At 43.9% G+C, this 288,358-nt stretch overlaps 2 protein-coding genes across 2 annotated transcripts; one reads left to right on the forward strand and one right to left on the reverse strand.

Moving 5' to 3' along the window:
• Positions 1-14,038: 14,038 nt before the first annotated feature.
• LOC126249310 (aquaporin AQPAe.a-like) lies at positions 14,039-90,814 on the reverse strand. Its single transcript, XM_049950964.1, has 7 exons — positions 90,736-90,814; positions 71,613-71,857; positions 69,249-69,392; positions 65,770-65,979; positions 64,685-64,765; positions 64,443-64,588; positions 14,039-14,267 (listed from the first exon to the last, which is right to left on the reverse strand). Exons 1-7 carry the CDS (start codon positions 90,812-90,814, stop codon positions 14,039-14,041), a joined length of 1,134 nt encoding a protein of 377 aa, XP_049806921.1.
• Positions 90,815-91,430: 616 nt separating this feature from the next.
• LOC126249311 (aquaporin AQPAe.a-like) lies at positions 91,431-143,986 on the forward strand. Its single transcript, XM_049950965.1, has 6 exons — positions 91,431-91,473; positions 92,989-93,188; positions 122,225-122,368; positions 124,393-124,602; positions 142,093-142,173; positions 143,852-143,986. Exons 1-6 carry the CDS (start codon positions 91,431-91,433, stop codon positions 143,984-143,986), a joined length of 813 nt encoding a protein of 270 aa, XP_049806922.1.
• The last annotated feature ends 144,372 nt before the right edge of the window (positions 143,987-288,358 follow it).

Raw genomic sequence — 288,358 nt, forward strand, 5'->3', positions numbered from 1 at the left:
AGCAAGTTTTTAGAAGGAGGTTCGATAGACGGTGGGAAAGGTGAAAATCTGAGGGCGCACGATCAGGTAAATAAGGTGGAACGGAATGCCGTCCCAATCCAGCCCCTGTACCGTGTTTTTCGTGTCTAGTAGAATGCGAGCGGGAGTTATCGTGGCATAGCACCACTTCACGCAGTCTTCTTGGTCATTGTTCTTGGCTTTCATCTGTAAGGCGTCTCAGTTGTTGAAAATAAATGTCAACATTGGTTGTTACACTTCGGAGAAGCAATTCATAGTACACTACATCGTCGCTGTTCCACTACATGCGTAACTTTATCTTTTGTGGTTGTACGCAGGTCTTCGTACGCGAAGTTTCTGCTTTGATTGGGCTCAGCCAGTCCTTTCTTTTCCTTATGTTAGCATGAAGACATCATTTCTCGTCACCAGTAACGATATAGGACAGGAATGGTTGGTATTGTTCAAGAGCCAACTGATGACGACCAAACAGACGCGCATATAGCCACCCACAGATTTATGTGATTTTTGCTTAGAGCATACAGTACACATACATCCGATTTTTGAACCTTCCCCACTGCCTGAAAATGTCGCACGATGGTGGAATGATCACAGTTCATCACATTTGTCAGTTCTCGATTACACTGACGTGCATTTCAATGATCTTCATCAAACCTCGGAGGTCTTCCTGAACGCGGAGAGTCACTGATGTCAAAACGATCCCCCTTAAAAAGAGAAAACCATTTTTCTTGTCTTATGGGGCCAAACTGTGGAGGTCATCGGTTCCTAAACTTACACACTATTTAATCTAACTTAAAGTAACTTACGCTAAGGACAACATACACCCATGCCCGAGGGAGGACTCGAACCTCCGACGGGGGAAGCCGCGCGCACCGTGACAAGGTGCCTCAGACCGGAAAACCATTTTCTTTCCGTTCTCTGTCCAATGACATTATCCCCACATATTTTTCTGGCTGCCTCCACTACCGTCACCCCTCTACTGAACTCACATATAAAAATAAGTTGGAAATGTTCCGATTTCTCCACTTGCCACTCCATTCTCTAACGTCCACAGCTCCACTCGCTATCCCCAAATGACATAGTGACAGTATGTAAAGTCAGATAGCAACAAATACAAAATAACAATCAACAAATGAACCCAAAGCAACCAGAATACCAACATGAAAAACAAACTTATGCATCAACCTGATAGTAAGCCCGTCCAAGTGCATGCAGGTTGCAGTAATGTAGATATATGCAGGTTGCAGTAACATAGAGATAAAGAGAATGCACATGTTCGACTGGCGTAGGGAGCTGCATTAAACCATCGGAATGAAGACCAGAACAACAAGAAAATCAACAACGTAGGCATAGTTCTCTAATGAATATTTTTTTCATTCAGTCGTCTGAACGTTCCGATGAAACTCGTCACTACTTCTTTACCTCCCTAAACATTTACAGTTATCAAATGCATCTATTCCAATATCTGTCTTTCTCTACAGCTTTCGCCTTCCATGGCTCCCGCTAGTACCATGGATGATTTTTCCTGATAACTTATCACGTGTTATGTCACCCCATTTAAATTAATATTTTCCATATATTCTATTCCGCAGAGAATTTCTTCATTTATTATCTTATAAGACATTTAATATTCATCATTATTTTGTGAAACAATACCTCAGACGAATCGACTCTCTTCTATTCCGGTTCATACAAAAATTTAATTGTCACAAAAAATTTCGAAGATGAAATTTGCTATGTAAAAGTTCTAGAATGAGCCATTACAATAGTTACAATGCAGTAGGGATTTGTCTTGTATGATAAAACATGAGGAGCAGCCAGTTTCTCAGCTTTTGGTAGTAGTTTTGAGTTTTTGTAAAGAGGCCCCTAATTTGTGAAGATGAGATAGTGCATCGAAAGCGAGATGTAGACGGGAATGAGTCTAGAAAATTGTATTGTCCTTCTAGGAACTTTCATGTATGACGTACTAACATTAGCAAAATTATGAATATTAAAATACAAGTGCCATTGAACTGATTATTTATCAAATTGTAAAATATAGAACATTTGCAGTGAGTGTCGTTTCACTTGTGTAGCAGACAATAAGATTAGTTGCGCAAATTATCTATGGATTTAACACAATAACTGCAGTAAGCAAGGAATTTTTGTAGTAAGCAGCAAGTTGCTGAGAAGAGATAATCGCTTAAAACAATGAAGCGCTTTGTGCATGTCTACAACCAGTCCTGATTGTCGGCCGATGCAACACTGTCTTGGCAACTTTCACAAGGCAGCCAACAATACTTTCAGAGCATTTCGGAACTTATTCTGCATGTCGACAGCAGATGAAATGAAATTAAAACTAGCATCACCGACTGTGTCATATTCAGCCCCAAGTAGACGCAGCAGTCTGTTTTAACATTTCACATTTTTTATTCTCATATGATGTTTCTGAAAGCCTAGAGGCTTCGCTAGTATGAAGTAATCAGAAGCTAACTGAAGCGCAGACATTGTCAGGTGCGAGATATTACATAGAAATTCTACCCCACTCTCATGTTGATGAACATCTTACTAATATTTTAGGTTTCTTCCATCTGAAGAGTACTGCAGGTTTATATTCTCATTCATCAGACACATATCACTTTCATGGACAACGCAGTATTAGCGATTATTCTGTAATCACTACGAGTAAATACTATTAGTTCCTTTGATTTCTAGAAACTGAATGAAGTATAGCTTAATGAAGACATATTCCAGAGAACACTGTCAGCGTTTTCTGTTCCTTTTTATGTGTTCAGACGACAACTGCTTCTCCCTTCGTGTTGGCATGGGCAGGAATTGAATTTGCGTTGCACACACTCGCTATGTTCATATCTTTCAGGGTTTTTGAGCCTACTTCACTTCCCTGATCTGAAACTTTATGTTATTCGTGGCTTTCAGGATAGTGCCGGTGAAAGTATTCTCAATAATGATTGTTTTTAAGTTTATGATGATCAAAAAACTGTTATCTCTTCATGTTGTTTAAAGCAGGGCGGCCCATCGCGGGCCAAACTTCATGCGGACTGAGAGTGCGGGCCGCGAGCTGGCCAGCGCTCCATTTGTCTCGGTTTCGCTCGTTCCTTCCCGAAAGTACACAGTACAGCGCGACACATCATTTAATATTACGGTGTGGCATTTTTCGGTCTGCACAACTCTCTTCAGTTCGGCAGATTCGTTGTGTCAGCGCTGTTTACCTTTCGCTATTCGTTCGTGATATGAAGTGCGTTTATATGCCCAGTGGCTGTTTGCACAAAAAGACGCAATCTTGCGATCTATTGTCTCAAGCCTTTAAAAATGAACGGGAATGACAGAAGGGATAGATTAGAATTCTTAATAAACGCATAAGCGACGGGTACTGCAGATTTTCTGTGAATCGATATTACAATACCATGCATAAATAATTTAAAAATTTAGTTGACAATGAAAGAGCAAAAAATTACTGCGATCTACAGACATGATTCCTTGTTCTGTACATCGAGAAGCACTTTGGTTCAAATGGCTCTGAGCACTATGGGACTTAACAGCTGTGGTCATCAGTCCCCTAGAACTTAGAACTACTTAAACCTAACTAACCGAAGGACAGCACACACATCCATGCCCGAGGCAGGATTCGAACCTGCGACCGTAGAAGTCGCGCGGTTCCGGACTGAGCGCCTAGAACCGCTAGACCACCGCGGCCGGCAAGAGAAGCACTTTGTGCTAGCAGTTTTCAATTGAATGGAACGAAGAGTATGTAGACTTTATACAGTATATTACAGAAAATTAAGTTGATTAAGTCCAGTGACATGCCTGGAACGATTTTTCGATTTAAAATTCGTTATTGTGGAATTAATGAAGGAAAAAGGAATGAAGGAACAAAAATTAGGCCATTCAGAATGGGTTGCAGCCCTCGCATTTTAGTTGGACTTGACTGTATAGGGCCCACAGTAATACGTTGCAAGCTGAGAAAAAACTTACTTCTGATTTGATGAGAACGCATTTAAAAAAGAAAATCGCGTTATAGAAGGGACAGATTCTGCCAAACACAGTGCAGTGCACTAAGCTTACCGCTAAAGACAGTGCGTGGTTTGAAGAACTCATCGTGGCCTTGAAAAAATTACAAGGATATTTTCGTAAATGGTTTGAGGACACTGTCAATCTTCCTTCTGTTTTCAGGCTGTTTTCAAGACCGTTTGCCGTTTCCAAAGTGTCGCTGTGCATGTTCAGATCGAACTAATCGATCTACAGTGTAATTCCCGCTTAAAAGACAAAGTATTATGTGTTGAAATTGTCCAAGATATCTACGTTGCTTTCCTCAGGTAGTCTTTCCACGTCTCCATAATGAGGATGTAGAATTGCTACAACATTTCGATACGCTTACTTGTGTGAAAGACCTTTTATCGATTACCAAACTAAATAAATCACCATTACGTGGCAACCTGAGTGCGAAAGTCTGTGAAAATGTCTGCGTCTGTACGTATGCCTACAGTCTGTAGCAGATAAAAACGATATTATGTCTTCAGCGTGGCGATAATAGATAAATCATACTAAAAGTTTGTTTTGTTTGTGGTCTATGTTGCTACGATATGTGAAATATAGAACCAAGTTGTATGCAGTGCGACTCTACTGCCATTTAAGTGCGGCGCGTTCGTAGTTTCCCCCTCCTCGGGCTCAGACAGCGTATTCCTGGGATGCGGTAAATGTGCAGTGAAGCTGAACGCTATGGCGCTGAACTGAAGGCACGGCTCGCAAGCCGAATTCTTGGTCGCCCGTGGTTTACAATATAACCAATGCTGATTTTGAAAAAAAAAAAGAAGTTAATCGTGTCTGGTAACGAGTTTCTCAGAGTAACAAAAAAATAATAATTACGACAGCTACTGAAGAGTAGGACCAATTAAATAATTCTTCGTGGTCTTTATTTGTGATTTTAGCGCTGTAGTCGGTGCATCTGAATATTATTCGTAACTACGATTTTCACCAAATCATAGTTACTGAAATGTGAGTAGTTCGTCTGCTCTTTACTTCTTCTCTTATCGAGCTAGAAGCTTCCAGATCGAAAATCAGTAAGAAAATCCATAGTTATATCCCTGTTAATTCTTATCAAAATCTTGATTCAGTGCTGTTTAGGTCTACAGGTGAAAAGTTAAAGAAATTTTGACATTGCACCCTTGTTAAAACTTGTATCTTGCTGCTTACAGCGACATACTTTTTAGTTTTTTGTGAATACACAGTTCGACTTATTATGTGTAGCATCAAATAATTTGTCAACTTGTTTTCTTTTTATGTCTACTCCCACTGTCAGGCTTATATATTTTCACGGTAATCCATAAATGCTTCTTGGGTTCGGCGCAGGACTTCACCCACATACAGATCGTATCGCAGTCTGAAGTGTGTACAGTCTCGCTAATGTTAAATGTTTTCTACAGGCTTCTATTATGGATACTATTTATTTTGTTAAATTAGACGTTCATCGCAGGGGTGTAAAGGTCAGTTTCAATTCGTTTATGTTAGAACAGTGCATTTTTTTTACCAGTTTTCTAGATAGTCTTATAATTCCACGCCTTTAGAAAGCTTCTGGTTCAGAGAAAAATATGTCGTTAATCCAAGTTCAAAGTGTATTGTCGACCATAAACATATTTTATTGATAGGTGTTCAACGAGTCAGAAGGGTAATGCGTTCAGGACGCTAAATTAGAAGAATACATGTAATCAGGATTGGTTTCTAGCCAAACTCCTGGACGTGTCATTTCGTGAAATGAGCAGAGAGCAGGTGGACATTCAAACACAGTAGCAATATTTGACGCAGTTTCCTTGGGCCTTTTTCATATGTTGTGAATTCGTGGCCTCTCAATTGCTGACAAAAGATGCCAGCTGCAATCCACACACCGCTTGGATGCCGTCCTTAGCACAAAACACCTTCTTTGTGTCACCAAATGAGTAACGTTATATTTTGAGGACTCACACTGGCCTTTGCTTCAGATATTTTTAGTTATGCCCAAGAATTATTTTCATTTTTCTAGGTTAACACACGATGGTTCAAATCCCCATCTGACATTGAACCGATTAAAGCTAACGCTGAGACCTTTCCTGTGAAAGGGTACGGTCGATTTCTTTCCACATCCTTCCCAGTCGTAGATTCTGCTTCGTCTTTATACTTACTTACTTACACTGTAAATATACTTATACCACCTTGCGTAACAATGCAGCTAACAAAATGTACACGATCTAATATAATTTCTTCAGGTAAATTTTTGCTCTGGCAGACTATTTACATAAATATTCCTCACGTAATATGCTGCATGAAGAAAGGTCGAATGGTTCAAATTGCTCTGAGCACTATGCGACGTAACTTCTGAGGTCATCAGTCGCCTAGAACTTAGAACTAATTAAACCTAACTAACCTAAGGACATCACACACATCCATGCCCGAGGCAGGATTCGAACCTGCGGCCGTAGCGGTCGCTCGGTTCCAGACTGTAGCGCTTAGAGCCGCACGGCCACTCCGGCCGGCGAAGAAAGGTCACTACGCCCTTGTCTACGCAATGATGTGAGACGAAATGCGGTTTATAACAATAAAGAAAGGGAGTGTGCTTGGTATCTTGCCTTTGCGTTTACACTACACCAGATTTACCCCTAGTCCATAACCACATACAACAGCAGACGCTCAAGTAAAAAGTACCACTTCCTGCAAAAACTTCCGCATCCTACCGTGGTGCCAGCTGGCCTCTATATGATTTTATTTCAGCGATTACAAAGTCAAACTGAAATTACGTGCTGAGTAGCTGAGGAAGCTAGTGAATATTGATGCAGATAAACAGGGAACAGAATAGTTTTAAACAGGCTGTAATCAATCTCTACGGAATCAAAATTCTCATTCAGTGTGGAGCATCCTTCGTTATGACAGAATCATGAACTACTAGTATATGTAATTTAGTGGTTTGTTGAAATGATTCTAGCTTCATATTTTTAAGTTCTGTGTACTAGTCATACATCAGACAACCATTTTTTAGAAGTACAAACAGACTCTTTGACCTCTGGTAACGCCAGTTAAACAAGGCAGGGTTGTAACGCAGCTCCAAAACTGCATTAAACGTGATGCTCCTTGATAGTCAGTGAAGGTTGCCCCGCATCATTCAAAATGGCATCGTAGAAATCAGTAATGGAAATATAACGTCGGAAGTCGTTATCCCGGCAGAAGACCAAGAAAACCCAGGGTCCACTGAATATGTGACCACCAACCCACCCCCTACATCATACAGACCACTTATCCAATGACTGTATATAATTAATTAATCATTAATAGGTACAAATAAACTGTTACATCCTTCAGTCTACGGGTTCTCGATGTAGCCTTGTCTGATTTGTGGCTGACGTTACACACACGGGACACATCGAGATTATGTCACGAGAATTAAACTCCGTCCATAAGACCAATGGTAGAACTTGACAGTTACTAATGTCCTTCCAAGGTTCTCATGTGTACTGCCGGATGAAATCGTTGAAGGTCCATGATATTTCAGCGAACAACCGTTCCACCATCATCAGGTGGTACTGATGGACTGAGGGGTCTGCGCTCAGCAATCTCTTGGCTGGAAGTTCTTGGGTTTCCTGCTTGTGTCGAAGTATTAGTCTACTGGCTTCGCCTTCGTACTTGGCTTGGTCTTGGTTTGTGCTTGGCATAGCTGTTTTGGTTGTCATGTCTATTATCAGCAGTAATGTTTTTCATAAGTATAGTGAGAGACGAGGTAGTTGATGATGGGCATGAGTGTGGGGTGATATTTGATGGATTGTGGAGATGCGAGGAACTTAGTCAGAGACGAGTAAAGTTATGAGCACGATGATTAACGTGAGTAATGGTACGCTCCCATATACAATTCAGAGTGTTATTTATGTGCGTACTTCTAAGGTGTGACAGTTTTTACATACCCCCGAAAGTGCTACATGTAGTCTAAAATGTCACACATTTTTATATACCCTCTAAAGTGCAATATGTAGTAAACATAGTGTAAGTGTTTAAGTTTTGGGAAGAATTCCAGTGGGCACTGTTTGATCTACGTACATTTCGTCAGTGCTTGTGTTTTACTGGTTCTTTATTACCATTATGAGGGCGTAGTCCCCCTGTCCTCATTGACACTATTTGTTTGCATATGTCTAAATTTCTATATATTTTGTTTATTTAATTACATTGATATTATTTTATTTTATTTATGTTTTTAGCTGCCCTAAGGTAGTTAACCTAGTTTCTGGCATCAGTACTGTTTTGTTGGATTTTCCGTTGCTTTAAAATGTTGACTTGGTTATTATACACACATATAAAAATGTTTTGCATCACTTCGGTTCCGAGGGTTCCGGAACCTGTACAGAAAATTGGAACAGAGATCAACATAAACATCATTTCCTCCCTTTTTATTCCTCATGAGAAACAAACATTGCATGTTGTACCACCATACAGCGAGACCTTCAGAGGTGGTGGTCCAGATTGCTGTACACAGCGGTACCTCTAATACCCAGTAGCACGTCCTCCTGCATTGATGCATGCGTGTATTCGTCGAGGCATACTATCCACAACTTCATCAAGGCACTGTTAGGCTCGAATTGTCGTTCATGAAGACGAATGCCTCGACAATATGCTGCCGATGTGCTTGCACTATCGGCCGGAGGATGGTATTCACGTATCGCACAGCCGTTACGGCGCCTTCCATGACCACCAGCGGCGTACGTCAGCCCCACATAACGCCACTCCAAAATAATGGGGAACCTCCACCTTGCTGCTTTCGTTGGACAGTATGTCTAAGTCGTTCATCCTGACAGGGTTGGCTCCAAATACGTTTCCGACGATTGTCTGGTTGAAGGCATATGCGACGCTCATCGGTGAAGAGAACGTGATGCCAACCTTGAGCGGTCTATTCGGCATATTGTTGGGCCCATCTGTACCGCGCTGAGTGGTGTCGTGGTTGCAAAGATGGACCTCGCCATGAACGTCGGGAGTGAAGTTGCGCATCATGCAACCTATTGCACACTGTTTGCTGCATGAAAAGCATTATTCAACATGGTGGCGTTGCTGTCAGGTTTCCTCCGAGCCATAATCTGTAGGTTGCGGTCATCCACTGCAGTAGTAGCCCATGGGCGGCCTGAGCGAGGCTTGTCACCGACAGTTTCTATCTCTCTGTATCTCCTCCATGTTCGAACAACATAGCTTTGGTTCACTCCGAGATGCCTGGACACTTCCCTTGTTGAGAGCCCTTCCTGGCACAAAGTAACAATGCGGACGCGATCGAACCGCGATATTGACCGTCTAGGCGTGGGTTAACTACAGACAGCACGAGCCGTGTACCTCCTTCCTGGTGGAATGACTGGACCTGGTCGGCTGTCGGACCCCCTCCGTCTAATAGGCGCTGCTCATGCATGGTTGTTTACATGTTTGGGTAGGTTTAGTGACACCTGTGAACAGTCAAAGGGACTGTGTCTGTGATACAATATCCACAGTCAACGTCTATCTTTAGGAGTTCTGGGAACCGGGGTGATGCAAAAAAAATTTTTTTTATGTGTGTATTAGCAGCTTAGTTACTTCCCAGGTATCTATTTACATTTTAGATGATGTTTCGTGTCATATTCTACACAATGTTAACCTATGACCCAAAGAGAACACTAAACTAAACATTCGTTTTAACATATTCTGTAGTGTCATTTATGTGTATGCTCCTAGAATGCGACAGATTTTCATATATATTAAAAAGTGCTATATCTGGTAAACGTAGTATAAGTTTCTTTGCTGTTATTGTTTGTTTGGATGTATCCGGAATTAGACGTTCTATAACCCTTAAGATACTTAACCTAGTTGCTGATATCAGCATTATTTTGTTAGATTTGCCGAGGCTTACAATGTTGAGAAGAGTTTGTTTTAATGACTTAGCTACTATCTAGGTATCTATTTACAATTGAAGATGATATTTCTTGTCGTATCCGACACTGCATGTTTGAAAAACGTCTAAAGAGAACACTAAGCTAAATATTCGTTTTGCTTAATTGATTTATTTGCCACCCAGTTGACTATTTACAGGTGCCGTCTTTTTCAGTCCCTCAGCAGGTCTGTCCATCTTGAGTTGGCCAGTCTGTATATTCTGCGTCCTAGGCTTCGTATTAGGGTGTTCTGTGAGTTCTGTGTTTCCTCGTAGAATACCCGCGCTGACTGATGGTTTCTCTCCTGTAGTGGTTGAACTTCACGAGATGATGCATATCAGCCTTCGGGAAGTCTAGTGGCAGGTGTAGAGCACGTTTGAGGGTGCCATTTTGCACCCTTTGTAGTCTCGCCTGGAGTGGGTGTCGGCTGCATTTCCCCACGAGACCGCGGCGTACTCGAGGACTGGTATCACTAGTATGACGTAGAGCACGATCCCCCGTCGTGGGGGCAGAGAAGATGTCGGGTTCAGGACTGGGTACAGTTGCCTGAGCCTACCCAGAGCTTTTGCACGGACTGCCCTGATGTGTGGTTTCCATGTGAGACTTTTGTCCAAGGTTAAGCCAAATTACTTGGCTGTTTTTGTCCATGACACCGGTGTGCTACTGATCGTCATTTGTCGGTATCTGGTAGTCTCCGACGGCATATGGCTGTAGCGTGAGTCTTATTTGGGTTGAAGGACAGGCGCCATTTCTTTGTTCATTCTGTTGTGGTGTCACAGACTCCCTGTAGTCGCTCTTGTAGGCGACTAGTACTTTTACTCTTCGAGTACACGACGGTATTGTCAGCATATAAGGCGAACTGCAATCTGTTCACCGCTGGGAGGTCCGCAGTGTACATGATGTAGAGCAGTGGACCGAGTACACCTCCCTGTGGTATCCCTGCTTGAATTCGTCTTACTCCCGATATACTGTCCTGCGTCCTCATGTGCCCACTCAGGTAACTCTGAATCAGCCAGACGTGAGACACTGGTACAACCTGTACGAATAGTTTGTACAGGAGGCCCCTGTGCCAAACACAGTCGAACGCGCGTGTTACTTCAAGTAGCACTGCAGCGAAGTACTCCTTGCGCTCGATGGCATCCGGAGCCTCTTCGACGAGCCTCAGCAGTTCATGTGTGGTGGGTGGCGTGCCTTCGTCCAAAACCGAACTGTTCTTCTGGAAGCAGTCGCTCGACTGCTAAGTGTTGGAGTAGACTTTTAGCATAGATCCGCTCAAACATTTTTGAGACATCTGGCAGAAGGCTTATTGCGCGGTTGCTGTTAGGCGATCTGGGATATTTCTCCGCTTTGGGTGTTGCGTGTTTCTATGCTTGGGGGCACTGGGCAGAGGTCAGGATGGTGTTGAATGCTGCATCAAGTAGCGCGTTTGCGGTTGGTGGCATTTGTTGTATTAGCTTGTTTGTTGCTAGATCAAAACCACCAGCTTTTCTAGGGTTGAGGGCTTGAATTTCTTGCTCTACCTCTCCGGCTGTGATCGGTTCTATGAAATCGTCTATTTATTGCTGTTGTAGTAATCTTGGTAGACGCTCTTCTACTAGTTGGATGTGGGCAGCGTCAACTGGATCCTCTACTGGTTTTAAATTTTCGGCGAATACGTCCGACAGGTCATTTGCCTTGGCATCCGGTTCGCAGACGAAGTCATTGTTTACCTCTAGGGCGAGGAGGTATTCTGCGTCCTTTTTGCAGTAGGCTTTTTGTTATTTTCCACACAGATTGGCCGTGTATCAAGCTGTGTGACTTTATCCTCCCATTACTGTTATCTGTGGGCTTCAACTTCGGCTTTTATCTGTCTTTGTAGCCTACTGACCATCCGTTTGGTCGCCGGTAATCTTGCGTTCATCCACTATCGGCTAAGACGGTTCTTCTCCGTGTTAATAGCGAGGATTGTGGGTGGCCGTTGCCTTCAGTGGTCTCTCTGCTATTGTGGCCTTTGTAGGGTCGCTGCAGTTGCGGCCTGTAGTGCCTTTGGTGTAAAGTGCAGTAGAGTGTCATCTAGCTCTGCTTTTGTGGGGTCGGGGAATGTGTCCAGTTCTTCATTTATGTTCTGGTAGTAAGTTTGCCAGTTGATTCCATGTATGTTTATTTCCTTCTGTGTAGGTGCTTCGACTCCATCTAGGTGCATGTCAATGATGACGGGCAGGTGGTCCAATGACACAGCCTTTCATGTGCTGGCGCGTATGGCGTGTGGCACAAAATGGTTCAAATGGCTCTGAGCGCTATGGGAGTTAACATCTGAGGTCATCAGTCCCATAGAACTTGAAACTACTTAAACCTAACTAAGCTAAGGACATCACACACATCCATGCCCGAGGCAGGATTCGAACCACCGACCGTAGCGGTCGCGCAGTTCCAGACTGTTCCAGACGGTAGCGCCTAGAACCGCTCGGCCACCCCGGCCGGCGTGTGGCACACCTTTGGTAACTGTGATGTCGAACACGTCGTGACATCCTCTGGTTGTGAAACTGGTGAGATCGTGTTGACCGATAATTATGGCGTTAATTCTGTCAGCGGTATATAGGAGTCGTCGTCCGCTGTTGTTTGTAGTCCTGCTATTCCAAGCTGTGTTTTTGGCATTAAAGTCTCCACCTAAGAAGTCGTTCCCTCGAACTGCAAGCAGTGCATCAAAGTCAGCCTCCTCGAGGATGCCTCTTGGTGACCTATATACTGCTACGAACTAGATGCGACCTCTCGACGTCTCTATTACCACTCCTGTTGCTTCTGTAGTGGTGAGTGCAGGTAGTTGTATCGGGCGGTGTCGTAGTGAGTTACGAACATAAACTACTACTGTACCTCCTCATGCTGTCAGTCTGTCAGTCCTGAAACAGTTATAATTAGGTGCCTTCACATTTACCCCTGCTTTCAAATGTGTCTCAACGACAAGGCGCACGTCAACTCCCAGTTCATTTAAGAAGCGGCGAAATTCACCTTATTATGCCATTGGCATTCCAGATGCATATGGTCAAGCCGTATTGTCCAATAGCCATATTTTTGTTGGTTGTTGTCTGATAATGTTGCCGCGGCTATTTGTTGTGGGATAGATTTGGCAACTGTCTTCATTGCCTTCGATACTGCAGTGGTCACGGCATCTAGAAGAGGCGTCATCATTTCTGTCACTTGTGGCGTGTGTTGTTGGGTGTTTTACTGTCTTTGGCTGTACTGGGGGTGCCTGATGTGGGGAGGCGTGCTTCAGATTTTAGTTTTTAGTGTAGAGCTCCTTGGCCGCATGTGCTTGTTGCTGCTTGGGTGTTTCCTCGTCTGGCGGTGACCGAGGCGTAACTAGGGCCTGGTCGCACTGTTGAGGCGTTCCGTTGTCTGGCTACGTAGTTTTTTATCACCTTGCAGTCCATATAGCTTGTGGGGTGTACCTTTGAACACCGGGCGCATTTGTGCGGGTCTTCTTCCGGTTTCTGGAATGTTTCGCTGGGATGATCTCTGGCGCACTTAACAAATTTCGTCTGCATCATGCAATGTTTGGCTACAAGGTCCAGATCGTGGCACCTGAGGCATAGTCATGGGCCGCGCTTCTCCATCGTCTCGCTCATGTTAGCAATGTTTGTGACGTTGCGGAGTTGACGGTTACCTGCTGTGCCTGGAGCGATAATAAGAAACAAGGGCGTTTCTTTGCTTGTTTTGGGGGACTTTATCTTAGTTAACGAGCTTGGGACAATTTTGAGTGCTAGCAAATCTTCCTGTAGGCCTTGCATGTTAAATTTATATGGAGACCTCTCATTACCAGGCTGATTGGCCTCTCATTGTCTGTGGCGGGTGTAGTAGACCCAGTTCTTGATTGTCAACTCTTTGGTGACTTTTTCAAAGTCGGACATTGACCTTGTGTGTAGCTGGTATAAGTCTTTTCCTGTGGGCTTAAATTGGAAGAGATCATTAGCTATACTCCTAATTACTTCAAGGAGCGTCTTGTATGCTTCTTCGAATCAGATTATGATCGGCTGTGGGATCATGGGTTTGGGAGGGGGGGGGGGGCGACGCCCAGGGTACGGCTGAGGTGCGTCGTTTGGCAGCTGTTGGAAGGTTTTCTGCAGCTCGACAGCTGTGGTGGTGAATCGGCGAGCTCACGCCTTCTTCTTAGGCCTCCTCCAGCCGTCTGCGTCTGGCGCGGTGTTTATCCGGCTCTTCCGCTTCCTGCCCTTGGGTGGCACTTCGGTCTTCCCCGTCTGCGATGGTCCGGCTGCGTCTCCGCTTTCTATGAAGATGTGGACGTCGGGGGTTGTAGTAGTCTCAGGTGGAGAGGGGATGCATAGGTTAGGGTACATTCCTGCGGTGCGCTCCAGGTAGATATACCTGCGGATACAGAGTTCTGGCCCAGCAGACGCCGCACTGTGTTCGGTGGTGGGGGGACATGCGAATGCGGTGGTGGGACTCGCGCGCGGATGTTACGAGTTTCTTTGACTGAGCTAAGTACTGGCTGCCATGCCTTACTTAGTTGGAAACCCGTGTCCCTCTTTATTAAATTAGCCGTCATACGTATTTTAACAGCTTCTTTAAAATGGAGTCTCTAAAGTTGTTCGTGATGACCAAGACCTTCGTTTGCTGATAATTGTCCATTTTCAATGCAGTGTTATGCTATTGCTGACTTTCTGGGCTGCAGTAATCGGATGTTGCACTCGTGTTTCTTGCGGCGATCTGTTTGACCAATATAGGTTTTCCCGCATTCACACGGGACTTGGAACACCCCCGCTCTTTTGAGATGCAGATCGTGTTTGACCGACATTAATAGGGCTCGTATTTCGGCTGGAGAGCGGAAAACTGGAGTTATTTTATGTTTTCGCAATTGTCTACCAGTTTTGGACAATGCATGTATCATCCAAAATTGGCCGCACGTTACCCCATCATTGAGCACGGCGTGGAACCTGCGAGACCAGAGTTCTGGACCCGCAGGGATATATGCTGGGAGCACATCGCAGACCCCTCATTCCATCAGTACTTCCGAATGATTGCGAAACGGTTGTTCGCCGAAATATCGTGGACTTCGACGATCTCTTTGGGCAGTACACCCGAGAACATTGGAAGCATCATATGCGCCAGGAAAGCCTCAGACAGCATATAGTTGCCAACATAATTTCCACTGTGGACCGTAGATCTTCTTGGTCCACTGCCAGGATAACGACTTCCGATGAAAATTTTGAAATTTGAAAATCTCTGCAGACTGAGATGTTTCATTTTCATTACTGATTACTACTATGTCATTTCCCATGATATTGAGCAACATTTACTATTTTTCCGACCTTTTGAATTTATAAAATTATGTTAGGAACTGTCAAGTTCTACCACTGGTCTTATGGACAGAGGGGTAGTCGTCCCAAGTTGAAATTCTGTCAGCAGTAAGCTTTCTTACACCATATATTTTATTTTCTTGATCATCTAGTCTTATGTAGGTTCGCTGGGTGCTTATTTATTGTATTTGAATTTGAGGTGTTGAAAGATATTGGTGTTGTTCTGGGATTCGAACTCAGATATTATCTTTGGCCGACTTTGACCTCTTTGCCACGTAACAAAATGGTTCAAATGGCTCTGAGCACTATGGGACTTAACATCTCAGATCATCAGTTCCCTAGAACTTAGAACTACTTAAAACTAACTAGCCTAAGGACATCACACACATCCATTCCCGAGGCAGGATTCGAACCTGAGACCGAGCGGTCGCGCGATTCCAGACTTCGTGTGTAGTTAACAACGTTGATGTGTGCAGTGTTCGACTCCGAGTCAGCGTATCCCTTTTCACTCTGGCCTGCATTATTGTGCGGATTCTATTTTATGTTTGCTGTGGCTCAGCTTCATAGCTTTCCTGTGTAACTCTAGACTGCAACAATTCTGCAAGTTCACAGTTTCTGTTTGGCTGTTCTCTTGTTCAGTATTGTGACCACCAGAGAGCAGCAGATCATTTCAAACTTTAACATGAATACAAAGCCATGTGTCATTGAGCTAAATACAATATGTTTTCTTATATTTCGTTAGTTTAAGGCAATTCCTGCATTATCTTAGACTTAGAATGTTTCATTTAACTCATGTAAGGTATCCAAACACATGCATGAAGTGCCTTTTGGATATTATAAATGTATGTGTTTTGAGTAACATGATAGTGCTAGTGACTTCTTGAACGAACTATCACCATGAGAATTTTTTCAGTATTTTTGCCTAATTCCAGAGGTCATAAAGTACAGAAACTGATACCTATCAGATAAACTTCTAAGAAATTTTCTCTCAGGGTGGAAAGGGATGGTACTTTTCTTCACGTTGTTTCCAGTTCAAACGTGTGCACATATCGATTCTGCTGAAATTAACTGATATTTAACGTCTGTTTATGGCCCGGAAACAACGACGATAGGCGCTAGGTTCGATTCCCTTTCAATCAACTCACTACTGGTGAAAAATTTCGATATTTAACATTTGATTCTGCATAGTGCACAATTCTATTAGGTGCTGGGTTCATATCCCTGTTCAACACGAAACCGCACGGCACGTCATTTCATCTTTAAACAGATACATACTCTGTTACTTGTAACTGAAACCATATAACCATATTTAACACGTAAACAGTCTTCACGGGTTTGCCGCCGAATGACGTTGTGCAAGTACCACAATATTTCCTCGGAGCAACTGTCCGACATCTTCAGGTGGTTCAACCTTGTTCGTGGCTGGGTACGACTGTCTAACATCCACTTGGCTTTCGTTAGTACAGACAATAATGCTTTTACGCAGTACCAGCTATTTTGAGAGTGATAATATCTTCAGGGTACTGAATAGAATAGGGGAGAAGAGGAGTTTGTGGCACAACTTAACAAGAAGAAGGGACCGGTTGGTAGGACATGTTCTGAGGCATCAAGGGATCACAAAGTTAGCATTGGAGGGCAACGTGGAGGGTAAAAATCGTAGAGGGGGACCAAGAGATGAATACACTAAGCAGATTCAGAAGGATGTAGGTTGCAGTAAGTACTGGGAGATGAAGAAGCTTGCACATGATAGAATAGCATGGAGAGCTGCATCAGACCAGTCTCAGGACTGAAGACAACAACAACAACAATATCTTCATGCTATTTAGTAAGAAGATACTGAATCTTTCGTAGGGGGATTGTGATATTGCCTGAATAGGCTCAACCCGCTTGTCTCTACGACCACCTGATAGCACCATTTTAATAACAGAAGGGTCATTTTACCTGACTTTGGAAAGTTAGCGAAAGGTTAGGTGTGTAACCATTTTGGCGCATCGCTTTAGTAATAACGAACGTCGCTGCCGTACGATTAAGTTCCTGCATCGGGAAGCAAATGCTACTCGATTTCCGAACAACGTAGTGATGTTTAGGTTTCACCTTCATAACCACTACAAAGGATATCATCTGATGATGGAGAACAAGAAAATGTTCGGCCATGCCGATCAAAAAACCGTGTAATCGCTTTAGTCAGTAGCCGACTGACATGAATAACCATCAAACCAGAACGTTTGAGAAAACAGCACTCATTGTGTGGATGATCAGTGCCCATTGGGGTTTGTAGCGTAGGAGAAGGTTCATTGATCGATAAGCTGCACATGTTTGTGTGCGCCGATAAGTCTGCGACTGAGTCGGAAAGCAGGGTACTGCTTAAGCCGGAAAATAAGACTTAGCTACACTCCACGGCTAACTAGCCTAAGGACATCACACACATCCAAGCCCGAGGCAGGATTCGAACCTGCGACCGTAGCGGTCGCTCGGCTCCAGACTGCAGCGCCTAGAACCGCACGGCCACTCCGGCCGGCCAGTAAGGTGTCTTCAAGCCTTCTCACCGAACGGAGACTATGTTGAAAAATAGTGTTTTGTAGCCAGAAAAGTGGGCAATAATGTGATGCATAGGAATCCTTAATAAAACCAACCTGCTTCCACGAAACAGTGTTGCATTATTGTTGAAATCCCGTCATAGTTGACTGGAAAGTCAAGTGGTGCATATATTTGACATTTAATCACATACTGATGCTGTTTAGCTGCTCCCATTAGCGAAACCGTCTCCTGTGCAGCAGTCCAAAGTCGGCGGATGCGGGATGACTAACTGTTCTCTTGAAGCTGAATATACTTCATTGAAAATTACATACATAGGAATAATCAAAATATAGTGAAAATACATCAAAGGACGTTATTAGAAGAGTTACACATGGCTTTCCATCTTGCTTGTCTTGAAAGAATACATTGTCGTCGTTGTTGTTGAGGTCTCCAGTCCGAAGACTGTTTCGATGCATTTCTCCACGCTAGTTCATTCTTTGCAAGCCACTTCATATCTTCCTCATTTTTGTGATCTACATCCTCTTAAACCGGTTTACTGTTGCAGCCTTGGTTTCGCTCTATAATTTTTATCTACTTCTCCCTACCCTCCGTAACCAAACTGGATATTTCTTGACACTTCAGTATGTTTCCTACCAACCGATTCCTGTCCTTCAGTTTCGATTCAGTACCTCTTCGTCAGTTATCCAATCTACACATAAAATCCTCTGCATTCTTCTATGGCTTCACATTTCAAAAGCTTGTCCATACTGTTTATCGTCTACATGTCAGTTCTGTAAAAATCAACAGTCCAGACAAATACGCCCAGAAAATACTTGTTAACACTTACATTTGTATCCAGTGTTAACGCACATTTTTTTTTTTTCAAAAAAGCTTTTCTTGCTTGTGCAAATCTGCATTTTATTCTTTCCTACTGTGGCCATCGTCATTTACTTTGCAACCCAAGTAGACTAACTTTCATTACGCTTAATGCCATTCCTTACCTAATTCCCATAGCGTCACCTGATGTAATCGACTACATTTCGCCGACCGGTGTGGCCGAATGGTTCTAGGCGCTTCAGTCTGGAGCTGCGTGACCGTTACGGTCGCAGGTTCGAATCCTGCCTGGGGCATGGATGTGTGTGATGTCCTTAGGTCAGTTAGGTTTAAGTAGTTCTAAGTTATAGGGGACTGATGACCTCAGATGTTTAGTCCCATAGTGCTCAGAGCCATTTGAACCATTTGACTACATTTCCTTACCTTGTTTCACTATTGTTGATATTCATAATATAACCTCTTCTCACACCACTGTCAGTTCCGTCCAACTGTTTTCTCCCGATATTTAGCTGCCTCTGAAAAAATTACAATTTCATTGGCAAAACTTAAAATTTTTAATTCTTCTCCTAGAATTTTAAATCGCAATCTGAATTTTTCTTTGGATTCCTTTATTACTTGCTTATTGTTCAGAAAGTTTACTACCCTGTCTCACTCTCTTCTTAACTACTGTCTTTCTTTCATATTCTTTGAGTGCTATTGTTGCAGTCTAGTTTCTGTACTAGTTGTAGAAAACCTTTCACTCCCCGTATTTGATCCTTGCTGCCCAAAATTTCCGAAGCTTGAATGTTACGCCCAAACAATCAGCATAGAAACTTCCGCCAATCGGCGCCTCTACGGGCGTGGTCCCATAAGTACCCGACCCAACAAAGAAAACACAAAAATTTTGGAAAAAATGTATTTATTTTTCAACATAATCTCCTTTCAGCTCTATAAACTTTTTCCAGCGATGTTCAATAAGTTCTATACCCTTTTTGTAATGAGAACTGTCCAACTCCTCAAAACAGCCATTAACTGACGACATCACGTCTTCATTTGTTGAAAATCTTCGACCACCGAGCCATTTTTTCTGGTTTGGGAACGGAAAATAATCCTGGGGGGCTAAATCTAGCGAATAGAGTGCCTGAGGTAGCAATTAAAACTTTAATCATTAATTTTGGCCATTACAATAACGGACTTGTGAGATGGTGTATGATCCTGAGGAAACAGCACTTTTTTCTTGGCCAAATGCGGCCGTTTTCGCTTGATTTCTTCGCCAAAACGTTGAAATAAGTTTGCATAATACTCGCCGTTGATAGTTTTCCTTTTTCAAGGTAGTCAATAAAAATTATCCCATGCGCATTCCAAAAAACCGACGCCATGACCTTGCCGGTAGATGAAACGGTCTTCTCCTTCTTTGGAGTCGGTTCTCCAATTTGTGTCCATTGATTTGATTGTTCTTTTGCCTCGGAAGTGAAGCGCGTGGACCCATGTTTCATCCATGGTTATGAAACGGCGCAAAAAATCTTCTTTGTTGCTGCGAAACTTCGCTAAACACTCAGCTGAAACATCTTCACGACACTGTTTTTGTTGGAGCGTGAGAAAACGCGGCACAGACCTTGCACACAGTTTATTCATGTCCAAATTTTCAGATAATATGCAATGTACCGCACTTTTTAAATGCCTACTGTGTCTGCTAGCTCGCGTGCTTTCATTCGACGATCATCCAGTACCGCTTTGTGGAGTTTCTTCACGATTTCTGGAGTTGTCACCTCATTTGGTCGACCACTTCAATGCTCGTCGTGGCAGCTCGTACGGTCCCGTTTAGACTCAGCTACCCAATATTTTACTGTTGCCAACGAAGGATCAGACTCTCTCAAAGTAGAATCTAGCTCAACTTTAATATTGGTTGCGCTGAGGCCTTTCAAATAAGCCATTGTATCACATAACGATGACAAATTTTCTCCATTTTCACAAGTTCACTCACAACGTTCACTATTGATGGCTGCCAAACAAATACTAAACAATGTGGCGTCTTTAAAACTTGAAACATATGCTTCGCAGATCGTATACTTTCTAATCCATAGATTTTTTCAGCAACGACTGGGTATTTGTGGGAACACCCTCGTAGTTGTGTCTTTCAGCTGCCATTCTGTCATGTGCGTCATTGTGAGTACATTGGTGAGGACGTTATTGGTGAATTTATTACACCGTGTGCTACTGCGTCTTTGTATTTCGAAATCGCTGACTTGAAAAAACAAAGTATCGACGTTATGTTCTGCTTTAAGCTTCGCAAAAGTGATGCTCAAACGCACCGCCTACTAAGGGAGCTTTTTAATGAAAATGTATTTGGCCAGGCAAGAACATTTGAGTGGTTTAAGTGATGTAAATATGGCTGGTAGTCTGAGGAGAAAGATAAATTCTCGCTCCACCTTACTTTCGTGATCTGTTCCTTTGCGATTTCTTCCTCCTTCCGAAAATGAAATTCAAGTTGAAAGTGCGGCGTTTTGATTCCATACAATATATTCAAGTAAAAACGCATTTAATTTTGAATCCAAGTCAACCAGAAGACTTCCAGCACTGCTTCCAACAATGCGAAAATCGCCCTAAGTGTTGCATACAAGCGTGAAGAAACGCCTTTTTAAGGTGACGGTGAAAATTAAGATATAAGGCTAACTTCCAGATTTTCATGGGGATATTTTCACAAATTTTGGGTAGTACCTTTTATTTCAGTCAACGCTGTCAAAGAGATTTCTCTAAATTTACGAACGCTACAAACCTAGGTTTACCTTTCTTTTGTTGACCTCGTAAGATAAGTCATGGCTCCAGTTTTGCCTCGCGTTTTCGTACAGGTCTCTGGAACCCAAACTGATCTTCCCCAAGACTCTAAAGATCTTTCCGTTCTTTTGCAAATATTAAGTGCTAGAATTTTGCAATTATGATTTATTAAACGCATTAACACACGGTAGCTGTCGGAATTACTATCTGAATCCAGTTGCTACTATGTCTCTCACATCTCAGAAAACGCTATTTTTTTCTTGAGAAATTCATCTTCTGACAGTTCCTTCTTCGAGACTGAGTAATGATTGTTCTTTGTACAACTTTCAACATTAGTGTTCATATAATTAATTTTGTTTAACAAACTTCTTGCGTTAGGTTGTTGTATAGCTAAAGGTTCAGTCACTTCTGATACCGATGTGTTAGTTCCTTCAGCGATAATATTCACACGTTTGCCAGTAATTTGATCCATATTTGGGAAATTTAGTGAACGTTATTTGGGCAATTTGAAGATGTTCCTCTAAATAGAAATATTGGTGAAACTGAGGAACTTGTGGATTTGCTTCAGTAAGACATAATGGTAGTTCACTTTGGCGGTGAACGACATAAAATCTTGAATCGATTGCAAATATTGTTGAAGGTTGTGTTTACTGCTAAGCCTACTTTTATGATGTGACTGTCTTATTGGAAAGACTGGGCTAGGCTCCTCGTCTCCTTTCGATTAATGAAGCATCGCAATTTCCTCGTATGATGTACCAGTCGCTGGGTTTTAGGTTTCGGTGAAAGATTTATTTGCGTCTGCTCTCATGTTCCTGACAGCTTTTTTCCATTGAGCTGTGTTCCCCTTTTGCACTGGACGCACGAGCTATTGGGACTCGTGCACACATACCTGCCTTATGAGTGACGCCGGACTGCCCCGCCGAGTTCATTGCAGCGAACTGCAGTCTGCTTGGAACCCTCGTAGAACATCAGTGATGCGTCACGAAGATCAGCTTAAAGAAGTCAAGAAGACTCATCTCAATCCTCAGACTTGGGAAGAAGTTACAACTACAACTAAACTAAACTCCTCCCGCACAGGTCATGAAGGCCCAAAGGTACCGACGGGTCGCCGCGTCATTCTCAGCCCACAGGCGTCACTGGATGCAGATATGGAAGGGCATGTGGTCAGCACACCGCTCTCTCGGCCGTATGTCAGTTTCCTAGACCGGAGCGGCCACTTCTCAATCAAGTAGCTCCTCAGTTTGCCTCACAAGGGCTGAGTGCATCCTGCTTGCCAATAGCGCTCGGCAGACGGATGGTCATCCTTCCAAGTGCTAGCCCAGCCCGACAGCGCAAACTTCGGTGATCGGACGGGAACCGGTGTTACCACTGCGACAAGGCCGTTGGCGGGAAGAAGTTGCAGACGAACGTAAATTTTGGCGTCATACTGTACGTACGGCTGTTGTTGCGTTTGAAAAGGTACGTCACATATATGACAGCGCTAAGTGACAAACAAGGTAGCTTCGCCTAGCTTAACTCTTCCACCTCCAACCATTGAGTATGAAACATTTGAATATGAATTTCACGGTGAGATTGATGCCGAGCAGTCACGCAAGAAATCTTAGTGAAATGGAGATTGAAACACGTAATGAACGATGGAGACAACGAGATTTTGTAGTCCTCTAATTTAGGAAAAACTTCAATCGCAGAACTGGTTAAATTGGTATTTCATTGGATTTGAAGGAGATTTTCTATCGTACTTAACTTGTATCAAGAGTCAGACCAGTGGTTCCCAACCGTAATAAGACGATTACTCCTGAGTGTAATCAGATATTAGCTAGTATGCCCATTCCGCTCCCCCCAGCATCATGTAAATTTTGGAATGAAAATAGAATCTTCTATGAACACTTTTATTTTTAAAATAAAGAAAGATTAATGATATTTAGTGTTTGTGGGTGGTTTATTCAATAGCCAACTAATGAATAAATGAGGCAGTCGGTATAGCTTTTTCCTAACAATCTATTTTTATTGAATGATGGAGCAGTTCTCCGTGTATCGCAATTATTACCTACAATTCCTTCTGAGAAAAGAGGGCTAACTATTCACATGCAGGGTAAACACTTGTTACAAAACATGCTGCCTCTGCACCGTTCCTCTCCCTAGCGACGGTTGGTTCACACACACCCTGCACCCCCATTGAAAATCAACCAAGCTGAAATATGTGCACTATACTTATTGCATGTAAATCATTTGATTGCTGGCCTCCTTACTTCTGAACTGACAGAAATTGTGGCCTCAGGCTGCCAATGCTTTGTGTCTGATCACTTACACTAACAACAATGGCTCTGAGCACTATGGGACTCAACTGTTGTGGTCATAAGTCCCCTAGAACTTAGAACTACTTAAACCTAACTAACCTAAGGACGGCACACAACACCCAGCCATCACGAGGCAGAGAAAATCCCTGACCCCGCCGGGAATCGAACCCGGGAACCCGGGCGTGGGAAGCGAGAACGCTACCGCACGACCAGTCAATAATTAAGGAATTTTTGGTTCATTGCTGGTATTAGCTACAACATGGGGAACGTATTTTCATAATATACATATTTAAGCACATCTGACTTATATGTCTCAGTTTTACTTTCACAGACGCAGTGGCGCGCGGCGACTATTCAGATAGCTGAGGCAGTGAATATTATCATTTTAAGTAAACACTAGTAAATCAAGGGATTTCCCACCATAGTCACCGCAACGTCAAACGACTGTGTAATAAATTTTACATTACATCCGATTTCTGATAAGATGTGCCAAATACGTTCTGCAATAGTCTGGCCATGTTTGTCAATAGTTATATCTCAAAACACCAAGAATCTTTCCTTCATCTCCTCTTCAGAGTCAAAACACAGGAAAATACAAAACTGTGCTTTATTTGCAACCTATGAATTTCCGTCAGCAATGACGGTAACAAAAGGAACATTCACAGATTTCCGATTTATAATTGATGAAACGGTCGAAGTTATGTCTTGTATCAGATCATTTTGAACTGGATTAGAGATTCTCTTAAGCACAGTAGAGATTTCTATGTGCTCCACTATAAGAGAATCATACTGTACTTCACCAATTCCACGTAATTTCCCTCATTAATAGAATTTGTTGACTAAACGTGTCCTCCAGAAAACTTATCCCATTAAAAACACTGCATTAAAAGCGTTTTTAAAAATGTGCCTGATCCGCTTTACTTTTTCATTTTATAGAGCTATTTCATTTTTAAGCTGGCCATCAAGCGTAGTTTCTATTTTCCCCAAAAGCAGCCACAGCTACAGACGACTGAAGATTGTTAACAGATAGTTTGTGCTCGATTACTGAGTTCTCTAAAATTCCCAAGTGTGTGTCTTCAGTTACGGTCTTACTAGTATTTATGTCCTTTCCAGACAACAGACAATACCAGCAAAACGCCGCAGTTACATTGATGTGAAAGTCATGGGAAAGCTCCTAATATCGTGTCGGATCTCCTTTTGCCAGGTACAGTGCAGCAACTCGACTTGGCATGGACTCAACAAGTCGCTGGAAGTCCCCTGCAGAAACACGGAGGGATGCTGCTTCTGTAGCCGTCCATAATTGCGAAAGTGTTGCCGGTGGTGGATTTTGTTCGCTAACTGGCCTCTCGATTATGTCCCATAACTGTTCGATGAGATTCATGTCGGGCGATCTGGGTGGCCAGATCATTCGTTCTAATTGTCCAGTGTGTCCTCCAAACCAATCTCGAACAATTGTCGCCCAGTGACATGGCTCATTGTTTATCCGTAGAACTTCCGTCACGGTTAAATTGCTGCAAATGGTCTCCAAGTAGCAGAAAATAGTCATTTATAGTCAATGATCGATCCAGTTGGACCAGAAGACCCAGTACATTCCATGTCAAAGCAGCCCACACCGTTATGGGGCCACCACCAGCTTGCACAGTGCCTTGTTGACGTTCTGGGTCCATGGCTTCGTGGGGTATTTGCCACCCTCGAACCATACTATCAGCTCTTACCAACGGAAATCGGGACTCATCCTGTCATGCCATGGTTTCCAGTCATGTAGGGTCCAACCTACATGGTCACGTGCCCATGAGAGGCGCTGCAGGCGATGTCGTGCTGTCGCGTCGATCGTCTGTTGCAATAGCCCATGAACGCTAAAGTTCATCGCACTGCCCTAACGGATACGTTGGACGTACGTCTCACATTAATTTCTGCTGTTATTTCACGCTGTGTTGCTTGTTTGTTAGCACTGACAACTCTACGCAAATGACGCTGCTCTCGGTATTTGGCGAAGGCCGTCTGCTTCTGCCTTGTCCGTGGTGAGAGGTAATGCTTGAAATTTGGTATTCTCGGCACACTTTTGACACAGGGTGGATCTCAGAATATTGAATTCCCTAACGATTTCCGAAATGGAATACCCCATGCGTCTAGCTCCAACTATCATTCCGCATTCAAAGTCCATTAATTCCCATTGTGCGTCCATAACAACGGCGGAAACCTTTTGACATGAATCACCTTAGTACAAACGACAGTTTCACCGATGCGCTCCCCTTTTAAGCCTTGCGTACGATATACTACCCATACCTGTGTATGTGCATATCGTTGTATCATGAATTTTGTCAGCTCAATGTAGGTCACTACTACTGGCTAACCAGTATACATATTACACTGAAAAGGTCTATTGAATTTAATGGACTTCAAAATGGCAGACAGGACGTTTTCCTATAGGTCAGCAGCCACAACGATTTACTTTATTAGTCCCGACACTGATTAAGCGTTTCAGCTAACTGTCATCACCTGATCAAATACTTTAAAACATTACTACAAAGAATATCTTCAAATACTAAATATTCATAGGAGTGTAGATACGTCTCGTGTTTTGAACTACGTTCGGTAAGGATTGCTGAAAAGTAATAGTCCAGAATTATTTATTCTGTTCTCAATATCGGTTGAGGTATTACGTGGCATTTATATTATTCGACCGACTTTCCCGCTTCGCTGACGTAAGTTGCAACCCTCTGCCGCTAGAGAGCTATGAATTGTAGCGTGTAATATGGCGGTGTGTAACGTAACAAGTTGACGAGTGGGAAACGGTGTGGTGTTATCGAGTTGTTGAAAACATGATCTAGAGTTCTTCCACATATAGAGTGCCCTCTCCTGCAGCATGACGATGCCATACCACACACGAGCGTTGCGACGTCTGCAACAATTAAACATCTTGGGTTCACTGTCATCGATCATACTCCATACAGTCCCGACTTGTTCCCATTCGATTTTAATCTGTTTCCAATATTTGGAGGACACCTTCGAGGACTTCACCTTGGTAGTGATGAAGCGGTGAAAGTGGAGGTGGAGTTGTGGCTCTGTCAATAATTTCAAACTTTTTACAGTGGCATTATCAACAACTTGGTCTCTCGTTCGATGGATTGTGTTCGTCGTCAAAGTGACTATCTTGAGAAATAAACACGTAGACATGAAAAATAAACATGTAAAATGTTAATATAATTGTTTTATTTAAAAATCTTTAAGAGTTTTTAAAAAAAGTCGGGGGCATTATTTTTTAGCACGTACTCTTACATGTAGACATAGTTGGATATTGTGTTACTATATAGTATCATTGATCTTCACATACTTTCATACACATTCGACAAACCCATAAACTGGGTAAAACAATACCGAACTACTATTGATATATTCCGCTACTCTGTCCCTGTATTACATGCCTATCCGAAGCTAGAAAAACACGCACACGTCCCGTGACCCAGAGAGGTGCGCAATGCAAGGATCTCGCTGGTCATCTAAGCTACACGGACATTGCTTTGCCTCGGTTTACAATGGTCTGTCAATAATGTAACGCAATCAACGTATTAATTCGAGAAAACGCATCTGTTTTATTTAGATATTGTTGAAATCTATGTGATTACAACTGCATATGTAGTGTTAAAAATACTGTTACCAAAGGAGTGTTTCAGTTGTCTCCCCTGAATGTACGCCACCTCACAGATGGATTGTACAAAGCATGTCTGTAATGTGTGGGCTATGTGAGGAAGACGATATTCACTCATTCGTTTCACAGGTCCACCACATTGTGTCACGAGTTAATACTGGCATTTAAGAAATGTAATTGATGGTAGTTTATGTAATTAGTGTTACAGTCTTATTAAATGGTGATAATGGTAACAATATTTTAAAAATAATTTAGTTTCATCACAGAAGCACAATCGAAATCTCCTGTTTCTACCCCTCAGAAAGTTTAACTTTATTCTTCATTGAGTAATTACCCGCAGGGTGGTGACCATTGCCTCAGACAAATACTTCACTGCACTATTACTTTAGTCGAAAGCCGCAACTGTTTCAACTAGAAAGCCTTGTCCTCTCCGGGGGACACCACCTTGATGAAGCACTGTCCGTGCTGGTGGAGAGGCTTGCGTTTTCGCGGGAAGCTGAGGGCTGTGCCGAACGTAGAGGACCTACTGCCGGAAAGGCCTCAGCCGATGGATCAGACTAGGAGTGTCTCACAACGTCGCACCTTCCCTATCCACTCCTAGTCCTACCCCATTCCCTGACCCAACCCAAGGTGTGATGCGATCCGTGCCGAGGGGTGCGTGGCACATGGGAAGATGTGTCGCAAACGGAACCTCAGGGATACCAGGCGACCTCCTGGAGTAATTAGCCTTACACTTCGAGTGGTATTCGTGGTGTGGACCTTCTAGATCCCCAAATCTCGTGGGACCAATATGGACAGGATTATAGAAAATAAAGAAAAACAAACTGAGGAGTAAATTGAGACCTCAAATACCCAACCATCGGGGACAGAACCGATGGAAGGCATTTCCACTACTCACTCAGGGTCTAGAGCTGAGCCAGAAGTGGGAACTGTAACCGAGAAGCTAGACCAGATTAAGATCAAAGGCTTGTTTGGGGCTCAGAGGAGGAAGCTACTCAGGGAACAGAAGAAAAAGGAAGGGAAAGAATGGCTTCCTAAAGACAAGTGGAGGGAATTAAAGGGACTAGCACCTAAGACCCCCAGGAAGAAACTGTCTCAGGTTGAAGGGGTCACGCAGACCCCCTCAACGTCAAAGACAGGTAGTAAGCGGATAAGGGAGGAATCAAAAACTCCCTCCTCCCTGGATAAGCGAGTCCAGAAAAAACTGAGTCAAGAAATAGGGAACCAGACCTATAGTACTGCAGTCTCGGTTTTTAGGATGGTAGTTATCCAGGAAGGTTATCCACTGGGGGCCATCACGTCGCAGCAGGAGGAACTGGTACAGATGGCCCTCTTTGAAAAGACTGGGGGGAGGGGGGACGCTGGCCCAGGACCCAACTTCAGGAACGTCTATCTAGATAGTGGTGCACCCATTTTTGTCTGTGAGGGGGTGTACTCGGAAGAATGGCTCAAAGACAAGGTGCCCATGATATCCCTGTGGGAAGATGTGAAGCTGCTGGTTAAGACGGCAGCGGAGCTTCTTAAGACCGCAAAGATATCATTATGTGTACCTAAGATCCTTAAGGAAGTCTCTCTCAAGACTCTGTTCGGAAAAATAGGGGCCCAGAACCCAAATGTCGCAGCAGAATATTGGAGAGTGATTAACCAGAATGTTTCTCCGTAAGGAGCACCTGGTGGAGGAGGTCGGTGAGAAGTTCCTGAAGGCTATGCGGGAGCAGGACCTGAAACTGTTTTTAGGGTTCTCGCAGGTCACCGTCAGGGTTCTCAAAGACCTCAAAGATGGCAGCATAGTAAAGGGGCTTCTGCAGCCCTGAGCCGCTGCCTGAGGAGGCAGGAAGTGGACGTGGCCCTGATACAAGAACCCTGGCACTGGAGGTAAGCTGATCTATGCTAGGAATCTAAGAAACTCCAGAACATGCATCTATGTAAGAAATGGCATTTCTTTCATGCCAGTGATGGATTTCTGCTCTATGGACTTAGTGACCATTAGAATGCAGCAATGTGAGGAAGGTATCACGAGGGAAACTACTTTGGTCTCAGCATACCTTCCTTATGAAGACAGCTCTCCTCCTCCCTTGAAGGTGAGGAGGCTGGTAGAGACTTGCCATCGGCAAGGTGATCATCTGCTGGTGGGATGCGACGCCAGTGCCCTCAACCTAGTGTGAGGCAGCAAGGACATCAACAGTAGTGAGTACCTTTTTGAATTTCTTTCAGCAAACAACTTAGAGGTACTGAATAGGGGCAATGAACCTACATTCAGGAACAGCAGAAGGGAAGAAGTAATTGACATAACCTTTAGTTCCATGATGATGGGCGGCTATGTCAAACAATGGCATGTGGTGTTGGAGCCATCCTCATCAGATCACATGTACATTAAATTCAAGGTAGAAATGGGAATCAGACAGACCATGACCTATAGGAATCCCAGGAAAACAGACTGGGAGACATATAGGAGGGACCTTAACTTAGGTTTATCGGAAATTAAAACCTCGATAAGGAAGCCAGTAGAATTTGAGGAAGTAGCAGAGGCTGTTACCTCTGCCATAGCGACCTCATATCAGGACAAATGCACAATCACCAAGAAGTGCACAAATAGGAGTGTGCCTTGGTGGAACAACAAGTTGGAAATGCAAAGAAAACAGGTACGGAGACTGTTTAATATTGCGAGACGTAAAGGACAATGGGCTAAATATCGTGAGGCCCTTGTCAACTACAATCTTACAATCAGACAAGCAAAGAAGGCATCCTGGAAGGCATTCTGTGAGGAAGTGGAGAGCATGGCTGCACAAGCCAGACTTCACAAGATTCTCACTTGAGTGCCAACCAATCCAGGAGGTACGTTGAGGAAGGAGCATGACGAATATACAAAGACAGCACATGAGACCCTTGAACTGCTCCTCAAAACTCACTTTCCTCAATATGTTCTGCAGGACAACACAAACCAGAATGCGATCCTGGAGAGAAAATGGTTCTCAGGCACTCGAAGAGAGGACTGGGAATCGTCCAAGGAGTGTGTGAAGTTTAATAAAAGCCAATGGGCGGTGGGAAAATTCCAACCGTTCAAGTCACCTGGCCCAGATGGAATTTTTCCACCTCTCCTGCAACAGGCAGGAGAGAAGCTCATAAGAGTCCTATGCAGGCTATTCAGGGTTAGCCTAGCAGTAGGAATCATTCCTAATGCTTGGAGGGCACTGAAGGTTGTCTTCATTCCAAAGCCATGGAGAACTGGTCATTCCAAGGCTAAGGATATGAGACCAATCAGTCTGTCCTCCTCCATTCTCAAAAAATTGGAAAAACTGGTTAATGTGCATGTTGGGGAGAGGATGCTAAGCAGGGTCCCTCTACACCCTAAGCAACACGCATACCAACCAGGTAAGTCATGTAAGACAGCTCTCCACCAACAGGTTGGGAAGGTGGAAAAAGCACTTCACTTACAAGAAATAGCCCTCTGAATCTTCCTGGATATCGAGGGGGCCTTCAGTAACACGACCTTAGATTCTATGGTAAGGGCAGCAGAGGAGCATGACCTGGGGATCATTATGTGTAGATGGACCAGGGCCATGCTTAGTGGAAGGAAGGTAGAGGCTACTATGATGAATGAAAAGACGGTAATTCAGAACACTAGAGGCTGCCCACAAGGAGGCGTTTTGTCTCCTCTACTGTGGAATCTAGTGGTGAGTGAACTCATTGAGGAACTAAGTTCTATACAGTGCTTCTGCCAAGGATATGCAGGTGACCTTGTCATAGTAATACTTGGCAAATTCACTGACACATTCAGGAATATGGCACAAGGAGGATTGGACATTGTGCAAAAATGGTGCATTAAACAGGATCTGAGAGTTAATCCTAAGAAGACTGTTGTGGTGCCATTTACGAAGAGACATATTCAACATGCAACTTGGAATCGAAAGCTCTTTAATGAAACTCTACCTGTGAAGGGGATAGTGAAATATCTAGGGGTAACCTGGGGTTAGAAGCTAACTTGGACCCCTCACATGAAGAGCATCTGCTCCAAGGCGAAAAGTACGCTAGTGAGTACTTGTGGCAAAAACTGGGCCTAAGCCCCAGGGGTATGCACTGGATACACACCACACTACATCTACATCTACATCCATACTCCGCAAGCCACCTGACGGTGTGTGGCGGAGGGTACCCTGAGTACCTCTATCGGTTCTCCCTTCTATTCCAGTCTCGTATCGTTCGTGGAAAGAAGGATTGTCGGTATGCTTCTGTGTGGGCTCTAATCTCTCTGATTTTATCCTCATGGTCTCTCCGCGAGATATACGTAGGAGGGCGCAATATACTGCTTGACTCTTCGGTGAAGGTATGTTCTCGAAACTTTAACAAAAGCCCGTACCGAGCTACTGAGCGTCTCTCCCGCAGAGTCTTCCACTGGAGTTTATCTATCATCTCCGTAACGCTTTCGCGATTACTAAATGATACTGTAACCAAGCGTGCTGCTCTCCGTTGGATCTTCTCTATCTCTTCTATCAACTCTATCTGGTACGGATCCCACACTGCTGAGCAGTATTCAAGCAGTGGGCGAACAAGCGTACTGTAACCTACTTCCTTTGTTTTCGGATTGCATTTCCTTAGGATTCTTCCAATGAATCTCAGTCTGGCATCTGCTTTACCGACGATCAACTTTATGTGATCATTCCATTTTAAATCACTCCTAATGCGTACTCCCAGATAATTTATGGAAATTGCTTCCAGTTGCTGACCTGCTATTTTGTAGCTAAATGATAAGGGATCTATCTTTCTATGTATTCGCAGCACATTACACGTGTCTACATTGAGATTCAATTGCCATTCCCTGCACCATGCGTCAATTCGCTGCAGATCCTCCTGCATTTCAGTACAATTTTCCATTGTTACAACCTCTCGATACACCACAGCATCATCTGCAAAAAGCCTCAGTGAACTTCCGATGTCATCCACAAGGTCATTTATGTATATTGTGAATAGCAACGGTCCTGTGACACTACCCTGCGGCACACCTGAAATCACTCTTACTTTTGAAGACTTCTCTCCATTGAGAATGACATGCTGCGTTCTGTTATCTAGGAACTCTTCAATCCAATCACACAATTGGTCTGATAGTCCATATGCTCTTGCTTTGTTCATTACACGACTGCGGGGAACTGTATCGAACGCCTTGGGGAAGTCAAGAAACACAGCATCTACCTGTGAACCCGTGTCAATGGCCCTCTGAGTCTCGTGGACGAATAGCGCGAGCTGGGTTTCGTACGACCGTCTTTTTCGAAACCCATGCTGATTCCTACAGAGTCGATTTCTAGTCTCCAGAAAAGTCATTACACTCGAACATAATACGTGTTCCAAAATTCTACAACTGATCGACGTTAGAGATATAGGTCTATAGTTCTGCACATCCGTTCGACGTCCCTTCTTGAAAACGGGGATGACCTGTGCCCTTTTCCAATCCTTTGGAACACTACGCTCTTCTAGAGACGTACGGTACACCGCTGCAAGAAGGGGGGCAAGTTCCTTCGCGTACTCTGTGTAAAATCGAACTGGTATCCCATCAGGTCCAGCGACCTTTCCTCTTTTGAGCGATTTTAATTGTTTCTCTATCCCTCTGTCGTCTATTTCGATATCTACCATTCTGTCATCTGTGCGACAATCTAGAGAAGGAACTACAGTGCACTCTTCCTCTGTGAAACAGCCTGGTTAGACCTAGGATTTCATACGGGGCCGTAATGTGGTGGAAGAAGGTAGAACAGCGGGTTGCCGCTAAGGAGCTTTCTGAGGTGCAGAGATTGGCCTAAGTAGCCATAACAGACGGAATTAGTAGCGCACCAACCTCTGGAACGGAAGCCATGCTGGATATGCCTCCACTTCACCCTTGGGTCAAGATGGAGGCAGCAGCTGGGGCACACAGACTTAAAACTGGCAAAAACTGGGTCTCATTCGGATATCCAGAATCACACAATAACATAGTGAGAGAGGTAAATATACGAATGGCTGGGGAAAAGCCTGCCGACTATATAATAACTCCCAACTGCTTAGACAAGCCTTACAACATAATAATTGGAAGTAGGGAGCAGTGGGGAAAAAACAGTTCGACACCGTACAGGGGAAATCGTTTGGTTCACCGATGGGTCGAAAACAGACCAAGGCGTTGGGGCACGGGTGTACGGGGTTCAGCCAAGACTGGAGAACATCATCTCTCTAGGGAAAGTGGCCTCTGTATTCCAAGCTGAAATTACTGCAATCAGGGCATGTGTGGAGGAGAATATGCGTTGGTGCTACAATGACCGTAGCATCTACATCTATTCAGACAGCCAGGCAGCCAGGCAGCCCTGAAATCATTGGAAGCTCGTGCAACAAGATCTAAGATTGCTGCAGATTGCCATAGGGCTTTGGTGGAGCTAGGGAGAAGCAATAGGGTAAACTTAGTGTGGGTCCTTGGCCACTCAAGGATCTGTGGCAGTGAAAAAGCCGATAGATTGGCTAGGATGGGCGCAACAACTCCATTTATTGGACCGGAACCTGTCCTGACAATCAACAAGGCTATGATCAAATTAGAACTATGGAACTGGCTTAGGAAACAGCATGTAGGATATTGGACCAAGGTCCATAAACAAAAACATGGTAAGGTAATAATGCCCAAGCCATGTTTTAAAAGAAACTCTGTAATCCTGGGAATGAACAGTGAAGAGATCAAACTCATGGCTAGACTGATGACCGGCCATGGGAATTTCAAAAAACACCTACACACAATGGGTATAACGGAAGAGGACCCTAAATGTAGGATCTGTGATGAGGGTGAAGAAACTGCATCACACCTAATCTTCGAATGCATGGCACTGGACAGCAAAAGATGCGGAATCTTCGGGACAACTAGACCTGAAGAAATTGTGTCTAACAAAAAACTGGTAGAGGGACTCCTTGCACTATTTAAGGGCACTGGTTGACTTTGCTAGATATACAGAGAGCGATACCGCACGATAAACCTACTTTCGGTGCGGGCAGTGGCGGGTCAGACCTAAGCTGTTTTAGCTTCCCTGTTAAAAACAATCAATCAATCAATCAATCAATCAATCAATCAATCAATCAATCAATCAATCAATCAATCAATCAATCAATAAAGCCTTGTGAGTTTTAAATGGACCCTAATGTGTTCAATTAGACCTTATCATGGTTCAGCGTTACGTCTTAGCTGTTAAGGTTATACATGCTCAGAAGCTGTAGAAAACATTTCCGTAACAGCCCTTGGTTCAGTTAAGCTTCGGGAAAAGCACGTGTCGTGCGCCAGTGGAAAAAATTTTCATGCAGACAAAGCCGGTTTCCATTACCAAGGCCCACGGCGAAAGCAACAGATTCAGTCTCTATGAGAAATTTACGGACACCATGGGAAATATTTATTTTGTATCCTGAAAGCACGTGAGTGGTGTCGGATTACGTAGTGACACTGACTGAGTCCTCACGTATTATAGCCCACAGAAAGTTTTCACCTCAGGCAACGTTAATCACGCCGTCCATCTAATAAGGAAGGCACGAGAAAGTATAGACTGATGTGAATGAAGGAATGTGTCACGTTTAAAAATTCCTTCTGGGATTCATATTTTGCAGAAATTCGTCGAAATAACAACATTTGTAATATTTTCAATCAGTTTATAAATGATTTCCGTTCTTATTTCTAGGATACATCTAAAAAGCATTTTCAGTACTCAGTTCAACATCAACAATTGGGTTTTTCAGTGAAAGAACCATCTGAACCAGATAAATTCTTCTACTTCGCTCTTCATTCTCTTAAACTTCTCATCCGAATGAGGTGGTGCACGCGTAAGACACTGGATTTGCATTCGGATGGACGAGACTTATAATCCGGCCAGACTATCCAGATTTAGATTTCTGCTGTTTCACTACATCGCCTAAGCAAATGACGAGATGGTTTCTTTGGAAAGGACACGGTCGATTAAATTATCCATCCTTCCCCAAATCTGTGCGGGTGTTCTTTCTCTAATGACCCCAACAGTAACGACGGTGCGTTAAACCCCAGTCTTACATTCTAACTCTTTAATCCCTATAGAGCTGTAAAATGCTAGCGCGCGCGAGAGAGAGAGAAACTGGAGGAGTAGAGGGAGGGAAAACCTTTGTATCTGAGACACTGAGAAATCACTCCATCGGAAGCGTTTCTGAAAACAGGAAATTTGTTCAGTGGCGCGACACACTGGCGCCGTTTGCTCAGATAAGTAAGAGGCGTAAACACTTTCGCCTGGGCGTTACATTTACATAGGATTGTTGACTCAGTTTAGTGGCACGTGACACAGTAACGAGTTTATTATTTGTGATTCTATCTCCCGAGATGTGACGTTACTGCGACGGGTAGTGCCACAAAACCTACTGCTTCGCTTCCAATGGCTGTAGTGACTACTACGTTAGAGCAGTAGATTCCGTATGGTACAGCCTTTGCTGATTCTATTTTTGATACTCTGTGTTTGCCAGTACAGATTTTTGCTAGGATGCTCATTAGAATTTATCATAACATTGTCTCAACTCGCTGATTTCATCCACGCTCTCTTATGTAGGACATCCTTGTTCACCTGCTCAGTTGAAAGATGCTTAAGATTTGAGGATGATCTACGATTAAAGTAATTCCTCTTAAGACGAGTAGAGCTGTAAGTTTAAAAGTTACCTTCAATTTTTGCATTTCACTTCTTTCAGATTCCAACTTAAAATTTATTTTGTCCTTTAGCTGTTGTGGCTTTACCCAATTACATCATTTACAACAAGTTTTTTTTTTTTTTTTTTTTTTTACATACATCTGATTACATTCATCTCTTGTAGGTCGTGGAATGCCCGCTTGAACGCCGAGAAACATAGTATCGTATCTTTTCAGTTGAGTATACTGTTGCAGCTGCAATACCTCTAGCTTCCTGGGTTTATCACAACACATTCTTTTACTCTCATGTGGCGTTTAACTCTTACCAGTTGGTGGAGCGTAGGATGGTTTAATTTCCCAACTTGCTGGACGACATTCATTGTTTGTACAATTTCCTCTTCATTGTTCTTACCAAGCCGCTTCGGTTTTATCAGTTGCGTTGTTAGGCGTACAACTTACTTGCAGACCCTGGCGACAGGTTGCTTATTGATATGCGGTAAATTTTTCGGTGGCTCACTCCAACATTGTTCGTTAGTAGGTGCTTCGCAGCTAACTTCATTGCAGTAATTTTTAATATTGATTTAAGGTGATAGTTCTGGGAAAATAAATACGACTTGTGAGGAAGACGTTTACGATTTAGTGGAACACCTTTTTAATGACCACCTTCAGACAGACAATGTTCTTCTGTATAATTATTTATTTCAGTTACATTGTCAAAAGAAATTTAGATTTTCACCCGAACATAAATGTATTACAGTTACAGATGAAGAGTGAATTTCTATAGCTTAATTTGAGTCATGAGCTTAGTTTTGTTTTCACAAATCCTGAACTACGTGAAGGTGCTTTCCTTAAGAAGGATATACATACCTTAATGAGCATACAGAGAATCGTATCATACTTAAGTTACAACTCTGTACATACAGTAAAAAAAAGTTTGTAGCATGCGACCCTACTTTTTCGATTCACAGGAACAGCTATCAATGAACTAAAGACCTAGAAAGAAGCACTTAATGGAAGTGTGAGCGCATATATACACAGCGTTCATAACGCCGTAACTATGTCATAACTGTATATAGGGGTTCTGTCCGTTTATTCACGTTCGTTGTAATTACTTATCTCATTCTATTCGTTCTAATGGATACGTAGACCACCGTGTCAACGCGGAAATGTTTTGGGCAGTTATCCCTAATGGAATCTCATCCTAATTCGGCGAAGATTCATAAAATATAAGTGAAGGAATGAAAGTGCTAGAATGATAGGAATGTCTACCATGAACAAATACAGTTCTCCTAAAGTAACAGACAGGAGATGACTTACTGACAACATAAGTTCAGAGGCACTATTGCAAGTTTAATACTATAACCTGGAGGCACTGTTCAATGTTAGTATTACATGAACTGAAATCGAACAGTGTCTTTTTGTGAAAACACTAATAAGTAACATTCATAGCCAGCATATCTAATGTGTAGGAAAAGAGAAATTATGGATCGGTAGTTGTGTTCCTGTCTAGCACCGTTTGTTGTGTGTGGCACTTTAAAACTGCAAGCATATATTGCATAGATGTATAATTATAGGTCCTGATCGCCTTTTTTCAAGTATAGTATCAAGGTATGCTGTTACATTCTGCTGTTACCGAATAATACGTTAAAACAACTGTCTTCCACAGCTTTTACATACCCAGCTAAAAATATAACACTTGTGTATTCTCATTTTGGGAGCTATAACATTAAAAAAGGGGGGGGGTGTCATGATCAAAAAATTTGCCCAGTCGGCAAAACTGAAGAATAACGTAAGGACTGCGTATATAAAAATTTTGATATTTAATGGTGTAAGTCTAGTCAACAAAGCCTCCTCTACGTTGCTTAAAAAAAAGAATCCCTCTAGTAAGGAAGAAACTTATGGGCGGTCAACTGCGAGGGTCTGAGAAAGGTAATATAGCCCATACTAGAGACTGTCCACAGTAGAACTGTTAGCGTCATTGTTTTGTAGCTCATGTAATCGATTTCCAGGTTGAATACACTGACGGAAAAAAAAAATCACAACAAAAAAAATCACAACAAAAAAAAATTACGTTGAGTAATGAAATTTCGTGAATATATTTGTCTAGGTAATGTATTTCAGTGATTAACATTACAAGATCACATCTTAATGAAGTGCGAGGTTAGCCACTGCAGATGTGAAATGCTGGTGCAACAATAACCAGTGTAACCGCCAGGATGTTCAATGCTACAACGCAGACGTGCATGCATTGTGTCGTATAGGTACTATATTTCAGTTTGTGGGATGGAGATCCATGCTTGTTGCACTTGGTAGGTTAATATACGGATGGTTAATGCTGTTAGGGGATGACACGGGAGTTGTAGTCCGATGATGTCCCATACGTGCTCGATTGCAGACGGATCTGGTGATCGCGCAGGCTGAGGCAACATGTCGACACGCTGCAGAGCATGCTGGCTTGCAACAGCGGTATGTCGGCGAGCGTCATCCTGTTGCAAAACACGCCCTGGAATGCTGTTCATCAATGACAGCACAACAGAGCGAATCACCAGACTGACGTACAATTTTGCTGTCAGGGTGCATAGAATAACCACGAGAGTGTTCCCTCTGTCATACGAAATCGCACCCCAGACCATAACTCCATGTATTCGTCCAGCATGTCTATAACGCAGACGGGTTCGTTGCAGACCCTCAACTGACCTACTCCAACACACGGCCATGGCTAGTATTGAGGCGGAACCAGTATTCACCAGTGAACACAACAGGCCCCCACCCTGCCCTCCAATGAGCTCTAGCTACACACCACTGAAGGTGGTTTGGGGTCGGTGTAATGTACGCTACAAGGAGCCTAGCTCGGAGCTGTCCTTGAAGTAACAGATTTATAACAGTTAGCTGTGTCACTGTGGTGCAAACTGCTGCTCAAATTGTTGGTGCAGGTGCAGTATGATTAGTCAGAGCCATACGTCGAACACGATGCTCATCCCTCTCAGTAGTGCCTCATGGTAATCTGGAGCCCCACTATACACAAGAGGCGGCTGCACGGGTAACAGGGGTTGTGTGGCGTGGACTGGGCTGTTTTTTAGGATATACAGTCTCGGGAAAGATCAAAAAGGGCTCCAGTCTCAAAGGATACAGGGAAAAGAAACTACGAGAATTGACCAAGCAACAGTCGGTATTGCAGTTGTAAATTGTCGTAGCTTTGTTGGAAAAGTAGCAGATCTTCAAGCGCTGATGGAAGGCACTGAAGCTGAAGTCGTTATAGGAACAGAAAGCTGACTAAAACCGGAGATAAATTCTGCCGAAATTTTTAGAGGCGCAAACCGTGTTCAGAAAGGATAGATTAAATAAAGTAGATGGTGGTGTGTGTGTGTGTGTGTGTGTGTGTGTGTGTGTGTGTGTGTGTGTGTGTGTGTGTGTGTGTGTGTGTGTGTGTCTGTTGGTAGTAGTTTACCTTTTAGTGAAGTTGAAATAGGTAGTTCCCGTGAATCACTATAGGTAGAGGTTATACTCAATAGCCGTACCAAATTAATAATTGGCTCCTTTTACCGACCCCCCAACTCAAATGATATAATAGCTGAAAGGTTCAAAGAAAACTTGAATCCCATTACAAATGAGTACCCCACTCATACAGTTATAATTGATGGAGACTTCAATCTACCCTCGATTTGTTGGCGAAAATACATGTTCAAACCCGGTGGTAGACAGAAAATGTCTTCCGAAATTGTACTAAATGCTTTCTCTGGGAATTACTTTGAACAATTAGTTCATGACCCCACACAAATTGTAAATAGTTGCGAAAACACCCTTGACGTCTTAGCCAAAAATAATCCTGATCTAATAGAGAGCGTCATGACGGATACAGGGATTAGTGAGCACAAGGTCATTGTAGCGAGGCTCAAAACCATATCAACCAAAACCACTAAAAATAAACGCAAAAATATCTATTTAAAAGAGCAGATAAAAATTCTGCTTGATGCCTTCCTAAGAGAGAGTCTCCACTCCTTCCAATCTAATTATGTAAGTGTAGACCAGATATGGCTCAAATTCAAAGATACAGTATCGACAGCAATAGATAGATTCATACCGCAGAAGTTAATAAGAGACGGGACTGATCCACCACGGTACACAAAACACGTCAGAACACTGCTGCAGAAGCAACGAAAAAAACATGCCAAATTCAGAAGAACGCAAAATCCCAAGACTAAGTTTCACGGAAGCTCGAAATTTAGTACGGACATCAATGCGAGATGCTTTTAATAGTTTCCACAATGAAACATTGTCTCAAAATATGGTAGAAAACCCAAAGAGATTCTGGTCGTATGTAAAATACACCAGTGGCAAAAAACAGTCAATACTGTCACTGCGCGATAGCGATGGAAATATTACGGATGATGGTGCCACTAAATCTGAGTTACTAAATATAGTTTTCGTAACTTCACGAAAGAAGACGAAGTAAATATTCCAGAATTAGAAACCAGAACAGCTGTTAGCATGAGTGACATAAAAGTAGATATCTTAGGTGTAGCGAAACAACTCAAATCAATTAAGAAAGGCAAGTCTTCCGGTCCAGATGGTATACCAATCAGGTTCCTTTCAGAGTATGCACACACAATAGCGCCTTTCTTAGCAATCATATACAACCACTCACTTGACGAAAGGTCTGTTCCTAAAGACTGGAAAGTAGCACAGGTCACACCAGTATTCAAGGAAGGAAATAGGGGTAATCCATTGAATTACAGACCCATATCACTAACATCGATTTGCAGTAGGATTTTGGGGCATATACTGTACTCAAACATTATGAATGATCTTTAAGAAAATGACTTATTGATACATAACCAACACGGATTTAGAAAATATCGTTCTTGTGCAACACAGTTAGCTCTTTATTCCCATGAGGTAATGAGTCCTGTCGACAAGGGATCTCAGACCGATTCCATATTTTTAGATTTTTAGATTTCCAGAAGGCTTTTGATACCGTTCCTCACAAGCGACTATTAATCAAACTGCATGCATTTGGAGTATCGTCTGAGTTGTGTGACTGGATTCGTGAGTGCCTCTCAGGGAGGTCACAGTTCGTAGTGACAGACGGTAAACCATCGAGTAGAGCAGAAGTGATATCTGGCGTTCCGCAAGGTAGTGTCATAGACCCTCTGATGTTCCTGATTTACATAAATGATCTAGGTGATCATCTGGGCAACCCCCTTAGATTGTTTGCAGATGACGCTGTAATTTACCGTCTAGTAAAATCATCAGACTATCAATTCCAATTACAAAATGATCTAGAGAGAATTCCTGTATGGAGCGAAAAGTTGCAATTGGCACTAAACAAAGAAAAGTGCGAGGTCGTCCACATGGGTACTAAAGGAAATGCGATAAATTTTGGGTATACGATAAATCGCACAAATCTAAGAGCTGTCAATTCGACTAAATATCTAGGAATTACAATTACGAGCAACATAAATTGGAAAGACCACACAGATAATAATTTGGGGAAGGCGAAACAGAGACTGCGCTTTGTTGGCAGAACACTTAGAAGATGCGACAAATCCACTAAAGAGACAGCCTACATTACACTTGTCCGTTCTCTGCTGGAATGTTGCTGCGCGGTGTGGGATCCTTGCCAGGTAGGATTGACGGAGGACATCGAAAAAGGTGCAAAGAAGGGCAGCTCGTTTCGTGTTATCGCACAATAGGGGTGAGAGTGTCACTGATATGATACGCGAGTTGGGGTGTCAGTCACTGAAAAAAGGCGGTTTTCTTTGCGGCGAGATCTATTTACGAAATTTCAATCACGAACTTTCTCTTCCGAATGCGAAAATATTTTGTTGACTCCCACCTACGTAGGGAGAAATGATAATCATAATAAAATACGAGGAATCAGAGCTCGAGCGGAAAGATTTAGGTGTTTCTTTTTCCCACGCGCCATTTGAGAGTGGAATGGTAGAGAAGTAGTATGAAAGTGGTTCGATGAACCCTCTGCCAGGCACTTAAGTGCGAATTGCAGAATAACCATGTAGATATAGATGTAGATGATGTTGCGACCACACATTCTTATGAGCACCGCTACCAGCAGACATGTACAATGACTACGTGAAAACAATGGAATGCATCTTAGCTGGAAGCCAAAACTCTGATTAGCATATGGTAACAGTGCTATGTTTGGCTACAACATTATCACGTCAACACGCGACGTACGCAGCAATCTATGTATGTGCACGTTGTGTTTTAGCATTGGTTTTGGCACTTAGCACTGACATTTGGAGGTATAAGTAGATACCCTGGCTGGGTTGGGTCTCTGTATCAAACTTCAATGGTATAAAAAATAGCAATGTAAGCAATAAGAGTATACGTATGTAGTTGTATATTTACATATGGGAAAAATGCGGCAAATATTAAAAAATCAGTAACATTTGGATACACATGATCAAACGGGTTATTTATATTTAGAGTGTAGCCGATTTTTTTTTTGTAACAAAATCACTAGATCAAAAAGTGTGGAGCTCTGTATTGGATACTTTACTAGAAAACTACGAGGAAGAGGGAATTATTAGACCCATCTGGCTGCATACTGACAGATCTGCTCTAAAGATTGAAGAGAAAGCTCGCAGGCCCCTTGGAAAACAAAAATTACATGTATTTTAATGTTTATACGGAATGAAGGCTAGACATGGCGTCACATATACTTAGAAATAAAACAAAATCATTATACAGACGGCGTAATCGGTACACAGGGACTGTAATGAGTAGATATGAGGGGGAATGCCACCACATATGCTTTTAATAGTGGAACTATGATGAATTCTAAAGACACGTGGCGACAGGACGAAATTGTCATACTACATACATCCTGCGACCTCTTGTCACCATCCTCTGGATAACATTTTTCGGCCATAGGTTATTATTTAAAGAAACTACTACAATCCTGCAATAAAGTGGCCTGGGTGCCTTTAAACCGAGTTTCCTCCATTGGTAGGCGTTTTAGGTAACATCATGGAGGCAGAAGTAAATCATATCCTCACTACCCCATGACTTCATTGTATACACGTTACAGCACACACAAAAAATGTAACCGAAAGTGCTGCTATCGTGGACTTTTACCCGGATATTTTATACGAATCATCGACTAAACTGTATTTGAGCTGTAGGGACCCAATGCAAAAGTTTCTCTCTCTGCCTATAGTTTTAATTATTTAACGCGGAAATCAATTAAGTAAACTTGTGCTGTCTGCCTGTGTTCCTAAAATCAAAATAATGTATTCTGAGCCGTTTAGTACTACTACTACAGAGGGCACACAAGCACTGGTCTGAGGACGTAAGTCTACATTGTGTACTATTTTATTAAAATATACGTCTTAGACCTGCTTAAAACGATATCAAAGTCGTTCATATAATATTGTCACGTAGAAGGTGTACTTAGATGAATGACGAACAGTAACTTCACTTAACGAAGGTTTATTCAGCACTTGCACGTACAAGAGCGCGGAGCGAACTGCCTCCGGCCAGAACACATACGGTTTAAATGCATTTACAAAACATTCCAGTACAATGATTCTTGACATTTGGGGATACTTCTAGAATCACAGACGAAGACCATTTCAACACGAAGTACTTTAGAATATAAAAAGGAAAACCATAGAGACAACTGACAGTCATGGACTATGCGGCTGTTCCCGGCGAAGGTTAGAGTCCTCCCTCGGGTGTGTGTGTGTGTGTGTGTGTGTGTGTGTGTGTGTGTGTGTGTGTGTGTGTGTGTGTGTGTGTGTGTGTGTGTCCTTAGGATAATTTAGGTTGTGTGTAAGCTTAGGAAAACTGATGACCTTAACAGTTAAGTCCCACAAGATTTTACACACATTTTAGACAACTGAAAAACCTACGGCTTTTTGGCACAGGAATTGCAGTACACAGGTTCAGCACGGACAACATAATCGACTTTTCGTAACCAAACGAAAGAATCAGCACCATCACAGTGAAATCAGCCAACAAATCCTACACAATAATCAACGCACATGTACCGACTAATGACTACAACAGGAAAAACCCGAACGAAATTGATGGCTTCTGGACGAAAATGGAAGACACTATAAGGAAAATCCCTGCACATAGAGTCAAAATAATACTGGAAGAGTTCAACGCTAAACTCGAAAAAAAAACGGAATACAGACATTCCACACAAGGACACAAACAAAAATGGAAAACACCTGATAACCTTTCGCAAAAGCCACGACCTAGCCATTATCTCAACAACGTACAAGAAACCAACACGGAAAATTACCACATGGAAATTCCCAGCGAAAAAATAGTCGAGAAAGACTCACAAACAGAAATTTTGACCATAGACACACGAAAAGGCTACTTCGATTCAGACCAGCACCTACTACAGATCAGCATTCGTCTTTGCCCAATAAAAAGCTCCAGAACAAGAAAATTATTAGACCAGATCCAGAATACCTTACTTTAAACCAGACACAAATATTAGACAAAATTAAAATGGAAAAAACGGCAGACTGGACACAACTTTCAGGAATAATCCGAGAGGCCATGAAACTAGCACAAGCACCACGCACAAGGAAACGCCGTTGGTGGAACCACACGTGTGACCAAGCTATTGGCCAACGAATCATTGCATGCAAAATTTAGTAGCCATAAATCCCCAGGGAATTTTATGAACTTCCTGAAAAAACAGAAACAATCAAGCAAAATCATTCGCAGTGAAAAACGAAAGTATGATAAACGGCAACTGATGGAGATCGAATCGCACTTCACGAAGAACAATACAAGAAACTTCTACAGAACGTTCAGAGAAAATATGACTGGATGTCAACCACCCAACTTGTGCTTCAGAAGACCGGATGGAACGCTAGAAACCAATACCAAAAACAAGTGTGACATTCTGGCAAAGTACTTTGGAAAGCTCAACACGGACCCCCCTATGGAAGGATTGGTGACAGGAACGAGCACGTACAATACAGATAGTGAACCTCCAACCCTAGAAGAAGTTAAAGAAACAATCAAGTTACTCAAGAATAGTACAACACCACGATAAGACGGCATCATCGTGGAAATCTGGAAGTTACAAGACTCAGAACTCACCAAAGACATCCACAGGATCTTGGAAGATATCTGGGAAACCATGAAAATTCTTGATGACTGGAGAACTGCCCTGATACACCCACTACACAAAAAAGGTGACAAGACTGAACCGGACAACTGCAGAGGAATATCCCTACTTCCGGTCAAATACGAGGCCCTCTCTAAAGCTTTACTAAACAGACTAGAATACCAGCCGGCCGCTGAGGTCGAGCGGTTCTAGGCGCTTCAGTCCCGAACCACGCGGCTGCTACGGTCGCAGGTTCTAATCCTGCATCGGGCATGGATGTGTGTGATGTCTTTAGGTTAGTTAGGTTTAAGTAGTTCCAAGTCTAGGGGACGGATGACTTCAGATGTTAAGTCCCATAGTGCTTATAGCCAATTGACTAGAATGCCAGACCGACCACTTGATTGGGGACTACCAAACAGGCTTCCGTAAAGGGCGGTCTTGTGCTGAACAAATCTGGAACCCGAAAATGATTTTACAACACAAACAGAACCTGATCAGTACCTTTTTCGACTTCAAAAAGGCGTACGACTGTCAACCGTAAAACTCTCTTCAAAATTCTACTGAATACAAAGTAGACAACAAAACGCGGACTATCACAGAGAAAAAACCTTGAACAACACGACCTCCAAAGTAAAGTTCTGTGGGGAACTATCAGAGCCCTTTCAAATTCGCACAGATGTCGGACAAGGCGATGGCCTCTCACCTCTCCTTTGCAATCTACTGTTAGATAAAGTAATAAAAGAATGGGAAATATCACAACAGGGGATAACCTTAGGAAACCTAGAGATTAAATGTCTGGCTTTTGCAGATGATTTGGCGATTGTCACGAAAGGTATAAACGAAACAAAAGAAGTTATTGAGAAACTACACGAAATCGCTTCCAAAACTGGACTACAGATTGCTTACGAAAAGAGAGTTTATGAGCACAAAGGAACTCATCTCTGAACACAAAGCACGGCGCGATTTACAAAACGACAAAATTCAAATATCTCGGTGAAACACTACAAAAGAGCGGACATAACAGAGACTCAAACGAAGAAAGAAAAACTAAACTGGACAAGGCACATAAAGTAGTTTGGAATCATTACAACAAGAAGTCTATCTCACAAAAAGCCAAATTACGCCACTACGACACGGTGGTGCTCCCCGAAGCACTGTATGCAGCAGAGACCACACTAATCCTAGGGCATACACATACAGTCAACTAGAAAAAGTAGGTCGGAAAATATTTGGTGCAACTAACAACAATGGAATATGGATCAAGAAACCTACGAGGAACAATACAAACATACGGACACAATCACAGGAAAGATTAGAAAACGCAGGCTACAATTCTATGGACACCTATACAGAATGCCATAACACAGACTTACCAAACAGATCTTTGACTGGGTAACCACTAGAGATAACAAATGGGTGGCAGAGATAAAAAACGACCTGAACCAACTCAACATCACACCAGACAAACGACAGAATAAAATCCAGAATCATCATTATGACAAGTATACTACATTAGATACACTGTGACAAACGAACAGGCGTAAAATGGACCAAGGAAAGCAAACAAGATCACAGCCGGAAGATAAAAGAAATATGGGCAACCAAGATGAAGCCGAAGGCACGACGAACATAAGAACCATGGACAGAGGACCGGAAACGAACACAGCGAGCGAATGAGGGATGTTTGGGCAGCAAGGAAGGCAGCAAAAGGAATTGGCCATGTAATGTAGTCTAACTGCGGTCTTTAAGGGAAAAACACTAATAATAATAATAATAATAATAATAATAATAATAATAATAATAATAATAATAATAAACCCCGTGTAGGCCCGGGAAAAGAATAGGCCTCCGGTATGTTCTGCCAGTCGTAAAAGGCGACGAAAAGAACAAACCACTAAGAGGGCTAACCCCCCTTTTAGTGTGATCAGTTGGTTCAGGACAGAACTAAAGAAGCCTCGGACAAGCGCCGTCGTGGTAGGGGACGACGCTTTAACCCTATGCCCACCCACAATAGTAACGACACTGCTAGCCAACTGGAAGATTTAAATCCAAATAGAGGTGTTTTGCAGGATATGCTTCCTGCAACCATCCTAGAAGGAAAACAAAGACAGAGGATGAGATGGTCAGATGAAGTTAATCAACACCTCATGTTCTGTTATTACCAAGCAACAAACCTAGGAACCAACACAACTGGATACAGATCACAAGTATACACAACATTTATTACCAGATATCCAGATTTAAAATTTTTAACGGAACAACTAGCTGATCAGATCCGTGTAATAATCAAAAATAACAGGACACCCCAGTCAGAATTAGAAAACATCAAACAACAAGTACAACAAATACTGGAACAAAATAAAGTGCTATCAGAAGAAGAAAATACAGTAATGGACTCAAAAATCCCAGAGCAAACAAACAAAGAACAACACGCATCAATTACACAATCAGAGGAAAACGAAATCTTAAGACAGCCACCAGAACAAGCACAAACAGAACACGAAGTTACACACATGTTAGATATAGAAGAAAAATTTCAGCTGACATATATAGAATACAAAGACACAAATACAGACATTAGACCATTCTTGCATAGACCGCCAAATAACCCACAAGTCGAAACAATAAAAACTATCAACAATTATACACAACAAAATAAATGAAAACAACTATGGAAGAGTTACAACTACTGGTTTATATAGGAGCACTCACTCACTACACTAAATATACACACTAGGCACAGATCAGAACCAACCAACACACAGAAGAAACCCACAAAACCAGCATGGCAACACAGGCTACAGATCAGAATAGAAAAACTGAGAAAAGACGTCGGACAGCTGACAATTTATAAGAAATGAAATGTCAGAAAAAAAAAACGAAAAAGGTTAGGTAAAATCTCACAACAAGAAGCGATAGAGCAATTAGATGAAAAGAAGCAGAAATTACAAGCATTGGCCAAACGACTTAGAAGATACAAAAAAAGTGAAAATAGAAGGAAACAAAACCAAACATTCAACACAAAACAAAAGAAATTTTACCAGACAATAGATAACACACACATTAAAATAGACAATCAACCAAAAATAACAGACATGGAACACTTCTGGAGCAACATATGGTCAAACCCGGTACAACAGACATGCACGATGGATACAAAGCAGAAACAGACTCATACAAGATGATACCACAAATGCCTGAAGTGATAATTTTGCAACATGAAGTCACCCGAGCAATTAATTCTACGCACAATTGGAAAGCCCCTGGAAATGATAAAATAGCAAATTTCTGGCTAAAGAAGTTCACCTCAACACATTCACATCTAACTAAATTATTTAACAGTTACATTGCAGACCCACACACATTCCGTGATACACTCACACAAGGAATAACTTATCTGAAACCTAAAGATCAAGCAGACACAGGAAACCCAGCTAAATATCGCCCCATAACATGCCTACCAACAATATACAAAATATTAACTTCAGTCATTACACAGAAATTAATGACACATACAACACAGAACAAAATTACAAATGAAGAACAAAATGGCTGCTGCAGAGGAGCACGAGGATGTAAAGAGCAACTGATAATAGATGCAGAGGTGACATATCAAGCTAAAACTAAACAAAGGTCACTACACTACGCACACATTGATTACCAAAAAGCTTTTGATAGTGTACCCCACTCATGGTTACTACAAATATTGGAAATTTACAAAGTAGATCCTAAATTGATACAGTTACTAAACATAGTAATGAAAAATTGGAAAACCACACTTAATATCCAAACAAATACAAATACGAAACTTCCTGGCAGATTAAAACTGTGTGCCCGACCGAGACTCTAACTCGGGACCTTTGCCTTTCGCGGGCAAGTGCTCTACCATCTGAGCTACCGAAGCACGACTCACGCCCTGTCCTCACAGCTTTACTTCTGCCAGTATCTCGTCTCCTACCTTCCAAACTTTACAGAAGCTCTCCTGCGAAACTTGCAGAACTAGCACTCCTGACAGAAAATATTGTGGAGACATGGCTTAGCCACAGCCTGGGGGATGTTTCCAGAATGAGATTTTCACTCTGCAGCGGAGTGTGCGCTGATATGAAACGTCCTGGCAGATTAAAACTGTGTCGGGCACACAGTTTTAATCTGCCAGGAAGTTTCGTATCAGCGCACACTCCGCTGCAGAGTGAAAATCTCATTCTGGAAATACAAATACCACATCACAGCCAATACAGATTAAGCGTGGAATATACCAAGGAGGCTCATTAAGTCCTTTCTGGTTCTGCCTTGCTCGGAACCCACTATCCAACATGCTAAATAATATGATGGATACAATATTACTGGAAGATACCCACACAAAATCACAGATTTGCTATACAAGGATGATCTAAAACTACTGGCAGCAACAAATCAACAACTCAACCAATTACTAAAGATAACAGAAGTATTCAGCAATGATATAAATATGGCTTTTGGAACAGACAAATGTAAGAAAAATAGCAGTCAAAGAAAAACAAACTAAACAAGAAGATTACATATTGGATAACCACAGCGACTGCATAGAAGCGATGGAAAAAACAGATGCCTATAAATATCTAGGATACAGACAAAAAATAGGAATGGATAATACAAATATTAAAGAAGAACTAAAAGAAAAATATAGACAGAGACTAACAATACTGAAAACCGAATTGACAGCAAGAAACAAGACCAAAGCTATAAATACTAATGCTATACCAATATTGACCTACTCATTTGGAGTAGTGAAATGGAGTAACACAGACCTAGAAGCACTCAATACACTTACACGATCACAATGCCACAAATATACACTCCGGGAAATGGAAAAAAAGAACACATTGACACCGGTGTGTCAGACCCACCATACTTGCTCCGGACACTGCGAGAGGGCTGTACAAGCAATGATCACACGCACAGCACAGCGGACACACCAGGAACCGCGGTGTTGGTCGTCGAATGGCGCTAGCTGCGCAGCATTTGTGCACCGCCGCCGTCAGTGTCAGCCAGTTTGCCGTGGCATACGGAGCTCCATCGCAGTCTTTAACACTGGTAGCATGCCGCGACCGCGCGGACGTGAACCGTATGTGCAGTTGACGGACTTTGAGCGAGGGCGTATAGTGGGCATGCGGGAGGCCGGGTGGACGTACCGCCGAATTACTCAACACGTGGGGCGTGAGGACTCCACAGTACATCGATGTTGTCGCCAGTGGTCGGCGGAAGGTGCACGTGCCCGTCGACCTGGGACCGGACCGCAGCGACGCACGGATGCACGCCAAGACCGTAGGATCCTACGCAGTGCCGTAGGGGACCGCACCGCCACTTCCCAGCAAATTAGGGACACTGTTGCTCCTGGGGTATCGGCGAGGACCATTCGCAACCGTCTCCATGAAGCTGGGCTACGGTCCCGCACACCGTTAGGCCGTCTTCCGCTCACGCCCCAACATCGTGCAGCCCGCCTCCAGTGGTGTCGCGACAGGCGTGAATGGAGGGACGAATGGAGACGTGTCGTCTTCAGCGATGAGAGTCGCTTCTGCCTTGGTGCCAATGATGGTCGTATGCGTGTTTGGCGCCGTGCAGGTGAGCGCCACAATCAGGACTGCATACGACCGAGGCACACAGGGCCAACACCCGGCATCATGGTGTGGGGAGCGATCTCCTACACTGGCCGTACACCACTGGTGATCGCCGAGGGGACACTGAATAGTGCACGGTACATCCAAACCGTCATCGAACCCATCGTTCTACCATTCCTAGACCGGCAAGGGAACTTGCTGTTCCAACAGGACAATGCACGTCCGCATGTATCCCGTGCCACCCAACGTGCTCTAGAAGGTTTAAGTCAACTACCCTGGCCAGCAAGATCTCCGGATCTGTCCACCATTGAGCATGTTTGGGACTGGATGAAGCGTCGTCTCACGCGGTCTGCACGTCCAGCACGAACGCTGGTCCAACTGAGGCGCCAGGTGGAAATGGCATGGCAAGCCGTTCCACAGGACTACATCCAGCATCTCTACGATCGTCTCCATGGGAGAATAGCAGCCTGCATTGCTGCGAAAGGTGGATATACACTGTACTAGTGCCGACATTGTGCACGCTCTGTTGCCTGTGTCTATGTGCCTGTGGTTCTGTCAGTGTGATCATGTGATGTATCTGACCCCAGGAATGTGTCAATAAAGTTTCCCCTTCCTGGGACAATGAATTCACGGTGTTCTTATTTCAATTTCCAGGAGTGTAGAATACATCACATACATTCAGCAACATAAAGATTCACATTAATCAGAAAGGAAGGATGGTTCAAATGGCTCTGAGCACTATGGGACTCAACTCCTCAGGTCATTAGTCCCCTAGAACTTAGAACTACTTAAACCTAACTAACTTAAGGACATCACACACATCCATGCCCGAGGCAAGATTCGAACCTGCGACCGTAGCGGTCGCGCGGTTCCTGACTGATGCGCCTAGAATCGCTCGACCACACCGGCCGACCACAAGATAACACATTTTTTGTTAATACAAGTATGGGTCAACCCATCATCTCACAGATGTGCAATAACAGTTGTTTGAACACATTTTTATTCTTACAGCTCCTGCTAGCTGCTTACCACTCTTGCCAGACGATACGATTGTAGTCTTACCAAACAGCTTTTGTGATTAGAGTTCTGGTACTAGTGTGTGGATGCTACTCACACTGCATTTCCGTAACAGCTGCACAGCAAAGCAGCCTATGGACAGAGTGATTGAGATTCATGGAGTAGGGGGGTCCACGTTTATCAGTTTGTGTAGGCTGTTCCACAGTTTCCATCATCTACTGTCTGCTAGTTGATGTTTACCTTGGGATCGCAGCCGCATATACGAAAAGGTGATGGCTAGTCGCGCTCTGATCACAATTCCCAGAGCTGGCTGCAAGCTCTCAGTGTCGCAGTCGAGACCTGGACAGTTCACTATTTCTATTCTTGCCTGTTTTTTGCAGTTCAGTACACTCTTTCTGTTTTCGTATTTGATCTGTGTTCAGTTTTTGACGGGCCGTCCACTGGGTCCTCTTAACAATAAGTCTGAGGGGAGTGTGATGTTAGTTTCCCATATGAGAAGCGTAAGAGCCTAAAGCACATCACCGTCGACTATGAGATTCCTGCATTTATTCATGCTTCTGAAATCTGTTCGTCTTTTGGTGATTCAGGTTTATCTGTGCTGTAGATCCACATTGTATATCCACGAAAAGCTGTATCACAGGTTTCTCTGATATTCACACGGCATTTTGTGTTTGGAGTTCGATGTTTATTGTGCGGAAATAAGCTTTCGTGTGCAATGTAAACATGAACTATGATTATTTTAAATGCTAACAGACAAGAAAAGATGTGAGAACGGGTCGTGCCTCGTGTTTGGGGAGCTCAGGCGGTAGAGCACTTGCCCGCGAGAGGCAATGGTCTCGGTCCGGCACATAGCTTTAATCTGCCAGGAAGTTTCCTATCAGCGCGCATCCCGCTGGAAAATGAAAATCTCACCCTGCGTAGAAAAGAATATACTATCGGCAAAAGTTACCAAAGGAACTAGGGCCTCCGAGAACAGATCCTTTGAGAGAGGGACAACATCAAATTAGCGTGACTGCTGGTGAACGCTTAACTAGGAATTGTACATTTAGCACAATTTGTTTGTACTCAATTTTTCTGAATTTAGGAATTTGTGAACACACGGACTGTATACTCACGAGCCGCCACTGATCACAGGACAGTTACGTGATTACCTCTAACATACTCTTAATTTGCACAAATACCCGAGACTTGTGATTCCTCTGGGTGATCTTGATCAATTCCCAGCGGTTCCTCAGGGGAGCACGACTGGGATGATTGTGAATGTAAGTCGCCTAAGTATGCACCGTGGAGCGAGAGCGAGAGCGAGAGCGAGAGCGAGAGACTTATTGTTAACTCAATTTTTTGTATTTGTAACAGACCTGCACCTTTTCCCCATATTACTCAGACCTTAAGTGTGGCGACCTACAAACAATGAGCTAGTTGTTAAATGTTGATAAGTGAGCAGCTCACTTCCTGCAGTTACAGTAGATTCCCCGTCATTTTATTGTGCTTCCATTGGCTGACAGGGGTTTACAGCTAATTTTATATGACGTGCCCAATGTCAAGTTACGTTATGACCGTCAATAACACACACGATCGCGTAAAACTTGTGGGAGGTTCCCCTGGGTGACATTGATATATCCCCGCGATTCCAGGGAGGGAGAGCGAGGCGATGAGGAGGCACCAAGCAGGTCAAATGTGTAATCTGACTCCAGATATCCTTACTAGTGACCTTTAGATAATATCGTTATATGCACCACACACTACCATCTACTGAAATGCCTGGTTTATGTATCCATGCTGAGAGCTGTTTATCAGCGACGAAGGTCGGAATTTGCACGCGAGTACCGCAACGAACATCCATTGAGAGTCGACAAGCAGCCTTTTAAGACGAATCAGAGAGGGAGGCATTCCGAAGCACGGGGTTTTATCGTCTGGCGAATATTTTTCCTCAGTAGGGCCTGCTGCATGAACTACGTTGAAGTAAGACGTTTCACAATTAAACTATACCTTTCAACCCCTTGAATTTACTTCATGTACAAGATCTGGGTATATGTGAGTGCTGCATTCATTCACTGCTTGAGCTCGTTTTCTGGAACGCACAATGGACCACCTCAAGCTTCCATCCTTCCTTGGGACCTTGTCCAGCAGTGCCTGCAGTGTTTTTTCTGCCGCACTGTTATGCAACGCTGAATGTACGGACATGGTTCGAAGAGCAGAGTGATCTTATCGTATTCCCCTGGCTACCAAATTCCCCGATTCAAGCCCAGTAGAGACTGTGGGACCACCTCAATCGGGCTTGTCGCCCCCATGCTCACCCGAGAAACCTAGCGCAGCTGGCCACGGCACGAGTCGGCATGGCACCATATCCGAGTCGGCATCTCCCAGAACATCAATGACACTTCCTGCATGTCTCCCAGCTGTCTACGCTGCAAAACTTGATTGTTCAGGCTTTTGACAGTTGGTCACAATGTGGTTTTTTTTTGTGGTTTTAGCGCGCACAACGTCAACGGTCATTAGCGCCCAGACTACTTTAGGAATGCACCGCGAGTCACAAGTTTAAAACAGCAACAAAACGGAAAACACGATGAAAGACATACTGACAGGCATAGGATTAAAAAGAAAACAGCATAATCAAATGTCCTTTGAGAGGGTTGTCAAATTGATAAAATGAAGAACGCGAGCAGCTGCTCGTGGGTCATCCGCTAAAATGGCTTTTACAGTACATGGCAGGCCAATATCGAGACGTAGGGTGTTAAAATTCGGACACGACGTTAAAATGTGGCGGACCGTCAGCAATTGCCCACATGGGCAGAACGGCGCCGGCGCAGCCGTCAGCAGATGGCGATGGCTGAACCGGCAGTGGCCAATTCGCAACCGGGCCAAAACTACCTCCTCCCGCCGAGAAGGGCGTGAGGAGGACGTCCAAGCCACGGGTAGAGCTTTCAAGGCCCGAAGCTTGTTGTCTGAAAGTGCAGCCCAATCGGCATGCCACAGCGAGACAATGCGCCGACAAATTACCCTGCTACAATCAGACGAAGGGACACCACAAGAAGCTGTCCGAGGCTGGAGGACCGCAGCCTTGGCCGCGGCATCTGCAGCTTCGTTCCCAGGGATACCGACATGGCCAGGAATCCACATAAAGCTAACCGGAGAACCGACGTCCACCAGCTGCTGAAGAGAGCGTTGGATCCGGTGCACGAAAGGGTGAACCGGGTACGGATCACCGAGGCTCTGGATAGCGCTCAGGGAATCGGAGCAGATGACAGATGCAGAATGTCGGTGGCGGCAGATGTAAAGGACAGCCTGGTAGAGGGCAAAGAGCTCAGCTGTGAAGACCGAACAATGGCCATGGAGCCGATATTGGAAACTTTGTGCCCCGACAATGAAAGAACACCCGACCCCGTCATTGGTCTTTGAGCCATCTGTATAAATGAAGGTCATATTAATGAACTTCGAACGAAGTTCGACAAAACGGGAGTGGTAGACTGAATCGGGGGTAACCTCCTTCGGGAGCGAGCAGAGGTCAAGGTGGACGCGAACCTGAGCCTGGAGCCAAGGTGGCGTGTGGCTCTCGCCCACTCGAAAGGTGGCAGGGAGTGAAAAATGAAGGTGTTGGAGGCGACGAAAGCGAACTCCAGGGGCTAGCAGGGCGGAGACATACAACCCGTATTGACTGTCGAGAGAGTCATCAAAAAAGGAACGATAAGATGGGTGGTCAGGCATTGCCAGTAGCCGACAGGCATACCGACAAAGCAGTATATCGCGCCGGTAGGTGAGTGGCAACTCACCAGCGTCAGCATGAAGACTCTCGACGGGACTAGTATAAAACGCTCCGATCGCAAGTCGTAAACCCCGATGTTGTATGGAGTTGAGGCGGCGTAAGATGGATGGCCGTGCAGAGGAGTATACGAAGCTCCCATAATCCAGCTTGGAGCGGACGATCGACCGATATAGGCGAAGGAGGACGGTTCGATCCGCTCCCCACGACATACCACTGAGAACACGGAGGACATTGAGAGAACGGGTACAACGGGCAGCCAAATAAGACACATGTGGAGACCAACTAAGTTTCCTGTCAAATGTAAGACCTAAAAATTTTGTTGTCTCCACGAATGGGAGAGCAACGGGACCAAGTCGTAAAGACGGTGGGAGAAATTCTTTGTAGCGCCAGAAGTTAATACAGACCGTCTTCTCGGCAGAAAAACGGAAGCCATTGGCGACACTCCACGAGTAAAGACGGTCAAGAGAACGCTGAAGACAGCGCTCCAGGAAACACGTACGCTGCGCGCTGCAATAGATGGTAAAATCGTCCACGAAAAGGGAGCCTGATACATCAGCTGGGAGGCAATCCATTATTGGATTGATCGCTATGGCGAAGAGAGCGACGCTCAAAACTGAGCCCTGTGGTACCCCATTCTCCTGGAGAAAGGTGTCTGACAGGACAGAACCCACACGTACCCTGAACTGTCGATCCATTAAAAAGGAACGAATAAAAAGAGGGAGGCGACCGCGAAGGCCCCATGTATGCATGGTGCGGAGAATGCCCGCCCTCCAACAGGTGTCTTAAGCCTTCTCCAAATCAAAGAACACAGCCGCGGTCGGGCGCTTCCGCAAGAAGTTATTCATAATGAAGGTCGACAAGGTAACCAGATGGTCAACAGCAGACCGGCGCCTACGAAATCCACATTGTACATTGGTAAGTAGGCGTCGAGACTCGAGCAGCCAAACCAAGCGAGAGTTAACCATTCGCTCCATCACTTTACAGACACAGCTGGTAAGCGAGATGGGTCGATAACTGGAGGGCAAGTGCTTGTCCTTCCCCGGCTTAGGAATCGGGACAACAATAGACTCCCGCCAGCATGCGGGAACATGTCCCTCAATCCAGATGCGATTGTAAGTACGAAGAAGAAAACCTTTACCCGCAGGAGAAAGGTTCTTCAGCATCTGATTATGATTAGAATCAGGCCCTGGAGCGGAGGACCGTGATCGGCCAAGTGCGTTTTCGAGTTCCCGCATGGTGAATGGGGCATTATAACTTTCACGATTCGAGGAGCGGAAGTTAGGTGGCCTAGCCTCCTCTACCTGTTTGCGGGGGAGGAAGGCAGGGTGGTAATGAGCCGAGCTCGAAACCTCTGCGAAAAAGCGGCCGAAGGCATTGGAGACAGCCTCAGGGGCCACAAGGACGTCATTCGCGACCGTCAAGCCAGAAACTGGTGAGTGGACCTTAGTGCCAGATAGCCGGCGCAGGCTACCCCAGACAACAGAAGAAGGAGTAAAACTGTTGGAGGTGCTTGTGAAAGCAGCCCAGCTGGCTTTCTTGCTTTCTTTAATAATACGACGACACTGTGCACGTAATCGTTTATAATTGACACAATTCGCCACTGTAGGGTGGCGTTTAAAGGCGCGTAAAGCACGTCGACGAGCACGTAGAGCGTCTCTACATGCTGCGGTCCACCAGGGGACCGGTACGCGACGTGGAGAAGAAGTAGGGTGAGGGATGGAATATTCAGCAGCAGAGAGAATGACTTCCGTGAGGTGTGCGACCTGACTATCGCAGCTTGGGAATGTTTGATCCTGAAAGGTCGCCCTTGAAGAGAAGAGCCCCCAGTCTGCCTTGGAGATGGTCCAACGAGAGGAGCACGGAGAGGGGGTATGCCGCAGGAGATGGATAACACACGGGAAGTGGTCGCTCGAATATGTATCAGAAAGAGCATACCACTCGAACCGGCGTGCAAGTTGGGGAGTACATATAGAGAGATCTAAATGGGAATAGGTGTGAGATGTATCCGAAAGAAAAGTAGGGGCGCCAGTATTGAGGCAGACGAGATTGAGCTGGTTGAAAAGGTCTGCTAACAGGGAGCCCCTCGGGCAGGATGCTGGAGAGCCCCAAAGGGGATGGTGGGCATTGAAGTCTCCAGTTAACAAAAACGGTGCAGGTAGCTGAGCAATAAGTTGCATCATGTCTGCCCTGGTAACGGCAGACGACGATGGAGTGTAAACGGTACAAATGGAAAATGTAAAAGTGGGGAGAGTAATGCGGATGGCAACTGCCTGCAGGCCGGTGTGCAACGTGATGGGATCGTAGTAAATATCATCCCGGACCAGCAACATAACCCCTCCATGAGCTGGGATACCTACCACAGGGGGTAGGTCAAAACGCACAGAGGTGTAGTGTGCCAAGGCAATTTGATCGCATGGGCGTAGCTTCGTTTCCTGGAGGGCTACGACGAGCGGACGGTGCAAGCGAAGCAGCAACTTCAAGTCCTCGCGGTTGGAGCGAATGCTGCGAATATTCCAGTGAATAAGTGCCATCGTAAGAAAAAAGGAAGATGAAAGAAGGGGTCACCTCGAAGGCCGCTGAGGGCCTGGCTTCGAGCGAGCACTGCCGCCGCTATCAGTAGGCGGACAGTCATCGTCCATTGGGTCTAGAGGTTCATCGGCCATCTTGGGAAGATGGCCGGGAGGGGGAGCTTCCTCCGCCGGTTAACGGCCAGATGTTCGGCTACCAGCGGTGCGGCCAGGCGAAAGGGATGACGGCCTGGGGCGGCAACCGCTGGGTGGCGCAGGAGAAGAAATGCGCCGTGGCGGAGAAGGAGAACTGTGCTTCCTATTAGCCTTCTTGGATGGTCGTTTGGTGGAAGTACCGGACGAAGGCTGGGAGGTCGAGGTACGTAGGAAGTCTGCACGGGACGGTTCCTTCTTGAAGGCCCGTGCATCTGACTTCTGGGTCTTCGTCTTAGCAGAAGCTGATGAAGGGGGCTGGTGTCTGTGGGGTGATGGGACGAAGAGGAGACGTCGACCGCGCGATCTTAGCACTGGCCGAACGGACGACCGTGGTGCTGAAGGTCAGATCGCAGGTCTGGGTTGCCACCTCCCTGGTAGTCCGAGGAGAGGCGAGGACAGTACTGTATTTCCCCGCTGGGAGCAGCGTGGGCTTCCTACTAGCCAATAGCTTGCGAGCAGCCGAGGTGGACACTTTCTCTTTGACCCGAATTTCTTGGATACAGCGTTCTTCTTTATAGACAGGACAGTCGCGGGAGGATGCAGCATGGTCACCCTGACAGTTCACACAACGAGGAGACGGAGGTGGACAGTCACCCTCATGGGCATCCCTGCCACAAGTGACACATTTAGCCGCATTGGAACAAGATTGGCGAGTGTGATTGAAACGCTGACACTGGTAGCAGCGCGTAGGTGTCGGGACATAGGGGCGAACAGAAATAACCTCGTAGCCCGCTTTGATGCGCGATGGCAGCTGAACACTATCGAAGGTCAAGAAAAGTGTCCGGGTCGGTAAAAGGTCATTGTTGACCTTTTTCATGACCCTATGGACAGCCGTCACGCCCTGCTCAGCGAGGAAAGATTGAATCTCCTCGTCAGTCAAACCGTCGAGGGATCTAGTGTAGACCACACCACGAGACGAATTCAAAGTTCGGTGAGCCTCCACCCGGACAGGGAACGTGTACAGGAGTGTGGCCCGAAGCAGTTTTTGTGCCTGAAAGGCGCTCTCAGTTTCGAGTAATAAGGTACCGTTACGCAACCTGGTACAGGATTTGACAGATCCGGCTATGGCATCGACGCCCTTCTGGATAACGAAAGGGTTGACAGAGGAAAAATCCTTTCCGTCCTCAGATCGAGAAACGACGAGGAACTGTGGGGCAGGCGGTAGTACTTTTGTCACTGGTAGCTGGTCACGTTTCCGTTTTTGGGCAGAAGTCGAGAGAGATGGAGTGAAATCCATTGCGGAGAAATCCCCCATGATTGCCAGCGTCTCCGATGGCGCGCTCCTTCCTTGTGGGGACCCTCTCAGAGGGCACTCCCGCCTTAGGTGAATGTTTACACCTCAGGTCACACCTCCCGAGAAACAGACGGAGGGACCAATCGGCATGGTCAGAAGGTATCAGCTCAGGCAATCACCCCTCCCCGGGCCTGGCCTGGCCTTTACCAGGGGGTACGCGCGTGCCTTACATGTCTACCCAGGGCGGGGAATTACGCGTTACCCCGTCACCGGCTACGCGTGCGAATGCGTGGGTCGGCCTTCAGGCGCGCACAGGGAGGAAGGAAGAAGAGGAAAAAGGAGAGAGAGAGAGAGAGAGAGAGAGAGAGAGAGAGAGAGAGAGAGAACAGTGTCTCAAACGCCGAGGCGGAGACCAGAGAAGGCAATGAGAAGAAGGCAATGAGAAGAAGGCATTGAGAAGAAGGCATTGAGAAGAAGGCATTGAGAAGAAGGCAATGAGAAGAAGGCAATGAGAAGAAGGCAATGAGAAGAAGGCAATGAGAAGAAGGCAATGAGAAGAAGGCAATGAGAAGAAGGCAATGAGAAGAAGGCAATGAGAAGAAGGCAATGAGAAGAAGGCAATGAGAAGAAGGCAATGAGAAGAAGGCAATGAGAAGAAGGCAATGAGAAGAAGGCAATGAGAAGAAGGCAATGAGAAGAAGGCAATGAGAAGAAGGCAATGAGAAGAAGGCAATGAGAAGAAGGCAATGAGAAGAAGGCAATGAGAAGAAGGCAATGAGAAGAAGGCAATGAGAAGAAGGCAATGAGAAGAAGGCAATGAGAAGAAGGCAATGAGAAGAAGGCAATGAGAAGAAGGCAATGAGAAGAAGGCAATGAGAAGAAGGCAATGAGAAGAAGGCAATGAGAAGAAGGCAATGAGAAGAAGGCAATGAGAAGAAGGCAATGAGAAGAAGGCAATGAGAAGAAGGCAATGAGAAGAAGGCAATGAGAAGAAGGCAATGAGAAGAAGGCAATGAGAAGAAGGCAATGAGAAGAAGGCAATGAGAAGAAGGCAATGAGAAGAAGGCAATGAGAAGAAGGCAATGAGAAGAAGGCAATGAGAAGAAGGCAATGAGAAGAAGGCAATGAGAAGAAGGCAATGAGAAGAAGGCAATGAGAAGAAGGCAATGAGAAGAAGGCAATGAGAAGAAGGCAATGAGAAGAAGGCAATGTGAAGAAGGCAATGTGAAGAAGGCAATGAGAAGAAGGCAATGAGAAGAAGGCAATGAGAAGAAGGCAATGAGAAGAAGGCAATGAGAAGAAGGCAATGAGAAGAAGGCAATGAGAAGAAGGCAATGAGAAGAAGGCAATGAGAAGAAGGCAATGAGAAGAAGGCAATGAGAAGAAGGCAATGAGAAGAAGGCAATGAGAAGAAGGCAATGAGAAGAAGGCAATGAGAAGAAGGCAATGAGAAGAAGGCAATGAGAAGAAGGCAATGAGAAGAAGGCAATGAGAAGAAGGCAATGAGAAGAAGGCAATGAGAAGAAGGCAATGAGAAGAAGGCAATGAGAAGAAGGCAATGAGAAGAAGGCAATGAGAAGAAGGCAATGAGAAGAAGGCAATGAGAAGAAGGCAAGGAGAAGAAGGCAATGGGAAGGCAAGGAGAAGAAGGCAATGGGAAGGCAAGGAGATTATGCAGGGGAAAGAGTAAGGAAGACAGTGAGGTGGAGAAGAGCAACGAAAGGAACCAACCAAAGAAAGGAAGAAACGAGAAGTGAAAAAGCAAAATGACCGCAAATAGAGGTCGTGGAACCGTCCGTCTCCGGACGCAGGCGCTAACTACCCCCTTGAGGGGGAGGGACTCCTTTTAGTCGCCTCTTACGACAGGCAGGAATACCTCGGGCCTATTCTTACCCCGGACCCGCAGGGGGGACAATGTGGTTGGACGGAGTGTAAAACTAGCCTATTGCTGGGCGTTGCCTGGGTATGTATTTTATTCGAATCTACAAGTCTGTCTGTCTGCCTCACTTTGCCCATTTTTGTTTCCCTCTCTACGTTATCAGCCGCAACCAGTAGGAAGTGGACGGTTGTTACTGCACACTATCTCTCCAGCTAGTAAGCCAATATGTGGACAAAGTTTGCTTGGAAGGAAAACGCACGCACAGTCAGCCATATGCAAAACATTAAGCTGTAATGGTATATGCTGTCTTCAAAGCTCATGGGACCAAGAATGGTCACCTCTAGGGAAATCATTACAAGCTTTATTTAATACCGTGTAATTCCGTCATTATACTTTGTAACTGCCTGGATTCAGTTAGGAAATCAGTCCTTGAGGGTATGCAGGTACGTCGCATTCAGATTAAGCCGCTCGTTGAGCATTTGATACGCTCAAACTCAACATAATAGCGCGAAAGTGATGTATGCATTTTATCCACTGTTTCAACATATCCCATATATGTGCATTTTGAGCTTCTCGTGGCGTAATGAATAATTAGATTTAGAGTATGCAGCCCCGTAAATAAAATTTCTTCCGCTGATATTTCGGCCGCGGATCGTCTGGCCATCCTCAGGCTGAGTGGCCGAAATATCAGTGGAGAAAAAAAAAAAAATTTACGCGGCTGCATGCCCGAAATGTAATGGACTATATTCCATAGACAGGTTGAAGTCGGGTGACTTCGCAGGCCAGTCTAAATGTAGTATGGAAAGAGGGGTGTACTGTTCAGAAACTAGTAACATTCTTCCAGCCCGATTAACTTTGTTTTAGTGTGTCCGTGGGAGTAATGGCCTCTAGCAAGTTGAGCAACTCCGAATGTTCAATGGAGTCAGCTCCAGCCGCAATACTCTCACGAACTAGGAATGGACCTTCATTCAACGCCTGTAGCAATTCGTGTACCGTTGGAAGAGATTTTATTTCAAAAACAGTGAAACGGTTCTCCAAACGCTCTTAGGATCTGTTTCCAGCCACAATTCTGACGTTTTGTGGCCACACGTGTTAGACCACCGCTTTCACACAAGTTGAACAATCCGCCGCGAGACAACATATCCAGCAAATTCGTGCACCGTATGACCACGGGTATCGCCAGACGAATGACCCTTTTTTGCCACCCACGTCCTTGCTTTTTGCAAGTTTACGTACAGTGTCCACTTAGGACACGAATGTCACTGACAACTACTTTCTTAAAGTTACGTAGAGGCAATGGGCGTGTAGCTGAGCACGTGACTCACTGCGCCATCTGCAAAGGTTTAACGAGTCATCTGCGTGCGCACTGGGAAGACTTCGTCCGGTGAGCCTTTAGTAATTTTAGCTAGTCCGCTACAACAATGAAGAGCTTTGCACACGACTGCATTCAGTTTTGCTTGTCAGCTGACAACACTAATTCCACGAAGTAGCTATCGGGACAGCCAGAGTAGTTTTAACTCCTTAGGTACACCAGCAGATGAAAACTCTTCGCCAATATTTACATTCAGCCACAAGCTTTGTAGTAAGCTGTTTGTTCTAACAATTAGACCTCGTTAATTCTTTCGTATTTTGATAGCCTGAGACCGCGTATGAAACTTTCATACGAAATTAACAAGCAGAGAGCTGCACACAAATAGGGGAAAAACCTATGGTAACTAGTGTGCAAAATCGACCTAGGGACACACACACACACACACACACACACACACACACACACACACACACACACACACACACACACACACACACACACACACACACACACACACAGCATTGCCACCACTATCAGAAATTAAAGGCTGAATAGAACCTTATTTTAGTAACTCAGCAGTGCTGTGGTGCTTAGGGCTCCGACGATAACCGAATTATGGAAACACCATACAAGTACCTTGAAAGTATTACTGACAAACTAAGCTGATGACTTGATCCGTGGATAAGCTACGGCTATTATTTTTAAGGTAGACCATGTGAAATTTTTATGAAAGAAACTTCGGGAAGTATTTAAGATACCCTAGATACAATCAAGTTACGTATTCATACAACAGGAGGGACTAAAAGTAACGGAGCTGAGGAAAATTATAAAGACTATCGTGGAACAACGGTGATGTTAACAGAAACTAGGCCTACTTGGTACAGGTTGATCAATGACATATTTTAAGTATCGTATCATAGCACTAAGCGATGGAATATTTACCTCAAGGGCGGATTGGTGGCCGCGCCAATACATGAAGTACTACACCCAGTATGTGTTAAACCTTGTTCTACCGAGAGTGCCAATTGCGAGAGGTAACAGCTGTTTTGTCCAAATCCAGATTCTGGGATGAATGTACTAGACGTCATGAAAATAGGAACTTCAGCAAACTGTCCTGTATTCACTACTATCGTATATGTTAACGGTATCATGAAATGTTATCTTTACGAAGATTTGCGGCAAACTTAATTAACACTTACGCAGGAACAAATGCTGCACGGTCATCCGCACAGGCGAAAGTGGCTATATTTTAAATTCCGCATCGAAATTTATTAATAGCATGACCGTTTGCTGGTCCAAACGATTGCCCCAGGTAGTTTTTATTCTCATACGCGACGGTGAGTCATGTCGCAGGTTCGAGCAGATAGGATCAGTCATAGGCCATCCGTGCATTGATTGCAGACACCCTTCAACTACAGCTGTGGTCCCGTTCGGTAGGTGAATGTTACGATTTCTGGCGGCTACCGCGTAATGTAGACCATACTGTAATGGTGTCTTCACGTCATGTCATGTCACTACAGGAATTACGGGCTTCATGAACCCACTGTTCAGCAGTTTCTAGGAATTTGTACTTTGAATATCAACGACTGCAAGTCGTTGACGAAAATAGGGAGAAAAACCCTTAGGGTAGATTTCCTTTAGTTTTTGGGTTCTAGTTGCGTAAGACTCAAAATACAGCAAACTTTCGTTTTGGACATGCTAACTTTATTAAACGTGGCCAACATTTAAAATTCCACAGAAACAAAGTCTCCTGTACAGAGGTTTCAGAGCAATAAAATTTTAAATCCATTGTATGTCCTCGCCACGTCTAGTGAAGTATGCTAGTTCCAATACGCATTCTCTTAACCATTATGCTTGCTTAATTTTGCATATTCGTCCAGACTTCATGCAGATGTTTGAGAATGCCATGTCGTCCAGAGCATTACATTGTTTCGTGGTTACACAGTCTGTTCCGCTACTCCCGATCCCAAGACAGAAGCTTGGCTCAGGGAAGTCCTAAGCTCTGCTGCAGCCACAGGCTCATCTGGTCTGAATTTGTAGAAGATACCCGCAACAACACCGCCTACGGACGGCCCCACCCAGTACACCTGCAAGAGAAGGGCCGAGTAAATATGGCAAAGTGTCAAAATTTAGTTTTGTGAGTAACTCACTATCACACGTTTCACTTTTCGTTTAATACACACCCAATGGTTTGTCCATGAGCCTGTAACGAAAGCAGGTCCGAAGGAACGAGCCGGATTCATACTAGCTCCAGTATACTGCATCTGCAAAGAAGGTAATTAAGTCATGGATGATTCCTCAGGAATATTTCTTCCTTACATTTAAATTAATCTGAATGACTGTACAGCTTATTGGGTAGTAGGCGTTCGAGTCATTCAGATGCGATTTCTTTTTCCGTTGCAAACAGGTTTTGCTCTGATCATGTACAAACTAAACAATTTTTCAACGTTGACCATTTGGGCGCAATGCTCTATAACATCTTACCGATTATCTGATTTTGTAGTAGTTTTATCTTCCTCAGAGATTTATCTCTAACGTTCTCACATTTTAAATCCGGAGCTTCGTGCTTTAACTATACGTGGGCACTTAGTCTGGCATGTACTGAACCTGACTTCAGTGTTAGTTACAAGGAAGAACTTAATTTGGCGTACAAAACAAATGCGATACGGAGAGTTAATCGAGAGCAGATTTATAGTTACCAGATTCTGACCTTTGCGTCAGTGTCATTTTGATTGCTCTCTAAATACCAAATAGTGTCTAAACATTCAAGAGTAATTTTATTTATATTATCCGTTATGGGTAGCTATTGACTGGAACTGAACAGCGAAAAAACTGGAAAAGTTCTCCAGCTGCAGAACTTGTCAATACGGAAGTTTAACTGAAGGTATAATTGTTGACCGACATTGAACTGTCCACACTTCATATCTCAAAAGAGATATGATTTTGCAGAACCTGACGCCATGCGTTAATGGTCGAATTGCGGAATAAGGAACAGCGGTGAAGTGTTCAGTAGCTAGGCAAATATCTTAACCTTTATGAAATTACCAGTTTTATGTACAAATATACGTCAAACGTGTGTTGTCGGTTCTTGTATATTAATCCAGGCACTAATCTACATTACTTCCACAATTACATCTGCAGCTGACGTAGGAAGAGTTTCAACGTTAGCACAGTAGTGGTCCATAGGCAACTATGGAACCGCATCACTCATCGAAATTAAGCCTTACTGCACCGATGCACAGGGTCCCTTGGCGGCCGATGAACATACCGCGAACAAGTGGCAGGCCGTCACGGAGAGACCGATAGTGAAAGGTCCTGCGGCTGCCGCCCCTCTCGCGGCGCCCAACACTGCGCTGTACACGGCCATCACGAGCACGAAAGAGATGAGCATCTCCACGAAGTAGCCCTGCGTCGGTGTCACGTGCCGATTCAAGGCAGTAACGCCCAGCGTTGCGACCGTCTCGTTGGGTGTCAGGGCCTGCAACAACCACAACACGGTTACAAGACGGCTGCTGCTGCGGCAGAAAGTACTATGTTCAATTACCTCAGATCTTAAGTTGACGTAGCAGCACGAAAATTAAGGCACTTAATGTTCCCTACGGTTAACTAGGGATAGGCTACGATCGCGCGACGTGAAGGCAATTTCTCGAGAATTGTCTCTGGTACGCTCGAGAAGTTTACAGTGCTGCATTCTGAGAAATTGCGCAAACCTTCAGTACACGAAGCACTGAGCCGCAGCGGTCTTACTCGTCGTACGTACGTACATCGAAAACTTTGAAACTATGTGTTATCAACTGTACTACCGTTATGAATGTTTTCTGAAGTATTAAAATGTCTCGTACGACAAAAATCATAGAATTGTTTAAAATTAAGCATAGAATTCGCATGAAACAAGCTTTATTCTTACAAAATATATTACCTTTTACATTTTGGATGTATGCGTGCATCCTTAAATGTAAAGGATAAGTGCTATAGCCTTTTTTTATAGCAAAACTGCGTACATACGTTTACTTACTGAAGAAAGTAAACAAAAGTTGTTCAGCAGAAGGCATTTTTACATCCCATTGCTGCACTGCCGTCGATTTTTGTTTAGATGATTTTATTAATTGGCCTTTTAGTCGGCTTCTTTGTTTATAAGTAGTCCTGTTTTCGAAAATATTTTTTCACTGGAAACAGAAGTTGCAGGTATTGCAAGGTGTTCTTTGCCACGACAGCTAGACCTGAGTAAATTCATTTTTTTCCAGTAGTGAAGGATTATCCGTGCGTTGTAGGTACGGTTCTTCCAAATATCGTACGTCCAGATCTATGCTATCACAACCGCTTTTCATTAGATTATTGGAAACCTCTTCATCGAAAGAAGCCCAAAAGGAACTACTGGCGTTTTGTAGTAAATGGTACTCGTGGCTAGTGTCGTTAGCAGCCGAATGAGTAGATCGTACGGTCTACCACGTTTGTGCACTCTGCACTTAGGCTTGCAACGGCATGTTTTGAATGCATGGGATTCGTAAATGGTAACGTTTTGAATCTTGGGTCGATAACTGTGGCAACGGCATGTACTTTGTTTCTATTAATCGTAGAGTGACTTAGTTGTGCAGATGTTGCTGTAGCTCTTGCGCTGCCGTGGTAGCCCACTTCTCATTGCATACGGTTAGGATTAGCTGTCCGATTATTGGAACAGCTTTCGAAAGATGTACAGTTTCCAAATGGCTCCAGTACACAAACATTCGCTCAAAATTCGCCACTCTTCACCTGTGAGGTTCTCTCTACCTGAATACAAAGATGATAAACAGGCTGCAATGCATTCCTTTTGCTCCACTAGACGTTTTAGCATATAAAACGTACTGTTGGATCGGGTTTCGGTTTCCTGAATCAATTTATGAACAAGTTTTTTCATTAGATCCTGGATCACATGGAGTTTTTCATTAGCATTGCATCTTGTTTTAAAATAGGTAACAATTTTTTCTGGCCTTTTCCCGCGTTATGCAGAGCTCACTGTTGCTGTTCAAAGAACTTTCAACAACTAAATTGATGGTGTGTGCTAAACAAGGCACATGTTTCATAGCTATGTTGCCACTAAGTTGTACGGCTGCCGTCATGTTACTGGCGTGGTCAATTGTGATGCTTACAACTGTTTTCAATGTTCCATTTTGAAATCACGTTATCTAACGCCTCACTAATATCTAGCGCTGTATGCTTTCCGGGAAACGGAAAGTCGAGAGCTAAAGCTTTCAGGCAGTAGCTAGTGTTAATGAAATGACTAGTTACAACTCACTATTGAGTAAGGTTCAAATGTCGGTCGTTAAAGAAACAAGTAGAGTCTTCCACGACCAAGTTTACAGCCTCTTTCTGTTTATGGTAATCGTCCTCAATCTTGAAGCTCAACTTTTTCGATTTGGTATCTAGTATTGTGGGTGCAACAGTGAAACAGAACGTCAAAAACCAGTGTCCTCGACGATTGAAAGCAGTTGAAAATCGTCTGTTATCATGGCCACTAGTGCATCATCTAGCTATTGTTGCCGTTTAATTCCCTCTATGAAGAGAAACTTAAGATTTAGATCAGTGCTCCTGCAAGGGGATACGTTAGGCTCGACGACTAGTCCAATACAATTACATAAAGTATCGTGAAAAGCTATTATAGTATAGGTTTGATTTTGGGGTATCTTATCGGAGCACGATTAAAAAAATCAATGTTTTTAAGCGTGGCGGACCGCTTCGGACACTATCCGAAGTTTGGCACGGAATTCAGCTTTTGTACCATACGTACCTGGATATTTTGTCTGCCTCGCACTATTGGAAGAATGATCCTCTATATCCACGGACGTCGCTGTTTTATTGCTCGATAAATTGAGCAGTTTAAGGTGTCTAATCATGCCCGTTGTATTTTTTGATACATTACGGAGATTTTTACGACAAATGTTGCAAGTAACGTTATCTCCATCCTCCGTAAAGTATTGCCAGCACCATGATGTTAGTTTTCGAGTGTCCACATTGATTTGAATAACAAGCTAGCTAGCTTGCTTGCCTAGCTGCGACATTTAATTCATAAAACAGCGGCGCGGCGTATGTTGTCGCAGCCAACTGGCGCGCAGCGGCACACGCCGCCGAGCCGTTTCTCGTGAGCTTCTCGAGAATTGAGAACCAGAGGCTCGAGGAATTCTCGGTGCGCTCGAGTCGCCGCGCCTCGTCATCCCATAACTGCGGCTAACAGGGCTCAACAAATTTTGTCTTAGTATTGTTCAGGAAGAAACTTAGAATGAACTCAGGCTAGCTATCACTGACGTGATAATCAGAGACATCAGGAATTTGCCCGTAAGCTGAACGTCCATCAATACGCCAACAATTTGAACCACGTGCTTCCGTTTAGCACCTGTCCTTGCCCGCGTGTAACTAACGCCTACATGTTCAGGAGCCAATAAGGGAACAGGGGTTCCGCACTGAATTCGTTCTAACAGACAGACGATAGCGGAAACTAGGCTTTCGATGTGAAGATTGCAAAGGATTTTAGTCGCTGGTCCCATTAGTATCTTGCTGTCTCAGAACATTCCGTTCTGAACTATTTACGGAATTAATGCGTTGTCTTCTGGCAACTAGCTTCCACGTACAGTCATGGTCAGATTTTAAGGAATCTGAATTCGAGACGTGTATTCACTGTAGTCTAATGTGCGAGTTCGAAACAATCTTTCCTCCCCATTTAATATCTACTTGTTACAGCTAAATAGCTACTTCAACAGGCGTATCTCTGATTACCTGGAGCATGGACGAGCCTGCGGTGGCGCCCACGCACTGCACCGTCACGTACAGCAGAGCTTTCAGCGGGCCTAGGAAGCCGCCCACCACCAGGCCCACAGTCACAGCCGGGTTCACGTGAGCGCCACTTACGTGGCCAAGCATCTGAAATCAAACATTTCGCCAGTTTTATTCACTTTTATCGACGTAACTTCTTACAGTACGACTACCAGGAGAGGCAGTCAGAGTGGAAATTGACAGAGTTAGTTTCAACACTTTGGAACAAGAAGAGCAACTTTTAGTATTTCATGTCGAGTTTCTGTCACAGGATATGTTTGTCTACTAATTCCGAACGAAGCGCTTCGTAACTAGTCTGGAAACATACTTTAACTGCGACGTTTGTCAAACGCTACAGCCGCGCGGGATTAGCCGGGCTGTCTAAGGCGCTGCAGTCATGGACTGTGCGGCTGGTCCCGGCGGAGGTTCGAGTCCTCCCTCGGGCTTGAGGGTAATTTAAATTACGTGTTGTGTAAGCTAAGGGACTGATGACCCCAGCAGTTAAGTCCCGTAAGATTTCACACACGTTTGAACATGTTTTAAACGCTACAAGAAATAGCAAATTTTGTAAGTCCTAATAACTGTGGTATTTTACTCTGTCTTTCATGGCCCTTTATTATTTACTTGCCAATGTGGGGCCAGTGTCTCCAAAATGTGTATAGCCTTTGTGCAAAGCCATGCTGCCCTCAGGTTCCGAAATCTGAACCTGAACTTATAAAAAAAATGGTTCAAATGGCTCTGAGCACTATGGGAGTCAACATCCTAGGTCATAAGTCCCCTAGAACTTAGAACTACTTAAACCTAACTAACTGAAGGACACACACCACACACCCGAGGCAGGATTCGAACCTGCCACCGTTGCAGTCCCGCGGTTCCTGACTGCAGCGCCAGAACCGCACGGCCACCGCGGCCGGCTTGAACTTTCATTTTGAGTAGTAAAAACCTTATGCTGCTTTCACTTTTGTTATCAAAATTTGTGCCGTGGGTCAGTATTAATGGCACTTCGAACAAAACCTGGTCTTTCTTTTTTCCAAAACACATTGCGGATGTATATGAATTACAAATGCATTCTTGAGAAGAAAACCGCAATCAGCCACTTTTAAAGTTACTATACTAATAGCGCTTTGTCCTGCGTGATAGGTAGTTCTTGAGACTGTTGTTCACGTTATTACTTCAGTTATTTAAGAGACAAATGGAATATAGGTTTTAACAGTTGCCTATTGATTAACCTGTGTCTAAGATCTGCCGTGGAACTATTTGGGAAAGCAAATACCATTAGAAATTTTACTACTTTCTTTTGTATAAGAAAGAAAATTGAAGAATTAGGACGTAGACCCTTCAGTTTCCTGGTCTGATGAAACGTTCCTAATAATCTTTGTAATGTCTTATTTTGTGGTGATGCTGTGAGCATCATACTTTCATCTGAATGCTCTCAGTTCCTTTGGCTGCTTATCAGTGCTGTGAAGTATATTCTGTCCTAACAAAGGTCAGGTTCTGCTGTTACAAGCACGTCTTGATTCACGAACTATATTCTGACTGTCCACGCAGTGGCTCCTGCCTAGCCATTCCTGTAGAGTTCGTTTGAAGTTTGTGCCAGACGTTCACGTTAGGGGCCTACCAAAAAGTTAGGCAATATCGCAGTAGAATACTTGTGCGAGTTCCCAGATACCGAGCCATTTAAGTTTAATGGGTTTGTTCAATTTTTATCTCACCGAACGAGTGATTAGTTCAACACAGATGAGAACGGTAACCATGCTTTTCTAGATAAGACCGCCTTACATGTAACCTTCACCACGGTGTAGGTATTAAATAGTTTAAGAGCTCACTTTCAGATTTTAATTGAGCATCTCGAAACCTACTTCGTTACCTGGTCGGTTTTCAGTTCAGGACCGTTATTGCCTGTGCTTTGAGACTTACGTGGCTAGTCATACGAATTAGTCCCTTGTCATCAACTTAATGTTTGTAATTTTAACTATTAAGGCTAGCTGTAACAAACCTGGAGTGACAGTGTCTTCATGCTACTATTACACGTCCTTCGAGTTTCCGAAGTGTCTGGTTGAAGTGTTCCTGTAAGGCACGATGAAGGCAGCAACATCACCGACACTACTCTCAGAACTCGCTGCCGTTGCCGCTTTTGCTGTCCGCCGCTAGATCTCCGCCACCACAAGCAATGACCTGGTACTAGCTCAGTAGTAGCAATATAACTGTCCGTAAGATATTTCCGATTCGCGTCTTAGTATGCTTATTGCAGTTTCATTACTTCCGCCATGTTACTGGTACATGGAGTAAGTTCCTATCCTGCAGTGCGACCGTTACCGCTGTACCTACCTGCACAATGCATGCGACAGTAAGTCCAAATGTCAGGGCGATCTGAACAGTGGTCGGCTGGTAGCCTTCGGACCATGCTGTTGTAGTCGATCCACACCCGACTAGCACCAGCAGGAACGTGCCGAGAAGCTCCGCAACCAGTTGTCTCAGCACTGTCTTCCAGGGCTTCAGGTCGTCCAACACCAACAGGTCCAGGAAACCTATAATAGAGTTTCCTAAGTAAATTGGCGATCGGAATATTGTACCTGCCAAGACAATAGACATTCGCACGTTCATGATTACACAAAAGAGCGGAAAATAAGTTATGTATATGCTAAGGAGAATAAAGCCAGATGCGTGAAAAATTAAGCCTTCAAGTCATGAAAGTTTGGGAAACTGCTCAAAGAAGCCTTCGTCCGAAAATTAGAGTGACTGACAAAAGCATCTTACCGTAGTTTTTATGTCACCGCATTACGTTTGCATGGCTATGTAAAGGCTAATCTCACGGACTACTGTCGAGATTGATACTGATCCTAATATTAAGGGTTATTTATTGAGAGGGTTTGGGTATAACGTATTACCGGTACACCAGAAAAGTTATCCGGCCAGTAGATACTAAATGCTGTTTATGTAAAGCTGCGGCGGCTCGCTAGTTAAATTCAAGACTAAAGGTTTAGGATAATTTGAGGCAATTTTAGCTGTAGGGGACACCCCTCAACCTATTTAACTTTTAAGCCAAGGGATGAAAATTGGATGAGAGCTTTTCACGAGAAAAGCTGTCCTTAACTAGGGAACGAAAGTTAATACCAGCTATCTCAAAGTGATCCAGCTCTCCTGGTCAAATAGAGCTGGGCCCGAACCATTTCTTAAGAACTTATGTAATTTATTACTTTAAAATTACGGAAGATTTTAACATCAAATTCATAATTTAATTTTTAACAAACTGGACAGTATGGTTCAAATGTATAGTTAGTGAACAGAATGAACACTTAATTTTCGGAATTAAAGGATACGCTACGAAAAGTGAAAGCAATACCAGCCAGTGACCATAAACTGGGACTTTCTCAATTGTGCGTCATCTACGACGTCTGCATTACTCTTCAAGTGTAGTTCCCAACAGACCTCTACCAGCCACAGTAACACGCAAAAACTTAGATTTTAGGTTAATTTGATTACTTAACACTGGATATAAAATATTTTCGAAGGTAACTGAACGAACTCGTATCTCCTGCATTTAGCTGTTGCATTAGGCGTACATCTTGTCAATTGTCCTCCAGTGTGTTATCTGAACAAGCAGAGCTGAAGGAGAAGCACTGGGAATTTAATTACTACTTTGAAGTTTACGTACATACATACCACTCGTGGACATACTGCTTAGGAGGGGCGTACTCCAGCATTCACAATATTAGCCGACAAATGTACAAAGATCTGTAAATTGCCAGAAGAGTAAGTAAAGACAAACTTAGGCTTAGGACAATGATGGCGCTTATCCACAATACTTTATTATTTTTATTATATGTTTGGACAATTTTTTTCCAACCATAAATAACCAACGAGGTCTACTACTAGCCGATCAATATATGCTATAAGCTCACTATGTCAACTACCTTCAAAGACGTTTATGACGTACGAATTCCTGTTAAAAGCTTTAACACTACTCAAAAAACAAGTCACGCTTTTTGTATGCAAACACCTCGTCCCAAGAAAAATTTTGATGAACGACCGTAAGATAGATTAAACGAGTTGACATTCTTGGAGGAAATGTGTTTCACAAAGATCAGATTTGAAAATTTTTATGTGCCCAGGGAACACTGAAGTGAGAAATCACTAAGCTTTTCACAAGGTAACAATAGTAGGCGAAAAAAAAGGAAATCAGTTTTAACTTGCGGGAATGAGGTTCCTTAAGATAAGCAGCCAGCACAAACTGATATTACAAGTACGAAAATAAGACGAAAGCATGAATAAACCTATCAAGTATTACAAAAAAATGTAAAGACCGTATCACAAGAATGGAATGACTAAACTAATGAAATGTCTACCATCAGGCTGTTCTCTGCTGTATTGACGACCTGAAGTACACCAACCCTGAAACCAATCCCGCTTCCTCTAAAGTTTAGCTGCCATTTACTACCACTGTCTCAGCCGTAGCATGCCTCTATCTATACTCTTCCCTTGTCCATTCCGTTATTCCAGAAAGCTTTCTGTATTACCCCTTTCCTCTAATCACGTTGAACATTGTTTCTCCCGATTTTTCCCTCTTGTTCGAATGCAGTAGCCTAGTTTCGGAAAGATCTATATCGCGTCATTGTCGTTTAGTCTGTAACTATGGTAAATGACTGCAGTTTATATTTGGCCCTCACCGACTTCACCTCCGTACCTATAACAGCACTAAGCAGCTCACTGCTTTGCACCCCCCTCCCCCCCTCCCGCGCAAGATACGCTTTTCTAAATGGTAGGAGCCTGTGCAGAAGTAAAGCTTCGAGCCCAGGTTGTGAATTGGGCAATGAATTTCATAGGTGAGAGCATTGCGGGTCAGAAGCGAGTATTTAGGTAGGATTCTTTTTGTACCTTCCGGTCTTAAGGTATTAGCAAGATGACTTTTTAATATGATTATCACGGAGCTGCCAGACGAAACTTAAGATTACCTCATTAGAGGTATCACAGTAACTACGCAGCAGTTATACTACTGCCCCTCAACTGTTTCTGCCATTCGTAAGCAGTCCGATTTCAGCGTTTAGTCGGACACTGAATTCGGGCGCAGCGATCACAAATTTAATTGAGAGCCGGAAAAAAAAAAAAAAAGTTATTACCACACTATTCCTTATCGACAAGTTGTGGATGAGAACCTATACTTTCTTTCCCCAACCGCTATAATATATGGAAATTTCACTTTCCATGGATTATTATCTACTTAATGTGAGAGTCGAAGGTGACGAACTACGACTAAGGCTCACCAGAACGCGTAAATATTGTTCACCACAAAAACATTGACTCATTAGGAATACCAGCATCCCCGTCTTTCGAAACAGTCTAAAATTGTGACAAACGGGACTGACTAAGTAATTTGACAGACTATTGTATTAATTAAGTACGGAATATAAATGCCTTAGAAGCATTGCGTTAGGATGAGAAAAAAAGTTGTTTTCAGCCCTTTTAAAATAAGCCACGATAATCAGTTGGGATATTATTTGGTTACTATCCGGAGTTCAGAGAGCTTCACTCTCATCACTAACATAACCCCAGTATAAAATGTTGACGAATAGTTGCATAATTATCACGTAATAATGGGAAAGTCTTAAATTCGTATCTCACACATCCGGAATTCAATCGCGCAATGTTAGAAAACAAACGGTAGAAAGAGATTCAACTGCTACAACACCGTACGGAATAATCAGAAGTACCAGCAAGAACGTAAATAAAAGGCAAACACCTACATTAACGTCCCTATCTCCAAACAATCCTAAAAGCCTTCATGTAAGCAGATTTTAACGTATGCTATACTACACATTATCGAAAACTACAACTTACATTGCGAGGTAAAAAGATGCTTCAACGCAAACAGACACATATTGCTATTCTATACTACAACAACAACAGCGGCGTTGCTAACGGTGACACAGTACGACCGTACAGGCTGGCTGCTCCTACATATACCTCTACTTGACCAAACACTATCGCAGCAAAGACGGCACAGGTCAAGACAGCAGTCACTGCCGAGCGTGCTACAGTATAGTCTCTGTCGAGATTGCATATCACAATTTCTTTATTTGTTTGACACAACGCCTCTGTCCAGTTTGCATACCACTATCTCTTTATTTTTTTCACACAACGCCACTTTCACAGTGTTTTAGATGCTACATTTATCACTCAAAGGTACTGTAACACTTCATGGAATTCCTTTTTAAAGGAGTGCTTCATTGATTTACTTTTCTTGGTTTTAATGAGATGTGTAGCCTGCAAACTTTGACGTTTCAGGTAACAATAGCGTCTGACAACCAAACCTTGTCTATCGATAGCGTGTAAAATAAAATCTTGCAAGTAACTGTCATTTCAGTCGATAAACTTCAATTGAAGGATCAAACAGAATTTAACGTTAATGACATCTAATGGGTAACATCAAGAGGCAACTTTTTAATTATCAATCTTCTGTTGCTGCCGGATTTATGTGTAACATACAATAGAGAGGATTAGCTACATTTTGTTGCAGTCGGTTTACTTCTACAAAGCATGGCAGACTTAAATGAAACATAATGTCTTGTAGAGCCAATGTTCCGTGTGGTCTTAGTGTTCCGTTAAAATATGATTCGGCGTTACAGCTACAGGCTACAGGTGTTATTTCGAAGTACAATTAATTTATACATTTTTCAAGAACCATATGGTTACGATTGGTCTCTGCAGTTTGATGTTGAACTTCCCTCCAGCAACCTTATCGTTTCCCCCTAATGACCAGTTCTGATGTTCTATGAGGCTAATATCAATACAACACACCGACTCTACATCTACACGCCCTACACATCGTTTCAGGATGCATCTTCCGCAATTTCCCCCTTTCATACAACGAATCCGCTCTGACATTCATCCTTCCTAACATATCAAATCCGTGCTTCCCTTTCCTTTTCGGCTGCCGGGTTCGCTCCTCCTTTCACATCATTTCTGTTACTTTCCTCTCGATAATCATGCTGTTGCCTCCATCCTAGCCTCCGTAAGCAACGTCAAATGACTCCAGGAAGCGTCGAAACACTAGTCTTCCTCTTCAGCAAGCCACTCTAATGTGCTGAACATGCAGTCATACCAACCAACTTAAACTTATACTTGAATCAAAAAGTTTAATCTGGGGTATACTTTTGTATCTAAATTTGTTGTTTGGATCAGAACTGATTTAAATATTTGGCAGGAGCATAATACTCTGGATTGGTGTTCACTTGCCATGGACTCAGCATGTCATCCAGAGTAACACTGATTTGAAACTTTGTATTCCCTTGCACATTTGGTTCCATTAAAATCCCACTCCTCACAGCACCACTTAATCCTCCTACGCCCAATGAATCCTCTCCCTGAGCGGACCTCACGACTTATTGTGGTGGACTGGAATCGTGCATCCTTCGTATACAGACTACCAACAATATCTGTGTTTTAAAAGACATATGATAGTTTTAGACACCTTCACCGTACAAATGACACTGCAATAAAGCGAATAAAACCTGTAAACATTTTAATATTTTAAAATTATGTAGGTATTTTTTATCTATGCTCTCGGCTGAAGAGCGACAGTTGTCTGCCGGTAGCGTACTTCTGCTTTGATTGGTAAGGGAATGACATCAATTTAAAGAAAAATTACCTGCAGTGATTCTACTAAGTATGAAAAAAAGGAGTTGCATTCCTCGTGGGCTTTTCATAGTGCTGCTCTTAGGTACATGTTGCAACAATATTCACTTCCCAGCTTGAGAATATTTTGTCTTTTCCTGATCATCATATAATTTTTTGTTCAGTGTTGTGAACAATGCGGAAAAAGTTTCATATTATTTTGTTGAAAGAAAATCCTAAGTAGACGTTTCCCTACTGTGTGTTTCACTAAAGAAAATTAACGAAGTTTAGGGTTTAACACTACTTGGACGAAGCGGCCATTAGGGACGGGGCACAAGATAGACCTTGAACGAAACTGATCGCGTCTTTTTCAGATCAACAGTTTCCTCAGGCGATATAGCAAAAGGAAGAGAAACATAAATCTTGATGGCTGGAAGATGATTTGAACAGCAACTCTCTTGAATTCGAGTCTAGTGTCTTATCTCTGTGTCATCTTGCAAGGTCCAAGCAGGAGAGGAATGAGAATGTACAATAACTTACGAAACCTAACATTTTCAAGAATATTTTAGGAAGTACTGGATGTTAAAAGTGTTCGGGGCTCGCCATGAAAGTTTCACTTTCTTTTCAAATCTGTATTGAAATATCCACTTCTGTGGGAAACAGTGTGCTGAGTCAACTCAGTTTATCAATTTTTTCCACAAAATGTGATGTTCCGTCTTAACCTACACGTCTGACACACAGGTTTAATGCATTAGAAAGGTTTAGTGTCAGCTAAAGTCATCATCATCATTATCATAGGGTGCTTCACAGTCTAAGCCTGAGGGCTTTTTCCGATCCATCAGTTCACATCTCCTTCGACCTCTCAGACATCCTGTGACCATCGGTCGGCATTGAGTGGTTTGCACTGGTCGGCGATCACTGCTCTTTCTAAGAACATTGTTGAGACATTTTTGCCCGTGTTCTTCTATTTTTTGTAGTAATCTTCTGATCTCTTCACTGCCGTTACAATTCACTCTACTGCATTCCTCTCAGACACATTATTTCTGTGGCTTGCATTAGGTTCTTGGCGTTCAACTTTGGGATGCATCCACTCCTACCGTACAGGAGAGATATGACTGCCATTACCTTATATAATTTCATCTGGGTGTCCGTGTGATAGATGTTAGACTGTGTTCTTATGATTGTGCCACACATCCGTGACAAACTTACTTTCTCTCGACATATAGATGGCAATTATATGTGATGTAGCTGCGCAGGTAATCCAAGTTTGATATTTTGCTCTTGACAAGTGCCATCTGAGCATTTTTATCATCATATAACTTCTTTTCCGTTAAATACTATGAGTTGAGCTACAGTTTTTAAGAGTTTGCAGTCATATATTTTGGCTATTGTCTACAGCGGATGGTTTTCATTTAGAGAGCTACCTTCACGGGAGATTACACTCTACCACGTTACTCTTGTAGAACTAACAAGGGAAAGGGAGACTTCTTTTGCTTCTTTTGATAGTGCCTTTGTCCCGCATTTTGCGCAGGATCGACATGGTTAAGATAGGATTTGGCATGGTTAGTTTTAATTGGTGGCCAGATGCCCTTCCTACCGGTACCCCATACCCACCCTCCCCCCCTCCACACCCGGGTGGAATAAGTGTACCCCAGCTGTCTGTGTCTAGTGTAAACTATGAAATACTGCAAACATGTTCCAAATGTCTGCGAGGCGGATAACTGAGGCGGGACTTGGGGACCAGCCGGGTATTCACCCAGGGGGATGTGGAAAATCCCCTAAAAACCACATCCAGGCTGGCCGGCACACCGGCCTTCGTCGTTAATCCGTCGGGCGGATTCGATCTGGGGCCGGCGTGCCTACCAAGAAGCAGCGCATTAGCGATCTCGGCTAACAAGGGAAAGGGAGACGTTACATATATTGATACAGAACGGAAGTTTAGAAACAATGAGACAAGTACATTTTATAGTGATACAGCAGTTCACTTTTAATTGTAACAGAATATCGATTCCCTACTATGCTATCTGTCAGACAGCAGAAAGCAGTTAATACAGACAGGGTAAACGACTGGAAACCTTACTATGATCCTATAATTTGATCTCAATAATTAACTTTCCAACCAGCTGGATAAAGACAATAGAACCCTAACTAATAACGTTTTCTTTGATGAAGCTCGCCGGCCGCGGTGGTCTCGCGGTTCTAGGCGCGCAGTCCGGAACCGTGCGACTGCTACTGTCGCAGGTTCGAATCCTGCCTCGGGCATGGATGTGTGTGATGTCCTTAGGTTAGTTAGGTTTAAGTAGTGCTAAGTTCTAGCGGACTGATGACCACAGCAGTTGAGTCCCATAGTGCTCAGAGCCATTTGAACCATTTTGTGATGAAGCTCAAAACAAGGAAATAGCTGTACACCCAGTAACAAATGCTATCTCTGATAGTGATGCAACGACAGGATAAATGAGATAGTGCCATACAGCACAGCTACTGCTCAGTGGAAACCACAATAATTAATGATTCCAGCACAAATATTTTTACAAATAGTTTACAAAATCATACCGGGGATGAAATTTATAATGAAACAAACGCTAACATAAATTTTAATCTATTTCATGATAAATTCATATCACTGTTTGAGAACAGCTTTCCACGTCAGCTAATCAGAAAGGCCATTAAACAATCATGTAAAAAACATTGGATCACTAGAGCTAGTAATATTTCTTGTGAAAGGAGAAGAAAATATATCTGTTTGCAAAAACAAGTGGAGATCCTGCAGTAATTGCACGCTACAAAAAAGTAATCAAAATTATCAAAAGTTTTAAAAAATCAGGAAACATGCACATTATTTCAGAAATCAGTAATGCTGACAACAGACTTAAGGCTATATGGCATGTAGTGAAACGAAAGACAAAACAACAGATCGTAGAAGAAGATAAGTTCACTATTGAATTCAGTGGAAGGGCTCTAAATAATCAGTGACAGATAGTAAATACAATAAACAATCATTTATTAACTGTAGTAGAGACTATAACGACAAACAGATCAAGGGAAATAAAACAGTACGTTGAACCAATAACTTACATAAAATTCAGTCATATGGATGTCTCACCCACTTCTCTTTCTGGAATTAAGAAAATTATATATTCTTTCAAAAATAAATTTTTTTCTGTATTTGATGGTTTCTCCAACAGTGTTAAAGATTTGTTCCCATGTAATAAGCCTTACATTATCTGAAATACATCATGCATCACTAACTCAGGCCATTTTCCCAGAGAGATTGAAATATACCATTGTCACACCTCTCTATAAAAAAAGGTGGTACGAGAGGTCAATAATTGCTCACCCATATCACTACAAACATCGGTTTTCAGAAGTTCATGTATTCTAGAATAGTACATCACCCGAGCAACTACAAATGCTTAGTAAATCACAGTTTCAATTACAGAAAACTAGCTCAGCTGAGAATTACATAACTGCGTGGAATATGTTTTTCGTACTTGTCTGAAAGGACAGTCAACACGCAGAATCCGCGGCTGCGATACATTACATGTAAATTGAAGGTTGAGATGGGGCGAAAGAAACGGAAAGCGAAGGGACTACTAATGTCAGTTTCATCGGAAATTTACGTGGAATCAGTGGCGAGTGAAAGTGTGTGCTGGACTGTGATTCGAACCTATGATCTACTGTCGACTTGACAGTTGCGTTAACCACTGCGCCATCGAAACACAGGGTTTACCGCAATTACACGAACTATCTCGACACGCCTCTCGACCGACCCACTTTTCCACCTAGCGCCACCTATCTGCAGTCCCTGCCCATGTCCTCTACTTTGACATTCCAGCAGGAGGTCAGACGTAATTGTGAATCTGCAGTGAAAGTTCTGGATCCGTTGCCCATCGAGGAATATCAGTTATATGAATGAGCGGTGTCATGTTAGAAAGAACAGACGCATTCATATGACTGATTCGCTCGATGGGCAACGACTCCATCACTTTCATGTCCGCGAGTACAGACACCACGCATTCGTATAATTGATTCGCTCGATGGGCAACGAATCAATCACTTTCATTGCGGATGCACAATTACGGCTGACCTCCTGTGGGAATCTCAAAGCAGCGAGCATGGAGGAAATGGACAGGGACTGCAGACAGATGGCGCCAGGTGAGAATCTGGGTCGGTAGAGAGCCATGCCCAAATACTCCGCGCAATTGCGATAAACACTGTGTCCGGGTGGCGCAGCGGTTAATGCAACTTCCTAATAAGCAGGAGATTCCGGTTTCGAATTCCGCACACACTTTTACTTGTCGCCTCTGATTCCGCTAAAGTCCCAATGCAGCTGACATCAATAGTCCCTTTCCTTTCCTTTCTCTCCCTTCACCTTCAATTTACATTAACCGAGAATGCTATTTACAAGTGCGCTCATCAGTTCTACAAGCACTAAATAACAAAATAGCGACAGTTGGTATTTTCTGTGAAGTATGTAACACATTTGACTGTGTGAATCACAATGTCTCCTGGATAAATCGACCATTTATGGAATTGAATTAATGCATTGCTGTTGACATCAGATACGTGAACATAACTGATACTGATGATGTCATTGAAAGTCCCTCGATGTACGTTGTGACATATTGGTATGCAGTTAACTGGATTTCTGCTTTGATACTCTCCTATGAAGAAAATGCCTAAATGTGAAGATGTAGCTACATTCTTTGCTCGCTAGTATCAACAACAACATGTACAAACTGCTTTTATAGATTAATCGATATTTACTTCTCCGCCCTTCAATTATGCAAAAGTTATATACAGCCAATGGAGTCAATTCTGGTTGGAAATAACTAAGTGTACCAGACATGTACGACTGGATTTGTTTTCGAGATAATAGGAAACGCTACTACGGTTCCTAATTTAAAGCTGTGTGATAAATTATTATCCTAACTTTGTGAACCAATTCTCGAAGTAATTAGTACAATACATCTGGCGACATAAGTGATCTATGGGCTTTTAACATGCACTAGTGGTACCAGAATACTAGAGAATGAATGTGATTCACTATATCATTCGCATGGTATGGGTTAATTTCTGTAGCCATCTGTAAAAAACAATAAAGGGTGTGGTTGGTAGGCCACTTTACTCGTTTTAAAATACGTATAACATATCTGATGTATTTGCTGTCAAACGTGTGTAAAACTGTGGCAATAAATGTTCTTCAATATTGTGTTCTCATTACTGAACAACACCTTGAATAAAAAGGCAAATTTTACTTACCTTCTACAAATAAAAGTACTCTGAAAATATTTACCTTTCTTTTCAATTCAACATGACATACTTTTATTTGATGGAAGGTTCCACAGAAACTAACTGTCTATCAGCAAGTTCGCCTAATTTCAAAAAGGAAAATCGTTGTTTAACATCCTGTCAACGACGACGGCCCTAGAGAAGAGGCACAGTGTGAGAGAGAATAGTGATGGGCCACGAAACCAGTCAAGACGTTCTCAATGGTACCATACTGGCATTCGTCTTAAAATTTAGAAAAACTGCGGGAAATCTAACCCTGGTTAGCCAAACGTGGGTCTGATCACAGCTCCTTCCGAACGCAGGTTCAGTGGATTAAACATGGCGCCACTTGCTAGGTGTAATTTAATCGGTTAATTACTTTTTCTATCAACAGCTTCTGCGAAGCTCTCTTTCTTTCGAGGAGATGCGTATACAATTTAAAAAAGAATGCAGGACCAAGCTGTAAGAGCTGTGTGGTTCAGAAAAAAACGACAAACGAGAGATAAATGATGACCAAGAGTTAGAAGTAGCTAACAAATTAACATTGTTAGTGGCCTGGAAGACTGCAAAGCTTGTTTTTTCCTTATTCGTGAAAATCCTCTTGCGACTTACGATGAAACCGGTAATTACTCGCACTGAAGTATGTACTACCAAAAGCTCAAAAAAACCGAACTAACGTTCTTCAGGATTATTGCACTGCTAATGTGATTTATTTCTCATTTATTTAGCAAATTTTCTTTATTTTTTCCTGTTATGAAATTATCATAGCTTAGTATATACTAGCGAGTACTGAATAACAAATTCAAATATAACCGAATACAGGCTGACAAAAAAACTGCTGAACAAACCAAACCAATCGTAACGATAACCGTGCGAGAAGCGACGAATGAACTCAAAGCAAAATGTTATCTGCCGGGATACAAAAAAGAAGCAAAACACGTTTTTGTCTTATGCAAAATCAGTCGTTTTTTCAAATTGTTGTTGATCAAGATAGCACCGGAACGGAATATAAATACGTGCATAATGAATTACTAGATTAGTTTTAAATGACAGCAATTTCAGGTGCCTTTGGCTGCAATATGAAATTTCAATTTTGACGTCGAATATACTTCGGACCAAAGAACAGTTGCAACAGTAGTCCTGGCCAAGAGAAAAGCAAACAAAATATTACAGAAAATAATGTAAAAGGATTTTTATTGATATAAGTAAGGCATTGATGGCAGAAAACTTATGTAATAAAATAAAGGTATTTGTATTAGCATTCAAGCTTATACCTATCTTATGTGATAATAAAGGAAGTAAGATTTTAGGTTTACGTCCCGTCGACGACCAGATCATTCGAGACGGGGCACAAGCTCAGATTGGGGAGGACGGGGTAGGAAATCCCTTTTAATGGAACCATACCAGCATTTGAGTTAAGCAATTTAGGAAAACCCTCGAGAACGCGAATCTGGAAGGTCGTATTCTACCCGATTACGAATCCAATATTTAACCACCTCGCTCTATACGTTAGATACGTTCCTTATTCATCAAGATACCAGAAGCAAAATGTGAAGAGAAAAAAGATACATCATGTTTCGTGGGCAGCTATTAAGAAAACAGACATGTTAAGGATAATCCTACAGTATGTTCATCTTAATCGACTTAATGCTGTGATATTAATATTCATTTTGGGCACAAATTTTCAAGAAACAAGAAAATTATTCAGGATTAAATGCCTGAAACATCCGCTTAAAACTTTACGAAAAGAATATATATATATATATATATATATATATATATATATATATATATATATATATATATATATATTAGGTTTATATATATATATATTAGAAAAATTAGAAAAGTTGAAGTACAAATCGTAGTTATCAGTATAGCGTAAGATTATGGACAAATTTCTAATTCCTGCGAGATATGCGTACCGCAAAACTTATTTATATCTTCATAAATAGTTTCTCCTAAGATGACCACATCATAGTTTCTAAGTTTAACTAGTGCACTGTTGGGAAAACGATAGATATAGAAATAAGCTAGCAAAGACTACGAACACAATTAATGACGTTCAATAAAGGAAAGCTATGAACGTGGCTCCTCTTGTAGTAAAGTGCGTCGACGGAAAAAATTAGAGTTTCAGAGAAAGGTGAAGGCTGTTTCAGCCTTTCAGTTGGAGCGCAGTAGACCTGTCCCCTGACTTGAATCAGCTGAACAATTATGAAGCTTACTTCTTGCCCACACGTCATGTCTTTTTAGAATACCGGAAATGTTCCGTCTTGGAACAGACGAGGTATCTCTAATCTGCAATGAAGGGGATCTCAGCTTTCCAGGTGGCTGCAGGTAACGGAAACCAGGTAATTGCCGTATTTCCTGACTTCCATACAGCATTCGAAACAATTTCGCATCGTTGTCCTTACAGAATAACAGGACAGGTGTGTGATGAGTCAAAAGCCTTCCCTGTTAACAGAAACCAATAAGTTATTAATGGAGGGATATCGGCAGAAGCCAAAGAAGGGTCAGATGTATCTTAAGAAAGTATTATGCGATAGTTACTATTCACAATCTACACAAATTCCTAGAGGATAATATTTCTAGTTTGCTGAAGCTGTCCGCAGACGACACAGTTTCATACCCCACACAAAAATTAAGTAAGTGGCGCTCAAACTGACACTTGATACTAAAGATGAGTGAATTAAGTGTAATAAGCGGAGCCTGAAGAGCCCTATAGCAACACAGCTGCCGTAGACGCGGGTACTCATATAGAGATCGCAGAAATCAAAAAAATGTTCAAATGCGTATGATATCTTATGGGACTTAACTGCTAAGGTCATCAGTCCCTAAGCTTACACACTACTTAACCTAAATTATCCTAAGGACAAACACACACACCCATGGCCGAGGGAGAACTCGAACCTCCGCCGGGACGAGCCGCACAGTCCATGACTGCAGCGCCTGAGACCACTCGGCTAATCCCGCGCGGCCGCAGAAATCATATGTGATATGAAAGTGAAAGGACCTCCATGTCCCGACGGCATACCAGGTGAGATAATACAATCAGTAAGTCCTTATGTAGTTCCTTACATGAGCAGACTAATTAATGAATCCATTATCCAGGGGCGCTTTTCAAAATGTTGGAAAATGACAGAAGCAGTCATTATAAAAAAGGAGAAGATAGATATCCCCTAATTCCCAAAACATTCCGGTCGATTTACCTACTATATCTACTATGTAAGATTTTGGGAAAGCACTAACCAATAGATTAAAATGCCACAGGATTCTAACGGGGTTAACTAACGCGCAATATGGATTCACGAAGGGTAAACGTACTGAGGATGCAATTAAGGAGGGGAAAAAATTAGTTTAAGCTACAGACACAAAATATGTAATAGGTATGATGATAGACATATCTGGGACATTTTACAGCTTATGGTACACTTCATTCTTTAAAAGATTAAGGAAAACGGGCTGCCCAAGAATTTTACACAACCGCCTACTGGATTATTGCAAAGACCGATATGTGACGCTGTCAAGTCCCACAGCTACAGTTACCAAACTCATCACGAAAGGACGTGCTCAGGGCTCTATTCGAGGTGACGATTGCTCGGACGTTAACTTAGAACCACTATTCGATAGATTACAATGCAGTCGGAATTGTTAGGAGTTGTTGCATGTTCTGAGGATTTGTTACTTTTAGTGCACGCCAACAGTCGAGATACGATAGAAAATAAATATGACAAACTTCTCGGGATCCTGCGTGAGTGGTGCTGACAGGTGCAACTCAAGGTAGCTTCACAAAAATCGACATATATGTTACTTAGAGGACGACTTATTAGGGATCTATTGACCAAAATAAATCAGGAGGTAATTCAAAAGTGTACCGTCAGTCGGTATTTAGGTGTAAACTTGGACGAACGCTGGACATTGAATGCCCACTTAGAAATTGTAACGAGGAAAGGAAATTTTATAATGAATGAAATTATTAACTTGAGACAAAGGAGGTTCCGTTAGCCTCTGAGTGTAATTAGACTGTACCAAGAGATTGTATGAACTGAAGTTGTGGGATATGGTGCCAGTGTTTGGGCGCATAGGTTACGACTGGTCAGACCTGACGCTGCAGTAAGAAAAGTACAGCAAGAACTTCTGCTTCGATGCTGCGGGGCCTTCAGCACCAAAGATGTGCTAACTATATTAATGGGCATTTGTCCTCTGGACATGCAAATAACAAAAAAAGCTGCCATCTATTGGCTGATGAAGAAACAATACGAAAAAATACACAGAATTCCCGGGAAACCGGCAACAACTCCAAGAGAAATGAAGAATTTGACATTTCCCGAATGGCACCAGAAAAGTAATTCATCAGACACAGGAAGGAGCACTTTTCAGTTTCTTCCTTATGTAACTGAAAAGCGTCGGAAGACGTATTTTGAGCCAAGTAGGGGACTGGTCCGCTAGATTAGCGGACATGTGCCATGTCCTAAATATCTGAATAGAAATGAAGGGCTTATTTCAATAGTGGTACAAGTCTATTTTTGTTCATTCTGAGATACAGAGTCCTAAAGTTAAAAGAGCGCTAAAAAATCTGCAGTTGAGATACCATAACTTTTAACTTTAGGACTCTGTATCTCAGAATGAACGAAAATAGACTTGTACTACTATTGAAATAAGCCCTTCAAATGGTAAAAGGGCAACGACCAGCTGTGACTGTGGCGAAATGTGCACACCAGTTCATGTCCTATGGGACTGTCCCCTAGTTGAAGACATACCAAGGACTGCTAGGCAGGCTTGAAGAGGTAAAAGTGCTTATGACATAATTAGAGTAAAAGAGGACTTCAGTATCTTAAATCTTATAGCTGATACTGTCTCAGAAAAAGCATGGCGTAAGTGTAGCCAACAGAAACCACAGCAGAAGCGATTAAGGCCTGTATACGATCCTAAGGAACGTGAACGAAGCTCGATAGCTCTACGATGACGTGGTCCAGTAATGGGATCAGTGAAGGGAGATGGTGACAAACGTACATAAGAAGACCGAGAGGAATCAGTGAAAGTGATACGCGCTCATCCGTCACCATGCTGTCTGGAGGCAGCAAAATATTGTTGGACTCGACATGATGGCGGATCTGGTACGGCGCGTAGACAGAAAGTTGATTCATTTCGATAGTAGTTAATTGTATGTGTGTCCATCTTAGAGTACACTAAGGACAAATAGTGATAATTTGTAACCACAATAGCAATACTGGAATATTTGTATTAGTAATAGTAACATAATTTTCAGTAATAGTAGCATTTGCTGAATAACCCAGGTGGCGGCTTTTTGTGATTGTAACAGTTACATAGTCTGTTATTGTAGCGGTAGTATATGGTGTTATAAGAGTAGTAATAGTAGTAGCTATAATAATGACTGTAAATTAGTCAATGTAATTTGAAGTCTCTTTATACAGGGTGTTACAAAAAGGTACGGCCAAACTTTCAGGAAACATTCCTCACACACAAAGAAAGAAAAAATGTTATGTGGACATGTGTCCGGAAACGCTTACTTTCATGTTGGAGCTCATTTTATTACTTCTCTTCAAATCACATTAATCATGGAATGGAAACACACAGCAACAGAACGTACCAGCGTGACTTCAAACACTTTGTTACAGGAAATGTTCAAAATGTCCTCCGTTAGCGAGGATACATGCATCCACCCTCCGTCGCATGGAATCCCTGATGCGCTGATGCAGCCCTGGAGAATGGCGTATTGTAACACAGCCGTCCACAATACGAGCACGAAGAGTCTCTACATTTGGTACCGGGGTTGCGTAGACAACAGCTTTCAAATGCCCCCATAAATGAAAGTCAAGAGGGCTGAGGTCAGGAGAGCGTGGAGGCCATGGAATTGATCTGCCTCTACCAATCCATCGGTCACCGAATCTGTTGTTGAGAAGCGTACGAACACTTCGACTGAAATGTGCAGGAGCTCCATCGTGCATGAGCCACATGTTGTGTCGTACTTGTAAAGGCACATGTTCTAGCAGCACAGGTAGAGTACCCCGTATGAAATCATGATAACGTGCTCCATTGAGCGTAGATGGAAGAACATGGGGCCCAATCAATACATCACCAACAATGCCTGCCCAAACGTTCACAGAAAATCTGTGTTGATGACGTGATTGCACAATTGCGTGCGGATTCTCGTCAGCCCACACATGTTGATTGTGAAAATTTACAATTTGATCACGTTGGAATGAAGCCTCATCCGTAAAGAGAACATTTGCACTGAAATGAGGATTGACACATTGTTGGATGAACCATTCGCAGAAGTGTACCCGTGGAGGCCAATCAGCTGCTGATAGGGCCTGCACACGCTGTACATTGTACGGAAACAACTGGTTCTCCCGTAGCACTCTCCATATAGTGACGTGGTCAACGTTACCTTGTACAGCAGCAACTTCTCTGACGCTGACATTAGGGTTATCGTCAAATGCACGAAGAATTGCCTCGTCCATTGCAGGTGTCCTCGTCGTTCTACGTCTTCCCCAGTCACGAGTCATAGGCTGGAATGTTCCGTGCTCCCTAAGACGCCGATCAATTGCTTCGAACGTCTTCCTGTCGGGACACCTTCGTTCTGGAAATCTGTCTCGATACAAACGTACCGCGCCACGGCTATTGCCCCGTTCTAATCCATACATCAAATGGGCATCTGCCAACTCCGCATTTGTAAACATTGCACTGACTGCAAAACCACGTTCGTGATGAACACTAACCTGTTGATGCTACGTACTGATGTGCTTGATGCTAGTACTGTAGAGCAATGAGTCGCATGTCAACACAAGCACCGAAGTCAACATTACCTTCCTTCAATTGGGCCAACTGGCGGTGAATCGAGGAAGTACAGTACATACTGACGAAACTAAAATGAGCTCTAACATGGAAATTAAGCGTTTCCGGACACATGTCCACATAACATCTTTTCTTTATTTATGTGTGAGGAATGTTTCCTGAAAGTTTGGTCGTACCTTTTTGTAACACCCTGTATATGACTCTCCTTCTACTACACTGAAGACCCGACTGAATGTGGACCGAGGTGCCATAGGAAAATGATTGGTAGCCAACTAAATATTACTTGAAAGTAGCAGAAAAAATAAAGACAAGGAAAAACAGCATATAGACAATGTAAAGTTAATTCATGTTCAGAAAAAAAGGATGAAAAATGAGTAGATAATTATCAAAATTCACGCACATGTAATTCTGTATGTAGCAGACAATTGCTGAAATCAAGAAAGTGGACTATGCTAAATAAATAAATAAAATAAAATAAAATTTAATATGGGTAAAGAGACGTAAAAACACGTTGCATTTGATTACACGATCTGTGATCAGTCAATGGATTATGATGATGATGTTTGGTTTGTGGGGGGTTATTAGCGCCCGTTCAAATTCCCAACCTTTGCGCAGTTCAAACTCGTCACTTTCATGAATGACGATGACAGCAAAAACACCCAGTCACCTCGAGGCATGTGAAAATCCCTGATCCCGCCGGGAATCGAACCCGGGACGCCGTGCTCCAGAAGCGAGAATGCGACCGCGAGACCACGAGTTGCGGACATCAGTCAATGTAGTCAGTTACACTTGCAAGTATGTAGGATTACATGAGCCGAACTATAAAGATTATATAATGTAACTCTGAGTAATGCAGATGTGAGGGAATTCAGTGGAAATGTAATTCTCTCATAAACGAGGTAACTTACAAAATCTTCGTTCGCCTAATTCTTGAGTATTGACTCTCGATTTGGAACCTTTACGAACTGGATTAACGGGAAAATAGAAGATCGAAAGAAGATCACTGCGCTGCGTCATGGATTCGTTTAGTCACAAATTCTACATGAACTTTAATAGGAGGCGGTACAAGACACGGTCCTTGAATCGTGGACAGCTTTACTCTCTAAATCTGTAGCTCCTACAATACGAGAGATGAATTATATCACTTCAGCCAACTAATATTGCGCATATTCATTACGACGAGAAGTTATAGGAATTCGAGCGTATCAAGAGGGGCACCTACTATATTTCTTGCCGCACATCACCCGCAAAGGGAGCAGAGAGGAAGGGGAATGTTTGTAGTACTCTATGAACTATCGGCAACATAGAGTGCCATGGCTGGTGGAGTGTAGATTTGGGTGTGGATGCAGAGACATTCGATGGACAACCAAAACTCGCCAAAAGGAAGTAGATGTCGTATTATTACGAATCTGGACTCCAGTTCGGGTGGTCAGTCATTAAAAGCCCTGATCAGCCATACTGATTTAGTTTTTCCGTAGTTTCCCTAAATAGCTTAATTCTTAAGATAAAAGCCGGGACGCTTCCTTTGGAAACAAACGACCGATTTCCTTCACCATAATACCATTTTCTCCGGGTTTGTGCACCATCCTTTTTTTCCCCAAAACAGCTGAGGTCAACTCTGTCTCTAACAACCTCGTCGTTGACGTAGCGTTTAACGTTAATCTCCGTCTATTTCTAGAACTTATTTGTTACTGGCCGTTGGTGTGTAATCGATTATGGAAATCTTCTTTCACTCCTATTCTCTTCTTACCAGCGAAATTAAAATCAGTTACCATATTTTCACCACATTGTATCTGTGATCTTAATCGGTCCGTTTTAGCGATCTCCATCTTGAACAGAGATTAAAGATTCATAAAATGCTGATTAGTGTCAATAATTCATAGGAGTGTCATCCGTTTCCTTAACAGGAAGAGACCCCTGTGCGGGTATACAGTAAGTTTCATACAATTCATAAATTTACGAAGAAACGAGTTTATTTGTTACTGACAAGGATGACCTTCGCATGTACGTCGTTATTAGTTCCGGCCTGTCAGAACTAAAATCACCAATGCAGATCTTAACCAAAAAATTAATTAACTTTATGGTTCACTTCCCGAGGTAAACATGATCGCTAGCGACTGGTGGATTTGAGAACTTATTTTTATTTTCTATCGAGTTCAATCAAAGCTCAAACTATACACGTTAATATACTTGTATGTTATGTATTCTTCAATAAAAAAGCTTTGCTGAGTGAGTATTTGTGAAGAGCAAGTTATATATTTAATGGAGTTAGTCGAGCTAAAGGTTGAGAGGTCCACATTCTGACCCTTGGCACGGTGTGGGTTGTCTTTGCCGTGCTGGTGTTTACTCTTGTGCGATACTAATAGTGCCGGGAGCATATGGCTTGGGTAGTTGGTGTGGAGCAGTGATACTGGTTGGACCGTGCTTACTTTTGTGTAATTCAATATGCCGTGCTCCCCGTTTGTAGAAGAATGTTGTAGTACAAAAAGTGAGTTTGAATATGGAGAGCTAAATGTCTATTTTCTTGTTCTTGCTGGTTGTTACGTGATGTTTCTGAGAAAGTGTCTGTGTTCTATGGTTTGTTTGTTTCACTATGGATTCCATACGCCAGCTAACGGTTTACAGGTTCTACTTTTCTTGGTGACTTGTAGTGAGGCTACTCTTCCTTGTAGTGGGTTGCACATGGTGTTCGTGTTTTAGCGTTTTATTTAAAGTTTTGCTTTATCGGTGCACTGATGTTTGTAGCAAGTCTTCGTAGCTCTCTGCCTGGCTACGTCAGCCAGAACATTCATGACTAGCATTAACTTCTTTGTTGAACATTATCGTAGTTTTCGCAGTGTGATTGCCTAGCGAGTAGATAGTATTTCCAGTTAAATTTTAAGGGTTCACTGATAATAGGGAAAACTAGACTCGAAGAGATTACTTTCTTCGTTTGTGATCAAGACCGGCCGTGATGCCTGCATTTGAAGCTGAATCGGTGTGCGGTAGGAACCTTCGTGGGTTTTCAGTTTAAAATGTTCTGAATAACTAAGCAAATCTGCGGAAAGACGTTCACAGCATACAGGTTATTGGTAATCTTATAACGTCGGTGTTAAGTTGCATGTAACCGCACTAGTAGTAGTTTTGTAGTGGAAAGAAAATGTTAGGTGTATTAACATATTACTAATAGGAAACTTGTGCGACGTATGTTACTGCTACCTTTTTTCTTATCGAGAGCGAAGGAAGTGGGGGGGGGGGGCGGGGGGGGTGGTGTGAGATAAGATAGAGGAAAATTTCTGATGGATGTTCATCACTTTCATGGTGAAAGTCACGTGACTCTCGGTCACTAGTTTCATCCGTTCATATGTTAAATTTTAAGCTGGTAGTCAATAAAGCGCACTACGCCTAGTGAACAGATACAAATAATAAATTCATAGGTAGGAACATGAAAAGTTCCTAACTCTTAAGCAAGTTGATGACATGTGGTGTGAAATATCTCGACACCAGCACTGTGATGTAGGGAAATGTTAAACACTAATTTCGATTAGGATGAAGTTGGTTGAAATTTCTGTGAAGTCACCAGTAAGTCCCCTGCACTTAATCTGCATAGCTTGAACCGAATTTAGGAAGGTTTCCAGTGTCTGACGGGTCCTTGAGCCCTAGTACAAACTGACAACGGGTCAGTGTTAGCGGCAGTTTGAAGACTGAACTGTACTCAGCCAGATGATACGGGTTAATACCAACATGACTTCTCCGTATACGTACCTGAACAATCCGTCCGGTCACTCGGCTCAATTTCTCATGAATTACCTAACCCGGGATATTTGCAGAATTTTAAAATCACGGATAAAGGTTCGTTTTGGTCATAGATGAGTCTTCTCGATTTTATTGTTAACGACGTAGTTCACATTACCATATATCCTGTTAATCTGAGCTATACGACTAGGAAAATAGCTCAAAATAACTGTAACGTAAGCCATGTAATGGTAAAATGAGTATAAATTTACTTTCAACTTTTTTACAGGAATAACAGCAGCAGCAGGAGTGCACGAGGTGAAAGAACGCAGTTCTACACTGCGGAAGTTTGCGGCAGAGTTCTTAGGAACGTTTATATTGGTGCTCGTTGGGTGCGGTTCCACCACTGTGGCTTGGTCCGACGGATACAAGCCAACAACAGTTCAAATTTCACTGGCGTTTGGGCTCACTGTTGCATGTGTTGTACAGGTTAGTCTCAACTTTCGTAATAGTGTAAAACAACTTCGGTAGACACGTAGTACTACTGGCAATGTTGGCGTGCAGTTCGGCTTAATAGAACCTACTATTGTCCCTACCCACTTAAAACGCGGCCAATGCTACCGCTTTAGCGACGTTTCCTCGAAATCAGTCTTACTGCCCCAGTTCTAGTTGTCGCCCTAAGCATCCAGTTTTACCAAAACTTTAGTTAGTCTAAAGAGCAGATCAAGTTCATGAAGTCTCGTCTGCACAAAAAATAGTTCACTATTACAAAATTCGCTGGACGAACGTAAGTTAATCGAAACTCAAATTCGGTTGCTATTAGGTGCTTAAAATAACTTAGTCACTAGCAATGTAAACGTAAATAGCGGATAATAGTTAAATGCTGTCTTTATTGGAAGACTGATTTGTTTGCGAACACTCTAAATTCTCGCAGGTGAGCGTGTTGGATAAGTACTCTCACGTAGTATAAAATGAGTCGTAAAACGTATTCGCAGGACTTAATTGGTAAGTGTAATTTCATGGGTGAAACATGGACACTATAGAAAAATCTGCTTACAATTTTTAGTGGACCTTCATTAGTACTACGCGGGAAGAATGGTGTCGAAAATGTTCTTTCGGTCTAAGGTTGTAGAGGTTCTAAGATACTCCGCAGTTTATTTCAGTTAATGAATGCCTCGTATTTTCAACTTTTCAGCTTTGCTCCGCATGTTTTCTTAATTTAAAATGGATATACGTGACACTCCATCAGTTAAACTCCCACAACCTCTTAAATTATAGGTTCGTAATACTAAGTAATCTAATAAAACGCACAATGTGCTAGTGTATGGAGATGGAAAACCATGAACAACCTATAGCTCAGGCAAGTAAAGTTGCCACTTAAACCGATATGAGTTTAGAGTCCCGACAGAATTAAGAACGATGCAAGCTCATCCTGGTGAAGAGTCAGGGACTCTCGGGAAGAAAAGATGTCACAATACAATTCGTACTGTAAATTGTGCTGCAGTAATGTCGTATACTATAACAAGACTGATTTCCATTAGTTCTGTAGAAAAGGAAAATAGTTCACACGCTGTGAACCATTTCCAGTGCTGTGTGAGATCAATTGCTTTGGGATAACACATGTTGATCAAATTTACTTAACTCCATGGGATTCGTGCAGGGATGAGAAACAAATTACTAGAACGTGGTGATATGCTCTAGCCGTCATGTCTCGTTTTGGGCATAGCGGATTAGATTTACCTTAAGCCGAGAACTGAAAGCATCCTAACATGCGACAAATCTTCAAAGGTGCAGAGTCTTAGGGCGTGAGGGCGTGCTTGCGACAGATAGGGGCAAGTGTTGAATCGAAACATGGGTTTGTTAGGCGTGGACAGCTAGTGGTGGGCACAATACTCAATGCCAAATCTTGCACGCAAGTCTGGCGTAGACAACGCGTATCACTAGTGCTGTCGGACAAAATAAAAGTACTACATTGCTCAAGGGTATCGGACGGAAGGATTCTGCAAACGGTAGAACGCTATGGCACCGTAATAAAGGCTTAGCTGTATGCTCTAGTGCAAAGAAACATAACGTTGACTTACCTACTGGTCGAACTAAGAACGTACTGGGCCACACTTTAACCTGCCGCCGTACCGTTGCAACACGAACGCAGCTGGCATGGACGAAAAGGCATATGTTGGCCAGATCTTGGGAAATAAGTAAAGGCTCCTCCATACAGTTAATTCCAAGGACTGGGAAGTTTAATCCATAAGGTGAGGGGCGGTATTGCAGGAGGCGCGATGGTGTCATGGAAGTAGAAATGTACACAACGAAAGCTAAAGACTTTGATAACTCGTCTCGTTCTACGTGAAATAAATTAATGTAGTTGCAGATATTCGTAACGGGTCTCTTTAAAATTCCATATGCTTTTCCGATGAGTGACACGTACGTCACAGAAATGGATGTCTACATTGAAAGTCGAAGAGTCAATCAGTTTCCATTAGCCAACACATTCCGGCGTTCGCTATCACGAGCCCGTTCTGCCTTCATAGAAGAGCAACTCGGGTATACTTACCGGATTCGGTGGTGTTTAATCGCTATGAAGCCTCTCTGCAACATTACGCTTTCATGTTTTCACTCTGAGGTGAGTGCTACGTTAGTGTTGGTCTCTTAATACATGACTTAAGTGTAGGTGATATACAGTAAAAGTACATAAACTCTAGAAGCTGTACAAAACACTAAATTTCTTAAACGGTTAATTACACCCACAGGAAGGTGCAAATTAAACTGTTCGTAACAGTTAAATTCAGTAAATACTAATTTCTAGTACGGATGCGAAAAATATTAAGTTTACTGATTTCTAACGCTTTAAGCCTCACTAACACTTCCCATTGCTGTAGTCATTGCGGTTTTAAAATTGAGGTGGTTACAGTAAAACTCGCTACTTACGAGAACCCGATGGAGAGTAAGTGGAGCAATGACTCACTGGAAGCATTTGTAACGACACGGGAAGGAAAAAAACAAAAGGGAAAAACATTCCTCGTAAACAAGAGGAACATGCTAATCGCGCATGTTCCGAAGATCTCTGGAATGCATTAAACCACTCCATAGGATCTTCACTTAAACACCTCAGTTAAGAGAATAAAACAATCCATGTAATGTTAAGTATCATTTGCCGAGAATCTTTGGTTACAAAAACTCGCTTGTTTAATCGTATATACATCTCAAACGGCTGCCTGGTCCTCTTACAATCCCATTACCTTCCAGCTTGTGTGGTGCTGAATTTACGTTGCACGTGACGCTGACAACTCGGACGCCCAAATGTATGCAAATTTCTTCAATGGAAAATGAGGTACAGCTTTTATAAATCTGCGTATGTTAGACTGTCTAGACCGAATGGGGAAAGTAATGTTAAGAGCTTGGTGAAACATGCCATGAAATGAAACCATGTAGTAAATGTCATATCAAATTAACACATTAAAATGAGGTATCACGTGCAAATGAACTGTCCCAGGGCTACTTTCAATTAAATCTTACAGTAGCACCTGTATCTAACAAATATGCTCGTACTTTACATTTGTAGACATCCATGAGTAATAGTACGTAAAATTAAACATTCTAACATGTTAAATCTAGCCAGTCAGTATGGCTTTCACTTCTTTAACTGAAGTCAGTGTCTGTGTGCACCTGATGGGGAAGTCTCTAAGCTTTATTGGTGTGCCCGGTCCTAATGAAATTCAGTTTGCTACTGTCTCTGAATCTCTAATTGAATTTGCCTGACGTTCTGCCAGCTTGAATGGGAGGCACTGTCGAAAAGCCACATGGGAACTTCCATAAATCAGTTGATCCTTCGACAAAACCAGCCACTCACCACCTCGGCGGTCTAAACTCTCTCGTGGCTACTTCGGTAGCGTGCAAGAGACCCTAAGCTATTACAGAACCTACCTGCTTACTCTTGGCGCAGTCTTTGACTGTCCTTACTACCTACTTCCTCTGGATGGCAGTCTTTGACATTGGCTCCGTTTCCCTAGGCTCTGCTTTCCTTCGTTGATGTTGTCATTTACTTTTCGGCTGAAGTGATTTTGTTCCTTCATGGGTTTGACCTAAATTCTAGAATATTTTCCTGTAGTGCTGATCCACTGGGAAAGACGGCGCTCACTCAGATGTCTGACACGCGTTCTTCTTCGGCTTTGTATGTTGTAAAAATAAACTTTCACGCACTTAGTTGATGCAGAAAATTTTATAAATTTTCCAGTGTTTTGGACAACTCTGGACATGAATATACATTAAATAATGAACAAAATATTCCAAAATGATTCGGTCGGGTAATATTTAATCCAATATGCGATGAATTTTTACCACGTATGTATGACATGATAGCAGAGATTCTGGGCCTATTAACTTACGCACATGAAATTTAATAAAATAAAACCAAATTTTAGATAATTAAGGTTTCTCTGTATAATTTAGTTGAACACGTAATGTTGGATCTTAGGTATAAACAGGGGAATGATATAAAAGAGAAGTGCCCAAATATTGAAATACATGCGGAAAATTCCGAATCAGTCATATCACAAAATGATGCGAACACTCTCCTTCCTGCTGCATTTTATCTTAGAGCTTCCTCTTACTCCTTTCAGTAAGTTTTGCTTCAATGGTAAATGTGTTCGTACACATTCACCAAAACTCACCTTTCCCATAAAAATCTGAATCGTTCCTGTAAGTTGATTCATAGATCAACTACAGTATTCTAATCGTGGAATAGCGCTTCTATTGTGAATACCGTCGATCCCAGTAAGCTCGTGATGAGAGCTGGAGTACTTAAAAAGATCTAGCGTGAGGCTACGGAGCGAAAGTTCATAATCATAAAATCTCTTCGTAATTCTATCTGCAGTTAGCAAGCTGTTAAGTGCTGCGTCTGTCCCCTCTGTGTGTTCTTACGAATGATAGGTCGTAAGACATGTTGCAAGAAACAAACGCAGACGCTTGTCACGCTTGCTTCGGTTTTGTCCGTTTTTCTGCTGAATGCCTATCCTTCATCTGTACAGGGTCATCGACCTGACACGCTCGACACATACCGCCTTGCGTCTCTCTTCCAGCCGGTCGCGATGGTCTAGCGGTTCTAGGCGCTCAGTCCGGAGCCGCGCGACTGCTACGGTCGCAGGTTCGAATCTTGCCTCGAGCATGGATGTGTGTGATGTCCTTAGGTTAGTTACGTTTAAGTAGTTACAAGTTCTACGGGACTGATGACCATAGATGTTAAGTCCCATAGTGCTCAGAGCCATTTGAACCATTTTTTTCTCTCTTCCACCAGTCGGACATAACTTGAATTTGCCTTTCGCGATGTGCGTTTAAATAACATGTTTCTAATATGTACCACTTCCTATTGTGGCGTATCAATTCGGTATTAACTACTTAAGTTACCTTCGAATTTTCTTCTCTCGCATTTCTTGGTGCGCCACTGTTCGTATTCATTGCGAGTACTTCTGCAGCAGACTGTAAACAAAGCATTGCACTAAAGCGAAATGAAACGGAACAGACAATTTACAGATAGTGCAAAACTAGCAGTGTTGCGAACGTATAAAGATAGCAAACAGAACCGCTAGGAACCTAAATTTTTGTTTCGTGAAATACTAACGGTTTTGTGAAATTTTGATGTGACACGGCAGCGTACACTATAAAATTCAGTACATAGCTACATTTGTTCTAAACCCAGTAAGCGTAATCGGGAAGGCTGCAGTAATTACTTCCCGTCATTCGAAAGCACATGGTCTCCAAAATGCCCCACACAACTATTGCGTAGTCTCACATGTGGTCAAAATAAACGCAGTAGCCCATCCGGCATGGTACGGTCGCTACGGGTATTTTGGTAGAGCCCACTTGGGGCAGACGCCATATATTACGGTTGAGCCGGTAGCTCCCCCTGTCTCCCTTGCGGCATCAGGACTGGCGGCAACGGGCGCATGCCAGACAAACGGTGCTGCGGCTTCGTGGGGGCGACATCTTGATAGGCGACAACAGGATGGACATTCCGCACATGAAACGCCTTAATTAACAAAAATTGCAGTACCGATCGTCTCAAGACGCTAATTATTCAAAGCGGTCGATTAAAACCTCACAGCTTTCCCTACCCTGGCTCTCCCGTGGAAGAGGGAAAAATGAAACATCGAGGAGCGGAACAATTCATCAGATACTTAGTGTGTACTTCAACTAATGGCGGAGTACTTAAACTCTGATAGTTATGTGGAACATAATGAAGATTAAATTTCCTCAAGGAAAAAGCGCAAAAGATCACTGTTGATCATATTCAGCTGCACTCTACAGATAACCAAACAGGTGAACGTCTGGCTGGCATAAAACCATAAATGATAGTAGCCCTCACAGTAGACTCGAAAAATGGAAAAGTGAATGATCTTTCACTGAGACTTGGTACTAAAGACGACGCGCTTCGTTAAAATCTTAAGCAGTTAAGAATACATTTTTTCACGCCTTAAAGGTCCCAAAGATAATACAGGTCCTCTAACCATTAAAGGGAATCTCCTCCCAGAAAGTTAGGTCCTACAGCTGGCGTGAAACACATCTCCCATTAGGTGCTGCAGATGAAATGACGTACCCATCCTGCTGCACAACGATCCTAAATTTGGTAACTCCGATCGCTCCACGAAAGTAGTCTTTCTGAAAATTGGTATTTAAATTGCACAGAATACCATCCTCAACAATCATTCGTTTTCTCAGAGTTTAACAACGAAAATACAGGGAAAATCCAATGACAGCTTGTACAGTGAGGCATGCCAAAACGGGAATCCTTACATCCTGTTGATGTCGGATTATGCGAAAGTATCAGGTGCCATTGACTGAAACTTTTTATAAACAAGTAGGCAAACTGCCGTCTCCGGTAGTTTGCATTAGTGTCTTCGGGAAATACTTCCGGCACGTAGCCAGAACATCTCCCTCCCAGAACGCCACCGATAAGCGGCCCAGTGCCAGCTAATGAATGAATCTGTGGCCTGTAGCTCAGTTATTGGCTCTCAATTCCCCCACCACCACCACTTGTCTCCAGTAGGGTCTCCAGATTCCCAGGATGGAGTCTAGGATCTCAAAAAGGCTACTAGAATGTCCTAAAGTGTCATCAGAGGTAGCAGATGCTAAATCAATGATCACTGATGAGGGCCCCCAGGGTGCTCGCGGTTCTTTGTAGAGTACGTACATGGCGAGCATGGGGCCCCGAGCTATTGCACCCTTCCTTCTTTCCAGGGCTGCATTTCCTTGCCCTTCCTCTCCTTGCTCCTTCCCCTTCGCTCTCTCCAATCCCTCTCCTGGTATCCTTGCTTACTTTGGCTTCACTATCCTCCTGGTTATGTTGGTATTGCAATTTAGTTTCGTTGCATAATCACCTCATCCTTCTGGCATTCCCTGGTCCCCTCCGGTGTTAATCCTCCGTTACTAAATTTCTCTTCAGTAGTATGGGCCATTTGGGGAAGAGCACCTTACCTAGTGTCTTTGATGTGTGCCCTCATTGTTCATTCCACGGTTTTTCACATCGTTGTCTGATGCTAGGGTGCATAGCCAACACAGTAGCCAGCCCATGTGGTGAGGTCGCTATGTACCCTTTTGGTTGAGCCCCCTGAACACAAAGGGTCACACTTCCGGTACCTGACCTCATATAAGCCTAGGAGTTGTTGCTTGTCACCCTGGAGCATTGGAACTCCCGGCAATGGCTGCTGTGCCAGACGGCCCTTGCTGTGGCTGGGTGGCGCCTGTGAGGAGAGCCCCTGATCAGTGGGTGGTATCGCGGCGGATGCTATGCAAATGAAATGCATACAGGTCCAGAACTCTGGCCGTTTTTCTGCGGCTGACTCTTTGTGGGCAACTGATTCTTTTAGCGCTGCTTCTCCTGCCCCTTCCTCCTTCCCTTCCATGGCTAGCCCCTGGGAGGAGGCTCAGGCCCGTCAGCAAGGGCGAAACCTTTCCCCGCTATGTGGTTTGCACCTGGACTGACGGGAATACTTTCACAAATACCAAACCTTCATTCTTCATGGAACATATTGAAGACAAGTTTGGCGAAGTGAACTCCCTGAGCAAGATGCGGTTGGGTTCGTTGCTGCCCAGTCTGTGGCCCTTAGTGCCTGTACCCATCTTAGCACAATTCATGTGTCCATTACCCCCCCCACCAGTCTCTAAATGTGGTTCAAGGTGTGATTTTTCACAGGGACCTCATCCTTCAAACTGATGAGGAACTTCGGAACAATTTCGGATTGCGGGGTGTTCACTTCCTTCAGCGTGTTCAGAAGGGTCCAGAGGTCAATAGCATTGAAACTGGTGTCTATCCTGGCCTTTGAAGGGGATACCCTCCCTGAGAAAATATGATTTATCGATGTGATGTGAAGCCATACATCCCACCTCCTATGAGATGTTTCAGGTGCTTCCGTTCTGGACACACGTCTTCCTGTTGTTTGCAGGCCCCTCTGTGGTGACTGCAGACGTCAACCCCTGTGTGTTAATTGTCATGGTAGTCATTCTCCACGTTCACCAGATTGCCCAATATATAAGAAGGAAAAGAAGATAAGAGTTTAAGTCCCTTGATCTTTCAAACTACACTGAGGCTCCTAAGAAGTATGCACGTCTTCACCCTGTGTCGTAACGTCTAGTTATGCTTCAGTTAAATCCTTACCCCAGGCCCAGACCACTCTCCTCCCCACCCCCCCTCCCCTGCACCTCCCACACCTTCTCCTCCAGGCACTGCTGCCCATCCCCAGCCGCAGAAGTGTCCCACTTCTTCGGCGTCTGCTCGTCAAGGGCGTCCCTCACGGGATACCTCTTCCTGGCACCTTCCAGGTCAAAGGTCTGCCACGCGACGACCGCGAGAATCACGGTCTGTCTGCCCCCAGATCGCCCGATCTGTCTGTTCACGATCTAGCTGCACCTGGTCCTATATGCGACACACCTCTCCTCGATATGAAACAGAAAAGAAATATAAGTCACGGGACAAGGAGCATCTGGTGTCACCAGAGGTCCCATCCGCGGCTTAACAACCAGATTCTGACGTGTTGTTCCTGGATGTCGCCCCCACCTTGTCGGTGACGGGTGGTGACCTGGCGGCATGATCGGATTTAGCCTGTTCGACCCCATTAGAATCATCGTTCTGTGGTTAGCCAATGGAATTGTAATGGATATTACCGTCACCTTCCGGAATTGAAATCCATTTTTTCGTCTTATTCTGCAGCTTGTGTGGTTCTACAGGAATCACATTTTACGGATCACTGTGGGTACCGTGTTTTTTGTAGAAATCGGGTCGGCCCCCTGTGGGCTTCTGGTGGGCTTCGTACGTTGGTCCATACAGACGTTGCTAGCACATGGATTCCTCTTCAAACTACATTGGAAGTGGTTGCTGTTGGGGTCCACCTGGACTCTGAGGTCACGGTTTGCAATCTTTATCTCCCTCCTGACAGGACTCTTACACCTGCTGCCTTAACTGCCCTTAAGCAACTTCCTCCTCCCTTCCTCCTTCTCGAGGATTTTAATGCTCATCCCTTGTGGGGCGGTGTATTTCCATCTAGACGAGGTCTTCTCATAGATAAGTTTATTGCAAACCATAACTTGAGCCTTCTTAATAATGGCTCCTCCACTCATTTCAGTGCCGGTCATTGTACCTTTTATGCCATTGATCTTTCTTTCCTCTCCCTCCCTTCTCCCTTCTTTACACTGGTCGCCATACGACTACCTTCGTGATGGTGACCATTTCCTGTTGATTCTCTCGCTTCCTTCCCGCTCCCCGATGGACAGGTTACGTCGTTGGTCTTTCCAACGCGCCTATTGGACTGTATACACTGCAGAAGTCGTGTTTCCTCCCCCCTTTTTGTCGAGTTGTATTGATGACATCCTATGTGACGTGTCTGACCCGATTGTTCGCGCTGCTAGCCTTGCTGTACCGCGCTCGTCTGGACCATTTCGCCACTGGCAAGTCCCATGGTGTAGTACGGCCATTGCCATCTGTGATCGCCGTTGGTGTTTGCAACACCTGAAGAGGCACCCATCCGTTGCCAACCTTATTACCTTTAAACGCCTTCGCGCTAAAGCCCCTTATTTAATCAAACAGAGCAGACGGATATGTTGGGAACACTTTGTTACTTCCCTCGGTTCTACTGTCCCTATGTCACGGGTGTGGGTTACACTTCGCGCTCTCTCTCTCTCTCTCTCTCTCTCTCTCTCTCTCTCTCTCTCTCTCTCTCCAAGGTTGCCATAGGCAGTCCACCCTGCCAGGCCTTCACCTCCCAGATGGCCTTTCTACGGACCCGTTCATTCTTGCAGAACATCTTGTGACCCATTTTGCAATGGCATTGGCATCATTCTCTTAACTGGCTGCTTTCCTTCACTGGAAACAGCAGGCAAAAGCTTAGGTTTTTCATTTTACCCTTCGTCAGAATTTTACAACCAACCTTTTACTGAATGGGAGTATCTTTCCACACTTTCTTATGATACAGCCCCTGGCCCAGACTAGATTAATAACGAACTGCTTCCAAATTTCAGTGCTCCACAACGGCAACGTCTTCTCCAGGTGTTTAACTGTATTCGGCTCCAGGGTGACTTCCTTCTCAGTGAAGGGATGGCATCGTGGTTCCTGTCCTTAACCCTGGTAAGAACCCCCTATTTGTTGACAGCTATCAGCCAATTAGTCTGACAAATGTTGTTTGCAAGTTACTTAAACAGATGGTAGCCCGTTGGCTCAATTGGGTCTTCGAATCTGGGTATCTATTGTAACTTCCCCAGTGTGGCTTCCGAGAGGGACGGTTTCCGATCATTTACTTGGATTGGAATCCACAGTGCGGCAGGCTTTTCCCACCGCCGCCATTTGGTTTTAGTAGCTTTCGACCTTTGCAGGGCCTATGACACGGCCTGGTGCCATCACATCTTACTTACACTTCATCAGGGGGGTCTTCGGGGCCCACTCCAGATTTTTATCCGCCAGTTCATGTTCCATCGGTCATTCAGTGTTTGGGTTGGTACTGTTTTCCGTTCTCCACTGACCCAGGAGACGAGCATCCCACAGGGTTCTGTCTCGAGTGTCCTTCTTTTCCTCATTGCTATCGATGGACTTATGGCCTCTGTCGGTCTCTTGGTCGCCCCTGCCCTGTATGTGGATGATTTCTGCATTTGGGTTACTTCCTGCTCGTTGGCATCTGCAGAGCGGCAGCTCCAGGGAGCTATACGGCGTACCTCTGCATGGACCCTCTCACACTGGTTTCAATTCTCTCCTTTAAAATGGCGGGTGGTCCACTTCTGTCGCTGTACTACGATCCACCCTGATCCTGAGCTCTATCTCTATGTACAACAATTGCCTGTGGTCCCACAGTTTCGTTTCCTAGGTCTTCTTTTCGAAAACAAGCTCACTTGGCTGCCCATATCAGACTTCCGAAGGTAGAATGTTTCTGTAAACTTAATGTTCTTAGCTTCCTTGCCCACACCTATTGGGGTGGGGACCGCTCCATCCTTCTCCGCCTTTATTGTGCTTTTGTTCTGTCTCACTTGGACTATGGTTGTCAAGTTTATGGTTCGGCTGCTCCTTCCACACTGCGTGTGCTGGATCCAGTCCACCATCATATTAGTTTGGCTACTGCTGGCTTCCCTACTAGCCCTCTTAATAGTCCCCTGGTTGAAGCTTGGGATCCCCTCCCCCTTTCTGTTCGGCGATTCCAGCTCCTGGTGTCTTATGCAATCGCTGTCCGTTCCTATCCCACTCATCCATCCTAATCCATCCTGTTCCCAGACCATGGACGTCGCCCACCTGATTCCCGCCCTTGGGCGGGTTTACCGGTTGGGCTCCACCTTGATCGCCGTGATTTTCAGCTTCCGTCTTCGTCCGGTCTCAACCGTTTCACCCCCCCCCTCCCCCACCCCGCTTGGTTAGTTCCTCAGCTCTGAATTCGGACGGATCTCCGCCGAGCTCCGAAAGATTCCATCTCCCCAGTGGTGTTCCGTTCCTTTTTCCTCCAAATTTTATGGGAGTTTCGGGATGCTGTTTTTTACACTGATGGCTCTAAATCTGCTCATCATGTGGGGTATGCCTTTATGTCCTCTTTTGGAACGGAAAATCTGCTGCCACCTACATGTGGAGTGTTTGCTGCGGAATTGATGGCAATTTCCCAGGCCCTTACCTTTATTAAACAGTCCCAACACAACTGCGTTTTGTTATGTACGGACTCGGAGTGGCCTTCTTGCTATTGACCGGTGTTTCTCGCGCCATCCATTGGTCTCTGCCATCCATGACCATATCGCTGATCTTTACCGTGCTGCTTGTTCCATTGACTTCCTTTAGGTTCCTGGCCATGTGGGTATCCCAGGTAATGAGCATGCTGATCGTTTGGCTAGGGGAGCAGCCGCTTACCCCCATTCTCTGTATCCCCTCCTGCAGCAGATTTACGGCTTCACATCAAATCTCACTTCGCACAATCATGGGCCAAGTCTTGGGAGGCTACCTCCCTGTCTAACAAACTTCGTGCGATTAAGGTGACACCAGGCCTGTGGTGTTCCTCCTTTCGCTTCTCCCGAAAGGACTCTACCACACTGTCGTCTTTGCATTGGCCATACCAGGCTGACCCATGGTTTTCTTTTGCGTAATGAGCCACCCACCTTTGTGGTTGTGGAGCCTTCCAGTGAGTAGCCTACATTTTGGTGGAATGCCCTTTTTTTCTTGCTCTGTGTACTAAGTACAGACTCTTTTGAACTTTACTTCTAATGTTGGCTGAAGATTCCCGGGTAGTCGAACAGGTTCTCAGTTTCCTCCAGGAATGTAGTTTTATTCTCAGTTTTACGGTTTTTAATCTCGCTCTGGTGTTGGGGCAGGGCGGTGAGCGTTGGGGCATCTCCCACTGTAAGATGTGTTTGGAGATTCCCCTCTGGCCAAGATAATTTTTTTTCTTCCCCTTTTACTCTGTTTTTATCATTTTTTGGGATTGGTTAGTCTCCTTTTCCCCATACGCACTTCTACATTCTAGCTGTTGAACGCTTTTAAGTCGCAGGTGGTCTTGCCTCTACTGCTTCAGAGATGGGATATTTCCTGCCTCCAGCATAGCGTTGGGGTCGCTCTCTTGCCGACTTACCTCATTTTGTCTTTACAATTGACAAGACTGCACTTCCACGTTTTTTATCCTTTTCTCTTTTATCGTTCAGACTTCTCTGAGCTTTTCTGAGACGTCACACTGTATGAATGGACCACATTTGAAACAAGGGACTGATGACGTTGCTGTTGGGTCTCAACCCTAAACAACCAACCAAGCTACCGAAGCACAGCCTTCTAAAGTCTTGTGGCGAAATGAGCGCTGTATCATTAGACATCTAGAGGCAAGCAAGTGTGCTGGGACTTAAGGAGTTCACTTCTATTAGCGCCGCGTCACCATAACGCGTCTGAGCGTAGTGTACAGGTATTGCACCATAATTTAAGATTGCCCCCCAGGGGGTCCACAACTCTTTTGTGGATACGTGCGTGGCGAGCACGGGGCCCCGAGCCATTGCAGCCTTCTTTCTCTCCCGGGCTGCATTTCCTTTCCCTTCCCCTCCTTTCCCCTCCATGCTCCTTTCCCCTCGCCCTCTCCTCTCCTTCTATTGGTGTCCTTGCTTATGTTGGCCCCCGCTATCCTCCTGGTTCTGTTGGTTTTACACTCCGGCTTTGTTGCGTAATTATCTCCTCCTTTTGGCATTCCTTGGTCCCCCTCTGGGGTTTGACCTCCATTCCAAAATTTCTCTTCCGTAGTGTGAGCCATTTGGGGAAGAGCACCTTACCTAGTGTCTCCGACGTGCGCCCTCCTAGTACATTCCACCTTCTCTTTCACGTCGTTGTCTGATGCTAGGGTGCATAGCCAGCACGGTAGCCAGCCCATGTGGTGGGGTCGCTATGTACCCTTTTGGTTGAGCCCCCTGAACACACAGGGATCACACTTCTGATACCTGAGCTGTGACCTCCTCATGCATGCCTTGGAGTGGTTGCTCGTCATCCTGGAGCATCGGAACTCCCAGCAATGGCCGCCGTGCCAGACAGCCCTTGCTGTGGCTGGGTGGCGCCCGTGAAGAGAGCCCCTGATCGGAGTGGGTGGTATCAGGGCGGACGCTATGCAGATGAAACGCATATGGGTCCAAAACTCTGGCCGTTCTGCGGCCGTCTCTCTGCGTGGTACTGATTCCTCAAGTGCTGCTTCTCTTGCCCCTTCGGCCTTCCCTTCCATGGCTACCCCCTGGGAAGAGGGTCAGGCCCGTCGTCTAGGGGCAAAACCTTTCCCCCATTATCTAGTTTGCACTAGGACTGATGGAGAAACTTTCACCAGTGTCAAACCTTTATTCTTTGTGGAACACATTGAAGACAAGTTCGGCGAAGTGGACTCCCTGAGCAAGATGCGGTCGGGTTCGTTGCTGATTAAAAACTACTTCAGCTGCCCAATCTGCGGCCCTTCGTGCCTGTACCCATCTTGGCACAATTCCTGTGTCTATTACCCCTCACCAGTCTCTAAATATGGTACAAGGTGTGATTTTCCACAGGGACCTCATCCTTCAAACTGATGAGGAACTTCGGGACAATCTCGCACGGCAGGGTGTTCACTTTGTTCGGCGTGTTCAGAAGGGTCCTAAAGATAACTGTATTGATACTGGTGCCTTTATCCTGGCCTTTGAAGGGGATACCCTTCCTGAGAAAGTTAAGATTATGGTCTATCGCTGTGATGTGAAGCCGTACATCCCACCTCCTATGAGGTGTTTTAAGTGCTTGCGTTTTGGCCACATGTCTTCTTGCTGTTCCCAGGACCCTCTCTGTGGTGACTGTGGACGTCCACTCCATGAGGGGAGTCCCTGTGTTCCCCTCCCGTATGTGTAAATTGTCATGGTAGTCATTCTCCACGTTCACCAGATTGCCCAGTATATAAGAAAGAAAAAAAGATACAAGAGTATAAGTCCCTCGATCGTTTAACCTACACAGAGGCCCGTAAGAAATATACACAACTTCACCCTGTGTCCATGACATCTACTTCCGCCTTGGTTACATCTTCACCCCTTCCCCCCCCCTTCCTTACCCCCATCCCAGACCCCACTCCTCCCCCCCACCCCTGCAGCTCCCACACCTTGTCCTCTGGGTGCTGCTCCCCCTCCTTCGGCGTCTGCCGGTCAAGGGCGCCTCTCCCGGGATGCCCCTTCCCGGCACCTTCCAGGTCAAAGGTCTGCTGCCGCGCGGCGACCGCGAGAGCCGCGGTCTGTCGGCCCCCAGGTCGCCCGGTCTCTTTCTGTTCCTGATCTTGCTGCAGCTGGCTCCTTTATGCCACACAGCCCTCCTCGATCTCAGCCTGAAAAGAAGAAACATAAGTCCCAGGACAAAGAGCCTCTGGTGTCACCGGAGGTCCCTTCCCCGACTTCACAACCGGATTCTGACCTGTCGTTCATGGATGTCGCCCCCTCCTTGTCTGTGACTGGTGGGGACCCGGCAGTATGACTGGATTTCGCGTGTTCAGCCCTCATTTAAACCATCGTTCTGTGGTTCTCCAATGGAATTGTAATGGCTACTATCGTCACCTTCCGGAATTGAAATCCCTTCTTTCGTCCTACTCTGCAGCTTGTGTGGTTCTCCAGGAATCTCATTTTACTGATGCTAACTCCCCGACTCTCCGTGGGTTCCGTGTTTTCTGTCGAAATCGGGTCGGACCCTTGCGGGCTTCTGGTGGCGTTGGTACGTTGGTCCGTACCGATATTGCTAGCACGTGGATTCCTCTCCAAACTACATTGGAAGCGGTTGCTGTTAGGGTCCACTTAGACTCTGCAGTCACCGTTTGCAATCTTTATCTCCCTCCTGACAGGGTTCTTACACCTGCTGCCTTAACCACCCTTCTTCAGCAACTTCCTCCTCCCTTCCTCCTCCTTGGGGATTTTAATGCTCATCATCCTTTGTGGGGCAGTGCCTTTCCATCTAGACGAGGTCTTCTTATAGACCAATTTATTGCAGACCACGACCTGTGCCTTCTTAATGATGGCTCCCCTACTCATTTCAGTGCTGGTCATGGTACCTTTTCTGCCATTGATCTTTCTCTTTCTTCTCCCTCTCTACTCCCTTCATTACACTGGTCGCCACACGACGACCTTTGTGATAGTGACCATTTCCCGTTGATAATCACGCTCCCTTCCCGCTCCCCGATGGACAGGTTACCTCGTTGGTCTTTCCACCGCGCCGATTGGCCTCTATACACTGCACAGGTCGAGTTTTCTCCCTCTTTGTCGGGTTGTATTGATGACGTCCTACGTGACGTGTCTGACGCGATTGTTCGCGCTGCTAACCTTGCTGTCCCGCGCTCATCTGGACCATTTCGTCGCCGGCAAGTCCCATGGTGGAGTACGACCATTGCCATTGCCATCCGTGATCGCCGTCGAGCTTTGCAACACTTCGAGGCACCCATCCGTAGCCACCGTTACTACTTTTAAACGCCTTCGCGCTAAAGCCCGTTATTTAATCAAACAGAGCAAGCGGATATGTTGGGAACGATTCGTTTCTTCCCTTGGTTCCACTGTCCCTCTGTCACGGGTATGGGCTACACTTCGCTCTCTCCAAGGTTGCCATCGGCAGTCCACCCTCCCAGGCCTTCACCTCCCAGATGGCATTTGTACGGACCCATTAGTTATCGCCGAACATCTTGCGACCCATTTTGCAGTGGCATCGGCGTCAGCTTCCTATCCCGCTGCTTTCCTTCATCAAAAACAGCAGGCTGAAGCTCTCACCTTATCTTTCACCACTTGTGAGTCAGAATCATACAACGAACCTTTTACTGAATGGGAATTTCTTTCTGCTCTATCTTCTTCTCATGATACGGCCCCTGGCCCAGATTCCATTCATAATCAACTGCTTCAACATCTCAGTGCTCCACAACGGCAACATCTTCTTCGAGTCTTTAACCGTATCCGGCTCCAGGGTGACTTCCCTTCTCAGTGGAGGGATAGCATTGTGGTTCCTGTCCTTAAGCCTGGTAAGAACCCCCTATCCGTTGACAGCTATCGGCCAATTAGTTTGACGAATGTTGTTTGTAAGTTACTTGAACGGATGGTAGCCCGTCGGCTCACTTGGGTCCTCGAATCTTGGGATCTATTGTTCCCTTACCAGTGTGGCTTTCGAGAGGGACGATCTCCAATCGATCATTTACTTCGCTTGGTATCCGCAGTTCGGCAGACTTTTCCCAGCGCCGCCATTTGGTTGCAGTGTTTTTTGACCTTCGCAAGGCCTATGACACGGCCTGGCGCCATCACATATTACTAACCCCTCATCAGTGGGGTCTTCGGGGCCCACTCCCGATTTTTATCCGCCAGTTCGTGATCCATCGGTCATTCAGAGTTCGAGTTGGTACTGCTTTTAGTTCTCCACGGACCCAGGAGACGGGCATCCCACAGGGTTCTGTCTTGAGTGTCCTTCTTTTCCTCATTGCTATCGATGGATTTGTGGCCTCTGTCGGTCCCTTGGTCGCCCCTGCCCTGTATGTGGATGATTTCTGCATTTGGGTTAGTTCCTCCTCGATGGCATCTGCAGAACGGCAGCTCCAGGTGGCTATACGGCGTGCCTCTGCATGGACCCTCTCACACGGGTTTCAATTCTCTCCTTTAAAATCGCGGGTGGTCCACTTCTGTCGCCGTACTACGGTCCACCCTGATCCAGAGCTCTATCTCGCTGCACAACGATTGCCTGTGGTTTCACAGTTTCGTTTCCTGGGTCTTCTTTTCGACAACAAGCTCACTTGGTTGCCCCATATCAGACTCCTGAAGGTAGGATGTTTACGTAAACTCAATGTCCTTCGCTTCCTTGCCCACTCCTCTTGGGGTGCGGACCGTTCCCTCCTCCTCCGTCTTTATCGTGCTCTAGTTCTGTCTCGTTTGGACTATGGTTGTCAAGTTTATGGTTCAGCTGCTCCTTCCACACTGCACGTGCTGGATCCAGTCCACCTTCGTGGTATCCGTTTGGCCACTGGTGCCTTCCCTACTAGCCCTGTTGATAGTCTCCTGGTTGAAGCTGGGATCCCCCCTTTCTGTTCGGCGGTCCCAGCTTCTGGTGTCTTATGCCCTCACTATCCGTTCTTCTCCCACTCATCCTTCCTATTCTATCCTGTTCCCAGACCAAGGACGTCGCCCACCCGACTCCCGCCCTCGGGCGTGTTTACCGGTTGGGCTGCGCCTTGCGTCTCTTTCCCGTGATTTTCAGCTTCCTTCTTTGTCCTGTCTTCCTCGCTCCCTCCCCTCCACCCTCCTTGGTTAGTTCCTCGGCCTCGAATTCGGATGGATCTCCGCCGAGATCCGAAAGATTCCATCCCCCCGGTAGTGTTCCGTTCCTTTTTCCGCCAAATTTTATGGGAGTTTCGGGATGCTGTTGTTTTTTATACTGATGGCTCTAAATCTGCTGATCATGTTGGGTATGCCTTCACGTCCTCTGTTGGAACGGAAAATCATCTGCTGCCACCTACATGTGGGGTGTTTACTGCGGAATTGATGGCAATTTCCCGGGCCCTCACCTTTATTAAACAATCACAACACAACCGCGTTTTGTTATGTACGGACTCGATGAGTGGCCTTCTTGCTATTGACCGGTGTTTTTCGCGCCATCCCTTGGTCTCTGCCATCCATGGCCATCTCGCTGATATTCACCGTGCTGCTTGTTCCATTGACTTCCTATGGGTCCCTGGCCATGTGGGTATCCCGGGTAATGAGCTCGCTGATCGTTTGGCTGGGGGAGCAGTTACTTACCCCCCCTTTTCTGTAACCCCTCCTGCAGCGGATTTACGGCTTCACATCAAATCCCACTTCGCACAGTCATGGGCCAATTCTTGGGAGGCTACTCCACTGTCTAATAAACTTCGTGCAATTAAGGTGACACCAGGCCCATGGCGTTCTTCCTTTCGCCTTTCCCGAAAGGACTCGACCACACTGTGTCCGTCTCCGCATTGGCCATACCAGGCTGACCCATGGTTTTCTTTTGCGTGATGAGCCACCCCCGCTATGTGGTTGTGGAGCCTTCCAGTCAGTGGCCCACATTGTGGTTGAATGCCCCCTTCTTTTGGCTCTGCGTGCTAAGTGCAGACTCCCCCACACTTTACCTTTGATGTTGGCTGACGATTCCCGGATGGTCTCTCTGGTTCTTAGTTTCCTCCGGGAGAGTGGTTTTTATTACCAGTTTTAAGGTTTTTAATCTCTCTCTGGTGTTGGGGCAGGGCGGTGAGTGTTTTGGTGTCTCCCACTGTAGGCAGTGTTAAGAGATTCCCGATTCACCTCCCTGACCGGAATCCTCTTTTCTTCCTCTTTTACTCTTTTTTAACCCTTTTTTAAGGCTTGGTTAGTCTTTCTATTCCCATACGTATTTTCTGCATTATAGCAGTTGTACCTTTTAAGTCACAGGTGGTCTTGCCTATGCTGCTTCAGCATGGTGTTGGGTTCGTTCTCTTGCCGACTTCCCTCATTTGTTTTTACCAATGACAACGTGACTGCCCTTTTACGTTTTTCCCTTTTATTGTTCTGACTTTTCTGAGATGTCCCGTTAGCAGAATGGAGTATATTTGAAACAAGGGACTGATGACCTTGCTGTTTGGTCCCTTAAACCTCAAACAACCAACCAACCAACATAATTTAAGAATGAAATTGAAAATTAAAGTTGCTTTTCTAAGTTTGGTCAAAATATGCGTCAGTATATTGTTTAAATTGTCTGGGTGATAAGATCTCTTCCTAAATTAACCCTTTCGTAAGTGGCGCTAGAAAGCCAAAAATTTGCATGAAGTCTGTCTGATATGGAAAACTTGATGTGACACCATTAAGCTACCTCTAGTATTAGAGTAACTTACTGAGAATTAAATCTGCAACAAAGACCTTATTTGTGGTAAAGTATCAGTTCTGTTAATGCTAGAAAGTTATAATTATAGCACTTGATGAAACCCATTAAATAATAGAACTAAAAGTTCAGACTTTAAGAGACATTGTATAGGCATGAACATCAAAGTTGTAGTTCATAAGTCATGTTCTATCAGTTCTGTTCTAAAAATTCTAGGCTACATTGAAATGCAGCCGACCTAAAACTTTCTTGGTGACTAGAACCTACTTCAACTCGTACAAAAATCACGAAAATTCTAAATTTTTACGCAAATGTTATTATCGTTAGAAAATGGCCATTTAGTGGCTACCACTGGGGACATAGGGCGGATGACAGGTGTTCCCTTGGTCATCCGCTGCGCCCATGTATAAATACTGCCTGAGGCAATGACTTCACTTAAATTCGCACACAACTACCACGTGGTCGGCGTCAAAAGCCGGCTTACGCGCTGCCTCGGGTGACGTCACAGCCAGAGTGCAACTAAACTCACGGTTTTCGGTACATATAGGAAGTGAACTCGAGAGAACTGTATATATTTCACGGAAGTAAGTGTGCCGCCCGTAATAGTAACAAAATCACGTGGCAAGTGGTGATATGATTTCCCACTCAGATTAGAAGAGGGCGAAAGACCGTTTATTGAGAACTTAATGCAGAGGTCACATCTGAACTGCTCATAGTGCGGTTTGATAGCATTACTATTTTAAGAAATATTAGTATGTTGTACGTATGATAATTATCAAATGTCTATCAATTAGATCTCAATATTTCATGTATCATAAATTCTGATCCCGTAGAGTAGAAACGTTTATTCCAGTGGGCAAGACAAGAACGTGGACGTGCAGACTAGATACTATGTACAGTATGTTCGCCATAGCTTTGTGGCTGACCACGAAAATAATTTTCAGGCTTCTCGTAAAAGAGGTCGCCGCCACCCCAGTCTTAGCCACTAACGAATCACGGAAAACTGAATTGGTTTTCTATGTAAAAGTGGTTTCTATTTTCAGGTAAGTTTTAAGCTAACTTTGAGATACGTGGATTGGTCTCGAGGGGGCGCATCTACCACTGTATGCAGCGTGTGGTGAACCCTTCCTCTTTAACCAGCTCACTCTTTCATCCCTTTCCTGTTTGAATCGCTCTTAAGTGCAGTATCTCCTTTTCTGCCGCATTTCCCTTCTTGAGGTAGCACTATTAAATAGTGGGTGCTTCTTAGGGCTTCTCTGCAATGAAAACGACAGCTGTGGGTGGAAAAATTCGTCTCTCACGCAGAGGCCCAGGTGACTTAGGCCCCACCCTCTTTACTTAGGCGACCTCACCTTTTATTATAGAAAGTTCAAAGAATGTTTACTACTGTTTCGTAGGTATAGGGTCGTAGTAAAGTTAAAGTATCTAACGTTAAAGTTTCCAGTGATGGAAACATTCAGAGGTATCAACGGAGTTGGGCCTATCTGTTAAGGAGCTTGTAGTGAGAGAGTTCATGGTGTTCGTCCTTTTGCACTAACGATACAAACTTAATTTGTCGTCTGATATAGTCATATGCTCCTGTAATTTTATGGCATCTGTACATCTTACGGCGACAGGTCTACCTGCAGTTTCTCAGAAACTAATTGGGTGGTTCCTTGTTCCAGTGTATGATCTGCTGCCGCTAATTCAGTCACCTTGTTCAGGCGACGATTGCTCTTACCTTAATAATGGTGGGCGTTCATCCTTTCATCCTTCTTGTAGTTACGTATATTTTGCTTTGGACCACGTCACCCATAAAATCGGCAGTTAGGCAAATACAAGCTCTGAAAGCTTACCTTCTAGGCCAGCCAAGTTTTGAGCATTCTCGCTTTTTACTGTTACCTTCTGGGTAGAAGGTATTCCTTACTGTGAGCCTGTCTTCACCTTAAATCGGTTTGGTTAGAGGTGGAAATGCGGCACACTCTACCAATCCCTACGTACCGGTCCGATAAAGACACACGCACACACACACACACACACACACACAAACTCTGCTCTAGTTTCTGACAGCCGTCAGTAACTCAGGATGCTCCCTATGGAAAGACTGAGCACCTCGTTGAGTCCCTTAGCCGTCAGATACCGACGAAAGGTAAAGAAAATTATTAAATGTACACAGAAAATCGCAAGGCAAAAGCAAACGACCAATGTTAGAGGCGTTTCTAGCCGTAAGACAAATAAGAATGAGCGTACAAAATCGTAATTGCTCACCAACACCCATGTGGACAAAACTCCTTCGGGAAGGGGTTGGCACGTGAAATTTTGTAGAAGCGGTCAGAGATAACGTCCTAAACTTCATAACACAGATAATGCCGCCGCCGCCGCCGCCACCACCACAACCACCACAACCACCACTCTTCGGATTTCACGTTGTATTCATCTGTATATTCGAACGGCTTGTTTTTATGCGGAATCAGTTCTGATGGGCTCTGAGCAGTCTTCCTTGAAAGGATGTTGAAGAAAATTTTTGTGGTTCCATTTATTCTTAAATTTCACTACTCTTCAGTTGCGATACAGTTTGACGTTTGGACACGGTGCGAAGATTTAAATGACGATCTAGACAAAGGGTATATCGGAACTGGCAGCGAAAGCAGCTTACACTCGATCTGAAACACAAATTCGCAATTACATGGGAATAAAACACTCCGCTGTGAAAGTTCTATTACCGTCACGTGAATGGCTACTGTCACTGATAGGCAGTAAGGATTTAAGAACAAAGCGCTGCAGTGGTGAGTACTATTGAGCGCATAGCTCCCCGACGTATCATCACATTTTAACAAAACGAGAAAGTTGTTATCGTGTGGACAAGGGAGCGATACAATGTAGACTTAAAAGCTTATAATTAAACCAGTAGCTGTTACATCAAAACCGCTAAAAATGAGGCAAAAGTTCGCTTTTAGATTAAGTCTTTACTCTACGTAAATATCAAAGAATAAGAGCAACAAATGTTCAGTCTTTCACGATACTGCTAGAAAGGAGAGCAATGTGCTGTACGCATCCTCAGCTGTCGACCTCTCTCTGCTGCAGACAAGTAAATCCCATATTTTGAATATAATTTATATTATTTGGCGTAAAAAACCTGATTGTGTGCTAGATTCCCAGAAAATCTTCTGGTACCTTGGAGATACACAGATCGCGACCAAAAGATTCGCGATGCCCAAGGACTCGAATGGACGAGCCGTGCGACCGTCCTCCAGATATAAAACAAAGTAATACTACAAGATGATACCCTTCTATTTTATTCAAAACTTAGATATCTCTGCTACATTTCTTTAGCTGCAATGAGCTAAAATCCCCCCCTGCGGGTCCGGGGATTAGAATAGGCCCGAGGTATTCCTGCCTGTCGTAAGAGGCGACTAAAAGGAGTCCATCCCCCTCACGGGGGTAGTTAGCGCCTGCGTCCGGAGACGGACGGTTTCACGACCTATAATCGTGGTCTATTTGGTTTTTCCTTCTCGTTTCTTCCTTCCTTTTGTTGGTTCCTTTCTTTGCTCTTCTCCACTTCACTGTCTTCCTTACTTTTTCCCTTGACTTCTCCTTGCCTTCTCATTGCCTTCTTCTCCTTGCCTCCTTCTCCTTGCCTCCTTCTCCTTGCCTCCTTCTCCTTGCTTTCTCATTGCCTTCTTCTCCTTGCCTTCTCTGGTCTCCGCCTCGGCGTTTGAGACAGTCTGTCCTCTTTCTCTTCCTTCTCTTCTTCCTTCCTCCCTGTGCGTGTCTGAAGGCCGACCCACGCGTTCGCACGCGTAGCCGGTGACGGGGTAACGCGTAAGTCCCCGCCCTGGGTAGACATGTAAGGCACGCGCGTACCCCCTGGTAAAGGCCAGGCCCGGGGAGGGGTGATTGCCTGAGCTGATACCTTCTGACCATGCCGATTGGTCCCTCCGTCTGTTTCTCGGGAGGTGTGACCTGAGGTGTAAACATTCACCTAAGGCGGGAGTGCCCTCTGAGAGGGTCCCCACAAGGAAGGAGCGCGCCATCGGAGACGCTGGCAATCATGGGGGATTCCTCCGCAATGGATTCTACTCCATCGCTTTCGACTTCGACCCACAAACGGAAACGTGACCAGCCAACAGTGACAAAAATACTACCGCCTGCCCCACAGTTCCTCGTAGTTTCTCGATCTGAGGACGGAAAGGATTTTTCCTCTGTCAACCCTTTCGTTATCCAGAAGGGCGTAGATGCCATAGCCGGATCTGTCAAATCTTGTACCAGGTTGCGTAACGGTACCTTATTACTAGAAACTGAGAGTGCCTTTCAGGCACAAAAACTGCTTCGGGCCACACTCTTGTACACGTTCCCTGTCCGGGTGGAGGCCCACCGCACTTTGAATTCGTCTCGTGGTGTAGTCTATAGTAGCTCTCTCGACGGATTGACTGACGAGGAGCTTCAATCTTTCCTCGCTGAGCAGGGCGTGACGGCTGTCCATCGGGTCATGAAAAAGGTCAACAATGACCTTGTACCGACCCGGACACTTTTCTTAACCTTCGATAGTGTTAAGCTGCCATCGCGCATCAAGGCGGGCTACGAGGTTATTTCTGTTCGCCCCTATGTCCCGACACCTACGCGCTGCTACCAGTGTCAGCGTTTCAATCACACTCGACAGTCTTGTTCCAATGCGGCTAAATGTGTCACTTGTGGCAGGGATGCCCATGAGGGTGACTGTCCACCTCCGTCTCCTCGTTGTGTGAACTGTCAGGGTGACCATGCCGCATCCTCCCGCGACTGTCCTGTCTATAAAGAAGAACGCTGTATCCAAGAAATTCGGGTCAAAGAGAAAGTGTCCACCTCGGCTGCTCGCAAGCTATTGGCTAGTAGGAAGCCCACGCTGCTCCCAGCGGGGAAATACAGCACTGTCCTCGCCTCTCCTCGGACTACCCGGGAGGTAGCAACCCAGACATGCGATCTGACCTTCAGCACCACGGTCGTCCGTTCGGCCAGTGCTAAGATCGCGCGGTCGACGTCTCCTCTTCGTCCCATCACCCCACAGACACCAGCCCCTTCATCAGCTTCTGCTAAGACGAAGACCCAGAAGTCAGATGCACGGGCCTTCAAGAAGGAACCGTCCCGTGCAGACTTCCTACGTACCTCGACCTCCCAGCCTTCGTCCGGTACTTCCACCAAACGACCATCCAAGAAGGCTAATAGGAAGCACAGTTCTCCTTCTCCGCCACGGCGCATTTCTTCTCCTGCGCCACCCAGCGGTTGCCGCCCCAGGCCGTCAACCCTTTCGCCTGGCCGCACCGCTGGTAGCCGAACATCTGGCCGTTCACCGGCGGAGGAAGCTCCCCCTCCCGGCCATCTTCCCAAGATGGCCGATGAACCTATAGAACCAATGGACGATGACTGTCCGCCTACTGATAGCGGCGGCAGTGCTCGCTCGAAGCCAGGCCCTCAGCGGCCTTCGAGGTGACCCCTTCTCTCATCTTCCTTTTCTTCCGATGGCACTTATTAACTGGAATATTCGCAGCGTTCGCTCCAACCGAGAGGACTTGAAGTTGCTGCTCCGCTCGCATCGTCCGCTCGTCGTAGCCCTCCAGGAAACGAAGCTACGCCCATGCGATCAAATTGCCTTGGCACACTACACCTCTGTGCGTTTTGACCTACCCCCTGTGGTAGGTATCCCAGCTCATGGAGGGGTTATGTTGCTGGTCCGGGATGATATTTACTACGATCCCATCACGTTGCACACCGGCCTGCAGGCAGTTGCCATCCGCATTACTCTCCCCACTTTTACGTTTTCCTTTTGTACCGTTTACGCTCCGTCGTCATCTGCCGTTACCAGGGCAGACATGACGCAACTTGTTGCTCAGCTACCTGCACCATTTTTGTTAACTGGAGACTTCAATGCCCACCATCCTCTTTGGGGCTCTCCAGCATCCTGCCCGAGGGGCTCCTTGTTAGCAGACCTTTTCAACCAGCTCAATCTTGTCTGCCTCAATACTGGCGCCCCTACTTTTCTTTCGGACACATCTCATACCTATTCCCATTTAGACCTCTCTATATGTACTCCCCAACTTGCACGCCGGTTTGAGTGGTATGCCCTTGCTGATACATATTCGAGCGACCACTTCCCGTGTATTATCCATCTCCTGCAGCATACTCCCTCTCCGTGCTCCTCTCGTTGGACCATCTCCAAGGCAGACTGGGGGCTCTTCTCTTCCAGGGCGACCTTTCAGGATCAAACCTTCACAAGCTGCGATCGTCAGGTCGCACACCTCACGGAAGTCATTCTCTCTGCTGCTGAATATTCCATCCCTCACCCTACCTCTTCTCCACGTCGCGTACCGGTCCCCTGGTGGACCGCAGCATGTAGGGACGCTATACGTGCTCGTCGACGTGCTTTACGCACCTTTCAACGCCACCCTACAGTGGCGAATTGTATTAATTATAAACGTTTACGTGCTCAGTGTCGTCGTATTATTAAAGAAAGCAAGAAAGCCAGCTGGGCTGCTTTCACAAGCACCTTCAACAGTTCTACTCCTTCTTCTGTTGTCTGGGGTAGCCTGCGCCGGCTATCTGGCACTAAGGTCCATTCCCCAATTTCTGGCTTGAAGGTCGCGAATGAAGTCCTTGTGGCCCCTGAGGCTGTCTCCAATGCCTTCGGCCGCTTTTTCGCCGAGGTTTCGAGCTCCGCTCATTACCACCCTGCCTTCCTCCCCCGCAAACAGGCCGAGGAGGCTAGGCCACGTGACTTCCGCTCCTCGAATTGTGAAAGTTATAATGCCCCATTCACCATGCGGGAACTCGAAACCGCACTTGGCCGATCACGGTCCTCCGCTCCAGGGCCTGATTCTATTCATATTCAGATGCTGAAGAACCTTTCCCCTGCGGGTAAAGGTTTTCTTCTTCGTACATACAATCGCATCTGGATTGAGGGACATGTTCCCGCATGCTGGCGCGAGTCTATTGTTGTCCCGATTCCTAAGCCGGGGAAGGACAAGCACTTGCCTTCCAGTTATCGACCTATCTCGCTTACCAGCTGTGTCTGTAAAGTGATGGAGCGAATGGTTAACTCTCGCTTGGTTTGGCTGCTCGAGTCTCGACGCCTACTTACCAATGTACAATGTGGATTTCGAAGGCGCCGCTCTGCTGTCGACCATCTGGTTACCTTGTCGACCTTCATCATGAATAACTTCTTGCGGAAGCGCCCGACCGCGGCTGTGTTCTTTGATTTGGAGAAGGCTTACGACACCTGTTGGAGGGCGGGCATTCTCCGCACCATGCATACGTGGGGCTTTCGCGGTCGCCTCCCTCTTTTTCTTCGTTCCTTTTTAATGGATCGACAGTTTCGGGTACGTGTGGGTTCTGTCCTGTCTGACACCTTTCGCCAGGAGAATGGGGTGCCACAGGGCTCAGTTTTGAGCGTCGCTCTCTTCGCCATAGCGATCAATCCAATAATGGATTGCCTCCCAGCTGATGTATCAGGCTCCCTTTTCGTGGACGATTTTACCATCTATTGCAGCGCGCAGTGTCCACGTGTCTTGGAGCGCTGTCTTCAGCGTTCTCTTGACCGTCTTTACTCCTGGAGTGTCGCCAATGGCTTCCGTTTTTCTGCCGAGAAGACGGTCTGTATTAACTTCTGGCGCTACAAAGAGTTTCTCCCACCGTCCTTACGACTCGGTCCCGTTGCTCTCCCACTCGTGGAGACAATCAAATTTTTAGGCCTTACCTTTGACAGGAAACTTAGCTGGTCTCCACATGTCATATTTGGCCGCCCGTTGTACCCGTTCTTTAAATGTCCTCCGTGTTCTCAGTGGTATGTCGTGGGGAGCGGATCGAACCGTCCTACTTCGCCTATATCGGTCGATCGTCCGCTCCAAGCTGGATTATGGGAGCTTCGTATACTCCTCTGCACGGCCATCCATCTTACGCCGCCTCAACTCCATACAACATCGGGGTTTACGACTTGCGATCGGAGCATTTTATACCAGTCCCGTAGAGAGTCTTCATGCTGACGCTGGCGAATTGCCACTCACCTACCGGCGCGATATTCTGCTTTGTCGGTATGCCTGTCGGCTACTGTCAATGCCCGACCATCCTTCTTATCGTTCCTTTTTTGACGACTCTCTTGACCTTCAATACGGGTTGTATGTCTCTGCCTTGCTACCCCCTGGAGTTCGCTTTCGTCGCCTCCTTCAACACCTTCATTTTTCACTCCCTGCAACCTTTCGAGTGGGCGAGAGCCGCACGCCACCTTGGCTCCAGGCTCAGGTCCGCGTTCACCTCGACCTCAGCTCGCTCCCAAAAGAGGTCACCCCCGGTTCGGTCTACCACTCCCGTTTTTTGGAACTTCGTTCGAAGTTCAACAACATGACTTTCATTTATACAGATGGCTCTAAGACCAATGACGGGGTCGGGTGTTCCTTTATTGTCGGGGCACAAAGTTTCCAATACCGGCTCCATGGCCATTGTTCGGTCTTCACAGCTGAGCTCTTTGCCCTCTACCAGGCTGTTCTGTACATCTGCCGCCACCGACATTCTGCTTATGTCATCTGCTCAGATTCCCTGAGCGCCATCCAGAGCCTCAGTGATCCGTACCCGGTTCACCCTTTCGTACACCGGATCCAACGCTCTCTTCAGCAGCTGGTGGACGTCGGTACGCCGGTTAGCTTTATGTGGGTTCCTGGCCATGTCGGTATCCCTGGGAACGAAGCTGCAGATGCCGCGGCCAAGGCTGCGGTCCTCCAGCCTCGGACAGCTTCTTGTTGTGTCCCTTCGTCCGATTTTAGCAGGGTCATTTGTCGGCGCGTTGTGTCGCTGTGGCATGCCGATTGGGCTGCACTTACCGACAACAAGCTTCGGGCCTTAAAACCTCTTCCCGTGGCTTGGACGTCCTCCTCACGCCCTTCTCGGCGGGAGGAGGTCGTTTTAGCAAGGTTAAGAATTGGACACTGCCGGTTCAGCCATCGCCATCTGCTGACGGCTGCGCCGGCGCCGTTCTGCCCATGTGGGCACTTGCTGACAGTTCGTCACATTTTAATGTCCTGTCCCGATCTTAAAACACTGCGCCTCGATCTTAACCTGCCTACTACTTTAGATGCCATTTTAGCGGATGACCCACGAGCAGCTGCTCGTGTTCTTTGTTTTATCAATTTGACAAACCTCGCTAAGGACATTTGATGATGTTTTTTAATCCTATGCCTGTCAGTCTGTCTTTTATTGTGTTTTCCCTTTTAGTTGTTGTTGTCAACTTGTGCCTCGCGGTGCATTCTTAGAGTAGTCAGGGCGCTAATGACCATTGAAGTTGTGCGCCCGAAAACCACAAAAAAAAAAAGAGCTAAAATCAAATCATACAGAAGTTAAGGCAATGCGTTTTTATTTTCCCCAAAACTTCAAAATTCTTGTAATGTTTAAATAATTGTATGCAATGTAGTATGATGGATAACTACAATTTACCGATTGAAAATGTGGAAATATGTATTGAAGAAAATAGTTCCTTAACTCGCATAAGTAATTCACATCGGCTGGAAAGCTGTTGCACAGCATAGCTACCAGCATTTGGCGAACAGAAGTCATAGACGACTCGCCACGGAATGCACAGAGCACGTCTATAGCAGCGAAAAGGTCAATGCTTTCCTGTAACTCCGATATTTCATACCGGATGAACCAGGACACATACTGACCAAAACCACACTGCAGTAAGGTAGTGATTACCAGCTAACGTGTGCCAGTGAGGCCTGCTTTGTTTCAGAGTCTGGGCCATGTCAGCGGCGCGCACGTGAACCCGGCGGTGACAGTGGGGCTGCTGACGGCCGGCCACGTCTTTCTGCTGAGAGCCCTCTTATACGTGGTGGCACAGTGCGCCGGCGCCGTTGCTGCAGCCCTCGTCCTAAAGGTAAGGATGCGTGCGAGTTGCCGGTTGGAGACTCAATTTTTAGGCAGTATTCAGATGAAGAACGTCAGTCAGTGCATGAGCGTCCCGTTAAATATAACACCATTGCCACAACATACCTTAAATATCACCTTTATTCCAGCCGTGAGGGAAATATTAGATCAGAGGTATTCCACAGCTGATTAATTGCAGGAAGCAGTGGCTAACATCTTCAGATGCTGCAGTAAACATAATTCGCCACCAATGTCCACAGGTACAATAGTGGAAATTACGTGTTAGTATCGTCGCACAGTGTTCACAATCATTGTAAGCTTCCATAAATGACGCTGATACGATGTACTCATCTACTACTCAATTCAAGCCTGTAGTGGTAGTGCTACGTGGACATCTGCAATGAAATAAGTACTGGTGTTGAATTTATGGATTAGTGTGTGGCGATGATACTGCCACAGGTATAAATTTAAACGACTGTAAATGAAATAATTAAATGGACACCCCAGATGCAAACAGGCGCTAATGTACTTCATTGGGAACATGTTGAAAATGTGTGCCCCGACCGGGACTCTAACACGGGAACAGATACTACCGTCATACATAGTTAAAATATGGCTTCCCGGCCATTCACCTTGTGCGAACGCGCACACTATTCCCGAACTCGTACGGTACTTGGTAATCTGCCACGAATAATGAGTATCATGGGCAAACATCTATTAGGCGCACTACGAATGTAGTGGTGTGGACATGTTGGGAATGTGGGTCTTACGGGGAGCGTGCAGGCACACTATCCTCTGTGCCCTCGGTGGGTCAGATCGATAGCATCTGCCATGTATGCAGGAGATCCCGGGTTCTAGTTCCGGTCGCGGCACACATTTTCAACATGTCCCCAGTGAAGTACATTAACGCCTGTTTGCAGCTAGGGTGTCCATTTATCATTTCATTTTCAGCGAAGCTGCATGGTCATCTACGGTAACCGTTCTTTCGAGAACAGATAATACCGTCATATATAGTTAAACGACTGTATCTGAAGAGATCAGTAAAATTGAACTGGTTACTAAAACATATTACTCAGCAGCTAAAGGTTTAGGACAATGCCATTCCTGCAATAAGGTATCGGAAAAACTGCAAGTCAAAAATTACTAGAAATAGTGTTGAGAAATGAAGGGTAAAGGCTTTCGCAGTCCTCTCCGTGCCTCATTTAATCTCGAAACACCGAAATATGAAGTCGGCGAAATTACTACAGACATGTAGAGTGAAATACACCAGTAGTCTTGAGGATGGTAAGAAAAGTAACTCTCGGATATCTCACATATTTGACTAATTTGCCAGGAGCAGTTACAGTAACGTATTCCATTGTTGCAAAGTGCCTAATGGGAGGTAATACGAGGCATAAGTGTATTTCAATAGTCATAAATATTGGCATACACAGAACTATATACCCTCCTGCAATGTTCAGACGTGTATCCCAAAATACCCAAAGGGAGATGCAGTCTGTACTCGATAGGCAGTTACTCTGCAGCAGCGAAGACTGAAGTTTCACTTCAGTGATCTAACGTAGAAAACGGAGGTCGTGAGTTTCTGCTATCCTCGATACACCCTGAAGTAACGACTGGGTGGTACACAGGTCTTTATGTGAAGTACACGCAGAGAAACTTTCCTTTACAAAAGGTAGACGAAGAGCCCACACATTCCGTCCAAACTCGCCTGCTAGGTAAAAATGCAGAAGACCCTCTTGTGGCGCGCTATCAGACACAATTCTGACAAGAACTGTAATGCCGACTTCCTTTAATCAGAAATAATTCTGATACATTGTTACTGCCAGACCCAAATTTCATTTCTTCAGTAATAGCGGGAAAACACCCTGTCCTAGGACCTAGGATAGGGTATATTCAAGCACTGTAAAGTACTAGTTACCTTTGTGCCGCATTCAGTTCAGAGAAAATATTAAGCGTATAACCTACATAAAAGCCTAGAGATTAAGCCCTAAGTGTAATCGGAAACGCTAGCAGAAGGTATACGTAATGTTTCAGGCACTGACACCTGAAGAGACTGCATCCACTTTGGGCTTGACGGCGGTGAGCCCACACCTCACGCTGACGCAGGCAGTCTTCGTGGAGGCGATAATAACTTTCGTGCTGGTTATGACTGTGTGTGGTGCCTGCTTCGGGGAGAGCGCGAAGGCGGCGAGTGGTGCTCCCTTCGCCATAGGCCTATCGATAACGGCTTGCCACCTATTCGCGGTAAGTAAAATAGCATGCACCTGCTTAACTCACTTTCAACAGAGGAGGGAAGACTGACCCATGCGTGATGCTCGCTAATAACGCAACACAGTAAAGTCAATACAGGTTCATTTTAGGACTACTTTCTCGCCACTCAACGAATGGGGCATATTGCGCAGAGTTTAACTAGAATTTGTCAACAGTTCCAAAATGTTAGTTGCCGTTCTGGTTTTTTCAGCCGTATTGGGACGAAGTACCAGTGCCTAGTCAGAGAAAGCACTACATAAAACGAGTGCAAAATGGAATTCTACTGGACTTAAACTAGTTCTCTCGAACTAGGAAATGACTTAGCTCAACAAGAAACGAATGCAAGAAACTCGGCGAAACAATTGAAATAACTAATAGTGAAATGTCTGCAGGAGACGCTATCCTCAGTCTCGAGGAAGACGTAAGACTAATTTATCCGAAGACACAGCGATAGCTGCAATGGCAGGAACATTCTGGCCGGATCCATACACTAATATTGGTGTATTAAAACTAAAGATGGAATTGTAACTTTACAAATAAGTTCCTGCTCATTTCAATTCGTACTCTCCTTAATGCACAATTTTTGATGTTAATAACGAAAATTGTCCTACCTTTAGCCAGGTTCCACTGAACTCGGCATTCTCAATGAGCGTTCATTCTGCAAAATATTAAGACTTAGTGTGGACATAAGGTTACGCACTTCGTCTAACAGTCACCACGATTTGCTATTACATCCAGGTGCTAGAGTACTAGACAAATAAGACTACTACGGTTATCTCAAACTTAATGCAGTTACTGTATAATCACGAAGAAGCCTGCAGTAAACTCCTTACTTAATTGAGAAAATTCTATAAATACAGGAAGGCATATTGATAAAAGGTAACTCGGCAAATGAAAAAAAGTGCTGCTGCCATCTATCCTTCACTTAAATCACGTGCATGTGTAAGATAAGCAGCTTTAAGACAATTTCGCAAAAAGTCCGTGTAATTACCTAGATAAACTGAACAACATTTTCCAATTCAAAATAGCAAATATGGAACAGTTCGTGGAATTCGGCGAAGCCTCACTTAAACCCACAATAAAGTATTGGTTCCAAATGTAAGAATCCCTTCGGCCAAAAAGTATCAGAGTTGATATTCCTAGAGATCAGACAGCTAATGGCGACATATGCAAGACTTAGAAAGTAGTTCAGCTGTGGAATTCGCCAGCGACCGTGAACACGGTTCAGTGCCATGTCAGCAATGTCAAGCTAACAAACGTGCAGCAGTAAGAAACATTCTGCTCTGTAGACGTTACTGAAGCACTGCGTTACTAATTGCTGGATCTGAATTACGAAAAGTTCCAGCATGTTCTGCACATAACAATATGCATAGTATGTCAGGTCTTAATATAACAAACCATAACAAAAGTTACAGCTTAATACTCAAATCAGAAGCACGCGGGTTATAATGCTGCAGAGTAGAAAGTACTATTTTCTGGCTAAAGCTGCGCCCTGCTTTTCGGCGCAGTCATAATTCTTATGTACAAAGGCAGCTTAAGAATAAAGGAACGTTTCCTATATTATCGCCAAAGGGTGGATTTCCCCCACAAATTGCGCCCTGTGGTCTCACTAACAGTGTAGCTGGAACACAACTCACAGTAGCATGAAAAGTGAAACTGATAAACGGCACTTCTTTTAAATTTCGTCCATTTACTGGTCACATATCGGAATAAAAATTACGTGTTGATTTCAAACCTTGATAATATTCCTGTATTAGGTCAATTTTAATTCATAACTGGAGTTACTTTAAGTTAATTGTTGATAGTTTCACCTCAGTTGGGGCGAATCCGATCACCACTGTATTTTGCGTGCAGGAACGGAATCGGACTTCCAGTGGAGTAAATCTGATAAAGATTCTGATTTGAAAAAATATATTGCTGTATTTCAAGAAATTTTAAAATTTCTAAACTAATTTTTACAGGCACATTACACTTCAAATTTTTGCTACAAAAACACATGGATTCACAAAATGCGACAACATTGTTGGATATCATCTATACCTTCCAAAATTCACCTCGCCTTCTGTGTTTTGGAATAACTTCAATAATTTGGCTCCTTATACCTCAGTTGCATCGTAGACATGTGGAAAGGCAAACATTACCACCGAAAACATTCCTTTTTTCAGAAATGTTGTTTTAGAGGTGCTTTAAAAACCTGAACCTTCTTCTGTAGGAAATTTTACTGTCGTGAAAGCATTCCCTTTACATTCCCTTTAAATTGGTGCCAATCTTCCCTTGTCCATTTCTTCATTCTCTTTTGACTCTTGCTACTCCAGATCACGGTTACATGTTCCGGATACTTACTCCCTGCTTGCAGCCCTGTAACTAAAATTTTCATTGAAATCGCTGATAATTGTTCCTTTCTCTGGAGTTTGCGTGCCTTTTCTTTTGTTTGATTAGAGCGAACGTATTCAAATTGCATTTCAAAGGCTGCTGCTCAAGGAACTTCACATGAGCTGGTGCCATGTGCATTGTTATCGGCTGCTTCTGGAATCTGAAATGACTGCATCGGGACAGAAAGGAAAAATTGCTGCATTCCTGACTCAGATATAGTTGACTTAGACGTGATAGGTATAGTCTCCAAGGTTTTTAAACAACCTTGGAAATTTAGAATTTGGCGCCACTCTTCTTCCAATCTTCTTAATTCTCCATGCAAGGTATGAAGGTTAAAAAGGCCACATAAAGTGGCTGACAAATGAGCAGAATTAAGTAATAAAAGGAAAAAATTAAATGCCTTGTTCTTGGCGCAGTTTCATCACGTTATGACACGACTCGACAGATTGTCACCTACACCTACTTTAAGTCCATCTAATTGCTGGGTGGAAGGCAACACAATTTCAACAAACAATTATTGAAGCACTGTTAGGTCAAGCCAACCACTTCGATTCCTGTCACAACCTGCACCAGTTTTGTCCCTTCAAAGTATTGTAGAGGTATTGTTTCGTACAAACTGTTAACGGTAGGACTGAGCCGTCAGCAGCTGCTACTGCCATCACACTAATAATTGACTTAAAACTATCAACTATCCTGTAAAGATGTCTTGGGCCTCGCTTCACTTTCTCATTTGTCCAGGATCGTCCCAAAGTTAGTCTAGTCATGGTTCATAATGTTCCAGGAAGGGGCACCACTCAAGATCACTTCATGTTTCTTAAAATAATTGCTGTTCCTCGGGTAATTGCTGCCTTTGCCGTCTTCATTTTCGCTTAATTTTTTCAGATGTTACCCACCCGTACCCAGGTAGATTGTCCCGAAATCTTTCTTCAATCCTCCCTGCTCGCTTGAGATTCGCCTGTACAAAGGCCCTAGCATAAGTATTCCTCATAGGGAAACCCCCATTTCGCACAACACAATCCTTCAACCAGGCTTTTTTCCTCAATGTTGGTTCACGCTGGTTGGCCGCCTATTTTGTATTCGTACCTTTCGTTTAGTGAGTCGTGTAAAATTTGATAAATGGAACTGCGTATTGCATCTGAAGATCTCAGGATGCTTAATTTTCCTGACTACAGATTTCACAGCATTTCGAAGAAATTCTGGTTTGTAGTTAATTTCTGTATTGGTCCCAGAAAATATTCGTATAATCGAATGATAGGATTCGCCTTAAATGCAATTTTGTAATTAGGCCTGTATAGTAAGCAGTATTAGCAATGAATAAAAAACGAAACTGAAGGTTTTGACGTTCATATGCGAGCAATAATATGGGAACTTGCCAGTTCCGTCGGAAGTAAGACGCCAGCACAAGTTTTCGCACTGTTGCGGTAACCGCACCAGCGTACCACGAGACTCGCACACCTGACAACGCGATTAGCTCGTTGCGCGAACTCCAACACGCCACTGTTCTTGACAGACTACGCAAGAATTCACGGCAATGGTTAGCTACAATGTCGTTAAAATGCTACGCTGTTAAAGACGTGGAAAAACCGGTAAATGATCCGATTGACACCACCTGATCGGTTTCATCTCATTTCACAGTAACATACTTTAGCAATCGAATGATGCATGTAGTAGTCAGAGGTTAAAAAGCGGTCATATTTGGAAATTGTAACCATTTGCTTCCAGGCCAGAAGTTACCGAACAATCTCGTCACGAAAGAGATGCACGACAATATTAAAGCATAAATCCCTTAGTGGCCTTCCAAATGACTCGACGGCTGCAGTGAAGTAACAATAGGGATAGACGGTTGAGTCCATCCCTGCAGTGTTCAATATGGAAGTTCCATTTTGAAAGTAACAAAACACTAAATGCCGTGAATGTTTTTATTGTCCCCTGTTTGCCGGCCGAAGTGGCCGTGCGCTTCTTGGCGCTGCAGTCTGGAACCGCGAGACAGCTACGGTCACAGGTTCGAATCCTGCCTCGAGCATCGATGTGTGTGATGTCCTTAGGTTAGTTAGGTTTTAGTTCTAAGTTCTATGGGACTAATGACCTCAAAGTTGAGTCCCATATTGCTCAGAGCCATTTGAAGCATTTTTGTCCCCTGTTGTATTTTTCACAAAATTAGTTTCTCCTCAGTTTTATCCTTTTTCTTCCGAAATTTGTGTCCCATAACGTAGGTGTTGATTTTGGTGTCCTTGTTCCTGCCTCCACACTAGGCACTCTCTCCGCCTTTGCCTATATTTTGTCTGGTCTGCAGTTCGGTGTTCCCTTGTCTTCCCCTGGTATTGACCGCGTTGTAGGGTGATAATGGTGTGGGTGTCAGGACGGGTCGGTGGCACAGTTTCTGGGGCACCCCTGCTCTCCCATTTCCACCCACCCCATCTTGTTCTTTCCTCGTCTTGCTCGTCTAACGTACCTTTCACCTCTGTTTGCCTGTTATTCCTGCCACTTGACAGTGCTGTTCGTTGTTCATTCTTTTTGACATCTTAGATCGTGAAATGAGGATCTCATTGTTTGGCCCCTCCCCAATCACCCAACCATTTATTTTCCGAATATAAGCTTCATCGTTTTCAGTACTTACGCCAAACCGATCATTTACTATTTTGAATTCGCATTAATTCCGGAATGTCCTGCTTTTGACAAGTGTGGAAAATAGTTAACAAAATTCGTTGGAATAAGAATTTGAATAAAGCTGAAACGATTCACACAAATAACCTTCAAATAATTGTTAAACACTTTGCACTAATTCTTCATGCAGCAGTGGCACCAGAATTTTATAGCTATCTACCAAATTTTGTGTAAAGCATGAGAATTGACTTACCAAGGGATATAAAATGAGTTAGCTGTTGTGACTGCTTGAATGACTTGTATTATAGGTACATAAACCACTTAATCGCTTTCCTGAAGTCGGTATCTGTTCAAATTTGAACGTGGATACCTTGTTGTATGAGAAACCTGCTCACCTTCAAATACACACCCAACAGTGACTGGACAGGTAGATAGGAGTTGCCATTCCTTCGCGTCGGATTCAGAAGATCCATGGCGTAACAAAAATCAGTTTCTGCAGTTCAAATTTAATGCTTACAATCGTGTCCGTCATGGAATAGCTACTGCAAACCCTGCCTGTTACAATGAGTGTACTCAATACCATTTTTCTGGAACAACGGCGTCGTCGAACACTTCATCTCTAGTCCTCTGAACTAAGTCTAACAATTAGACTGATAATTTCGTTCGGAGGCTATGGCGGCTTCAGTCAAATCCGATACGCGCTTCTCAACCTTTTTCCTAACTGTGTCCACCTGTTGCTGGAGCAGCCTTAGTGCTGGCAGGTCCACTAATTAGCCAGGGAATCTTATGGGCAGTCTGTCGTACGTGTGATATCAGCGCAACAAATTCATTTATTCCAGTACAAAAGACATCAAAAGAATGAGAAGACAAAGGGTTCTGAGGTAAACGTTGAAATGGAAGTCTGATCACCTAATTAGTAAATAGCTAAAGTTATAAATTACCTTTACTAAACGTCTACCTCAATTAACGTAATTTACTGATCATGATTGTACGTCATTTACTCTCCATCACTTCCAGTAAACTTGATCAAAGTATGACCATATTACTGAAATGGCTGAAATGAAGTTAACTGAGTTGTATAGCACCGACACTGTCACGTGTTTGGTGCTACATAAAATTAATGTTCATATGAGTACTGTCAAAACAGATGCCTCATTCTCGAAACCTTGCTATGAACTAGAATCGTGCATTTCTGGAGTTAAATAATAAAAATAGTCCGGTGCTACAGGTTGTGTGCAATGCCTAGTTCCATACACTGAGATTTCTACCCATTGAGACATTAGAATACACACTAAATACGTTCACTTAGTGTATCTCAAGCATTAATGTAGTGCTGAGCTGAATATCTACTTTTCCTTCCAAATTTTCTTCAGTTTACGGATATGCTCATCTAAAAGGTTTAAATGGCCCAAAATATTAAACGGAATTAACTGTGCAGGCGCATTGTGCTTAGTAAGGACAAAAAGGCTATGAAGGTATTTTCTTAGAGATGTAGGCAGTCTCGTTGCATTGCAACGTGGTCACGGTAGAACATCAACGCTCCGGCTCACTGGGTCCCAGTCGCTGAATGTAACACTTGGACCGATGTTCTTAGGCGTTTGCCCGTACATGGTAACAAATTGAAAATGGGCTGCGTGTACTGCTTAGAACACACATATCAGTCCATATTTCTCAGGCAACGATCTTGAGTGACAGGCAAGCTACAATACGCTGAACAGTTCAACCATTTCAAAAACAAAGCTGTGGTTACGTTCTGTCTGGCTGGACGAACAACATACATCAATACGCTATAAGATGGCTAATGCCTGCAGCAAAATTTTCATTGAGGAGCAGAAATATTCATCTGTACGATGTGTCAGTGCTTAAGCAGTCTCGGTAATTAGAATCCATTCTCGGAGATTGGCCAGCGAAGCGGGATCCCGCTCCAGAAGACCAGTGTTGCTGCTGTAGTGTCGGTTCTAATGTTGCGGCGATCTCCAGGCGACCGATCAAATCAGATGAGAGAGTTTACCAGACAGCTGACCTGGTAGGACGCTCAGCTCTTACAGGCCTCGACATGCACTGGATCGATGTTGTAGAGACTAAGGTTTTCCGAAATTGCTCCTCTGCACATGTGTAGCCTTTCCAATAAGTTACTAGGGCGTAAATTACGCATTCCCATTTTCCCTAAATTCGCAGCCTACCCGGCCGCCCAGTCTTAGCCTGGATATTCTGTACACAACCACTGTAAAAAATACTTTTTCTTCTGTTATCACTAAGAACGGCAGTGCCGAAGCTGTGCTGTGCGAACAAATCTTCGTTTAACATTCAGTAATTGGTTTGGAAGTGCGCTGTTCTAGTGAGACTCCAGTAACCTAGTCAGATACCGTGATAGATGATCCCATAACTGAACGAAATGAAACACCAATCTTTCTATGAGTTAGCTCCCTAGTACTCAATACGTAGCATTCAGTAAACGTCGGATAGTGTTAGCATCATAAACGACTGACACCTGCCGTCGCGTAAACAATTGGGCAGTCATAGTACTATTATTAATCCACTTTCAATCTGTTTAGAGGGAACTTAACGTAAACTTATATCACATTAAGTTTCGATTTTACTTATCAAATAGAGGTTGACATAAGCAGTCGCTGCGGACTACCTTAATCTTAACGTAGCAAAAAGATAAGTTGATGTCGAAAAAACTAGGTCTCAACGTCACATAGGTGACAGCTGTAAATGGAAATAGTTCAACCCCATTGTGATTACACATTAATGCATGTGTGGCTTAGCAATTAAACAAAAGCGGAGTTCAACAAAACGTTATCGCCACGTATTGTCTATCACAATAAACTTTAAGGAGAAATTTACCTTAACATTAAAAGAAACTTAAATTAGTGTTTGCCACTAAGTCATGCACACTTAATTACTTCGAAATGCTGCAGGTACGCAACATAAAAACAAAGCGTATCTGATATAAGATAGTCATCCAAAATACATTTTGCTGATAATACTTAAAACTACGTCGTGGTATCTAGCATCCCCGCCAATGACGCTGTGTACTTCATTAAGCTAAAACGCTAGGGGAAGCAGGGCATGGATGTCGGAGTTCTGTAAGTTATCTGTTGAGAGCGATATAAGTTCCCATGTTCTTTCTGGTCATTCCCTACTGTTCAGTTTTAGCCATCATTCGTAAGATTTTTATAATTTTCAGATACAAAAATCTGGCCCCCTTGAGGGTTCAGTTCTTTTGAGAGTTCGTGAGTACTGCTCACAGGGCCCCAAGCTATGGCAGCCCATTCTCCCTCCTGACTCCTCTTCGTTCACCCTGCCCTCCTTAACTATCCTCGCTCTTTCCCCGTTGTTCCCTCCTTCCCCCCTCCCAGTGTTCCCCCCAGGGGGTCCACAACTCTTTTGTGGATACATGCGTGGCGAGCACGGGGCCCCGAGCCATTGCAGCCTTCTTTCTCTCCAGGGCTGCATTTCCTTTCGCTTCCCCTCCCTTCCCCTCCTTGCTCCTTTCCCCTCGCCCTCTCCTCTCCTTCTCTTGGTGTCCTTGCTTATGTTGCCCCCGCTATCCTCCTGGTTCTGTTGTTTTCCAATTTGGCTTTTATGCATAATCATCTCCCCCTTATGGCATTCCTTGGTCCCCCTCTGGGGTTTGACCTCCATTACAAAATTTCTGCTCCGTAGTGTGAGCCATTTGGGGAAGAGCACCTTACCTAGTGTCTCCGACGTGCGCCCTCCTAGTACATTCCACCTTTTCTTTCATGTCGTTGTCTGATACTAGGGTGCATAGCCAGCACGGTAGCCAGCCAGTGTGGTGGGGTCGCTATGTACCCTTTTGGTTGAGCCCCCTGAACACACAGGGATCACACTTCTGATATGAGCTGTGACCTCCTCATGCATGCCTTGGAGTGGTTGCTCGTCATCCTGGAGCATCAGAACTCCCGGCAATGGCCACCGTGCCAGACAGCACTTGCTGTGGCTGGGTGGCGCCCGTCAGGAGAGCCCCTGATTGGAGTGGGTGGTATCAGGGCGGACGCTATGCAAATGAAACGCATACGTGTCCAGAACTCTGGCCGTTCTTCTGCGGCCGTCTCTCTGTGTGGAACTGATTCCTCAAGTGCTGCTTCTCTTGCCCCTTCAGCCTTCCCTTCCATGGCTACCCCCTGGGAAGAGGGTCAGGCCCGTCGGCTAGGGGCAAAACCTTTCCCCCGTTATCTAGTTTGCACCAGGACTGATGGAGATACTTTCACCAATACCACACCTTTATTCTTTGTGGAAAACACTGAAGACAAGTTTGGCGAAGTGGACTCCCTGAGCAAGATGTGGTCGGGTTCGTTGCTGATCAAAACTGCTTCAACTGCCCAATCTGCGGCCCTTCGTGCCTGTACCCATCTTGGCACAATTCCTGTGTCCATTACCCCCCACCAGTCTCTAAATATGTTGAAAGGTGTGATTTTTCACAGGGACCTCGTCCTTCAAACTGATGAACTTCGGGACAATCTCGTACGGCGGGGTGTTCACTTTGTTCGGCGTGTTCAGAAGGGTCCTAAAGACAATCGTATTGATACTGGTGCCTTTATCCTTGCCTTTGAAGGGGATACCCTCCCTGAGAAAGTTAAGATTATGGTCTATCGCTGTGATGTGAAGCCGTACATCCCACCTCCTATGAGGTGTGTTAAGTGCTTGCGTTTTGGACACGTCTTCCCGCTGTTCACAGGCCCCTCTCTGTGGTGACTGTGGACGTCCACTCCATGAGGGGAGTCCCTGTGTTCCCCCCTCCTGTGTGTAAATTGTCATGATAGTCATTCTCCACGTTCACCAGAGTGCCCAGTATATAAGATGGAAAAAAGATACAGGAGTGAAAGTCCCTCGATCGTTTAACCTACACAGAGGCCCGTAAGAAATATACACAAATTCACCCTGTGTCCATGACATCTACTTACGCCTTGGTTACATCTACACCCCTTCCTCCCCCTTCCTTAACCCCATCCCGGATCCCTCTCCCCCCCCCCCCACTGCTCCCACACCTCCTCGGGGCGCTGCTCCCCCTCCCCAGCCGGAGAAGTTTCCTACTCCTTCGGAGTCTGCCGGTCAAGGGCGCCTCTCCTGGGATGCCCCTTCCCGGCACCTTCCAGGCCAAAGGTCTGCTGCCGCGCGACGACCGCGAGAGCCGCGCTCTGTCGGCCCCCAGGTCGCCCGGTCTTTCTGTTCCTGATCTTGCCGTCGCACTTTGCAACACTTCGAGAGGCACCCATCCGTAGCCTGCCTCACTACCTTCAAACGCCTCCGCGCTAAAGCCAGTTATTTAATCAAACAGAACAAGCGGATATGTTGGGAACGATTCGTTTCTTCCCTTGGTTCTACTGTCCCTCTGTCACGGGTATGGGCTGAACTTCGCTCTCTCCAAGGTTGCCATCGGCCGTCCACCCTCCCAGGCCTTCACCTCCCAGATGGCATTTGTATGGACACATTAGTTCTTGCAGAACATCTTGCACTCAGTTTGCAGTGGCATCAGCGTCAGCCTCCTATCCATTTGCTTTCCTTCACCGAAAACAGCGGGCTGAAGCTTCCACCTTATGTTTCACCCCTTGTGAGTCAGAATCGTACAACGAACCTTTTACTGAATGGGAATTTCTTTCTTCTCATGATACGGCCCCTGGCCCAGATTCCATTCATAACCAACTGCTTCAGCATCTCAGTGCTCCACAATGGCAACATCTTCTTTGGGTGTTTAACCGTATCCGGCTCCAGGATGACTTCCCTTCTCAGTGGAGGGATAACATTGTGGTTCCTGTCCTTAAGCCTGGTAAGAACCCCCTATCTGTTGACATCTCTCGGCCGATTAGTTTGACCAATATTGTTTGTAAGTCACTTGAACGGATGGTAGCCTGGCGGCTCAATTGGGTCCTCGAATCTCGATCTATTGTCCCCTTACCAGTGTGGCTTTCGAGAGGGACAGTCTCCAATCTATCATTTACTTCGCTTGGAATCCGCAGTTCGGCAGGCTTTTTCCCAGCGCCGCCATTTGGTTGCAGTGTTTTTTGACCTTCGCAAGGCCTATGACACGGCCTGGCGCCATCACATATTACTTAACCTTCATCAGTGGGATCTTCGGGGCCCACTCCCAATTTTTATCCGCCAGTTCCTGTTCCATCGGTCATTCAGAGTTCGAGTTGGTACTGCTTTTAGTTCTCCACGGACCCAGGAGACGGGCATCCAACAGGGTTCTGTCTTGAGTGTCCTTTTCCTCGTTGCTGTCGATGGACTTATGGCCTCTGTCGGTCCCTTGGTCGCCTCTGCCCTGTATGTGGATGATTTCTGAATTTTGGGTTAGTTCCTCCTCGATGGCATCTGCAGAACGGCAGCTCCAGGTAGCTATACGGCGTGCTTCTGCATGGACCCTCTCACACGGGTTTCAATTCTCTCCTTTAAAATCGCGGGTGGTCCACTTCTGTTGCCGTACTACGGTCCACCCTGATCCAGAGCTCTATCTCGCTGCACAACGATTGCCTATGGTTCCACAGTGTCGTTTCCTGGGTCTTCTTTTCGACAACAAGCTCACTTGGCTGCCCCATATCAGACTCATGAAGGTAGGATGTTCCCGTAAACTCCATCTCCTTCGCTTCCTTGCCCACTCTTCTTGGGGTGCGGACCGTTCCCTCCTTCTGTCTTTATCGTGCTCTAGTTCTGTCTCGCTTGGGCTATGGTTGTCAAGTTCATGGTTCAGCTGCTCCTTCCACACTGCACGTGCTGGATCCAGTCCTCCATCGTGGTATCCGTTTGGCCACCGGTGCCTTCCCTACTAGCCCTGTTGATTGTCTCCTGGTTGAAGCTGGGATCCCCCTCTTCCTGTTCGGCGGTCCGAGCTTCTGGTGTCTTATGCCCTCACTATCCGTTCCTCTCCCACTCATCCTTCCTATTCTATCCTGTTCCCAGACCATGGACGTCGCCCACCCGACTCCCGCCCTCGGCCGGGTTTACCGGTTGGGCTCTGCCTTGTGAGTCTTCGCCGTGATTTTCAGCTTCCTTCTTTGTCCTGTCTTCCTCGCTCCCTCCCCTCCGCCCCTCCTTGGTTAGTTCCTCGGCCTTGAATTCGGATGGATCTCCGCCGATGTCCGAAAGATTCCATCCCCCCGGTAGTGTTCCGTTACTTTTTCAGTCAAATTTTATGGGAGTTTCGGGATGCTGTTATTTTTTTACACTGGCTCTAAATCTGCTGACTGTGTGGGATTTGCCTTCACGTCCTCTGTTGGAGCGGAAAATCAACTGCTGCCACCTACATGTGGGGTGTTTACTGCGGAATTGGTGGCAATTTCCCAGGCCCTTACCTTTATTAAATAGTCCCACCACAACTGCGTTTCGTTATGTACGGACTCGATGAGTGGCCTTCTTGCTATTGACAGGTGTTTTTCGCGCCATCCCTTGGTCTCTACCATCCATGACCATCTCGCTGATGTTCACTGTGCTGCTTGTTCCATTGACTTCCTTTGGGTCCCTGGCCATGTAGGTATCCTGTGTAATGAACTCGCTGATCGTTTGGCTGGGGGAGCAGTCACTTACCCCCATTTTCTGTAACCCCTCCTGCAGCGGTTTTACGGCTTCTCATCAAATCCCACTTCGCACAGTCATGGGCCAATTCTTGGGAGGCTACTCCCATGTCTAATAAACTTCGAGCGATTAAGGTGACACCAGGCCTGTGGAGTTATTCCTTTCCCCTCTCCCGAAACGACTCTACCACACTGTGTCGTCTCCACATTGGCCATACCAGGCTGACCCATGGTTTTCTTTTGCGTGATGAGCCACCCCCACTTTGTGGTTGTGGAGCCTTCCAGTCAGTAGCCCTTATTTTGGTTGAATGCCCCGTTTGTTTGGCTCTACGTGCTAAGTACAGACTCCTCCACACTTCACCTTTGATGTTGGCTGACGATTCCCGGATGGTCTCTCTGGTTCTTGGTTTCCTCCGGGAAAGTGGTTTTTATTCTCAGTTTTAAGGTTTATAATCTCTCTCTGGTGTTGGGGCAGGGCGGTGAGTGTTTGGGTGTCTCCCACTGTAAGCCGTGTTGTGAGATTCCCGATTCACCTCCCTGACCGAGATCCTCTTTTCTTCCCCTTTTACTCTGTTTTCCCCCCTTTTTTTTAAGGACCTGTTAGTTTCCTTTTCCCATACGTATTTCTACATTCTAGCGGTTGCACCTTTTAAGTCACAGGTGGTCTTGCCTATGCTGCTTCATCATAGCGTTGGGTTCGTTCTCAGATATCCCATTAGCGGAATGGAGCATATTTGAAACAAGGGACTGATGACCTTGCTGTTTGGTCCCTTAAACCTCAAACAACCAAACCCCCCCCCCTCCCCCCCCCCCCCCCCCCCCAGTGTTCTGAGATAGCTACGTGGCTATCCAGCTGGTTCCCTGTACTGCTTTAAACTTTGTTCTGCCTGTTTCTTCATCCTTCATGGCGTTTAGGTCCCCACTTGAGGTTTGACCTCCACTTCAAATTTTTTTTTTTTTTTTTTAGTGTGAGCCATTTGGGGAAGAACTCCCTCCCTAGGGTCTACTGCATGGATTTATCTCCCATTTCCTTCCTCACGATAGCCCTTCTTTGACCCTGATAGTCAACTGCACATACAGCCAGTACGTGTGGTGGGGCAGTTACTTACCCATCTGGCTGAATCCCCTGGCAGCAATCGCACTTCAATGTCTGAGCTCTTCCGTCCCCATGTACGCCAGGTAGTGGTTACTTATCATTTTGTTGCATTGGAACTCTGGTGATGGCTGCTGTGCCGGGCCTAACTGTGGCTGGATGTTGCCCATTGGAGAAACCCTGATCAGAGTGGGTGTTATCAGAGCGGATACTAGGCATTTGGAGCGTATCAAACTGCAAAAATCTGGCTGTCCTCAAACAGCCATATCTTCCAATAGTGAAGGATGATTCCTTTCTTTTATCTTGCAACCTTCCCTTCCCTTGGCTACACCATAGGTGAGCAAGACTCCCTGTCTTCAGGTGAAACACTTTCCCCACTACCTCGTCTGTACTTAGACGGATGGGAACATATTCACCGCCACAGAGCCATTGGTTCCTGTGGAGAATAGAGGACCAATTTAGTGGTATCGCTCAATAAGATGCAGTCGGGCTCCTTGTTAATCAAAGCTTCTACCGTCCAATCTGCAACTTAAACGGGTAGAGATCCTCTAATTGACTTACTTGCTCCAGACTTGGGAGGGAAATCTAACTCGTGGCGCCCCTGTCCATTTCAGTGCTGCTCATAGTACCTTCCTGGTACATCTCACGATCTCCTCCCTTGCTCTCATGGCTTCCCTACATTGGTCATCCCATGATCTCGGTGAGAGTGACAACTTTATGGTAATACGGTAGTTCCTCTGCTGCCGCTAGGCAGACAGGCCCCCACGTTGAGCATTCTGTAGAGCCAGTTGTTACTTACAAATATCCTGTGCACTTGCTCCTCTCCCGAACTGCGTTGATGCGGTCGTGCAAAGAGTCTCTGCCACTATTCATGTTGCAGACACAACTGTTGCCATGTCCATATGTCCCCCCTCGTCGTTGACCGGTACCGTTATGGACCAATAATGTAGCAATGGCTGTCCAGGACAGCCGACGAGTGCTGCAACGATTAAACGTTACCCTTCACATACCAACCTCCTTCCTTTTAAGCATCTCCATGCTATGCTAAAGCTAATAATTACCTTATGCAGAGCAGAACGGAAGGCTGGGAACACTGTTTCCTCTGAGGACCTATGCTTATTCATAGCAGATTTCGTCCAACCACCATAGCCTTCTGAACAGCGAACTTAGGCTGTTAAGTCTTAATCTCAAAGGTCCTCCCAGAAAATCAAGACATAATTTGCGATAGCATCGGCGTCCTCTTCCTATACCATAACTTCTCGTGCAGAAACGCAGAGTTGCACAGACCTCCTCTTTCAATCGGCACCATACTGAATGGGATTGCAGGCTCTTTCTCTTCATGAGAAGGCTGCAGGCACAGGTTCTACACACATCCAGAGGAAACACTTAGATGTTACTCAGAGGCAACATCTCCTCAGGGTCTTTAACTGCATTTGGCTCACAGGTGTTTCCCTTTCACAGGGGTGAGACAGTAGTCATCCCTATCCTTAATCTCAGGAAGTACCGAATATCTTTAAACAGCTACCGCCCGATTAGCCTGAAGACTCTAATCTTTAAACGAGTATAGGATGGTTGGTTTCAGATCATGTTGGGTACTTGAATCTTTGGGCCTTTTGTCCTATCACGTTGCCTTCCAGGAAGGACGATCTCCAACTGACCATTTTCTCAGCTTGTAAATGGCAATCAGACAGGCGTACACTAACTGCTGGCACCTTGTTGCGGTCTTTACCTACGTAAGGCATACGACATGGCTTCACGCTGTAACATTTGAGTTACCCTCCATGAGTGGGGCTTCCGAAAAGTTTTATCCCACTGGCTCTTCAAGGTTAGTTTACACTTTACTTAGTACCCCTCAGATTCAAAACAGTATCCCCAGGGTTGTTAGTTGTCACTCCTCCTCACAGCCATCAACGGGCTTGTAACCTCTGTTAGGCCTGTGGTTACACCAGCATTGTACACAGATCATTGTTGCATATGGTGCAGCTTCCACTTCGTAGCATCTGCTGAGTGCTGGCTCAAGGCGCCGTCCAGCAGGCCTCTGGGCCGTCTCCCGTAGCTTAATTTTCTCCCTCCAAAATGTTCGTTACGCATTTTTGTTTTCTACCTAAAGTACTCCATGATCTAAAACTTTTTAGGTGACCACCTCCTCGATGTTGTAGCAGTCCCATTTCTTGGACCTTACTTTTGAGAGCTGGCGAGTCCGCCCCATATTCGCCACCTGAAGACCACAAGCATGCAGGAGCTTTTAATGCTCTCTGCCTCCTGGACCACACATCTTCGGTGCAGACTGTCACTCTTCTCCATCTTTACCGTGCTATGGTCTTGCCTAGACTAGATTGTGGTAGTCAGGATTGCAGCTGAGGTGTTCCTTCCACTCCGCAAATACTAGACTCCTGTACACCATTGTGGGGTGCATCTGGCTACTGGTGCCTTTCGCACTACTCCCATTGTCTCCTTCAATAAGTCGGGATTCCCCCTCTACAAACATGGAGCCAACTCCTTGTTTCTTAAGCAATCGCCATTAGACGATTCCCTGACCATCCAATGCACCATGCCCTTGCAAACATTGAACGTCTCCCACCTGATAATTATTTGCCCATGGATGGGATTGTTAGTTGGAGGTCCCGAAAGGGAAGTGAGACGTATTAAATTTCCACTCAATGGAATGTGCCTTGCGCATTTCGCGTCTTCCACTTACTTAGAACACAATTTTTTGCCGGATCATTTCGTGTGTTCACAGAACTAGATCCATTCAGAGCCCTCCACTATTGTGTGTCCATGACTTTCTTTATAGATACCTGTACTACATGTTCAGTTGTCTCAGTCCCAAGTCTGGTGGGTATCCCATAGAATGAACTGGCTGACAGTTTGGCTAGAAAAATACCTAAACATCACTCCATGTCATGATTCCAGCTGCGAATATGCGGGTCTGCTTCAAATCTTTGCCCAAAAGTGGAATGACATCTGGTACACTACTGCTCACAGTAATGATCTCGGCACAATTAAGGAGTCTATTGCAATTTGGCGCTCCTCCTTACGCTCCTTTCGGATGGAGTCCAGTCTTGAGCCGTCCATCGAGATTTTGCTTTGCTTCTGGAGTAGGGGCAGGGTGGTTCTGGTTGGGGCTCTCAATGTTAGCTTGGTCTGGGACCACCACCACTCCCCCTGGCAAAGACAGCTCTTTCACCTCTGTTTTTAGATTTGCGCTATCCTTTCATACCTTCCGTGTTTAAACTTTCTGGTTTTATGGTGTCACTTGTCTTCTAGTAGAACCTCCCTTCAATTTATAACATTTGAATCCAGGGCCTGATGACTTCACCGTGTACTCCTTCCCCCCCCCCCCCCCAAAAAAAAAAATCTATCAAAATCTGACAAAGAACCGGTGTAATCGAGGCATACAGAAATATTAAAAAATCTGCTAAACTTAAATGAGAAAGTTTGCGTTTCAACAAACGCGATGCATGGATCAATTTCTCGAAATAACTCTAAAATTGACATGCAGTCAGTCTTATTTTCAAGAATCTGAAAGTTGTTCTTTAGCTTAAAATTTGCTTTCCTTCCATATATAGGTTTCGATATGTCCAGCGAAATGAAACTCCATCGGACATCAAATGCATGCGTTTTAGGTGTTAACGCAGTCGAAATGTTTCCTGGAGACACAAATTCAGACTGCTTTTTAGCAGCACTTCTCCTTCATACTAGAAAATAAAAAGTTGTCATTGTCACTTTATCTGGCTGTACCTAAGCTCCTACTGTTGTAACTGCAGCACCAGGAACGAACCTTGTAGTTATATAAACTTAACAAACTTAACAAATGTATTACGCAGTCAAGTATTGAGATGCTAACAATACATTTTAGTAAACGGACACTGTTCACAGATGCAATACACTGGCGCAGGCATGAACCCGGCGCGTTCTCTTGGGCCTGCTATGCTGAAGTGGCAGTGGGACAATCACTGGGTACGTACTCACTCTTACCACTTTACCACTTTACCACTTGCAAATAAGAATTATTAGTAGTGACTAAAACATTGACCAGACAGTGCGAATAGTGCTAAAACCACATCATAAACAATGCTTTATTTTGCTATGTGAAGTTTCATTAAGGGTTGTATGCTGCTGACCGTACCTAGTGCAGTATTGGTTTTATAATTAGTGAAACTTTAACTTGTTTCAACCTTGGAGTTACCAAGCTGGAAATACAGATAACTTTAGCCTACTGTGATGTGAGTGAAAACAAGGATTTTGATCACCGTAACCTTACATCTATCAAAACAGATACCTTGTTAAACATCCCATTTGTTCCGCGAATGTAATACACTCGAGGTACCTAGTCAAATACACCGCCATGAATGAAATACATAACATTCTAAACATGCCTTCTGCGCAGACAGCAGCACTGAAGTCATAGAGCCGTGGTCATCAGGCAGCAATAAAGCCAGTAAGGAACTGAAGTTAACGTAGTTTAACTTTTCAGAGATGCCACTCCCAGTTAATACATGATGACTGCCAGATAAAAGGCGCTTTAACACTTTACACGTCAACTTATACGAACTTCGTCTTGGGAATCCATTGATTAAATTTCACTCTCTTAAAGTGACATCATTAACTGCAAACTACACAAACGCGCACACGCGCAACCGAACGAAATGTCTCTTTCCCCCCCCCCCCCCCCCCTCTCCTGTGAGCCACTTCAGATCGGATTAGGAGCCTAGGCGGAGCTCCTGCTTCTGCTTTTAGTTAAGAATGTGATTCAGACCTCCGAAACAAGTAGGTAATAGCTTGCTGTTTGGAGGTTCTTCCAAAATTTTAAGTTACATAAGCGCAGTCTCCGAACGTGTCATCCAGTGACACTGATAGAGTAAAATTCTGTCCTCGCTGCTAGAAAAGCACCATTTGCTACTGGTTAATTAAGATTTATTGTATCATATGATCAACGCTGAAGTCTCCACTGCTTTCAGAAAAAGCTTGTAGCTAGGCGTGGTTACTAAACCCAGAAACACACAAAGTAGCTTAAGAGCGACACCATAGCATTTTTTTCACTCTCAAATGTTTGCCATACATTAGTGAAAAGTGTTTGCTTCCTAGGGTAGAATGACAACTGAACTTCGGATAAATATCAGCTTATTTCGAATAAATACGTACCAAACGCTACAGTGAGTCATCAATTTCAAATACAGCGTCATCTAAAATGCCTAATAGAGATGTTAACAGCTGAAGTTCGCTAGACAGAAACAAGAAATATCTTGGGAGAAACAGAACTTATTCCCATAAGGAATGTATCATCGTTAAATCAGTATTATGCAATAAGTCACCTGCCGTGGTCTCCCAAACATTTCTCTACGTTCGAAAAGTGAAAGAAGCACAGCATTTAAACCACAAACGTGGCACTGAGAGGACTCGGTGCGCCTAACGGAGGACTGACTTCCAGCTGTGAATTTGCTGTCCATTTAGTTTGTCCGTTCTGTGTAAAAGAAAAATGCTGTTGTACATGAATTAGCACAAAAGTAGCATATTCTAAAAATTTCAATTTTATTCGTAATAACTAAGCATTAGTGTCTGACAAAATGTAAACATCTAAACAAAAGTTTCCACATGAGTCTCGTTAAAATATTGCTGCAGATTTTTACTTTTCTAGATCTACTGGGTGGGACCACTTGTCGGAGGCATTGCAGCTGGCGTCATGTCCAGGTGCTTGTTCACAAAGACCACCACAGAAGCAGCACCTGCTGAGACCACAGCTAACACTGAACGTGAACCGTTATTACCATAGACACCTGTAAATACTGGTACTGAAATAAGACTGTCTACGGACAGGGAGAGTAATCTTCTCAAATTGCTGCAAATTACAACTTACATATTCTGTAAAATGTATTGTAAAATAATCAGAGCCTATGCTGCTCTGTGTACCTATTTCAAAAATCTTACAATAAAAGATTAAACGTGAATTTTAATCAGAAGCACCCGCATAACACAAATAGCTTAAGTTTAACTGAGGAATTGAAGGTAAATAATCAAAGTGGTTTTAATGGATTAGTCCCTATAAACTTCACAATCCTCAAGTTCCTTTATTCTTATCATTAAAATTAGTTCATGTTAACAATACATGATACTTAAGCTTTGGTCCCGTTTTCAACAGTTTAAGATTGATCTTCTTACAGGACATCACTGCAAGATGCGGAACACATATTGAAATGAACTGACAAATTTTCACTTCCGTAAATACGTTCTTGTGTTCTCGGAAAATGGAAAATGGAAAATGGAAAATGGAAAATGGAAAATGGAAAATGGAACAAGGAATAGGGTAAGATATTTCGCGCAGTATACTGGTGGCGTATTTTAGAAAAACACTAACAATTGTCCCAAGTAGATGACCAGCTAAACAATTTGCGAGAAGTTCTTTTGATGCCCCGTTTACAGAAACATACAGTAACAACTAACGGCCATTCGAAGTTACTCTAAATAAATTAGCGCACAAGTACCTTACCATGGCATTGGTGGGATATAGTGACAAACGAAAATCTTTTAGACCGGAACTCTAAACGCGATTTCTTGATTAAGGTGAATGATAGCATTAATCATCCAGCTATCGATACACGCGCTCCTTCATTTTAATTTAGGTATCACAGTATCTTGTTCCATTTTGTGGGAATACAGCCTAAAGCTGAGGGCATTACGTAATCGATGTAAAAGAGAATGGTGCGTGCATGGATAACAGAAGTGGTTATTACGAACGCTATCGATAAGCGATAAATGCTGTCATGGCCTGGCACACGACCTAATTTACGGCTAAAAAACAGATGCCAAGATAATAGACATATTAGTGCCTTAACTCCTGAAACGGTGGGGTTGCGTTGTGCTCATAACTGTGAGGAAGTGTTCCACGCTAGCTCCCATACTGGGTTCCACGAAGTCTAAAAATGGGACAAAGTACATACAGTATCTCGAGACAAACGTCGCGATGCAGTCATACACGACTTTCCTGCAAGTGAACACCGTTCTGACGCAGACTAAAACTGGAGTATGACAACAGACGGATACTTTCGCGGAATGGTTCAGTTAGCAGATTCAAGAGTATTGATTTCACATAAAACAAAATATTTCAAATCTAGAGCGCCTGCGGTGCCAAAGACACGAGAAAGTCGGTAATTTCATTTCGGATGTACTTAGAGTGAGCAGAGGAGCTCTACTAAAATACCTACTTACGGCATGTTTGGATGCGAAGGGGAAATTATTTGCTTGGAGCTGTTTCACTGTTCCAGAAAAATACTGCAGTCAGGTCTTTCATTACTACCTTAATTTTGAAAGCAAAAATGAAACAGGATCTACCACCTGAAATCCTTGGAAGAGCTACGCGTATAGAACCTTGGTGACTTCTCAGTAAAGACCATTTTCTTCGGGTTAAAATTTGGCACTTACAAATCTGTTGCACGAAACGTGCCTGCACAGAATTCCTTTATAATAGCCTTCAGAAAATCACTCCTGTTCTAATTCACGCAGACGAAATGTAAAAATCCCTCACACATAGATAATTCGACTTCGAAACTTGATGAACAAGTCAAGAACTTGAACTGGAAATTATCAATGCTGTAGTGTTCGTATATACGTAACAATGCATCAAGTTACAGAAAACGTAAAGCAAGTCAGTTGTGCAAGTGCAAGAGAGTATACGAGCTCTCACTATTTGTCTTCTCAGGTGCTGAGATAAACACATACCAATAGATTTAGTATATCGGAAGACCCAGTGATCTGGCACGATGTCATTTTCCGTGAGGAGATAGCAGTCTGATACAGATAGTTTACTCGTTTAAGAAACCGACTGGCCACCTTTGGAAGTGACCTATCAGTATGTGATTCATAAAAATGGTTTTACAAATCATACCAAATAGCGCATGTGATGAGATTTTAAGAAGCGTAAAGCCGCTTACAGTTACGTTGCGCCCTGCAAGTATACAAACGGACTTAAATGTGGCTTCTGTAAAGACACATGTGTAAAACAATTTTAACTAAACAAGGCAATGTGAATCCATGTAGCCTCTCGCGCTTGTCGGTTTGAAACTGTTATTTAAACTTTTAAATTTTTCAGTCACAGGTGAAAAATGTATCTAGCTTCAGCTTGTTTTAAAAAACTTTAGCTCTCCGCCTTAATGCTAAGTTACTACAATCAGCATCAAGCACGTGATGAAATCTTAGATGAAGAGACATAAATACTTCCGCACATGATAGGATTTCCAATGAACTGTGCTAGGACTAACTTTCTTTTTTGCGCTATCAGTCACTGAAAACCTTCTTAGAAAATAGATAGCGAGGCCTTTAAATTCCATCTTTCTATTCATCAGAACTATATAAGCGTTGACTCAGATACGATGAACAATAGTGCACTCAACGGAGTATAGATGAAAATGTGGACTTCTCTTCCTTTAGTAATATGCTGTGTTGATTATGTTGACAATATGGGAGTAGTCTTCCGTGTATAGAGTTCTGAAATTTCAGTAATTACTTATGGAGTACTAACATTTTGTTCCGCGTCTGCGAATGCGTGGCGTCAGGTTCGGTAAGTTAAGCAAGAGTTCTTAGGCTGCCCTGATATACTAAAAGTCAAAAAATTATGCTTTACGAAAACATAGGTGAGGTTAAACTATGTTTAATTTATTACACACGGCCGGTTGGTAAGCCTGCTATGGTTTCTAGGACTTGCAACACTTCGTAGTAGAGGGATCCCATGACCATAGCACACATTGCAGGAACACAGTGTGTAAAAGCAAGGTAGCGTCCAGTTGTGTGAAAGATGACGGTAAGAAATCCCGCTGAGTGAGGGAGAGCCATGTGCGGTGATTTGCTCCCTGCTTGGTAAATGTCAAACAGCGAACTTTCTTTCGCGAATAGTCTGTTTATGGCGAAGCTGTTATCAACAGGCGAAGTGTGTTTGTGGCGAAGTTTAGTGTAGGCAGAACAAATGAATGGGATTACTGAGAAACCGCACATGTCCATTTTTGACAATTTGGTTACAGCTTTTTGTACTCAGAACACACAGTACGCTCATGATACACAGAAGCCCCATATACTGTGGCAATATTTTTTTTGGTTGTGCAGCTATTGAGTTAGTTAAGATAAACTCCCATCTACAAAACATATTTGAGTTGTAGCATCGCGGTTCAGTGTTTACTTCGTAGATTCTTACTTAAATTGCGTGTGTTTCGTATAGGAAGTGTAATTTCGAGTTCGTTACTGTATTCGTAAATTCAGGCAGATTGTAGCGCAGTCGTTAGGCATTTGTACAGGTTAGTTAATACATTCTTTGCGTGTTTTCCTCGCGTTATCTAGGCACTGACTCGTGTTTCAGTAACAGTTGTTCAACATCGATTAGAATGGACAGGGACTGTAATTGCTGTGTTCGGATGAGGGCTGAGTTGGCATCCCTGAGCTCACAGCTGCAAGCGGCGCTGACTTCGGTCGTGCAGCTTGAGGTTCTTGCCAATGGGCACCACCGTGGGGAGCCGCACTTGGGTATCACGGGGATATCAACCTCGTCCCGTCTGTCCCCAGATCGGTCTGCCGCTGTGGTTGCCCCGGTTGCTGCCCGCAGTGGGGCTGAGCCCTCGCCTGTGATTGATTGGGAGGTCGTTCCAAGGCGTGGCAGGCAGCGAAAGACGTCCCCGGAGGCTGATCAAAAAGCCTCCCCGGTGCGTCTGACCAACAGGTTTCAGGCACTGTCTCTGGCTGAGCCAGATGCAGCTGCCTGCCCTGTTTCAGAGGATGATTCTCAGCCTTCAAGGTCCGGGCAATCACAGAGGGTGGGCTTACTGGTAGTTGGGAGCTGCAATGTTAGGCGCGTAATGGTGCCACTTAGGGATATGGCGGCTAAGGAGGGGAAGAAATCCAGTGTGCACTCCGTGTGCATTTCGGGTGGAGTCATTCCTGATGTGGAAAGGGTTCTTCCGGATGACATGAAGAGCACAGGGTGCTGCCAGCTGCAGGTGGTGGCACATATCGGCACTAATGACGTGTCGCTTTGGATCTGAGGAAATTCCCTCTGGATTCCAGCGGCTATCTGATTTGGTGAAAGCTGCCGGTCTTGCTTACGAGATGAAGGCAGAGCTCACCATCTGCAGCATCGTTGACAGAACCGACTGCGGACCTTTGGTGCAGAGCCGGGTGGAGGGTCTGAATCACAGGCTCAGACGGTTTTGCGACCGTGTTGGCTGCAGATTCCTTGACTTGCGCCATAGGGTGGTGGGGTTTCGGGTTCCTCTGAATAGGTCAGGAGTTCACTACACTCAGCTGGCGGCTACAAGGGTAGTGGAGGTTGTGTGGCGTGGACTGGGCGGTTTTTTAGGTTAGAAGGCCTCGGGAAAGTACGGGGTGGGCTGCAATCTCAAAGGGTGCATGGCAAATACAGGACGTGCTTGGATCAAGGAACAGTCGGAATTGTAGTTGTGCTGGGAAAGTCCCTGAGCTACAAGCGCTAATAGAAAGCACAGAAACTGAAATCGTTATAGGTACAGAAAGCTGGCTAAAGCCTGAAATAAGTTCCGCAGAAATTTTTACGGACTCTCAGACGGTGTTCAGGAAAGATAGATTAGGCAGAATTGGTGGTGGAGTGTTTGTGTCTGTCAGTAGTGGTTTATCTTGTAGTGAAGTCGAAGTAGATATTCCGTGCGAATTGGTATGGGTGGAGGTTATACTTAACAGCCGAACTAAGTTAATAATTGGCTCCTTCTACTGACCCCCAGACTCCGATGATATAGTTGCGGAACAGTGCAGAGAAAATTTGAGTCTCGTAACAAATAAATACCCCACTCATACGGTTATAGTTGGTGGGGACTTCAACCTCCCCTCGATATGTTGGCAAAATACTTGTTCAAAACCGGTGGTAGACAGAAAACATCTTCAGAGATTGTCCTAAATGCTTTCTCCGAAAATTATTTCGAGCAGTAAGTCCACGAACCCAAGCGAATTGTAAATGGTTGCGAACACACACTTGACCTCTTAGCCACAAACAATCCAGAGCTGATAGAGAGTATCATGACTGATGCAGGGATTAGTGATCACAAGGTTGTTGTAGCTAGGCTCAATACCATTTCTTCCAAATCCACCAGAAACAAACGCAAAATTCAAAATTATTTTATTTAAAAAAGCGGATAATGTGTCACTAGAAGCCTTCCTAAGAGACAATCTCCATTCCTTCCCAACTGACTATGCAAATGTAGACGAGATCTGGCTCAAATTCCAAGATACAGTAGCAACAGCAATTGAGAGATTCATACCTCATAAATTGGTAAGGTGGAACTGATCCCCCGTGGTACACAAAACAGGTCTGAACTCTGTTGCAGAGAACGGAAAAAGCATGCGAAGTTCAGAAGAACGCGAAATCCCAAAGATTGGCTAAAATTTACAGACGCGCGAAATTTGGCACGGACTTCAATGCGAGATGCCTTTAATAGGTTCCACAACGAAACATTGTCTCGAAATTTGGTAGAAAATCCGAAGAAATTCTGGTCTTATGTAAAGTACACAAGCGGCAAGACGCAGTCAATACCTTCGCTGCGCAGTGCCATTGGTACTGTTACCGACGGCTGTGCCGGAAGCGGAGTTATTGAACGCAGTTTTCCGAAATTCCTTCACCAGGGAAGATGAATGGAATATTCCAGAATTTGAAACACGAACAGCTGATAGCATGAGTTTCTTAGAAGTAGATACCTTAGGGGTTGCGAAGCAACTCAAATCGCTTGATACGGGCAAGTCTTCAGGTCCAGATTGTATACCGATTAGGCTCCTTTCAGATTACGCTGATAGAATAGCTCCCTACTTAGCACTCATATACAACCGCTCGCTCACAGATAGATCTGTACCTACAGATTGGAAAATTGCGCAGGTCGCACCAGTGTTTAAGAAGGGTAGTAGGAGTAATCCATCGAACTACAGACCTATATCACTGACGTCGGTTTGCAGTAGGGTTTTGGAGCATATACTGTGCTCAAAAATTATGAATCACCTTGAAGGGAACGATATATTGACACGTAATCAACATGGTTTCAGAAAACATCGTTCTTGTGCAATGCAGTTAGTTCTTTATTCGCGCGAAGTAAGGGCCGCTATCGACAGGGGATCTCAAGTTGATTCCGTATTTCTAGATTTCCGGAAAGCTTTTGACACCGTTCCTCACAAGCGACTTCTAATCAAGCTGCGGGCCTATGGGGTATCGTCTCAGTTGTGCGACTGGATTCGTGATTTCCTGTCAGGAAGGTCGCAGTTCGTAGTAATAGACGGCAAATCATCGAGTAAAACTGAAGTGATATCAGGTGTTCTCCAGGGAAGCGTCCAGGGACCTCTGCTGTTCCTGATCTATATAAATGACCTGGGTGACAATCTGAGCAGTTCTCTTAGGTTGTTCGCAGATGATGCTGTAATTTACCGTCTAGTAAGGTCATCCGAAGACCAGTGTCAGTTGCAAAGCGATTTAGAAAAGATTGCTGTATGGTGTGGCAGGTGGCAGTTGACGCTAAATAACGAAAAGTGTGAGGTGATCCACATGAGTTCCAAAAGAAATCCGTTGGAATTCGATTACTCGATAAATAGTACAATTCTCAAGGCTGTCAATTCAACTACGTACCTGGGTGCAAAAATTACGAACAACTTCAGTTGGGAAGACCACATAGATAATATTGTTGGGAAGGCGAGCCAAAGGTTGCGTTTCATTGGCAGGACACTTAGAAGATGCAACAAGTCCACTAAAGAGACAGCTTACACTACGCTCGTTAGTCCTCTGTTAGAATATTGCTGCGCGGTGTGGGATCCTTACCAGGTGGGATTAACGGAGGACATCGAAAGGGTGCAAAAAAGGGCAGCTCGTTTTGTATTATCACTTAATAGGGGAGAGAGTGCGGCAGATATGATACGCGAGTTGGGATGGAAGTCATTAAAGCAAAGACGTTTTTCATCGCGGCAAGATCTATTTACGAAATTTGTCACCAACTTTCTCTTCCGAATGCGAAAATATTTTGTTTAGCCCAACCTACGTAGGTAGGAATGATAATCAAAATAAAATAAATCGGAGCTCGAACAGAAAGGTTTTGGTGTTCGTTTTTCCCGCGCGCTGTTCGGGAGTGGAATGGCAGAGAGATAGTATGATTGTGGTTCGATGAACCCTCTGCCAAGCACTTAAATGTGAATTGCAGAGTAGTCATGTAGATGAACAGGAGTGGAAGACCTGCCATTTTGACAGACGAATTGGTATAAAAAAAGGGAACGGTTAGTCACGACCACAGATGGATAGTGGACGAATTTATTTGCGACGTTCTCACAAGCATCCAGGGCTCTTAAGACAGACGTTCGGACACCACAAAATGCGCGCAAGATAGGTCCTAAAAACAGTTGCAGAGCAGCACAAGTACACTCGGGTAAGTAGCGCCCGAGTGTTCTTTGTGCGACATGAATTGGAAAGCTCTCTTGTGACTGGATACTAAGGGAAGGTAACTCATTATACGCCAGGTACAAAATGACGGCTGTCACTGGCGTAACACCAGTTCATCTAGCAAAAAATTCAGAACTACATTTTCGGGCTGAAAATCATGGCCTCGGTTTGATTTGCGACCGAAACAGTCTTTTTGGGAACCTAAAAGACTCGGAGGCGTTAAGAACAAAACGAGTGGAATGTTGCCGAGAGGAGTGGGCTTATCGGAAAACTTGTATCTACTTCCATAATAAGTTGGCTAGTCCAGCACACTTTAATTCATTTAAACACCAGGATTCTTAAGTTTCCTTGTGAATCATGGTGGAGTCCTAACTCCATCAGCAGATTGGTGTAACATGTTTATTTCTGAGGAATAAGGTTATAGCCGGACAGTGTACCCGAGAGGTTCTAGGCGCTACATTCTGGAACCGCGCGACCGCTACGGTCGCAGGTTCGAATCCTGCCTCGGGCATGGATGTTTGTGATGTCCTTAGGTTAGTTAGGTTTAAGTAGTTCTAAGTTCTAGGGGACTGATGACCTCAGAAGTTGAGTCCCATAGTGCTCAGAGCCATTTGAACCAATAAGGTTACAGTTGGTATATAGCATCTTAGTTCCCAACATTATAATCTACACCCCTTGGCAAAATTTATCATCTCGCATCTTAGTTTTTGTTATATAGTACTATACATTCCCCATTAATCATCAAATAACGTTTTGCATTAGAAAGGTTGATTCTTCCGTTCCTTCTTTGCCACAGATGCTATTGTACAGGAGCCACATCCACTACTGGCCATTAGAATTGCTACACCAAGAAGAAATCCAGATGATAAACGGGTATTCGTTGGAGAAATACATTATACTAGAATTGACATGTGATTATATTTGCACGCAATTTGGGTGCATAGATACTGAGAAATCAGTACCCAGATCAACAACCTCTGGCCGTAACAACGGCCTTGATACGCCTGGGCATTGAGTCAAACAAAACTTGGATGCCGTGTACAGGTACAGCTGCCCATGCAGCTTCAACACGATACCACAATTCATCAACAGTAGTGACTGGCGTATTGTGACGAGTCAGTTGCTCGGCCACCATTGACCAGACGTTTTCAATTGGTGACGGATCTGGAGAATGTGCTGGCCAGGGCAGCAGTCGAACATTTTTTGTATCCAGAAAGGCCCGTACAGGACCTGCAACATGCGGTCGTGCATTATCCTGCTGAAATGTAGGGTTTCGCAGGGATCGAAAGAAGGGTAGAGCCACGGGTCGTAACACATCTAAAATGTAACGTCCACTGTTCAAAGTGCTGTCAATGCGAACAGGAGGTGACAGAGACACGTAACCAATGGCACCCCATACCATCACGCCGGGTGATACGCTAGTATAGCGATGACGAATACACACTCCCAACGTGCGTTCACCGCGATGTCGCCAACGACAGATGCGACCGTCATGATGCTATAAACAGAACCTGGATTCATCCGAAAAAATGACGTTTTGCCATTCGTGCACCCACATTCGTCGTTGAGTACACCATCGCATGCGCTCCTGTCTGCGTTGCAGCGTCAAGGGTAACCGCAACCATGGTCTCCGAGCTGATAGTCCATTCTGCTGCAAACGTCGTTGAACTGTTAGTGCAGATGGTTGTTGTCTTGCAAATGTCACCATCTGTTAACTCACGGATTGAGACGTGGCTGCACGATCCGTTACAGCTATCCGGATAAGATGGCTGTCATCTAGACTGCTAGTGATACGTGGCCGTTGGGATCCAGCACGGCGTTCCGTATTACCCTCTGGACCCACCGATTCCATATTCTGCTAACAGTCATTGGATCTCGACCAACGCGAGCAGCAATGTCGAGATACGATAAACCGCAATCGCGATAGGCCACAATCCGACCTTCATCGAACGTGATGGTACGCATTTCTCCTTACACGAGGCAACACCATAACGTTTCATCAGGCAACGCCGGTCAACAGCTGTTTGTGTATGAGAAATCGGTTGGAAACTTTCCTCATGTCAGCACGTTGTAGGTGTCGCCACCGGCGCCAACCTTGTGTGAATGCTCTGAAAAGCTAATCATTTGCATATCACAGCATCTTCTTCCTGTCGGTTAAATTTTGCGTCTGGAGCACGTCATCTTCGTGGTGTAGCAATTTTAATGGCCAGTAGTGTAATAGAAGCTATGAATCTACATCTGTTGTTAGCAAGCCACAAAATGCTGTGGAATGGAAGTATCTTACTGCAGTGCTGGTTAGTCTTTACACAGCTTTAGCAACTAAGACGTTACTGGACTCATTTGTTGCTGTGTTTTGAACCGTTTCCCATATTACCCTGACGTGGCACATTCTTTTCAATTCCGTGAAGGTTCACGATTGGAATTAAATTTTCAACCGACCAGCAGGTACAAAAAGATGTTCTGAAGTCAGGGAAGGAGCTGGTGGCAGTGTTCTTCGATGAGGGCTGAAAGAAGCTTGTGCTGTGGTTCGCAACAGGCGTTGCACGGAATGACGATTACGCTGGAAATATAGTCAACAATAGGATGCAATTTTTTCTAAAACTTTTACTAAAATTAAATAATCTAATACTTACTTCCTGAACATGCCTCATAAAGCAGCGTTCTCTGTTGTGTACAGCCATAAGTCACTGGATTAAATGGCAGAAACCACGTCCTCACGAAAGAGTTCAAATGTGTCAGTACCGAGCGAGGTGGCGCAGTGGTTAGCACACTGGACTCGCATTCGGGAGGACGACGGTTCAATCCCGCGTCCGCCCATCCTGATTTAGGTTTTCCGTGATTTCCCTAAATCGCTCCAGGCAAATGCCGGAATGGTTCCTCTGAAAGGGCACGGCCGACTTCCTTCCCTGTCCTTCCCTAATCCGATGAGACCGATGACCTCGTTGTTTGGTCTCTTCCCCCAAAACCAACGAACCAAATGTGTCAGTGTTACACAATTGTGCAGAACTTCGACCAGGCAATGTCTGTCCATGGATTAACTTCACAAGGCCACTAGTTTGAGGTAAGTGTACTTTCACTGTGCCCCTCCTTACGTATTTTTAAGATTTTGTCGTCCATTTCGACACGCAAATCACTCGTATCAGCGTTTCAAATCTCGAGATTCCGTAAACACGAGCACTGGTTTAGTAACTGTCGATCCACATAAGCGCTAATTTCATTACTTACGCGCAGATTGATTCATCTTGCAGTCATTTCCACCAGTGTATTTATCTTTAAATGGAGTAAAATGGTGTATCTTTTTCCCTAGGGTTCAGACATGTTTGAGAAAGACATTCGTCACTTTTACAATATCTACTTAAGTACAGGCCTTTTCATATTATCAATATGACCGTGTTGGATTACCTATAGAGAACGTTATCCTGACTCCGAAAAAGGCGTTTTTCTTTTACTTATCATTTGGCTATAAATGTAGAAATTCAGGCCATTATTATCGCTTACAGGACAATGATTCCTGCAATGACCCTACACTCACCAGAACGTGATCCAGAAAAAATAACATGTATGTAAACAGAAAAAACCTCCACCCAAATGCGACGAGGAAAACTGCCTGAGCTAATTTTAATTAGGCACACGTTAGGTAACCTATGACTCATACTAATACAGTACAATGATATTACTCATACTGTTGCTGTGGTCTTCAGTCCAGAGACTGGTTTGATGCAGCTCTCCATGCTACTTTATCCTGTGCGAGCTTCATCTCCCAGTACCTACTGCAACCTACATCCTTCTGAATCTGCTTAGTGTATTCATCTCTTGGTCTCCCTCTACGATTTTTACCCTCCACGCTGCCCTCCAATGCTAAATTTGTGATCCCTTGATGTCTCACAATATGTCCTACCTGTGGTGTCACCGCCAGACACCACAATTGCTAGGTGGTAGCTTAAATCGGCCGCGGTCCATTAGTACATGTCGGACCCGCGTGTCGGCACTGTGTGATCGTAGACCGAGCGCCACCACACGGCAGGTCTAGAGAGACGTACTAGCACTCGCCCCAGTTGTACGACGACTTTGCTAGCGACTACACTGACGAAGCCTTTCTCTCATTTGCTGAGAGACAGTTAGAATAGCCTTCAGCTAAGTCCATGGCTACGACCTAGCAAGGCGCCATTAGTTACTTCATGAATCTAAAGAGTCTCACTTGTATCATCAAGAATACCAAAGGACGATATAAAAGTTAAGTGTTCTGATAGCTACGTTCTTTTATTTATCACATTCATTACGAATCCTGTTCCAGACTTCGCGCCAGTCGGCGTGTGTGTACGTGTGCCCTTTCGGCTACCCGTCTCTGTGGACTGGCTGCCTTGTCAGTCCACCACATTGGCGACGAGTCTCAAAAGGGACTTCAGCGTTCGTATTGTATTAATTTGCTTGTGTCATGGCTTCGCCACATTCTCCAGATGTACTGTCCGAATTTTATCGCTTGCAGAATCAGCAGACGCAGGCGTTATTGGATGCCCTTGGACAGCTCGTCCAGGGTCAACGTGCGCTGCAAAACGATGCGGCCGCCGCCGCTTCATCGCTACCGCAGCCACAACATGCGGTTGCACCCCCGTTTCGTAGCTTTGATGCAGCCGTTGAGTCTTGGACGGAATGGTCCCGACAATTTGGATTTCATCTCGCCGCCTACAGAATTCAAGGTAATGAGCGGCAGCCGTTTTTGCTTTCGTGTGTAGGTGTGTCCACCTACCGTGTGATAGTGAAATTGTTTCCCCGACGCGACGTAGCAACTCTTTCATACGACGAAATTTTGCCTGCTTTAGATGCCTATTTCAAGGAAACAGTAAATGTCTTTGCAAAAAGGTATACGTTCTTTCATACAAAACGTACGGCCGGTCAGACTAATAGGGAGTGGGTTGCAACATTGCACGGACTTACTAGGGAGTGTGCATTTGAATGTGACTGTGGACTCCCTTATTCAGATACAATGGTGCGTGATGCAATAGCACAGAACGTTTCTAATGTTCGCAAACGGGAACAGATTTTGAAACTAGTTAATCCCTCCCTTCAACAAGTGATAGACATATTGGATAGGCAAGACACACTTGACTTTGCTCAGGAATCATTTGCAACTTCGCCAGCCGTGCGTCACATTAACCGGCCCGCCGGGCCCGCTGCACGGAACGCTAACCTGCCCTCGCGCACATCCGCGCAGCTGCGGCCTAGCTCTCACACACGTGTGCCACGCCAGCAAGCAAATGCGGTGAAATCTTGCCCGCGGTGTGCAACTAGACATTCGCATGAGAATTGCACGTCACGCCAAGCTATTTGCTTTTACTGTCATAAGAAAGGACATGTTCAAAGTGTTTGCCAGAAAAAGCTCAGATCAGACAATCACAACCATTCCAGGCCCTTTGCTTCGCGCCGGAATCGAACCAAGGACAATCGGGCTCGTGAACCTTCACCCATGGACATTCATGTAGTTAATTACACCCCGTCCAGTGTTCCTCTCGCTAACAGTGACTGTGTTCATCCCACAAAAAGTGTGCGTCGACGTCGACGGAAGTCCCGTCACGTCGCGCGTGATTCTGTTCCAGTGTCTGTTCAAGTTGCACAAAACAGTCGCTCTTGTCGTCAGCAGGACAATAAACTTTTTGTAGATTTGGACTTTGCCGGACAAGTGATACCGTTCCAGCTCGATACTGGAGCTGCAGTTTCATTGCTCAATCACGCCACGTACAAACGACTGGGCAAACCGCCATTGTGTGCCGCAAATGTTAAGTTACATAGTTATTCCGGACAAGCTATCCCTGTATTAGGACAGTGCACTCTTCTTGCCACATACAAGGGACAAACAAAACTTGTGTCTTTTTACGTTCTTCGTTCTTCTTCTGCTGTGAACATGTTTGGTTTAGATTTATTTCAGTTGTTTAACTTGTCAATCGTAAATCAGGTCCTATCAGTGAACGAGACTGTGCCTTCCGCCAGTGTTTCTAGTCTATGTGAAGAATTTGCGGACATTTTTGCACCGGGCCTTGGTTGCGCTAAGAACTATGAAGCACATTCGGAACTAAAAGTGAACGCGCAACCGAAATTTTTCAGAGCGCGCAATGTTCCCCACGCATTGCGTGTTGAGGTCGCCAGAACATTAAACGATTTAGAATCACAGGGTGTCATTGAACGTGTGCAGACTTCTCTCTGGGCCTCACCCTTAGTTATTTTGAAAAAACCTTCCGGAAAATTGAGACTCTGCATGGACTTCAAGGCAACTGTGAATCCACAGCTTGTGACTGCTACTTTTCCTTTGCCCCGCCCGGAAGATCTTTTTGACAAACTGTGCCCGGGAACGTATTTTTCAAAGTTGGACCTAGCAGATGCGTACTTGCAGATACCGGTGGACGAAACATCCCAGCGCGTCTTGGTGGTTAACACGCATCTTGGGTTGTATCGCTTCAAAAGACTGCCGTTCGGGTGTGCATCCGCCCCTGCATTGTTTCAGCAATATTTACAAACTATTTGTGCGTCGGTCCCTACTGCTGCGAACTATCTGGACGATATTGTGATCTCCGGAAAGACAGAAGCCGAACATTTAGCCAACCTCCGCACATTATTTCAGGTCTTGCGACAAAATGGTCTTCGCTTGCGGAAGGACAAATGTGTGTTTTTTGCTCGCGACTTACCATATCTGGGACATGTAATCAATGCCCAAGGCATCCATCCGAGTCCAGAGCACCTCCGTGCCATACAGGACTTGCCTTCGCCACGGAATGTGAAGCAGCTACAGAGTGTGTTGGGAAAAATTAACTATTAGCATAAATTTGTGCCACGCGCTTCTTCCATTTCAGCTCCGCTTCATCGCTTACGCCGTACAGGTGTTCCGTTCGTCTGGACGGCGGAATGCGAACGCGCCTTTCGCCAGTTGAAATCGGCGTTGCTTTCAAATACTTGCCTTACGCCATTCGATCCCCAGAAACCCCTTTTGTTGATGGTAGATGCATCAGATTTCGGGATCGGTGCTGTGCTTGCGCACAAAGATGGATCGCATGCTCGCCCTATCGCCTTTGCGTCCAAATTGCTCTCACCTGCGCAAAGAAATTATTCACAGATTGAGAAAGAAGCTTTGGCTCTCGTTTTTGGAATTACTAAGTTCCATGATTTCTTGTATGGTCGTCATTTTACCATCATCACGGACCACAAACCTTTGACATCGCTTTTTCATCCGAACAAGCCTGTTCCTCCACGTACGGCGCAGAAATTCATTCGCTGGTCAATTTTCCTCTCGCAGTACCGCTACGATATCTTGTATCGGTCCACTGCTAAGCACGGAAACGCTGATGCGTTGTCCCGTTTGCCTGTTGCTGCGGATATCGCCTTCGATTCTTCCGAACTTGCTTGCATGTTCATTGACTCGGAAACCGATGACGTGGTCGAATCGTTTCCGATTGATTTTCGTCGTGTAGCTACAGCCACAGCTGCTGACCCTGTCCTTGCTACTGTTTTGCGTTTTGTTGCTACGCAGTGGCCCTTGTCGAAGTCACGGATCGAGGATCCGTTGGTTCGCCGATATTTTGCTCACAAGGAGAGACTTTTTGTACGACGTGGTGTTTTGTTGTTGCGTTCTGATAAAGATCAGTCCAGAGTAGTGGTCCCACGTTCGTTACAGTCCTCTGTCTTACGGCTCCTTCACCAAGGACATTGGGGTATAGTGCGAACGAAACAACTTGCTCGTCAGCACTGTATTTGGTTCGGAATCGATGCTGCGATTACGAATATGTGCTCTTCTTGCATGGCGTGTGCCAAACAACAATCCGCACCACCGCGGAAATTCTTTGCATGGCCGAAAGCCACTTCCCCTTGGCAACGCTTGCACATAGATTTTGCCGGTCCATTCTGGAATGCTTGATGGTTGGTTGTGGTCGATTCTTTCAGTAATTTTCCTTTTGTTGTCCGGATGTCTTCCACGACGTCATCTGCCACCATACAAGCGTTATCCGCTATTTTTTGCGTTGAAGGTCTTCCGCAGACTATTGTTTCCGACAATGGCCCACAATTCATGTCCGCAGAATTTCAGTCATTCTGCAAGGCCAATGGTATTCAACATCTGACATCCGCGCCGTTTTCGCCTCAGTCAAACGGTGCCGCTGACCGATTGGTCCGGACTTTCAAGTCACAGATGTTGAAGTTGAAAGAGTCGCATTCTCGGGAGGACGCGTTGTTGCTCTTTTTGTCTTCGTATGTTGCTCCACAGTCGTCCTCATCGAACCTTGATGTCTTTGCTGCATCCGCCGCATCAGGTTCCTGTGCAGCGGCAGACTCCTGCTTTTGCTCCTGGCGATGTTGTCTTCTATCGCACCTATCGAGGTTCCCGGCGTTTGCTCACAGGGCGCATTCTTCGCTGCCTCGGCCGCGCGATGTATTTGGTTTTGGGGGCCTCTGGTGAGGTGCGTCGGCATCTCAATCAGCTGCGCCTCTGTCGTCGCCTGGGTTCTGCCGGACCCCGTCTGCTTTCAGCGACGGTGCCGTCCGGTCAGCGCCCTGGGGACCCATCTACTGGCTCGCCTCTTCCCCAGGTGTTATCGACGCTGCCTTCCCTATTGCCTCATGGCGACGCGCCACTGCCGCTGCCGCCGCCGCCGCCGCCTGTTCTCCCGCCGGCGCCGCCCGCAGTGGACGCTTCGCTGCAGCCACCCAGCGCCTCCCTGGGTCACGCGCCGCCGATCGTTTCCCGTGACCAGCTGTCCTCCGCCATGGAACTCTTGCCCACTCCGGCCCAGATGTCGTCATCGCGCGTCGGATCCCCCGACGCAATGGAGGTCGACCCTTCGGCCCCTCCTGTCTCATTACGGGCGCATACACCGCCTGTTGACGTGCACCCTGGACTAGGTTTTCAGGCGTTTCCTAGCTCCCCTCGGACCGAATGGCAGGGTGCGGGTGGCACAGCCTCGCCTGTTGTTAGGCTCCCCACCCCATCGCATACGTCAACAGGGGGTCCTCCCCACGGCGGGCGGAAGCCTTATCACCCGACCGTTCGCCGATTTGCGGGGGAGGAATGTGGTGTCACCGCCAGACACCACACTTGCTAGGTGGTAGCTTAAATCGGCCGCGGTCCATTAGTACATGTCGGACCCGCGTGTCGCCACTGTGTGATCGTAGACCGAGCGCCACCACACGGCAGGTCTAGAGAGACGTACTAGCACTCGCCCCAGTTGTACGACGACTTTGCTAGCGACTACACTGACGAAGCCTTTCTCTCATTTGCCGAGAGACAGTTAGAATAGCCTTCAGCTAAGTCCATGGCTACGACCTAGCAAGGCGCCATTAGTTACTTCATGAATCTAAAGAGTCTCACTTGTATCATCAAGAATGCTGTATACCAAAGGACGATATAAAAGTTAAGTGTTCTAGTAGCTACACTCCTGGAAATTGAAATAAGAACACCGTGAATTCATTGTCCCAGGAAGGGGAAACTTTAACACATTCCTGGGGTCAGATACATCACATGATCACACTGACAGAACCACAGGCACATAGACACAGGCAACAGAGCATGCACAATGTCGGCACTAGTACAGTGTATATCCACCTTTCGCAGCAATGCAGGCTGCTATTCTCCCATGGAGACGATCGTACAGATGCTGGATGTAGTCCTGTGGAACGGCTTGCCATGCCATTTCCACCTGGCGCCTCAGTTGGACCAGCGTTCGTGCTGGACGTGCAGACCGCGTGAGACGACGCTTCATCCAGTCCCAAACATGCTCAATGGGGGACAGATCCGGAGATCTTGCTGGCCAGGGTAGTTGACTTACACCTTCTAGAGCACGTTGGGTGGCACGGGATACATGCGGACGTGCATTGTCCTGTTGGAACAGCAAGTTCCCTTGCCGGTCTAGGAATGGTAGAACGATGGGTTCGATGACGGTTTGGATGTACCGTGCACTATTCAGTGTCCCCTCGACGATCACCAGTGGTGTACGGCCAGTGTAGGAGATCGCTCCCCACACCATGATGCCGGGTGTTGGCCCTGTGTGCCTCGGTCGTATGCAGTCCTGATTGTGGCGCTCACCTGCACGGCGCCAAACACGCATACGACCATCATTGGCACCAAGGCAGAAGCGACTCTCATCGCTGAAGACGACACGTCTCCATTCGTCCCTCCATTCACGCCTGTCGCGACACCACTGGAGGCGGGCTGCACGATGTTGGGGCGTGAGCGGAAGACGGCCTAACGGTGTGCGGGACCGTAGCCCAGCTTCATGGAGACGGTTGCGAATGGTCCTCGCCGATACCCCAGGAGCAACAGTGTCCCTAATTTGCTGGGAAGTGGCGGTGCGGTCCCCTATGGCACTGCGTAGGATCCTACGGTCTTGGCGTGCATGCGTGCGTCGCTGCGGTCCGGTCCCAGGACGACGGGCACGTGCACCTTCCGCCGACCACTGGCGACAACATCGATGTACTGTGGAGACCTCACGCCCCACGTGTTGAGCAATTCGGCGGTACGTCCACCCGGCCTCCCGCATGCCCACTATACGCCCTCGCTCAAAGTCCGTCAACTGCACATACGGTTCACGTCCGCGCGGTCGCGGCATGCTACCAGTGTTAAAGACTGCGATGGAGCTCCGTATGCCACGGCAAACTGGCTGACACTGACGGCGGCGGTGCACAAATGCTGCGCAGCTAGCGCCATTCGACGGCCAACACCGCGGTTCCTGGTGTGTCCGCTGTGCCGTGCGTGTGATCATTGCTTGTACAGCCCTCTCGCAGTGTCCGGAGCAAGTATGGTGGGTCTGACACACCGGTGTCAATGTGTTCTTTTTTCCATTTCCAGGAGTGTACATTCTTTTCTTTATCACATTCATTACGAATCCTGTTCCAGACTTCGCGCCAGTCGGCGTGTGTGTACGTGTGCCCTTTCGGCTACCCGTCTCTGTGGACTGGCTGCCTTGTCAGTCCACTACACTACCAACCGATCCCTTCTTCCAGTCAAGTTGTGCCACAAATTTCTCTTCTTTCCAATTCTATTTAATACCTCCTCATTAATGTGATCTACCCATCTAATCTTCAGCCTTCTTCTGTAGCACTACATTTGTAAAGCTTCTATTCTCTTCTTGACTAAACTATTTACCGTCCATGTTTCACTTCCACACATGGCTACAATCCATACAAATACTCATCCTAAGTAAAGAAATTTCAGTAATAATTCTATAGTAATATACAATAAAATTCATTGTTTAGTGTAAGGAATATAAAAATTTTTGCACACATACAGTCACAAATCAGATTGTGGGTACTCTTAAAATTAATGTGACTAAGTTTTTTCCTTGGATAATTGGTCTCATAGACACAAAAATGTTTGTAACAGATCCCTTTCGTAAGAACGCAGTACCATAATGTTACATTATATATTACATATCACGTGCTATCAGTTTCATTCACACATTGGTTTGCATCTGATATACACATACATTTGTCTATAGAGTCCAGTATTGCTTTGAACAGGTTGCACAGCAACGCATTACAGTCAGATTCAGAAAGAAAGTTCACTGTTCCACTTAACATCCAAGGATATACATTAACAAAATCAATATTTAGAAATGAAAAAAGTCTTATATGGTATCTTATTAAAAGTTATCTGTAACAATGTGTAGAATCTCATCAGCTACAAATGTCATTCACTTTTGATCTAGGAATTAATAACTCGTTAAATTAAGATGTATACACGTATGTTATATGTACAAATATCACACAGAAATGTCTTAATGTATTCCACTTCCTGTTTTGATCTGTTACAGGCTTTATCATTAATATAAGGTCCATATGACCTTAAATAAGTGTGTAAGCTTATTACATACTAGTATAACACAAATATTTAAATTTACAGAAATGAAAAATATCTTAATAAAACATAATTTAGAACTGCATGTTTTACAGCTTCCCTCTTTTCCCATGGAAGGGATTACATTATGTGACAGGATGTTTTGTGAGGCAGCACTTAAATGTTACACTGATATCCTTTAATAATTCCTGGATTATCGGAGAACTTGTATCTACTTCTATAATAAGTTGGCTAGTTCAGAACACTGTAAATCATTTAAACACCAGGATTCTTCAGTTTTCTTGTGAATCATGGTGGAGTAATAATTCAATCAGCCGATTGGTGTAACATGTTTATTTCTGAGGAATAAGGTTACAGCTAATATATAGCCTCTTAGTTCTCAACATCATAATCTACACCCCTTGGAAAAATCTACCATCTCGCATCTTAGTTTTTATTATATAAGACCATACTTTCACCATTAATCATGAAATAAGGTTTTGCACTAGGAAGGTTGATTCTTCCGTTCCTTCTTTGCTACAGAAGGTATTGTACAGGAGCCACATAATAGAAGCTATGAATCTACATCTATTGTTAGCAAGTGACAAAATTCTGTGGAATGGAAGTATCTTACTGCAGTGCTGTTTCCAACCGTATCATAGTTTTTTTTATATCTGTGCATATTTGCCTTCAGTATATGAATACGTAATAATCCCCCTTTATTTTTTCAATTAAATTATAGTCTGATTCCCGAATGGCTTACGCATCCCCGATTATGTACTAACCTCCATCCTTGCTTTGTTTCGAAGTGGACGTTTTTTGTACTACGTGCAAAACTAAAAATGTAAGAGATAGCAGATAACAAAGTTTATTGTACATAATAAATTATATTGCCTGCATTAAGAACGGAATACTTTTATCTCTTGCTGGCCATAAAAAAAGCGTGATATTTGCGTTCTTGTTTCGACCCAATGTTCGATTTTTCAGTATGAAATTTTGAGATAAGTATTCTTATTCCCAAAGGGTAAATGGAACTTTATCCAGTAGTCTGTAAGTAAAATATACTCGATCTCATTCCTCACGTTTCTTATAAACTAGATAAGAATTTAACTAGAAATAGATTTTCCGGCCTACAAATTAAGCCACCAGTGACTTGAATTAGTATGCATTTGAGACCTTAACGCTTGTGACTGTAGACATGTGGTTTAACTTTAACTCTGTAGGTTGGACATAAGGATGATGGCTCTGAGCACTATAGGACTTCGAGATCATCAGTGCCCTAGAACTTAAACCTAATTAACCTAAGGACATCACACACATCCATGCCCGAGGCAGGATTCGAACCTGCGACCGTAGCGGCCGCGCGGTTCCAGACTGTAGCATCTAGAACCGCTCGGTCACCCCGGCCGGCGGACATCAGGCTTAACAGAAGAGCCCTAATCTTAACGAGTAGTACCTGGATGCTGCATCATCTGCCCCATATAGCATTTTAATGTGTTACACTGTGAGAAATGTCCCATACACGATAAATGATTAACTATGTACATTCCTGTAGTAGGATACCTAACAGCTTTCTGTGATCTTATCATTTTAAATTCTTTTTTAGTTCTATACGTGGCCTCTTAACGATTGGATCTGGTGATTAACACTATTACACAGAAAATGCGACTGTAAAAATTATGAATTAACTACTGTTGCTTTATCTCTAGACAGTACGACCTTAAAAGCGACTGTAAGTGTAAACATCCCACTTCACTGTCTAGAACTAAAGCTACCACTGTTTATTCTCGAATCAGAAACATAGAAATTTACAAAAGTAGCCATACACACAAATCAAAATTATATATTTTTTCGCTTTGTGATAGATGGCGCTGTAATAGTCACTGGCGTATAAATACGTGGTATCACGTAACATTCCGCCAGTGTGGACGGTATTTGCTTCGTGATACATTACCCGTGCTACAATGGACCGTTTACCAATTGCGGAACAGGTCGATATCGTGTTGATGTATGGCTATTGTGATCAAAATGCCCAACGGGCGCGTGCTATGTATGCCGCTCGGTATCCTGGATGACGTCATCCAAGTCTCAGGACCGTTCGCCGGATAGTTAATTTATTTAAGGAAATAGGAAGTGTTCAGCCACATGTGAAACGTCAACCACGACCTACAACGAATGATGATGCCCAAGCAGGTGTTTTAGATACTGTCGCGGCTAATCCGCACATCAGTAGCAGATAAATTGTGCGAGAATCGGGAATCTCAAAAAGTCGGTGTTGAGAATTCTACATCAGCATCGATTGCACCCGTACCATATTTCTATGCACCAGGAATTACATGGCGACGACTCTGAACGTCGTGTACAGTTCTGCCACTGGACACAAGAGAAATTGCGGGACGATGACAGATTTTTTGCACGCGTTCTATTTAGCGACGAAGCATCAATCGCCAATAGCGGTAACGTAAACCGGCATAATATGCACTATTGGGCAACGGCAAATCCACGATGGCTGCGACAAGTGGAACATCAGCGACCGTGGCGGGTTAATGTATGGTGCTGCATTATGGGAAGAAGGATAATTGGCCCCCATTTTATCGATGGCGATCTAAATGGTGCAATGTATGCTGATTTCGTACGTAATGTTCTACCGAAGTTACTACAAGATGTTTCACTGCATGACAGAATGGCGATGTACTTCCAACATGATGAATGTCCGGCACATAGCTCGCGTGCGGTTGAAGCAGTGGATTGGTCGTCGAAGAACCGTACCATGGCCCGCACGTTCACCGGATCTGACGTTCCCGGATTTCTTTCTGTGGGGAACGTTGAGGATATTTGCTATCGTGATCCACCGACAACGCCTGACAACATGCTTCAGCGCATTGTTAATGCATGTGCGAACATTACGGAAGGCGAACTACTCGCTGTTGAGAGGAATGTCGTTACACGTACTGCCAAATGCATTGAGGTTGACGGACATCATTTTGAGCATGTATTGCATTAATGTGGTATTTACAGGTAATCACGCTGTAACAGCATGCCTTCTCGGAAATGATGAGTTCACAAAGGTACATGTATCACATTGGAACAACCGAAATAAAATGTTCAAACGTACCTACGTTCTGTATTTTAATTTAATAAACCTACCTGTACCAACTGTTCGTCTAAAATTGTGAGCCATATGTCTGTGACTATTACAGCGCCATCTATCACATAGCGAAAAAAATGGTCCAACTAAAACATTCATATTTCTTTACGTACTACACGAATATGTAATAAAAATAGGGGCTCGTATTTAAGAAAACGCAGTTGATATCCGTTTGACCTATGGCAGCTCCATCTGGTTTCCCCCTTCAAGCTAGACAAGTTTCATTATTTGTAGTTCTTTCAAAAAATGGTTCAAATGGCTCTGAGCACTATGGGACTTAACATCTGTGGTCATCAGTCCCCTAGAACTTAGAACTACTTAAACCTAACTAACCTAAGGACATCACACACATCCATGCCCGAGGCAGGATTCGAACCTGCGACCGTAGCAGTCGCACGGTTCCGGACTGCGCGCCTAGAACCGCGAGACCACCGCGGCCGGCTTGTAGTTCTTTCGTTTGCCGCTTATTTCGTGAATTATTTGGCCCGGTCACGATCAACGCAACACCATGTATATCTATATATAGCTGAATTCTCTGTGTAGCCAATATAGCTCAGTCGGTTAAGTGATGGAGCTATAGTGGCTACACATACTATTACCGTCCCTTCAAATGTATCTCTCTATCTATGCCAACTACTTGTCAGTACCTCTTATAGTTAGTATCATGGCAGGGTAGGTGAAACAGTCTCATCACAAGGACTTTGTTGTCGGTGACTGGTCCTGTGAAGATGCAAAAGAATACCTGAGGAAGAAGAACGGAATTCTCCTGCCTTATTAATATACGTGCAATTATTTTAGGTCCATCCAATTGTGGTAACACTAATGTCCTCATGACGCTGCTAACACATGTAACACACTAGTTACTTCCTGCCTTCCATGTGGAGCACGTATTGATCTCACCGCGGACTTCTCGTACTCAGCCACACACGGGCCTGAAGATGGCATCGACACAACGTCGAAACTAGTAACCAAATAAATATGAAATCTTAAGTACATCTGGAGGAGTTTCATTTTTAATAAAGAGAGAGGCATATAGATGAAGTCCGATTTGAACATGTTTGTGTACTCTCAAAAATACTGTTTCAACCCAAGTATCAGCTATTACAGGAGATATTGCACGGTGTAGATGGTGTTACATACACGACATTCAGTGAAAGCGGTGATATCACTCCACCTGAAAAAGCAAAGGCAAACACTGTTTTCATATTTGACGATGTTGCTGTGGAAAACCAAGACCAAATCCGAAAATATTTCTGTTTCTAGTGTCATATGGGAGCTGATGTATTTTATCTAAGCCAAACATATTCCAGAATCCCGAAACAGTTGGTCGGGGATCATGCAAACCTCGTTATAGCCTTCAAACAAGACAATCTGAATTACCAGGCTCATGTAGGAACTGACATGACGTTCAATGATTTTGTAAAGATATGTGCTGATTGCTGGAATCATTCACAGTATGGTTTTCTCGTTATTAATAAAAAGAAAACTGAGTGATGGTAGGTACAGGCGAAACTTTCAAGGGTTTCTGCATATATAGCACGGTAAGAGAGGTTAGTACATCAGTATACGCTGCACCGTTGACAAATTCGAGCGCATGTCTATTTCTCAACCCGAGAGAATGGGTGTACTCAGAATATTCGCCTGCACATGGATGCGAAAATTCAGGCTATTGTGCATAAAGTTGGAGGTATGCGCAGAGAACTAGAGACCTATTACAAGACTCTTCTGGGCATGGTGAATGTGTTAAATGAGTTAGTTAATGAAGTTGGTAAGAAAGTAACCGACTTAACTCAAAAAGTCGAGGCTATTGAGGGGAAAATAGATGTAGAGTTTCTTCTTGTTGGGAATGGAGAGCTGGAACATAGTAAGAGAAAGAAGAAGAGCGGATATATTAAGTCTCACGCTGCGGAGATGTCTGATAAGTATACACCATGATGTTAACGTAGCCGAAAGTGATTCAAGCGCGGAAAGCAGTTCGAAAGAAATTACGGTTGCTGAGGTTAGGGCATATGGATCGACAGCAAGCACTAAGAGAGACCTTTAAGCTGGTTATTGAATCTCTCAGACAGCTCTCAGCAAAAAGAAAAACACGCGATAACTATGGTGTTGCCATTGACGAATTCATTATCCGTCACGCCCCTGGTCAGATAGAACATTCGGCGTTAGCAGGGGAAGACGGTACATGTTGGGCATGTAGCCTATAACTGTAACTGATGACACAATACAGATTGGTGATAGGTGGTCTCCTTGAGAACACTTGATTTAATGAATCTTATTTTCCCAAGACCTACCAAAAAAAACCATAAATTATTCAGTTAATGAAAGGGAAACGTACCGTGGAATAAGATCGCGAAAAGCCTGAGCAACACGAAATATAAAACCATTATAAAACCAATACTTGATGTCGAAAACAATGACAACAACAACAACAACAGCAGCAGCATCGGTGATGGGACTGACATGGAGCATAAAGCAGTGAACAATCGAATGCGGCAGTATATATATTTTATGACGACCCCAACGAGCTAATACATCGACTACGGCTGCTCATGGCGTCGGCTGCTGCACGTAATACAGCTCATTTGAATGAGGCTATTTCAATAACCTCTAAGCTAAGAGAGAGAGATATCATCGAATAAGTATGGAGACAGTAGTCCGAGAACTGCACAAACCAGCACGCAAATCATGTTATGATTAAAGATTAGTTTTACAATAGGTATTTCAAGAAATAAAAGATCGAATGTGGATACGTTGTAACCTTCGCGGCTTCCAGAAGTAATTACTCCATATAATCGAACCAAACATACTACAATAAAAATGAGACCAATCGATGTTCATGATGAGGGACTCATGGACACGGTGTACCATCGCATTAAAATTCTGAATCCACGCAGTCAGAAATTTAATGTAGGTGATCTGGTACGGCCTTTGAGAAATCATACCTAGCGAACTGGTCAACAGAGATATTTACAGTTTCAAAGGTGCAAAGAACGAATCCTAGAACTTATATATTGAAGGATAGTAAAGATGAAGAAATTGCAGGCTGATTCTACACGGAGGAGCTGCAGAAAAGCTCAGAACCGAATGTGTTTCTCGTGGAAAGAGTCATAAGACGCCGGGGAAATAAAGCACTAGTCAATGGCTTGGTATTCCTGCTGCACAAAACAGTTGGATTGATGCCAGCGATTTGCTGTATAATGGGGGCTCACAGCCCACAACAACCGCGGTAGCATAGCATGTGTGTTAGGAGACGCATTACAGGAGGTGGTGGTATTCTAGACAAACTGATAGTGGAATTACGCATCCCTGGGTATAACTACTGTAGACCTGGGACAAGACCTCAGAAACGCTTGGCACGGGGTTAATCTGCTCGACGAAGCGTGTATGGAACATGACATTGCATACACTGCAAATAAAGATCTGTCAAGTCGTCACATTACATATGGGATTTTAGCTGATAAGGCTAAGGCCATACGGAGAAGAATGGCTATTGGTATAGTACAACGCATCGCAGCATTTACAGTTGGTAAAACCATGCGAGGAAAAATTAAGTTGGGTTTAGGAGTGATGAATTTCAAGCGAGTTATGAATGCTGCACGTTGTACACAAAACAAGAAGAAGAATAAGGTCTGGAAGCAGAGCTGTTTGAAGAACTGTATCCTGACAGCGGTGTATGCAGCTGAAAACCCACTGAAGCAGAAAGGTGCGGGAAGAAGAAGAAGAGGATCGGTTAAAGCACCTCAAGTCCTACCAATACCCAAGACATCTGGCAGTTTTCTTCCATTTCTCATCCCGGCATTCTCCGAGCTCTCCGTGGTAGGATCCCTCGCTGGTGGTGCTGCAGCTATTGCTCGAACGGTCAAGAACTCGCAAAACTCCCAAGCGCAGTTAGAAGAGGCAAGAAGACATAACCGCATGATGGAAGCCGCAGCCATCGGAAAAGGACTATACTTGAAACCGTACAGGAAAGGGCTTGTTCTATTCATAAATTTAAAAAATCCCATTAGCGGTCCTACCAGATCGACCACTGACAAATACTGATCTTCTGAAGTTTGTTAGAAATAAATTCTACATTCCAAGATTCCGTGGTGTGTTTATGCGGGATACATTACCGAAAACTATGTAGAAAACTAGTGAATGTGGCACTGTGAATTTAGATGTTGCTGGAGGACCTGGCACCTACTGGGTATCATATGTTATGAAAAATGCTGATAACGTCTACTATTTCGACTCATTTGGTGACCTGCAACCACCAGAAGAACACAGCAATACTTCACACACAGAAGACATGTGTTCTACAATTATCGGCGCTATCAGGACTTTAATACATACCACTGTGAACATTAATGAACCATGTTCCTCTTGACGTTTAAAAAGAAGAAGAAGCATTCTATATAAGGAGGAGCTTTAAATATTCCTTCATCAGTTTGAGGTTCAGTTGCAATGTCGAACACTTTGACGTTAGAAGAACGATCTTCTGCACTGCGTGCAAATTACTTCCCGCCAATTGAGTTGAGCATTTGTGAATGGAGTATTGCATTGATTGGACTGGCGACGTACGACAGCATCCCAAATATCAGTGAGACTAACAACAAAATGTATCTGGATATTAATGGTGAAAAAGACAATGTGTAAATAGAACCGGGTGCAAACGATATCGATGATTTAAATGAAGTCTTAAAACAGTCTAGAAAAGATATTGAGCTAAGTGTAAACATCAATACACTTAAATCTGAAATAAGGATTGTAAATGCAACTACTGACTTTAACCACAAAGGTTCAATAGGGCGCCTACTGGGTTTCAGAAAAGGGCAGGTTTTGAAGAAGGATCCAAGTAAATTTTAGAAGTCAGATCAGACTGTGGACATACTTCCTGTCAGCACAATCCGAGTCGAGTGTAACACTGCAACGAACCCCTATCTCAACGACAGTCTGATTCATACTATCTACGGGTTCTTCCCCTCAGTTGCAACGGGGTATAAGATTGTTGAGACACCTGACAATGCAGTATACCTTCCAGTGACAGCTCAGACATTACACTATTTGGAGCTGCGTATTGTGGACCAGAATAATCAACTTGTTGACTTTCGCGCTGAGGAAATCACTGTACGATTACATCTAAGGCGTACGGTTAAAAACAAGTGCACGCAATCCACAGCACGTCACTTCGCTACCGAACCGCAACGTGATAACACGTGTGATCTACGAGTTTCTTAAATCAGTTGGCTTGAAACCTCGCAATAACATCATCACTCAGTATAACGAGTCAAATAGAGTATGATGAGAGAATTATACGTCAGGAATACTTCTCTCATAAACCTTATGCTTCATCTACATTTAACAAGAACGATGAAATTAGGATTGTTATCCAGCACCAAGACGCACTGATGCTTCCATGCAAGAGTTTCCTATATCTAGAGGGGTCATTCAAGAAAGCAGACGGCAGCGATACAGTGGAATCCAAGCTTACACGTAACGATTTAGCATTCCTCTTCCAAGAGATACGCTATGAACTCAATCTACATCTACATCCATACTCCGAAAGCCACATGACGGTGTGTGGTGGAGGGTTCTTTGAGTACCTCTATCGGTTCTTCCTTCTCTTCCAGTCTCGTATTGTTCGTGGAAAGAAAGATTGTCGGTACGCCTCTGGGTGGGCTCTAATCTCTCTGATTTTATCCTCATGGTCTCTTCGCGAGATATACGTAGGAGGGAGCAATATACTGCTTGACTCCTCGGTGAAGGTATGTTCTCGAAACTCCAACAAAAGCCCGTACCGAGCTACTGAGCGTCTTTCTTGCAGAGTCTTCCACTGGAGTTTATCTATCATCTCCGTAACGCTTTCGCGATTACTAAATGATCCTGTAACGAAGCGCGCAGCCCTCTGTCGGATCTTCTCTATCTCTTCTATCAACCCTATCTGGTACGGATCCCACACCGGTGAGCAGTATTCAAGCACTGGGCGAACAATTGTACTGTAACCTACTTCCTTTGTTTTTGTATTGCATTTCCTTAGGATTCTTCCAATGAATTTCAGTCTGGCATTTGCTTTACCGACGATTAATTTTATATGGTCATTCCATTTTAAAACACTCCTAATGCCTACCCCTCAGATAATTTATGTAATTAACTGCTTCCAGTTGCTTACCTGCTATATTGTAGCTAAATGATAAAGCATCTTTCTTTCTATGTATTCGCAGCACATTACACTTGCCTACATTGAGATTCAATTACCATTCCCTGCACCATGCGTCAATACGTTGCAGATCCTCCTGCAGTTCAGTACAATTTTCCATTGTTACAACCTCTCGATATTCTACAACATCATCCGCCAAAAGCCTCAGTGAACTTCCGATGTTATCCACAAGGTCATTCCCCTGCGGCACACCTGAAATCACTCTTACTTCGGAAGACTTCTCTCAACTGAGAATGACATGCTACGTTCTGTTATCTAGGAACTCTTCAATCTACTCACACAATTGGTCTGACAGGCCATATTTCTTACTTTGTTCATTAAACTACTGTGGGGAATTGTATCAAACGCCTTGCGGAAGTCAAGAAACTCGGTATCTACCCGGGAACCCGCGTCTATGGCCCTCTGAGTCTCGTAGGCGAATAGCGCGAGCTGGGAGTTCACACGATCAATGGGTCTGAAATCAACCGTACACGCAATGTTGGACAACATCAACCATTAAAACATACGTCTCTACATCACCCGTGGATCTGCATAGTTTAGAAACTGCGGGGTGGTTCATAGACGATCTGGAGCATGGAACAGTGCAGAGATCAAGCGATTTACTGCATGCATACCTCTAAAAATACTTATTGGCTACTTTGAGGACAAGAGGCAAAGCTAAACAGGTACTCATTCTGGTATGAAGTGCGACAGATAATAACTCATACATTCAAGGAGCTCAAGAGGAGAATATGATCACAATCAGCAACATAATATGGAAAATGCCTCATCAGTGTATCAGACGAGGAGCGTTTGATGCTTTTAAAAGTTCTGTATTCCGGTACATTTCTATTACCAACATTCCGCTCTTTGGAGTTTTTCGAGTACCCAGTGCTACCGACTGCAAGCAGATAAACATGGGCTATCAAAACCTCTTCACAGCTAGAGACACCTAGGTTCATCATAAATACGTTTCAGACTGGCAGAAGATGGAATACAGCAAACGATTCCAATGTGTTCGGCAACTGCAGGTTAACTAGTGCCAAAGTCTACCTGAATTCAGAATTCTATCCATATGACAATTTACATCTGCAGTGGGATAAAAATGTATAGCCTACAGTCTAGGATACGACATGTACGCGAGGTTTCATGCTTCTTACTATGAAAAAAAAAATGGTTCAAATGGCTCTGAGCACTATGGGACTCAACTGCTGAGGTCATTAGTCCCCTAGAACTTAGAACTAGTTAAACCTAACTAACCTAAGGACATCACAAACATCCATGCCCGAGGCAGGATTCGAACCTGCGACCGTAGCGGTCTTGCGGTTCCAGACTGCAGCGCCTTTAACCGCACGGTCACTTCGGGCGGCTCGTACTATGAAAGCGCTGAAGAAGAATGAGGAGGGTGTCTTCTCATTCCACGGAAATTCAAGGAGCTATCACTGATCATCGTAATAGACCGCTCGAAATAGAACAAGATAATTTAGTCTGGACCTATAGATGTGCCAATTGAATCTGAATCTTCGACAAATTTTCCAGAACACACTGTCACGTATGCTCTAGTTCTACATGACCGTATGATCAACTACTGCGCGACTGCTACGGTCGCAGGTTCGAATCCTGCCTCGGGCATGGACGTGTGTGATGTCCTTAGGTTAGTTAGGTTTAAGTAGTTCTAAGTTCTAGGGGACTGATGACCACAGATGTTAAGTCCCATAGTGCTCAGAGCCATTTGAACCATCAACTACTGCCCGCTCACCGGTGTTGTGCAGCGAGCTGTATAAATGAACAGGTGCTGCACCATACCTAGAGCACTTCACAATGGCATCTCAAGGCGTGAACATCATTGCAGACGCTCAGCGTTCCTATTATGATAAGTGTAGACAGCTCATAAATAAAGATGTTGCATTCGTAGCGTATACACAAGATGGGGGAATAATAGAGACATTCTCAACAAACATTGCATCACCAAGGTCTTTCAAGTATGTGAAGTATGCTAAGACATTTCTACCATGGCATTCACTGGGATGATCCTGGCATACCCTATAAAGATATGATGATGACGGCGTTTAAATCATTCGATCACACAGATACCATCATCTACGTGAAGGGGAAGGAGAAGATCTCATGGGTGCATCGAATCTTTAAGTTTGCTGCTATTCAAGACCCGGAACTCTATGGGTGTCCTTCTCTCCATCGACTCAAGAACAGGAAGATGTGTGAAAATAGTGTTGCTGTGTCTGCTTATGAAAATGTAAAATTACTTTTAAGTTGGATAAGAAATAAATGAATTTTTACCTCACAACCTCTGTGTTCTTTTCTTCAGCCCCGTTCTCACTTTGACAGTGTAGAGTTTTAACCACATGCTATGTCTGTGGTTTTCTTCAAGCACAGGAGATATAATTTTAGACTTGTCTGCTATATATCTTTGGAAGCGGACAAGGTCACTTGCCTCCTGCTCCCATAAGCCAATTCGTGCTGCACGATAGGCGTAATTCCATGCAGCTATTTTATATATTTTGTTATCTTCCATCTTAAACTTCACCTCCTTAATAGCACTCATCTTCAGCAAAACTAATGTCATTTGAGACCTACACAGCCTTTATACACATATACATACATCATGCAATAGGGGATGGTTTTTTTTTTATAAATAACGACAACAAAGACGTACAGTGACGAATGTTTTCTTCGTTTATTCAGTTCACACAAATACAATATAGTTCTTGAGGTACAATATAATTCTTGAGGTACAATGTAGCCTTTTGAGTTACAATATAGTATTTTTGAAGTATAAATTGATTCTGCCATTCCAATGTAGAAATACTTTAAACTTACACTCTACAACAGTAACACTGGTAGGAATTTTTTTCTTACAAACCCACGCTGAAAACTAACGTGGAGATACTTTCTTTACTACAACTAAATCCCACAGCACCTGTAGAATAGCTTTTACAATAATTCTGATGGACTGTGCACCCTCAGAATCTAATTTCAGCAGTCCCCAATAGCAGAGGTTCTTACAATAACAATTCTGATAGACTGTGAGCTATACAGGGTGTTACAAAAAGGTACGGCCAGACTTTCAGGAAACATTCCTCACACACAAAGAAATAAAATATGTTATGTGGACATGTGTCCGGAAACGCTTACTTTCCATGTTAGAACTCATTTTATTACTTCTCTTCAAATCACATTAATCATGGAATGGAAACACACAGCAACAGAACGTACCAGCGTGACTTCAAACACTTTGTTACAGGAAATGTTCAAAATGTCCTCCGTAAGCGAGGATACGTGCATCCACCCTCCGTCGCATGGAATCCCTGATGCGCTGATGCAGCCCTGGAGAATGGCGTATTGTAACACAGCCGTCCACAATACGAGCACGAAGAGTCTCTACATTTGGTACCGGGGTTGCGTAGACGAGAGCTTTCAAATGCTCCCATAAATGAAAGTCAAGAGGGTTAAGGGTCAGGAGAGCGTGGAGGCCACGGAATTGGTCCGCCTCTACCAATCCATCGGTCACCGATTCTGTTGTTGAGAAGCGTACGAACACTTCGACTGAAATGTGCAGGAGCTCCATCGTGCATGAACCACATGTTGTGTCGTACTTGTAAAGGCACATGTTCTAGCAGCACAGGTAGAGTATCCCGTATGAACTCGTGATAACGTGCTCCATTGAGCGTAGGTGGAAGAACATGGGGCCCAATCGAGACATCACCAACAATGCCTGCCCAAACGTTCACAGAAAATCTGTGTTGATGACGTGATTGCACAATTGCGTGCGGATTCTCGTCAGCCCACACATGTTGACTGTGAATATTTACTATTTGATCACGTTGAGGAAGCCTCATCCGTAAAGAGAACATTTGCACTGAAATGAGGATTGACACATTGTTGGATGAACCATTCGCAGAAGTGTACCCGTGGAGGCCAATCAGCTACTGATAGTGCCTGCACACGCTGTACATGGTACGGAAACAACTGGTTCTCCCGTAGCACTCTCCATACAGTGACGTGGTCAACGTTACCTTGTACAGCAGCAACTTCTCTGACGCCGACGTTAGGATTATCGTCAACTGCACGAAGAATTGCCTCGTCCATTGCAGGTGTCCTCGTCGTTCTACGTCTTCCCCAGTCGCGAGTCATAGGCTGGAGTGTTCCGTGCTCCCTAAGATGCCAATCAAGTGCTTCGAACGTCTTCCTGACGGGACACATTCGTCCTGGAAATCTGTCTCGATACAGACGTACCGCGCCACGGCTATTGCCCCGTGCTAATCCATACATCAAATGGGCATCTGCCAACTCCGCTTTTGTAAACATTGCACTGACTGCAAAACCACGTTCGTGATGAATACTAACCTGTTGATGCTACGTACTGATGTGCTTGATGCTAGTACTGTATAGCAATGAGTCGCATGTCAACACAAGCACCGAAGTCAACATTACCTTCCTTCAATTGGGCCAACTGACGGTGAATCGAGGAAGTACAGTACATACTGACGAAACTAAAATGAGCTCTAACACGGAAATTAAGCGTTTCCGGACACATGTCCACATAACATCTTTTCTTTATTTGTGTGTGAGGAATATTTCCTGAAAGTTTGGCCGTACCTTTTTGTAACACCCTGCATAAGCGAGTGGCCATCTTGGCCAGGATTCGATTCGAGGGTTGGATTCCCTCACTATCTTATCGAGGACTCACACTGCCAGGGCTACACTCAGTGTGTATCTTCGACGTGGATTCCCTCACTTCCTGATCGGGGACTCACACTGCATGGGCTACACTCAGGGTGTATCTTCGACGTGGAAGAGCCCCAACCGTGCCTGTCGTGTTGTTGCCCATCTGCTCACCGTCACTGATGCCCACCGTTCGGTCGCCGCCGCCGCCTGCCGGTCCTCGCCGCCTGCCAGTGCTCGCCGCCTGCCGCCGCCGCCGCCGCCGCCGCCGCCGTCTCCCTGTGCAGGCCGCCGCCCAGTGCTCGTCGACACCCCCCGTTTTAGTTCCTTTTCTACTTCGGCGACTCCTGTCACGCGTGGGCACTGCCTGCAATCATGGACACCCCAACTACCATCATCATCTACCCCTCTCCTTCACCTGCCCCCACTGTAACATCATGGAGTGCTTCCTCTGGGCTTAACCTGACTCAATCACCTCCCCTACTCACAGTCTCCTCTCCATCTATCTCCTCCTCATCACTGTATCCCCACCTGTATGTCACTCCTTCCCCTGCCCCTTCTCCTTCTCCTGCTCCTGCTCCTGCTCCTGCTCCTGCTCCTGATCCTGCCCCTGCCCCTGACCCTGCTCCCACCCCCCCCCTTCCGCTTCTGTCGCCCGCCGAGACGACTTTCCCCCATCCACCCTGCAACTACCACAGCTTCCCCTGCCCGAGTCACCTCCCGCCGCGCCACAGTCGACGCAACAGAGCGCCCTACCCTCTCATCCGGTGCTACTGCCCTGCAGGAGGGCCCTACCTCCCACCACCTCCCCATCCATCCAGTCCCTCATCCCTCTTCCCAGGCAACACCCGCAAAAAAATCTTGCAAACGGCCCAGTGGCGACCTCTCCTCCAGTCCCTCATCCATAAAGCCACTGCCCACCCCACCTCCCGCTGACCTCACCATGTTGTCCGCACCTCCCCCTATCTCCTTCACTGTACTGACAATCCCCTTCTCCTAGCCCGAGGTAGGGTCACTATAGGCCACCTCAAGCATCTCCCTGTCCGGCCACAGCCCCTCCTCAATGACCCAACTGAACATCTTCTCCTCAGCCTCTTTTTTCCCTCCCTTACCATCACCTGGGCCACTATCTACGTATATCTGCCCCACAGCTCCTCTCCCCTTCGACTTCATTTCCCATGTTGACCATACCTTCTCTACCTATGTGATCGCCACTGACCTCAACATCCACAGCCGTGACCCTGCCACTTTTCGGTGGTGGCATCAGTTCCTTGCCACCCTCCATGGTGACCTTGTTCCTCTCCCACAGCACACCCATCCTGAAAGAAACTCCACCCCTGATGTTATCCTCGCTTCCCCCAACCTCCTTGGTCGCATCGCCGTTGATGTCCTCGATCCCATTGGTAGTGAACATCTCCCTGTCCTTCTCACTATCTCCTCTACCCATCCCACCCTTGCAGCCACCTGCCCAGCTGCCCCTCCAAATTCTGTCCATGACTACAGCCATGCTTATTGGGATGCCTACTGGGAATCCATTGCCTTACAGGTCGAAAGCCACCCCCTCACCTTTCACCACCCTGCTGACATCACCCATACCTCTTCCTTCCTTCAGAATACCATCACTGACGCTGTGGAGGCACATATCCCTACCAAACTCATCCATCCTCACCACCCTACCCTTCCTCTACAGGCCGTCCTTCTTCTGCGTGAATCCCGCAGGCTCTACCAATTCTTCCTCTGCACTCATCACCGGGATACTCTCACCCGCCACTGGCAATTACAGCGACACATCCAGAACCTCCTTACAGTGAAGAAACGCCAGGACTGGTGCCAGACATGCACACGCCTCAACTCCACCCTCCCTGTCAACTCCTCCAAGTACTGGTCAGCCTTCCACCGCCTTACTGGTAGCCATCCCACCCCGCATTACCCCATCCTCTGTGACGATCGACCCTTCCCGGACAACCTCAGTAAGGTTAACCATTTTGCTTCCCACCTATCAGAGATCTTCTCCATTCCTGATGATCCCCATTTTGATTACTCCCTCTTCCCCACCAACCTTGACGGCACTGACAGCTCTGTCCCCCCACTTGCCCCTAGCTTCCAGTACTTGGATCGGTTAGCCCCCTCAGACATCAACACTCCCATCACTGCACAAGACATCACACTCGTCCTCCACTCCAAATGCAACACCACCCCTGGTCATGATGGCTTCACCTACCGCCACCTCAAGGAATCCCCCCCATCCTTCCTGTCTGTCCTTGCTACCCTGTATAATGTCCTCCTCTTCACTGGATTTTTCCCTGACCTGTGGAAGACCTCCTGTGTCCTGCTGTACCCTAAACCTAACAAACCCCCTTCTGATACCTCTTCCTATCGTCCCATCTGTCTCACCTCCGTGTTCAGTAAAGTCTTCGAGGCCATCCTCTCTCACCATATTCACTGCCACCTTAACCAGCACCACCTCCTTCCCCTTACCCAATGTGGCTTCCGGCCTTCCTTCTCCGCCAAGGACCAGCTTCTTAACCTTACCAATCTTCTTTCCCTCCAACTTAACTCCCGTCGCTCTGTTTCCCTTCATCTCCAGAACGCCTATGACCATGTCTGGCATCCCAGGCTCCTCTTCAAACTCCAGACCTATGCACTCCCCATCAACTTCGTCCGTCTCGTTGCTTACTTCCTCTCCCATCGTCCCTCCTATGTGACTATCCACAATTCCAACTCCAGTACTTTCTGTCCCTCTGCCGGCGTGGCCCAAGGTTCTGTCCTTTCCCCTCTCCTCTCTCCTGTACACTGCTGATATGCCCAAACCTCCCCCACGGGTTCATTTTCTCCAGTTTGCTGACGACAACGCCTTCCTAGCCCTTCATTCTACCCTTCAACGGTCCCAACGTACCCTCCAAGCCCACCTTGACCTATTCACTGCTTGGTGCAACCAGTGGTTCCTCCATGTCAATCCCTCCAAGACCCAGGCGGTCATCATAGGACGTACCACCCGCTCCTTCCGTCTCCATGATTTCTGCCTCACCATTTGTGGCTCTCCAATCCACCTCAGCCAGCTGGGGTGGCCAAGCAGTTCTAGGCGTTACCGTTTGGAACCGTGCGACCGCTACAGTCGCAGGTTCGAATCCTGCCTTGGGCATGGATGTGTGTGATGTCCTTAGGTTAGTTAGTTTTAAGTAGTTCTAAGTTCTAGAGGACTGATGACCTCTGAAGTTGAGTCCCATAGTGCTCAGAGCCATTTGAACCATCTATCCACCTCACTCCTACCCTCAAATACCTTGGCCTCACACTCAACTGCCACCTCAGCTGGACTCCCCATCTCCTTACCATCCAACACGAAGCTCACAACCGCTTCCACCTCTTGAAACTCCTGTCTGGCCGGATGAGGGGTGTACATCCTTCCACCATCCTTCACACCAACAAATCCTTGATCTGCCCCATCCTGTGTTATGCCAGCGTAGCTTGGATTTCCGCCCGTCCCCAGTTCTATAAAGCCCTCCAAATCCTCGAACGCTATGCGCTCTGCCTTGCCTTCCGCATCCGCCTTCCATCCACCACGTGCATCCTCTATGACCTCATCCCCTTCCCCACCTTCTCCTTTTCCTTGAACACATCTGCACACTATATATTGCGCGCCACCTTGTTCCCCCTCACCCCCTGGTGTCGCCCTTCCTCTCCACCCCCAACCAGTTGCTGCGCCTTTACCGTTGTGTCCCAACCTCTCTCCATCTCGACACTCTCTATCTCCTTTCCCAACGCAACTTCTACCATCTGCCCCTCCCGGATAATGAGCTTCGCCCTGACATTTACTCTTCCTACCAACTCTAGCTCCATCTTCCTGCCTCCTCCTCAGGGCTCCCTCTCCTCCCCCTCCCTCCTCCTGAGCGGGTTCCCCCTCCCTCTCTTGTGCCCCCTTTCAGTGTCTCTGCACTTCCACCTGCCTTGTCTTCCCTCTTCATCTCCTGCCCCACGTGTCTCCGGCTCCTTAGTGTACCCGCTGACACCCCTACTCTCTTCATCCCGCCGCTTCCCCTGCTGCCCCTTGCTCTCCCCTCCTTTTCCATCCTCTCTGACCTTTCCCTCGGCAGGTCCCATCTGGCAGTTTTATTCTTCGTCGTGTGTGCCCCAAGTGGGTTTTAAGTGTGTTGTTCCAGAGTGCTTTTAATACTGTGGCCGACTTTTAACCTGTGTATGCGCATTCAGTGTCTTCTCAGTGTTTTAAGAATCGCCAACTGTGTTTTTTTAACTTTCTGGTGACTTTTTTAACTGTCCCCCATGAATGTCTCCATGTCACTGTATTTTACCTCCATTTTCTCCCCTTACTCTGTTTTATGTTCCCCTTTTTTATCGCCTTATGTATGTACTATTTTTATTTTTGTTTTAGTTGTCGTGTCACTCGGCTGAAGAGCGGCGGATTGTGCCACTGACAGCCCTCCCCTGCCCATATGGGGCAGGGGAATGAAGTCACAATAAAGAAAAAAACAAAAAATTGGCCAGGGGTCAGTCGTTGGTCAGTCGTTTTGGAGGGTGGGTGGCGAGCAAGCCCCACTTGAGGGTGGCCCATGTGGTCGTTTGAGAATTCTCTTTCGCGCCAATTTATTTCGACAAAGAGTATTGTTTAAGAGTGCAAGTGTGCAAGCATATATTTGGTGAACTGGAAATGCTACGATTATTTGTGTGAGTACAATTTACGAGGTATAGATCGTCATAAGTGAACATGTGGCGAAATGTGATTTTGCGCCAAAACTGTTAGAACAAAAAGGACAGTGGGACTTGTGGTTCTGTTTGAATTGATTGAGTAATTTTAGTTTATAGCAGCCTACATTACTGTTATTGGGGGCTTGGAGTCAAATTATTATTAACGTAAAACTGTAAACCATCTCACCAGTACTAATTTCATTGTGTGAAAGAAAAGAACAACGCCAATAAATAGTGATTGAACTGTGTCATGAAAAAATGATTTTTTGTATAATAATCGCCTAATTCTTGTTTCCTAGCATAAACTGTACTTATGTCTGCGTGAATAATTTATTCAAAACTATAACAAATGTGCGGGTGTGGAAGTGTACTAATGCACCAAGTGTGGAAATCATCCCCTGAGACTTACGTGAGAGCCAAAATTTACAATAAAATGTTTAACCAACATTTGTAAATGCACATATGTGTGAACATTCGCAACCGCACTTCTTTATTTACCGCCCCATCGCAGGTGCCACTTCATGGATTGCCGTTTTGTTTCCAGTTCGAAGTCATGAGCCCATATTTCATGGCATATGGCAATGTTCGACAAAAAATGCTCACGATCAGCCTCGTAACGCCCAAGCAGTTCCATACAGCTGGTTCCTAGTTATTCTTATGGTCTTCTTTTAGGCGACGAAGAACCCAGCGGCCACACACCTTTTAGTACCCCAACTATGGATGAGTGTGTCAGCACTAGCAACAGAGACGTCCAGTTGTGCAGCGGGGTATTTGTTTGTGATCCGTCGATTACCTCGAACGAGGCGTCTGCACGTCCAACATCGCAAGAGTCACCGCTGTGTGCGGCCGGCCGGCTGGCGGGGAAATCGGACATGTTTCCACGACCATATTGCAATGATGACAGACGCCGCATCCAACGAATCACCGTGCCAGGTCTCCGCAGACATTCTGCAAGCGCCAATGAGTATATGCGATGCTCTGACTTTCCACCAAAGAAGCTCAATGATACCTCTCTGCTTGGAACGCACCTCCGCTACAGATGTCATTTAGAAGGGTACCTATAGCGCCACCTCCTATCGGAACGTCAGGAAAGACTAAGAGAAAATTCACCTTTCTCCAGTCTCTGCCCAAGAGTTTACCCCTGAGTCACCAAGGTAATCGGCTGTAATTACTTCCCGTTTAAAAGGTAGGTCTGCAGAATTTTTTTTAATATCCTAAGACTGAATATGCGTGCTTTAATCACAGTCGCCTTTTTCATTCTAGCTTTTGTATTCTGGGGTCTAAATCAGTAATCATTGACGTACCGGTATCTAAGGGTTTGGTTGTTACTTTCTGCACATTAGTTTTGGTTTCTGCAAGTTCCTTCTCTAAAGTTTCTATTCTCTTAAGTACATTATCCTGTGTAGCCTTCATTGCATGTGGAAAGTTGTTTGCTGTGTATTTTATATTGTACTACTTCCAACCGTTCATCTGTCTCCGCTATGTGATAAAAATCAATATATAATCTTCGTTCTAAACGATGACTTTGTTGCGATGATGACTGGCCCGCCGAGCTTTTTTCCACTTCCAGTTCTCCGTAGACATATTGCAAGGGCCTGTGTATATTTTTGATGCTCTGGTTTTCCATCAAAAACTCAATGACAGTTGTTTACTTCGAACGCTCCTCCGTTACAGACGCCATTCTGAAGGCTAGGTATAGCGCCACCGGCTGTCAGAACTTCATGAAATTGTAGGGATGATGTCCGACAACAATTTCCAAAAATTTTCACCCGAAACTGGGCGAGAAAAACCATGTGTCGCGTTACTTACTGAACATCCCTCGTGTGTGTGTTACTTTCGACTGGTACCTCATTGACTGGAGTAGAATAGCCTTCAGTGACAAGCCCCGCTTCGAAATGTGCCCGACGACCATTGAAGACGTGTCTGGAGATGTACTGGACACCAGTACGATACCACTGAGACTGTCGCTCGCCATTCGGCTCCACAACCAGGAGTCATGGGCTGAAGTGCCATTTCTTTTCATAGCAGAACCCCTTTGTCATCCGCGGTACCCTTACAGCACAGTGGCCCGTTGACGATAATCTACGCCCCCGTTTTGTTGCCCTTCATGGCAAGCTATCCTGGGCATAAATTTCAGCAGGATAATTCCCGCCTGCACATGGTGAGACTGTCTACTACCTGTGTTCGTGCTTGCCAAACTCTACCTTGTCCACCAAAGTCGCCAGATCTCTCCTCAGTTTGGAACATTTGGAGCATTATGGGCATGGACCTCCAACCCGCTTGGGAGTTTGACAATCTAACTCGCCAATTGGACAGAATATATCATTGTATCCCTCAGAAGGACATCCAGCGACTCTGTCAGTCAATGCCAAGCCGAATAACTGTTTGCATAAGGGCCAGAGGTGGACAATGCGATACTGACTTGCTTAGTTTGTGAAGCTCTTTCTCTTGAATATATCATTGAAATTTTCTGAAATTGTAATCATTTGTTTTTCTGTGCATGTGCAACACATCTACCGATTCCATAATATTTGAATAATTCCTTTGCGGTGTCTCTTTTTTTGTCTTGTAACATACGAGTTGTGATCAAGAAGTAATGGGAGTATTTTTAATTTCGCGGGCTTTGTACATCCAATTTAGAAAACCATTCTTTATCTTCTTGGTCCACATATTTCTGATGTATGTATGAAGTTACAGCTGTTCTGACTATTTAGTTTATTGCTGACAGTTAAAATGGTTAGACGTGTTTTCGAGTGCTCGAATGTTTACATCCGAAAGAGATGGTTCAAAGAACTTGCATTCAATTTTGCTTGAAAAATGGAATGAAGTGTAGCACCGATGATGATGATGTTTTAGTGTGTGGGGCCCTCAACTGCGCGGTCAGCAGCGACCCTACAAAGTCCCAATTTTTTTCACACTTCATCTTTTTACACATTCCAATTGAGCCACTGTCACAAATGATGATGATATAATGAAATGATGAGCACAACACAAACACGCAGTTCCCAGGCATAGCGCTAGCCACTAGACCACAAGCTGCGAACAACCGCATCCGAAATGTTGACTGTGGCTTTTGGCTAATCTGCTATGAGTAAGAGGTTGGTTTATGAGTGGTATAAACGTTTCAAAGAGGATCGAAAGGACGATGAAAACGACGACCGCCCTGGCCACCCTAGCACATCAATAGTAGTAGGGCAAGGCGGTTTCTACCCCAAATTAACGTTATTCAAGATGGCGGAAGGGCGGCATCACCCCAGGGAGGGCATCACACAAGGGTGGGCATGACCTCAATGGCGGTGCACCCCAAAGTACCATTATCCAAGATGGCGGGCATGACACAAGTATGTGACGTCACATGACGTCTGCTGATGACAGAAGTACCGTTACCCAAAATGGCGGCTTTTGGCGGGCAGACAGGTCAATTTCGCTACCTCAACTAAGAAAATGGCGTGAAAGAAAGGGCACTTCGGTTAACTCCATTAACCTAAGTCAGCTCTTCCTAGGAACTGGACATAAGTCTTTATTTAAACGATTACAACAAGTACCTCCATCAAGTGTGTTCGCCACCCTTTTGGAAATGGGTGTGAATTTTCTCTAAGAGCTTACTCCTGCAGCTGAGACGAAGTCGTATGGTGTCGCCCCCAATTTAGGCTTCTCATTCAGTTCGAATACAATTTGTATAAATTAGTTTAAATTCGTATAAATTTCTATAAATTTGTTTAAGTGTTTAAAAATTTGTTTAAATTTCTTTAAACTTGTTTAAATTTGTTATCTACCTACAGCCTTAGTTTTGTGTTACCGCCACAAGAGGCTGAGATATAGGTGGTAGGTGTTTTAATAGCTGTATCACATGCACTCACTCAGTTCTGGACATAAGTCTTTCTTTAAACAAATAGAGGCAGTACCACCATCAAGTGTGTTCGAAACACTCTTGCAAAATGGGCATTAATTTTGCTCTAAGAGCTTACTCCTGCAGCTGAGGGGCGTTAGTATTGTGATGCCTCTAGTCGACAATGCTCATTCAATATGAATATAATTTGTTTAAATTCGTTTAAATTTTTTATCTAACTACAGCATTAGTTTGTGTTACCACTACAGGAGGCTGAGATATTGGTTGTCCGTCTTTTAATACCTGTATTACATGCACTGATTCAGCTGAGCATTAATGCTTGAACATTTCAAGAGGGAGAAGAATACTGTCCTGCAAGTAAATTCTTCACACAACACATGGAAGCACCTGTCACACAAGATGCAACTGCCTCCAACCGAAGAACTGACCTAGTTCACCGCTACTACACTGCTTCGCGATATGTCAAATTGTCGTTCAGCTGTATGTGCGTCGCAGCCCCATCTGGGCGATAGAGCGCGTTGATATCCATTAATTATAAGAATTACAACCGACTAGCGTGCTTTCAGACCTGCTGACGTCTGCCGGACACTGTCACTTTCTCTAAGAACACTCATTTGGGTAAGAAAAGATGTTCGCTAAGCTCTCTAATACCTAGTTACAACTAATTTTTCATGGTCATCCAACCACATTTCCTACACACATCAAGGGACAGATGTCACCTAGTTTAATTATTACGCTGATACAAAACAATCACACTGCCAGTGGTCTGGAGGGGGAAAATTGGTATGAAAAATGAATCAGCCTGTTCTGGGCTGCTGGAGAGAGGAAGGAGTGTACTTTATTAATTTTTTGAACAATTTATTTAGCCACAGATTTCAGCTAATTTATTTATTTATTATACTAAAGCGAACCACACACCATGACATGCTTGGAGTCACAATATACAGTTTACAGACCTGGAAACTACTCATAAGTAATCTATTACACTGGTGTGCAGAGACACAAACAACATGTAAATTACTCAAATATTCCATTATACGCCATGCAGACGTGCAAACTACTCGTAGATCACCGAAATAATGCATTCAAACACGCTCACAATGCTTAAACACCCGAAAATAATTCAATGCACAAACAGTGCAAAAAAAAAAAGAACCCAGCTATCATCCACTCGAAACCTGACTCTACTGGATGGAAAACCTAAGTCCATCCCCTAACACATGGAAACGGTCCACATACGGTAGAGGAAGGTTAAGGTAGTGTACTTCATTTATTTTGCGAGGGAAACTGACTCAGTTATCCATCCTAATTACTTAATTAATCACGAAGATCGGTCCTAATTTCACAACTATATGCATAGCGCTGCGCAAGAATGGCTTACTCACAAACATCGGTCCTAATTTCACAACTATATGCATAGCGCTGCACAAGAATGCCTTAAAATCACATAAAACTGACAATACCACACAACTAGTCTTATCCTGATTGTAAAAGAAATTTCCCAATGCCGCTCTAAACTGACACAAATATCCTTCCTAATTACGTAACTAATCACAATGATCCGCCCTAATTACACATCTACATGCATAGTACTACACAAGAACGTCAATACTCCACAAAAACTGACAACTAGTCTTATCCTGTTGGGGAAAAAAATTACCACTCTAAACCAGAGGGAGAAACACTCAAACTATACCCTACTCCTACATGCTAGGGGGAAAAACGTTCAACTGACTACATCCTGGTGTTGGGCAGAGAGGAATTTAAAAATAAAAAGTGTATTAACTGAAGCATATAACATCTATCCCTGTTTGACATCAGAGTTCACTACACATGCCTACTAAAGATCGCAAATCTCAATAACTGAAGCCAATACACGCTATCACAACTGATGGAAAAGAAAGAGCGTCTCCGTTCTGGGGAGTGGGGAGCGGCGGGGCAGGGCGGGGGGGGGGGGGGGATCGTCGTCCTAAAAGACTGCGTTCTCATCCATATACAATCACAAACTACGAGATGGAGGTACTACGCCGACAGTCTCATGGCCCATGCGACCCTAGCCGAAAGCCTCGCCGAAATGCTTCGCTGCGCCAAAGCAAAAATCCCCCTTTCCTCCCAAACGCAACCTGTTCGTCTAAAAGTATACTGACGCAGCCGCCCAAAACGGCTACAAAGCGCCAATGTCACAGGTCCCCAACGCCTCTCGTTCTGATACCTTGTTTGACGCCATGTAGTATGCTCGAGCAGGAACCGGTCGAGAACCACCTCCTGCCCTCGATTATTTATTTAACACCAACTTGACTCCTAAAATAAAGCAACTACTAAAAAAAACATTTCCGACCATAATAAATGTCCTCTTACCACGAAAATAGACAAAGTCCAGTTTGATTTACACTACTGAGACTTTGTTTGGCGTCATGTAGTACACTCGAGCAGGGACCGGAAGAGAGCCACTGTCCTTAGCTTGATTATTTATTTAACACCAACTTGATTCCTATAATAAAGCAAGAACTAAAATAAAAAACATTTTAGACCATAATAAACGTCCTCCTTCCACGAAAATAGACAAAGTCCAGTTTGATTTAGTTTTACCTACTGCAACCCATGTAGAAACAGGCTAAGTTTCGTTACAGCAATAGGACTGTGTTTTGACCATTCGATGGAAATGGGAACTGCGAGAAGGACAAGGATTTTTTGTTACTGCCCTGTGGTGCGTTTCCAAACTACATACAAGTACTACAGATCCACGTCTATTCACATCTATTGTCCCAACATGCCATCTTTGTTATAATGTAGTATCCAACAGAGGAAAATTACGAACTATAAAAGCTCGATTAACTTCATCCGATAGAGAACTCGATAAGATTTGTTCTGCATCTCTCTCCTTCCATATATAGAAAACAAATACTGCATGAGTGCAGGCATCGAGCACATGGGATGATCCCATTAATTATACAGGTACTGATCAACTGCACAGACCAGGTTAAAGTTTCATCACCTGTACTCTAAGAGGATGATCGTATACTGAGGACTATACTGTAAGTCGCAAGAGATGCACCCTGTGACCCCGTCTTGTTGTTTTAAACATTGTTTTTTTTTCTGCTCTACCACGCTTTGTACACAGCCAATAATTTTTTACTGCCATGACTTCGAGGTCTGTACCAGGTTCTAAACTGACATTAACACGTTCTGATCCACGGCCTCTCGCAGAAAACTAGACCTCACACGGTGACACTATTGACGTCAGCTCATGACGTCACTCAAGATGGCTGCTGTTATGTCAGCTGATGACGCGATTGACGTCACTCAAGATTTTATGTCAGTTCTGTCCATGCGATCATGACATAACCTCTCGAACTGTGTTCTAAAATTGATTATAAATGTACACTACTGGCCATTAAAATTGCTACAGCCGGCCGCGGTGGTCTAGCGGTTCTAGGCGCGCAGTCCGGAACCGCGCGACTGCTACGGTCGCAGGCTCGAATCCTGCCTCGGGCATGGATGTGTGTGATGTCCTTAGGGTAGTTAGGTTTAAGTAGTTCTGAGTTCTAGGGGACTGATGACCACAGATGTTAAGTCCCATAGTGCTCAGAGCCATTTGAACCAAAATTGTTACACCACGAAGAGATGTGTAACCCGTGCCGGATGATACGCCAGTATGGCGAGGACGAATACATGCTTCCAATGTGCGTTCACCGCGACGTCGCCAAACACTGATGCGACCATCATGATGCTGTAAACAGAACCTGGATTCATCCAAAAAATGACGTTTGGACATTCGTGCACCCAGGTTCGTCGTTGAGTACACCATCACAGGCGCTCCTCTCTGTGATGCAGCGTCAAGGGTAACTACAGCTATGGTCTCCGAGCTGATAGTCCATGCTGCTGCAAACGTCGTCGAACTGTTCATACAGATGGTTGTTGTCTTGCAGACATCCCCGTCTGTTGACTCAGGGATCGAGACGTGGCTGCACGATCTGTTACAGCCACGCAGATAAGATATATGTCATCTCAACTGCTAGTGATACGAGGCTGGTGGGATCCAGCACAGTGTTCTGTATTACCCTCCTGGACCCACTGACTCCATATTCTGCTAACAGTTATTGGAACTCGACCAATGCGAGCAGCAATGTCGCGATACGATAAGTCGCAATCGCGATAGGCTACAATCCGACCTTTATCGAACGTGATGGTACGCATTTCTCCTCCTTACACGAGGCATCACAACAACGTTTCACCAGGCAACGCCAGTCAACTGCTGTTTGTGTATGAGAAATCGTTTGGAAACTTTCCTCGTGTCAGCACGTTGTAGGTGTCACCACCGGCGCCAGCCTTGTGTGAATGCTCTGGAAAGCTAATCATGTGCATATCACAGCACCTTCTTCCTGTCGGTTTAATTTCGCGCCATCTTCATGGTGTTCTAATTTTAATGGCCAGTAGTGTAAATCAAACCGGAGTTTGTCTATTTTCGTGGTAAGAGGACATTTATTATGGTCGGAAATGTTTCTTTAGTAGTTGCTTTATTTTAGGAGTCACGTTGGTGTTAAATAAATAATCGAGGGAAGGAGGTGGTTCTCGACCGGTCCCTGCTCGAGCATACTACATGACGTCAAACAAGGTATGAGAACGAGAGGCGTTGGTGACCTATGACATCGGCGCTTTGTAGCCATGATGGGCGGCTGCGTCAGTATACTTTTAGATGAACAGGATGCATTATGGGGGAAAGCGGGACTTTTGCCTTGACGCAGCGAGGCATTTCGCTGAGGCTTTTGGCCAGGGTCGCAAGGGGCCGCGAGCCTGTTGGCGTACTAGTTTGTGATTGTGTGTGAATGAGAACGCTGCCTTTTAGGACAACGATTTCCTCTTGTACTGTGATGCTTTATTTCCATCAGCTGTTATAGCGTGTATTGGTTTCGGTTACAACGACTTTCTTAGTAGACATGTGTAGTGAACTCTGACTCAAACAGGGATAGATGCTATATGCTTGCAGGTAATAATTAAAAAAAAAAAAAAAATCATCTCTGCTCAACACAAGGATCTAGACAGTTGAACATTTTTCCACTTAGCTTGTAGGTGTAGAGTAGAGTTTGAGTGTTTCTGTCACAGGTTTCGAGTGGTATAATTTTTTTTTTCCAAGCAGGATAAGACTAGTTGTCAGTTTTTGCGGAGTACTGCCGTTCCTGTGCAGTGCTGTGTATATAGTTGTGTGAGTTGGGCGGATCTTTGCGTTTAATTGCGTAATTAGGAGGGATATTTGTGTAAGTTTGGTGTAGTACTGTGAAATTTTTTTCCCAGCACGATAACATGAGTTGTATGGTATAGTTTGTTTTTGGGATTTTAAGCCATCCTGTGCAACTATGCATAATTATAGTTGCGTAATTAGGACCAATCTTTGGGATTAATTATGTAATTAGGATTTATATTTGTGTCAGTTGAGAGTGGTACTACGAAATTGTTTTTACAAGCAGGATAAGGCCAGTTGTATGGTATAGTTCGTTTTTTGCGATTTGAAGCCATTCTTGTGCAGCGCTATGCATATATTTGTGAAATTATGACCGATCTTTGTGATTAATTAGGATGGATAATTAAGTCAGTTTCCCTCGAAAAATAAATATAGTACATTAATTTAACCTTCCTCTACCCCATGTGGACCGTTTCCATGTGTTAGGGGGTGGACTTAGCCCTTCCATCCAGCAGAATTAGGGTTCGAGTAGCTGATAAGTTGGGTTTTATTCTTGCACTCAATGTTTGTGCATTGAATTATTTTTGGGTGTTTAAGCATTGTGAGCATGTCTGAATGCATTATTTCGGTGTTCTACGAGTAGTTTGCACGTCTGCATGGTATGTACTGGATTATTTGGACAATTTACGAGTTGTCTGCGTCTCTGCACATAAGCTTAATACATTATTTACGTGTAGTTTCCAGGTCTGTAAACTGTATATTGTGACTCGAAGCATGTTAGTCTGTGTGCTTTGCATCAGCATAAAAAATAAATTAATCAGGTGAAATGCATGGCTAAATAAATTGTTGAAAAAAATAAAGGAAGTACTCTCCTTCCTCTCTTCAGCAGCCCAGAAAAGGCTGATTCCTTTTTCACACCAATTTCCCCCTCCAGACTGCTGGCAGGGTGAGTGTTTTGTATCAGCGTAATAAATAAACTAGGTGACATCCGTCGCTCGATGTATGTAGGAAATCTAGATGGATGACCTTGCAGCGTTTTTTACTTGCACTGAGTGTTTGTGTACTGAATTTTTTGGTGTTTAAGCGTTGTGAGCGTGGTTGCATGCACTATTTCGGTGATCTACGAGTAGTTTGCACGCCTGCATGATGCATATTGGATTATTTGGGCAATTTACGAGCTGTTTGCGTCTCTGCACATCAGCGTAATGCATTATTTGGGAGTATTTTCCAGGTCTGTAAACTGATATTGTGACTCCAAACATGTCAGGGTGTGTGTTTTGTCTGAGCATAATAAATAAATAAATTAGGTGATATCTGTGGCTAAATAAATTGTTAAAAAAAGTAAGTAAATTACAATCCTTCCTCTCTTCAACTGCACAGAACGGCTGATTCATTTTTCACACTGATTTTACCCCTCCAGACCGCTGACAGTGTTAGTGTTTTGCATCAGCGTAATAAATAAAACTACATGACATCTGTCCCTTGATGTATGTAGGAAATGTGGTTAGATGACCTTGAAAAAGTAGTTGAAACTAGGTTGAAGGCGGAGCGAACCCCTTTTCTTACCTATATGAGTGTTCTTAGAGAAAGCGACTATTTGTGTCCGGCAGATGTCAGCGGGTCTGAAAGAAGGCCAGTCGGTTGTCGTTCTTATTATTAATGGATATCAACCCGCTTTGTCTCCTGGGATGGGGCTGCAACACACATATAGCCGGACAACAACGTGACATATCGCGAAGCGCTGTAGTAGTGGCGAACTAGTTCAGTTCCTCGATTGGAGGAAGTTGCCTCTTGTGTCACAGGTGTTTCCATGCATTGTGCGAAGAAGTTACTTGCAGGACAGTATTCTTCTTCCTCTTGATATGTTCAAGCATTAATGCGTAGCTAAATCAATGCATGTAATACATCTATTAAAAGATGAACAATCAGTATCTCAGCTCCTTGTGGTGGTAACACGAATATAATGCTGTAGCTAGATAATAAATTTAAACAAATTATATTCGGATTGAATGAGCAGCGTGTAGTGTAGGCAACACAATACTAACGCCCCTCAGCTGCAGGAGTAAGCACTTAAAGAGGAAAATTAATGTCCATTTTGAAAGAGGATTGCGAACACACTTGATGGTGGTACTGCCTCTAATTGTTTGAAGAAAGACTTATGTCCAGAGCTAAATGAGTGCATGTAGTACAGCCATTAAAACACGGACCACCTATGTCTTAGCCTCTTGTGGTGGTAACACGAAACTAATGCTGTAGGTAGATAATAAATTTAAACAAGCTTAAGGGAATTAGATTAGGAAATGAGACACTTAAAGTAGAAAAGGAGTTTTGCTATTTGAGGAGCAAAATAACTGATGATGGTCGAAGTTGAGAGGATATAAAATGTAGACTGGCAATGGCAAGGAAAGCGTTTCTGAAGAAGAAAAATTTGTTAACATCGAGTATAGATTTAAATGTCAGGAAGTCGTTTCTGAAAGTGTTTGTATGGAGTGTAGCGATGTATGGAAGCCATGTTGGACTAGAAGAGAATAGAAGCTTTCGAAATGTGGTGCTACAGAAGAATGCTGAAGATTACATGGGTAGATCACATAACTAATGAGGAGGTATTGAATAGAATTGGGGAGAAGAGGAGTTTGTGGCATATCGTGACTAGAAGAAGGGTTTGGCCGGTAGGACACGTTCTGAGGCATCAAGGGATCACCAATTTAGTACTGGAGGGCAGTGTGGAGGGTAAAAATCGTAGAGGGAGACCAAGAAATGAATACACTAAGCAGATTCAGGAGGATGTAGGCTACAGTAGGTACTGGGAGATGAAGAAGCTTGCACAGGATAGAGTAGCATGGAGAGCTGCATCTAACCAGTCTCAGGACTGAAGACCACAATAACAAAAAAGAAATTTATATAACTTTGTAGAAATTTATACAAATTCAAACAAATTTATACAAATTATATTCGAATTGAATGTGAAGTCTACAGTGGGAGCGACACCATACTAACTCGCCTCAGCTGCAGGAGTAAACTCTTAGAGCGAAATTCACACCCATTTTCCAAGAAGGTGCCTAACATACTTGATGGTGGTACTGGTTCTAATTATTTAAATAAAGACTTATGTCCAGTTCCTAGCTGAAGTTCCCTTTGTATCCCGCCATTTTCTTAGGTAGCGCAGTTGACCTATCTGCCCGCCTAAAGCAGCCGTTTTGGATAACGGTACTTGCGTCATCAGCTGACGTCAGGGGGCGACACATGGTTATACGGGTATGACTTCGGAACCAAGGCCCACTCGCCAAAATGGAAACTGCCTGAAGAGCCAAGACCGAAAACAATTCAGCAAGCTCGAACCCATGTGAAGGCTCTTCTCACTATTTTCTTCTATTTCAAGGGATAGTGCATTGTGAGTTCTTCCCTTATGGTCGTACGACCAATAAGTAACGCTACTGGAAGTTATACACTGTTTGCGTGTAGCGATCCGAAGTAAACGACCAGAATTGTGCAAAACCACTCGTGGAAACTGCATCACGATAACGCTCCCGCTCACACCTCAATACACTTCAATGCTTGTTCGTGATTTTTCCAAAAAAACAAAACAGTAATCCAACCTCAGCCACCGTATTCGTCGGACGTGCCCCCCTGCGAATTCTTTCTGTTCCCAGTGCTGAAGAGAACCATGAAAGGGTGTCGTTTTGCCACCACTGATGAGATAAAAACAGAAACGCTGAACGAGCTGAACACCATAAACAAAAGCGAGTTCCAAAAGTGCTTTAAAGTTTGTAAAAAGGGCTGATAAAAGCATATTACATCTGAGGGTGATTACTTTGAAGGGGACAGTGTCGATGAATAATTAAAGATATTTTAAGAAAAACAAAAAATCGAGTTACTTTTTGATCTCTCTCTCTCTCTCTCTCTCTCTCTCTCTCTCTCTCTCTCTCTCTCACGCACGCACACACACACACACACACACACACACAGACACACACACACACTTCCCCCCCTCCCCCCACACACACACTGATATATATACAGGGTGTTTATAAAGTCCTGGAACACTTTCAGTTACTTATTGCACAACAACCAAACATTGTACAGATATCACACATATGTCATTTGGAAGAGAAACCCTGAAAGTTTTTTTTCGTGTATACCACCACAGCGTAGTTTGGTAATTTTCCGATAGTCCTCGCTAGTCGCAAACATTCGAGTTCAGGTGCGGAGCGAGCTTTATGTGTGTTGGAGTTCGGCAAAAGCAAATGTGCTACAGCTGTTCAGCGGATGTTTAGAACAAAGAAAGAAGGCAGGATGGGGCTCCATCCCATTTTCATCGTGAAGTTCGTGGGTACGTGAACACGGAGCTGCCGCATAGATGGGTCTGCCGTGCTACAGAAGGGGACAGCTGTTTCATGAAATGGCCTCCTCGATCACCAGATTTCACTGCGTGTGACTTTTTTCTGTGGGGACACATTAATGGTCTGGTGTATCTACCGCCTCTACCAGGTGATGTGGCAAAGCTCTGGGAGAGAATCCGGGAAGCGACTGCCACAGTCGACGATGCCATGCTGGGACGGATATGGCAAGAATTTGATTGCCGTATTGACGTCTGCCGGGTCACTCATGGTTCGCATATCGAATGGTTGTAAAAAAACTTCCAAAGTTTCTCTTCAAAATGCAATATGTATGACATCTGTACAATTATTAGTTCTTGTGCAATAAATAATTGAAAGTGTTCCCGGACATTATGTACACCTATACATAGTGTACATAATTATAGGTTCAGTATCAAAACGCTGTAGGAAAAGAACCATTGTTCAGAATGACTTAAAAACAAAAGATGGCGCTGTAAGCGTCAGAATATGCACACCAACAGACGCGCCGCACACGGCCGTCACATAGTTGACGTCCGAAACGCCCAAAATGACTGTCTCCACAAAGGATCGCGAGCACAACAACGGTGATAGTAGCTCTACAGAAATTCCAGACAATCAAGGGTATGAAAAATGACATTGGTCCCAAGTCCGCTAAGGTTCTGGAGAAAATGACTACAAAACTGCGAATATACGTTCTTTAGAAGTTGCAGGATTGAGTCACAGCTAGTCAAATCATACAAATATGTACGATTAGCACTGTGTAGATCTCTTATGTGAAATACTATGTACGCTCAGTTGACGGTAAATCAAATGGCAGGCTACTATTCTTTGGAAGAACTGCATATAAAACACTTGCACCCTAATAATGTTCGCTTGTGTGGGACGCCCATCAAGTCAGGCTTACTGGGGTATACAGAGAAAGGCGGTGCAAATGGTCACAGGCATGTCTGGCTGGCGATACTGTGCGACTCTCCTTCTTGACTGACATATACCTGGAGAAAGAGTCGGTACATCTCTGAGACATCTGCATGGAAAACTTCGAGGACCATCTTGCGGGGGAAAAAACTATAATCATTCTTCAGCCCCCTACGTATCTATCCCGCAGATATCGCACAGGCAAAATTTGACAACTATCACCTAGTGCAGAGGCCACGCTCCATCCTTGACACGAACGGGAAGAAATCATGCACATTACTCTGATTCGCAGAGTATAGTAGTAGAAGAAGTTGTATAGATATGCTATAGTCATACCATAATTGTTACAAGTCCTACCTCGAGTACAGAATCACCAAATATACCCAACGTACATACGAAGGTTGCCTGAAAAGTAATTCCTCCGAATTTTTTATTCTGTTCTCAATATCGGTTGAGGTATTACATGTCATGCATACTACTAGGTCCGCTTTTTCGCTTCCGAGACGCAATTTGCAACCCCCTGCCGCTACAGGACTCCGAATTGTAGCGTGTAAGATGGCGGTTTGTAACGTAACTACGTCGGTGCGTGAGAAACTGCGTGCTATAATCCCTCAGAAAACTGAAAGCATGACTTCGAAGACTTCGTCCATACATGGAGAACACTCTTCTTCAGCATGGCAATGCTAGACCACACGCGAGCGCTGCAACATCTGCAACAATCAGATGTCATCGATCATCCTCAATGCAGTTCCTACTAGACCCTACCGAATTTTCATCTGTTTCCAGAACTTAAAAAAACAGCTTCGAGGATTTTTCAGCACGCCCTCGCAGTTCTGCTAGTACTACGTTGCATTATTTCTAACGACTCCCTGAGTATTTATGCTGCGTTTTCATATTATGTATATGAATTTGTTACGACACTAGGAGTGCGTCATTTAATATCCTCGACGTTAGTTATCTGGCTTTCATGATGAGGTTCCCAAATTATTCTCTTAAGTAGCATTAGATTCTAATCACTGGTTTCGTTAATAGGTGGATAAGATTTTGATCCTAATGACTTAAAGATTTCTATTTGTCTTCACTTCTGATTACATGCGTTCGTTCCGTTGTAATCAGGTATTGTCAGATTATGCATTGTGGTCAGAGGTGTTTGGAATGACGTTGCTAGGATTAATATTTGTTCCGGTTTGATAAGGATCTGGAAAGAAGAAAAGTGATCTTCCCAACAATTGGACAGTAATCTGTGTGGTTACAATTACACCTCTTTACGGTTGCGCTACTGTATCGGATTCCCGGGACGAATATCTTCAAAAGACAGTCTGCGATTGGTGTCCCTGCACTCCGTTCGACAAGCTGTTCGGCTTCTGATGCGTTTTAATTCCCTAACCGGCGGCGGAGGACAGCACAGTGTCGGCCCGTACAGCACTCGAGCAGTGGCAGTGGCAGTAGCTATCCTGTGTCGGGAGTTCACCGCTGACAATTGTGATCCGCGCAGAACGATTCATGCGCATTATGTGTCCCAGGCAGCTTTTCATCTTCTTGTCGCTGGCAGGTATTAAAATTTTCGCAGTTCTTTTTTATTTTCTTGCTGTGGTTATCGGTAAATTAAATGTCAAAAAAATGTATAGTATTGGGGATATCACGGCAGTATCACGAATTTTGTTCTACTGTAGTGTGGTTTTTGCTTGCTGATACGTCCCATAATGCCAGTAATATTTGTAAGGAGCCTCTCGTGCACGTTAACGCGATGGATGAAGAATGCGGATACTTCCTATATTTTCTTTCTCGCATAACTTTGTATCGTTTTTCTACTTTTTTATTTCCTAAGTTACGAAGGTAGAACAGAACATAACAAGTAGCTAATATTTTGGGACCATGATGATCGCAGCTTAACAGTAATAACACTATCATTAAACAGAAACAACGAGCCGTTGATTAAGTAGTCGTTAAAGACCGAGCATGAACCCAGATTGGATGAGGATGGTGTGGGTGGTAGGCTCTGGTATTCATCTTAAATGATTGAAGGAAATCGTGGAAAACTTCAGTGAAGATGCATAGAGTATTGAATCCGACACCTGCCAAATACGAGTTGACTGGGCTGTCTTTAACTATTGCCTCATCTCGTTCGATTCATCCGACAGAAAAGTAGACGTCTTAAACAAGCTATTATTTGTAAGTATCCATTCTTTTTATTTAGGCAGTTTTAGGGTGGTAGCAAGTGAAGCCTTTCATGTTTGCAAATACATATTATGATAAACGGCTGTAGTTCTAAAGGTAATATACGATACCTTCTCTGTTTTTTATTCGCCTTAACGAAAAAGTAACATTATAGAAAGAAAAAGAAACTAGAACTTGGTATTTGTGAAGTATGTTATAAAGTATGTTTTGGCAATGAGCAAGGCCTTCATTCACTTTCTCAACTTTCATTCTGTTTATCCTTTTTTCTCATCTGACCATTAAGAGTTCACTGACGAAAAGAAATGTGCATTCAGCAGTAGTTACACCACCGGTGATAAAAGGACACTCACTTCTCATATTTCAGTTCAAAATTACACTTTCATTTTAGCATGATGAAACAGCTACAGAATAGATTTAAAATTGTCATGTATCCTCTATAATTTCTCAAGACTGCTTCCCGCAACGGAAACGGAAATTCGTACTACGTAAACCAATCTAAAATACAACATAACATGAATCGGTACTACTGATAGAACAAAACATTAATAGGTAATAAACAAACACTGTAGACCAAGTTGTACAAGTGGTGCTTCCTAGCCTCTATACATGCACAGTAAACTGATCGCGAAAAATATTGTTGCCAGTGGAAATCTCAATAAAGCGTTTATTTTGAAAAAAAAAAAAAAAACGGGACTGTTGCGAGAAAAACTGGACGAATTGACACCCTAGTCTTAATGGAAGTCATGCTTCAACAACCAGTGTAACACGTTTTGTAGAACTTATTATGCGTTCATTTACATATAGTTAAGGCCATCGTACCGGAACAGAACTGAATTTTGGTTAATATTAACGGCTGGATACGGGCAACTCCTTTCTTCGTTGTGTTAAAAAGTGTGTGAGAGCAGAAACGCTTCGACTGAATCGTTTTATTTAAATTGTTGATTCACGCCAAACAAGCTGGAAATTATTTGAAAGCGTAAGAATATCATACGCTGTTATAGTAATCTTCATCTTTCTAATAACTGAACCGGGAGTACCGAAATGCATAACGACCTTTCTTTAGTTTTTATCGTTAAGTCTGAAAGTCAGTTCGTCGTGCACCAGATGGTTCTTCCAGTAAATGAATAAACTTTAATAAACGGTTGAACATAGAACTTTAGCTCGTTGGATTTCATCGTAAATCAGCGAATAGGAAGAGTAATTTTCTAGCCACGACTGGTCTTTAGCTAAAAAAATAATAAATAAATAAAAAAAGCCATTGCACCTAGATCGTTATCATTGAAACTGCATAGGCTATAAGAGAAAATGGAATGATTTTGTTGTCGTTGATAGACTTCTATCGTTGAGGTGCGTGTGGGTGGTACATTTTTGGCACCACTTCAGAATACAAAAATTTTGAAACTTTTTCCTTACTATTTTGTTATTTAGTCTAAATGTAAACTACTATACACGATGATGCACTAGGAGCTACTGCAAGCGATTTCGTCTATTATGTTGTGCGTGCTGCTCATCTTATTTCCGTAGGCTATTGCTTACAGTAGGAAGAAATATCAGTGGAAATCGGTCTAACAGTCTCGTATGTGTAGTGACAGACTGCTTCAGTGAAGGTGATAGCTGGGACTGATTTTCAAAGTTCAACACGTTGATTATTCTCCAAAACCGCACTGCCATTTTCAAAAAAAGTCACTCGTACTGTTTGATTTGTATACCATGACAGTAACCACAGCCAACCCATATACGTTTTGCGAAGGGTTTTGTAGAAATGACGGACAAGATAACTCGCACAATACATTAACAATGCCAGCGGCTGACGCTTCTCGGCGAGCACAACTGGAGCAGTATTGTCAATACACAGCTGCTTACTAGGCGTTTGCCACCCACGAACCAGATCTGCTACTGAAAGGAAGATAAGAACCACTCGCCGGGCCGGATTACTCTTCAAAAAATGGTTCAAATGGCTCTGAGCACTATGGGACTTAACATCTGTGGTCATCAGTCCCCTAGAACTTAGAACTACTTAAACCTAACTAACCTAAGGACATCACACACATCCATGCCCGAGGCAGGATTCGAACCTGCGGCTGTAGCGGTCACGCGGTTCCAGACTGAAGCGCCTAGAACCGCACGGCCACACTGGCCGGCTGATTACTCTTATTCAGTTACTGTTGACGCACGCCAAGGCCGTACCGGAGGATTGACGTTGGCGAGACGGGATCCCGCCAAGGGTGCAGATAGAGACACTGGCGCAAAAACTGTATGAAAGAAAAATCAACAGATAAAATTAACCGGGAGATTTAGTGTGTTCCTATCTTCTGCCAAAGAGAAGAAGTCCAAGCAGCACCGTAAAGATACGATTGCTACCGAACAGACTTCTATCACTGTCATGGGCCGCGCGTGATTAGCTGAGCGGTCTAGGGCGCTACAGTCATGGACTGTGCAGCTGGTCCCGGCGGAGGTTCGAGTCCTCCCTCGGGCGTGGGTGTGTGTGTTTGTCCTTAGGATAATTTAGGTTAAGTAGTGTGTAAGCTTAGGGACTGATGACCCTAGCAGTTAAGTCCCATAAGATTTCACACACATTTAAACACATTTGAACACTAACATGGTTTACGCGGGAACAGTGCCGTCTCGAACGACCTCGCTGTCGATAGGACGTTAAACTCTAATATTATTTCCTTTATCGAAACAGTGTACTTCATTTACAGACCCGATCTGTTACTGGAAGTAAGATTCACAGTTCGCTCAAGTTCAACAACGGAGCTCTTGCTACCTCGCTACGCACTTTGATCAATGTTTTTGATTTCCATGACTGAGGGCTGTTCAAAATTTATGAGGAGAAAATATAACTTTTTTGTGATGTACGTCGTACTAAAATCGATGTACATTAGCTGCATAAACAATAAGATATAGATATTGTTTCACTTTCAAGTTTTTGGAAAGTTTATACAATTTGTAATTTGTTTAGTAGAATGATATATTTGTTGTCTGCAATATTTATCATCTTTATAGTTCATTTAAGTAATATTTTCAGTAATGCTTCACTTTTAAACCAGCTTATCGAAGTGTAAAGTTCGCTAAATATGCACAGAAAAAGTTACAGAAAAGTACTTTTACTGCGGGGAGCGCGGGTGATAGCTTGGGCAGTTATTACAAGAGCGCATCATCACCCCAGTACGGTTCTGCATGTTGTGTAATAGTCTTTGCCCCATTTAGGTAGCGCCGAAGTATTCTGGGATCTTATCAGAATTTTCGAACCATTGTACCAGCACGGCTGTCGGTTTCATGTCAATCATGTCGCCGGCCGGTGTGGCCGTGCGGTTCTAGGCGGTTCAGTCTGGAACCGCGTGACCGCTACGGTCGCAGGTTCGAAGCCTGCCTCGGGCATGGATGTGTGTGATGTCCTTAGGTTAATTAGGTTTTAGTAGTTCTAAGTTCTAGGGGACTGATGACCACAGATGTTAAGTCCCATAGTGCTCAGAGCCATTTGAACCATTTGAACCACAGATGTTAAGTCCCATAGTGCTCAGAGCCATTTGAACCATTCAATCATGTCTGACCTGCGGCAGCATGAATAGGCTATTTACTACACTGATTCAATTGTGATAGCACTTTCACAAGTTTGTTGCAAGAACTCCTTGGTACTATGCGAAAATAATCTTTAATATTTGTTGTAACCTGTAGATCATTCAGTTTATGATACCGTGGTAAAAGTTTTTACCATATGACGTCTTTCTCATAGACACACCTGCTCTCGATACAATCAACCGAATGGTGGCAGCACTTCTTTTATTGCACACTTCATTCATAGTTTTAATGTGTTACCACCTCACGAAAACGCTATACGTCGCGAAATTGGTGCCTCTCATTATCTTAATAGCCACATTTAACACATTGCTTCTTCTGATGTAACTTCCTTTATCTCACCGCTCTCAACCTTCGTGAATCGCCAAATAAAAATAAAATTGCACACTATTCCACGGAAATAGTTTCTGCGTTTACGCACGTTTTACTCTACCATCATTACTGTAATAACGCAGCCACTTTCGCCAAGTCGCCACGAGCGGCCATGGAGGAGGAAGGGGCCGATCTCCCTGGGGCGAGCCCGCGGGTACAGTCATTCTGCAAGCACACAGCGGGAAGCCGGCCGGCCGTCCTCGCCTCGCTCAAAGAGGGACACGGTGCGAAGGGCCTGTCCGACAACGAGAAGCTCAAATTCAAATGTTTCAAAAGGCTCTAAGCACTATGTGACTTAACGTCTGAGATCATCAGTCCCCTAGAACTTAGAACTACTGAAGCCTAACTAACCTAAGGACATCACACACATCCATACCCGAGGCAGGATTCGAACCTGCGACCGTGGCAGCAACGCGGTTCCGGACTGAAGCGCCTAGAACCGCTCCGCCACAGCGACCGGCTGACAACGAGAACTGTCACAGTCTACCTGCTGTTGGGTAGGAATTATGTGCTTCAAGTGTACATTATCATTTTTAGCTGCAAACAGTACATCACTTTTGAATATTAATTTTCTTTCATTTTCTAAAACTTGGACGTAGCTAATGTAGTAATTTGCCCCACTCAACGGCCAGTAGCACCCAAAGCGGCCCTCTAAATCATCACTTTGAAATTTTCCTAGTAATATGTAGTCAATGTCATATTTCTCAAGTAAGTATGGAATTATCTGCAGAAAAGATTTAGTTGTTAATATTAAAGACTGGAATGTCTGTGATGTCAAAGCATCACTTATTGGTACAGATACTCGCCAAACTTTTAGCCAATGACGCAGATTATTTAGAAATATCACCTGATTGTCTGTTGTCTTCCTGATGGATTCTCTGTAAGGATCATTGAATCTCTGGCCTTCAAATACACTTCTAACATTCACAATCTTCCACCAGTTCACAATCACCTGAAGGAAAGTCACTGTCTGATTTATGTGCTCAGTAACATTAGGCAAATCCTTTGTTGCATGTTTCAAAGCTACTATGTTATTATCATTGAATATTTTCAAAGCTAATTTCACATTTTGTTTCTGAATAGACGATGGATACAGCACTCTAGCTGATAGTGTGTCGCCATATTTGACTAAAGAGTTTCTTTCTTGCTCATATGCCAACTCCAAATGCTTATACTGTGCTGTCAATATTACTGAATGATCAGTCATGTCAGGAAACTGCAACACTTTATTAACACTTCTTTTTGTCTGCCAGTTGTTCCTGATACATTTCAGATTGTGTACAAACATAAAAAAAAAGTTTCCTGGAGGAATCTAGAGGGTGTTCAATACTAGGTTGGAGAATTTTACTGGGGGTGAACAGTTCATATGCCTTCCTGTTTACACTGTTATCTGCTATCAGACTAACAACTTTGAAGCCTACTCTTTCCACCATGCACAGAACATTACTGATCAAAGATTTCAGCTCTTCAGTTATCATATTAGCTACTTGTATAATTGCTACAACATCAACATATTTAGACAAAAGAGAAGAGACCATAAAAACCTGTGCTGTTTTGGCACACGTCTCAGGATGAAAAAAGCTACTCCCATGTATTGAGCCAGATTTAAATGAAAGTTGTGGTTGCACATAAATCTCATCTAACAAGAGCCATTAGGACAGAACTCCAAGAATGCACGCGCGAAAGCATCTGAGTTCTTCCGGACTTGCGGCAGTCATTTTACCTGCCTTAGGAAACAGGGATGTGCCGACGATTCCAGCACCCCACTGGCACAGGGAGGTGCGTGCAAGCGCGCGGAATCGGCGCAGAGAGGCGTGTGAAAGAAACCAGCATTCTTAAGAAAATGTTTTCCCCGACAGTGAGGACATTCCTTGTAAATGTCAGACGCCGGCAGATTTTGAGACAGAGATCAAACATGAGTGTCAAGGGCTCACGCAGAGAGAGTGGTTATAAAGAAGTGTTGTGTAGCTGCTCTCCTAACAGCCTCGGTATGCAGGAAAACATCTTAAGAATGTGAAATCGTGAGACAGATGCCGATTCGCGAGCCACACGCCAGCCCACGCCAGGTAGAAAATTTCCACCCTGCACGGAGAGGCGTGGCAATGAAACGGCGATCTGTCCTTGGGCTACATTGAAAATTTCTTCCGCCAATGACAATGCCGAAAGGAATAATGTTTCGAAGAGGAGTTGAGAGATGGATGAGAAGCGAAACAAGGGAGTCGTGGAGACACCGCGGAAGCGAGAGGACATGGGCCCTCTTCCACCCATCGTCAACACCCGCCTTCCGATGCCGTGATAGCAGAGATTCGGCCACGCAACCGACGACCGGCGGACAACGCGGAGATCGTACCTGGGACTCGCCGCAAAGCTTCGATTGCAAATGAGGGCAGCCAACCCGTGCAGCACAGCTCCGACGCGACGCGCCGCACTGACGCAGCGCCTGCCACCGACAGCAGTATACGACGAACGATAACAAGAATGGTGAGACGATGCGTTCCCTTCTCCTTCCCCTTAATAGCTGAGTCGTGTCCACGCCCAGTCAAATCGGCCCTGAGATTTATAATTTTGTCTTGTTTTGTGTAAACAGAACGAAAATAAATATATTACTTTCATGTTTTGGACATACAAGTAATCTTTTACATTCATACAGGCAACGGCGTACCCAGGATCTGAACTAGGGGGGGGGGGGGGGGGGCAGGTCATACTAGTCTCAGGAAACAAGGACTCGAGACAACATACAGCACTTCTTATTAAATAAAACAGTAAACCAGTGAAAAACTGCTTTTAATAAACATTTTAAATACAAGAATGCACTTGTACAATCTGAGAAAACATGCAGCATTTCTTATTAAATAAAACAGTAAGCTAGTGAAAAACTGCGAATATCTTCTAGGGGGGGGGGGAGGGGAGGAAAGGGGCAGCTGCCCCCCCCCCCCCCCGCCTACCCCTCGCTGGGTACGCCCATGCATACAGGAACCACTTCATTTTGTACTCTTTGTGTTTCATTTCATTTAATTTCTCGAATTCACTGCAGTTTTGGCGCCCAACATGGAGCGACCGGTATCTGATGTCACAAAATAATTTCTCCAGACTTCACAACGTTACCTTTAGAAAACTTCGCAATGAAACGTCGAAGCGTTCATTTAATTCTGGAAACTCGTATGGTATGATGTCGGCCGTTGCTTGACAGGGGGGGGGGGGGGCAGGCCAAAAAAAAAAAGTGTGATTGGTATCTCCCGCATGACGTCAGCAGGCCGACAACAGCCGGCCGCGCCTGACAGCTCGCTGTATGAAAGCAAGGTTGCGGGAAGGTTTATGTAGCATGTGTCTTCCGCTAGTGATTTAGACGCTTTTAAAGTATAATGAAAACAAAGATAAATAAACTGGCCCTAACAAATACATAACTAAAAGTAATCCCACACTAGATGTAATAATTCAATTCGGTAAACGAACATACCTGCAACTGTTATGTTCACTAATCGCCTGTTGCGAGTGAAGGAAACCGAATTTTCAGTTTTTGCATGGTCGAGATGCTGACCAGATCAAATTCTTCCTTGCTGCGTTCTTCTTCCTTGCTTGCAACTGCTCCTCTTTATTCAAGTGTCTAATGTGGACAAATTTTCTCGTTCTGGCATACCAACTAATTGCATCTTCGTGCACCGAACGAAACCTTTGTTTCATGATTGATGTCAAAGCTTTAACTACTTTGTCACACTTGGAAATGGTATGTGCATGAAACCCAGAAAATATAATTTCAAATTATTTTACTGTGTTCACTCAGTCTGTTGGGATTTAAAAGAGCCCCTCGAGAAACAATAGATATCAAGGAATCAGAACTTGTTACAGGATCTGAGCACATTTCAGATCGTGATCCGAAGGATTTATCAGTGACTCAACACTTACATGCAAGGTAGGCTGCCATTTAGTGTACAGTGTCAGGCGAAACGTCTTCTGCATCGGAATTTTTTCCCTCTATTTCGTGGGTTGTTCTCATGAGTTCATCTTCCTCTTCCGTAATGTGCGCAATGTCAAAACTAATTGCACACTGAGCATTCACTTGGTTTTCCTCACTCGCTCACAAAAAAAGATGCGTACCTAAAGACTGGAAAATTGCTAAAGTCATACCAATACCCAAAAAGGGAAGTAGGAGCAATCCGCTGAATTACAGTCCTATATCAGTAACGTCGATTTGTAGTAGGGTTTTGGAATATACACTGTATTCGAAAATTATGAAATAACTCGAAGAAAACGATTTATTGGCCGGCCGGGGTGGCCGAGTGGTTCTAGGTGCTACAGTCTGGAGCCGCGCGACCGCTACGGTCCCAGGTTAGTCCTGCCTCGGGCATGGATGTATGTGACGTCCTTAGGTTAGTTAGGTTTAAGTAGTTCTAAGTTCTAGGGGACTGATGACCTTAGAAGTTAAGTCCCATAGTACTCAGAGCTATTTGAACCAAAACGATTTATTGACACATAGTCAGCACAGATTCAGAAAATATCAAAGACTGTGATTCATTGGCAGAACACTTTGAAGGTGCAACAGGTCTACTAAAGAGACTGCTTACACCACGTTTGTCCGCCCTATTCTGGAGTATTGCTGTGCGGTGTGGGATCCGCATCAGGTGGGACTGACGGATGACATCGAAAAAGTACAAAGAAGGGCAGCTCTTTTTGTATTATCGCGAAATAGGGGAGATAGTGTCACAGACATGATACGTGAATTGGAGTGGCAATCATTAAAACAAAGGCGTTTTTCGTTGCGACGGGATCTCTCACGAAATTTCAATCACCAGTTTTCTCCTCCGTTTCCGAAAACATTCTGTTGGCACCCACCTACATAGGGAGAAATGATCATCACGATAAAGTAAGAGAAATCAGGGCTCGCACAGAACAATTTAAGTGTTCGTTTTTCCCACGTGCTGTTTGAGAGTGGAACGGTAGAGAAACAGCTTGAAGGTGATTCAGTGAACCCTGTGCCAGGCACTTTATTGTGAATAGCAGAGTAATCAAGTAGATGTAGATGTTACGGCAATACAGGGTTCACTGGTAATGAATTTCATGAATTCGTCATCGTGCGTTTCGGTATCTGCAGCAGCTGTACTACTGATTCTCTCATCAGCAACTGATGCACTGCTTGATGCCGGTACCTCGTCTGCGTTTCCTGTTAAAACAGGCACCGAATTCTGTGCTTGACCTCGACTGCTGAAGAGTTGTTATAGAAAGCACCAAGACCTCGAATTCTCGAAAAATAATTTTGCTGACAGTCTTGATTTAGTCGAGATGTTAGGATGTACCTTCCTTTATCTTTTCTTAAGTCTTAAAACAGTCCTCGAAGTGGTGTGATGGAGACTATAAACCCCTTTTTAAACGGCGGCAAACCCTTTCTGTTTCCAAAGCGCATATCATGGCAAACATCTCGAAACATTCTTAAAGTGTGTTTTCTTGGCTTGGAGGATTGAGACCGAACCCACTACGTAGAGGCGTGCCATGCTCGAAGGTAACTCTAGAATTCAAGACGTCGAAAACATCATTGACTAATTCAAAGAAAATATTTTCAGGTGCCTTTCCTGGAACATACAACAGTGCTTTAGTCGTGCGGTGTGAAAATAAACGAGCAGCCATCCAAACATTTTGTCGCGCTCTACCTGTGACACTAACGTGAGCGTCTGATAAGTGATGCGCTATATTCAGGTCACCTGTCTGACTGTCTAAAAGCCTCTCAATTAACCTCTTCATTACTAAAGTTCAGTTAGCTAGAACTACTCCTTCATCCAAAAAGTGGTTTCTAAGAAGCTTCAGTATGTGAGGCACATTGTAGAAAACCCAGGTCTATCTTTCTTTGTCCCCTGGATTTGTGAAAACTGTTTTGGATGTGTCGACGTAAAGCTCATTCCACACTCCAGAATTTTTTCCTCCCACATCACACGTTACGGCCACAACATGCAGCCCTGAACGTTCAACTTTCATTATTATATGTTGGAGCGGGTTACCGTTCATTGTCACACCAAAATCGGTATAAACTGGCTGCTCTTAAGACTTACATAAACCTCGAGTCATCACAACTAGCACATTGCCGTGTGGTCGTGAAATCTTGTCTTACGTTGCATCATAGCAGATACGGCCGTCAATGTTCATTTCGTCAAAACACAGCACAGTTTTCTTTTGTAGCACAGTAAATGAATGTGTCTTTGCTCTCAAAATTGTCAAAATTTCCTCCGAAACACCAGGATTGCACTTAAAATTTCTAGTTCAGTTCTGAAGCGTTGCACGACAAGGAATGTTGTGCTTTCTCAAATAAGTATAAGCTTTTCTAGAAAGGGCCTTGTAAGTTAGTGCATTGGCAATATCCTGGGAACTCCATTTAACTCGTCTGTTGCCTTGTAACGAACAGCGAATTTGTTCCGGAGTGAAACATTTCGATAACACATTTTGTACCTTCTTCCTTATCACACTTTCTTTCACAGTTGCACTTAATTTTCTCGCCTGACAGCGTTGACCCGTTTCAGGGCTGCATCACGTTCTTCTAGGGTCAGTATTAGCACTACATTTCTCTTCTTCAAAACTTCCATTTCTGTATTCAGTCTTTCAATTTCTTTGTCCGTAAGTCTTAAACCACTGAGTTCACAGATCGGCACTTAATTTGTTATTTGGTCCACTTTCTTCTTCTGTGTGGGCACAGATTCCAAGACTCCAACTGCTCTATTTCGCTCATCTCCATTTTAATGGCGCGGAGCTCGCTCACGTACAGCCTGCAGGAATAACAAAAAATATAGTTAATTATTTGACCATTTTGTCTGTTTCATTAATGACACGTGAGAATCAGTAACTACGTATCCATACATAAAATATATGACTTTTGAGAATATTTAAGTTAACGAAATCAACACTGTAATCTAGTTTAATCAGATCAACAATAAAAGGCAGTATATTTAGCTTGCTTACCTCGTCGGCAGCTTCACTGTTGCTTTCAGTTGTACGCACATCTCCATGCCAGTTTCGTAAATGCTGTGATGGAACTGCATTTGCTTTCAGCTTCTTTTTTATCGTCAAATCAAGGAGCTCGTGCTTTAAATCATGCTCGTAATCTTCCGGAAGAAAATGATTTGAGCAGATTCGTGCTTTGTTAACACTGATTTTATCTGCTCGCTAGCAACGAGCTATCCACTTCTTTTGTACTGCATTTTTAGGGAATCGAAGATATATTATAACGCTAGTTTACGACCATCATTGTTCCAGTTTGTAACTGCGCAATTACTCGTGTTCTTACTCGTCTCTTTCGTTCTTTTGCTACGCTACTGCAATAATTATTTAGCCTCGCTTTCCGTCTTAATTGCACTATGAGACTCAACAGCTATGGTCATCAATCCCCTAGAACTTAGAACTACTTAAACATAACTAACCTAAGGACATCACACAACACCCAGTCATCACGAGGCAGAGAAAATCAATGACCCCGCCGGGAATCGAACCCGGGAACCCGGGCGAGAACGCTACCGCACGACCACGAGCTGCGGACTCGTCGTAGCAATTTTTCAGTATTTTTGTCATACGTCCCGCACAGTACCGAGGTTCTCCGTATCGTGTAACGCTATTTTAGTCACTTACCAAGAAGATTAATGTTTCCGATCGGTGCGCTAATGATCCCATTCGGGTCTTGAGTCACACCACCAGGTTAAAGTCCCACTCTTAGACCTACAAATAGTTTGTGAGGAGGACGGTTACTCATTTATCAATTATTTAACTGTAACATCACGAATAAGCTAAAGCAAATCATAAAATTTTCATCACAGACAAATAATCGATTGAAACAGTAGAGAAGAGATGCGGCTCATATGAAGGTGTTGGTCGTTGTGGCAGTGCGGCTGATGTAGAGTACTGCCCAAGTGGAAAATATCGTGAGCCCGTGAGGTGTTGCTTATTCGCGTCAGCTGCCCGTGGTAACAGGTGGGTAGCGCAAACTTCGCGGACATATACCGTCTAGAGTAGGGGTGCCCAAGCTTTTCGGCAGCCGGGCAAAATTTTTGAAACGTGATTTCCCCGCGGGCCACATTACCAATTTTTGTTTTGTGAACCAAAACAATCAATAAACATTAATTTATTTTTTAAAAAATAAAACAAATCTGAGGAAAGAATTCAGTGAATTACAGGCTTTCTGTGACTGAATTAAGTGAGTCAGTGTTGATGTCAACTGAAGCTGCTGCTACACGCAGAGTTTTCCAAGTGAACATCAGTACTTTCTGTTCTCATTTGTGATTTGATGTAGTTAATTCGACTAAAAAGCTATTCGCACACGTAAGTGTTTCCAAATAACGATATCGTTTTTATAGCGTGTCTGTAAAACGCTGGATATTTCTTCTTGTCCAAATATGTTTTATAGAACTCTTCAAAACCAACCTGATTACATTTCTCTTTTAACTGTGCATCACATTACATTTCGCAGCATTCAGTTTGTAAATGGTCCAGTAGTGAACTCATTTCTGCGGATAATAGGGTAGCAAATACAGAAAAAAGCAGACAATGTTTCTTAAAATCTTGAAATCGTTTTTCGAATTTGTATTTGAAATCAGGTAATCAGATATCAAAGAAGCGTATTTAATCGCTGCCGACTGTGTGATGTCCGATTGCGTTGACAGTGTAGGAAAATGTGTGAAATTTTTTGTTCGTAACTGGTGTTCCCAAAGCCGACCTTTCATTTGGAATGCGGAAATAAGATAGTTAAATCGACGAAGAACGCAAAGTCGGAAAGCCAGTCTTTATCTTCGAGCTCCGGGAGTCTCTCTGACTTGCTTTCAAAGAATCATAGTATTTCTTGCTTCAAATGAAACACTCTTTTCAACATTTTCGTACGGGTTAGCCATCCTACTTCTGTATAATACGAAATGTTATCAGGCTCTGAATCCAAAGACTTCAGAAATTCTTGGAACTGACGGTGATCCAATCCTTTCGACTTGATAAAGTTCATTGTTTTGACAACTGCCTTCATGACATGGTTCATTTTGAAGGGCTTGACACATAAATTCTCTTGATGGACTATGCGACGAAAGTTTAGCATCGATGTATTGCGGGCCTCGTTTTCAATCAACTGAAGTAAACCTTCGTGTTTCCCAGCCATCGCTGGAGCACCATCCGATTTTAGCCCTGATAGGTTGTTAAGTTTCAACGAAAAGCAACTTAACGTCGATATAACTGCTTCCAACAAATCTCGTGACTTCGTGGTATCCTAAATTGTATACAATGCAGCTAATTCTTCTGTTTTATTAAAATGACCACCAACAGCTCTGACATACATCGCCACTTAGGTGGTATCCGCCATATATGTGCATTCATCCAAAGCTAGAGAATAAAATGTAAACTCAGACGCACGATTTTTTAAATTATCTTCAGTTTGCCCTCCAATATAGTCCATGCGTCTTGTAAGAGTTTGGCGAGACAGGCTTATATTTGAGAAATCCTGTTTCTTTTCTGGACACACAATATCAATGATGGTCTCTAAGCATTCTTTAACCATTTCGCCACCTGAATAAAGCTTTTTTTTTTTAATATCCTTTTAAAGTCGTTTACCTGGTCTTGTCGAAATTGTCTCTTGTACTTATCAAACATAACTGCATGTTTAATGTCGTAATGGCGTTTGATGTTATATTCTTTTGGAACTGTGACAGATTCATTGCATATCAGACATATGGGTTTGGTTTTACATTCCAGAAAAAGTAGTTCAGTCCACTTGTCTTGAAGAGTTCTCAACTCGTCTGTAACTTTCCTCTTCTCAGATCCTATTGGTTTACTAGTTGACATCATAAAAAGTTTACGTCTTCAACTGAAACAGACATTTTTTACCATAAGCGGGAAACTGACAAAGAGACCACATGGTAATCGGAGTTTTGTAATTTTTTATATATATGGTACGTGAAGGTCAGACTCAAATATGAGTTACCTAAAGTAGTTCGATGCAACTCCGAAAACTTCCCTGCAAAATCTATTTTAAAGTTGCCCGGAGTTGTTTAACAACGCTAAGTAAGTTTACTATTTTGATGGGCTGTGTGGCTCTTTGGGAGGACGCCCAACTACCACATGGGTGACCTTCGATTACCAGTCGTGGTAAATTTTTAAACAAAGGTTCATGTTCCATGGGTATTACCGTGAAGCATAGGGTACATGAAGATAGAAAAAAATTAATTTGAAATGTTTTTCGTTTCTTAAACATCCGTATATGCAAAGGATCAGTGAATAGAGATTTTATATCCGCAATGAAAACTGGATTTTTTTGTGTGATATGTAATTAGAAATAAAACGTGCATTTTCATAAAAATGGCCATGAAATATGGGCTAACTAGCATATATTTATGTCACGTAGGTATTCGAACTGAACTAGATAAAAATGTAATGACCGAAACTAGACTCGAACCAGCAATCCGGGAATTACCAGTCTCGAGCACTAGTTTTCTTCCAATCTTTGTGTATTTCACGCTTCACAGAAATGCTTGTAGAGCATGCGACAATGTTTAAGAATATATGTCAACTATTCACCTATGTTTAAAAATACAACCCATGTGGGTATCGAACAGTGCCCTTCACATTGAAAGCTAGCATCCTACCATAAAGCTACCGCACTTGGGAGACATCATAGTACACTCCTGGAAATTTAAATAAGAACACCGTGAATTCATTGTCGCAGAAAGGGGAAACTTTATTGACACATTCCTGGGGTCAGATACATCACATGATCACACTGACAGAACCACAGGCACATAGACACAGGCAACAGAGCATGCACAACGTCGGCACTAGTACAGTGTATATCCACCTTTCGCAGCAATGCAGGCTGCTATTCTCCCATGGAGACGATCGTAGAGATGCTGGATGTAGTCCTGTGGAACGGCTTGCCATGCCATTTCCACCTGGCGCCTCAGTTGGACCAGCGTTCGTGCTGGACGTGCAGACCGCGTGAGACGACGCTTCATCCAGTCCCAAACATGCTCAATGGGGGACAGATCCGGAGATCTTGCTGGCCAGGGTAGTTGACTTACACCTTCTAGAGCACGTTGGGTGGCACGGGATACATGCGGACGTGCATTGTCCTGTTGGAACAGCAAGTTCCCTTGCCGGTCTAGGAATGGTAGAACGATGGGTTCGATGACGGTTTGGATGTACCGTGCACTATTCAGTGTCCCCTCGACGATCACCAGTGGTGTACGGACAGTGTAGGAGATCGCTCCCCACACCATGATGCCGGGTGTTGGCCCTGTGTGCCTCGGTCGTATGCAGCCCTGATTGTGGCGCTCACCTGCACGGCGCCAAACACGCATACGACCATCATTGGCACCAAGGCAGAAGCGACTCTCATCGCTGAAGACGACACGTCTCCATTCGTCCCTCCATTCACGCCTGTCGCGACACCACTGGAGGCGGGCTGCACGATGTTGGGGCGTGAGCGGAAGACGGCCTAACGGTGTGCGGGACCGTAGCCCAGCTTCATGGAGACGGTTGCGAATGGTCCTCGCCGATACCCCAGGAGCAACAGTATCCCTAATTTGCTGGGAAGTGGCGGTGCGGTCCCCTACGGCACTGCGTAGGATCCTACGGTCTTGGCGTGCATCCGTGCGTCGCTGCGGTCCGGTCCCAGGTCGACGGGCACGTGCACCTTCCGCCGACCACTGGCGACAACATCGATGTACTGTGGAGACCTCACGCCCCACGTGTTGAGCAATTCGGCGGTACGTCCACCCGGCCTCCCGCATGCCCACTATACGCCCTCGCTCAAAGTCCGTCAACTGCACATACGGTTCACGTCCACGCTGTCGCGGCATGCTACCAGTGTTAAAGACTGCGATGGAGCTCCGTATGCCACGGCAAACTGGCTGACACTGACGGCGGCGGTGCACAAATGCTGCGCAGCTAGCGCCATTCGACGGCCAACACCGCGGTTCCTGGTGTGTCCGCTGTGCCGTGCGTGTGATCATTGCTTGTACAGCCCTCTCGCAGTGTCCGGAGCAAGTATGGTGGGTCTGACACACCGGTGTCAATGTGTTCTTTTTTCCATTTCCAGGAGTGTATGTTCTCTCCATAATTTTTAGACTAGCATTCAACTGCATTAGCAAATTAATATTTTAGTTCTGAACTTCATGTATCATAAATATAAAAAATTACATCTGCTTCACGTAACCTAGTAGCCCTTAAAATTTCGACCTCCATTTCGATGTCTTCTGTTATGATTGTTTCTTAAAACTATTCCACTTCTCAGATCGGTAACATTATTAGTTCCTGTAAATAAGAGAGAAAGCTAGGGGCATGAAATTGCACTACGAGATTCCCTTTCCTGCCTTTGTGATACTTAAACGTCATCAGTAAAAACACATTATTACAATTAAGTAATTATTTATTTTGTACAACTAAAATTAAAAGAAGGCACTGAGGCAGAAACCATTACTTATTTCGACTGGTATACCTACTCGCTATAACTGAATACATGAAATAAATGCAAATCTACTAAAATTAAAGACAAGCATCACAGATTAATTGTAAAAATATAAAAGCTGGCTTTACTTGCCTGAAGTGATGATAGGTCTATCGCGATCAAATGTGCACTACGTATACGGATGAAGCGCGGTAACTTTACGGCCGATAGTGTTGTGAGTTTGCAGTAAAATTAAATATGGGATTTATTGTCTTTGTCTGGCACTCGTCTCAGTCCCGCAACGCAACAAACGAATCCGGTTGCGCAATCCATACTGCTGCTTGTTGTTGGCTGTATATCCCCAAGGCGAACTATATTTTCTTCAAGATAGTGCAGGGGCTTTTGAAAATAAATCCGACATTGTCATTTTTTTCAAACAGAAATATAGACGAAAATCTAACGATAGTTAAACCAATGAACTTAGATATTCCTATTGAAATTAGATATGATACGAAAGACGCTTGATGGAATGTTCCTTTGGGGGTTTTACGTAAAATGAAAGTTAAATTTTTCTTTCATATGAAACAGCTCAGCGGGCCAAAAGTTTGCGCCCCGCGGTTTGGCCACCCGTGGTCTAGAGGGTTGCAGTTGAAAGATGGAGTTATAGGCTTCATACCGTACTGACTAATGAAAATGTTTGCTACAAAAGTGTCTTTTATTGTTGTAGAAGACGAATAACTGGTCGAAGTAGCCTCGTTGTTTCCTAATATTTTTGATATTTCTGGTTCAGTCAGTACAGACCAACACATGAAAGATATTGTGTGAATGAAAACTACTGAATCTGCCCAGAGATCAAGCAAAGTGAATTCTATGAACGCTAGTTTTCGTGATTTATTGACGACGTATAGTCAGATACATCAGGAATAACAACCGTAACTAGTATTGGTAACTGGCGAGGATAATGACTCTAAACGGAAACTGAAATAGTTTATACAGTGAGTCCAAAAAGTATTCATCTAACTGTATATTTTTAAAAAAGTAAGTTCATGGCACGTGAAAAGAAACGAATACGAATTCTAAAGAACTAATCCTGTGGAAAGTACCTCAGTAAATCATCTTCACTGAAAAACAAGGAATAAAATACGAGGGGCATTCAATAACTACTGCAGCACATTTTTTTCTGAAAGCAGATCAGTTTTATTCAGGTTTCCAATACAACATATTTTCCCCACTCTTTTGGCTCAAAAAGCCTATTTATCAACATCATCTCCGTTCAGTGCGACGGCATGCCGTCTTAATAGGAGGTCCTGTATACCCGCGTGGTACGACTCAACTGGCCGACGTCGGAGGCGTCTTGCTACATCACTAGCCTCCCTATCATCCACGCACTGCTTCCCGCGGAGCGCATCCTTCATTGGGCTAAACAGATGGTAGTTGGAAGATTCGGAGATTGTGTCAGGTCTTGTGTTGTCACTGAGAAGGAGAAGTTCGATTGCATTTTGGTGTTGACACAATCGCTGAAATTGTTTCTACAGTTTCCTGAGGGTTGCACAATAGACTTCAGAGTTTGCTACACCACGAGGGGGGACATCAAACAGAATTACCCTTTCAGAAGACCTTCGTCATGACTTTAATGGTGAGGGTGACGCTACGAACTTTTTCTTCGGAGGAGAGGTGGTGTGGTGCCACTCTGGGGATTACCGTTTTGTTTGCGTTTTTTGCGTTTCGAAGTGATGAGCCCATGTTTCATCACCTGTGACAATGTTAGATAAAAAATTGTCACGATCAGGTTCGTAACGCATAAGAAATTCCGCACAGATGCTCGTCCGTTTCTCTTTCCGGTCTTCTGTTAGGATGCGAGAAACCCAGCGGGCACACACCTTCGAGTACCCCAACTGGTGGACGAGTGTGTCGGCACTGCCAACAGAGATGTCCAGCTGTGCAGCGAGGTGTTTGATTGTGATCTCTCGATCACCTCGAATTAGAGTGTTCACACGTTCCAACATTGCAGGAGCGGGAGATCACACAGTATTCCGCAACCTAGTTTCGATGAGGACAGATGTGCACTGACATTCAGCAAGCGCCTATGAATATTTGCGATGCTCTGGTTTCCCGCCAAAAGAAACTCAGTGACAGTTCTCTGCTTGAATGCACATTCGTTGAAGACGCCATTTCGAAGGCTACGTGTAACACCACCGCCTATTGAAACGTCATAAAACTACACAGGTTGAAGTGGGTATATTCCACTATGTCTCACCACAAATTTCATATTTGTTGAACCGAAATTGGCAGAGAAAACAATGTGTTGCATTACTTATTGAATGCCTCTCCTATATTCAATACATAGCGATAGCAAAGTTACCAAACGAAAATGTTTTATACAAAATTTACTTCATAATGCATTCGTCCACCATATAAATAAGCCTGCAATTCGCGCCCACGTACGAAACTTTAATGCTGACTCACGGCACACTCAAGCGTCAACCTTCCACAAACATAGTTTGGCATCTGTTGTTTTGAGTGACGCCTGGACAGTGCAGTTTGCAACATGAGCCGTAAGGATAGTGAGATGATCCTAACTGAAAGAAAAATTACTCTACGATTGCATAATCAGTGAAAATCCTTTTCGAAGATATAAAAGTAGTCAGTAGACCTGGATCGAAGATTGAGTCGAAAATAGATCGCTTTTGCGTAAACAAAATGTTTAGTAACCATCCTCGGACAGGCGCCCTCCATCATTTATCGATGGAGATGCGAGGTTTATCGTGAGAGAAATCAAGAAAAATCCTAAAATCAGCGCCACTAAGTTGGTTACGGAGCTATAATCGCGGAAAAATAACTTTATGTGTCAACACAGTAAGAAATATCTGCATGAAGTACAGATATAATGGCGCATAGCTCGCAAGAAATTTTGCCGTCAATGAATAGAATCGGAAAAAGTCTTGATTCTGCCCAAGAACATAGAGCCAAGAGGGATCACTTCTGGAATAAAGTTATATTTTCTTATGAAAGTATATGTAGCATATTCGGGTCGGATGGCAGATGAAGGTTGTGGCGCCTGAAAAATACCAAAAATCTGCCGCAGAGACTTGTGTTCACGGTGAAACACGTTGGGGGTTCCCTGACGGTGTAGGGCATTTACGGGGGCAAATTTTTAGATGGAGGTGACCGAGTTCAATGGATTTAATAGTAAGTTTTCTAGGTACTGTCCAAGAAAACATCCGTATGTAGACTGTGCACACAAAAAGCTGCAGTGATTAAATCGACTGTCGAATCAGGCTTTAACGCAATGGGCATTTGTAAAATGCGTCACACCCGACTTGATAAAGCAAAAGCGTGTTATGAAATACTGCGAGCGTGGCGTAGGCAGTAATTAAAAATTGTTTTCTGACTGTAGACACTTGCCGCTGGCCGAGGAAAGGATTTCATCATTATTACAGACAAGGTAGCCAGCACTGATATAATCCATGAATCAAGTGTACAAGTATAATCAAAAATGTTTCAAATGTCTCTGAGCACTATGGCACTTAACTTCTGAGATCATCAGTCCCCAAGAACTTAGAACTACTTAAACCTAACTAACCTAAGGACATCACACACATCCATGCCCGAGGCAGGATTCGAACCTGCGACCGTATCGGTCGCTCGGTTCCAGATTGTAGTGCCCAGAACCGCTCGGCCACTCCGGCCGGCCGAGTGTAATCAATACAGAAGTATCGTAATTAGTATATTCGGTGATTGTAAGGTACATATTTCATTAGAAATATGATCGTGCACTAAAGTTAAAAAAAAAACAGTTTTTTTAACCTATAGCAACTGAGGTGCACTGTGTTTTTAATTCATATAATAAGAGGAGATAAACTGAAAATATAGCTTCATAAATCGATGAAGCATTGCTTCATACGATAACAATCGGAAAACTACATTCTTTGTGTACTTCAACCAGCCGCTTCAATAGAAAATGCTCTATAATGTACCCCCCATGAATATATACGCAGTGCGATGATCCCGTGTGTCGTCACAGGAACCCCACCTGATTCCGACCTAATTTTAGGCGTGCGAACAGGTGTTTTGGGACTGCACACCAAATAGTTGTAACAGATGACAGAGCATTATTAAAGTTCATTATCTAACGTGTTCCCTAAGTATTATATACCACGCTATCACGATACGAGTGTTATTTACTGATGATTTGATTTGACATTGTACAAATTATCAGGTCTAGTAACTGACATTAGGATAGCGCGTCGTTCGTACTATACTACAAATGCTATACGAAGCATATCTCCACGACACCTCAGCTATTTACCGTCCGCAGCTTCTCTAGGGTTTTTTTACAAACATATCAGCCACGTAATGCGGGTCTGTGCGTCGGCAGAGACAATCAACATTTGTCCTGTTACGCTACTGGATATTATTAGCAGTAGCCACAACGTCAAGGAATTTTTAAAGGGCAATTTCTCCTATCAGAATAATACTGATAAATGTTTCATCGAGGCAAGCTCAGTTCGTTCTGTTCAGAATGTCCACATCCCATCCGTATCACCGAGATAATAATTTTTTGTTTGTTAGAGAGTGTCCTAGGAATATCACCCAGCAGGATTTACGATTCTTGGTGAACTGGTAAGTGGCCCGTCAGGTAGTCTGTTATAATATGCTTCAGGGTCTAATGGATCACTTATTTGATTTTATGTTGTGGTACATAGAAGTTTTAGTTTTGTTTTCTGATAGCCTAAGAAAATTATTGAAGATATGTCACTCATTTGGTCGCATGGGTTTGAAACAATTGCACTTTAGTTAAATATGTAGCAGTCTCTTGTAGACTTGCGTCAGACTCACCAGGTGATTTCTTCATAGTGTTGTACAAGGTGAGCATTAACTCTTTCCCTGATTACAAAAATTTATTCCTAAGGAACTATGCTAGATACAGCTATGCCGTTTGTTGCAAATTGTAGTTTAACTCATAAAGTTTTTTATGGATAAACATCTGCATATGCTCTGACCGGATACTTACAATAGTTTCAATTATGGGTAATGTTTCAGCAAGATGGGTCACCACCACACTCTGGATAATTTGTTCACCAGTTCTGCGGTGAAATCATTCGTATGGATCGGTACAGTCGGTCCATGTTCACCAGTCATAACACCTGTTGACTTTTTTGTGCGACTGTGTTAAGCATAAAGAGTTCAGTTCACTAGTTCCTGATGTGAAAACTCTTAGGGCACGAGTAACCGTCTTGTCCCCACAAAACATACTTAGAATATGTACATTTTTGAGGTATTTATTTTCATTTTATTATGATGACAAATCCAATATCATTGTAACATAATTCCCTGATGAATAGATAAATTACATAATATGAAATGACATGAAATTAAATGAATACAGGGTGCTGGAGAGACGGTTATGGATGAGATGTTGGCAAACACATGTAGAGAAATTGAGTATCGCCGATACGTTCTATGGACAACAAACGAAGCACATGCAGGAGTGTCTCCATCAAAAGTTTGAATTGAGCTACCGTTTTCAACAAACCAAATAATATAATTTTTTAGAAATAAATTTTTGTAATCAGAGGAAAGCTTTGTCCTCACCCTGTACTACTGTTGTACTACGAATCATTCTATAAAAACATACCATTTTAAGTATTACCACTGCATATTTATGTGCTGTTTTAAGGTGTGTTGTGCAAAGTGGAGGGTGCGGATTACAATTTGATAAACATATTTGTAAGTAGGGGAAGTGTAAGATCCACCTCATTCATACAGAGCTGCCATTAAGACAAATTAGAATTGTGGTTTGTGAATCGTACCATGCTTAATTATAACAGGTTGTAAATGATGCGGATAAATCGAATGATGTTTTCTGTAAAAGAAGGAGAAGAGAAGTATAGTTTACAATCTGCTCGATATCGAAATCATTGTGAGGAAGATTACTTTAACGTCTCCTAAGCGTTGAGATCTATACTAAGGGAGGAAGAACAACTTATAGCAATGCAGACCTCTTCGGATCATAACTTTTTTCCCCTCATAAAATTAGAAAATCCTGTAAATTATCACATTTACCGTCCTTCGTGACTCCTCCAAGGTGGTTTGCAACCGGTCCCACAGTTTCATGAATTTCAAACATGTACAGCTATTTGTTCAGCTTTTCGACCCATCAACACTGTAGCTATAGAATTATTTTCGACTCAGTAATGGACATTCTCATTGGTTAGATCCGCTAATTATGAACCTGTGTAGAATGCTCTTTGAAAGACATCTCTTACTGTGCTTTGCCACCTAATATTTGCATAAATTGTCTGTTATCACGAGCAAAACCTCTCACCGGGTATGCGGACCAAGAAAGTTGTTGAAAGAATATTTTTTTGATCCCTGGAAACCTCTCTAACACCTGTTTTATCACCGCGCGACTGCTACGGTCGCAGGTTCGAATCCTGCCTCGGGCATGGGTGTGTGTGATGTCCTTAGTTTAGTTAGGTTTAAGTAGTTCTAAGTTCTAGGGGACTTATGACCTAAGATGTTGAGTCCCATAGTGCTCAGAGCCATTTGAACCTGTTTTATCTGTCTTAGGGAAACTTAAGCCTATCGGCTATAGACTACTGGTTATGAATGCTACACGGAAGAGACTCCAAGTTGCATAAACATTTCAGATATTTGCTGCTGTCATCTCACAAGGGGACCCCATGTTGCTGTGACTCGTGCTGCAAGTCTAAAAGATCTCTACCAAATACACTGTTGTCAGAGTTACTGCCTCCGACCGTCCACTCAAGTCAAGAGCGAGTGGACATAGTATTGCAGAGAGCGAGCTTGGTTGAAACACTTTGCGTAATGTACCAGAGTGTTATAATTAAACTAACAGTGGTCCGAATATTACAGTGCAGACCATGTACCTCGCAAGGCATCGTACGTACGTTCATTAATCACTGCGCCACCAGGTGAAAATGTGGCGTTGTAAGCAGGCAGACTGTGGTGTGAATGCACGAAAAGGGGAGGAACGATCAAACACATGATAACAGTGATTCTGGCACGTTTATTAGCTTATGGTCTTAAGTTACAATATGTGTCCACTGTGGTCTAACGACTCAGCAACATGCTGCATCCGTAACACGGAATGCTCGACAGTTGCTCGTAGCGTATCTAGTGTAATCAGAGCGATATGCCTTAGTGTGCTAGCCGGCCGTGTTTGCCGAGCGGTTCTAGGCGCTACAGTCTGGAACCGCGCGACCGCTACGGTCGCAGGTTCGAATCCTGCCTCGGGCATGGGTGTGTGTGATGTCTTTAGGTTAGTTAGGTTTAAGTAGTTCTAAGTTCTAGGGGACTGATGACCTCAGAAGTTAAGGCCCATAGTGTTCAGAGCCATTTGAACTTAGTGTGCTATACTTCAAATCACGAAGAGTCCGGATACATCACTGTTAGAAACGATCTTTCAGATATACCCACAACCAGAAGTAACACTGATTTAGGTCGGGGAAACTGGAGGGCCAAGAATACTGAAATTGCCTAGAGATGACGCGTTCGTTGCCGAAGGTTTCTCGAAGCAAATCTTTCACTTGGCTAGCGACATGCTGTGTCGCTCCTGGACACAACTGCGTTTTTGAAAAGCTGGAATCACCTATTGCGTAAGAAGTATACCTAACAGGCCAGCGAGGTACCACCTCCTTGGATGAAAAGCGGACCGAGAATGAAGGAGCCACACAACCACGTAAGCTGAGTGCAGAGAGTGTTCCTGCTCAACATGTGGCGGAGTAGGACACCATATGCGACAGTTCCGTGCACTCACGGTGCCGTTCAAAGTAAAATGTGCCTCGTCCGTCCCAAGAATATTCCCCGGTCACATGTCAACCATTTGCATGCGTGGCAAGAAAGGAAGGGCAAAGTCATGGCATTGTTGCCGGCCTTGGAGCTTTGTTTGTTGCACATTCTAAATCATGTAGGGATGTTGTTGTTGTTGTGGTCTTCAGTCCTGAGACTGGTTTGATGCAGCTCTCCATGCTACTCTATCCTGTGCAAGCTTCTTCATCTCCCAGTACCTACTGCAACCTACATCCTTCTGAATCTGTTTAGTATATTCATCTCTTGGTCTCCCTCTACGATTCTTACCCTCCACGCTGCCCTCCAATACTAAATTGGTGATCCCTTGATGCCTCAGAACATGTCCTACCAACCGATCCCTTCTTCTAGTCAAGTTGTGCCACGAACTTCTCTTCTCCCCAATCCTATTCAATACCTCCTCATTAGTTATATGATCTACCCATCTAATCTTCAGCATTCTTCTGTAGCATCACATTTCGAAAGCTTCTATTCTGTTCTTGTCCAGACTAGTTATCGTCCATGTTTCACTTCCATACATGGCTACACTCCATACAAATACTTATAGAAACGACTTCCTGACACTTAAATCTATACTCGATGTTAACAAATTTATCTTCTTCAGAAACGCTTTCCTTGCCATTGCCAGTCTACATTTTATATCCTCTCTGCTTCGACCATAATCAGTTATTTTGCTCCCAAAATAGCAAAACTCCTTTACTACTTTAAGTGTCTCATTTCCTAATCTAATTTCCTCAGCATCACCCGATTTAATTCGACTACATTCCATTATCCTCGTTTTGCTTTTGTTGATATTCATCTTATGTCCTCCTTTCAAGACACTATCCATTCCGTTCAACTGTCTTCCAAGTCCTTTGCTGTCTCTGACAGAATTACAATGTCATCGGCGAACCTCAAAGTTTTTACTTCTTCTCCATGAATTTCAATACCTACTCCGAATTTTTCTTTTGCTTCCTTTACTGCTTGCTCAATATACAGATTGAATAACATCGGGGAGAGGCTACAACCCTGTCTCACTCCCTTCCCAACACTGCTTCCCTTTCATGTCCCTCGACTCTAATAACTGCCATCTGGTTTCTGTACAAATTGTAAATAGCCTTTTTCTCCCTGTATTTTACCCCTGCCACCTTCAGAATTTGAAAGAGAGTATTCCAGTCAACATTGTCAAAAGCTTTCTATAAGTCTACAAATGCTAGAAACGTAGGTTTGCCTTTCCTTAATCTAGCTTCTAAGATAAGTCGTAGGGTCAGTATTGCCTCACGTGTTCCAATATTTCTACGGAATCCAAACTGATCTTCCCCGAGGTCGGCTTGTACCAGTTTTTCCATTCGTCTGTAAAGAATTCGCTTTAGTATTTTGCATCCGTGACTTATTAAACTGATTGTTCGGTAATTTTCACATCTGTCAACACCTGCTTTCTTTGGGATTGGAATTATTCTTCTTGAAGTCTGATGGTATTTCGCCTGTCTCATACATCTTGCTCACCAGATGGTAGAGTTTTGTCAGGACTGGCTCTCCCAAGGCCGTCAGTAGTTCTATTGGAATGTTGTCTACCCCCGGGTCCTTGTTTCGACTCAGGTCTTTCAGTGCTCTGTCAAACTCTTCACGCAGTATCGTATCTCCCATTTATCTTCATCTACATCCTCTTCCATTTCTATAATATTGTCCTCAAGTACATCGCCCTTGTATAGGCCCTCTATATACTCCTTCCACCTTTCTGCTTTCCCTTCTTTGCTTAGAACTAGGTTTCCATCTGAGCTCTTGATATTCATACAAGTGGTTCTCTTTTCTCCAAAGGTCTCTTTAATTTTCCTGTAGGCAGTATCTATCTTACCCATAGTGAGATAAGCCTCTACATCCTTACATTTGTCCTCTAGCCATCCCTGCTTAGCCATTTTGGACTTCCTGTCGATCTCATTTTTGAGACGTTTGTATTCCTTTTTGCCTGCTTCACTTACTGCATTTTTATATTTTCTCCTTTCATCAATTAAATTCAATATTTCTTCTGTTACCCAAGGATTTCTACTAGCCCTCGTCTTTTTACCTACTTGATCCTCTGCTGCCTTCACTACTTCATCTCTCAAAGCTACCCATTCTTCTTTTAATGTATTTCTTTCCCCCATTAGTGTCAATTGTTCCCTTATGCTCTCCCTGAAACTCTGTAAAACCTCTGGTTTAGTCAGTTTCTCCAGGTCCCATCTCCTTAAATTCCCACCTTTTCGCAGTTTCTTCAGTTTTAATCTACAGTTCATAACCAATAGATTGTGGTCAGAGTCCACATCTGCCCCTGGAAATGTCTTACAATTTAAAACCTGGTTCCTAAATCACTGTCTTACCATTATATAATCTATCTGATACCTTTTAGTATCTCCAGGCTTCTTCCATGTATACAACCTTCTTTTATGATTCTTGAACCAAGTGTTAGCTATGATTAAGTTGCGCTCGGTGCAAAATTCTACCAGGTGGCTTCCTCTTTCATTTCTTAGCCCCAATCCATGTTCTCCTACTACGTTTCCTTCTCTCCCTTTTCCTACTATCGAATTCCAGTCACCCATGACTATTAAATTTTCGTCTCCCTTCACTATCTGAATAATTTATTTTATTTCATCATACATTTCTTCAATTTCTTCGTCCCCTGCAGAGCTAGTTGGCATATAAACTTGTACTACTGTAGTAGGCGTGGGCGTCGTGCCTATCTTGGCCACAATAATGCGTTCACTATGCTGTTTGTAGTAGCTTACCCGCACTCCTATTTTTTTATTCATTATTAAACCGACTCCTGCATTACCCCTATTTGGTTTTGTATTTGTAACCCTGTATTCGCCTGACCAAAAGTCTTGTTCCTCCTGCCAGCGAACTTCACTAATTCCTAGTATATCTAACTTTAACCTATCCATTTCCCTTTTTAAATTTTCTAACCTACCTGCTCGATTAAGGGATCTGACATTCCACGCTCCGATTCCTAGAACGCCAGTTTTCTTTCTCCTGATAACGACTTCCTCCTGAGTAGTCCCCGCCCGAAGATCCGAATGGGGGACTATTTTACCTCCGGAATATTTTACCCAAGAGGCAATCATCATTTAACCATACAGTAAAGCTGCATGCCCTCGAGAAAAATTACGGCTGTAGTTTCCCCTTGCTTTCAACCGTTCGCAGTACCAGCACAGCAAGGCCGTCTTGGTTAGTGTTACAAGGCCAGATCAGTAAATCATCCAGACTGTTGCCCCTGCAACTACTGAAAAGGCTGCTGCCCCTCTTCAGAAACCACACGTTTGTCTGGCCTCTCAACAGATACCCCTCCGTTGTGGTTGCACCTACGGTACGGCTATCTGTATCGCTGAGGCACGCAAGCCTCCCCACCAACGGCAAGGTCCATGGTTCTTGGGAGGGCATGTAGGGATACCAGAGTAAAATAGGCAGCAAAATCTTTTGGAATGTTCACCTGAGGAGAGACAATTCCCGTGACACAGCTCGAGCACGGACTGCAGAAACTGAGGCATTTGCTGAACGATTATCTATAGCTACAGCAACTTCATCAACTACCATGGGAATGGGCCGCGTACCTCTCCCAGCTCCACCTTGTAATTCATCTTTTTCTTCAAATTTCTTGATCATATTCTTTAGCCCATTAATTGAATGGTTCAAATGGCTCTGAGCACTATGGGACTTAACATCTCTGGTCATCAGTCCCCTAGAACTTAGAACTACTTAAACCTAACTAACCTAAGGACATCACACACATCCATGCCCGAGGCAGGATTCGAACCTGCGACCGTAGCGGTCACGCGGTTCCAGACTGAAGCGCCTAGAACCGCACGGCCACACCGGCCGGCCCCATTAATTGACATGTGGCCTCTTCGCAGTTGTTTCTACCGGCATTATCCCCACAATGCATAGCTGATGTTGCTGCCATTGTGATAAAACAACTTTACCAGCAGTGCACTGTCTTCCTTCTCAGTATCCATTGCGTTTTGTACGGAAAACTTCAACTTTCTTAATCCTTTACACCAACAGTCACTTCACAAAAGAAATCAACACCTGTCGGCAAACGACAACCAGCGTACAGACGTCAAAACAGCAAACATTTCTTATTCTGACTTAATACCGCACCATAGTTTGAACTGGTGGCAGAAAGTGGATCTATTATTTTTTCAGCATCGTCTGCGAGCGCACCAGTTAATGAATATACCTACGATGTTTCAGCGTCCTGCATTGTATACAATCCGCACTACAGCACTCAGAACACTACCAGTTCAATTATAACGATCCGGTGTAATTCACAAAACCATCTGTTATTTTCTTAATGAAACTCTATAATCGTTTTCAGGTTCATCTTTTTCTGTGTCTGTCTTGTTAGTGTCCGGAATTAGTTGTTTAAATAAGAAGACATATGATTTTCAAAGATAATGCATACTTCCTTAGAGAACACTATCCGAATTGCAACTGAAATTCTTGCCGATGACATGCTAAGAATTCCAGACCGGTTACCATATCATTTGTGTAACCTAAGGCTGACACGCGCACCAAAAGAATTTCACGTATGTTTTACACTGTCTTTTGATCATGTTATGACGGCACTTCCAAGATGCTGACCAGAGCAATATACGTTTAACAGGGCTCTCTTTAAACATATTCTCTTTGGGTGTAGAATCCCTAGCCCTGCATTCAGCATTTCATGCATATTCTTGAAGATAGGAAGCATGTCATCTTTATCATCCGAAGACGATGCGTTATCTGTGGGAGGTGTGTTGAATATAATAGGTACATTATTCAAGATGCCCCATTACGACTGTCAGAGGTACTCGCAACTTACACATACAATGTACATCATGGTACTCGAATAGCCCAGAAATGTAGTTAATAAAAAGTCATATTCTGGTTGTATAAGCATAATGGTTGATAAATATGGTAACAGTGAGTTTCCATGCCATAATATTTTTCAAAAATTCCAAACGTTTCATACGCCACGTGTTATTATTTGCTGGAATTGGCGCAGTATTTATGCTAACAGTTATTTACACTTTTAAATTTGTTTTTGTAAAATCTTTTAATTACTCAAGGTACCAAGATGTGTAGCATGCACTGTCTAGCAAAATTTATTTTAATAAGTTTAAGTGACAAAAGGATTCAATGTTGTCGTCTCTTTGTTACAAAACATGTTCATAAATGCTTTGAGAACTGACAGGTGTAAAAACATTTGTGGGGTGATTGTGAACCGAACTTCTGCATGGGCATCAGGTCATTTTTGAATCTGCATGATAAACAAGACACAATAAAAGAGCAGTCATTCTCACCATAATTTAATCACAAATGTTTATTCACTAAACGGGTACAAAACGTAATACATAACGCACACAGACGCATTACAAGTAGAAAGTGCTCTCTATACCACTGAGTTCACTGCGTAAGTCTCACATGATAGCACAGTATAAGCACCTGGAAAGTGCGCCATATACAAATGTGAAAGTGTAGTACCGTTTATGAATATCAGAGAAACAATTAAAACATTATAACTGATTATCACAACACTGCAACTTCAACTAACAAATGTCTAAAATTTTCACTTTCTTTTGTCTATAACATCTCCATTGTCGGTAACAAAAAGTAGCTTTCTTAGTTTATCGAAGTTTGTTCTTATGTGTAGCTTGATGAAAATATCTGCTTGCTGATATGTAGAGCAGAAGTGTTCCAGGTTGAAAATGCCCAAGCTGAAATTTTCTCGTATAACACGGTATTTCACAACTATGTGTTTGGTACGCTTATCATCTCGAAGTTCGTGATTGACCAGATGGCACTTTGACAGCCCATAGACAAGGTGGTAGGTATTTCTTTTAGCCACATAATATTTTGCTCAATGAAGTGGGTCCACATGATTTCTTTTACAGCTTGACAGGTCACACCAATATTCACGAAAGGTAGTATGCGTAACCCGCTAAATTACAGGCCCATATCATTAACGTCGATATGCAACACGATTTTGGAACATATATTGTGTTCGAACATTATGAATTATCTCGAAGAAAACAGTCTATTGATACACAGTTATCACGGATTTAGAAAACATCGTTCTTATGAAACACAACTAGTTCTTTACCTGCATGAAGTGTCGAGTGCTCTTGACAAGGGATTTCAGATTGTTTCCGTATTTCCGGATTTCCGGAAGGCTCTTGACACTGTACCACACAAGCGGCTTGTAGGGAAATTGTGAGCTTATGAAATATCATCTCAGCTGTGTGACTGGATTCGTGATTTCGTGCCAAAGACGTCACAGTTCGTAGTTTATTTATTTACACGTCTACTTCCGTAGGACTAAATTGAGGAGCACATCCCCAAGGTCATGGAACATGTCAGTACATGAAATTACAACGTAAAAGTAATAACAGATAAAATGAAATGTTTATGAACGCAAAAACTGACGGAAAGTCATCGAGTAAACAGAAATGATTTATGGCGTTTCCAAGGTAGTGTTATAGGCCCTTTGAAGTTCCTTATAGTCATAAACGATTTGGGAGACAATCTTAGCAGCCATCTTAGGTTGTTTTCAGATGACACTGTCGTTTATGGTCTAGTAAAGTCACCAGAAGATCAAAACAAATTGCCAAACGATTTAGAAAAGATGTCTGTATGGTGCGAAAATTGGCAATTGAACCTAAATAACGAAAAGCGTGATGTTATCCACATCAGTGCTAAAAGAAATCCGTTAAACTTCGGTTGCACGGTAAATAAGTCAAATCTAAAGGCCGTAAATTCAACTAAATACCTAGCAATTACAATTACGAACAACATGAATTTGAAAGGAGACATAGAAAATGTTATGGAAAAGGCTAACCAATCACTGCGTTTTATGGGCAGGATACTTATAAAACGTAAAATATCTACTAAAGAGACTGCCTACACTGTGCTTGTCCGTCCTCTTTTAGAATACTGCTGCGCGGTGTGGAGTCCTTACCTGATAGGAGTGACGGAATACATCGAAAAAGTTCAAATAAGGGCAGCCGTTTTGTATTATCGCGAAATAGGTGAGAGACAGTTACTGAAATGATAGTGGATTCGTGGTGGACATCGTTTCGTTGCGGCGGAATCTTCTCACGAAATTTCAATAACCAACTTTCTCCTCCCAATGCGAAAAAAAATTTTTTACGCCGACCTACTTAGGGAGAAACGATCACCATGATGAAATAAGGGAAACCAGAGCTAGCACAGAAAGATATAGGTGTTCGTTTTTTCCACTCGCTATACGTGATTGGAGTAATAGAGAATTGTGAAGGTGGTTCGATGAACCTTCTGCCAGGCACTTAAATGTGATTTGCATAGAATCCATGTAGATGTAGGAGGCTAGAAGAGAGGAAGATTAGAGTTTAACGTTCCGTCGACGTCGGGGTCATTAGAGACGGAGCACAAAGATCGTATAGTTGCAAGAGTGGGGAAGGGATTTGGCCATGCCCTTTCAAGGGAACCGACCCAGCATTTGTCTGGAGTGATGTAGCAAAATAACGGGAACCTAAATCAAGATGGCCGGACGCTGATTTGAACCATCGTCCTCCCGACGGCGTTTCCAGTGTACTAACAGCTGCGCCGTCTCGGTCGGAAGGAAGCTAGGTATTCTGGTTTTATTTTGGCAAAGCCACCACCTTCTGGCTCTCAGAATTGTAAGCTATAGCGGCTTTACCAAGTTAACAACAATTCCTGCGGACTATGATCAAGTAAGAACGTTTCCTGCGTTGCCTGAATAGGCTGAGTCACTAAAAGCAGACAAAGCAATAACCCCACTCCTTGGATAATATAATCCGTAAAAGAATCTCTTTACAGCATCCAATGCGTCTTTCCTTTTTTTTCGTAATGCTGACTAGCATTATGTATCGCCAAAGTGATGTCGGACCTGGTTGCCACGGACAGAGCGAGCTTCAAACAGCTTGACAGTATGGAGCATTTATAACTTTTTATCTGAGTTCTAACTCAGAGTACGCTTGTCCACGATCAGCAGATATTGCCACAGAATTCGCATTCTCAATGTTGTACCTTTCCAGCACAACCCTCGCATATGTCTCTTCATTTAAGAAGTTAGAGATTGCTCTATTTACAAACCTAGTTAATGATTAGCACTGCTCGTAATTTCATCTACATCTACATCATACTCCTAATGGTGTGTGGCGGAGGATACTTTCAGTACCACTATCTGATTCCTCCTACCCTGTTCCACTCGCGAATAGTGCGTGGGAAGAATCATTGTCGGTAAGCCTCTGTATTGGCTCTAATCTCTCAAATTTTCTCCTTGTGGTCATTACGCGAGCTGTATGTGGGGGGAAGTAATATATTGTCTGACTCCTCCTGGAAAGTGCTGTCCCGAAATTTCAATAGTAAATCTCTCCGTGATGCACAGCGTCTCTCTTGTAACATCTGCCAGTGGAGTTTGTTTAGCATCTGCGTAACGCTCTCTCGCCAGCTAAACGATCCCGTGACGAAATGCGCCTCTCTTTGATGTATCTTCTCTATCTCCTCTATCAGTCCTACCTGATAGGGATCCCAGATATATGCACAATACTCAAGAATCACTTCTTTCGTGGATGAGTTACATTTCTTTAAGATTCTTCCGATGAATCTGAGACTGGTATCTGCTTTTCCCACTATCTGTTTTATATGGTCATTCCAAATAAGGTCGCTCTGGACAATCACACCTACATATTTTACGGCAGACGCTGTCTCCAGCTGTTTGTCATCAATAGTGTAGCTGTACTTCTTTCGTGGATGAGTTACATTTCCTTAAGATTCTTCCGATGAATCTGAGACTGGTATCTGCTTTTCCCACTATCTGTTTTATATGGTCATTTCAAATAAGGTCGCTCTGGACAATCACACCTACATATTTTACGGCAGACGCTGTCTCCAGCTGTTTGTCATCAATAGTGTAGCTGTACAGTAGTGGATTTCTTTTCCTATGTATGTGCAATACCAGAGTCTGCAGGTCGTTCTGCAAATTCTTACTATCTTCTGGCGTCGCTACTTTGGTATACACAACTGCATCATCTGCGAATAGCCTTAAAGAGCATCCGACGCTTTCTACTAGATGATTTATATATATTGTGAACAGCAACGGTCCTATCACACTTCGCTGTGGCACTCCGGATATTACCTTTACATCTGTCCATTTAGTTCCGTTTAGAGCGACGTGTTGAGTTCCGTCTGCAAGGAAGTCTTGAATCCAATCGCAGGTCTGCTCCGATACCCCGTAAGCCCGTATTTTTTTCATTAAACAGCAATGCGGGACGGCGTGAAATGCTTTACTCAAATCAAGGAACACGGTATCAACCTGAGCGCCGTTGTCCACTGCGCTGTGGATCTCATGGAGGAAGAGAGCGACCTCAGTTTCGCAGGATCTCTATTTGCGGAATCCATGTTGATTTTTATAGAGGAGCTGTTCGTTTTCCAAGAACGTCATTATTCTTGAATATAAAACATGTTACGTAATTCTACAACAGACTGACGTCAACGATATAGGACTATAGTCTAATTGTATGGATCTGTCTTACGGCCTTTCTTAAAAAGGAGAATGACTTACGCTTTCTTGCAGTCATTAGGTACTTTTCGTTGCTCAAGCGATCTACGATAAATTACTGCTAGAAGGGGAGCAAGTTCTTAGGCATAATCTTTATAGAGTCTTATAGGTACCTATCTCATATGGTCCTGAAGCCATTCCACTACTAAGCGATTGTAGCTGCTTTTCAGTTCCGCGATCGGTTATCTCAATATCTGCCATTTCGACGTTCGCACGACAACTGAAAGGAGGGACAGTGTTACGATCTTACGCGGTGACACAACTTCGGAAGACCGAATTCAGTACTTCGGCCGTCTCTCTGTTATCTTCCATTTCGGTGCCGGTGTGGTCGCTGAGAGAATGAATAGATGATTTTGACTTACTTAATGATTTTACATACGATCAAATTCAAATTCCTGCTCCAAATGATACAGCAATAGATTAATAACTTCTGTAGACTCCAATACAACCAATCTATCATCGCTGTGAATAGCTAGGATGGTCAAAAGTTTATCCTTGTCGTTTACAAAAACACTGCGATGTCAGCCTGTTGCCATCAAGCCGAATTTTTTAGCACACTGGTGAATTGTCGATTCCATAGTCTCGATACTTGTTGGAGTTCATCTTGCACAATCTTTTGGTACTAATCCTAACATTCTTCCGGTTGTTGCATACTAGGGACGTTCAATACGTAATACAACATTGTTTTTTCCTCTGCCAATTTCGGTTGAAAGTGTGCTGAATTTGTTGTGAGACATAGTGAAATGTTCTCGCTTTAGCCTCTATAGTTTCATGACGTTCGGATAGGTGGTGACGCTACAAGTAGCCTTCAAAATAGCGTCTGTAGCGCAGGTTCGTTCAAGCAGAGGGCTGTCACTGAGTTTCTTTCGGCGGGAAACCAGAGCATCGCAGATATTCGTAGGCACTTGCAGAATGTCTACGGAGACGTGGCAGCGAACAGGACCACGGTGAGTTGTTGGGCGAGGCCTCTCGTCATCGAAACAATGTCGTGGAATCCTTCTCCTGCGGTCCGGCCGCCGCACATAGCTGTGACTCCTCCAATGTTGGAACGTGCGAACACTCTCACACGATGCGATCGGTGGACCACAATCAAACACCTCGCTGCACAACTGGTAGTGCTGACTCACTCGTCCACCAGTTGGGGTATTCAAAGAAGTGTACCCTCTGGATTCCTCGCCGTCTAACAGAACATAAAGAGCAACGAAGGACTATCTGTGCGGAACTGCTTGCCCGTTACGAGGCTGATTGTGACAGTTTTTTGTCGAACATCGTCACAGGTGGTGAAAGATGGGTTCGTCATTTCTAACCGAAAACGAAACGGAAATCCGAGGAGTGGCACCACACAACCTCTCCTCCAAAGGAAACGTTCAAAGTCGCACCCTCAGCCAGTAAAGACATGTCGACGGTCTTCTGGGACTCTAAAGGGGTTTTTCTTTTTGATGTCCTCCCACAATCTGAAGTGTATAGCGCTATCTTCGGGAAATTGAAGAAACTACTTCAGCGTTTTCGTCGCCACAAAAAAAGACAAATGGTTCAAATGGCTCTGAGCACTATGGGACTACCCATCTGAGGTCATCAGTCCCCTAGAACTTAGAACTACTTAAACCTAACTAACCTAAGGACATCACACACATCCATGCCCGAGGCAGGATTCGATCCCGCGACCGTAGCGGTCACGCGGTTCCAAACTGAAGCGCCCAGAACCGCACCGCCACACCGGCCGGCTTCGAAGACAACGTAAGACTTCACGAAGGTTCGCACCCGAGAGCAGCTCACAGAACTTCATTGGTCTGTTCTTCCTGATACCTCCTACAGCCTGGATCTCACACCTTCCGACTTCCATCTGTTTGGTCAAATGAAGGATGCACTCCGTGAGAAATAGTACGTCGAACATGGGGAGGTTATTGATGCGGTAAGACGGCTCCGACGTCGACCAGACCAGAACCGTACCATGCGGGTACACAGGCCCTCCCAGTAAGGTGGCGTAAGGCCTTCAGACTGAACGGAGACTATGTTGAGAACTAGTGTTTTGTAGCCAAAATAATGGGTAATAATATTGTGTATTGGAGTCTTGCATAAAAGCAACCTTTTTTCAGAAAAAAAAATATTTGTGGCATTACTTATAAAACGCTCTTCTTATATATCTCGGTATGAAAATACGGTTTTGACATCAAAATTTTTCCGTCCGAGCGAGGTGGCGCAGTGGTTAGACACTGGACTCGCATTCGGGGGGACGACTGTTCAACCCCGCGTCTGGCCATCCTGATTTAGGTTTTCCGTGATTTCCCTAAATCGCTCCAGGCAAATGCCGGGATGGTTCCTTTTAAAGGGCACGGCCGACTTCCTTCCCCGTCCTTCCCTAATCCGATGAGACCGATGACCTCGCTGTCTGGTCTCCTTCCCCAAACCAACCAACCAATCAAAGTTTTTCCTGTCTATAGCTTTTGATGCTGCGGTAAATAAGACTAATTTTATGGAAGCAAATATTATCACTGGACTGAAGGACCATAATATACATAGGTTGTCTATGCATGCGTGCCGGCCGCGGTGGTCGTGCGGTTCTAGGCGCTCCAGTCCGGAGCCGCGCTGCTGCTACGGTCGCAGGTTCGAATCCTGCCTCGGGCATGGATGTGTGTGATGTCCTTAGGTTGGTTAGGTTTAAGTAGTTCTAAGTTCTAGGGGACTGATGACCACAGCAGTTGAGTCCCATAGTGCTCCGAGCCATTTGAACCATTTTTATGCATGCGTCGAAATCCTCCAACAAAAAGTTAAGCTTCAAATCTATCTATAGTTCCATTTGATTTCCTCTTCACTTTGAATATCCACTTATTGTGGAATATTTCTTGGTTTTTATGGGTTTCAGTCATGATCCAAGTTCATTAAGATGAAGTGCATCCATTTCTTGTTGGATAACCTGTCTCCAGTTTTCTGAGTAGCCACAGTCCTTTGCAACTTATTGTCAGGTAGGTTCATAACAAGGTGTCACATATACAGAATTTACATTAAGCTTGGTGAATCTAATAGGCCTTTTGACTTGTGCCCTCTCTAATGGGCTTCTTCCTACTTGATTCACGGATTCTGTGCTATCTTCATTGACATTCTACCTTGTATAGTTGACTTCAGAATTTAGTTTTTCTTCAGGATATTTAATTTCCTCTTCTTATGCCTGATTCAGGCCTTCTCCTTGAGTAGGCTGTTCATCATTAGTGGTTTGAGATTTTCTTGAGTAGCCTGTTCATCATCACATACGCTTTTAGCTACTTCCTTAAACTTGTTTATTTGCCTCTGGAAATCTTTTTCACATTGGGAAAGTTTTGGTGTGCAAGTCTTTTATGCCAGATTTTTAACATTTAACTTAGTAACTAGATTTGCGTGAGTAATGTCATTTTCACACAGTGAAATCTTAAACTCCATCCTCTTTCTCCATCAAAGACTAAATTATATAAGTCACCTTTTCCTTGTGATGGAATGAAGCCACCACTACCAACACAAATTGGAACTTCACTCCCAAATGGTCTGTAATTTATAATACATTCACTTTAATTACACATGTGATCAGTAGCACCAGAATGCAATAACCATCCATTTTTACCTTTATGCTTCTATGTTACTGATGAAAAAATTTTGCTGATCAGTGAATCCCCTCTCGATTTTCACAGATTCTACCTTGATTCTTTGACGTAGGGTTTATGCCCTCTTTTGCGTAATAGCCGTGTTTATTATGTTTGAATCTAACATTTCTGCTGTCTCCGACCAATGACCAGATTTATTACATTTGAAGCATTTACATGGTTTTCTCGAAGTTTTATCTTCAAGAGAAGGATTATTGCTTAAATAGTTGTTTCTCTGTTGTTTATTCCCCAGAAACGCCGCCCCCTTCGTATCTTCCTGGAGATTTAGGCCTTTTTCTGCCATCAGCAATCTTGAGGTCAAATGTGATAGTGTTTTTTGAGCAGGATGTGTTGATTCGGACGCATTCATAAAATGATTATATCTCGTTGGTGATGTCATTAACAATTATGTGATCAGTTCGAAATATTTTCACCTTGATTCCTCAGACGATGTATCCGGTCTTATAATTGTGAAATATGTAGGGTGAACCAGAACTCCGTTGACGAAATTTCAGAGTTCGTTCATGGATGTTTTCTGTGCACAGTATTGTGGTATAAAGACCTTTGCTCTCCAGTGGCTCGTTACAGAGTAATAGTGAAATTATGCCTTATTCAATTTGTTACCCCAATTTCTTTTAATTAATGGTAAATACCTTCACAAAAGTGAAAAAGTCTGTATCATGACAACACAAAACGCAGAGTAATGCAACAACCCTCAGACAGATGCAAAAGTAGCATGATAGGGTTGCCGTCTGTGGGAGAACATATCAGAATAGCGTCGTTGTACCGCTCTTCCACTGCATTCAGCGAACCCATGTACGATGTGCATTTCAGCAACCTCTATCAGTAAACCTATCCGTACTGCTACGTATAACAGTTAACTAACAACTAACTCAGCCGAAAATAAAAAACGAGACAGAACCGAGCAGTATTGAACGTAGACTTGAGGTCGAAGAGTAAAGTGGTCTTAACTGTTGTCAACAGAGTTTTCCAAACAATACATACAGTGCGTTCCGGCGACATTGGTAGTATGTGTAGATATTTTCAGTGCAGTTCAGATACCAATATAAACAAGAGCGAGAAATGAAACGAAATGCAATTACTGTGTAACGAGCCACCATATACCACGGGTTCCTTATACCAAAACACTCAGAAAATGTCCATGAACAACCTCTGAAATTTTGTCGGTGGGGTTCTGGTTCACTCTGATGCTGAAACACCCTTTTTTAGGGTGTACCATTGCTGCTGGAGTAAACGAATGCGTACATTGTTTTTCTGTTCATAAACTGAAAGACGTTTGAGCCACATGGCAGCTGAAGATTTACAGTTAATAACGTGTACCAGCATTGTCTTCTCAGTTGACGTCCCGATAATTTTCTTAGGTACATTTTCCATCACTTACCGCGCTGTGAGATCGTTTTCATATGTCTGTACTACTGCAGTGCTCACGTCGTCATTACGCATTGGTTTAATTGTTTTTCCTGTCACAAAATCCTAAGATCCTATGGAACTTAATTTTATACGCACTTGAAACTTCCAGGCGATCAGGTTTCAACGCCTTTGAGCTTTGTAATTCTTGTAACATCGCTTTCCATCATTTAAAGGTTACGTTCTCACTGACACACATCGGAAATAATCACAAACCTTTCTTCTTCCAGTTGGTTTTCATTCTGTACCCGGTGTTCCGTTTCGTTTACGTCGCTTAAAGCTGGTCATTACTTAATTACCGGGCCCATAGCCTGATACAGGAGTCACAGTAAAACAGCACTGATTTTTACTTTAGGATAATAACAAAGGTTTTTTCTACCAAATGAGCGACGGAGATAGATAACGCTCATGTACATTACAAGAAGAAAGCGATCTCTGTACTTCTGAGTTCACACTACCTAAGTCTCCGATGGCAGCACAGTATAAGCAACTGGACAGTGAGTCGAATACAAATGTGAAAGTATAGCACTGCCAATGAACATTAGACAAAAAAGAAAACCTTTTAACTGATGGTTACAAATCTACAAACGTATCCAATCATTATCGGGTTTCCATTCCTTCTCGCAGTAACACGATTTAGCTGCCTTGTATTGTTCTAGCAAATACCTTTTCAGTTGTGTATCGAATGTTGTAGCTGGGAGTTTTATACTAGAACTATTGGAGACGAATCTTGTATAAACGTGTTCTCTTTTTTTGTGTAGTCTGCCAGGAAGGATTCCTTTATAGCGGCTCCAAAGCTGCTGCTGCTATGTCAGCAACACTTACGACAGGGCAGAAAAAAGTGTGAGTAGTCTTAAATCATCTGTATAACTTTTACGGAATATGAACTAGTGTGTTGAATCAGTATGAATTTTACTTTTATTCTTTTTCCAGGCGTAGCATTGATGAAGTTCTGGAGCCATACACTTTGTGTGTGAATATCTTTGGAAGGATATTCGCAGACACTGCTACAATATTATATGTTCTCCACGGCATAAAACTGCAATATGGTGGTATATAGCTGCTTAGAGTCGCTGACATATTACATAAAAGTATTATGGATAATTATTTCTACACGTTCAGAATTATGTTTTTATTGTTTTTAGGGTGGAAACTGAATATATCACTCATTAGTTCAAAGAGAATCACAGAAGAGGAAATGTCTAGTAAGATTACGACGGTATACGGCTTGTGCAGGTGCTATACTGACTTACCCAGTTACCATTATGGTTTACGAACTTTATTTTATTCATTATTGATCTTTTGAATGACATTTAATTCACTTCATGTATGACCGAACGTTTCCTCCAGAACTGCGTTGGACACCTTCAGAGTTGATTCTGTCTGTGCTGCGTCTTCCGACGGACGTGTCGTGTGTCGGAGTGCGACATAAATAAAGTGTAAATTGGAACCCGCTCCTTTTCCACAGTATTTATGTTGCTCTCCGACACCGGAACCGTCAGTCGGAATAAGGAGCACCTCTGAAGATGTCCTACGCAGCTCTGGACGAAACGTCACGAACAAAAAGTTTCGTGGATCACGACCATACAACCCGGAAGGCTCATCAGCACCTAATACATGCGTCAGATCCTATTATTCCTAATCACAACCGTCTCCAATGACCCCGATGTCGACTAGACGTCAAACCCAATCTTCCTTCCTTCCTTTATAATCACAAAACTACTGTATGGAATGGCGCTACTTCTAGTATTTCCCTGTACTATGCCTGTCGTCTTTGATATCTTCTTTGTCCAGGACGCTGGAAATGTGCCTGAAGGAAGACAGTTTGCATTACTAGGAATAGATTTGCAGAAGATCGGCTAGTATACTGAAAGAGGTAGTGTTAACAGGAAGTTTATGTATTTATTTAAAGTTACATCTCATTATTCGCCAAATTTTCTGCTCCTCTTCCTTGCAATGAGAGTGAAAATTGTAGTGATTCCCCTTCAGCATGACATCGACGTGGTTCTATAGTGTTGCTATTTAATGCTCTGATTTAGTTTTGCCCCTGTTTCTTAAGCACACCGGACTAAAAGTTAGTACCTCCCCGCCAGGGACACCACGCAAATACTGTACAATACCGCCGGCCTTGACCTTCATAATGGCCTCGCGGTGATTCCCTTCCGTTTGTGTGTATGACGACCAGTGTTTCAGTGTTTAAACCTCCTCTACCAAGAAACGTGCCAGAACTGCGAGCTCGCATCAACGATGCTTTCGAACTCATTGATGGGGACATGCTGCGCCGAGTGTGGGAGGAACTTGATTATCGGCTTGATGTCTGCCGAATCACTAAAGGGGCACATATCGAACATTTGTGAATGCCTAAAAAAACTTTTTGAGTTTTTGTATGTGTGTGCAAAGCATTGTGAAAATATCTCAAATAATAAAGTTATTGTAGACATGTGAAATCGCTTCAATCATTTGTAATACCCCTGTATATAATATCTGAGTACAAAAGCCCTTTAGGGTTAAAATTTGTGCCTGAAACTAGTGGCTAACGATATTGCAAAGTCGCACAATATGAACAGAATTGGTCCTAATAGCGACCTTGGAGAACTCTTTTTGTAATGTATTTTAATTCTGACAAGTGTATCACTAAACTTTCAAGCCTTGTTTGTGTTATCTCCACTATTGTTGAGACGAGAAGAGAGGTCTATGCCATGACATATACACTACATGAAGAATTAAAGGGTCATTTCTTTTAAACCCAGTCATTTTTCCCATTGGGGCCCAAATTCGTGAAATTTGGTTCAAATGTACCGATAGCCTACCTCTGTAATGATGCAAAATCGTGATGCCCCACGATGTTGGACGTTTCAATCAGCAGGTGTTGATACATGCGAAAAGAAAAGCCAGAGCTCATAAGTTCATGTGGGATGTAAGCTGGGTTAATGATGTCAGATTGGCACCACATATCACCACAGTTCTGCCCATCACCACTATGAACGCGTCACCCAATGGGAAGGATGGCAGGCCCCTCTCTCTTACCTACATCTCATCACTTCTCTTGATGCCTCTGCAGTGGAGGTCACAACTGTGATGCCCAGCGTTGAAACCATGCAGTTTTCTTATGAGTGGCCGAGGTAAATATTTCAGACACACCGCCGTTCAGAATCGACACGAAAAAGCCTCAGAAGATAGCATAAAGGGCGTTAATATTATGCGAGGTACTGGGATAGAGAAGAGTATGTATGTCTTTAATTCTGGCGAATTTTGCATGAGAACTGGACGTACACTCAACCCCCTCCTTACCTTCCACCTAATTGATTATGTGCTCAACGGTAACGAAAGGAATTGATGGTGGACCCTGCTAGTAGGAAGAATAAAGAGTGCACACTCACAATAATTTAATAAGAATCATTATCTACTCAGTAAAGAAAAAGAGAAATAGGATTCTGCATCTGTCTATGAAATGATATGTGGATTAAATATTACAATGTGATTTACTATAAATCAGAACACAAAGGTACTTGATTGTCAATACAAACAGTAGGCCATGGGGTAGGTCATACAGAACAATTATGAGAATATGAGTTGGCTTGAAAACAAGGGGCTCCTACTCTCAGTGATGTAATAGAATGACGATAATGAATGGAGGTCCTAATGAATCAAATATTACTCCCCCGACTATAATGCAGTATTGCAATTAGTAGTGATAGCTCAAATGGGATCACATGGAGAAACAAGCAAGGTGGACTTGTAGCAAAGCGATCGTTCGTGCTGCTGAGAGATTCAGTATAAAAATGATAGGTCCTACAATACCGAAGCCACAGAATACTGTACCAGTCCTGAAATCTGCAGCACGTCATTAGTAGGCAGCGTTCTGATGACGTAGGTGCCGACTTCTGCTGTGCAACAACTCTGTTTCAACCTTTGCCCTCGAAGGCTGTCCGAAAATTCTGCCAAAAAAGTGCGACTAAGTCGCAAGACTTTCCGACTCTGATGAAGATCAGATCCTGAATGCCCTGCGCCCGTGCAATGCAAGATCGATGCCAACATTGCTCAGCTCCCTACTATCCTCGAAAACCATGAATCAGCATTCAGTGCTGATTCCAAAACTCCCCCTCACTGTCTCAGAACATCATTCACGCCAGTAGCGACTGTTCCCTCCAGTTTCGAGCAGGGCTTTATGATGTCAACTAGCCTCAGTTTAAGTTGCCATTTGACTGGCTAAGAAAACAAAATGCCTAGACCACTAGTCATCTGGGGCCAGACAGTCACACCCAGCAGGACACAGTCCACAAGTACTCTCAGAATCATGAGGACAATGCAGTCAGTCGGTGCCAGCAGTCTTCGTTCCAGACGCGCTGGAACAGTAAACACATAAACTGCGGCGACACTCAGATATCTCGTAGGTCGTTTCGCCCTGCATACAATAGGCGAAACTCGATCGACGTCATTCGTTCCTCCAGGCACTTAAGCCCATTGATGTACGATCCTCTCAGTATTCGCCGAAGTGCAGCCCCCAACCCGAAACACAGTATGCCGCGTCCTCTGGTGCTCGCCTCTCATTACAGTAACATTATTCAGCCTGTCACCACCGTGCAATGACATAAAACATTAATAAAATCGATGAAAATGAGAGGTGACATACTAAAGAGGGCATGGGACCTCTTATAACCCCCCACCCCCCAATCACTTACGGTTATTTTTGTAGTGGTTGACTCAGTTGACAGAGGTAGAGTGTCAGTCACCCAAAACGGATCTGTCTTAACAGTTTCCAAAATGTCGCAACTAATTGGCAGATCAAATTGGAAATTTATGATAAAATTAAAGGTGGAATTTTTCTTACGACTTTGCCAGCATTTTACTCACATTGACGAATAAGTCGCACCCAACACAGGGAACCCACTGTCATTCATGGACATACTTTCACAGTCATACAAATGGTGAACACTTGCCAGAAGGCCAAGTTCGAAACTACATAAAATGTTGACCTATTGGATCTGCAAGCTTCTCATTAAGGTAACATTTAAGAATTAGCTACTGGTGCCCAACTCAGGCGCACACATATTTCTGTTTGAAGCCAAAAAGATAAACAATATTTCTATGCTTCATGGTTGAAACATTTAACCACACTCACACCGTTTTCCTGAACAGTAAGGATGATAATTTTTTACAGTGATTGATTGACTGATGTTCCATTCACCACTAACCAGAATTGTAACCACAGATATACAGCTCACATACAGAGAAGAAATATGACTACTCTCATGTAACTGTGGCTTATTATTGTGTATAACATTTTGTAACTATTGGCCTATACACAAGAAATTTGAACACATAGTGACACTTGACAGGCACCAGCGTAAGTGAGATAGAGACATACAGAGTACAAAAAAGACAGAAATTTTTTAAGTAAACCTGTGTGATCGAAGATTATGTAACAGAGTGTGCATCACAAAAAATACTTTTTCCAAACTGACATGATGATAGGGAACTAGAGTATCTTTAACATGAACATGTATAGAAAAAAGAAGACTGGGAGCTATAAACCAAAACAATATACACGTAGTTGAAATTGTATTTCCAGTTTCTAGTCTCTGAAATAAAGGTTTGTGGGCAAAAGAAAACAATCTTGTCTCTAAGGGCACGAATTTTACTGTGTTCACGCAGTTGTCTGAGCGAAAAACAGACCAGTTGACCATAACATCCTTCAAACACTAACATCACACAACAAATAACACACGGACAATGCCGCACTCGTCTGTGGAGCGGGGTGGTGGTTCCTGGCATGGAGAAAGGGGTGCATGCTGGGAGGAGTTGTGTGGGCCAACAATCTAATGTTTCTCGGAACCAGGCGCGGCATCCAGATGTATCTCCAGTCATCCTTCCCTCTCTGTAGAGGCGCTGTCAGTCGACAGGAAGCTCGTAAGGTGGTAGGACAGCCTATTGTTGATTTACAGTGCTGTGCGGTACGATGGCAAGCACATGTACAGGCTCTGATTGTCAATGAGGACCGCTAGATTCGGGACAGATCCGCTGGCCAGTGTGGCCGAGCGGTTCTAGGCGCTTCAGTCTGGAACTGCGGGACCCCTACGGTTGCAGGTTCGAATCCTGCCTCGGGCATGGATGTGTGTGATGTCCTTAGGTTAGTTAGGTTTAAGTAGTTCTAAGTTCTAGGGGACTGATGACCTCCGATGTTAAGTCCTCTAGTGCTCACAGCCATTTGAACCATTTTGGGACAGATCCATAGGACAGGTAGTTGGCTGTCCGAAGACAGTAACTCTTGCTCTTATCTAGACCAAAAAATTGCAATACAGGATACTACTCATAGAGTGACTCTAACACTCATAGAGTCATCTGATGGAGGTTGAAACAAGGATAGCAGATCGATCAACGTGGCCGATTGTTCGGAACTGATTTCTGTAGAAGAGGAGATAATCATGACAAACTGCAGTCCAGCAACACCCAGCATGGAAGTGCTATGGGCATACAGTCTGGCCTATTATAGTGAGTTATGCGAACTTGTGCAGGAACTGTAGACGGCGTCCGTCATAAATGCAGCTCAAGAGATCTTCTCTCTGATGTTTCGTGCCGCCATTGTTAGAGCACGCCTTCGTCGTCCGGCACCTCTTCTGCACTGGAATCCCCATTTCTGCGTCACCGCTGAGCGGCGCTGTGCTGTCTCCTCGGCCAGCCGCTAACGGGTTCTCCCATCACGGTGGGATTCCGAGGGTTGTGTCAGCCCTCAGATGACCCAGAGCCGTCTGCCAGGTGAGCCGCTGCCCTACTTGCACTGCGCTGAACAGGTAGGTGGCACACGCCTCTGAGCCCTCGGGTGGTGGGGGGGATGTGTCGTGACTGACAGCTGCTCCCTCAGGCTTCTCCCTGCTGCTCGGGCCTATTTACTCCACACCGACCACCTTGTAACGTCAATTCTCGTCCAGCAGTTACTCGTTGTTCCCAGTAATTGCACGAAACTTAAATCCTTTTATAAAGTATGCCTCCCCAAAACTTTCTACAATACAGCATTAAGAATTTCTAACAATTGTCTTAGATAGTATTTTCTACATTCAATAAAAAAATAATAGAAATGAATATTTACAGGAATAGAGCTCTTACACTAATTCACTATAAATATAAAATGTCTTATACTCTGCTGACAGAATTTATAATAGTATTAAATATAAAGAATAGTGACTCGACCCATAGGCCCATTGTTAAAACTAGTGTGTGTGTAATTATTGAATCATTAAAATAAAGAAAAGCTTAAGTACGCTACCCATAACCCTAAACTACTACATGTAATCCCAACTATAGCCTATCCGTCACTGGAGCATGCTCACAACTACGGATGACAATTTAAATTCGCTAACTATGCTATCTACAGGCGCCAATGCATGTCCCTCGTCGTCTCTGACCCCAGAAGCCTCGATGGGTCCCTGAAACTGCTCAAGACGTGGCGGCTGCACACAAACACAATGAACACATATTAGACGAGATAAAACTAGCTGCAGTTGCCTTAGTATTGGAAAGTAATAAAAATACTATATGTAACTTATCAGCTACACCCAGTTTACCATACATACGCCACCATACTGGGCCGTTGAGACAACTCAATGGATGTTGCTGTCTCTGGCGTGGCCGATATGCTGAGTCGGTCGCTGCTCATCTGAGATGGAACTGCATATACTGAAATTTACGGTGGAAAATTTACACAAAAAAACACTGCTGACTTCACAAGCTACAACGCAAAGACTCTGCCTCTGTAAACAAGTTCTTCTATATATCATCCTTTCGGACTTCTCTTGTGTGCTAGGTCTGACACCAAGACACAAATTACCAGAGTTGTTGAGGAATTCCATACCTTTTGCATTAGACTGCTCGTACGATAAATCCCAACTACTGCACATGCTCAGAGACGTGACTTACGAATGTACGAGAAACTCGGCACACTCCAGAAAGGTAACGCCCAGCAGCAGCGGCATGGGTGGGCACAATGGCCACCTTTGTATATCCGCCTCCAAACCCTAAGAGTATGGTGCAATGTGGTGTTGCGTGCCCAACACGCCAACGAAAAAGAAGCTTCACTGAAAATAGGTGCGACACTGCAATTGTGTCCTTAACGCCAGTGCCAAATACTGTCAAAACAAACAAATGGTGCAATGCAGTAAAGCGTGCCCAGAATACTGTCGATATGCATCCAGTAGTTCTTCCCCAACAAAGACATAGTAATAGGTACAGTGTAAAGACAAAACGCACATGAAGATCGAGCCTGTGTTACCATTGACTCGGAAGCGCCACAAAATATTTCTACCACAAAATGTAATTACTACAAAGAAAATTAATTATGATGTTTTTCTTTAATCAGAAAATGTTGTCGATCGAGTCCTGACAGTGCCTCAGCAGTCACAGGAAAGAACTGAGGCAAGGAAGACGGGAAATGGGATTCTGCATCTGTCTATGAAATGATATGCGGATTAAATATTACAATGTGATTTATTATAAGTCAGAACACAAAGGTACTTGATTATCAATACAAACAGTAGGCTATAGGGTAGGTTATATAGAACTATTGTGAGAATAAGAGTTGGCTCGAGAACAAGGGTCTCCTACTCTCTATGATGCAATAGATTGACGATAATGACTGGAGGTCCTAATGAATCAAATATTACTCCCCCGACTATAATGCAGTGTTGCGATTAGTAGTGAGAGCTCAAATGGGATCACATGGAGAAACAAGCAAGGTGAACTTATAGTAAGGCGATCGCGCGTGCTGCTGAGGGATTCGGTATAAAAATGATAGGTCCTACAATGCCGAAGCCGCAAAATACTGTACCACTCCTGACATCTGCAGCACGTCGTCAATAGGCAGCGTTCTGATGATGCAGGCGGCGACTTCTGCTGTGCAGCAACTCTGTTTCAATCCCTGGCCGCGAAGGCTGTCTGAGAATTCTAAGTTCTGCGGAAAAAGTTCGACTGGCGAAGATCAGATACCGAATGCCCTGCACCCGTGCAACGCAAGAGCAAAGCCAACATTGCTCAACTTCCTACTATCCTCAGTGATGATTCCAAAATTCCACCTCATTATCTCAGAATATCATTCTCGCCAATAGCGACCATTCCCCCCAATTTCGAGCAAGGCTTTATGATGTCAACTAGCCTCAGTTTAAGTTGACTACTCATGCCTCTGCTATTCAGCTGAGGGCACTGAACTTGCCATTTGACTGGCTACAAAAACAACATGCCTAGACCACCGGTCATCTGGCCCCAGACCATCGCACCCAGTAGGGCACAGTCCACAAGTAATCATGAGGACAATGCAGTCAGTTGGTGCCAGCAGTCTTCATTCTGGACGCGACAGAACAGTAAACACATAAACTGCAGCAACACTTAGACGTCTCGCAGGTCGTTTCGCCCTGCATACAATAGGCGCAACTCGACCGACGTCAGTCGTTCCTTCAGGCCCTTAAGCCCATTATGTACGACCCTCTCAGTATTCGCAAAAGTGCAGCCCCCTACCAGAAACGTAGTGTGCCACGTCCTCTGGTGCTCGCCTCGCACAGGTCACCCATGTAAGTAACCTAACATGCATAGGGATCACATGAAAAGTATTTTGAGCTCTCAGTACAAATACTCTCATTACAATAACCTTATTCCGCGTGTTACCACGGTGCAATGACATAAGACATTAATAAAATTTATGAGAATAAGAGCCGACATGCAAAATAGGGCATGGAACGTCTCAATGGAGCCACCCCTTCCCTTGAGGCGTTATTCACTTTGCAGTTGAAACGACAGTTTGCAGTGCGATGTGCAACAGAACGACATTCTTAACAATCTTGGACAATGCTGACACCTCCATAGGATTTAATTCTTCCGTAGGGATACCTTGTGGCTACAACCCCACTGAAAGTGATCTGAGCCATGTATGGTGTAGTGCGACTACAATTTTTACTCTGGTATACAGGGTAGAATCACTAGTATTTTTTCCAAACCATTCGACGTAAGTCGAACGTTATGTGAAGTAGCAATGGGTGTTTATGCTTTTTGAGTCCTCCTGTTACGTACCCTCCTGTGGTGTTATCATGGTGAGACATGGACATATGCATGAATAAAATGGAAAAGGGTCCTTGTAAGGTTCCCTCATTCAGAAACAGCCTCAGCACCACGTTTGTTGAGCAATTTAAAGATGTAGCTGTACAGAGACAAATCATGACTGATTTCTAGGCACCTGTAGACAGGCATTATCCTTGACATCCTACAACTGAGTAGCGCTAAACTGCTTACAGGCATATGGGGTCTGAAGGATGTTGAAGGTTTGCCTGCCTACAGCTACTAAGGAACCAGTCAGCGATTTCTCTGTACAGGTATATTTTTAAAGAGATCAACGAAGGTGTATAGATGGCACCAAGGGTTTTACTGGAACAGAGGGTTTTAAGGCGACACTTTGCCATTTTGTTCATATTTGTTGCAACCCCCCTGATCACGCTACAGAATGGTGCTTACTGGGAGGGCTAAAAATGCATAAACATTATTTGCTACTTTGGATAACGTTCAAATTTCGACGAATGGGTTCGAACGGTAGCTGGTGGTTCCACCTTGTATACGGCAGCAAAGATTGCAGTTGTGCAACATTCCAAAGGGGCAGTCCACGTAGAAAACACCACTGTACGTGATCTGGTCCCGCCTGAGTCCTTAGAAAAGGGTTTAATTGTCCAGAGGGTGTCATCAGTGTCAAAAGTTGTCTAGAATGCCATTCTGTTCCTCACTGCACTGCACAGAGTAGTTTCTGACTGCAACATATGTCTAAACGAACGTCCATAGGGAAGGGGTGATTTCATTGGCACCCTTTATGCCAATCCCTGAGGCCTTTTTGTATCGATTCTGGGCGGTGATGTCTGAAATGTTCTCCTCGGCCACCCATACTAAACCACGTTTTTTGAACCCTAGGCGTCTCGGTTCTGACCTTTACTGTAGATGTGTCAAGAGAACGGGTTGGATGTGAGTAAGGGGCGAGGGGGGCGGGGGAGATGGGGTGCCATATGACACGTCCACAGTGACATTGGGCAGATTTGGGTTGATATTTGGTGCCAACATGACACCATTGACACAACTCCCGTGAACTTCTGAGCTCTGGCCAGTTTTCTGCATGCATCGACTGCTTGCTGTCTGAAGCGTGCCGAGCCTGAGGGCACCGTACTTTTTGCACCAGTACAGAGGAAGGTTTTAAGCACCTTTGAACCAAATTTCGCACTTTATGTTGCAATGTGAGAAAATGACAAGTTTTAAAAAAGTATTTGTAAAATAGTGTATTAGCCTCCCATAGTTTACAAAGTGTTCAAGACTGTGAACAAACGTTCGATTTTATTATTCTGCTTGTATTAGATAGGCATCCTTTCTCCTTGCAAATAGAGATCGCAAGGCCATAGGAACTATTCTACGACGGTCAAACTTCACTAGGTAACGTGGAATCATACTGCGTGTTGCGACAGCCCCAACTTTAGTTACAACAAGATACTCATCAGAGCGATTGTTGCATCACAGGAGACTTTTTGTAAACTTTAAGAGCAATCAGCCTGCGTGCCAGGACATGAGAGAGGCTTTTAACAAATACATCCTTTGGTATATAATTGGAAGTTCCTTATCTTCTGAGGCACTCAGTGCACCGAAAAAATGACTCAAAAGAATTAAAACAGTAAGACAGCTGTCTTAACAGCAAGCATTTTACAAGCTCACGACGTAGACTTCATATGAGTGTGAAAAGTAAACTGAACTGTTAATATCCTAAGAACTAAATTCTTGCATCGGTTCTGAAACGTTCGGAAGAATAGATGATTAAGACACATGACTATGACTGAACTGAGTTTGTTCCACGTGACGACGAACAAAGAACCGTACACAAGTATGTAATTTTAAGGTGTTTGGGAGATGATTTGCCAAGCTGTGGATTGAGAGCCCACCACTATCAAGCAGTCAAGTGGATACTCGAGGTTCCTCATTTATGGTACCAGCCAAGGGAAACTGACGCTGAAGATGCGTTAGATGCTGATTTTTGAGACAATGATGTGGACAACAGCTTTCACCATCTCGCAGTTAATCGAGGAAATGTCATTACGTTACTAATAAACGAGAAACCCTTGTTATAACCGAGTGGGGTTGCGCAGTGGTTAACGCACTGGACTCGCATTCGAGAGGACGACGGTTCGAACCCGCGTCTGGCCATCCTGATTTATCTTGTCTGTGATTTCCCTAAATCGCTTCAGGCAAATGCCGGGATGGTTCCTTTGAAAGGGCACGGCCGATTTTCTTCCACATCCTTCCCTAATCCGATGGGACCGATGACCTCGCTATTTGATGCCCTCCACCAAATCAACCAACCAACCCTTGTTATATCAATAGATGCGCGTGGAGACTCGCTTGGGGAGTATTGTTCATGGATCGTATTTCAGCATATCCAAGTCCTAGGAACAAAGATAGTTCCCTAACATCAGTGGTCTTGTAGGCGACGTGAGAGTGGAGCGGTTCAAGTGGGACATTAGGAAACAATGATTAGAATGATGAATCGATTATTTGTTTAGGAAATGTAGCTGCTTCTGAGAGGCGAACGTAGGAAATAGACATAGGTTGAAAAGCAGATGACACAGTTTAAATATAATGAATAAATTCTGAAAAGTGAAACTGAGGTAATAAGGAAAGGAATAATAAAGAACCTTACTACGAAGACGATAAATTCTTTATTAGTAATATAGTAATTACGAAATTCGGGAATTATCACATAAGAAGTTTTATGTTTCACTGTATACAAATCGTCTTGTCAGTAACTCCCTGACTCCCTGTGTTTAACCCTCTACCACAGGAGGCAGTTCTTATTGCTGCAGTAAGGCTGTGGTAATCAAAATATACAAGCGCAATTCTGTGGTGGAAGTATATGCTGTCTGTCCTGACAATCAGTCAGTCCTGCTGACGATCCTTGTACGATCCTGTGAAAGCAGATGAGAGAAATGAGAAATCGAGCAGTGGCAGTCGGTGGTTTCTGGAGAATGAGGTAAGTGAAGCCTCACAGCAACCTACCTGAGTTTATACAATTGTCAGTCGTGCTAGTGATGACAAGAGTTATATCCAAAGTATCTGAACCTTTGTACAAATGTTTATCCACGTTTACCCAACACAACAAAATTATGATGAACCACAGGAATATCCGTTATAACCTTCATAGAATGTTTTCAGTGTATTGTTTAACTGCTAATCTTCATAGTAAAGAAGTCTAAAGGAATAAAACTCTTCTGTTTCAGCTCGGAGAAGTAGCTGTAGACAATGATATCCATGGCACACTTCGATTGTTAAATGAACAGTCTTCAGGTACCAGCAACTCCACGAGATCCTTCTATGACGTACAGCTTGCAGAAATACTTCCTCCAAAAACAAACTGTCACTGGTCAATCTCAGTTTTGCTACTGTCTTACAGTATTACTGTACTTCTGATTACCATAACATGGGAAATGGGCAGGCGTTTTCTCCCATTAAGTTATGTTATATTACTAGTATACTGTCTATATTTATTAATTATTTACAATTACTGCATTAATAATGATTCAGAGATGATTCTTCTTAAGAAATAACTGACACATAGAGAAGTAATTTTGTAATTGTCTGAAAAATTAGAACATTGCACAGCACATACTTCACCATATTATCTGTAAATTTAATGTAATTGATAACAGAGTGTATGCCACTATTGAAATATCAGCAGATTATGAGGTATGAATGGCTTATGGCCTTCAGGAAGATGAATTACAGAATTTTGTGAACTGTTTAATCCTAGTTGCCTAAGTTAAAGTTTATTCAAATACAGTTGTTTATATTTCAGTTAGTGATTTAATGTGTTTTGCTTTCGAGCATACTTATAAAAATTAAGCAATAAACGCCCCTAAAGAAATCGAGCGAAGTGTTTTAATGCACAGCAGAAAGTGTATATACTGGAGTAACACGATAGCTGTTCCTAATTTTCTGATCTCACAGAAGACATGAACATAAACATTATTTGTCAATAATACAATGCCTGCAAATACTTCGTTTTCTATGCAAAAGCCAGTGCTCATCACTTATGAACTACTAATGTTAATTTGTTATTATAAGGCATCGACTATATTGCGTGAAACTTTTTACTAATTTTGGGTATTAAAATTAATAATATTTTTTTTCTACTAAAGTGCAAAAAGATAGGGTTCCTAATTACAGAAGTGACAATGAAAATTAAATTTCCTGCCTCCAGTGCATATTTGCTGCATTCTCGTTTCTGATTTTCACACGCATATTCAGTCAGAATTAAAGTAGATTGCGGAAGATACAAATTTAAATAACGACCATAAGTATATAGTAAGTATATAGTTTTCGTTGTATTTCATTACAATAATTTCATAGAAAGAAAACAGTATGTAGCACACTTGCGTGATGGGCCATAGCTATGGCCAGGCTCTAAATTTTACACCCATTTTGCAAAGAAGTCCTTCCAGCACTTTTATTACAACGTAAAGCTTCCTTCATCCCAGTATAAGTTCAAAATAACGCATTTCTGGACATTGCTTTATTAAGAAATATGTTTAATTTCATTCCCTCTGTTATATGAGAAAACTCGGAATAGTTGTTATGATAGGCTACACTGTGTATAATGTTCTATTAAAATCAAAATCATTTGTAATGTAGCAAAACAAAAGACGACCGTAAACCATCTCTCCAATTTCTTACTGCAGTTCTGAAGGAAGTAGCACACCAACTGGATGAATCATGTATACGTGTGAAAAAGTTAAATACATCGAGAAAGAACGCCAGACACATGACGTTTCCGTGGAGTCAGAGACTGAAGGAATAGTAATAAGTATTGGTTTGAAAAATGACGATGGAGCTTGCTATCAGGAACTGAAGACCACCACAACTATGGAACTGATAGATAGCTCGACCGAGGCCTAAACAGCAAGAAAGAAAACTGACACGACCGATGAACTTAAAAATTCTACTTTATATGCCGCTCAATAATAAATTATTGAATAACATATGTACACAGCATTTAATATTATTTTTTAATTGGTTTAATTTACTTTCAGTTCTCTTTAAAACAAAAGCCTAAGTTTTATACTGATTTGCACATTGACGAATGTCTGGTGTCAGTAAAGCTACAAAATAGTGTGTTGTCCCTGCTCGTTCCCTGGCGTGCCCACACATTTTGGTAAACAGCACCATTAAGCTGGCACGTACGTCACAATGAGTCGTTCATCACGCAGTATATTACAACTTATTTCCCCATAACACCGTCGATGGCGTGCTGGAAGCCTTTCGTTCAACAATTTTTAATCACATTATCAGAGCACATTCAGTTGTCAAGGTCCCTAAATCCGTGAGACGTTTTTAATGCATAGGCTTATTTGATCTGAGACAATTTTTAACACGAGGCAGAGTGGTGAATGAGCTTTCTGCTTCAGCTACAGACACTGGAACAGTGCAAAGATATACAAAGCCACATAAACATTCCGAAATAAACTTTAAATATTAATCTCATGCATTTTATCATGAGGTCTAATGGTTACAAAGTATTATCTTCAAACTCTGAAGTATGAATTATTTTAAAATCTTTAATTTCATCTTCCACATCTGTTAGGACGTAATTATGGCATTCATTGATAAATAACGTGCGTGCCTCAGTGACCTGAAGGTCAGTCATCTTTCAGTAATTCCATAAAGATTCGAATGTGTTATGTAAAACTTTGACTGTTTCATATCGCGTTTTCAAGTTGAAACTAGATTGTTAATACATATGTCACTTCATTCCTAATTTCATCATGAAAAGGTTTCCTCTTATTCGCGCGCACCTCCAGAAATTCAGAATCGATATTAATTGCACTGGCAACAATTGTAGACTCAAAGAAGGTATTTTAAGTCATGTAAATATCGCTCATTGTTTCTTACCTTAACATCAATGGTAGTATTTCGAGCATGCAGTAATTTGCGTCTGTACTGAATTGTTATAAACAATTAAACACTTGAAATATCTCACATAATCCAAAACATCCCAAACCACAGAACATGTTTCAGCTGAAAAATTTAACTTACTGAATATTTCAACAGCAATGGAAATCTTATCCAAACGAGCCGCAGTTAGGCTTACAGCGTTAATCCGAGCACTCCAACGGGTATCGTACATGGAATATGAAGAACTTCCAACATACTGCTTCTCAATCACACAGAAAAAAGTATCTATTTCATGACAGCTCTTAGCGGCACGTAAAGCACGGAAGTAAGTGCTACGACAAGCACACGGAGGAAATTTTTGCAAGAGGATTCCACAAAAGAAAATATGTCCGATATCCTTTGTAAGCCTCACTCATACTACTTCCGTTACCATAATCTTGTTCGCGGTATTCACCGATAGGAATTGAGTGTTCTGCAAGCGTTGATCGAATTAAATGAACAATAACAAATGCTCTTTCTGATTTCTATCTAAGACCTCCCAAAACTGTTCACTTATTTCATATTTATCAATTTCTCTACTGAAATAAATACAATGCATGATAAAAGTTGTCTATTCAACGTGAGATGAATCAAGAGGTGCATCAACAATAATTGAATTATAGAATACTTCGCATTTTCTATCTATTACAAGATGGAATTCCTGACAATGTGCACAACGAGAAAAAAATTTCATTCTGAGTATCACGAGACAGGTAATGCACTTGTAAAAGCTTTCCTGCTTCTTGTCCGTCTATGACCTAGCTAATCTGTTTTGCGAGAACTACATCAGGGTCATTCAACAGCTTCAATGTTCCTAAGAAATTTCCATTATTTCGTTCTCCACTTTTCTGAGATGAACCTGTGAAGGCCGGGCATCTTTGGGACAAGAAATAAAATACACAAAGTAATCGTTTGAGTATCTGTTTCCAAACATGGGCTTAATTTTCAGTTTCTTTCTCGATTCTTTGGAATATAGTACTAGAGCGTTTTAACTGAATCTCAAAGTTTCGCCATTTCAAATAACATTCCTTATGAATAGTGCTAAATTGATGTTTTTGGATCTTGTCATATAATTTTGTTCACTAAAACTGATATGTATATCCCGATTTTGAAGAGAAGCGACAAACTGTCTGAACTTGACTAGAAAAAAGACGACAAAGAGAACAAAATAATGATTGTTGCCTTTCACTTCAAACTAACCAGTCACATAGCACGCATTCATTCTTCGGAAGTTTACAGTGAAGTAGACATGTAGGAAACACACGGAAGTTAACATCTGCCGGAAAATGGTTAAGATGGTCACGCGGACCACATTATATTGCGTCTGCTGTTTCCTAAGTACTACAATTTAAAGTGTTTGAAGTTCCATCATCGGTATCTTTATGGAAACCGGCCGAGTGCTCGCATGGAAAAAAAATTTTCCGTTTTAATCGTCGTTAAACTTATAAGTAGATACAATGAGAATCATACAGCCAGCCAGTTGCACGTCGTAAGTTTATTCATACCTTCACCTATGTTTGAAGGATATAAACGTGTCTTCGTCAGAAGAAGTAATAACACCTAAAAATAAGACATATTGCAACCAGTACACGTAATTTTTAAACTTTTAGTACAGGATAATTCCCATCATTTTATAATGTATATTCTTAGAAGGTAGGTCATTTATTAACGTCATGTGTAGCATTTTAGGTATAATTTTAAACTTGTACAACACCAATATCCTGGTTTTACTAATAAGTTTAAAATCATGAACATGGCGGCAGTCAGCAAGTGTTCAGTTACTAGTTGCACGTCATAAGTACCTGCATGTACATATCTACATACATACTCCGCTAGCCACCAAGTGGTGTGAGCGGAGGGCACAATTCGCTCCAAAATCATATTCCCCCCCCCCCCTCCCCCCTCTGTTCCACTCGTGGATCGCGCGAGGGAAAAACGACTGTCTGAACGCCTCAGTACGAACTCTTATTTCCCTTATCTTTCAATGGTGATCATTTCGCGATTTGAAAGTTGGTGGTAATAATATATGCTCTACATCGTCGGTGAAGATCGGATTTCGGAATTTAGTGAGCAGCCCCTTCTGTTTAGCGTGCCGTCTGTCTGCAAGTGTGACCCACTTCAAACTTTCTATGAGATCTGTAACGCTCTCGCGATGGCTAAATGTACCAGTCACGAATCTTGCCGCTCTTCTTTGGACCTTCTCAATCTCTTGACTCAGACCCAACTGGTAAGGGTCCCATACAGACGAAAAATACTCCAAGACTGGACGAACTAACGTACTGTAAGCTATTTCCTTTGTTGAAGGACTGCATCGCTTCAGTATTCTACCAATAAACCGCAATCTAGAGTTCGCCTTACCCGGTACTTGTGTGATCTGATCATTCTATTTGATATCATTTCGAATAGTCACACCCAGATACTTGACGGACGCTACCGCTACCAAAGACTAGGCATTTGTTTGGTACTCGTACGTTGATGGGGATTTTCGCCTTGTAATACGCAGTAGGTTACACTTACTAATATTGAAAGATAACTGCCAGTCATTACACGACGCATTTATTTTCTGCAAATCCTCGTTGATTTGTTCACAACTTTCGTGTGATACTACTTTCCTGTAGAGTACAGCATCATCGGCAAACAGTCTCAGGTCGCTGTCAATACCATCAACCAGATCGTTTATGTAAGTCGTAAAAGGCAGAGGACCTATTACGCTGCCCTGGGACACACCTGAAGTTACGATTGTTTATGTTGAAGTCACCCCGTTCAGGACGACATACTGCTCCCTCTCTGTTAGAAAACTTTCTATCCACCCGCATATGTCATCGGATAGACCGTAAGCGCGCACATTTTGTAGCAAGCGACAGTACGGAACTGAGTCGAACGCCTTTCCAAAGTCGAGAAATATGGCATCAACCTGGGAGCCGGTATCTAGAGCCTGTTGTATATCATGCACAAAGAGGGACAGCTGTGTCTCGCATGACCGCTGTTTCCTAAAACCATGCTGGTTACTGCAGATGAGCTTCTCAGAGTCTAGAAAGGTCATTATGTCTGAACACAAAATACGTTTCATGATTCTACAACCAATCGATGTCAGTGAAATTGGCCGGTAACTATGTGCATCCGATTTTCTACCCTTTTTATAGATTTCTATGTCCTGGGCCTTCTTCCAGTCCCGTGGAACTTTCCGCTGTTCCAGTGATCTCTGACAGATGATGGATAAGAATGGTGCTATATTTGTAGCATACTCAACATAAAATCTTACGGGGATACCGTCTGGACCAGATGCCTTCCTGGTGTCTAAGGATTTTAACTGTTTTACAATCCCAGATACACTAAACACTATGTCAGCCACCCTTCCGGAACCATTTTCGAATCTTTGCTTCTGCCCCCTGTGATAAACGTGTAATTTTCCCAGTGAATGGATGCTAGAAAAGTCTCCACCTTTAAGTAATGGATAATTTGGATATTTACTTCCTATGTACTCAAGACTTTCCCTGAAACGTTCTGCGACGTTTGTTGCGGGTATTCAAATCTTTACCTGGGTTTCGAAAGATATAAACGTGACTTCGCCAGAAGAAGTAATATGCAATAAAAATAGGATAATTACAACGAGTGCATGGGAATCGTATGTGCAGCAAACAGAAACATTAAAAATTACATACAATGGAATTATAAAATAAACTTACATGTTACTTATAGTGTGAAAAGAGAAGCGAAGTCATACGGCCTAGTCAACAATAAAATGATCCATATAAATGCTATGGCACAGTCATAAGGCTAAGTTAACAGTAAAAATGATCGATGTAAAATCTAAGGCAATCGTGCATTATAGACATAAACAGACAGCTAATAGAACAACAGGGACAAGCCTGCAAGCCAGCAGGAAACTCACGCTCAGATGGCGCTCACATAAGTAGCGCTACCAACTGTAAAAGACACCTGACATGTTACAAAAATTACTTTAAAATAACTTTACAGACGCCATTTTGAAGAGTGCCGCCACGTTTTGGAACTTCATGAAACTGTAAGAGTGGGCGTGGGAATATTCCACGACGTCGCACAACAAATTCCACATAATTTCGACAGAAAATTACCGGGAAAAGTTATGTGTTGCATTACTTACTGAATGCTCCTCGAATATGGAGAAAGATTTAACAGCAGTGCTGCAGGTGACTCACCTTTCAGCTTCCTGCTTTCCTTGAGTAAAATATAAATCCGAACACGATTCTCTGCGTGGAGGGCCGAAAGATATAGCACTGGCAGAGAAAAATCGCAACACTAAGACGGAGTTGTGCTACATAAACGAAAGTTGGTAATCGTGTTTCTACATGTGAAAGATGATGTCTATTCAGATTTCACATCAGTCCCGTATGAGTGGCGCTAGTAGCGGCACTATGAGGATGCAAATGAGGTTTGGTTTAAGTACACGCTGTAAGGGTCGTGTGCGTTAGTTACCTTTAAGATTGGGCACGGTGAGTTGATGTTAGCCAAGAATGCCTTTAAGATGACAAAGGCGCCATTATCAACACCCCACTGAACTTGAACGACGTGCAATATGGTTACGAGAAGCTAGATGTTCCTTCTGTAGTACTGCAGAAAGTCTTGGCAGGTATGTAGCCACTGTACGAAATTGCTTGCAGCGGTGGTCACGAGAATATACGGTCGCAAGAAGATCGGGCTCCAGCCACCTGGCACTAGCGACAGGGAAGACCATCGTGTTCGGCGTATGGCCCTGGTACATCGTATTGTATCTGCAGCAGCAGTTTTAGCAACAGCTGGCACCACAACGACACAACGAATCGGTTACTTCAAGGACAGCTCCGAGCCGGACACCCTGTACAGCGCATTCCACCGACCTCAAACAACCGCCATTTGCGACTTCAGTGGTGTCAAGTGAGAGCTCATTGGAGGGCAGTGTGGAGGTTTGTTGTGTTTTCTGATGAAAATGCTAATGACCGCGTGCTGGTAGAAAGGAGGCCATTTGAGGGCCTGCAACCAACCTGTCTGCGTGTTAGACACACTGGACCTACACCAGCAGTTATGGTCTGGGGTGAGATTTCGTATGACAGCAGGAACACTTTCGTGGTAATCCCATGCATCCTGAGTGTAAAATTGTTCGTCAGTTTGGCGATTCGACTTGTTGTGCTGCCACTGATGAGCGGAATTCCAGGGGTTATTTTCAACCGGATAATGCTCTTCCACATTCAGCTGTTGTAACCCAACACCCACTGCAAAGCGTGGACATGTTGCCTATGTCTGGTCGATCATAAGATTTGTCTCCTATCGACCACATATGGGACATCGTCGGACGACAACTCCAGCGCCATCCACAAGCACCATTAACCGTCCCTGTATTGACCAAACTAGTGCCACAGGCATGGGACTCCATTACAGAAGCTGGCATCTGGCACCTCTACGACAAAATTCATGCACGTTTGCAAGCTTGTATTCGACATTGTAGTGGTTACGCCCGTTGTTAATGTAACAACATTTCACATTTGCAGTGACATTCCTCGGGCTTACATAATTGTGTCATTTTGCAATGTTAATGATTTAAATATGCTACCCGTCGAACGTATTCCCGAAATTTAATAGCTCTAAACTAATTATTTTTTGTGTTGCTATTTCTTTCCGTCAGAATATTTGTTTGGACACTTTCAAATTATGCAGAAGACTGATAAACAAATTCCCACTGGCGAGAAACAGATTTAGGTCGTTTAAAAGTCATAAACGCATGGACACAATCGTCTTCGATGGAATTGAGAGCTTCTTGTTCATGGATAGACAAGATTTCGAAATAGTTCTACAGATGGTTGAACAATACATTTCGAAATATGATTATTATTTCAAGACCGCCGATTTCTGTTTCCCTCATATTATCAGTCGGAATCCACACACTTAATTCACTGCAAGATCTTCGAAAAATGGGCTGTGATGGTAGACTTACAGCTTGAAATACTCAAATATTTTTAACCAACAGTTTCCCTGCAATCCTTTGAGGAACATTACACAGCAAAAAGCATGCCGATCCAAAATATGTGGGGTTTTATTTTTTATGTTTCGGGTAAAACTTTTCCGAAAAAGCACTTTAGCAGTTTAAGCAACTTTTCTTCGTTAGCACACATTACGTTCTTTCAGAAGCGTAACAGTTGGCTCAGTTTTCAGCTTTCCACTTTCCATGAATAAAACATAGATAAGGATACTATCTTTGCGTGGCACTGAGAAGATGTCTGCCATAAAGAGTCCACAGTAAGCAATTGTGGCAATACGTCCCAACAATGCATCACAGTGCGTACTAAACTTGACAGGAGAAGTGCTGTAACACGTGTTTAACCTGTAGATTATGAGGGCTTTTTTTCTTAATTTTTCGTTTTATTTGTGCCACGTCAACTAGCCTCCGATATACTGTATGTTGAGCTGCTCACGCACACTTATACCCATGATTCGCATACAGTATTTACATTGATAGTTAACATATCACTTACATCACAGTGTGCTCCTGTAATTCCCATGAGATGTCACTCCAAACGCCAATTCAGTGTGGAACACATAACATTCATGCCTCGAGATAAGTTTCCAGTTGTGCGCTGCTTACTTTGGGTATGTTACATGAAAGTGATGATATTCACTAACTTACTTCGTCTCTGAATTTTATTCATGGCGCCCTAAGAAAATAAGCCGTCTGGCTGTAGATACTTGCCGGCCGCGGTGGCCGTGCGGTTCTAGGCGCTCCAGTCCGGAGCCGCGCTGCTGCTACGGTCGAAGGTTCGAATCCTGCCTCGGGCATGGATGTGTGTGATGTCCTTAGGTTAGTTAGGTTTAAGTAGTTCTAAGTTCTAGGGGACTGATGACCACAGAAGTTGAGTCCCATAGTGCTCAGAGCCATTTGAACCATTTTTTTGTAGATAATGCTACCTGTGCGAAGCCAGGCCAGGTCGCTAGTTCTACAAAAGGGTAGGCCACAGCGCGCCAAATTTCACGCATGCAGCATGTGCGGACCAAGCCCCAGCTTGTCACTCGGACTTGCTCGGTCGTTCTCGGAAATACCCGGAACAGAGCGACATTTCATTTAGCACTATGGAGCGGAATTTTGGAGTGATCATACAGGTGCGTATTTAAGATGAGTTTTTCATTTTTATGTGTCTGTGCTTATTATTGTTGCATTCTGATGATAAATTTCTTCCTTTGCGTCTTGAGTCACAGATGTCATGGACATGCACAGGCTGGAATTGAACATACAACAACTACACCACGACTTGATGAAGATGCATTGATTGCCCCACACCACTTCGTCGACGCTTCATTCGCCCTGCCTCCAAACTCCACCACAGCGAGGACCATCATCATCACCTTGGTATGGGCTGATGGTGCCAGCTCGTCTGTCAATGCATCCATGCCCTGGACCATCTCACAATCGTCATAGACCTTCGTTTCTCTAGTGAATACTACATAGTGAAACTACACGTAATACAGTAACACCTGTTTATTGACACTAAAAGGACAAACACTGGCAAACAATTGATCTGAATAGAGGGATCTAAACACAAGTCCAGTAGCAGATCCAAGACAGTCATAGCACAAAACACAAAACACGGTTGTCATTGTGCAACTAGCAAAGTGAAGCATGGACGTCGCGCCACGGTCCAAGTAAGCTGCTGTAGATGAAATGGGTGCCAGTTGGCGCGCTGTGGGCATTGGCATGCGCATTTGTGTCACAGACTCACTACAGGAAAGCCGGTGCTGTTCCCATCGACCAATTCTGGAGTGGACATCGTTGGCTAGGGAATGAAACTTATTGACATATCTATACCATGGTGAGGCGGAAGGCGGAAACGGTGTGCTGCTGTTTGTACGGCCACATGTCAACCACGTGCTGTCCGGACGAGAGGCAGTAGCGACTGTTGGAGGAGTTGCCACAGGAGATAGCGACGTGTGGGATCCTTCCACCCTCGGGAGACAGAATACTAGTTGATGGCTGTAAAAACTGTGAGACTTGGCATGCTAGTGACCCCATAAGTGCGACATGCATGGCGCTATCGGACGTCAGAGCAGCCGCCACCTACCTGCTTGCAGGTTGAAGGCTGTAGGGCTGGAAGTGGTCCAGATGAGGGTGAGTCCCGCACGGACAGAGATATGGGAGCTGGAATGAGAGTGCCTGCTGGACTTGCGGTAGTGGTGACGCCGTCTCTGCGTCCTGGGAACCCACTGCAGCACAGAGCGGTAGGAGCGCTGATGCCACTGGGATCTTTTCCTGAGGCACAGACTAAGAGTGCTGCAGTGTGCCGTGTAGCGACTGGAGACGGCCGAGTCGTAGCATGGGGGTCTGGTAGTAACAGCAGTCTCACCTCTTGCCGACGCCTGAGCTGAGACAGTTACCACCTGCCAAGGCCTGGAAAATGTTGCGTCTAAGACTCCCTGCTCAGAAGCTGCAGGCGGTACAGGGTGACGAAATGAGGGGTATACCTGGATGAGTGGGACTGGTGGCAGTACGAAAGGGCAGGAGGACAATCAATCGTCGAGAGGCCAGCAGCGGCCCCTGCCCAGAGATGTGGAAGCAGTGTTAGTTGAGGTTGTGGGCAGCTTGCCTGCCCTCCTCCTGCAGAAGAAACACCCCTTTTGTTGCTGGATGACTACCAGTACTCATCCGTCCCGACGGCCAAATGCTCATGCTCAGACTGAGGGGCTGCAATGCAGCTTCAGCGCCAGTTGTGCAGATCTCGGGTGCAGGCAGGTGAAGCAGTGTGTGTGGCCAGCTCTGCTGGACTCTTATCGCCCATCTGTAAGAACTTAAAAGTTGAGTTGAAGCATCTTTCGCTGGACAGGTGTCAATGTGCTTGAGCATTTGCGACTTAAATGTGTGCACCAGGTGCTCAGCTTCAACATTAAACTGAGGGTGACCGAACGTGTTGGATGCCATTTGTTGCACAAAAGTTCCTAAAGATTTGCGATAGGAACAGGGGACTATTGTGTATCATAGAAGTCTGGGGATGACCGTCAATAGAAAAGAAAAGGACGGTACAGTACTGCCCCCAGTCCTCGACTATATATGCTAAGTGAGAATATGCATAGATCCTCATGAGACAGTTTGCTCCTAGAAAGGAGCCAGCGAAGTCCAAGAGGACATATTCCCACAGGTGCACAGCTGTTGGCAATGGAGAGAAAGTCTTCTTGGGAACCACTTTCTGTTTGGCACATTTGTTGCACAATTGGACCAAATCCCCTACTCGTTCGTCGATACGCAGTATACATAGCATCGCACCAGAATTTTTGTCCTGGATGTCTCCTAGTGGTCGGAATGGAGAAGCCACAGAATGTCGTTCCATGACGAGAGGGGAATGACTACTCGTGGCGATGCATACTCCATAGCCAGGAGCACAACTACATCAACCAAAATCAAATATTGTCGCAGCTGAAAATCTTGATAAACAGGATCTACCTTGCTCTGTGACAGCTGCTCCGGCCACCCCCTCACAATTTTGCATGTGTTCGCCCACAGTGGGAAATGTGCTGACCGTGTGCTGTGCCTCCTCATCAACGTAGAAGCATATAATCCCTTCTTCGTCAAACAATGGACTGGGACCCATCAGTAGCTTTGAGAGGGCATCTGCATTTTCATTTTTATCCCTAGTACGCAAATGAATTTTACACGAGGGTGAGTCAAATGAAAACCTTAAATATTTCTTTAAATATTATTTATTGTGCAGAAGTGGTACAAAGGTGCATCACTTTTCAACATAATCTCCCCCACGCTCAATGCAAGTCCTCCAGCGCTTACAAAGTGCATAAATTCCCTTAGAAAAAATTCTTTTGGTAGTCCGTGCAAACATTCATGCACCGCGTGGCGTACTTCTTCATCAGAACGGAATTTATTTCCTCCCGTTGCGTCTTTGAGTGGTCCAAACATATGGAAATCACTTGGGGAAGGTCTGGCGAGTATGGTCGATGAGGAAGACACTCAAAATGCAGGTCTATGATTGCTGCAACTGTTGTATGGGCAGTGTAGGGCCTTGCATTATCATGTTGCAAAAGGACACCTGCTGACAGCAATCCACGTCGCTTTGATTTGATTGCAGGCCGCAGATGATTTTTAGGATATCTGTGTATGATGCACTGGTGACAGTGGTCCCTCTAGGCATGTAATGCTCCAAAATGACGCCTTTTTCGTCCCAAAAGAGAGTCAGCACAACCTTCCCTGCTGATGGTTCTGTTCGAAACTTCTTTGGTTTTGGTGACGAGGAACGGCGCCATTCCTTGCTCGCTCTCTTCGTTTCCGGTTGGTGGAAGTGAACTCAGGTTTCGTCCCCAGATACGATTCTTGCAAGGGAGCCATCACCTTCTCGTTCAAAGAAGAAGTTCTCCACAAGCATCGTTCTCTCATTTCAGGAGTCAGCTGCCTTGGCACCCATCTTGCAGATACTTTGTGAAACCGGAGCACATCATGGACAATATGGTGTGCTGACCCATGACTAATCTGTAAACATGCTGCAATGTTATTCATTGTCACTCGGCGGTTTTCCTTCACTATGGCTTCAACTGCTACAATGTTCCGTGGAGTCACAACTCGTTGTGCCTGACCTGGACGAGAAGCATCTTCCACTGAAGTCACACCATTTGCGAACTTCCTACTCCATTCGTAGACTTCCTGCTGTGTCAAACATGCATCACCGTACTGAACCTTCATTCGTTGATGAATTTCAATAGGTTTCACACCTTCGCTACGCAAAAACCGAATAACAGAACGCTGTTCTTCCCTGGTGCAAGTCGCAAGTGGGACGGCCATCTTTATACTGAAACTGCGATGGTATGTGTCCATGTTTGTAGCACGCTTACCAACTCACAGGATAACGGCGCGAAATTTCGATTTGTTATTACAAATTTAAGGTTTTCATTTGACTCACCCTCGTAATGGTTTCTGCTTAAGAAGCGTGCACAATGCCGCAGTCGGTGAACCATTTTATCAGAGAGCCATGATGAGGGGCTTAACAGTGAAATGAGCGGCTTATCGCCCTTCACCCCATACAAAAAGATTTGACATTTTTTGAGCGCATATATAATAGGTAAAGCTTCTTTTTCAATTTAGGAATAATTTCCTTGAGCTGTCGTCAATGTCTTGGTGGCATAAGCTATTGGCTGTTCAGTCCCATCAGAATACTGATGTGCCAGGATGGTCCCAATCCCATCGTCAGGAGCATCAGCTGCCATTGCCAACCAGAAAGGTAGCTAGGGGCTGAGCAAAGGCAATTTTCCATGGTTTTAAATGCACTCTCGGAATGCTGTGGTCAACCAAATAGGATGCCAGTTTCTCGTAGTTAATTCAATGTATGGGCAACTTTGACGTTCTTTGGCCGAGCTAGCATTATGATTGCTTCCACATTATTGGTTATGAGTCCGATGCGTTCGTGAGAAATTATGTGTCCAAGATATTCAATCAATGACTGAAAGAACTGAGATTTCTCGAGGTTACACTTTAAATATGCGTCATGGAGCGTATGGAACAGCGTACACAGATTCTGGAGATGTCCTTCAGTGACAGTTCTCAGTACTATGATGTCATCAAGATAATTCATACAGCATGGTGTATTTTGCGTTAATTGTTCAATAAAGCTTGGAAACAAGGCGGGAGCGCTGGAAATCTTGAATACTAAGCGTTGGTATATCAAAAGGTCGAAAGGAATGTTGCCTACCAGGAACTCCTGCAACCCTTCATAAGCGGAAGCTGCAGGTAGGCTTCGTCCCGGTCAGTTTTCGAGAATATCTCCCACCAGCGAGTCTAGTCATTAATTGGTCCGGACATGATATCGGATATGAATCAATGTGAGTATGTGCATTTTCTGACAATCTGAAGTCGCCGCACAGTCGAGATTTGGCTGATGGCTTCTTGATGATTGCCAATGGCGTCGCACATTGACTAAGTGCGTCCAGTTCAGTGACATCCAATTGTGTTAGTCCATCTAGCTGTTCTTTAACACGTTCATGGAGAGCTAGAGGGACAGGAGCTAGTGGGACAGAAGCGTGATGTGGGCAGTGAACCCCTTAGGACGACGCGAAGTTAACAGTATCTGTGATTGTAAAACCAAATGACATAAATGCGTTCAGACCAAACAGATTTTCTGTTAAGCTGCTATTTACTACTAGAAAATTTGTTTGCCGAACGACAGTTTTCATACTTGGTGTCAAACGTTAATTGACATTTGATAATAATGGGCTCCCTGCTGTAGTTTATCAAGCATCGAGCATCGAGTTGCTGAACGCAGGGGAGGTGCAACAATTTTCATATACTTTTACGTTTGAGAAGGAAAGCGCCAGCACCAGTGTGTACTTGCAGTTGTACCGGTTGAGCATTGATGTACAATGTGATAAGTATTTGTTGGGGACGGAACAGTTGGTAATGGTGAAGGTTGTGTCCATAGACTGTTTTTGCTGCTCCCAAGAACGAATTGCGGAAGCCTTACAAATTGGTGCAATGTGGCCCGATTTATTGCACTTGTAACAAGTCGCAAGTCCTGGGAATGTTTCTTAAAACACGCTGAGGAAGACGGAAGCGGACGACTCCCCAACTGTGTTCCTGCTCCGGCGCGTACACAGGAGGGCCCCTTTCTGTTGCATGAAAAACTTCGAAAGCCTGCGCAAGAGCTAGAACTTGTTCAAGTGAGGGGTAATAAAACTGTAAAACTTGCTGTCTAACTTCCTTATCAGGGTCAAAACGGATAATGCCGCCCCTAACGGTTGTGTCGGAATATGATCCCTTATGCTTGGAAAGTGATGAAGTGATAAATTTCGACATACCTGCGACGACGCTCTGTACGTCTGATTAGGGTGCCTTTTACATTGATACAGTTCTACCCCAGACGCAATGAGATACTCATAACAGTGGTGGTATGTGGTCAATAAATTGCACATTTCCTTAAACGAACTCTGAAAGGGTTCAGTCAGGGGGGCCAGTTTACATGAAAGTCTATAAGTTGATGGCTTGAGCCAAGACAAGAGGAGTGCTTTCATAGTGTCGGTGTTCTTTATCTGGAAAGTACTGACGGACCCGCTTTTCGTATGAGTCCCAGTACTCTGCTGATTTCACGTATGGTGCGAACGGCAGTGGGTGGGTTGGCTGTGGCTGCTGCTGACGTTCCACCAGTGCTGACAAAAATCTTTCAAACATGGCGGTATTTTCTTGCAGAATTTATTCCATCTGTGACTGGCTTTCCAATAGGCGTTGCAGCAGGTTCTGAAGTACTGATTCCACTGAAGTGACTTTATCAATGATGCACTGAGAAACTTTGTGGCTCTGGTTCTCAGCTGTGTAACTTCGGAGCACTGTTCACTGACGGCACTGTTTATCACCATTCGTATCCAAATATATCGAACTTACTGTTCGAAGAAAATATGGAACAATGAGTTCAGTCGCCGCCACTTGTGTAGTGACTATTACTCAGTTAAACAACTTGTGATACAGTAACACTTTCCTACTGACGCCAAAAGTACAAGCACTGGCGAAAAAATGAACCGAAAGGAGTAATCCAAACGTAAGTCCAGTGGTAGATCCAAAAGTCGTAGTGCAGAATAAGAGAACACGATCGTCACAGTGGAGCTAGCAAAATGAATCACGGCTAAGTAGCCGCCGTGGTTCAAAAGCGTGCCAGTTGGCGCACTGTGAGCAACAGCTCTTGCATCTGTGTCGCAGACTCGCTACAGGACGTTGGTTCTATTCCTAGTGACCAATTCTGGAACGGACGCCATGGGCACATAGATGAGCCTTGATGACATAGACTGGTAAGGTGAAAGTCGGAAACGGTGCGATGCTGCTTACGTGGGGACATGACAACTGCGTTTCCTTCGAGTACCAGCCGGACGATTGATGGTAGCCACTGCTGAAGGAGTCGCCGCTGGAGAAGGAGATGCCTGGTAGCACAGTATCATGTAGGAGTTACCCCAGTCTATAGATGCTCTCGATGATAATTTGCGATGTATCAGCGGGACATGATATTACAAGCTGTCCGTGCAAATAAGGATGCGGCGAGGTTTCTCATGGACTGAGGTGAGTAAAACTACTATAGATCCTTGCTTATATCATTTCTTTAATAATGCGTGATACTCACCATATTTGTTTTTGTTTCATTCCAGATGAGATGGAGGTCGTAAGTGAATGCATGCAGCCACCAGCAACTACTTCACCTCTTCGCCCGACTATGATGTATACGACGCTCCATCTCCGTTCGTCGCTGTGCCTTCAAACACCACTTCAGCCAGGTCCAACATCATCACCATGGTTTGTGTTGATGATACCAGCTCGTTAGGCAATGCAACCACACTGTGGAACGTCTCGCTGTGGGCATGGACCTACATCGTATTGAACATGACTTGAACGTCATTCTTGGCCTGGTAGCAGCAGCACCCCTCCATGCTCTGTTATGGATCATTAAGTAAGTCCCGCAGCCACATTGGATCTCATAGACGTGTATGGAAATTTGGCAAGATTGTCATGCTCGCCCACATTTGTGACATGCAGGAAGGAGGATCGGGTAAGGCACACAGCCATAAACTCCACTCTGATGTATAGTCAAACACTATAGCCCACTTACTCTATAGCCCACTTACTGTGTGGGGTCCAGTTTCAAGCCTCTTCCAAAAGATATTGCCGCTACACACTCATGTATTAATGTCCACAGTCTAGATGAGAGGGATGTATGTTACTTTGCATGGTCACTTCTGAACAACGATAGAAATTACCCAAAACATGCCCAGCATACAAGTAAATATGAATCATCAGATTTCCTCGGGCATTACAATTTTCTAGGTATCTCATTCTCCGTAAAACCCCAGGACATAACCAAAATGCGAGAGGCAGAACCCTAATTACTGAGTTCACGTACACGCCCCGGATGCTGATGGTAATAAGCCGAAAGATGATCATGAGCACACAGTCTACAACAAGGAAATCAAGCACAAAGTAGTTAAACCTCTCTGATTTTCAAAATTAGCCAGTCAGCTCCCAAAACACACAGATGTCTTCCTATTATCCAAAGGTGAGAAGCAAACCCACGTGTGGATCAGAAGCATGTCCCTCCTACTTACCAGCCAACTGCGTACAAGAAACCGTGCAAAATAGTTTTGCTGTAGAGGCCTCAACTCCTTAACGAAGAGTGAGGTTCTAGAAAGGTTCCTTACTGACTGTTAGTTCCAGGAGTCGATACGTTTGCAAATATCTACTCCAGATAAAAAGTTCTGAAGGCAGCGATGCCCGTTTATCGTATACGTATACTTCTACATCTACATCTACATATATACTCCGCTAGCCACCAAGCGGTGTGTGGCGGAGGGCACAATTCGCGGCAAAGTCATATCCCCTCCCCCCCACTGTTCCACTCGCGGATCGCGCGAGGGAAAAACGACTGTCTGAACGCCTCAGTACGAGCTCTAATTTCCCTTATCTTTGAATGATGATCATTACGCGATTTGAAAGTTGGTGTTAATAATATATGCCTTGCATCCTCGGTGAAGATTGGATTTCGGAATTTAGTGAGTAGCCCCTTCTGTTTAGCGCGTCGTCTATCTGCAAGTGTGTCCCACTTCAAACTTTCTATGAGATTTGTAACGCTCTCGCGATGGCTAAATGTACCAGTAACGAATGTTGCCGCTCTTCTTTGGACCATCTCAATCCGTTGAATGAGACCCAACTGGTAAGGGTCCCATACAGACGAACAATACTCTAAGACTTGACGAACTAACGTATTGTAAGGAATTTCCTTTGTTGAACGACTGCATCGCTTCAGGATTCTACCAATTAACCGCAATCTAGAGTTCACCTTACCCGTTACTTGTGTAATCTGATCATTCCATTTGAGATCTTTTCGAATAGTCACACCCAGATACTTAACTGATGTTACCGCTTCCAAAGACTGATCATTTATTTTGTACTCATATATTAATGGGGATTTTCGCCTTGTTATACGCAGTAGGTTATTTTGCAAATCCTCATTGATTTGTTAACAACTTTGGTGTGATACTACTTTCCTGTAGACTACAGCATCATCGGCAAACAGTCTAAGGCCGCTGTCAATACCATCAACCAGATCGTTTATGTAAATCGTAAAAAGCAGAGGACCTATTACGCTGCCCTGGCGCACACCTGAAGTTATGCACAAAGAGGGCCAGCTGTGTCTTGCACGACCGCTGTTTCCTAAAACCGTGCTGGTTTCTGCAGATGAGCTTCTCAGAGTCTAGAAAGGTCATTATGTCTGAACACAAAATATGTTTCATGATTCTACAACAAATCGATGTCAGTGAAATTGGACGGTAATTATGTGCATCCGATTTTCTACTCCTTTTTATAGATTTCTATGACCTGGGCCTTCTTCCAGTCCCGCGGAACTTTCCACCGTTACAATGATCTCTGATAAATGACGGATAAGAATGGTGCTATATTTGTAGCATAGTCTACATAAAATCTTACGGGGATACCGTCTGGCCCAGATGCCTTTCTGGCGTCTGAGGATCTTAACTGTTTTACAATCCCAGATACACTAAACACTATGTCAGCCATCCTTTCGTTTGTTCGATAATTGAAAGGGGGAATGGTGCTGCAGTCCTCTATCGTAAACGAGTTTTTGAAAGCTAGGTTTAGAATTTCTGCCTTCTGTTTATCATCATCAGTTACATTACCCGTACTGTTAGCAAGAGAAGGTATTTAATTATTTGTAGCGTTCATAGATTTTACGTACGACCAAAATTTTTTGGGGTTATTTTTTAGAATCTGTAGATAAAATATTGCTTTCAAATTCGTTAAAAGAGTCTCTTATTGTCCTTCTAACAGCTGCTTTCATTTCGCATAATTTCTGTTTGTGAGCGGGGCAGGGACTACGTTTAAAACGACTGTGCAAAATTCTCTGCTTTCTCAGAAACTTCCTGATACGTTTATTGCACCAAGGTGGATCCTTTCCCTCCCCTACACTTTTGCTAGGCACATACTTCTCTAGCACATGGTGGACAATACCTTTAAATTCCGACCAAAGATGCTCAATATCTTTTTGTCCCGCGGTGAATACTTGAAGTTGACTATGAAGATATTCATTAATGACACTTTTATTTGCTTTCCGAAACAAGAAAACTTTACGCTGTTTCTTTGTTGTTTTTTTTTTAAATTCCACTGACATAGAAGCCACAACGACATTATGGTTGCTAATACCTTCTTCTAGATTAACTTCCTCAAAAAGGTCAGGTCTGTTTATCGCCAAGATATCTAATATGTTCCCATCTCGAGTTGGTTTTCTAACCAATTGCTCAAGGTTGTATGTTGAGAGCGCTGCTAGCTCCTGTGGCCCATAGTGAAGTTGAATGCAGCGAACCCCATACTACCTTCATAGAATAGTACGTGGCATATGTGGCATCGTTGGAAGTTGTATATCCGTCTGACTTTAGTCGTAGAAAATTCGAATCTTACGTCAGGGATAATACTTTGAGATGCTTGCTCGCTGAGCTCGAAACACCAGCGTGTGAAGTTGATGGGATTTATCGCGACACCTTTCTCATGTCAGACTCGCAGAAGTATGATGCCTTGTACGAGCAGGCAGTTGAGAGTTATGCTTGTGGGCTGCGGTTGGGTAGTGAAGTGAAAACTCCACACAGAGACCATTGTCATCTAAAGGGGAAGTCCGCAACGCACCTCACAACGCCTGCAAGTTGAAGTACCAACCACTATGGCATACACCCATCTTCTTTCACATCTGAGCCGATATGATTCGCCCTTTCTCTTTCAGCACCTGGGTGATTTCGGTTTGAAGGGTGATATGGTAAGTGTCATTCCAGATACTACTGAAAAATAAATTTCTTTTTCCAAGAGAATCACGTCTAAACTGACTCTCCGCTTCCTGGATTTGCTTCGTTTTATGTGTGCGTCTCTTGAAAAACTTGCTGTGTCAATGCGTGAAGAGAACATGCACATCATGAGAGCTATTGACGAAGAAGGTGGTCACTCCATATGAATATCGGCATCAGTAGTAAGACTATGAAACTGCGTTCTACACGTACACAGATACTCTGCAAGCCACCGTAGGGTCTGTGGCTGGAGGTACCCTATGCCACTACTAGTCATTCCCTTTCCTCTTCCACTCTGAGATAGAGCGTGGAAAAAATTCAGATGGCTCTGAGCACTATGGGACTTAACATCTGAGGTCATCAGTCCCCTAGTACTCAGAACTACTGAAACCTAACTAACCTAAGGACACCACACACATCCATGCCTGAGGCAGGATTCGAACCTGCGACCGTAGTGGTCGCGCGGTTCCATGCTGAAGCGCCTAGAACCGCTCGGGCACACTGGCCGGCGAGCGTGGAAAAAACGACTGTCTGTATGCCTCCGTATGAGCCCTAATTTCTCGTATCTTATCTGCGTAGTCCATACGCCAGTGCATGTTGGAGGCAGCAGAACCATTCGGCTATCAGCTTCAAATGCTGGTTCTCTAAATTTTCGCGACAGTGTTTCTCGAAAAGAACGAACGCCGCCTTCCTTCGAGGGATTCCCGTTTGAGTTCCCGAAGCAACCCCGTAACATTTACGTGTTGTTCGAACCTTCCAGCAACAAATCTAGCAGCCCGCCTCTGAACTGCTTCGATGTCTTCCTTCAATTCGACGTGCTACGGATCCCAAACACACGAGCGGTACTCAAAAACAGGTTGCACCAGCGTCCTATATGCGGTCTCCTTTACAGGAGAACCACTCTTTCCTAAAATTCTCCCAGTAAACCGAAGTCGATCATTTGCCTTTCCTACCACTGTTTACAGATGCTCGTTCCATCTCATATCGCTTTGAAAAATTACCCCTAGATATTTGAACTACATCACTGTATCAAGCCTGGCACTAGTAATGCAATATCCGAACATTACAGGTTTGACCTTCCTACTCATCCATATCAGCATACAGTTCTTCACATTTAGGGCTAGTTACCATTCATCAAACCAACTGAACATTTGGTCTAAGTCGTCTTCTACCTTTCTACAGTCATTCAACTTCGACACCTTACCGTACACCACGGCATTATCAGCGAACGGCCACAGATTGCTGTCCACCCTGTCCGTCAAATCATTTATGTGTATAGAGAAAAATAACGGTCTTATTACACTTCGCTGGGGCACTCCTGACGATGCCCTTGTCTCTGATGAACACTCGCCGTCGAGGACAATATACTGGGTTCTATTATTTAAGAAGTCTTCGAGCCCCTAACATATCTGTCAACTTATTCCTTATGCTCGTACCTTCGTTAACAGCCTGTAGTGGGGCGCCGTGTCAAATGCTTTCCGGAAATCTAGAAATATGGAATCTGCCTGTTGCTCTTCATCCATAGTTCGCAGTATACCATGTGGGAAATAGGCACGCTGAGCTTTTCACGAGCGATACTTTCTAAAACCATGCTCATTCGTGGTCATAAGTTTCTCAGTGTCAAGAAAGTTGGTTATGTCCGAACTGAGAATATGTTCAAGGATTCCGCAGTAAACAAAAGTTAGAGATAACGGTCTGTATTTTTGGGGTTCGTTCTTTCACCCTTCTTATATACTGGAGTCGCCTGCGCTTTTATTCAGTCGCTTAGGACTTTGTGCTGGGCGAGAGATTCTTGATAAATGCAAGCTAGGTAAGGGGCCAATTTTGTAGAGTGCTCTTTGTAAAACGGAACTGGGATTCCGTCCGGACGTGGTGATTTATTTGCTTTCATACCTTTCAGTTGTTTCTCTATGCCAGGGATGCTTATTACTGTGCCGTCCATACGGGAGTCTGTCCTATAGTACTGTGTTGATGATTTCTTGAACGTAAAAATTTAGAACTTCCGATTTCGTTTTGCAATTTTCAACTGCCACGCCGGACTGGTCAACAAGTGACTGAAGAAAAGCATTAGAGTTGCTTAGCGATTTTACATAAGACCAGAACTTTTTCGTGTTCTCTGCCAGATCTTTTGCTAAGGTGTGTTGCTCAACATAACTGCATTCTCCAATAAACTAAAAGCAGTGCAATAATGGTGGCAGAGTATGGGCACGTGGTGAATGTTTGGCAGGTGTTCTAAATCTCTGGTTTGGAAGAATATGCTACATTATACATGAAAACCGATCTACACCTCCTTGCCCAAATTGTCGAGAGGTTGCGGAGAGTATGCTTGACCACATACTCCCTTGATTCTGCCTTCTATTACACTCCGTCAGGGCTTTCGTGGGACGTAATGTTAAGAAGGACACATGCCGACATGCGACTGTTGACTGAAGATGATATGATGCTGTTCTTCGCACAGTCGATTCACAGGGAACTTCGCCAATACATGCACAGGTACGTCGAGGCGAATTGCCCACAAGTGAGTGACGAGCAGTATAGGCCGTCGCACGATTTAAGTGACATCCTTTACTAGGATGTAAACAACTTCTATGGGTACGTCATGCAACAAAGTTTACCGTTTGGAGGGTTCCGATGGCTACCCAAAGGGGAAATCGTCAGACTAAAGGAAAAGATCCATGGAGTAGCTGTGGATGCTGGTGAGTGATATGTTCTGGAGGCAAATCTGGTATATCCCACTCATTTGCAGGATGCGTATAGGAACTTGTTGTAGTGTCCAGAGCGCCTAGTGCTGCGAAATGGTTCCGTACCGATGCTGTTGACTACACTGAGGAACATGCAGCGATATATTCCACACTATAGAAATCTCCTGGAATGTCTGAGTTTGGGAATGGAACTTGTTACAAACACCCGTGACATCTCCCTCAAGGAGCGTTACTGTTTGATGAAGGACATTTCAGTAAAGGAGTAATTCAGTTTTCGGAGAAACAAATGTTAGAGAATACCATGACATTTATTTAGTTTACAGTTGGAGGTGGTGACGGTGGGGAGCCGTTTTGGCACAAGAGATTACATTGGAAGACCATTTTTTCCATCGGGTCATTATCTGCAGTGAAGGACTTGTCGCAGTGGAGATGGCCAAGGTTTCATTACAGTTTACGAAGCCTGTCTGTATGGGTTTGTGTGTTCTGCTTTCCTCCAAACTCCACATGTATCGGTTTCATTATGAATTTGTGAAGCCAACCTTCGCCGATCCAAAGTTACTTTAAACGGATACGGACAGTTTCATATACTGGGTGAACGGCTGCGACCTATATGAAGCAATTATGTACAATCACGAAGAATACGATAATCGTTTTGGAGTAGTACCGATAAAACAGATGTTTGTTAGCCTAATGGAAGACAAGGCGGACGGTTCGTATATTGCAGAGTTTTTGAGTCTTAGGTCGAAAATGTATGCGTACAGCATGGATTCGGGTGCCACCTAGAGGCTGGCAAATGTTGTGCATTGTGTCACCTCGAAGTCTATCTTGATAGAGGATTATAATAGGCGCCTGCTCCAGGGCGATGGCATCGCTCCACATATGGTGCGTCAAATAGTCAAGTAGTATTTCTATCGAAAGATAATTAGGTACATACTACACTGCAGTTGTAAGTAGCGTTGTCGCATCATGATGACAAACGGTTCATCTGTGTGGATGGGATGAGAACAATCCCATACTCACACTGTTCATTGAGTGACTGAGTGTCCAGCTGTGTATTTATTTATTTACAAACGGTGGGTGTATGTGCCAAATAGTTTGGACAACTATTTGTCATAGTTATGTGTATGTGTGTGTGTATGCTTGTCTGTTTGCACACTGTGTGTCCGTATGCATGTAAATATTAGTGTTTTTGTATGGTTTTTCTTCACCTGCTACTACTAGTTCCCATTTCCCACGTAAATCGATACATATTTATATATATTTATATATATTAATATTATATAAATGACAGTACTCATACACACATATACAGTATATATCCTCCTAAACCACTAGTCCTGTTTCAACCAAACTTGATATACATATCACTTGGTGTCTGGAAATCATAGTTGTGGCGTTAAGGTGATATGAACCACCTACCTATCAAATGGGTGGGGGTGAGGGTGAAAAACAGTGTAGCCCAGGACATGTCAATACTAATACTTTAGTCATCCAGAATTTGAGAATAAGAGCATTTAGAGACTTTCAACAAACTTTGCACGTAATTTCAAACATTTTCTCACTGACTAACGCTCCAAAATGATGAAAGGAATAAAGTTTATCGGTTACATTTCCACTCTTCATGCAGTAAAACTGCTGAATGAAGGAAGACATTTTAATTTATTGCTTCTTTACTGCTAACTGTATTCATGACACATTTTTCAGACAGTATTCACGTATAACACTGAATGTACCAGATGTATTATATCATTATACGACATGTATTTGGGGAGATAAGCTGTCATGAACACTGAGATGCGTGAAAAACTGCCGCACCATACATGAAGTTTAAATTTATTACTTCTTTATTGCTAACGCTTGGCTGGTTGAGCCGGTAGGTGTGGCCGTGCGGATCTAGACGCTACAGGCTGGAATCGAGCGACCGCTACGGTCGCAGGTTCGAATCCTGCCTCGGGCATGGGTGTGTGTGATGTCCTTAGGTCAGTTAGGTTTAAGTAGTTCTAAGTTCTAGGGGACTGATGACCTCAGAAGTTAAGTCCCATAGTGCTCAGAGCCATTTGGTTGGTTGGCTGATTTGGGGGGAGGGGACCAAACAGCGAGGTGCTCAATGGTCCCATCGCATTAGGGAAGGATAGGGAAGGAAGTCGGCCATGTAATTTCAAAGGAACTATCCCGGCATTTGCCTGAAGTGATTTAGGGAAATCGCAGAATGGCCTGATGCGGGTTCGAACAGTCGTTCTCCCGAATGCGAGTCCAGTGTGCTAAGCACTGTACCACCGCACTCGGTGAACTCTATTCACAACGCATTTCTCAGACACTAGCCACATATACACTGGATGTACCTACAATCATATCATTGTACAGCACAACGTCCAGGAGATACGGCTTGATAAAATGGAGCTGCGTGAAAATGAGTCTTCAGGCGAAATTCGCCAGAGACTAAGGTGAAATAAATGTACAAATATGTTAAATGTATGAAAATATATCTGACATGCATATATTTATATACATGCAAATCCATGGGCAGAAAGCTCATACTAAACATGTGAAACGATTTCAGCCAAATTTGGTATGCATATTAGTTACAGTCTGGAAATAAATACTGTGGTGATAAAAAACTGCCAGCCTCTTATTGGAGTGAGCTTGATAACGTGGAGGTAGAAAGGGGAGGAGGAGGTGGACAGAAAGCGAGAGGGAAGGAGGAGATTTGCACAGAGAGACAGAAGGAGGAGGTTGACAGAGAGAGGGGGAGGGGGAAATTCATAGAGAGGGGCTGGGGGGATGGACAGTTTAATGAAAGATGGCGAGATGAACAGGGAGAAAAGGAAGAAGAGACAGGCAGAAAGAGGGGTGGAGGAAATGGACAGAGAGATGGGTAGGAGGAGATGAACAAAAGAGGGAAGGAGATGCACAAGAGAGTGGGAAGCAGGAGATGGACAAAGTGAGGAGGAGCTGGTTGGCGGAGGGAGAGTCATGAGGAGTAAATGGACAGAGAGAGGGTCAGGAGGAGACAGACGCAGAATGGGGGTGGAGGAGGTAGTCAGAGACAGGAGATGGAGGAGATGAACAGAGAAGGAGAAGAGGAGGGCATGGACAGAGAGAGGGGAGAGGAGGAGACGGACAGCAAAAGGAAAGAGGAGGAGAAGGACAGAGAGAGGGAAGAGGAGGAGATGTAGGGAAAGAGGGGAGATGAGGAGATGGACAGAGAAAGGAAAGAGGATGAGATGAGCAGTGAAAGGTGGGATGAGAACATGGACAGAGAGATGGAGGAGAAGATGGACAGAGAGAGGAGGAAGGAGAAGATTGACAAAGTGATGGAGGAGGAGGAAATAGAATTAGAGGTGGGAGGGGGATATGGACAGAGGGGAAGGAGCAGATGGACAGAGGAGGTAGAAGCAGACTGACAGAGAGAAGAGGAGAAGGAGTTCGACAGAGAGAGGAGCACGAGAAGATAGACAGAGAGGAGGGCGGGGGAGGTGGACAAAGAGATGATGGACAGAGAGATGGAGAAGTAGGAGATGGACTAACAGAAAACTGGAGTAAATACATAGTGGCGCAACGCTGAGCTAGCGTTGTATACAGGGTGAGTCACTAATTATTGCCACCTAGAATAACACCGAAAGTATGACAGTATCTGAAAAGTGTGCGGGACAAATGTTGTATGGGACAACGGGGGCCTAATACGATGTTGGTCTTTTGTTACTAGGTGGGCTTGCGTCAGAGATATGAAGGTCAACTTTGTTTCTTTTAAATGGGATGCTGTAGTTTGGTTCTTATTTTCTGATAGCAGCTATTGAGAGGAATCCGATGATGTGTAACAGTAATGTGTTTGAAGGTCAGCGAAGGTCAAAAAGATGGCATGAACGTCCATTTACAGGTGTTCGAAGTGATGACCATTAGTATCAATGCAGTGCTGCAATATTCTTATCATGGACTGCGTGGTATTCCTTATCACTTCGGCACTTATCGAAGCACATGCTCTGATAATTCTCTTTCGTATATCGTCAACTAGTAAATATTCGCCGAATACGGCTTATCCATCTAACGTGCCACTGACATGTAAACACCATTCGACGGTTTCTCAATACAACACTAACAGGAACGGTAAGCCTAGTATCGTCGAATCAAGGGAATTGGGATGATGTATTCCTTCGAGGAACAAGTCGATATGCTTCTCATTTATGGATAATGCAACGAAATTCAGTGAGAGGTAGAGACTTATACGCTGAAAGATATCTTCAACGTACTCACCCTACACGTCGTACATTTAACTATGTGTATGATAAATTGAGACAACTGGATATTTAACGCATCGGAATTACATCCGGCAAAGGAAAGCTACTAACGAGGAAACGGAAATTGGTACTCTTGGCACTGTGGTTCGAGATACCTGCGTTAGTTCGTGTCAAATCGCAAGGGAATCTGGCATGAGCCAGAGTAGTGTTGTTCGTGTTCTGCATTGCGATGAGTATCATCCTTACCACATCAGTCACCGCCAAGAATTGACTGGTACGCATTGTATGCGTCACACTGAATTCTGCCAATGGGCTCAATTTCAGTTTCAGAGGGATGACACATTTATTAATTTGATTTTTTTTACTGACGAGGCTATATTCACTAACCTTGGGAATGTTAATTTGGATAACATGCGCTATTGGGTAACTGAAAATCCGTGCTGGCTGCGGCAAGTTGCACACCAAAAACCGTGGTCGGTGCATGTATCGTGTGGGATTCTGGAGGACAGAATTATAGGCCCCTAATTCATCGAAGGCAATCTTAATGGTAGGAAGTACACCACATTCCTGCAAGAAACATTGGGTCTGTTATTGGAAGAAATACCTTTAGGAACAAGGAACGAAATGTGGTATCAACACGATGGGTGACCGGCATATTTTTCACTGTTGGTTAGAAATGAGTTGCAGAGACAATTCCCAAATCGTTGGATTGGACAAGGGGGAGATGTGTCGCGGCCGGCTGGTTTGCAAGATTTGACGCCTCTGTATTTTTTCTTGTGGGCATGTGGGGGTTCATAAAAGACATTACTTATGAAGACGTTCCAACCACACCTAAAGATATGAGAGAGAGAATTGTCACAGCATGTGCTTCGACAAGTGCCGATGTGATAAGAAATTCCACTCAATCCATGATAAGAAGATACATGGTATATAAATGTATATGTGATATACAATGGGTAAACGATGTTAGCAAAAATCTCGAAAAGTTCTGGATCGATTTAATTCAAATGTTTGCATGATATTCTAATATATGATTCCATGTACATAGGTTACATATTTCTTTGATTTGTGTGGTATATAAATGTACGTATAGTACATAAAGCGGAGACGTTGTAAGTGTAAGGCTCTAATAAACGTTTGGACGGGCATAGACTACATTTTTAATGTATGTGGTACATAAATACGTTATTAATAAAAATCTCAAAATGTTTTTGATTGATTTTCCATTTTATATGATGTAGGCTACATATTTCTTTAAACAACAGTGTAAACGTTTTCTGTTAAAGCCGACTGCGAGAAAGAAAATTCTGTACTGTGAACATGTGCGATTTCCCTTTCTTTCACGCAATCAGTTTTAACTACGATATCAGGGCATTTAAGGATTAAACTAAGTTTTCTTCCATATACATTCTTTCTCCTTATATATGATTTTAAACAAAAATTATGTACACACCGGTGCTTTGAGTTTTTATAACAGTATATTTTAAGAGGAAAAGAGGAATACTCTATTTATGGCTTATTGACTTACGGTTACAATAATACTATGGAATCTAAATCATCTGAAATTTTTCCGTTGTACTCGATCACGGGTGAAAATTGAGAAATATTCTCACTGAAGCTACTATCGTCATAGACGCAGCGGCAGGAGAAGTCCCTCCTGTGCCCCTTATATTGATGATACCAGCAGATTTACCCATTCATTTTAAGTGACTTCATATCAAAAAATGGTCCAATTGGCTCTGAGCACTATGGGACTTAACATCTGAGGTCATCAATCCCCTAGAACGTAGAACTACTTAAACCTAACTAACCTAAGGACATCACACACATCGATGCCTGAGGCAGGATTCTAACCTGCGACCGTAGTAGTCGCGTGTTTCCGGACTGAAGCGCCTAGAGCCGCTCGGCCATAGCAGCCGGCGACTTCATTTCATTGAGGTTTCATTTGCAATAACAATAACAAAGGCTCAATGTTGGAGAGAAGGGAAGAGGAGATGGACAGACAGGGGGAGGGAGAGAAAGTAGACGGAGAGGGAAGGGGAGGAGGAGAAGGACTGTGAGAAGTGTGACGATGAGATGGATAGAGATTAAGTGGGGACGAAGAGATGGACAAAGAGAAGGGGGAAGAGGAGGAGATGGACAAAGAGAGAGGGAGGAGTAGTTGTACTGAAGGAGAGGGGGAAGAAGGAGATTAGGACTTATATACAATTTCAGAACATATTTAGGGACTGTGAAGCATTGCCAGGTTCACTAGTACTGTATGTGGGAAGAAATTTTCAGAAAGAAGTGACTGAAATGTAAATATTTCATATAAAAAGAAGATATAGAAAGATAAAAGGGAAAAGTTGTATTTAAGTTCTTCCAGCTTCACCGTGACCAATAGCCATGGCACACAATCGTAATTTACGACATGTTACTCAATGGCCCTTGAATAACCAATGGCACGTGGAACCCCACCTCCATGCTGCGAGCGTAGGACAGGCCAGTATTTCATAACTTCTAAGTGGGGAAACCCCATTCACAATGTTGTGTTCCTCCGATGTATCGAACAGGGGACTACTTGACGCGTCACCATAGCAGTGTAGCGAACTACAACGGATCGTAATTGGCAGTACACTGCGACCGGAGCTCGCGTTTCGTGCAGACGTAGAAGAGCGCCACTAAACGCTGCAATACTTGCGCAGCGTTTATTGACTGCACACCTACCTATCATTTGAAGAACAGACGTGCAAGTGGACGATGAATGTTGCAACCGCAGAAGAAAAAACTGAAAGATCGTGATTTATAGAGAATGTAGGAGGAATGTTGAGGCTATTGTTGACTTGTATGACGAGCGTTTTGGAGACAAAGTTAGCTCTTGTTTGTTCTTTTACAAGTTTGTGAACGCTTTTATGTCCTATGGGAGCTTACAGACTGGCAAAAGGAAAAGAAGCAAACGTGTTACAGGAGAAGCTAGTAATACAGCTGTACTAACGGTAGTGCCAAGTCGGAATAAAACGTTGCGAATGGGGTTTCCAAACAAAAGTTATGGAATACTGACCTGTCCTGCCCTCACAGCTTGAAGGTGGGATCACACGTGCCATTGGATGTTCAAGGGCCACTGACTAACATATCGTAATTTAAGATTTTGCACCCATTTCTTTTCCTCCGATTACAGAGCTATCTGTGATGAAACGAAGAAAATGCTTCAGGCAAAACGAATGTAGCTTTTGCCGTAGAAACGTAGTCCGCAATAAAAAATAAAAAACGGGGTTCCCACCGAAGATTTAAAAGTTAGCCCCACCACCAACGCATGGGGCAGGGGTCGAGTGTGGTATCATTGAATGTCAACCTTAGAGCGAAAAAAATGGAATTATAGCTTTCTTTGATCCGATGTGTGGTTTTCGAGATGTTTCAATGTCTTCAGTAAAAGTGAACACTCTAGAAGAAAATTAATGACCCTGTAAATACACCAACAAAAACTTATAAATTATTCTATATAAGGAAAACAGTAGCTTTTTAAACAAAAAATTGTTAATAAACAAAAATTGATTGTAAATAGAAAATACACTTTGTGTGTGACAAATAGGCTGGTAAAAGAAAATTATTGTTAGTAAAAGAACAGCAAATTATTGTAAATAATGTACTGTCAAAGCACGAAATTGTTCATAATGAACTAGTAGTTATTTTGTTATGTCATTATAATTATTTCCAAACTCTGCCACTACAGAATTATTATTGATAAAAAATCTGAACCTCTCCCCATGATGCTTAGACCTTGAACATAGAAGCCTACACAGTTTAGCTAGTTACAAAGGAGGATAAGGGGGAGAGGGAGTTCGAATCATATTGGTCTATGGGGTTTCCCCCATTTTAATATGTTCCCACTGGTCTACTAACAAGTCGTTGCCGTAAATTGAGTCTAGTATTTCAGGACCGTCATTTTACGCAACCCGCTCGTTTGTGTGTGTGTGTGTGTGTGTGTGTGTGTGTGTGTGTGTGTGTGTGAACTGGAGCTAATACACTTACTGTCAATAATAACTGATTGCAGTATTAAAGTTACGGGGGACGTGTGTTGGTGTGTAATAAAAAGCCATAGGTACTCAAAGGTGGCAAGAGACATTTGAAATTATAAATTGTGAGTTACAGGTTAATAGAAATCGTCCTGCTGCTGGTATAAACAGTCTACTGTCTACGTGAATGGAAACTTTACAGTTTTGTCATTAATTTATCGTTCTTAATCACGTCAAACATTTGCAAGAGCTCAATCATCTATCAGTCGCAATGAATCTACTTCAAAATTTGTACCCCGCAAGCTATCGAACTGCGTGTGGCGGAGAAAACAAAATACATGGCAGCTGTTTTCTCTCTTCCTGCTTCATTTGAGGATGGTGCATAGAAGGTAAGATTGTCCTTGTCTATCCCTATTTGCACCTATTTCTCTAAATTTTGTTCTCATGGCTATTATGCGAGGTGTAAATTGAAGGAAGTAATATATTGTCCTTGAGCTCACGCAATTTTGAGAGTAAAAATTTAACAGATACGCAGTCGTCCTACAGCGTCTCTATTGGATTATGTTGAACATATCTTTACACCTGACGATACACGCAATAATTTGAGTCAGCTGTTTCACAACATTTATTTTATCACTTTAATTGTTACTGTACTATGTAAAACAGTGATCAAGGAAAAACAAGAAAAAGAAGGAAGTTAGGGAATAACGCCTTGTTGACGACAGCCTCATAAGAGAGCTCATATATCACAAGAAAGGGAAGCAAATTCTTTTCAAAGTAACTATCCTGGAACTCACCTTAATCATCTTAGTCAGATCGCGCGAAACCAATATATTCGTGTATTCTACCCCACCCTCTCGAATGAGAGTCAAGTGCCTTAATCACTGTGCCACATCGCCCACAGGAAATTGAATCATCACGATGTAGCAAACCGAAAGTCCGAGTCAGTTAAAGGACTCGGAATAGTAGTTACAATCATTTACCCTATTTAATAAGAATGTTACAACGAATTAGATTGTTGATAGTGTAGAAGCTTTATTGTGCAATCTGCTTCCATTGTACATACTGAGGCTAAGAATGAAGTATTCGATACTAGATCTTATCAACTGAGCTTAAAAGCTGTAAGCATTATAACATGTGTTTTCCACTAAATAAGTATAAAAATAATAAGAAATTATGCAATACTTCTTCCTTAATGGTATAATCCCTATTTACAAATCTACATACATGTTCCGCAAACGTTTGAACGGAATGAGTCAAGTATAAGCGTGCCTCTGTTCCATGTCAAGATACGCTAGCAAAAACGGACCACCCGCGTGTGCAGAAAGACTTGATAGTGCTAACTCGGTTCTTTTGCCATTAATCAACCGGCTGAATTCTTCTTAAATTAACGGCCTCGTTTGTTCCCGCTATCTACCAAGAACGTGGCTATCAGGGACTCGCCACTGCAATCCCATAAAAGTTTGTCTCCTTTCTTTTCTGGGTCTCATTCTATTTAATTTTTTTTGGAGAGGGTGAAGGCGTGTGCTTCTGCCGTGTTCTGTTCTTGAAAATAAGAGCAAGCGCTCCATTTGTAACGGCTTCGACTTGGACATCAAGCTTATTTCTACAAGAAAAATCATTGTGTGCGTGTTAGTGTCAGTACAAATCGCTGTGTCGAGTAAGAAACTTAATAATGAGTGTGTAGAGCCGAATAATTATAGACCCAAATTCTAAAACACCTTCCTTTTTACAATCGAAATTTGTAACAGAACCTACAACAGCCGTAGGAATTTAATCAGTAAATGTCGGTACGAAAGAAGGAAGATTAGATTTGTAACGTCCCATCGAGTTTGAGGTCATCAGAGACAGAACAGCAACTTAATTCAAGGACATTGGGTGGAATGGAAATGAAATCGTTCTTAATCTGCACACTGGCTCCCTCCTGGCATTCGACTTAAACAATGAGAAAAATCGCAAAGCTCACATTGAATCTCCATTTGGTTACTCACTCAGGATCTTAACCTCACGCCTCACGAATATATGTCTATTGTGTCTCACGTTGCCCGGTGTTAGGGAAGAGACGACCATCGCAGTTAATTAATTCCTACCACATTTGTGACTGTTTAAAATTATGTACCGGATCTGGAGGCAGTCTCGTATCTCTAACTTTCACAGTCAGTGGGGTATCATTTGTATTGCCCGAACATATCTCACAGGCCGACTCGAAGCTTCCATATATGTAGAACTCTGCCATATACAACATACGCTCAGGAGTTGTCTGTAAGTTTATTGGAAATGTCTTGCAATGCAAATTTGTTTTTGAATTAATTCAAGGTTTTGTTTCCAAGGAGAAAATAAATTTAAAACAGCTTTTTGGGTATATATAAAATAAATGTGTTAGGAATGTTATTGTTACTATTTGCAGCCGTTCTTCCTTAGTTTCTATTTCAATTATGTTTCTCATGCAGATAAGAGCAAATCCGTCTTTTGCTACTGAAAGTTTATTTTGTATTATAACGACAGACGTTTCAGCTCTTCTTAATAGGTATTATCTTGCTCTGTAGCACCGACACGTCGTAAGCACAATCAAGTCCAAATCCTAAAGCAGTGTCGTAAGTGAAGTACAACAGTTAGAATTGAATGCACGTTTATTATGGACACCAACGTACAGACAGAACAGAACTGGATCCTGGACGGCGAGTGCTGCTACTCATACAGTAGAAATAGCGAATATTTCAGAAAATGTAGACAATAAAACATAAGAAATTTCGGAAATTTTCTAGAAGTGATAAATAAATTACCAATATTTAGTGGAGACTGCATTCGATCTGGAGACAACCAGCGCGTCAGCGACCGTGGAGCTGAAAGAGCAGCGTGGTGCCTGTAATATCTTGCTTCGATGTACTATACGCGAATGTCACGACAGGTAGTATTGTATCCCAACGGGTAAGGCAAACTGTAGATTGCGATTTATTGATAGAATCCTGAAGCGATGAAGTCCGTCAACAAAGGAAATAGCTTACAATACGTTAAATGGTTCAAATGGCTCTGAGCACTATGGGACTTAACATCTGAGGTCATCAGTCCCCTAGAACTAAGAACTACTTAAACCTAACTAACCTAAGGACATCACACACATTGCCGGCCGAAGTGGCCGTGCGGTTAAAGGCGCTGCAGTCTGGAACCGCAAGACCGCTACGGTCGCAGGTTAGAATCCTGCCTCGGGCATGGATGTTTGTGATGTCCTTAGGTTAGTTAGGTTTAACTAGTTCTAAGTTCTAGGGGACTCATGACCTCAGCAGTTGAGTCCCATAGTGCTCAGAGCCATCACACACATCCATGCCCGAGGCGGGATTGGAACCTGCGACCGCAGCAGTCGCGCGGTTCCTTACAATACGTTAGTTCGTCCAGTCTTGGAGTACTGTTCGTCTCTATGGGACCCTTACCAGTTGGGTCAGATTCAAGAGATTGAGAAGGTCCAAAGAAGAGCGGAATGATTCGTGTCTGGTACATTTAGTCATTGCGAGAGCGTTACAAATCTCATAGAAAGTTTGAAGTGGAACACACTTGCAGATAGACGGCGCGCTGAACGGAAGGGGCTGCTCACAAAATTCCGAAATCCGATCTTCACCGAGGATGTAGAGCATATATTATTACCACCAACTTTCATATCGCGCAGTGATCACCATTCAAAGATAAGGAAATTAGAGCTCGTACTGAGGCGTTCAGACAGTCGTTTTTCCCAAGCGCGATACGGGAGCGGAACAGAGGGGGGGGGGGGGGTATGACTTTCGAGCGAATTGTGGCCTCCGCCACACACCTCTTGGTGGCTAGCGGAGTATATATGTAGATGTAGATCAGTGCTAACCGTTACTCCACACTACTTGCAGAATAGGTCGGCGAATTGCTCCCTCCCCTAGAGAAACAGCGACCCGCTGTTTAAAAACTTCTCATTGGAGCCCGTTACTGGTCCTCTATACGGCGGCGTAGGAGGAGCCTCTCGTTTGGATAGTGTTGTCATACAATCTTCACTAAGATGGGCACTTAAGGCAGCGCTTCCCGTCTAACTTTTTGCGGTCATTAAGCGGGCTCTCAGTTTCCTTAAACGAGAAGCCACAATCGTCGATCTGCATCTCAGAACTGTAGCAGGCCTTCATATGGAGGCTATGGATGACGCCGCTGCTCTTTTGTCTTTTTGATGAAGGGTCATAATCCTCGACATCGTATGTGACTTCCGAGAAGCGATGAAGGATGCGGTGTGGTCCAAAGTAGCCTTTCAGTACCTTTCCCGGTATTCTCTCTTTGCGCGTAGGTGTAAGAATCCATACCAAGTGTCCCAGACTGTATATCACAGGCCAGTGTTTGGCGTGACAGCGCTATCGGTCCTTCTTCTTGGCGTCCAGGGGCCGAGTGCGAGCCACTTGTCTTGTTTCTTCGGTCCTGGTGATGACGTGTTTCTTGTAGTCATCCTGAGTATCGTCCGGTTGAAATTGGTGCAAGTAATCATGGTCGTTTCGGCCTCGCGACTGTGGAGCTGAAAGAACAGCGTGATGTCTGTACTATCTTGCTTCGATGTATTATATGAGAATGTCACTACAGGTAGTATTGTATCCCAATCTGTCTTTTCGAGATCGAAGTACATCGATACTATAACGGGCAACGTCTTATTCAAGCACTCTTTCGTCTAAGGGTAGTAGGCGGGCGTCATCCTATGGGTGATGCCCCAACACGAAAATTCTGCTGATAATAGTCTCGACTGGATAACTTTTCCATGAAGAGAGATCATCACACTGGGCGCTCTGTCCTCCAAATGTGTACTACATGGAAGCTTATAGTTTCCAGAGCTATGGCAGGCAGTACGGCCTTGGTGACAGCGTAACGGGTGGGGTGGTCAGTGCAGACTATTATCCACCGATTGAAGTTTGTCAACTTCGGAAACCCCTCCAAGAGGTGGAATTGGTATCTGGTATCAAATGCCCAGAGGCAACTGTTGCACGTGCTTTCGTTGCTAACATTCCATGCAGCAGCGACTCGGTAGAGACCTGGCCAGTGACACGTGCATCTGATTCTGTCAAGTGGCTTCGCGAATCTAAGGTCACCATATGCTGGAACATCGTGGAAATACTTCAGAATACACTAGCTGTATATGAGTTGGGATGGCGATTTCTGTCCCAATGAATTATAATTCCTCGTGTAAAATGTTCCATATATTAACTGGAACTCTCCTATAGTCGGTTCCTCCTTCTTCAAGGCTTCTATAGTTTTCAGGAGTGCTGTATCTACCCTATGCTCAGCACCAACTTCATTTAAAGCAGTGATGACTGAGATATCATCCACTCTGCTGTGTTCCACCAAAGTATTCCCTGAAATGCACTTAGCGTCCTTGTGTTTGCATCTGCTTTTGTATACCACTCAGTTATTATAGACTTGAAGTCTCAGAGCCGCTCTCGTTAGGTGACTCGATGGAGGGTGACCCGATGGAGCCTTCAGGCCAGTCATCGAGCATAGTGAATGTTGGTCTGTCACAACAGTGAATGGTTTACATACGCACACAAACTGATGATCCAAACAAACAACTGGAAGGCACTCTTTCTTGGTATTGGAGTAGTGCATCTTGGTCTTGAAGATTACTCTGGAAGCATAAACTGTTACCTTGTCAGCACCTTCCTAAATTTTCACTAAAACTGCACCTGCCCTCTAACCACTAGCACTGGTGTGAATTTCTGTCTTGGCATTCTCGTCATACAGTTTGAAGACTAGAGAAGAAGTTAGCTGCTCCTGAATGGGAAAGAAAGAGCTTTCTTGCATCTCCAGAATTTTGAGAATTTGGCGTCTCCCTGCAATAGGTCCTGCAAGGGACGTACCTTGGTACAGAAGTCATTTATGGATCGCCTGTAGTACGAGCACCTTCTGAGAAAACTTCTCACATCACGAAGGCGCCGAGGAGTAGGAAAATCTGGGACTGCCACTGTTTTCTTTGGACTGGGACAGACTCCATCGCCATTAACTAAGTGTCTCAAGATTTTTACTTCTTGGATGACTAAGAGGCACTTTTTCTGATTATAGTGGCAGCCTGCTGAATGAACACATTTAAAAACAGTTTTCGGGCTTATATGTCCTTCAACTGTCTTCGGCCTGGAATCTCATTAACTGGAGTACAAATTTCTTCAGTCATAAGTCCCGCTTCCAACTGAGCCTCGACGACCAGTGAAGCCTATAAGGTTGTACCAGAGGTTAACAGGGGAAACGGAACTGGACAGAATGC

This window comes from Schistocerca nitens, chromosome 3, assembly GCF_023898315.1.
Source record: "Schistocerca nitens isolate TAMUIC-IGC-003100 chromosome 3, iqSchNite1.1, whole genome shotgun sequence".
Taxonomy (NCBI): domain Eukaryota; kingdom Metazoa; phylum Arthropoda; class Insecta; order Orthoptera; family Acrididae; genus Schistocerca; species Schistocerca nitens.

Excerpts from the sequence above, each read along its gene's own strand:
- LOC126249310 (XM_049950964.1), bottom strand. The coding sequence starts at position 90,814 with ATGGAGATCGCTAAAACGGACCGATTAAGATCACAGATACAATGTGGT. Across the intron at positions 65,980-69,248 it reads CAGGCTCGTCCATGCTCCAG|GCCCTGACACCCAACGAGAC; the intron begins GTAATCAGAGAT and ends TGGTTGTTGCAG. Across the intron at positions 64,589-64,684 it reads GCTCATGGACAAACCATTGG|GTGTACTGGGTGGGGCCGTC; the intron begins GTGTGTATTAAA and ends CTTCTCTTGCAG.
- LOC126249311 (XM_049950965.1), top strand. The coding sequence starts at position 91,431 with ATGCCGTGCTCCCCGTTTGTAGAAGAATGTTGTAGTACAAAAA. Across the intron at positions 124,603-142,092 it reads CGGCTTGCCACCTATTCGCG|ATGCAATACACTGGCGCAGG; the intron begins GTAAGTAAAATA and ends CACTGTTCACAG. Across the intron at positions 142,174-143,851 it reads GGCAGTGGGACAATCACTGG|ATCTACTGGGTGGGACCACT; the intron begins GTACGTACTCAC and ends TTACTTTTCTAG.